Genomic DNA, 209,870 nt, shown 5'->3' with positions numbered 1-209,870 from the left:
ACCTCTCTCACCTCCATTTCCTATGACCACAGAAGCCAAGTTGGTGAAGTTGGGAGTGGTGACTTCTTGGGTAATATGTGTGAATTTATTGCCAAGTCTGGCCCTTGGGGTTGCAGGAAACTACATTTGCACATGGGTGGGTGTTGTGCCAGAAGGGCCTGGAGTGTCCTGCGTGGAGGGGCCCTGCTGTGCTGCCGAGTGCCTCTGGTGCCATGTGAATGCTCGGGCCTTTGGGAGTGGTGAGGTGAGGTGGTAGGCAGTCACAGGGGCATTCTTGAGGAATTTAGAAACTGACAGGGTGAAAACAGTGTAGCTTTGGGAATCCTGTGTGTGTAATTTCACCGGAGTTTTCTTTGAAAAAGTAGCAGTAATGTCTGTTTTAAGAACCAGTGAAAATGTTCTCAGCATCAGGTTCCTGTGTCACACCAAGTAAACCACTCTTATCGTACCTGGAGAAGCAGAGGGACTGTAAGCGCCTTGGCTGCTCCTGGTTATTATCTGTGAGCTTCTTGAAAATTTTGCAGAACATGGCTGCCAATTTAATCCTCCACATGCAAAGCTGCTGACAGCCCTGTTTCCCTCAGAGGAGAGCCAGGCCTAGGGTTCTGCACCCGCGCTGGTATTTAAAGCAGCTTAAAGGAGGAAAGCATCTGTCATATAACACATTTCTTTAACAACTGTCTGTGCCTACCCAAGGGGTCAAAGCCAAGAAATTCACAGAATCTGTAATCTCATTCTGTGTGCATATGCTCATATGTTAATGGCAGTTCTGATAAATTATGTCACTTCAAGTTTTGCAAACATTTTTAATTACTTTCAAAATATCCTTTTGGATACTCCTACTCAGTTACAAAACAAAAACCACAATTCAAACAAAGAATGATTACCGTGACCTGATATTACCTGAAGGTGAGAAAAAGTCATTACTTCCTACCATGCTTCTGCTTTGGTGGGTAAAACTGTTTTCCTCTCTCAGAGAAGTGAGCAATTGAGTATCTAGCTCCTGATCTACCTGTAGTTTATAGGCAATGTTATTACTGTTCAGGTACTTATTTGCCTAACGGGTTTTGTTCTGGGTTTTTTTTTTCATGGTAGATGATGCAGTGGACGATGTTAGTGACTGGGTATGTGGATGGCTTGGTGGAAGAAGGGGTACATGTAGTGGAATGGCCCGGCATTCTTTGGAGGAGAGAATGAGCTACGTTTGAACAGTACGCACTCTGGTTTGGTCAGATAACTGTAGTTTATATATACTTAGGAGTTTTATATTTTGTTCCTGTTACGAAGGCCTTGCCTGCCACGTCTGTAAAGTGGTAGCTTCGTCCCTGCCCCAATCTTTAGGCTCTGCAGGGTGTGTGAGAGGTGGGTAGAGAAGCTGTGGGGAGGTGGTTTCGACAGTCGCCGCCGATCTCCATGTTCAAGTGGATGGGAAATCCTCCGGTAACCCAAACCGCCTACAGCCTCTCACCTGCAGGCCCCAGAGTGTGGCCCTACTGGGTAACAGGGTACCTGCAGTGCCCCCAGTTTTCTCTGAATTCACAGCCATAAGGAAGGCAGAGGTCAGGAGGAAGGGCTGTTGAAGATCTTTTGTCCTAGAGCTGCTCCAGCATCTTTGGTTTCTGATTTTTTTTAATATTGAATATGGATGAGAAGAACAGAACCAGGCGACTTTAAAAATGTTTATAAGCAAATAGCCTACCCTTCTTACCTTTTGGTATAAAGCTGTGAAATTCATAACTTTGTAAAGGGAGATATAAAGCAAATGCAAGAGAAATAAAGTACTTTTATTAATTGACTGTTTACTTTTGTTTCCTTGTCTGCCTGTTGATAGTCCGTCCTTTTCTATTCTGGCATTAAGAGGCAAGGAGGGGATACTTACAGATGTGCCACAGACTGGAGTCTTGATAAGTTTGGTAAACGGCTGTATTCAACGTTTTGTCCAGCATCAAGAGGTTGATGATCACAGAAGCCAGGGCCCGAAAGAGCATCCCCTGTTCATCTCACTGTGGGAACTAGCTCGACTGCTTTGGGGTGAACCATTTGATGGCAATGTTCTATACATTGCCAACCACTTTTTCTTCCTTACAAGATCAGGACAAGTATCCAAGTGATTACTCTGCTCAAAAATGGGCATAATTAAAGTGGGGCTTGGAGTTTTGCTTTTGCGTTTCCATTTTGTGCTAAATCTAGGGCTTTCTACAGGGGATAGGTTGAGTGTATGCTCAGAAGCCCTAAGGCTGGTGTGAGAAAACAAAACACAGTAGAACCAGCCATACAAATGCTTTTATTTAGAGAGCAACTGTTTTAGAATGCAGCCAAACTTAGGAGTCCAGAAACCCAAGGTGTCTGGCCCTGTTCCGCTGAATGAGTGTACCACGTATAGGCCCACCCTGAAACAATCAGAACTAAGAGCTGCTCATCTGGTTACTGATCCATGACTGGGAGAGCCTGGAGCGCTGCAGCAGGAGAATGCAGATGGCCGAGTGAAGCCAGCAGGGCATTTTGATATTGGAGCTACAGCAGCTCAGCAGTAGAGCCAGCCCCTCAGCCTGGCTGCAGCTGGCTGAGGCAGACATTTGTCTATGTGGTCAAGGGACAGACCTGTTCTCTCAATGTCATTGCTTTACTGTGGGGTTATGCTGGGCGTGACACATCCAGGCTGAGTAGGGAGTGGAGGAGGAAGGAGCAAGACCGATGAGGCACCTGGAGATGTGTCAGGGGCTGCAGCTGCTGGGTCCTTTGAGGTAAGTGGCTCTAACTGTATTGGGTGCAGTTTAAATCCTGAGTGATCTTGGCATGGCCTTGGTGGAGGCCAGCCTGGTTCAGGCGTACATGGTGAGCTGCAGCCACTGGAAGAGCAAGTCCCAAGATCAGAACATAGGAAAAGAACTCCCACAGCTCTGCCTAAGGGTCTTGTGGGGCAGGGGAAAAGGGAACAGTCCCTACATGCCAGATACCAGAAAGGTTTAGAGAAGCAGTGGTTTACTGCATCCTGTCCCCTCAAATCTTCCCTAGGAAAATAGAACTTTTCCAGCAAGGTCATTTTCGGAACTAGCCCATTTACAAACTTTGCCCCACTACACAGTGCCTTGTGAACCACATTCCCTGTTGAGCTTTCATCCTCCAGGTCCTTTCCTGTCCCATCCCTCCACCACCATTTGGAAGTGAGGAGACGTGGTGGATCCAGGCTGCCTGTCGAGTCCTCCACCTTGCAAGGTAAGGTGTAGGGCTGAAGGGGAGATGCTGCATTGGTTAACACCTTACCTCCAGCACATTGAGTTTGATGACACCATCTCCATCCTTGTCAAATGCATGAAAGGCTCCTGTGTGGAAGAGTTAACAGGGCAGATGCCAGTTACAGGCTCGCCCTACCTCCACAGCAGCTTGTCCTCGGTCTGTGAGCTATGGCTGCCCTCCCTCACAGGTATCTACAGGTGCATGCTCGCCAGTAACCCTCCCTTTGCCACTCTGTTCTGGGCCCAAAGAGAACCTAGACAGACTGCATGGGAGAGTAATGGGGCAGACAGTGCTACTATGCCCACCATCCCAGGGAGGAGGGTGCGAGGGCAGGAGGGCCGTTCTCCACTTACTGAACATGCCCTCCAGCCGGACGAAGCAGCAGATGAAGCTGTCGAAGTCGATGTTCATGTGCTTGTCTGCGTAGCGCATGGTGATGATGTCATAGAGCTGGCTGTTGAGGTGAAACCCTGTGAAGGGGAGTGTTATGGGGAAGAACGGGAGAGGCGGGAGCCCGCCCATGTGGCTTGTTTTCACTGTCTGGGCCACTGATGCCTGGGAGAGGAACACAGCAAGCTAGCAGGGAACAGCCTTGTTCTTACTGCCACCAGCTCAGCCCACATCCCTGCTACCCATCTCCCCTTGCACCTGCATCATTGACGGCATTCCGCATCTCATAGCTGTTGATGGTTCCAGATTGGTTTGTGTCATAGCGCTTGAAAATTTTCTGGTCATAGAAATTGAGGGGGTAAGGAGAGGTCACATGTTGAATCCCTGAACACCCCTCTTTCGTCTGCCATACCGATTCCCTTCCCACCTGCCAGGCCTTGATCTTCTTCCAGAGGTGATGGAACTCTTGCAGGTTCAGCCTTCCAGAGCCATCGGTCTGCAGGAGGGAGCTCAGGGCTAGAGGGTACACAGTGAAGTCTCCCTGGAACCCTCCACCTGGGGTCTCTTACACACTGAGGTTCCTTCTTGCTCTGACATTCAGAGCCATTTGCCTTATGATCATTTCTGCTATCAGGGCCCCAAGCCCTTATCTCTGCCCCTAAGAAGTCCTTGCAGGGCATCCTAATTCAACTCTCTTGAGGCCTTTCCTCGGGCATACATTTGGGCCCTCTGCCTGACAGAACCCTGTACCCCAGCCTTGGGCCCCACAGAGAGGTAACAGGGTGGGGAAAAGGGCAGTAGGAAGGATACATCCAGGAGTGCGATCATGCTTCGGCAGGACTCCAGTGTGAACCCCTGCATCTTCAGGTCCTGATCTGAGGGCATGGAGAGGGTGAGTCATGGCTCCGGGGCCCCTGGCCCTGGCACCCAGCATGCCACGCCCCCAGCCAGGTTGAGCCACACACCTTTTTTCACCAATGTGTTAAGGACATTCTTGAGTTCATCTGCACAGATCTCCATTTCCTGAGGAATGAGAAAGAACTTTGTGCAGCCAATCCCAGGCAACCATGCTGGCCAACTCCTTGCCTGTCTTCCTCCATCCCAGGAAGTAAGGGCTTTCTAATGCTGCACCCTCAGCTGTTTGGATAGTACAGCCCTGGATGGAAGGGCTTATGAGCTGCACAGTGAACATGTCCAGTCAGCAACTCAAGGACGGACACATGGCCATGCCGTTTCCACTGAGATGAAGGATGCCTTCTTCCGGACTGCAGTGCGGCAGCTAGTCGCGGAAGCAGGGAACGGGAGAAGCCAGGGCTGCAGGTACTCACATCACCTGCTATCTGCTTGAAGATGTTCCGGAACTGCTGCTGCTCTTCACTTTCCCAGTTAGTATTGCCAGGCTGTGGCTGTGGATGTACAAAGCAAGACCAATTCCAGGAATTGGGGTCTGGACAGAGCCCCAGTACCTAGAGCAGCCATGGGGGTGGCACGAGCCAGTACAGGGCAAAGTGCTCCTCTCGGTGAGAGCTGCCGCTCTGCAGTGAGTCTCCTAAGCCTTCAAGAACAGCCCCTCCCCAGCCCTGCCCCACACTGCAGGCTGAGGGGACACAGGAGACATGCAGACAGTCCCCTGGGCCCCCTCAGCATCCCTGGGCCAGGGACTTCCCCGCTGTTTTTAGCCCCACCACTGCAGCTGAATGTGCTCCAAGTGGTGATCTGACTATTCCAATTCCTCCAGTTACCTGGGACCAGAGAAGCCACATCTCTGGGGGTAAAAGAGAAGCCAGACCTGGGCGCTCCAGGTCAGAGGTGGCGGCTTTGGATCTCCGGGGAATGTTGCCCCTTAAGACAACCTTCACTAAGCTTTCTATGACAGCCTCTCCCCATTCCACCCTCCCCTGCCTCCCCATTGCTGACATCAGTCCCCTTTCTCTGCAACCTTGCAGAAAAGAGCTTGGAGACTGAAGCTGTTGGGGCTCAGCCCTTCTCCCCTCTCACTGTTCTGGTTGCAGAAGCTGCAGGGTGGAGGTGTGGCTTCCTTTTCCTATCCTGGGGTGGGCATGTATGTACATGTACAAGAGACCACCAGCCAAACCTAAAGGGGCATCCCCATTTTGAGATTTCAGAAATGGACAAATCCAAACTTGTAAATGTTAGACTTTCGCCCTCCCCCCACACCACTGCCCTGTGAACTCCTCCAGTTCCAGGTACCCCAAGAGCACAAGCACCCCTGTTGTAACGCTGGCCGCCCCATGCATTGTCACATGCCGAGAAACCTGTGGGGACGGCTCCTGTTTATCAGGGCTTGATTTGTCTTTGCCCTCGGACTCCTGGTCCACACACAGCTCCTTGTTGCTGTTTGCTCTGTCGGAAACGAAGATGATGGGCTGGAGAGAGCCGGGAGGTGGGGAGGGGCAGGCAGGAAAAAAAGAATTACAGCCTTGTCCAGTGAGCATAGGAAAAGACCACAGCTGGAAACTCCTGCTCTGTCCCTAACAGGCTGTGCGACTTGACCTCCACTGAACACCTACCCCCTGCCCAATCATGCGAGAGTCAAGGAAGGGGTATCTGTGAGAACAATACAGCAGCCTGATCTAGAGCACAGTCTCAGGTTTTGTAGATCTTTTCACCTAGAAACATTGTTCCAATGAAATATTCCCAGAATATGCTGAAGCCATGACAGAGCCCCTGGGTTTAAAACAGAGGGTGTCCCTCCATCCCTAGCACCCTTCACAGCTCAGTGGCCATGGAAGCTCTTTGAAGCAACCTCTGCGGCCCTGTCAAGTACTGAAGGAAAAAGATTCAGAGAAAGAGGGAGCTGATATTGTGGCACAGAAGGTTAAGCCACCACTTTTAGAGTGACGTTGGCATCCTATATCAGAGTGCCAATTTGAGTCCTCACTGCTTCACTTCTGATCCAGCTTCCTGCTCACGCTCCTGAGAAAGCAGCAGATCCAAATACATGAAGGAAACCCTTGTGGAGTTTCAAGATCCAGGCTCGAGTCAAACCCAGTCCTGCCTATTGCAGTCCCTTAGGGAGTAAACCTGTGGGTGAAAAATCTGTCTACTCTCTTCACACTGCCTGTCAGATCAGTCCTAAAAAACTGATGAGCAGGGCCTGGCGTGGTAGCCTAGTAGCTAAATCCTCACTTTGCATCTGCTGGGATACCATGTAGGCACTAGTTCATGTCCCAGTTGCTCCATTTTCCATCCAGCTACCTGCTTGTGGCCTGGGAAAGCAATCAAGGACGTCCCAAAGCTTTGGGACCCTGTATCCACATGGGAGGCCCAGTGTGTTCAAAGCGAGGACTTTAGCCACTAGACCACTGCACCGACCCCAAAATAAATCTTAAAGAAAGACTGATGAGTACTTGATAGTACTTGGTGAGGAAGAGGTCATAATATGGCAGTGGCTAGAGCCTAGCCCTTGCCCCTCCTCTAGGAGAACACTAGCCTCAGCTCACTCCTCCAAAAATGGGTATGTAAAGCACAAGCAGGGCCCGGCGCAATGGCATAGTGGTTAAGGTCCTCGCCTTGCACGCCTGGGATCCCATATGGGTGCAGGTTCTAATCCCGGCAGCCCCGCTTCCCATCCAGCTCCCCGCCTGTGGCCCGGGAAAGCAGTCGAGGACGGCCCAGAGCTTTGGGACCCTGCACCCGCGTGGGAGACCCAGAAGAGGCTCCTGGCTTTGGATCGGCATAGCACCGGCTGTTGCGCTCACTTGGGGAGTGAATCAATGGACGGAAGATCTTCCTCTCTATGTATATCTGCCTTTCCAAGAAAAATAAATCTTAAAAAAAAAAAGCACAAGCCTTTCCTCTTCCTTAGAGTTTTTATAGGAATCAAAGAAGCACCATACAACTGTAACTGTGGAAACATATCAAGTGCTACACAGGAAGGCTGTGTTTCAGACATGCTCATGCACATGAAGAGAAGCATAAGGAGGGAGTGTAGGCCACGCCTGCAGCCTGCAGTGAAAGCCAGGACAGGGAGGTAGGGTGTGGAGGACAGGCCCTCAGAGCAGAAAAGCAACCTGACCCTCTGCCTTCATGCAGTGAGTCAGACAAGCGACCACAATACCCCGACACTGGTTCCAAGAAGCCCCTGGCCTGCTCTGCCTTCTAAGCGAAGGATCTCTAGCTCCAGTAATGAAAGCTTAGGAAGATCTGAGAAGATATGTAGGCCACAGCCAAGGAAAGGGGTGTCTTTGGACATGGTGTGGCCATGGGGCGTTCCTACCACAAAGGGCTTAAGTGTGGGTAGTGCCAGCATGGACCTTGGAGTACAGACACTTTAGAGGGGTTGGCAAGAAGCTGGTGTTGCAGCAGATAGATTATCATCCATTTTCCCCACACACACTGTTTCCTGATCCTGGACTTTATCTGTGAAGGGAACAGACAAAGCATGAACCTCATACACAGTGCTGGAACAAGAAGTGATTTGCTCCCAGCACAGTGCCTGCGTGTGCTAGCTGCCTGCTGCGTGTCTGCTCAGCACCAGAGCTAGGGCTCATGGGACCTCTGGGAGACAGTGTCCAGGCTGCGCCATCCACATTGACACCAGGCCTTATGTGATGGCTGCGGTGGTTCAGAGCAGGCTCTGGGGCCCCTGGTCCCCAGCACTGGCCCCACCACTTTCTGGTGGTGCAGCCTTGTGTATATTAGTCCATCTATTCCCCTTCACCCTTCAGAAAATGGGGGTACTAACAGTACCAATCTCACAGGGCTGTGGTGAGCATCGAGTTAATTCATAGAAAGTCCAGCTGGTAAGCTCCCCTCAGCTGTGTCAGCCATTACTGCTGCACACTGGGTCCAATCGGGAGCTCAAGGCAGAGGGGAGGAAGGGGTGCACCTGGTGAACGCACACGTAAGCTCATGCACACATACCTTACCCCGTGCATGCGCACATGCACACACACAAACACACAGCTTTCCACCCACTCACCCTGCTATACTCACCTTGGCTTTTTTCTTCTTCTGTATAAGAAACGGAAACAGTAAATGTAGAATATGTGAAAAGAAAGTTCCAAGGACATCCAGCACCTTTCAGCTTCCCTGAATCCTGATCCTGAAATTTGGATTGGGGCTCCAGGATCCAGGAATCAGGGTTAAATGGAACCAGAAATGTATCAGAAAATGATTCAGAAAGGAACAGAGTGCAGAGGGAGGGAAGAATTCTCTGTTATCCTTCCTCCATGTCCGGAGCCTGGCTGCTGCCATGGCTTTGCTGCTGTAATCCACTGTTACTGACATAACCATGGAAAGAAAATTATCTGGCTAATACATTAAAAAAAATAAATAAAATTGCTTCAACACCAAAATAAAAATGTGGCTCAAACTGTCCTAAAAATGAGTTTTGAAATATTTCTTAAAAAACATTTTTTTTGAGCAAACATGTAGCAGGGAGGAATCCAGGTTTGGGGTATCTTGAGCAAAATTAGCAGTGAGCCTGGGGCACCCATGGGAATTAGCAGATGAGCTGGGGGCGGCCAACTCTCCAGATCATAATTGCCACTCTGGCACTGAAGCCAGGTGTCACCTGAGAACTCCACACAAGTACACCAGCACTGGGACACCAAAACCCCTCCCGATGCTCGCTCTCCCAGGGGACATGCCAATTACCACACGTCTTTGAGCCTGAGTTTCCTAATTAGCAGGAATCAGAGGCTCAGAATAAAACCTGGTTAATGGTCCCAGCTAGAGACCATTATGCTCAGTGAAATAAGCCAATCCCAAAGAACAAATATCCCACATCCTCTCTGATATAAGGCAATTTTCATGCAAAATACAAGATCAATAGATATATAAACATGTATATACATATGTTCACTTAGAAAAACTCTATAATGGAAGCTAGCATACCAAGAAGTGAAGATACAGTATGCATCTCTACTCCCGAATAAATGGACTCTCAAACTCTTAAATATATCTTGACAATAGGACACTGGACTTTCTACCATTGTCTACCTACACTTAAATGACAAACTTGTGACTGTTGAAGGACTATATTATTGTAATCATATAGAGGAAAATAGTAGTGGGGGGAAGGGAAGTGAGGAGGGTGGAAGGGGAAATCCCTGAGTCTATGGAACTGTATCATGAAAAAGAAAAAAAAAAAAAGCACCCAGCGTGCCTAGTGCTGTCCTAGGAGGCTTGGATACTTGCCACAGCTACAGGACAGTGGGCAGAGAGCTGCTTGCAGAGAAGTGCCTAGAGAGCCCTTTTCCCCCCAGAGGCCCTGGGTGCACCCTCCATTCCCAGGGACGGCGGCCTCTTCAGGTCCCAGGATTCTGGGACAGTCACCAGCACGTTCCCTGGGTCCCTTACCCCAGCCCTGCCCCACGCCTGATGATAAACCTGCCTACATTTTAGACTGTGCGGCATCCATGACACAGGACATGGGGAGAAGACCCGAGTGATGACCTCCTTGGCAGTGCCCATGATGGGCCAGGGGCTTCACATATACCATCCCGTGGATTTAGGCCTCACCAAGGCCTTGGAAGTCACTTGATGCCCTTTATACGGAGAACAGGAAATTGACTCAGAGGGGCCATGTCACCATGTCATCAGCCCAGACCACTAAGCTAATTTAAAAGAACCCAGGTTTTGGTGCTGGGTCCAGAGCTGATAGGCCTTTAAAAAAAATGTATCAGAATTTAGCACAATAATGGACTTATGACTGCTTATGAAAGACTATACCATTGTTACAATATGGGGAAAATCAGTTGAGGGGAGGAGGGAGTTTGGGGAGGAAGTAAGGAAAATCCCAGAGCCTGTGGAATTGTATCATAAAATTAAAAATAAAATTAAATGTGTATATATACACATACACACACATATATATATACACATACATCAGAAGTCAAATGTTATCTAGCCTCAATCCAAAGTCAACCACTGCTCTTGTCAGTTCCAATGCCCTCATTTCCTCCCTCTGTTCGGACTGCTTCTCCCTTCTTTCTTCCAGAAGGCCCCTTTGTGGCCATGCCCAGCAGAAGTTACAGCTACATGCAGGGATTGCTCTGCACTGCCTGGCCACCCCCATCCCTCTGCCAAGCTCTGTCCTCTGTGCCATCACTACTTGTCTTCTACCTAGATCACTAGATCAGACAATGTGACCTTTTTCAAAAGAGCTAAACAAACAACACTCCACTATCAAAAAAACAAAACAGTCCAACATTGTGGTGCAGTGCGCTAAGCCTCCACTTGCAATGCTGCCATCCCATATCGGAGTGCCAGACTGGCGTCCTTGCTAATCCACTACCTAACTAGCTTCCTGGGAAGCAGCAGATGATGGTCCAAGTACCCCTGTAATTCATACGGGAGACCCGGATGTAGTTCCTGGTCCCTGACTTCAGCCTATCTCAAAGTGAACTTCCAGGTGAGTGAACAAGCAAATGGAAAATCTCCCTCCCTCTTTGTCATCTGTCTTTTGATACTTCAAGAACAGAATAACAACAACTCACCACGGGTCTGTCCACAGAGATTGTATTCTCAGCTTCCCTGTGAGGGTACAAACATGACAGCATCTTCGTGTCTGTCCACCAGGAACCAGCAGAAGCACCTGGAGGATCTGTACAGGTCACCTGGCTCCACAGTGACCAAGTCAGGTGCGCCTCAACAGAACCCTCTACATTAGCATTTCCCACCCCAGGCACCACCCCCAACTGCCACACCCAGGATGGGGGGATCTTTTTGGTGCTGGCCAGAGCTGGCCGAGGGATGACCCAGATGCCTACCCCCATGGACATGGCACCACTTCTGGGGACAACGAGCAGAGTGGCCAGCCTTTTAACTCAGTGTTGAGGTCAAGGCCCAAGGACGGATGTGGCCATGCTAGTTTTCTGGGCTCCCCCTAATGGAAGACATCAGTCACCCCCAACCTTTCCTATCATTTTTCCCTACTTTGATTTGCTCCCTATGATTTCTTCCAATGCAAGGTACCATAAGCGGTTCCTGTCCCATGCTGGGACATTAACCTCATGAACACAGGGCTTTCTTCCTGTTTACTGCTGTAGTCTTGAGGGCCTGGAATGTGTTTGTGACAGATTCTCAGGAAACATCTCCAGGATCATTGAAGAAATGGACTAGTGGATAGTGGCCATGTGGGGAGTGGGGGAACAGGTACAACCTGGCTCAGGACCCCAAGTCTCTAGAATGGACCATGTGAGCTTTCTGTGGGGCTAGTACTTACTCTGAGAGGTTCCGCTTTTCCGAGAAGACCCTCAGGATGAATTCACCCTCCTGGTGGGGCTCATAGGTGGAGGGCACAATGACGTATTCGCTGGGGGGCAAGCGGAAGCGCTGGGACACCTCCCGCATGTTGATGTAAGTCTTGCTCCTGGCCTTGGAGGCGTTGTATAGGAAAAAGTCCTTCTGCAGGTGCTGCTTGTTTCCGTGCATCTGGGGGACAGGAGAGCTCACCATGGGAGCCCTGGCCAGAGGACACCCTGTCCTGCCCATGGTCCCCTCAGTGTCTCCTCCCAACCTCCTGATCATCCACTTTTGGGTCCCATGGCCTCACATAGCTCAACCCATGGGGATTTCTGACCTCACCTCCTCTTCCTTTTTGTTGACTCAGAGGCACCAAGTCAAGTCTGCCCTACCCAGATACCACTCACCAGAGACCCTTCCAGCTAGGGAGAAGGGCTTGCCTGGGCTCTCAGGGAGCCAACTGTCCTCATCCCACCCCACCCCACTCCACAAGGGGGCAGCCACCCTGGGCAGTATCCAGGAGTGTGTCCAAGTAGGTGTGTGTGTGCCTTGGCAGGTGGAGTGTCTGGGGGCAGGGAGGGAGAAAGGGCAGCAGTGCTCAATGTAGGGATGGTGGTCACGGGGCCAGCCGTGGCCTGTCCTGCCCGTGGACCACACACGGAGACTCAGAGAAATGCAGGCACCACAGGCGACGCCCACCATGACCAGCTGCTGCCACTGCTGTACCTCTTTGGGAACCTTGGGGAAAAACAGAAGGTGCCTTGGGTGAGAATGAGGATGTGGAACTTGCAGGAGGGAGTGGCCACCAGGACAGAGGGAAGGCAGGCAGACCTGTGACCCACCCCCTACCGCCAGGGTCCTGCCAACTGGCCCAGTCCCTCTTCCCCATGTTTCCTGGTTGTTTCCAGCAAAGCTGGGCTAGGGGTGCCTGAGCTCAGAGGAAGTCCCGAAGCTGCCCTGGGTGGGAAGGTGGTGGCCCCAGGGCTGGCGCACCTCGTAGATGGCGAAGCCAATGGTGAAGAGGTTGGCCCCCAGCTTGCGGTCTTTCCGCCGGTTCTTTTGCATCAGGGCCACCAGGAAGCTGCAGATCACTTCGGAGTCGTCAGGATCGTCGTCCTCCTCCAGGAGCTTCAGTCGGTACTGGGGGTTGGTCCAAAACGTGTCTGCAACCCCACACAGAAGGAAACGAGCACATTCAGTTCTGCCCCACAGAGAGAGAACAGGGAGGGAAGGCAGTTGGGGCAACTGTTTCTCCCTAGTTCCCAGGGGACAGTGAACTTGGGGTGGCAGCTCAGTAGGGTGAGGCCATTCTTCCTGCTGTGGCTGCAGCACAGGTGGGCCACAGAGTGGGCAGAGGTCACCTTCCCTGCCAAGGGGAGCCATTCAAACAGCTGGGATGCAACAGAAAGGCAGAAGTAAGATGTGGTCCACTCCTGTCCATTCCTCCTCCTGTTGCCCTTGGCCATGAAAGCCCAGGCCTCTGACCACTCCAGCCAGTGCCTCCCTCCCCCTGGGGTTCTCAAGCCTCTAAGCCTGGACCCAGAATGACACCAGCCGTTTCCCTGCTCCAGATGCCTTCAGGCTGGGACTGAGCCTGCACTACTGGTGGCCCAGGGCTCCAGCTTGCAGGACTTAGCCTATTATCATGTGTCCTTCTAGTTCATCCATCTAACTCTATTGAAAATCTTCATCTTGGTATCCTATAAGCACCTCAACCTTCCCATGTCCCAAACTAAACTCCTTGCCATTCTTGATGTCATTCCTCATTGTTTCTGTCCCACATATCACCCTGTACATGTTCCCACATATCCAGCCCCCAGCTTGAACTTCTGCACTAGCAGCCCACGTGGTCCTCTAGGGCCATCCTGTGCTTGTTCTGAATCAGTTTACTGCTCAAACATGATTGCCAGCTCTCTGCCTCTTCCCTTCTCTAACTCTGCCTTACGTAAACATACCCTTAATAAAAGTTGCTATCAGCTCCCCATTGTCAACTCTGGAGCACAGTAGTGTCCTCCTTAGTAACATGGGGAGGGTTTACAGATGTGCTGCATGTCAGGACCGCAGTAGGAGCTCAGGAGAGGACAGCCAAGGTCAATGTCAAGGTCACCCTGCCTGGCAGCACTTATACTGCTGGCCAACCTCCCCTCCTTGCCTCTGTGGAGTGTCTCCCACCTGGGAAGTTGCGACAGCCTCCAGCAGAACAGCCTCGCACCCAGCGGCCCTCATTCACTGACACGGTCCAGGTCTGGAGCTTGTCAGACTCCAGGGCGTCAGCCGTGAGGTTGCAGATCTCCAGCTTAGTGAAGTGGAAGATGAAGTCCTCATATGACATCCTGGGGAATGGAATGAGGGGTAGAGAGAACAGTGCAGAAGTAGGGCAAAGCGGAGACTGTTGAGCTTCCTTGCCCAACTCAATCGACCAAAGGCATTTGGTCAGTGCCCTCACAGGGTGCTAGCTGTTGTTTAGAGTGAACACTGTCAATTTTTGATGTATTTATTCCCAGACACTCTCATACCTTCTACTAATTAAACTCTTGCATCCTGGCTGGGAAAGTGCAACAGAAATTCAGATCTCCTGTCTTGATGGACACACGGTGCTAAGCCCTGGGATCATTTGGGAGAGGACAAGCCAGAAAGCAACATCTAAGGTGAACAGCATCATGAACACAGGTGCATTTAGGGGTCCTCAAGGAAGCTCCTCTAGAAGCTGGGACTCCAGGTCAAGGGTAGCGTTGAGAGATCAGGGTAAGTTCAGTTTCATGTGCTCAGAGGAGAGCTGTGTTACAGCCACAGAGCATGAGTGGCTCAGCAGTGTGGGCACAGGTGATACAAAGGCCAAGGTACATTGCCTGGATTCTGGCTCAGTCATCATGGAGACTTGCTAGGTTCCTCTTAGACATCCATCTTTCCAGTCTTGGACTGGAGGAGGAGTAGGGAGGTCAGGCCCAGATATCCCACGTGCTGGAGTCAGATGCCTCTGTCTAGCCATGGAGGCTTGAGGTTTTATCCCTCTATGCCAGCCCTTGCCCGGCTCAGCCCTCCTACCTGTGTACTCACCAAAACTCCCCATCCTCAGTGACCTGGTGCTGTAGACGGGCCCTCTCGTCTTTGTCCACGAAGCTCCAGTCCTTCCAGCTGGTAGGAAAGACAGGGTGTGAGGGGAAGAAAACGGGGCTTGATATGTGTTGGAATGGGCATGGTTACCAAGTATGGGCAAACTACAGGACCAGGCCATCTCAGTGCTGTAGCTGGCATGGACCATTACAAGGCCCATCCAATTCATTACCTTCTGTACAAACCCAGGCCACGACCTCCCACAACCCTCCCCACAAAGACTAGAGTCTGGGTGTATTTGTAGGGATTTATCCCTTTTTCTGGTGGAATCTTTGCTCCCCCACACATCTGAAAGGTTGAGTTGGGCTCTGGAAACAGACCAACTGGGGTTGCCATTCAGTGATAGCTCTTGCTATGTCACTTTGGGCCAATTAGGTCACCTACCAGCTCTGGTTCCTCAGCTTCAGGAGGCAAGAGATTTTATCACTCCTCACAAGGCTGGGGCAAGCACATGGAATCCCACTACCACACCATGAGCTTAGCACCCACTGTATGAGAAACCACCTGAGCTTGACCAAGAAAAAGGCCAAGGATACCCATCTGGCCAGGACACAGCCCACCACTGGGTGGCTAAAGGCCACGAGAGTTTTACACACTCTCTTCTTAAAGAGGGAAGGAAGACAGCTCATGTGTGTTCCTGATTCACTGAGCAGAACTCAACTGTCAGCAGCCACCACAATGGAGCCACCAACTGGAAGGAGGTCAAGGCTGGCTGGATGTTCGAGGCTGGGTCACCGCAAGGATGAGCTAGACCAGCAGAGGAGACAACTGGTGGGGCACAAAGGATTCTCTTAGAATGCACATCTCCCACCCTCCAGGTCACCTCTGTTTGTCACCCCTACCTACCCGTCACTCCAAGATCCATTCCACTCCACCTGGCCCCAAGGGTTCCGTAGGCGCACCAACTTCACTTTCTCACCTTTGAACAGGGCCTTGGGCAAAGATAAGCTCTCATGTGAGGAGACTTCTAGAAACAGGTTCTTCTGTGCTGCCCAGAGGACTGGGATGGGGCCAAGTAATGAAGCCCTGTGGGGATGCTGGCTTTGTCCTGGCTGGCCTGGGCCCAGGAGACCAGCCAGCAGCTCACTGCCGAGCCTTAAGAGTCAAGGCATGGTGGTCTCCTCCATATCTTCTGAGGAGTGCTTTCCCAAAGCACAGCCAAGGCTACAGCAGCCATTGGGAAGAAGCAGGGGGTATGGGATAGACCCTTCATAAGAATTTAGAAATCTAGGTGAGAATTAACAGATGACCCCTGTTAAGAACTGCAAACAAAAGCTGCTTTCAGCTAAATCAGTGAGCTGCAGTATGTATCTCTACTCCCGAATAAAAGGTGGAACCCCCAAAACTGTCAAATATACCCTGACAACAAGATACTAGACTCTCTACCATTGCTTACATCTAAAATCTCATAAAAAAATTGGAGTCGAGACTTAGCTAAAGAACTATATTATTGTAAAATACAGGGGACATTGGGGAGGGGAGATGTGGGAGGGAGAATAGAGACGGAAAGCGGGGAAGCCCTATACCTACAAAGCTGTGAAATGGAAAATAAGAATAAAAAACAATAATAGTAAAAGAAAGAAAGAAAGAAAGAAAGAAAGAAAGAAAGAAAGAAAGAAAGAAAGAAAGAAAGAAAGAAAGAAAGAAAGAAAGGAAAGAAGGAGGGAAGGAAGGAAGGAAGGAAGGAAGGAAGGAAGAAAGAAAGAAAGAAAGAAAGAAAGAAAGAAAGAAAGAAAGAAAGAAAGAAAGAAAGAAAGAAAGAAAGAAAGAAAGAAAGAAAGAAAGGAAGAAAGAAAGAAAGAAAGGAAGAAAGAAAGAACGAATGAGCATTCCTTGTTCCCACTGGCTGCAAGTTCCTGTGTACCACCTGCTCGACTGTGTGTGACAGGCCTGACAAGGTCCCTGTCTCTCATGACCCAGGAGGGAACAAAACATTGATATTGTCAGAGCACAAAATGAGAGAAACCACAAAACATGCTTCTGTTTGTTCCTTGGAAACACTGGGAAACTCGCAACCTTAGCACTAAAAGCATGGATAAAGAGGGTATTCCTGAGGGTCCCTCCACCCCCAGGGCATGTGGTGTTGTCCTTGAGTGGAATCCCCTGGCTGGACGCTAAACCCTGCAGTTGGGGAAGAAGGGTACCCAAGTTCTGACTTCCAGAGGTCAACCCAGGTGAGGCCCCCAAGCCCTGCTATGTCCCACCAGACTCACCTCCTCTAGCCCTGTGACTGAGTAGGCATGACCTCTGACCAGGCCACAAGCCATTCTTGTCTCATACTGGACAGGGACGATGGTCTGTGGAGCAAACACCAGGCAGTCCATCAGCAGCTGGGAGCCAGAGCTCTGCTCCTTGCAAAGCTCACACTGGCTGGTTCCTGGAACTCCCTGGCCCCCGTCACTAGCAGCAGACCCTCACTGACCCTTTAACACTTTGGTGCCGTCCCAGGAGCAAGCTAAGTGGTGGGGGCACCATGAAGGCCAGGCTCCTCCCTCCCTCCCTGAGCTCAGCCAGGATTGAGTTTCTAGCTGAGAAAGGGACCAAGAGGAGAGATTTGATGAAGTACAGTCGAGGTGACTTCAAAACGTATGTGGAAAACACAATGAAAAGAAAAGTTTACTTCAAAGCCATTTTGAAATCTGCACATACAGGTCCTCACATGGTTCATGAAAAATATGTACTGGGGAAAAATCATATGGAGCTTAAAAATTCTACACAAAAATAAATGTATCTTCAGATTACATTTTACCATGAATCTTTGAAAGTACTCTCATAGGTCTAACCCTTCTTTTTGTCCCATTACCCCTTTAACAGCCACCTGAAATGGGATAACAGAACCCTCATGAGCCCCAGCACCCAAGGAATGGATTCAGAGGACCTTTATTCTCAGATATGGGTCCAGTGCTTGTCCATTTGTAAATAGGTATAAGTTGGAACCCTGGGTGGGATGCTTGGGCAGGAAGGTAGGATCTCCAAAGCCCAAGGTGCCCTAGACAGGGCCTTCACGGTTTCAGCTAGTGCATTTCAGAGTGTGTGTGTACGTGTGTGTGTGTGTGTGTGTGTGTGTGAGATCTATCCTGTGGAATTTATCTTGGATTCACACAGATACAAGAATTTGGCATTTTGAATAGTAGCACCCTTCCAGCTCCCCCCCCCCAAAAAAAGAAAAAAGGACTCTAGCTTTTTAATAAGAGGATCTTGGGTAAGGAAATGATAACCCTTGTGCATTGTGTTGTACTGCACAGCTATTAAAAATGTTAAAGGAGAATAGCCATTTAATAGAAAGCACATTTAATAGAAAGCCAACTGGAAAAGGTTGCCAAGAAGTACATGCAACATGACATCCTTTCAGTCACAGTGTGACTGCATGCAGAGGACAATCTCAGAAGGACATTTAGTGAACGAGGAGCGATCAAGTGGAAAGCAGAGGTTACATTTTCCTCCATGTTTTCTTGTGAGGCCCAGGTGCCTCCCACGAACCTGCATAGTGTGTGAAAGAGTGAGCCCATGAGACTATGAGCACTATGAGCAGTGGGGCAGTGGACCAGGGGTCAGAGCCCAAGACTTCGCTTTGTCTACCAAGATGCCACAAGGAGTCGGACAGTTACAAGGCCAGGGGGCTGGGTATGCAGCTGAGCAGGGAGGAGGACTGTGGGTCAGCATGGACAATGCAGGATTTACACACCCGGGTTGGTCTGTCATCTGAGCCTTGTGGTATGAGGTCTGAATCCCTCAGTAGCGAGTTATCCATATTCCTCACCATCCGCGCAATCAACTCCCCCATGTTGAGGCCAGAAGGAGAGGTTCCAAAGGTCATGTTGGTGCCATCCTGAGACCCGACGAGGGAGGGTTGGGCAGGGGGGGTACACCCCGGGACAGGACAGGGAGCAAACAAAGGAGGGTGGAAAGGATAGGAAGTAGAGAGAAGGGAAGGGACAGATAAGGAAAGATCAGTAGAGAAGACAGGCAGAGAGGCAAAAACATGCAGACACTGTCCCTGTGGAGTTGGTGCCCAGATGCTTCAGGCTTCCCCCAGCCACTGTGAGGACAAGGGATTACCTACATCTTGCCCCCTCCGCCACCTTGAGCAGCTCTCAGGTAAGGCAGGTCTCCTGGGGCCCAGGAGGCTTGGCTGTGAACTGCTATCTCCTTGCCCTTCGTTCTCAGCTTCTGTCCCCTTGTTGTACAGATGCCCTGCAGGCCAACCTCCTCCCAGATAACAGTGTAAAGCCCACATCCAGGTCAGGGATGGGGCCAAACTCAATGACCAGGAGGTTCTCCAGGGAAAATGGGAAGCCTGTATCAGAGATGTGGTCAGCTGAATGGGACCGGGCTGGGACTGTACAGCTCTGATGGCTGAGAATCCATGGACTGAGGGGCCCCTTGCATCTCTCTGCCCTAACACCAGGGCTCAGAATGTCCTTGCCCTCTTGACTGGCCATCTCTGGGAACTCCTCCCTTTTGAGACATGCCAAGTTGTCAAGATTCAGAGTGACTTCCAGTTTCCTGAAGCAACAACATTTTCTCGGTCCCAGAAAGATGGTTCTGTGGTGCTATCCAGTGCCCCAGGCCCCACACTTACATCAATGGAGCAGCCCATGAGGGAGCCTCTCTCAATGGCCTTCCTCATGATCTTGTACATGTCCCAGGGAGCATCCTTGATCTCGAAGAACTCGGTCACCCCTCCGGTGAAGTCCTCCATGGCCTCGGTGGTGTTCCCACCTTTCAGAGCCTCATAGGAACCATGTAGCCTTGGAAAAAGTATGGAGACTGACCAGGCCACAGAACTCAATGCAGCTGGTTCAAGCAGCAGCCACCAGCACAGTGGCAGCCCTGGATGCTGTGGATATGATCACCTCCCCATCACCCTACATGCAGCGCTAAGCTCAACAGGCCAAGCAATTCACCCAAGGCCAGAGAGCCAGCATCCCCACCATCCCCATTCCCACCATCCCCATTCCCACCATCCCCATGGCCTGATGGTTTTCTTTCTACTGCTGCATTCTGAACCTGGAAGCCATTAGCATCTGAGGAGGAGTCTCCAAGTGGGATTGGGGGCGGGCGGGTAGGGAGCAGAAAGTGATGCCTATGAAAATACTGCAAACTTCAGAGGCCAAGCCACCAGGTCAGGCTCTGGGGTCAGAGCTCCAGAGGAAAGGATGCTTGGAGCCAAGATCTGCACCAGCACAGAATGGAAATACATGCTGCAGGGAGCCAAAAGTTTCCAATACAAACCTTCTCTAACTTCATGTTTTTTTCTGATTGCTGGGGGTACTGCTCTAACTTTGGTTCCCAGTGGACACACACATGTACAAGTCTGAGGGAGACCTAGGTTGGCCCTCATGTGTGTGCATGCACACACACATCATCATCATCCCTTCCACGGGGTGGCCTTACTTGGCATAAGCCTTCTCCAGCAGAGCACTCCAAAACTCATTGCGGTGGTTAGATTTGGTGAAAACCAGTTGATTATTGTAGGTAGGCAGGCAGTCATCGATGACCACATCAACCCAGTCTCCATAACGCCAGAACTGCGTGGGAACAAGCAGAGGGTCCCCAGCTCAGATCCTACCTCCTGCAAGGGGCTCTTGGCTTCCAAAACAACAGCATTTCCAAGGCCCAGAAGCCGGGTGCTGCCTCCTGCTCCTCTGAGCTTGGGGTGGGGAGTAGTTCTCCCTCTTTTAGAATGAGTGCCCTGAGGACAGGGAATAAATCACACAAGACTTGGTATATCCTGTAGGATCCAGCCTGGAGCAGGGGATAGCAGGTACCTGGTGACTACCCCAGGACTGGGGAGTCGGGGGCAGGGCCTGGGTGTCTATGTGTTGAGGTGGCTCTGTTGAGAACTGTTGGTTTGGGTGAAAAGGCCATGCAGTGCTTGTGATGACTAACCAGGCAGTCACTATAGAAGCAGGAAGGGTGTCACCCATGGGGAAGGGTGGCTGGAGTAGCATCACTGCCCAGCTGTAGTAGTCCTGTCAGTTGTAACTGACAAAGAGCCAGAGGACAGAAGATCTATCTGGCCTTGGTCATTGAGGTCCTTTGGATATTACCAGGCCTTTAAAATATTGGGATGGAAGGGACACTGCTAGTTGGACGAATCAGAAAACCAAAGCAGCTGTGGGCCTGCCGCTTCTCCTATGTTCTGAGGGCAGCGATAACAATTCTAGGGTTGTCAGGCCTGAGGTTCAAGGCAAGCAGACACATCACCTTCCTGAGCCTAGAAGAGGTGAGTGATGGGCTTGGATGGCCTGCCCTAAGCGACTAGAAATGCGCACGAGCTGAGGGTCATGGCTCCACGTCTTCTCTACAACAGCCCAAAGTCCTCAGATTTGCTGATGCAGACACTCCTTGCACTTGTTTGAGAAGGACAGCAACATAGCAGACAGCTGGCTGGGGAGTGACAACAAACCCACCAGTCAGCAACCAGGACTTTTAACTTTCTGGAATACAGTGGAAGTTGGGGGGCGGGTGAAGAGGGAGTAGGGGTAGTATGGTGAAAAATCAACTGGAAGCTGTGAGGGGGGTCCCTGCCCATTCTCATGGTGGAGATGGTAGAACACTTCCTGAAGCTGCTAAGGAAGTCGAGGTATGAGACCAGTGGACCACCACTGCCACTGCACCTGCCACTGCTCACCTGGAAGTGGAAGATGCCTGCGTAGTTCTCGGTGAAGCTCTGATCATGGGGGATGACACGGAAAAGCAGCCGTTCGTTCAGGGTGAGGCAGGCAATGGCTGCGAGGAACCAGCAGTCCCCTGTAGGTGGACACGTGGCATGGGCTGTATTAGGGTGCCCTCCAGGGGGCAGGAAGACCCCAAACCAGCTGGCAGTCCCACTCCCTTGGAAGAATAAGGATTTTCCTGGTGCCTGGCATCCTGCTTCCAGATCTGACCTCATGGAGGACCTCACTATGGAGGGAGACTCTGGCCAGACTTCATGGCTACAGTCCACAAGGTCTGGGGACTGTACCTTCACCTGAAGCCCAGGCAAGTCCTCCTTTTGCAATAGGAATTCACTTTTCTTTTGTACCTCACTAGAGACAGGACAATAGGCAATCATGATTAGCTCATTCTTCCTAACAGCTGCTGAGAGTTGCCCAGCCCCACAGCACCAAGGTATGAGTCCTTTTGTCCTTTGTAACCTGGGCAATGACCAAGTTTCCAGTCACCATTAACCCAGAGATCTTTGTTGTGTTGTGAGTAAAGCCCTGGAGTCAATCTGCAGAGGACAGCAAGAAGGGATGAGATGTGGGCATTTTCTCATTCCCGGGTTGCTTCTGGGAAGAGGACTCTATAGTCACTTTGCTCTGGATATGTGGAAATGAGAGACAGACAGAGAGAGAGAGAGAGAGAGAGAGAGAGACAGACAGACAGACAGACAGACAGACAGGATGAGGAAAAGCCTAAAGGCACAGCTAGTGTGCATGCTGGCAGGTCTAGGGTTGAGGTACTTGCAATGCTGAAAGAACAGGGCAGAGACTGAGAGCTGCCAGGCCCTGCCCTGTCCCTGCCTGGCAAGTGGGGTCCTGGTTTCACTTGATCTTAACTAAAGGGCCAAGAAGCAATAGGGGCCTTGGTTACAAAGGCCAGAAGGTCACTGGCTTCTCAGGGCCCTGCAGGCAGCTGTCCTGCAACCTGGGGTAGGAATCCGGATCCCAGCCTCCCCTCAACCTATCTTCTAAGAGCCCACCAAGCTCAGGCCCTTTCACTGGTCTTGGGGGCCCTTTCTCCATGAGTGGAGGTTCTCACCAAGTGCATAGTACAGAGCTGGCCCAGCTCCTCACCACAGAAGGCTCAACGAAAACACATCCCTGGCTGCCCATCCTCCTGGCAAAAGGTGGCTTTTTTTTGGAAAGGTCTCCCCTTATTGTGACCTGTTGGGGACAGTGGAAGGGCCCTTCAGTGGTCTGTGCTTTTCAAGTTTGTGCAGCTTTGCTACGCTGAAGGGAATGCTGGCTATACAGCTAGCTTGGAAGGAGGAAGGACAGGGGAAAGCAGGGCTGAGCAGAGAGTGGCAGTGGCCTTGAGCTGGAAGGTAAGACTAGGGGACATGCCACTGGGGATGGCTATCCCTTTCCCAGAGGTACAACACCTTATAGTCACCCCTGGATCACCTGGCAGGGCAGATGAGGGGACATTCATGAGGGGGCAATCCTACCTAGGTCTCCCTGGCAGATGTCAGTTCTGTTGGCTCCACCAATGATGAACCGGGGGTTCTCACAGATCTCCTGTGAAACAAAATGGCAATGGTCAGATGGAAAGAACATGAACACAGTTGCTGGTCTGCGTCGAGTTCCTGGAGGCGGAACTTGCTCACTATGCATCAGGAGCCGGACATACAATCCTCACTCAGGTCTCCAAGAACAGACCTGTGAATCAGATGTCAGTCTGCTTATTTTTCATGTAAAAGGAGGATCAGAGAGGCTAAGAAGTTGGCTCAAGGACATACAGCCAGCAGGGAGTAGCAGCAGGAATTATGCGTCATTCCATACTCCCCCCGAGCACCTGATGCAGCTACCTAGAGAGCAGGGCAGCCTCTTTCCTGTGGCAGCTTGGGCCGAGTGAGAGCAGATCTTGGTGCCAGCTTTCCCAGTGCCAGAGAAATGAAGCTGGTGAGGAGGGGAATTAAGGCCTTTCTCCTCATATGTGGCCAGAGACATTTAGAGTGAGCCCTAGGCCTCTAGGACATGCACGCTGGGCAGGGGAGAGGCAGTGTAACAGGAGCCTAGTGGGCCACTGCCAGGGAGCAGAGTGCATTAAATTCTGGGGCACCAGCCCAGAGAGGCCAGCAGGGGGTGCTCTTGTTCCTGTTTGATGGGTCACACGCTCGAGTACCTTTTCTGATTTAGTGTTTTGGCTTCAACAGCCGCCTTCTCAGCTTTGGGGAGTCTTGCCATTCCCGTGACCTGCCACTTGCTCACTGTTTTCTGCACTCAAGGGCAGCCCAATAAAGCCAAGTGATCCAAGTCCCCTCAGAGCTCCAGATGGGGAAAAAAATCTTGATTCTATCACAGCCCAGCAACTCCCTCCTTAGAAATGAAAAGCCGTGGAAGAAGCCAAAACCACTAATTCTTTGCTTGCTTATTTTTGTCTACTTGAAAGAGTCTCTCTCTCTCTCTCACACACACACTAACAGTGGCGGGGGAGAGAGAGAGAGAGAGAGAGAGAGAGGTCTTCCAGCCACTGGTTCACTCCCTAAATATTTGCAGCCAGGGCTGTGCCAGACAAGGCCCAGTGCCCACAACACCACACAATCTTGCACATGGGTGTCAGGGGTCTAACTATATCAGCCATCATCTGCTGCATGTTAGGACGCATTAGAAGGAAGTTAACAGGGCTGACCTTGCTACATAGCTAGTAAAGTTGCCCTCTGCAATGCTGGCATCCCATTTGGGCACAGGTTTGCATCCTGAATGCTACACTTCCAATCCAGCTCGCTGCTAACACGTCTGGAAAAGGCACTGGAAGATGGTCCAAGTTCTTAGGCCCCAGCAACCATATGGTGAAGTTCCTTACTTATGGCTTCAGCCTGGCCCAGGCCCAATTGCTACGGCCATTGAGGAAATCAACCAGCAGATGGGAGAGCTCAAACTCACTCTAACTCTGCCTTTCAAATATGTAAAAATTATATATATATATTGTGCAGAGGCAAGGCCTGAGGTTAGTGTGAGTGCAGCAGCGGGGGTGGGCTTGCTGGCCTTGCTTGGGGACAAACCCGTTACTGTTTGTCCTTGCAGTGTGTTCAAGATTTGGCTTCACTCGTAACCCACCACCATGGCCAAGGAAGGCATCACTGCTGAGGTGTAATGGACGTGAACATTGCTTTACAAGAGATGCTCAAGACCGTCCTCATCCACAACAGCCTCGCGCATGTCATCTGTGAAGCAGCTAAAGCCTTAGACAAGCACCAAGCCCACCTCTGTGTGCTGGCATCCAACTGAGATGAACCCATGTATGTCAAGTTGGTGGAGGTCCTGTGTGCCAAACACCAAATCAACCTCATTAAGGTTGGTGACAACAAGAAATTTGGGGAACAGGTATGTCTCTATAAAACTGACAGAGAAGAGAAACCCTGAAAAGTGAGTTTAAATATATTTAAATAAAACAGGGCTGGGTATGGTCGTATAGAAAGCTAATCCTCCACATACAAGTGCCAGTACCCTATATGGGTGCCAGTTTGTGCGCCCAGCTGATACACTTCTGATCCAGCTCCCTGCTTATGACCTGGGAAGGCAGTGAAGGATGACCCAAGTGCTAGGGTCCTGCACTCATATGGGAGACTCAGAAGAAGCTTCTGGCTCTAGGCTTCAGATTGGCTCAGTCCTGGCGGTTGCAAACCACTTGGGGAATGAGCCAGCAGATGGTAGACCTCTCTCTCTCTGTGTCTCATTCTCTTTCTGTAAAATCTGCCATTCAAATAAAAATAAATTTAAATAAATAAATAAAAGTAAGAGGAAGCTGGTTTAGAAGTAGGAAGCCAAGACTGAAACCCATATTCTGATGTGACATGCAGACATTCCAAGTAGCAGTTTAACCAGCTGTGCCATAACGCCTGCCCTGACCAATTATCTGTATGAAGATGCTTTCGGTGGGAAGCCCATCAGACCTTACATTAATACTAGCCAAACTTCTAGGCAAGTGTTTAGCCTAGTGGTTAGGTTGCCTGTATCTTACATCAGAACTCTGGCCTTGATTCCTGCTTCCTGCTGATGTAGACTTTTTGGGGCAGCACTATTTTTTTTAAGTTTTAATTTTATGACACAATTCTGTGGAGTTTGGGGTTCCTCCCCTGCGGCAGCACTTCTTAGATTCCTGCCACCCAGCAGAAGGCGAGTACTGCGTGACTGACTTTGGCCTTGCCCAGTCTCGGTCACGACATTAGAGGGAGTGAACCAACAGATGGAAACATATTCTCTCTCTGTGTGTCTCTCTGACATATTCTCTCTCTCTGTGTCTCTTTATTGTAAAGTCAGATCTATAGAGAGAAGGAGAGACAGAAAGCTCTTCAACTCACTGGTTCACTCCCCAAGTGGCCACAACAACCAGAGCTGAGCCAACCTGAACCCAGCAGCCAGGAGCTTCTCCCAGGTCTCCCATGAGGGTGCAGGGTCCCAAGGGTTTTAGCTGTCTTCGACTGCCTTCTCAGGATACAAGATGGACCTGGTTGGAAAGTGGAACAGCTAGGATACAAACTCGGATCCATAAGGGATCCCATATGCAAGGTGAGGACTTTAGCTACTAGGCTACCATGTCAGGCCCTCAAATACAATTAAAAAATTTTTTTAAAGATTTATTTATTTATTGGAAAGTCAGATATACAGAGAGGAAGATCTTCCGTTCAATGATTCACTCCCCAAGTGAGCGCAATGGCCAATGCTATGCTGATCCGAAGCCAGGATCCAGGAACTTCTTCCGGGTATCCTACACAGGTGCAGGGTCCCAAAGCTTTGGGCCGTCCTTGACTGCTTTCCCAGACACAAGCAGGGAGCTGGATGGGAAGTGGAGCTGCTGGGATTAAAACTGGTGCCCATATAGGATCCAGGCACATTCAAGGCGAGGACTTTAGCCACTAGGCCATGCTGCCAGGCCCAATTTAAAATTTTTTATTATTTAAAAAAAGTTTACAAAGCAATGGTTGCAAGCTTACTGAAGTAAAAGAACCTAACTGCTTATCTGATTAGTGGTATAACCTCATATTTACACATACACACACGATGATTTCACGTGGCTAAAAATTTAATACTTTGGAGCCTGGCAGCGTGGCCTAGCAGCATGGCCTAGTGGCTAAAGTCCTCGCCTTGAATGCCCGGGATCCCATATGGACTCCGGTTCTAATCCCGGCAGCTCCACTTCCCATCCAGCTCCCTGCTTGTGGCCTGGGAAAGCAGTTGAAGACGGCCCAAAGCCTTGGGACCCTGCACCCATGTGGGATACTCAGAAGAGGTTCCTGGATCCTGGCTTCGGATCGGCATAGTATCGGCAGTGGCACTCACTTGGGGAGTGAATCATCGGAAGGAAGATCTTCCTCTTTGTCTCTCCTGCTCTCTGTATATCTGACTTTCCAATAAATAAATAAATCTTTTTTAAAAAATTTAATACTTTGTATTTGTCTTCTTATGGACAAAAACCCAAGCCATAAAGAACTGTAAGCCATGAGAAATAATAATATTGTTTTACGACTTTAACATATGGGCTACAGGATACAACAAGTCAGAATTCATGTGAATGTCATTAGCAAGCAAGGTTTTTTTTTGGTATAAGACACATGCACTTATTAAATAATAAATCAAAATAAATAACCTTGCAATGTTAATGATGAATTGTTTATTTAACTCTTGGTTAATTTTTGTCTCCCTAAAAATGATTTCCTCTCTATCTATGAAGAAGCACCTTGAACTAGCAGTAATACTCTCACGGTAAAGAGATGATCAATAATTGGCATTGTGTTCACTGTCCTGCAGCGATGGACTTGGTGCATGGAACCTGATAAAGAATACATGAAGACTCCTGACTGATGGTCAATAGCTGAAGTTTATTAGTGGCATCGGGTTTTTATAGACTGAGAGTCACACTGGATAAGGGAGATGGTAATGAGGAACTTACATTGGTCCCATAAGCCTGTCTACAGAACCCATTAATTGTTTCTACACCCTTGTTTGAAAGTATTTTTGTTTTCTATATCCAATCAAACGTCCTCATTCAAATGATACCCAATCAGTTGTCCTCATGCAAATGATATCCACTCAATTTTCCTCATACAATTACATGTAATAAATTATTCTCATGCAAATTATAACTAATCAATTGTCCTCCTATAGCACTGTCCCCATTAAATACCATTTTCCACAAAAAGAAACCAGAAATCACTGGGGAGCAGCCAGTTTGATACAGTAAACAAATAAGAGGCTTTCCTCAGGGAACAGTAGGGGTCAGCATTGAAGTGTATGTAAAGCAGCTGCCTTCAAGGCCAGCATACCATATGCGCAATGATTTCAAGTCCCAGCTGCTCCACTTCCAATTTAATGACCTGGGAAAGCAACAGAGGATGGTTCAAGTCTTTGGGCCCTGGTATCCAGGTGGAAGACTTAGATGAAATCCCTGGCTCTGACATTGGCCTGGTCCAGCCCCAGCCATCATGGCTATTTGGAAGATGTCTCTGCCTCTAACTCTAACAAATAGTAAACAAATAAAACCAATCTTTTAAAAAATAAAAAGAAGGCAGAAGCCAATTTGAAGAAGCTCTTATGGTCAAGAAGGCGAACATACGAACACTAAAATTATTCACAGTAGAGAGGTGTGGACATTGTACTGCAGTGGATTAAGTCACCATTTGCCCACACTATGTCTATATCCAAATCCCACGTCACAGTGCCTGGAAGGAAGCTGCACTGACATACACAGGAGCCGCACTGCTTCTGGTCTAGCTTCCTGCTGAATGCTTGTGGGAGGCAGCAAATGATGCCCTTCGGCTCCTTGCATTCTTCACAGGAAGCGCAATTCAAACTCCTGGCTCCTAGCTTTGGCCCAGAAAGTCTGTATCAGCAGGAAGTGGGAATCAAGGCCAGATGTTCTGCCATGAGATATGGCTGACCTAACTGCTAGTCCCAGCTGTTGTGGGTATTTGGGGAGTAAACCAATGGATGAAAGGTCTCTCTCTGCTTCTATACATTTCAGATTTAAAAAAAAAAAATCTCTAAGAGAAAAAATAGAGAACATCTCTGTAGTCAGTAAAGACCTGAGATACACAAACCAAGCAGATGAAACTGTAGCTGAGTATTTCGGTCAGCTGTAAAGCCAAATGGGAAAAACTAGGGTTTTGTTTGTTTGTTTTGGTTTAAAGATTAATTTTTTTTTTTATTGGAAAGGCAGATTTACAGAGAGGAGAGACAGAAGGAAAGATTTTCCATCTGCTGGCTTATTCCCCAAGTGACTGGTTCAGCCAGAACTGAGCTGATTCAAATCTAGGAGCCAGGAGCTTTATCCAGTCTGCCATGCGGGTACAGGGTCCCAAGAGTTTGGGTTGTCCTTGGTCGCTTTCCCAGGTTACAAGCAGAGTTGAATAGGAAGTGGAGCAGCTGGAACACAAACTTGCGCCCATATGGGATCCTGGCATTTGCAAAGTGAGGATTTAGCCACTGAGCCATTGCCCCAGGCTCTCACTGATGTATTCTAACAAATATTCAAAGAAGAACTGGTACAAATTTCCCATAATTTCTTCCATGAAACAGAAGCATAAGGATCATTTCTTAATTTTCCCTAAGGGGTACTTAAGTCAGAAACATGTTATAATAAAGGAAAACTACAGATTACTGCTTTGACCACAGAAGAGAAAGATCAACAAAGTATCAGCACTACAAAAGCAGTGATATATAAACAGGAATACAGAGCGTGGCCATGGGAAATTTATTGCTTGCAAGATTGGCTCAACCTTCAAAATGTGATCTACCATGCCAACAGGATAAGGAGAAAAAGAATCTGATCATATCAATTGCTGCAAAGAAGTTATTGATGGAATTCAACAACCATATATGATGAAAACTCTCCACTAACTATCCTTACAGCGCTTCAACTTGAGAAGGGAGATACAAACTTCATACTTACTGGTGAGAAAGTATGCACATTCTAAGAAACAAGCAAGATGACCCCTTCTACCGCTCCCCTTCAACATCATACTGAAGACTTAGCTGACACAGTTAAGAAGCGAAAACGAAAGACAAAAATTCAGAACAGAGAAACTTCACAGATGGCATGATTATCTGTGTAAAAATCCTCAATAAATGACCAACAGGCAAAAGGAAAACCCTACTAGAACCAAGAAGCAAGGCCAGTACAGTTAGACAATCCAAAATATATAAAGGTCAGTTGCCTTCCTATACATCAGCAATGGACAAATGTCATTTAAATATTTTTACAATTTTACATGAGCACATACAAAAAGAAGTATCTAGACATCAGTGTGAACTTATGTTTGGCGTATTAGAATACAAATGGTTTTAGATGCAAATATTTACAGAAACGTGTAGATACAGATCAGAATGTACACATATAGCTCCTTTCTCTACCTGCTGGTAAGTATAGAAACAATGATATTCCTAGAGGAATGAACCTCCTGAAACAATTGTATCTTGGTTTCTCATACCTTTTTCCAGTAAGACAAACTTGCACTCTTTGGAGAAATGACTGATTTTAGCTTTGTGCTGGAAATAGACCACAAGAGATAAGAGCATCTTGCCATGTGAAGAGAAATCTCACAATAGGAGTATGCTAAAATGCCACAGAAGCCAACTGACTAAAACTGGAATAACCTGAACTAGAAAAGCAAGCAGAATTACAGTATATCCACACACCAAATAATGTTGGTGCATTCATGAGTCCACATTGATATAAATTACTGATGGGAGTAAAACAATCAAATGGAAAGAACAACGTTCTCAGGTGAATCATTCCCAATAACTGATGCAGACTCTCTGCCTTTAGTGGGGATGGCAGAGAGTGCCCCACCCCCTTAGTGGCTTTCTTTCAAAGACTGTTACATGGAAAAGGTAAGTTTACAGTAGAGCAATCTGACAAACACTACTCCAGCCGGATAGCAAGGTCAGCATCAGCAACATAAAGCTGTTGCTTCTAAGTGCACAATCTACTTATAACATGATGAAAATGGCACCTTAACTCTGTGATTATCCTCCCTCCAAACTCCTAAGCCCAGTTTCATTAGGAAAACAAATACCAGGCAAATACCAACTGAAGGACTTTCTACAAAGTACCTGACCAGTACCCTTTCAGACCATAAAGATCATCGAAACCAGGAGGAGTCTGAGAGACTGTCACAGACAGAGGCAGGCTAAGGAGATGTGATGACTGAGTGTGATGCTGTGTCTCTGTTGGGATCTTGGTGCAGGAAAAGGACATCAGACAAAGAGGAAAGAAATCTGGATAGGATACAAACCTCAGTCAATAACCCATCAATACGGATTAAGTAACAAATGCATCATAGTTGTTCTAATACATTTAACAACAGGAAAAGCCAAATGCATATACAGTGGTCCTCCTTCATGCACGTTTGATATGGTCCAACACCCCTATGGATGCCTGAAACTGTAGAACCTATAAACTTTTATAAGCTATAAAAAAATCTATAAAACTAAGGTTTCCCCTATACATATGCATAAAGTTTAATTTATTAAGTGCACTAAGAGATGAATAATAGAACAAATACAACAATCTACCATTATGAAGTTAAAACTTATGGTATTATTTACTTCCAGAATTTTTCATGTAATATTTTAGACCCTGGTTGACTGAAACCACAGGAAGTAAAATCCAGATAAGGCAGGACTCCCAAGTATACGAACCCTGCCATTTTCACAATTTTTCCCTAAATCTAAAATTGTCCTACAGGTAAAAATTTAAAAAACAAAACAAAAACCTAAACAACCAGGCCTGCACCATTGGAAAGCTTTCCCATGTCTGGCAGGGGATCACCTTGCAGGCCTCCTGAATTACCTGTCCCTGCCTCAGACTTCTCTGCTCTAGTGAGGTCCCGGCCTCCGGAAGTGCAGCCTGGCTTTACACAGTCAAAGCAATTCTGGACAGGAAAGAGGGCCTGGGCCTGCCAGCACTTTGCCCTGTTCACATTGCCAGGAACGGGCTTCCAGGGGCTCTATGAGGTGGCCTGAAGCAAGCCACTGCTCTGGTCAGGGTGACCTTTATGCTGAAACAGAGTGATGCTACACTATGGAGCCCATGAGGTGAAAGGTCAAGGTGGTCACCCTGTGGCCTCCCACTCCTTGCCTGCCTACTGCCTTTTATGAACTTCTCCTTGAACCTCAGAATTCTGAACAAGTCAGTTCTCCCATCCCCAAAATACCTGCTCTCCAGAAGGGAGGTGATCATCAATCTACCTCACTATTAATTTCAATTGCTGCAGGTGCTCTCCTCAAGGCACTTACAACTTGGGAGGCCTGGGCAGTATTATAATAATCCCTAACAAGGCCTCCAGCTTCACGGGGAAACACTAAGGTATTTCCAGGGGATAAGGAGAAAGTGGAGTGAAGCCGTTTGCTCAGTGGTGGGTCTGCAGCTTCAAACTGGGCGACTTCCTGTTCCCCAAGAGCCATGTCCTGAAGCCCTGTGCTCACCAGCCATACCTTTGGCCTTTTCCACATGATGGCCTTCATCTTGGCTTTCTGGCTCAGTTCGTGGGAGCCCAGGGACTGAACACCTGCTGGGAACACGTGGTCTTCGAAGAGGCACTTCTGAGCCAGACAGCGTTGCCTGAGAACGAGGAAATCCTGCCCCTCATACTTGAGGGGCTGTGTGGCGGTGCCCTCCCCATTCCTCCTGTCCCTCTCTCGGATCACACGGTCACAGAAGAATTCCGGCAGCAGGTAGGGCATGGCGAGTGCCCAGGACGTGGAGCTGGGCCTTGGCTGGGGCCTCTTCCCTACAGCGCCCTCAGTTCAGGCCCTAATCCTCCTGTGAATAGCCTGGAGCCTATATAGCTCCTCCACCCTCTGCTGCACGGTGCGATGCAAATGAACACAGCCCAGAGAAAGCCGTGGTCAGAGTCAGCAGCTTTGGCCGGAGGCCCCTGAGCCCACGGACTAGGGGCAACACCGTGCAAGTCAGAGCCAGCAAGCCAGCCAGCCAGGGGCGGGAGAGAGTCAGGGCAGCCTCGGGCCAGACTGCAGTGGGCTGGAGATCTTTATAGTTTCTATGGCTGCCTTGCTGGGACTCTTTCTTCAGAAAGGGAAAACAGTGTCAGAGAGAGGCTTACCCTGTCTCAGCAAAAGGCATTCATGCTTTGACACAGGCAGTCAGTGGGATATAGCATGGGGCCTTCTAAACATGCTGTATACACTAATCCTATACAGCCTGCTGAATGCATAGGAGGAATCTGCTCCAGGCCATTGTCTGAGGGTAATGAACCCTTCCTTCTCCTCAGGGCCCCACTGCACACCTCTGCCTCCCACCTCCCCAACTCCTTGACCAGCTGTTTAGGGGCTCTCAGAGGGGAGAAGACTTGGCTTCAGATGAAAGCCCCTGTGAGGGTAGGGTGCGGCAGCAGTGCCCAGACATCTGGCGTGGCCCAGTCAGTATCACTGAGAGCAGAGAGTGTGCCAGATAGCGAAGATGCATGGATGTGTATGGGAATTATCCTCCCATGAAAGTTCAGCTTTTCCAGGGAGTGGGGAGTGGCGGTGAGTACAAGTGTAGGGCTGACGCTGACAGCTTGCCTGCCAAGCCTCCTTGTCCACTCTGTGGATCCTGCTGGATCCTTTGTCCCCTTACCCCATCCTCTCACCATGGGCTTTGAACTACCTGCATCAGAGTCACTCAGGAAGCCAGTTTACCCAGGTTCCATCCAGGCTGGGTGACTCAGCTGCTGTGTGGGTAAGGGTACAAGACTCAGCATTTTTCCTTCCTTCCTTCCTTCCTTCCTTCCTTCCTTCCTTCCTTCCTTCCTTCCTTCCTTCCCTCCTTCCTTCCTTCCTTCCTTCCTTCTTTCCTTCCCTCCTTCCCTCTCTCTCTTTCTTAATGTGCACTCAGCATTTTAAATGATATCCTCACCTCCACAAAAGCTTGAAACCTTGACTTTACCGTTCTAGGTTACAGTCACAGCTCAAAATTACTCTTGAGGTCAGTTCTTTGAAGAAATTATTTTCAGGGGCCCAGCGCAGTGGTGGCGTAGTGGTTAAGGTCCTCGCCTTGCACGCCTGGGATCCCATATGGGCGCCAGTTCTAATCCCAGCAGCCCTGCTTCCCATCCAGCTCCCTGCCTGTGGCCCGGGAAAGCAGTCGAGGATGGCCCAAAACTTTGGGACCCTGCACCTGCGTGGGAGACCCGGAAGAGACTCCTGGCTTTGGATCGGCATAGCATTGGCTGTTGCACTCACTTGGGGAGTGAATCATTGGAAGGAAGATCTTCCTCTCTGTCTCTCTGTTTCCAATAACAATAACAATAAAATAAATCCTTAAAAAAAAAAAGAAATGATTTTCAGTTGACACACAAGCAATGTTTTAAAAAAATCAAACAATACAAAAGTCATACAGGGCCTGGTGCGATAGCATGGTGGTTAAAGTCCTCACCTTGCATGCACCAGGATCCCATAAGGCTGCTGGTTCTAATCCCGACAGCCCCGCTTCCCATCCAGCTCCCCTGCTTGTGGCCTGGGAAAACAGTCGAGGATGGCCCAAAGCCTTGAGACCCTGCACCCATCTGGGAGACCCGGAAGAGCTCCTGGCTCCAGATTGCCTCAGCTCCAGTAATTGTGGAGTAAACCATCAGATGGAACATCTTCTCTGTCTCTCCTCCTTTGTATATTTTTCTTTCCAATAAAAATAAATAAATCTTATTTTTTTAAAAAAGCCATAAAAAGAAGTAGCACTCTCTTGGAGTTCCTTTTATACCTCTAAATATCTCTCTCCAAAGGCAGCCACTCTGAATTCTTTGATTTCTTTCATCTGGAATTTACTGTCCGATTTCCCAGTAATATGTGCATGCTATCACATTTTGCTTTTGTCAGACACTGCCCTTTACAGTGAATTTGTTAGGCTTCGTAGGCTAGATTTTGCCCGTTTTCTTCCCCTGTGAGTTCTTTTTTTTTTTTTTTTTTTTTTTACAAATTTTGGTACAGCCAAAATTCAGTGTTGATTTTAGCAGTGATTAGGTAAATAGTATCCATTTCTTAGTTATGTGGCAGGCTGCAATTAAATTTTTTTGGACGTTTACGTACAGAATTATAAAGAGAGGTTGAGAGATAAAGGACCTCCATCTATTGGTTCACTCCCAAATGGCTGAAATGGCCATGGTCAAGTCAGGCTCAAGCCAGGCGTCAGCAGTGTCACTCTTGGATGCAGAGATCCAAGCACTTGGGCCATCCTGTGCTGCTTTCCCAGGCTCATCAACAGGGAGCCACATCGAAAGTGGAGCAAGCAACTGGCACCCATATAGGATACTGGCACTGCAAGGTTTCAAGTGGTAACCTGACCTGTCATGCCACAACACTGGCTCCTAAATATCCGTTCTATAGAAATGTTTCTGTTCTCATATTATTTTTTCACATATGTCACATTTATTCCCCACCATATATATATATATATATATATATATATATGTATGTATATGGCCTGGCTCAGCACTGTCCATTGCAGTTATTGGAGGAATGAACCAGAGGATGAAGGATCTCTCTCTCTCTCCAACTCTTTTAAATAAAGAGAATCTTAAAAAAAACAAATTAAAAGGAGTATTGTAGGGCAAAGGGTAAAGGACTTTTCAGTAAAGTGCAGTTACAGGGCCAGAGTTAGAGCATAGCAAGTTAAGCCTCTGCCTGTGACTCTACTATTCCTCAGGAGTTATGGTTGCATCCTGGCTGCTCCCCGCTAATGCACTTGGAAAAGCAGCTAAAAATGGCCCAACTACTTGGAACACAATATCCATAGAGGAGACCTGGGTAGAGTTCCAGTGTCTTAATTTCTGTCTGGCCCAGCTGTGGCCATTGTAGTCATTTGGGGAGTGAACCAAAAGGTCCTTTTGTCTTTCAAATAATAAATAAATCTTATAAAAACTTTTGTAATCATCTGCCTCTGCAAATGTATATGGAAAAATGTGACCCCTGACTTATTATTTTATTACTATTTTATGTCCCATGATACAACTTTGTAGGTATACGGACTCCCCCTCCATCAGAAGCTTCTTCCAGATCTCCCACCTGGATTCAGGGGCCTAAGGAGTTGGGTTATCCTCTGCAGCAGAAAGCTGGAACAGAATGGGAACAGCAGGGAATTGAATCAATGTCCATGTGGAACACCTGTATTGCAGGCAGTGGCTAATCTGTTACACCACAGCGCTGGCCTTGGATTTACTCTTTTCAAAATTGAGTAACATGGGTCACATGACCCAATGGCTGGGATTATTCACAGGAGGTGAAGTTAATTTTAGAGGCAAACAGGACACATAGGAGAACAAGAGACCTTCTGGCGTCACCACAGGTCAGCAGAAAGTTGATCTGATGATGACCAAGCACTGATCCTGAGAAGCCGGTGGTCTACTGTACTTGAGATTTCAGCTCCTTTCTCAGATTCCATTTCAGACCAAGAGGAGCCTGGTTCCTTACAGAAATAATTCATTCCTGGCCTGGGCCAAGAAATGTATGAGCTGAGAACAGACATTTTGCTGGGCCCAGAAACTGATGACGCTCTCAAAGATGAGTATTTTAAAACACACAGAACATGGGAAAACTGTCATAATTACTTGTGGTAACTGTGTTCTGTAAACTGCTACGAGCACTAATCAGCAAGTTCTTAACTCCTAGAGGAAATAGAAGATTAGGTTATAGTGGGGTCTCTGGTCATAACATTTCCACTGGCTAGTTAACACCTAACCATTTTTTTTTTTTGCATGTGACTAGGGTAATTTCATATTTGTCATGGATTCATTAGCATTGAACTCACAGTCAACAACACTATCGCTTATGCCTCAATAAAGCTCTCCTTAATCCACACCACAGCCTTCCAGAACACTAGGACTTAACTTTAGGACTATGCTGGGTTGGGGGAAGGTTATCTGAAATAGCAAAATCACTGTCAGAAAGCATAAGTGTGAGGAAAATATGGTACCACACGGACCATGAAAAGGTCTCTGATGTACACCATGAATGCTAGAAACACAAGGACACAGAGTGTCACCTGGTCCTACCCTAGCAGGCAGTGTGTGTGTGTGTGTGTGTGTGTGTGTGTGTGTGTAAGGGAACTTGGATTTGCGCAGCTCTGGGAGTGACTACCTCGCCAAAAACAGGTTTTGGGATTGCAATGCTAGCGAGCAGGAGAACTTGCAAATATGAAATATACAGAAAACAAGGATTGAGGGTGCACGGATCTTAACAGCAACATCCCATCTCCTCCAGCCTGCCAGCAAAATGAAATCTATAAGATAGAAATGTTTTCTGTGACTGATTTGACTGGAAGCACTATGATGCATGAAGGAGGAGGACTACTCAGCAGAGGAAGGCAGCTGATTTTCCACCGTCCCCTGGGTTGGAGCCAGTCATGATACGCCACAATTGCAGCTGCAAGAGTTCTGGCTGAGCATGGTCTTTCAGAGCGGAGGGGCGGGGTGTTGTTGCTGCAGATGGGAGAATCTTTTGTTCCCAAAGCCTTCACACAGGGGAAAAAAGTCATTTACCTGGGATGCCTGAAAATCATAATTCCTGAACATTTTCCACCCCATGATCCATGTGAGTTTTTTTTTTTAAGATTTATTTATTTTTATTGGAAAGGCAGAGACAGAGAGACAGAGAGGAGGATCCTCTGTCCGATGATTCACTCCCCAAGTGGCCGCAATGGCCAGAGCTGAGCTGATCTGAAGCCAGGAGGCTCTTCTGGGTTTCCCATGCAGCAGCAAGGTCCTAAAGCTTTGGGATGTTCTCAACCACTTTCCTAGGCTACAAGCAGGAAGCTTGACAGGAGATGGGGCTGCTGGGACACAAACTGACACCCACATGGGATCCCAGTGCTTTCAAGGTGAGGACTTTGGCCACTAGGCTACTGCACTGGACCCTCATGTGAGTTTTCATACTAAATTCCCGCCATCCCAGGCATAAAACACACAGCCCCAAGTCTTGACAATGATTAAACCTGAAAAGGGTAAAGCAAGTATCTGCTCCTCCTCAACAGGTGTTAGCCAGGCCTTAAGTTCTGTGAAAATACAGGTAAACAGGTCCTGAAGCCTTGCTTCATAGCCTGGGGAGGGAGGGCAGAAGCTCCTCAACCTCCCCAGAGCTCCTGGCAGTTTCTCTTCTTGTGCTTCTCTCTTTTCCTGCACTCAGGCTTTGAGCTGGATGGTTCAGTCCCCATTATGAAAATCAAGACAGGAGATTTGGGGCCAGTACTGTGGTGCAGCATGTTAGGCCTCTACTGGTGATATCAACATCCTACAGGAGTCCCAGTTAATATTCCAGCTCCCTGTTAAATGTGCCTGGAACACAGTGAGTGCTTAGGCCCCTGCCACCCAGGTGAGAGACCTGGGTGGAGCCCCTGATGCCTGTCTCATGTAAAGTTAAATTGATGTGGCCAATTAGGGAGTAAACCAGCATAGAAAAGAGATTCTCCCCAGCTCCTTAGCTCAGCCTTTCACACAACCCAATCTTCCCCGCCCCCATTTTTCTTCCTAAAATGATGGGATTTTTACCACTTATCAAAAACTCTCTTGACTCAAGCCATTTACAAGTTCCTCAGCAAGGCTGTTTAAGGGTCAGGCCATGGAGGGGGCCAATTGTGGGTGGGTGGCTGTCCAGTCTTTCTTGAGTTCTAACCCTTGTTGTCAGCAAATCCTCCTGTTCTCCCCCCTCTAGACAACATATTCTCTTTCTCCCAGAGAGGTGGTGCTATTTCTGCAACTATAAGAAAGCCTCCTAACTTTCCTTTTGAAAAGTGAAGCAGACATTTCTGCCATGTTAAAGATCCAGATACTGGATTCACCAGGTGTCAAGAGTCAAAGGTAATTAGGCAGCACCGCCAAGATGCACAGGGCTCAGGTTGCTTGGCCCAGAAACACAGTGCATGGTGCTCTTCCAGCAGGCAGAAAAGCAGATCTAGGAAGCACGGAGGGAGGCCAGGCTGGCTGGGCCTCTAAAACAAGAGGCTGCAGGTACAGCCTGTTAGTATTTTAACTAGCATAATTGACCATGTACCTATTTGTATACCATCATCATTTGACAGAGAAACATTCAGGCTGGCTTTCAGCAACACTGTGCCTTAGTGACTCAAAGTAGGCTGGCTTTGCTTTCCTGCCTGTGGCTTCTCCTTGGGAGAACCCATTTCCTTCTCAGACAGCGGGAGCCCAGCAAAGCCCCTCCATACCTGTGGGTGTGGATGGAACACTCGGGTTCCAAAGAAATGCTTGACCTCTCAGAAAGTTCTGGTTCAAGTTTTTCAACATTTGAGCCCTCACTGTGCGGCTGCAAGTGAGGCAAGGGTCCTTCCCACACCTTCCTCACATCTTCAAGATGTGGTCCAACTCTGACCACCTCTAACTCCCCTCTAGTTAACAGTGGATGAACTACCCCACCACTCTGTTCCAAGGGTGTTGCCCTGGTCATAATCCTGGGAAGACATGCGGGCCTTGAGATAGCCTAGGGTGGTTTTTGTCATCTGTTCCTCCAAGTTAACCAGATAGCAGAAAATTCACGAAGTCTATTGCTGGTTTGAGACCTTTGGGGTTGGTACCCGTTGCTTCACAAATGGACACTGATCATTCCAATTTTTAGTATATGTGCTGCTGAAGCAAGCACAAATGGACACTGATCAATCTAGTGTCTAGCGCATGTCGCAAGTCTGATTTTTAAAAGATTCACATATTTTTATTGGGAAGTCAGATTTACAGAGAAGGAGAGACGGAGACAAAGATCTATCTGCTGGTTCACTCCCCAAGTGGCTGCAATGGCTGGAGCTGAGCTGATCCGAAGCTAGGAGAAACCTTCTTCAGGTATCCCACACAAAAGCAGAATCCCAAGGCTTTGGGCTATCCTCTACTGCTTTCCCAGATCACAAGTATGGAGCTGCAAGCAGTGGAGCAGCTGGGACACAAACCTGCACCCATATGGGATCCTGGTGCATGCAAAACAAGGATTCAACCATTGGGCTATCACACTTGGCCTGCAAGTCTGATTTTTTTCTTAAGCAATTGGGTTGTTTTTTGTTTTGTTTTGTTTTTTAGATTTTTAAACTTTATTTTTATTGGAAAGGCAGTCATACAGAGAAGAGGAGAGACAGAGAAGATCTTCTATCCACTGATTTACTATCCAAATGGTTGCAACCAACAGAGCTATGCTGATCTAAAGCCAGGAGCCTCCTCTGGGTCTCCCATGTGGGTGGAGGGTCCCAATGCCTTGGGCTGTCCTCAATTGCCTTCCCAGGCCATAAGCAGAGAGTTGAATGGGAAGAAGAGTCACCAGGACGGGACACGAAACGGTGCCCATATGGGATCCTGGAGTGTGCAAGGCAAGGACTTTAGCTACTAGGCTACCACGCCAGACCTGCAAGTCTGATTTTTAAGACTCAAGACCACCAGTCATTTCTCTAAACACAACTTGCTGAGTTTTGGTCCCTGACCACCTGCCCACTGCCATTGCAGTTAGAAAAAGCCATCCACTGCCATCTACAGCGTAGAAATCTGAGCTGTTCCACATATTAGTGGTCAAGGCCCTCAGATGTGGGTTCTAATCTAATGAGCTTCAGCTGGTTTCCCACATGGGCCTGGCCCCTGCTGGGTTAGTGGGAATCTCAAGATGAAACAGAAAAGGCCTCTGCTTTCAACAAGAGGTGGGGACTCCCAAGGAAGCAGCCCATGAGCAGTCTGAGAGACGGTGAGGAAGAGTTGAATTCAAACAAGAAGGATGGTACTGCCCAAGCAAAGGCCTTGAGCTAGGAGGAGACGCCAGGGAATGGGGTCACTGACTTAACCACTCTGTTGTTGCATTAGGGCCCCAGGAAGCAGCGAGAAGCTGGGGCTGGCCAGGGCCTGTGTCTCAGCTAGTGTTCAGGCTGACTATGAAGGCAGCAGGAGTAAATGAAGATATGCAGGGGCATCTTTCCCAGGATGCTCCCTTGCATGTTCTCCTGTCAGGAGACTTTTGGTTCCCCCTGCCACCAGCAGGTGGGGGACAATGGCTGGACGGTGCATCTTTTTGCAATGGTCATGTATTCACCAGTATTTTGTTATTAGAATTCAGTACCTAAGGCCAGCTGCCTATGAAGGAAGGAGGGCTTTTTTGACTCACAGTTTTGTTGGCATTTCACAGTCCATGATTAAGTCCCTTTGGTTTGGTCTCCTGGCCAGTCCAGAAGGCAGCAATGGCGGCCTATGTACAGAGGATAGAGCCGAAACAAGCCAGGAAAGGAGAGCAGAAGAGAGGGAGATTCGAAGGCCCAGCTCAGAGTTTATAAGCAACCCCACGAGAGGCACGCCCTCAAGAACCCAAGTGCCTTTCACTGGTGTCTCTGCCGAGCAGGTCATTTAAGGGTTGAATTCCCTCTGCAGGAATGAGCTGTTGACATGGGGGTCCTTAGTGACTCGGCAACATAAATTGCAAGCAAACCACAGTGATTTTCTTTCATAGGCAGCACCCTGGCGATGTTCTAGTGGGGTCAAGGGGCTGGCCCAGGAGGACAAGGGTGCTAGTGGAGTCTGCAGGGCTGTTCGGGACCACAGGCGGCTCAATACAGAAAACGGTGAGTGGCACTGGGTCTCAACTTCCAGCATTCCCTGTGGAGGACTTTTGGTTCTCCTGTCTGCTACAGCCCCTAGCTTGGACCATGGTCACACCACCCTGACTGCTTTTCTCATTCAGTGCCTGTCTTCCCCTCAGCAGTCCAAGCTCCAAGAGAGCAGGGGTTTTCATTTTCCTCTCCCCAGTTACTTGCCAGGGTCTCCCTAGTCTTTCTCTTCCTCCCCACTTCCTTTCTTCCTGCCTGCCTCCCCTTACATGCACAAATGCATACACACACACACACACACACACACACACACACACACACACAGAGTTTTCATGGTTATGACTTCTTGACTGAAATGATCCCTGTGAGTCGTCCTGGGGGCATGCACATGCTGCTCTGCTAGAGCCCTAAATGCATGTGACAGCCCCTCTGGGAGTCCTGAGGTTGGAGGCTTTCCTGCTGGGGAAGGGGTTGGCGTCCAGGCTGAGTCAGGTGCTCTCGGGTGACATTGTGCTCTACAGTATCTCACTGTCCTCCATCAGAGGTGAGGTGTTTGCACAAGGCTCACGTCTTAGGCCTGAGGAAGGGGTATTTACTCACAGCCTCCCAGTCTTGGGACTCTGGCACATTTAAGAAAGATAAGGCCTCTGGCATACTCAAGCACAGTCTCACCTCTTTAGCCCCATCTGCTGAAGGAACCTCACCAAAGGGGTTGGGTGCTTAACCAGAGTAACAGGGGTTAGCCTGTTAATAGTTGGTCCTAGGAAAGTAGTATTTCTTCATGTTACAGCATGAATTCACCAGTTCCAAGCCCTTTTATGAAAAGCAAGAGTAGTTTGCTTTTTCAGAAAGAGAGGAAGAGAGTGGGCAATACTGCTGATTTGGTCCAGATGTAGCAGAACTTTGAGGACTTGCCCCTCTCCTCCCACTTCTTGCTTGAGGCCAAGGCCCAACAGGGCTGCTGCCAGGGGCCTCCCTCAGGGCCGTGTGCACAGTGGCAGAGCCCAGGGCAGGTGCTGAGTGGGAGGATGTCTCTAAGGGGGAAAAAATAAACCCAGAGAGACACTAGAAAGCTACTACTCACCGGAGGTCGCTTCCAGACAAACTGGATGGGGAACTTCTGGCTATAAAAGAGGGATGTCTCGTCCGGCGGGAATTCAGGGTCCAGATACAAGACCTTCTTCTCCAGGCATTTCTTGTGCAGTTGTTCGAATGTCTTCTCTTTGACTCCAATGATGGGGAAATTGCGGCTGAGGATGGCTGAGTAGATGCCACTTGGGTTTCCACCCCCAGCCTCGGTGGTCTTGCCCTGGGCTGGATGGGAAACTGGCCCTGGGGACCTGGGCTCAGCCCCCGTTTGGGGGGCAACAGACGCACTAATGGCAGTTGGCATGGCAGGCGAGCTGGGAATGAAGAGGCTTCTTTGAAAAACAAAATGAGATAGGACTACCTTCAAGGAAATGAAGCGACTGTTGAAGTGGGGGTAGCTGGAGGGATTCCAAGTTGCCAGTCCCTCAGGAGGTCGTCCGGCTTTCATCCATCTTGGATGTAGAACTTGATCCTATAGCCCACAGTTTTCTTGAGCAAGGAGGAGGACTAAAGGGTTTCGCAAACAAATTTTGCTTGGGTGGCTCCTATCATGGTAGTAGCTTGCCTGTCAGAGGGAGACAGGGAGAGAGTGAGGGTTGTATTTCAGTGGCCTGAGAAAGCTTGACCCAGGAGTACTAAAAATAGATGCAAAGGAAGATCGTGCCTATGGGGACTAAAGAGAGGCTAGTATTCAACTAGACTTGAGTGGGAGAGACAGAAGGATCTAGTCAGGGACATTTCTGTGTAGTGTCTTTGGGAGGTTAAAGGGGGAGGTCTTGGGTAAGGCAAACACTGGAAATTAGCAAAGAACTGTCAGTGCTCTTTTATATATTGAGTAGGCCATTATATGGACAATCAGGATAATGGTCAGCAGATTTTGGAAAACAGTGTGGGAAGCAGACTAGCTGCGAGTTCCTGAATTCTAGTGGAATATTCTGTGTGTCATAGCTAACCTGGTTTTTACTTTCAAAACTCTAAGCTATCAGGACATTATTCAATATTAAATTTGGAATCTTTTCTAGAATGTTCTGCTATCAGAATTCAGTAGAATGTCCTGGATGGCTATTACCACTCAGCAGTCTTCTTCAATTGAAGAACTCTCCATCTCATCCACCTCTCACCTCTCCCTGTGCCCTCAAGTAAACTGTGAGGCCAAATCTGCTATTAAAAAAATAAAAACACACCTGAGTACAGATCAGATGCTATGCTATCCTGTCATGACATGTTAGCATCTGAGACGGATGCAACTGGAGCCTGGAGCAGGCTGACTGGAAGTCCTGGGTTTCAGGGTTCTTGGTGAGAGTCAAAATGGCTCAGAGCAAAGGAACTGGTTGCTTAACCCCCACCCTGTCTTCTTCCAATGGTAGCTGCTCCCCAGGCTGCAGGGGACGGCTACATTCCAAGTCTGGGGTTGGAGGTGGGGAGCAGAGGTTTGTCCTACACTGCAGGCAGGCCCATTGCTATAAGAGCAATCCTCACCATCCAACGTTAGAGGCTCTGGCAGAAGGTGGGAGTATCACCAGGCTCATGATCCCTGGGGCCACCATGCTGGAAAACCCCTAATGCTGGGTGGGTAGAACCATCAGCATCCTCCAAGAAAATGCTTAGGATTTGACTCTGAGAGGCAGAGGGGAGGAGAACAGTGGCTGCTCAGGTTCAGAGTCTGGGTTGGTCACCTACTATTTGTAACTTCAGGTGAGTTACCTCTTCCTTTTGCCCCACATGTCTGTTTTCTCAGCTATAAAACAGAACAAGGGTGGGTTGTTTAGGTAGTGTATTCATAATAGTGCCAGGACTGGCTTATATACCCCACCAATGGTTTTAGGGAAGACCTGAATTTAACATCATATTGGGGTTAAGTTAGGGGGGATGATACAGTCATGTCTAGATGCAAATCCCCATCCACTCCATGAACACTTACTAAACATTTCCTGTATGAACAAAATGAGATTTCATGTGATGTGCCTAGTCTCAGGTGGTGCAGAGGTTGGCCACCTGCACAGGAAGAGCCTCACACCTGCGAAGGGCAGACTGCAAAGGTGGGAATTCTTTCCTTGACCCCAAAAGTTTTAAGTGGCCCAGCTGGGTGCTCCACAACCTCCCCGAGAGGCTCAACACTGCTCAAACTTTATCATTTCCACTTGTGTAACTTCCTTCTTGTTCACAGGACTGTGGAGGTGAGACTAGCTTCCATTCACCCTCAGGGTTAATCCTGTGGAAAAGGCCTTTAATGTCTGTGTGCTGTTCCCGTTTATCTACAGAACGAAATCCTGCAAACTTACGGTTTTGCTGATGCCATCAGTTTCTTGGCTGATTTGTCCCAGGAAGAGCTCTGTTGAAGCTCCTCTCCTCAGCAGTCTAAGCCAGCTGCATCCATCAGTCACTAAGATGAGGATTTGATGGGTGGGACCTCTTGGCAGAGCTGGGTGGAGATTCCAGACACATAGAGGGCACAGTGCTGTACAATCTGCCCTTTTAGTTGTGGGAAGCAAAAAGTCTTCTCAGATTGGGAGGTCTTGACTCCAGGTTTACTCAGCTACACAGCTGTAGCAGCTTGGGCTATGAGGGAGACACCCAATGTGAGCCACGAATAAAGGGCAGTTAGCACCCTGACTGCATGTTTTGATACTGAGAAATGTCTTCCAAGATTGAGAACTCAATTCTGTAACACATTTTAGCCGAAAGTGAATTCTGTAACACCTTTTAGACGAAATCATGCCTTATCGGTGGCTGGGATAGCTTTGTTGTGCAACAGTGCCAACTAATGGGTCTCTATCACTGTCTTTTCCACCAAAACTTATTTCTGTGATCCAATACACTTGGGAGCAATGTATTTGCTTATAGTAGCTGCTATTTATTAACTGCCTACTATGAGTGTACCACTTAAAGTGCTTTGAGCCCGGCACAATGGCCTAGCAGCTAAAATCCTCACCCTGAATGCGCCAGGGTCCCATAAGGGTGCCGGTTTGTATCCTGGCGACCCCGTTTCCCATCCAGCTCCCTGCTTGTGGCCTGGGAAAGCAGCTGAGGATGGCCCAAAGCCTTGGGATTCTGCACCCGAGTGGGAGACCTGCAGGAGGTTCCTGGTTCCTGGCTTCAGACTGGTGCAGCACCAACTGTTGTGGTCACTTGGGGAGTGAATCACTGGGCAGAAGATCTTCCTCTCTGTCTCTCCTCCTTTCTGACTTTTCAATAAAAATAAATAAATCTTTAAAAGCAAAAAAGTGCTTCAAAAACTTTTTATTTTTGTAGATTTATGTAAAAATCAGTTATATCCACAGTGAAAAGAATAAAGAGAGAGATTTTCTGTCTCTTGGTTTACTCCTCCACAGGCACAATTGCTGGGGCCGAGTCAGGCTTAAGCCAGGAGCCATGAACTCCATTCGGGTCTCTGGCTTGGGTGGCAGGGTCCCAAGCACTTAAGGTATCTTGCAGTTTCTCCCTGTTCATTAGCAGGGAGCTATATCAGAACCCAGTATGTGAACTGTCACTCCCATAGGGTTTACCAACATTGCAAGCAGTGGCTCAACCCACTGTGCCTCAATGCCTGTGCTTCCACTTGACACTTTTGGAGAGTACTTGTCCAGCATATTGTAGAATTTCCCTGAACTTGTGTCTGATGCTTTTTCTGTGATGAGGGTATGCTGAAGGGGGGATGACAAAAGTGATATGCTCTCGTCCTCCCAGCCTATCTGGAGACTCAATAGTGCTGCTTTATTAAGGTGTTGTTGTTTCTCTACAGAATGAAATTGTTTTGATCAAGATGGTTTTTACCACCCTTCTCCATGATGAAGCTACTGTCTTTCACTTTCTACATATATACAGAGTATTTTTAAAATATTTACCTGTTTTTTTAATTTTAAAGGCAGATTTACATGAAAAGGACACACATACAAACAGTGAGAGAGGGAGGGAGGGATAGAGGGAGGGAGGGATAGAGGGAGGGAGGGAGAGAGAGCAGCCAGGAGCCACCTCTGGGTCTCTTATATGGGTGCAGGATCCCAAGGCTTTAGGGACATCCTCCACTGCTTTTCCAAGCAATAAACAGGGAGCTGGATTGGGAAGTAAAGCATCTGGGACTAGAACTGGGGCCCACATAGGACACTGGCACTGCAGGTGGAGGATTAGTCTGTGATGTCACTGCACCAGCCCCAGTACTGAAAGACTACAACAACCTGCAGGATTCTGAAAACTCATTGTTAGAGTACACTCCCTTCCACAACATCCCTCCCCTACTTTTAGCAAATAAGGAAACCAAGGACCAGAGACATTAACTGGTACAGCCAAGATCACTTGGATACGGCACTGTAGCATCAAAACAAACCATAGATTTCCTGATTCCCAGTGAAGTGAATACATCCAAGTGTATTTGGATTAACGTAGATTAGTGCTTTTTAAGAAACTATTGATGAGGCCTTCCTGGAAGGCCTGGGGGGAGGGTAGGAGCTGCATAGATGGAGGGAGTAATGGTATACAGAGGCACATTAGCTACTGGCAGGCTGCTACTGTGGAGATGCGGAGGATGTGTGTGGGTTGAGGGGTACAGAGGAGCTGAGACAGCCCCACCAGTTGCTGTGGCGGGCAGCACAGGATCTCTGGAGCAGAGAAGACTATGACATAACTGGAATGTCGTAATGTTCTGCTCTATGCCAAGACAGAATGGAGCTGGAGAGCAAAGGAAACCATAACATTGAGCTTCTCTTTATTTCAAATTTTGATATTTTGCTTGGCAGGGGTTAGTTTATATTAATTTTATTTTTTAAATGAACACATTACAATGCTGCTTATTTTGGTTATTTTGGGTCTTTCTGCATCCCCTTGACTTGTATCCCCAAGGAGAGAGTCTCACTGGCTCTGTGCTGTGCTGTTTCAGTGATGGGGATGCAGGGATGGGTGTCATGATCGCTAATTATAGCTTGCTCATTTTATAAATATTCTTTGGCTGGTAGACAGCATCTGTCAGGAAATTATTAAAACCAAGAAGGGTGAATTTTATGATGAATTTCACACTTTTGAACCTGGGCAGCAGGAAAGGGGAAGGAAGCTTTTGCTCCTGCGTTCAACTCTAGGGTACAGGAAATCCCGGGGCTGCAGCATCAGAGTGGTGTGCAGAGGGTGGTTCTGGGCACCCTGTGAGGGTGAAGGCTAACTGTGAGTAGGAGCAGATGATTCCATTACTTGAGATGACCCTTAAGAACTTGTGTGATAGGGCCCAAGAAAACCTGACAAAGGGGCCTGCTTGAGTAGGCATGGCTCACATTACCACAAACACCACCCCACCTCTTCCAAGGAGAGGCTACCAGTCAGAGTGTGTGTTTTGGGGGGAGACAGTGGCAGGGGAAGCGGGTAGGGGACTGGGGGTTGGGGAGAGGATTGGTTCCCAAGAAGCAACAGAAGACTTCTGAACTCTGTCAATGTTTTCAGGTGGCCTGGGGTCTGACACAAGAATATTGCTAGTACATCTTAAGATATAAAATTTTAAAATCTGGAATTTATGGTGCATTAGTTCACTGGTGGCTGAGGAAAAATGATCTTGAGCCTGGGATTAGGTTAGATGGCAGTGGAAGTCTCACAGAAAGGTGCAGGCAAGCTCCCCGATGGCATCGCCAGGCGTAAGTCCTCACTGGATGTGGACCTTCCAGTCAGCTCCGACACTCAGCGAGAGCTTCTCCAGGCTCAGGGTGGATGTTGTGGCACAGTACGTAAAAGGCACAGGCTGACCTTGACTACCTACGTAACAACAAAACAGGAAATGTATGAGGACTACCTAAGGGGGAAAGTATTTTCTCTGAATCTGAAATGGGTTTTTTGACTCTTTCATAAAACCGTGTATCCTACTTAGGAGAATCCAAATTAGTATGTTTTTTTATCCATGAAATTCCTTAAGATTTTTAAAAAGCATTAAACATGTCATAGTTAAAAATTGGTTGAAAAGAAACTGGAAGGAAAAAAGTGACTAGTCCAAGAAATTCAGTAGCTAAGGAAGGATATAAATTCTGTCCTCACACCCTTTCATACTCTGTAAATACAAGTTTAGGATTCTTAGCGGCTTCAGACATCTACAGTTTCAAAAAATATGCAGAAAGTTTGCAATATTATTTTAAACCCCAAACAATTTCCCTTAGAAAAAGATTCACAGTGAGCAGAAAGTCCAATTCATGAAGAAAAGCAAGGTGGCTTCCTTCTCTCCAGAGCTGGTATATTTGACTTTGTTCAGGAAGCACAAACTCTGCTGGGGCAAAGCTTTTGGAAGTAGATGCTTTTCTGTTTCCACAAAAGCAACTGGGGAAGTAGGGCAGAACTGTTTCCTCACCAGGAGAATGGGTGGTCACTAAAGACGGCTCCTTCCTGAGGCCCAACACCAAGATCCGCTCCACGACACACTTGCTGGGATAATGACCCCTTTTGTCAGCACAACTGGAATGGATACAAGTGGGATTAGGAGAAAGAGAGGGATGGGGTTTAGGCCAGTCCCCAGGTCAACACCCACAGCCTCGTGAGGTTTCCTCCCATCTGTTCCTACAGTGGCATAATTCCTGGAGTTGTCCTAACCAGGAGGAAGAGATGAGAAGAGGGGACTCCACCTGCCAAGGTGGCCAAACGAAGGTAGAGTCAGGAAGGGAGTGATGATTCATGCTAGAGTGATTCATTTATTTAAATAGTACCTTAAAGAATGTCTGCCATGCATCTTAGGATGTCCAAAAGATAGCCCAATTTATTTTTAAAAGCACATATCTTCACTATCTGGCATTACCTATTGCTCAAAACACTGGAACAGAATGAAAACTTCCGATGTAAGAATTGCTTCTGCTGGAGGTACTGGAATGAATGGCCATCATCTAGGTACAGCTCACCCACTGCAGAACCCTGGGAAGATAATGTGCTTACATAAACTTCTAGAAAAAGAGCATCAGTCCCTAAGCAGAAATAATGGAATTTAAAAAAAATCTTGTGAAAAATTTTATTGAACAGAAAGTTAATATTCAAGATGCACAAAGCAGTAATAAAATAGTAGATAATGAAATATCATTAATAGACAGAGAGGGAACCTAGAGGTAGCTGAAAGGAGGAAGCCCTGTGGGAAGACATTTAAACTGACAAGTACACTCAGTACAGTAGGTGGCTTCCCTGACAACACCATCTCATAATCAACGTGACAAAGCCAAAAAACTGAAGTTGCCCACTCTGGAAAAAAAAAATCAATAAATGAAAGATGACATCCACCGTTCATAGAAGATCTTCCATTTAGACAGTGGTATCTGGTTCCTACTCACTGTAGAAGGACTCTTTTGCCTGTCAACATCATAGCCTGTATATGGTAGTCACTGCTATTGGCAGTGCTGGACGTGCTATGGTTCTATAGTTCCTTACATTTCTGGAGTCTCACATGGTGCTAAGGCCAATAATTTGGCCCAAGAAGATATGCTTCAGTGAAACACAGGGGAAAAAATTTATAGCTTACTTATTGTAGGATATAAGAATAAGTATTAATATAAAATATTAATATAACAGGAAGAGTGTGTCTTTGGTTCTGTGTTGTATTTGAGTAAATGGACAGAAGAGCCTGTCTTGCTTGGCTTAAAAGGTCACTCCCAGTGTAGGCTGATAAGGGTGCTGGACTGAGTCAGGCCCCATACTAGCAAGCACACACAAGGGTCAGGTCTTGGATCACCTCAGATGAAGTGTCTTTGGGGATCCCCCAACTGAATTGCTGGACCTAGAACTCCAACCATAGGGAGCATGGTAGGATCAGCTGACTGACTGTTGAGTACATATGTCAGAACTGGACCTTCTCAGTGGCTAAGACAGGGCAGTGGGAAGCATATCCTGATGTACATGGAGGATGTGGCAGGCCATTGCATCCTGTAGAGAACATCTGGTACCATAGCAGAGGAAGGAAGGGCAGAACAAATGGGACCACTAGCCCAGCCAAGTGTTGACAGCAAATAACTGGGCAAATGGAGACTCTGAGGTGGACTATGTCAGCCTTGGAAGGATTTCCTCATCCTTGGATTGGTGAAATCGATAGCATTTTAGAACTATCAAAACCACCTAAGCAGAACCCTCATAGAATGCTTCACATTGGGGACCTGGGATGATACGGGGTGGCTGTTCCCCATTCCCAGTGCTGAGGTGGTAGGAAGGCTGGGTGTGGCTTCTCCCTTTACCTTCCCCCTGCCCCCAGACACAGGAAGAAGAAAAAAAAAATGTGAAAACAATGGTCTCACCCACTTTCCTCTAACTCTTGATTCTTCCCACCCTGATCAACTATGTAAACATAATTAAAAAAAAAAAAAAGATCTCCAAAGGACAAATCAGTTGTGTGTTCTTCCTGGCTTTACCCAAGGAGATGAGGGGCCCAAGCTGCCTGATGACAACAGAGGTCATTGGGTGTGGTCAGCATCTTTGCATTGGTGCATGGACTCAGGCACCCTTTCACCCAACACTGGATTTCAAGTCTTAGCCACAGCTGCAACAAACTTACAGTCCAGCAGTAACTAACACCAAACTGAAGAGCACACCCACACAGGCCCAGGAGACATGCCTGCTTTCCTCTCTTTCACAGATCTCCAGAGTTCCTTCAGAATAATTCTTGGCATTTCATATAGATGGTGTGGAAATTTTTGTACTTAATTTGATGTGATTTTTTAAAAAATGTACTTATTAACTTTATTTGAAAGGCAGAATTTATAGAAAGACAATGAGAGACAGAGATCTTTATCCACTGCTTCATTCTACAAAATGGATCTGATGGTTGAAGATGAGCCAATCTGAAGCCAGAAGTTTCTTTGAGTTTCCCTAGTGGGTTCAGTGGCCTAAGGACCTGAGTCATCCTCTGTTGCTTTCCCAGGCCATAAGCAGGGACACATACCAGCAACCATGTGGGATACAAGGGCTGCAAGCAGAGGATTAGCTAGCTATACTACCACACTGGCTCAAATGTATGAATTTTTTTTCATACGCTGTTTAAATCATGTACATTGTGATGCTGTTTGAAATTCAGTTTTTGTGACAACAGAAGACTAAATCAATGAACAACCCATTCCTAAAATGACAGGACCAAAGTACCACCTATATATATTTAACTCAGAATGTAAATGGCTTAAGCTCAATCAAACATCATAGATTAGTAGACTGGATTAAAAAACAAAACCTATCTGTTTATCGTCGGGAGGAGACATACTCCAACAAAGATCAGTGGAAACTATATCACATGGGTTTTGTTGTTTTCTGTTGGTTTCATCTCTTCAAAACACTTTCTTCTGATTAAATCATTCAATGACTCGTAGATCATGCAGTGGCATCATTTTCTTCAAGAAGGTTCTTGAGTTTCACTTCTTCAGCTACACATTAGACATTTAATGCATGTTGTTTAACTTCTTGGTGTTGTTAATTTCTTTTTTCTCTTGGATGCTGAGTTTGTTTTGTGGCTCTTCATTTAAGGGAATGTATAGTAGCTGTGTAATGGAGACTGTTAAATCTAGTAACATGTCATTTAAGTTGATGGCACTGTAAATTTCTATTTTTCTTTCTATTGTTGATTTTGTATCATGACTTTTCATTTAAGGGAATGTACAGTAGTTATGTAATGGAGACTAACATCCAGATGTGAGGATGCAGTGTGGTATGTATTTCTGTTTCCAGACAAAGATGGACTTACAGTGAAAGTGTTTATATTATATTTTGACAATGGGATTATGGACTCTCTGCCATTGTCCATGCCCGCAACGATGAACATATGACTGAGTATGAAGAACTATATGTTAGTAATGATATAAAGGAACTAGGTGGGGGGGAGGGAATTTGGGAGCGGATAAGGGAATATGGAACTGTATCATAAAATGATAGCAATAATAATAAAATGTGAAAAAAAAAATTCAGTTTTTGTGTCTTAGGCAGGACTACAAGCTTTTGGATGTTCTAAGGCTTTTGCCATCGATGATCCTGTCAACAGGCAGTGTTTCTGTATACAGGACTTAAGTAGGAAAGGTGCAGATTTATTTATTGTGGCACAGACACAGTATGAATATATATATATTTTTTACCTAAATAGTAGCAAAAATAAAAGTCTCAACATAAAAATTCCAGGCAATGAAAATCAGCTGGATGTGGACAGGGATTCAGGGAGATTTAAGACCATTACTAGTAGAGAAACATTAGACACCTAACTCACAAATGAGATACACTCTGTTTACATGCTGTCATGCACACACAGACAGACAGACATAACAAGGATACTAGATTTTCTAATACCTTGGTGCTTAGAGCCACTCGGAGTGCATATGGAGAATGAGTCATCCAACCCGTGGATTTCCCCACAGTCGTTTTCATTGGGACCACACTCCCACCTCGTTGAAACACCGGTATCTGTGACACAGTAGTGCTGTCAGGGCAGGTGTATTTGCACAGAAAATTTGAAAGCAGAATTTCCAAATATTTCATCATACGAGATTCTTGGGGCCAGCATTGTGGTACAATGAATTAAGCTGCCGCGTGTGATGTTAACTCCCATAACAGAAGTGTTGATTTGAATCCTGGCTGTTTTGCTTCTGATCCATTAACCAGAGAAATGTGTGACCTTTAAACTCTTTCTTTCCTTGCATTTAAAAATTTTTTTTGGTTTCCTTTTGATATTGTTTACATAGTTGAGAGGAATGCTTGCCCAAGTGGTAAAAATAACTTACAGTGTCCAAGGCTACTGGGATCTTTACAGTATGTCCTCCTTTCCACTGAGCAAATGTCTTGGAGTCATACCAGACCTAGAGTGTAAGACAGCCCAGAGAAAAAGAGAGCATGAGCACCCCAGGTGACAACTCAGCAAACCCCACATGCTTGGCCTTCACATAAGATGATGGAGCATAGTTTTACCCTAAACCTTGGACAGATGTCAGAAAGAACATAAACTTTTTTTAAAAAAAGATTTATTTATTTTTATTGGAAAGTCAGATATACAGAGGAAGAGAGACAGAGAGGAAGATCTTCTGTCCGACGGTTTACTCCCCAAGTGGTGACAATGGCTGGAGCTGAGTCAGTCCGAAGCCAGGAGCCAGGACCCTCCTCCAGGTCTCCCACTAGGATGCAGCATCCCAAAGTTTTGGGCTGTCCTCGACTGCTTTCCCAGGCCACAAGCAGGGAGCTGGATGGGACGTGGAGCCGCCAGGGTACAAACTGGCGCCCATATGGGATCCGGTGCATTCAGGGCAAGGACTTCAACAGCTACGCTATTGTGCAGGGCCCAGAACATAAGCTTTTTTTTTTTTAAGATTTATTTTTATTATTTTTTTATTGGAAAGGCAGATATACAGAGAGGAGAGATACATAGAGAGGAAGATCTTCCGTCCGATGATTCACTCCCCAAGTGAGCGCAACGGGCCGATGCTATACCGGTCCGAAGCTAGGAGCCTCTTCTGGGTCTCCCACGCGGGTGCAGGGTCCCAAAGCTTTGGGCCGTCCTCGACTGCTTTCCTGGGCCACAGGCAGGGAGCTGGAAGGGAAGCGGGGCTGCCGGGATAGAACCAGCGCCCATATGGGATCCCAGGCAGGGCGTGCAAGGCGAGGACCTTAACCACTGCGCCACCGCGCCGGGCCCAGAACATAAGCTTTTAAGATGATCTCAAAAGATTGTGACTCTTTGGTTTAACATTTGTTTGTCCCTCTGTCCATTCCAGGGTAATTTACTGACCCTCTCACTGAAGGTCCAGCACTCAAAATGGACCTGGCTCCTACCCTCAGGGATCTTGTAGTCCACTTGCCTTACAGAAGTTAAATGTTCCTAGTTCATAACAGAGGTGGTGACCAGCAGCACAGGAAGGAAAGCACATTGCAAGGAAATAAATCACAAAGCTGGAGAAAAGTAAACCATTAGAGCAGAAAACAGATTTGGATGGAAATCTAGATTAATTCCTGAGGTCCTAAAAAGGACCCACAAAGTAATTTGATGAGTTAAGTCTTTAAAATACCATTAGAAGAGGTCAATATTGTGGCATACAGGTTAAGCTGTTGGTTGCAGTCTTGGCATCCCATATGGGTGCCGGTTCATACCCTAGTTGCACTTCCCATCCAGCTCCCTGCTAATAGGCAAAGCAGTGGAGGACGGCCCAAGTCCTTCAGCCCTGTACCCATTATGTGAGACATGGAAGATGCTCCTAGCTTTGGCCTGGATCAACATAGCCACTGCAGCTAACTGGGGAGTGAACCAGCAGCGGGGCTGCCGGGATTAGAACCTGCACCCATATGGGATCCCGGGCGTGCAAGGCGAGGACCTTTAACCACTTGCGCCACCGCGAACAGCCATCTGCCTGCACTCCTCTCCTCTTGCAGAACTACCTTGGCTATGGAACAGAGGTTAGTTGATGTTTATATGTAGCACAGACAGGTGGTTTCTGCACCTACAGGGTTTGAAGTAATCTTACTACCTCAGGAACTATATCAAGATGGCATGTTTTGCTGGTTACACAATACCATGTCAACTAATTCCATTACGTTGTAAATTGTTACTGATGTAATGTTGGGGCTTTTAATTGATTGGGATGATACTCTGTCAGCTCTACCTTCAGACCAGAGATGGTCTCCCCAAGGAACTGCTGAACTTATCTGGACAATATGCTTTGTAGATGCTTGCAATGAAGGAATCTCAACTGAATTTGAACTGTGGTAATGTAACAAGGTGGAAGAATCCACCATGGGGGGGGGGCGGAAGAACCCACCATGGGGGGGCGGGTTTTGGGGAAGGGAGGGGGAAATCCCACTGCCTATAAAACTGTGTCACATAATGCAATGTAATCAATAAAAAAAAAGATGGCATGTTTAAAGTGGACATCCCTGATTAACTATCCCAATGATGACTGTCCTCATTTGGTGTCTGATAATCCTATCATTCACCCATGAGTGGATCCCATCCAAATCAAATGGATGTGAAGACAGCATATACATCATGGAGGCCAAAACCTAATCAGATTTGGCAAGCATTAATGTACCTAAGGAGGGATGAATGTTGTGGCAGACCAGCATGTTAAGCTGCCACTTGGAACGCCCACATCATATATGGGTGTCCTGGTTACTCTGTTTCCTTTCCAGCTCCCTGATAATGTGGCCTTGGAGCAACAAATGAAGGCTCAAATACCTGAGTCCCTGCCTCCCATGTGGAAGACTCAGACAGCTCCTGGCTTCAGCTTTGCCCAGCCTCAGCTGTTGTCTGGGAAGGGAACCAGGTGAACCATGGAGAGATTCAGTTTCTCTCTTCCCATCTTTGCCTTTTAAATATATACATACACATATAACAAAAAAAAAATACAAGAAACGTTTTCTACAATATGAATTCAGCAAGCCCCTTGAACCCAGAGACAGTGGTAAATATTTTAAAGTGTGTTTTAAAAAGAGTGGTTGGGCCTGGCATGGTGGCCTAAATGCTAAATCCACACCTTGTAACCACCAGGATCTCATAAGGGCACTGGTTTATGTTCTGGCTGCTTCACTTATCTTCCAGTTCTCTGCTTGTGGCCTGGGAAAGCAGGAGAGGATGGCCCAAAGCCTTGGGACTCTGTACCCATGCAGAAGACATGGAAGAAGCTCTTGGCCTTGGATTGTCTCAGCTCCTACTGCTGTGGTCACTTGCAGAGTGAACCAGCAGATGAAAAATCTTTTTCTCTGTGTCTCCTTCTCTCTCTGTAAATTTGCCTTTCCAATAAAAATAAATACAGTTTTTTTTTTAAAGTGGTTGACAGCATTAAGGTGTGCTCTGCTCATTTGAGTAAACTAAAATAGAAGGTCCCTATGCAATTAGTTTTGCTCAATAGAAACCTTATAGGCACAATGAAGTCAGTGAGTAGATGCTAACCTAGAAAAAGAAGACTACCGAGCAGCATCACAGAAGTGCTCTTGCCCGGAGCTGGCCTGTTTAAGGGTAAAGCCTAGGCTTGATAAAGAAGAGAAAACAGCAGCACTTTGAGAGAGGGAGAATTCATGGTACTGTGCATGTTCCTACCAGATCTGGCCAGTGTAAGCTGATGACAGCAAAGGACTGTCAGAAGGGGAAACTGTGGACAGCCGCTGCGTAATCATGCATTCCATGCATCCACAGCTTCTAACAGCAGGTGATAGCTCAAGTACTTGGGTCCCTGCCACCCACGTGAGAGATCCAGGTGAAGCTCCTGGCTCCTGGCCTGGCCCAGCTCTGGCTGCTGCAAATAGTTCGAGGGAGTGAACCAGCAGGTACAGGATCTTCCTCTGACATCCTGTCTACTGTTTTTCAAAGAAAAGTGAAAATAATTGGTTTTTAGAAGCCATTCTGATCAATCTGGGAGTCATTACTTTCTTCCACGTCTCCATTAAGTTTCTTGTCCCCTGAGGAGGTCAGCAACTTGAAAGAATCATCAGTTCCACAGCATCAGTTCTGTTCACAACTGCATGATGCAGAAGTTAAACAAATGAAGGAATGACAGCTGTGCAGGATCTTCAAACAACTCATGGAAATATGTACTATGAAAAAACTACGAAAAAATTATACTTTTTTGTACCAAAACAAACACCTTCAATCCCATTTCCATGGTATTGGAAAGCCCCACAGAGACAATACATGTAGAGTTGTTGGCATCCATTACCTCATCTGATCCTGGCAGAAACACATTCACCTCAGTAGCTTCTGGCTCTGTGACTGGATGAACTAGTAAAGCACTTCCTAAAATAAGAAGAAGAGGTCTGTAAACACTGAGGACTACTGTGGTTTTTAAGACTGCATGTGAACCCTGTTTAGTATGCTAGGCTCTGTGGTGAGTTGGACCAATTAACATCCAAGAGATGCACTCTTAGTAAGCAGTGACGATGCTACCATTAATCCATGTACAGCAAATAAGGATCCTGGGAGAGAACCTGATAGTCTGTTGCAGACTCAGCTTGTGTGTAACTGGTAGCGTGCCAACAGCCTGAAAGCATGCAGGCCCCTCTCCAGGAACTTCATGTGGGCTATAAAAGACGCTGCTGTTGGGGATCCCACCACTGCTATCCAGAAGAGTGATAAACAGGGATATTGGGTCTTTTGCTTGGACAGTTATCATCAGATGGGTGGCTAGTTATCTTAGAGGCAGCTAAATGATCACTTTTGCTTTGACCTCGGCACCCCAGCCCTATCCATTACATCCACTTGGGGAATGAATCAGCAGATGGAAGATCTTTCTCTTTTTCCTTACATGCCCCTCCCTCTTTCTCTATAACTCTACTTTTAAAGTAAGTAAAATAAATTTTTTTTTTAAAGTAATTACAGAGGCTGGGATTGTGGTAAAGTGGGACACTGACATCCTACACGAGTACTGGTTCAATTGTTGGCTCCCTTTCCCTTTCATCTCCCTGCCAATGCTCCAGGGAAAATAGTGCAGGATGGCCCAGTGCTGGGGCACTGCCACCGATGGAGACACAGATTACATTTCTGGTGTCTAGCTTCAGTCTGGCTCAACTCTTGTTGTTGTAGCAACTTGGGGAGTGAACTAGAAGGATGATCTCTCTTTCTCCCTCTCCCTCTTTTTCTCTCTCTTCCTCCCTCCCTTCTCTGTAACTCTGCCTCTCAAATGTTTTATTTTTTTCTTCTAAGATTTATTTCTCTTTACTTGAAGGCAGATTTAGAGAGAGAAGGAGAGACAGAGGAAAAGCTGTCCATCTGCTATTTCATTCCTCAAGTAGTTGCAATGGCAACAGCCGAGCCAGTCTAAAGCCAGGAGCCAGAAGCCAGGAGCCAGGAACCAGGAGTCTATTCCAGATCTCCCACAGGGGTGCAGGGTCCCAGGCACTTAAGCCATCTTCAACTGCTTTCCTAGGTCATAAGCAGGGAGCTGGTTGGGAGGTGGAGCTGGGACCAGCGCTCGTATAGGATGCTGATACTCACTTGCAAGTGGAGGATTAACCTGTTGAGCCATGGCATTGGCTCCATCAATTTTTTTTCTTTGTTTTTTTATTTTTTATTTTTCAAAAAAAATTTTAAGTAATTACAAATAAGAGTTGAGACAAACACAAAAAAGGTAAAAAAATGGAATGAAAGTGATATAATGTTGAGTAGGGAGGATAGACTGGGTTCAAGGAAGTAAGAAGGGGGTCAAAAAAGTTTCTCTGGAGCAACTTTGGATCACTTAGGAGTGATCTAATAATAAATAGAGCCTTAAAGAACTGCCCTTTTTGCTTACATTACAGGGTTTTTTGCTGTTTAGAAATGAGATTACACTTTGGGCAACTCTGGCAACTCTATGTTTAGTTTGGCTTCACGACTCTTGTTCCTTAGGCAATAAGCTTCCAGATACTTAATGGTTAATATTTATTAAAGCAGAGGTCAAGCCAAAAAATTCCTATTAACACACAAGAAATAAGCGCCTCTGGTTCTTAACTATAATCACCTAATCTTTTTTTTTTTTTTTTTTTTGCCTCCCCTTACTCATAGTGATCTCACAAGGAATGAATCCAGAATGAGGATCCCTTAAATTACATCCATAACCAGACCATATATTTCCTTGAAGAGAAACAATAGTATGGAAAGTACAATATCACAACAGAATAGAACAAACATCCCACTATTGAGTCAAAAATTTTGGTGAAGGAATTTCTTTTTTTTTTCTTTTTCAACTTTTTGAGACCAAGAACTTTTCTTAGTGCTTTAATGATAGAAAATAGAACAAAAATATAATTATAACATTTATCATAACATTAATCAAGAATGCTCACCTAGCATATATTCATCTTCTACACCAAAAGTTTCTAACTCATCAGGAAACTCTATCCATAGAGGCCTGGGAAAAGGAAAAACAAATTTTCATTTCATCATCAACAGATATTGCATCTGTAAATCAACCACTTGTTTTCCAATTCATAACTATTCTGACAAAATGTAAAAGTACCGAAGAGCTAACAATCTTCTCCATATGATTCAAGATTTTATGAGCAACTACTAAGTCATAATTTTCTTATGTGAAAGAGCTTTCTATTAACTCAATGAAATATTCAATGAAATGCTCCAATGAAATACTGAGAAGCCCTAAAACATGAAATTTTTACCTCCGATTGTTTAACACTAAACATTATGTTAACAGCTAAAATGAGAACTTCATGCAAGTTCAAATGCTTGACATGTTTGGCATGAAATAAACTGAATGTTTGTAAAACTAACCACAATGCTAATTCTGTGCTGTTTCTCATGGATAATGTAATCATTGTTATTTTTAACTTTTTTCTAGGAATTTCTTACAGTCTTTTAAAATTCTTATTTATTTGAAAGGCAGAGAGACAGAAGGAAGATTTCCCGTGTGCGGGACACTTCTCAAATGTCTCCACAGCCAGGAGAAGCGAGGAATTGGGAACTCAACATAAGTCTCCCATGTGGTAGGCAAGGATCTAAGTACTGAGCCAACACTTCTGCCTCCAGGCGTACAAAGCAGCAGGGAATTGGAAACCAGGAGTTGAACTCAGGTCCTCTGATACAGGATGCAGGAGTCTCAAAGTGACATCCTAATTACTATGCCAAATGTCTGCCCCCATCATTATTATGTAAATGAAAAACTTGTTTTCAAGCTGTGAATATTATTGGAAGGTTGAGCAACTGTTAATGGATTCTTCCTTTGTTGCACAGAACTATCTAAGGAGCATTTCCATTCACAAAAATAAAACTTTGAACTTGTATGTACCTGGATATTTACTAAATGGTTCTACTGTATATTCCTATACAATTCTAATATCTATACAATATACAATTGTATATTCCTATACAATTTACTGAGGAAAATAAATTTTTGTTTTAGTAAGGGTAACTTATTTTTAGTTTATTCACAGGATTTTGAAATGCTACATTGGTACTTCAAAAAGTCTATGGAAAATGAAATTAAAAGATAAGTTTACTTTGTTACAAAATTTCCAAAATGCCCATTAATAAAAACAAACAAAGAAACAAAAACAAAACTATACCTGAGTTTCAAAAATAAAATTTCACAACAAAAATATTTTTCTTTTAATCCCATTTCTCTGTGAACCATTTTGGGTCCCTTCATATATTCTTTTTCCTATTGAATGGCAACACAGCTGTGGTCTCAAAGCCTAATTGTTGCCTAGACTCACCAGGGAAACTGCTAACAGATAAAGATCTTGGATCTTACCCAACAGATTCCTAGCATGTTCAGAGGAATAGCTCAGGAATCTGAATTTTTCTCCTCACCACATCCAGGAACACCAGTGCAATGAATATCTGTGGGTATCATTCTTCAGCCTAGAAAGCTGGCTTTCATCTTTGTCTTAAAATTGAACTAGAATACCATGTACACAGTAAGACAAATGCTCACCTCAAACTGGACATGGCTTTGTGCTACTAAGGGTGAGGTAAAGTCTAAGTCTGGGCCTGGGAAGCACTCTTCACCTGATTGCTTAATTAGAGCTGAAGTTTAGAATGAATTCTGGTGCAAAGTTATTTCCTTTTTTCTTGAAGTATCTCTATTTATGCCTCCTAATAAATATTAACACCTCAGTGACAAAGCAGCCGGGGATCTTCTCTGCCCTAAACAGTAGCATCTATAAGCTGGCTACAACTTAATCAAACACTGGGCTTTTCCTGATCTCTTGAAGTCACTTGTGGCTCACTGCGGGAATCTTCCATTATAGACTGATTCCCTGGAAGCTGTGAATGGGTACACACTTACCTCATCACAGGCTGAGCCTCCACATGGGCGCAGTAGAACAGAGAATACCAGTAGGGAAGGAGGGCATAACGCTCCTGGATGGCTTCTCGGATGAGCCGGGTATGCTTGTCCCCGAACAGCCAGGGCTCCCGCCGCTTGGTATTCATGGTGGCGTGGCCACGGAAGAAGGGCTGGTAGGCTCCGGCCTGGTACCAACGCACTAGTAGCTCTGCCTCTGGGTTCCCTATGAACCCACCCACGTCAGCTGGTTGGACAAAGAGAGACCAAGGGGAGGCAAGTGGGCTTGGAATACATGATACTTATATGCCCAAGAAGGGCCTGGAGACTGACTTGGGAAAGGTGCTGTGAGTGCATTCAACTTCATCTTTCCAAGGGAAGGGGGTAACATAAAACAGCCTGGGGTGGGTGGGGAAGTACCTGATAATCTGCTTTTGCAACATTGTTTTTCTTATAAAAAGTTAGAAGCCTTAGACCAAGATCAACATTCCTTAGAAACATTCCATGTTTCTAAGCCCAGAAAATATAGAAGCTGTGACATATATACCCCATTAAATGTGTGTACGTATGTTGGGGAAAGAGGGCTTGGCAAATGGTTTCCTTTGAAGGTGACAGCTGAACCAGGATAAAAGCCAAAGATAATGAGAACAGGTATAGATAATGAGAATGACCTGGGCTGAAGGAGAATTTCAGGCTGTGCCCTGGACCAGGACCTAGTCCGGGTATCCTGCATGGATCAATGCCCTAAGAACATCCTCATCAAAAGGGAACATTGGTGGGCTTTTCCTGCTACAGAAAACCAGGAGTAGCTGGAATTATTTGTAGTTCTAGTTTTCTCACTTTCAAGATAAATCTGTTTGGGAAAGAGAAACTCTGTCATCAAGAGTGTCTGAGGAGGAAGCAGAAAACAGACTGGAGGGAGGAAGTGATGTGATTGCCTTTTGGACAATCTAGACAAGACACGGGGAACCCTGACTTCTCTCATTGCTCCTTCTTCACCCACTCCCATTTTCTCCTTCCTGCATGTATCCTTGCTCAAAACAGCCAGTAAGAAGGCATTTGTGATCAGCTCTGATAGAAAGCCACTTGTTTTTAAATTTTCTCTGGCTTCTAGCACCAGGGAAGGCCTCATCTTACCTCCACAAAAAGAGATCCCAGTAATGCTGAGAGTCAGTAACATCGGGATAGAAATCTTCAGGTAACTCCATTCTGCCGTGTTGTCACCTGTCCACACAGCACCTTCGGTCACAGTGACAAAAATTAAAAAGAAAAACAAATAAAAAATAAACTTACACATTCAATTTCATATTTAGAATCCGTATGTGTAAGATACAAAATATTAAAAAAAAATATGGATTCCTTAGATAGACAAATTCTGGGGCCTATACTGTGGTACAGAGGGGTAAGCTACCAGCATTCATATCAGATTACCAGTTCCAAGTTCTGGCTGCTCTGCTTTCCATCCAGCTCTGCTGATGTGCCTGAGAAAACAGTGAATAATATCCCAAGGACTTGAGTTTCTGTCACCCACACAGGAGATATGGATGGACTTCCAGGCTCCTGGCTTCCACTTGGCCCAGCCTGAGCCATCGTGGTCATTTGGGGAGTGAACCAGCAGAGAGAAGATCTCTTTCTGTCTCTCTCTTTCTGTCATCCTTTCAAATAAATAAAAGAAATCTTTGAAAAGAGATAAACATATTCTGATTATCTACAATAATTTTTTAAAAGATTTTTAAAAAAGATTTATTTTTATTGGAAAGTCAGATATACAGAGAGGAGGAGAGACAGAGAAAAAGATCTTCTGTCCGACGATTCACTCCCCAAGTGGCCACAACAGACAGAGCTGTGTTGATCTGAAGCCAAGAGCTCAGAGCCTCTTCCAGGTCTCCTACACAGGTGCAAGGTCCCAAGGCTTTGGACCATTCTCAACTGCTTTCCCAGGCCACAAGCAGGGAGCTGGATGGGAAGCAGGTTCGCTGAGATATGAATCAGTGCTCATATGGGATCCTGGCACATGCAAGGCAAGGCCCTTAGCCACTAGGCTACTGCATTGGGACCCTGTATTGATTTTCTGAGGTGAAAATTTCAAAATCCACAAAACAAATAATGCATGCAAATATTCTGAAATTTTGCTTATTTTTGAAAAGTGAAAAAAAGTATGATTGCAGAAGAAACTTTACAAATTACTTTTGGTGAAACAGATTTACATATAACATTTGAAAATCCCTGCTTTAAGTTTAAGTTCTGTGAGTTTTTTCTAAAGCTTTATTTTTAATTTCTATTAGAAAGGCAGATATACAGAGAGAAGGAAAAACAGAGAGGAAGATATTCTATCCACTGGTTACTCCCTAAGTGGCTGCAATAGCTGGAACTGAACAGATCTGAAGCCAGATCTGTTTCTCCCAGATCTTCCATTTGGGTGCAGGATCCCAAGGCTTTGGGCCGTCCTTGAGTGCTTTCCCAGGCCAAAAGCAGGGAGCTGGAAGGGAAGAGGAACAGCAGGGACACGAAGGATCTTGGCCCATGCGAGGTGAGGATTTAACCACTGAGCCATCGTGCTGGGACCAGTTCAGATCCCTGTAGCCACTACCACAGCGAAACACAGAATGTTTCCATATCTGTAAGGGGCCCTCCTACTTCTTTGCAGTCAATAATCCCTCACATTAGCTGACTATTTATTTGATTTCTATGATTATAGACCAAGTTTTTCTACAGCTTCATATAAATGAAAACAATATAGAGTTTGTAGTGTTCTTTCCTTTCACTGAGCATAATGTCATAGCTTACCCCTTTTCATGGTACTCCACAGTATGGATAAATCACAGATTATTTATCCGCTCACCTCTTTATGAATATAGGGACTTCCTGTAGGCTTGGGATACTGTAAATAAAGGTGGTAGGAACATTTGTGTTCAAATCTTCGTTTGGTATATTGTTTCATTTCTCTCTGGATAAATATCCAGGAGTGAAATTGTTAGTTTTATGTTCAGTGTGTGTTAAGCACTCTAACAAAATCCCAAATAGCTTAACAATTTGAGAGTAATGTATGGGGGTACAAGTATTTTTAACTGTAGCCACTCTAATGGACATGTAAGCATCTCTCCCTGTGGTTTTAATTTTCCCGAATGACTAATGATGTTGAATATTTCTCCATGCCTTCTTTGGTAAGATGTCTATTTGAATCTTTTGCTAATTTTTAAAAGAATTATTTTATTTTTATTTGAAAGGCACAGTCACACAGAGAGGAGAGATGGAGAGAGATCTTTTATCCTCTGGTTTACTCCACAATGGCCAGAATTGAGCTGATTAAAAGCTAGGTGCCACAAGCTTCTTCTGGGTCTCCCACATGTGTGTAGGGGCTCCAGGATTTGGATTATCCTCTGCTTCTTTCCTAGGCGTTAAGCAGGGAGCTGGATTGGAAGTGGGGCAGCCGGGACTCAAACTGTCCCTTACAAGAGGAGGAGTAAGCCACTGATCCATCATACAAGGCCTATTTTTTTTTTTATTTATTTGAAATGCTACAGTGAGAGAGAGAGAGAGAGAGACAGAGAGATCTTCCATCCATCCAGTTTACTCCTCAAAATGGCCACAACAGCCAGAGATGGACCAGACCTAAGTGAGAAGCCAGGAGCCTCTTCTAGATATTCCAGGTGGGTGTAGAGGCCAAAGGATCAGGGCTCTCCTCTCCTACTTTCCCAGACACACCAACAGGGAACTGAATTGAAAATGGAGCAACAGCCAGAACTTGAACTGGTGTCCACATGGAATGGCAGAACACAGGTGGCAACTTTCTACACCACAATGCCAGCACCACATTTTTTTTTTTTTTTACTAAATTGTGCTATATAAACACTTAGGCATTTTTTTTCACTTACTGTAATATCAAACAATTTTTCCTGCAAATAAAGGCACCATTTTATATGACTACTCTATGATCTGGATACCAACAAAGACTTTTAAAATTGTTGCCTATGTTTACATATTTAGTTTTCCTCCTACTCTCACTCTACTTTCCTATTTGTTTCAAGGACTAATGCTATGGTGAACACTAGTGGAACATCATCTCTGAGATAATAACAATCTATTTTTTTTTTCAAAGTACTCCCTGGTTCTCAGAGGGAGAATGGGAAGCCTAATAATATCCAGTATACACTGAGGGCTGTATTCAAACTAGAACCTGTGCTCACAGTTAGTTATGTAAGTTCAGCAGACTTAAAATAGCCTTCCTGCCACACAGTGGTTAAATTGAGCTAGATCTACATTAGCTAGTGAAACAGGCCCAGTCAGAAGTGACTATGACTACACAGAATAGCCAGGTCTATTTTAAGCTATGTTGCTAAGTGGAACAGGTGGTTGAAGGAACATGTTAAAGTATATTTTCCTGGTTCTGATTAAATAAAAAGACAGGATCAGATATGATCATCCCAGCAAACAAAATTTTAAAGTCACTTTCCCAACTATGCAATAATTTCTCCCACAAGAAGCAAGTATCAAACTGGACTTAAATGTAGCCTGTCTCATTGCACAAAGGCCTGACTATGACTACTGAAAAGAAAGGTAACAACATAAGTACAGTATTTACCATAAATAGCCAAGCTTAGTTGTGTTTTTCCAGTCTGATAATGTGAGCCATTCCTTACCATACTTCTGTGATCCAGCAAAGAATGATCGTGAAAGAACAAAGGGTCTCTCTTTCCCTTCAGATCGCTGAATCAGTCCCTCTGCAGTAGCCATTTGCTGTAGGGCCAAAGCAGAAACATTTTAAAGACACAAGTGATTACAGCACTGTGCAGACATCTCCAATAAGCCAGTCAATGTACATGTAAAAAGTAAATAGTAGATGAGCCTGGCATTGTGGCTAATCCTCTACCTGTGGTGCTGGCATCCCATGATTGCAGGTTTGAATCCTGGCTGTTCTATACTAATATGCCTGGAAAAGCAACGGAAGATGACCCAAGTAGTTAGGACAACCAACATGAGAGATAATGATGGAGTTCCTGGTTCAGCCTGTTCAGACCCAACTGCTGAAGCAATTTATAGATTGGACCAGTGGATAGAAGATCTCTACCTCCCTCTTTCACTTCTGTCCTCTGTCTCTCCCCTTTTCTCTCTAACTCTGACTTTCAAGTAAACACACACACACACAATTTATTGTTATTGGAAAGGCAAATTTTGATTATTTTAAAGAGAGGAGAGAGAGAAAGAACTATCTACTGGTTCACTCCCCAAATGGCTACAATGTCCAGAGCTGAGCTGATCTAAAGCCAGAAGCCAGGAACCTTTTGTAGTTTTCCCATGCAGATGCAGCATCCTAAGGTTTTGGGCCACCCTCCACTGTTTTCCTAGGCCATAGCAGGGAGCTGGAAGGGAAGCAGAGCAGTCATGACGTGAACTGGCGCCCCTATGGGATGCTGGTGTTTGAAGTGGAGGATTAGCTAGTTGAATCACTGTGCAAGCCCCATAAACATTATTTTTTATTAAAGTAAATAGTAGATGGGAATGTGAAATGGAAAATATTAAAATAAATCCATCAAATTATTTTCATTAATTCCTCTATTAAAACAATGAAAATCTGATTAGTAATGACAATGAAACAAGAGTACAACAATAATAAGCTGTTTATTTAGTATTTACTACTGCTAGCCATTTTATTAGTTTCTCCTATAATCTATGAAACAATCAATGAGAAAGACAGTTTCTTCTGTTTTTTTAAAAGAATTATTTATTTTGAGAGTTATATACAGAGAGGAAAAAGTGAAAGAATAAGGGAGATCTTCTATCTGTTGGTTCATTCCCCACACAGCCTCATGAACAGGGCTGGGCCAGGCTCCATCTGGGTCTTCCAAGTGTGTAGCAGAGGCCCGAGCATTGAGTCATCTTCCACTGCTCTCTTGGGCACATTAAAAGGGAACTAGATCAAAAGTGGAGCAACTGGGACTTGAACCAGTGCCCCAAAGGGATACTAGTGTCCAGCTGCCACATACCCTGTTGACCTACAGAGTCTACCTGATGAATCTTCATGCCAAACCAAAACAACCCTGAGACTGAGAGAGGTTAAAAATGACTGGCCCCAACCTACATAAGAAAATTTTCTAATTAAAGCAGCTTGCAGTTACAGAAAGTGGTTGTTGGAGAAGTGAGCCACATTACCTAGAAACTGTTGTCTAGCCAGCAGCTCACTCTGGCAAATACCAGTCCATAGGAAGGGGTTCAGTGTGCTGGCTAAACTGCTTCTAGGGATATCCACATCCCATAGTGGAGGGTCTGATTTGAACCAGCTCTGCTTCTGAGTCTAGTTTTCTGCTAATACACATCCTGGGAGGTAGGGGGTGATGGCTCAAATACCGTGTCCCTGCTTATCCAATGGGAGACTTGAATCAAGTTCTGGGCATTTAGCTTCAGTACATTAGCAGGACACTGGATCAGAAATGCAGCAGCCTTAACCAGATTGAACTGGTAGTTGAAATGGGATGCCAGCATTGCAAGCAGCAACTTAACATGCTGTACTATAATGCTGGCCCCCTCCCTTGCAGATGCACTTCTACCCTGCCTCTGTCAATAAAGTTTTGGGTAGTATCCAGTGCCATTTTCTAATGGTTCCCATCAAGGCAGATGTTTCTATGCTATCACTAACCCCACCTTATTTTGTAATGCATCACATTCATTATGCAAAGGAAAGAAGAAACAATAAACAATCTTGTGTTGGCTGCAACAGAAGACTCATTACAGTTGTCCAAAAAGACATATCAGGAAATAGAGATGGCTACTACAAAGCAAACGACTTGCAGCCTCAAAAGCAGGACATGTGGGTCCAGTTGACTTCTTAGATATCTTACCTGATAGAAGCCGTAGATATTGTGTAGTTCTCTGTGCTCCCAGTTGCCATGGTGAAGAGCATTTTTCTGCATGGTTTGCTCTGGCCCTCTAAATACTGAGGGCTCATTCATGTCATTCCATATGAAGAGGATGTCTGTAGAGCCCTAGCAAGTAAATTTTGGGGATAATCATACTCTCACATTGAAGATACCAACTCGACAGCATTATTTGTTTTCTTTTTCCTACTTCATTTACTTATTCATTATATTTATCACTGCATAAACATATGCTGCATATATAAACTGCATTATGTTTATTGCTGTATCATGGTATAACATGGGCTCCATAGCACAGGGAATTTGTGGCTATTTTTTTCACTGACAAATCCAAACACGTTTAACAGTCCCTGAGAACTGGGGAGTTACATGTAAATATCTTCTGATAAATGAAAGAATGGTGCACTGTATTGCCTATGAAAATCCATACTGCCTGGCAAGGTCACTCTGTGATCTCCCAGGGAAACTCCTAGGGCAAAGAATGTGAATGTTGACAACCAGGCTCTCTATCATCTACAACCTGCAACTCTTAACCACACAGAGTTGAGACAGTGATTTGTCTCTAAAACTCTGAAATCAGGACAGCTATGAAACCTGTATAACATGATTTGTAGTTTATTTTTTATGTAGAATTGTTCAAATCAAAAGTGACACCTGAGTCATCTACTTAACAGGGTACTGTAATCCCTACTGTAAAATTCTTAGTGTCAGCATTTGACTGAACAGTAACAATTATAAGGAGTCTTTTTCATAGTTTATTCCATTATTTCTATGTCCTGGTTCCTGCAACATTTTCTCACAAAGTCTAGTTTGCCTTCAAGGAAGATCATAAAACACATTTGCTGCCTAACCCACATGACAGTCTTTCAAATGTCTGCAAATAGCTTATATGTTTTCTTTTGATTCATTACCTTCAATCATTTCCTAACATGTAAACTTCTATAAGCAAGGCTATGTGGTTCCCAAACAGCTACTTTAACTGTCATATTTCTTTTTTAAGGTCATTCTTTAGCACATTCAATGTCAGGGATTGACAAACTTTTTGTCTAAGGACCAGAGAACAGATACTTGCCAACTGTGTGGGCCATAAGGTCTCATTTTCAATGACCCATCTCTGTGAAAACAGCCCAAGACAATGGAGAAATTAATAAGTATGGCCATGTTTGGCCCAAAGGCTATCTATTCCTGCTCTAAGTTGTTTATTAGTAACCTAATTCATCATGCCCAAACACTAGGGCTTAGGGATCAAGACCTTGGTTTGGCATACAGAGACTTGCGTTCCATCCTTGGACTCACCACTCACTAGATGGTGACCCTTGGTAGATACTTATAATTTCTCCATGTCCTCTTTGCTTTTCAACTGTGGGACTATATTTAATTATAGTTCCATCTTCAGAGTGTATTATTAGGAAGGAACAAATGGTATAATGTACATGGAGTGCTTAGTGCAGTGCTTGCACAGCTGTTTTTCATTTGTATGAGTTACCATCATCTTCCCCTTCCTCCTTATTATCAACATCATCATAATTGGTTGAAAATATTTTCCAGGTTTTGCATTTTAGTTTTCTCTGTGGTTCCTATAAAAATCTTTTTAGAAAAATCAATTTATTGTCATATTTTCAATAATTTGCTTTAACATATTTTCTTTTTTTTTTTTAAGATTTATTTTTATTATTTTTTCATTGGAAAGGCGGATATACAGAGAGGAGAGACAGAGAGGAAGATCTTCCATCCGATGATTCACTCCCCAAGTGAGCGCAACGGGCCGATACTATGCCGATCCGAAGCCAGGAGCCTCTTCCGGGTCTCCCACGCGGGTGCAGGGTCCCAAAGCTTTGGGCCGTCCTCAACTGCTTTCCCAGGCCACAAGCAGGGAGCTGGAAGGGAAGCGGGGCTGCCGGGATTAGAACCGGCGCCCATATGGGATCCCGGGCGTGCAAGGCGAGGACTTAACCACTTGCGCCACCGCGCCGGGCCCGCTTTAACATATTTTCACATATATCATCATCTTGAAATAATAGCTAGAGTATGATTTTATATAAAGTTTTATAATAATTTGAATATATAATGTTTCTGCCATGAATTATTTTGAAATATTGTAGAGTCTGTTCTCACAGAGGTGAAAAATGAAAAATGGCAGTTCCTACCTACTTAGTAATACATATGGCACCTCTCTGCTATGACTAAACTCATAATCCAAGCCTTTTTCCTTCCAGCATTACCAATCAACTTTTACTCAATGAAACAGAATAGTTCTATCCACCATGTTTATTCTCCTTTCAGGTAAATAAGAAAGTGTGAAAGGATAAAAACCAACCTGATAAACGGGGAATGCAAAAAGACCCGCATACCACTCTCTGACCTTGGGGTTGGTGAAATCCAGGTAGGAGGAGAGACCTGTAGAGGCAGAGTAGCAGCCAGTCTGTTAGAAACACTGGTCCTCACAGCAGATGTACTGTGAAGGAGGTCTCAGACATGAGAGTCCCACATCAAATGTAAAGGATAGCTCACAGCAATACTGCGTGGCCAGAAGTGAATGATGGTGATGCTGGACCCCAGTGGCAATCAGACACCAGAGGCCCAAGGCAGTGCCAGCAAACAAGCATCAGGATGCAGCCATCCCTCACTGATGCCTGTGCTGTGCTGGGGAGGGATGGCTGACACACTGCAGGGGCCCTTTGGTTTCTAAAGAGAACTCGGTCACCCAGGTTCAATTAGTGTAAAGGGAGAAAAGGCAGGGAAGGTGTTTCCCTATACAATATGGGCTTATGACAGAATGCTACAACTTTGAGCTAATAATCTTTGAGGTGAAGAAACCATAGTTGCCAGAGGCAGCTGAGGTCACCCAAGAGAGACAGGGCAGTCATCGCCATGAACCCAAAGAACAAGGAGCACATGGAGAGGCTCTGCAGGGATTGGTTTCCCCCTCCTCAGTCTCTTTTCATCTCTATTTGCTTATACAAAGACCATGCTGCTGGGGTTTGCCCATCAATATTCTATCCCTTCATTCAAATGCTGAACGGTAAATATATCCAAAGCACAATGTCCTTAAAAGTGTTAAAATAGAGCTACAGGAGTAACAGACATCCATAAAGACTGAAATGATACATCCTTCTCCGGTTCAAAATAAGAAGTGCACAAAGTACAGCCGTACCAGGCCAGCATATGCCTTCAAAGTCTGCCCCTTCGCGAGTCTTCACCAAGAAGCCCTGCTCTTTGGCCTCTGCATACACCGAATAGTCAGGATCAGCCTTGATGTGGGGATCACTGATGACCACAAGCTGGCAGGACATAAAGTTGTGAAGAGCTGGTCAGTTTTATATGAGTCATATGTTTGCCTATACATTTTCACCATATTTTGGGGACCAGAATTTACTTGGAAATAATGACAGTGCTGAAATGTCTCAGCCACCTGTAAAATCCCATAACATCTCATATACTTATGAAAGTTAAATTCATATCAAAACTAAGTTAATGTTTGCTTACAGTTATTGCTACCAAATCAATACATGCTTTTGAAGTAGCATTTATTTGATTTTTTAAAAGAATCTATTTTATTTGAAAGAGAGAATCTTCTATCTACTAGCTCACTCCTCAAGTGTCTTTAATGGCCAGAGCTAGGATGGTCCAAAGCCAGGTCAGGAACTTTTTCTATTCTCTGCTGCTTTCCCTGCTTCCTCAAGCCATTAACAGGAAGCTAGATAGGAAGTAGAACAGCCAAGACTAAACCAGGGTCCATACAGGATTCCTGGGTAGCAGGCAGAAGCTTAACCTGTTTTGCTACTGCGTCGGCCTTTTAGGGCAAGCTTTAAGGGTGATCCTGGAGGGGCCAGAGTGGTGGCCCAACAGCTAATCCTCAGCCTGCAACACTGGCATCCCATTTGAATGCTGGTTTTAGTTCCAGCTGCTCTACTTCAAATCCAGCTCCTTGCTTATGGCCTAGGAAACCAGAGGAGGATGGCTCAAGTCCTTGGAACCCTGCACACACAGGAGACCCAGAAGAAGCTCTTGGTTCTTAGTTTCAGATCAGTTCAGCTCCAGCCATTGCAGCCATTTGAAGAATGAACCAGCAGATGGGAGATCTCCCTCTCTTTCTGCCTCTCCTTCTATCTGTAAACCTGCCTATGAACAAAATTACACAAATCTTCATTAAAAAAAAAAAAGTGTGTGCCTGGATCTTCCTGGTCTCTGGCTTCCCCTCTTGCCACGTGATTCCTCCCTCTTGTATGCATTTACGTTGTAATGCCATCCCAGGCTAAGATGGAATCAAAAGGCCCAGAGCTGAGCAGATGCTGACGCCATGCTCTTAAGATCTCCACCACTGTGAGCAAAGCAAACCCCTATTCTAGATACATTATGCAGCCTCAGGTATTCTATTATAGCAACATAAAACAGACTAACCCAGGGACCAAGACAATTAAAGCAGGAATGGATGGAGTCAGAACATTTTCACCCTGCCTTTTCTGGGTGATCACAGTCATTTCACAGTAATTTTTTTTTTAAATCAGAATGCTGGCTTATCTTACCTTGCGTTTTTTGCTTCTGAGCAGCTCCTGCATCCTTTTGGGGTTGGGGAATCTTTTTTCATCCCAGGTGAAGTACCTCTTTCCCTCTGTATGCTCTATGTCCAACCACATGACATCATAAGGAATGTCATGTTCATCAAATCCTGCATCCACTGCTTTTACATCCTGCTCATCTTCATAGTTCCAGCGGCACTGGTGGTACCCCAGGGAGAAGAGAGGGGGCATGGCTTGTGTGCCTAAATGAGGAACACAATAGCTGACTCAATGACCACCACTATAATTCATCTGATAAACATTTTCACAATGTCAACAGGGCCTAAGCACTGGGAATGGAGAGAGAAAAGAACAGCAGTGACTTCAGCAAAAGTTGAAAGGTGCAGGCAGGAGAGTGATGGTAACTGCTAGGTGTAGTTCTCAGTAGAGTTTATATGCAGAGTGGGAGGAGGAACAGAGGGAAGAGGAGAAAGAAGGGGAAGAGGAGGAAAAGAGGGAAGAAGTGGGAGAGGAATAGAACTCATCCTTGTCACCCAGAACATTAGAAAGGAGAACACCCCAACCTTACTCCTAGCACTAGCCTGGGAGACTGACTACACACACAGCTTCCTGGCAAAACCTTATTCTGAAATACAGGATTCCTCACAGTTGCAGAACATCTCCAAAATTCGAGACAGGGATTCAAATAAGCAAATAAAACAAAAGAGATCTTTGAGAATACAGAAAATATATTATCTTTAGTGACTCTAGAGATTAAAAAAAAAAGATATGGAACAAGCCTAGGAGAGTATACAACAAATAAAAGCCATTGCAAACAAGCTACAACCAGAGGGTAAGAAAGAGCTCTTAGAAATCAGAATTAGTATAACACAAATGCCTGGAAGACAAGATTTAAAAGAAAACTCCACAGAAAATAGGCACACATGAAAGATAATAAAAATATATAGAACAAAAAGAAGAAAAGAAGAAGAAACAAAAGGAATACTACAATACTACCAGATTGCTTCTGGGAACTGAAACACACACTTCTCAAGATTGAAAGGGCACACATCAAATACAGTTATTACTATAAAAGATGTACATCAGGGGATTTCACTGTAGAACTTCAAAATATTAGAAATTTCAAGTTATCAAAGAGAAGGTATTTCAGAAAGAAAAGACATATCACATACAAAGGAAAAGAATTAAGAATGATTTTAAAAAAGGATTTTACTTGAAATGCAGAGATATAGAAAGAGAAGGAGAGAGAGAGAGAGAGATCTTCCACCTGTTGGTTCATCTCCCAAATGGCTACAATAGCCAGAGCTGAGACAGAATCAAGTTAGGATTCAGAAGCTCCTCCCAGGTCTGCATGTGGGTGTGGGGCCCAAGCACATGGACCATCCTTCTGCTGCTTTTAGGAAGGCAGGGAGCTGGATCAGAAATAGAGCAGTAATGTCTCATACCAGTAGCCATATGGGATCCAGCAGCAGGCAGAGCTCTGCTTGGCTTGCTATGCTAGGTGCTGGACCCACAATACAAATTTTTTCCAACAGTGCTGTGTCTGATGTGCATGACACTCTAGAATTTTTTTTAAAAAAGATTTACTTTTATTGGAAAGTCAGATTTACAAAGAGAAGCCGAAACAGAGAGAGAGAGATCTTACACCTGTTGGTTTATTCCCCAAGTGGCCCTAATGGCTGGAGGTGAGCTGATTTGCAGCAAGGAGCCAGCAGCTTCTTCTGGGTCCCCCACATGGGTACAGGAGCCCCATGTTTTGGGTCATCCTCTATTGGCCACAAGCAGGGAGCTGGATGGGAAATGGGACAGCCGGGACAAGAACCGGCACACATATAGGATCCTGGTGGTTGTAACACGGGGATTTAGCCACTAGGTTATTGCACCAGCCCCAACACTAATTTTTAATTGTGGTAAAATATATGTAACAAAAAGTAGCACTTCAATTATTTTTAAGTGTATAGTTCAGTGGCATCAGTTACATTCACAAAGTAGTGCAAGGATCACTATCATCTATTTCCAAATTTTTTACATTACCCCAAACAGAAACTTTGTAGCAATAACCTCCCATTACCCAGCCCTGGGTTCTCTTTAATTTACCTTCTGTCTCTGAAAATACGCCTCTTGTGGATAGTTCCCCTAAGTGGAATCATGTAAGTCTGGCCCTTTTGTATCTGTACTATTTCACACATATATTTGTATCAGATTCTGTTTATCTATTCATCTTTGAGGGGCACTTGAGTTGTTCCTCCCTTTTGGCTATTGCAGATGATCTTGCAATGACCTCAAGCATCTGTGTGAGTACCTACGTTCAGTTCCTTTGGAGATTGCACACATAAGCACACAGAATCATGTGTGTGTTTGTGTGAAACTGCTCAGTGTACTGGTGTTTCTCAGAGAGAAAGAACCAACAGGACTTACAGTGAATATATATATACACACACACATATATATACATGTAGGTGTATATATATACACACATGCATATATGGAAGAGAGAGGGAGGAGAGGGAAACAGAGAAGGAGGGCGAAAGAGAAACAAAGACAACAACTTCTTTTAAGTAACTGGTTTGTGCATTGTGGGGGTTGGAAGTCTGAGTTCTGTTAAGCAGAAAGGTAGGCTGGAGACCTGGGGAGAGTGGACATTGCAGCTCAAAGGCCATCTGGAGAGTCTGTTTACCTGAAGGATCTCAGGTTTTTTCCTTGCAAAGTTTCAAATGATTTCATGAGGCCTACTCACCACAGTCATCTGCTTCAGTCATAGTCTACTAACTTAAACATGAATCTCATCTAAAAATGCCCACAGGATCATCTAAGCTGGTGTTTGATTAAATATCTGAATACTACATGTAGCCTCACCAGGTTTACACATAAAACCGCCCATTGCATAGTATAACCTGAATTCTATATTTAACCAAATGCCGAATTATTTTCCATAGTATCTAAATCTTTTCATCTCTGTTAGTAATATGCAATGTTCCAACTTCTCCACATTCTCATTAGCACTTATTACTTTTCTTTTTTTAAAAAAAAAACTTAGCCATCCTAATAGATATGAAGCAGTAGCTCATTGTGGTTTTGATTTTTATTTTCCTAATGACTAATGATATTGAGCGCTTTTTAATGTGCTTTTTGTCCATTTACATATCTTATTTGAAGAAATGTCTTTTTAAGACCTTTTCCCACTTTGGAATTCAGTGGCTTTTTACCTTTGAGTTGTAAGAAATTCTTATTACATTATCTAATATGGATGAAAGTCCCTTATCAGATATATGATTTGTAATTTTTCCCCCATTCTCTAGGTTACTATTTGACTTAATCATGTTCTTTGATGCAGAAAAAATTTTCATGTCAGTGAGGTCCAACTTAACATAGTTTTGTTTGTTGTTGCTCATGATTTTGGTGTCAAATCTAAGAATCTATTACCAAATTCAAGCTCATGGATTTACCTATTTTCTATTTAAAAGTTTTGTGGAATTAGCTTTCATACATATAACTGATTCATTCTGATTTAATCTGTACATATTTACACATATCATCATAAATGTGCCAGCTCTTTGTATATAGGGCTCCAACTGTATTCTCTAGCATGTGGACAGCCAATGTTCAAGAAATTGTTCTTTCCCTATGTAATAGTCTTGAATCTTAGTTGAAAAACAGCTGGCCACAGATGTGTAGTTTATGTATAGACTTAATACTATTGCACTGGTCTCTGTGTCTATCCTATTACCATAGCTTTGTAGTAAGTCTTGAAACTGACATGTACAAGTCTTCCATCTTTTAGTTTTTTAAAGTTTTGTCTATACAAGATCCCTTGCAATTCCATATTAATTTTAAGTTTTCTTTCTTTGAGTCAGGAAAGCAAAAATCCATTGGGATTTTTGTAGGAATTGCAGTGAATCTTTAAGTTGCTTTTGACATTACTACTAATGTAATAGTAAGCCCTTAAATCTATGAACACGACATACTTATCTATTTATTTAGGTCTTCTTTAGTTTCTCTCAAGAATGTTTCATAGCTTTCAGTGTATGAGTCTTTAACTTCTATTAAGTTTATTTCTGGGCATTGTGTTCTTTTGGGTGCTATTGTAAACAGAATTATTTTTAAAATGTTTTTTAAGAAGATTCTTTATGTATTGATCTATTTCAAAGGCAGGGTGACAAAGAAGGGGAGATGGAAAAAGAGACAGAGAAATTTTGTATTAACTGCCTAAACCAGAAGTAGCAATAGTCCAAAGTCAGGAACCTGAAACTCCATCCAGACTTGTCTATGTGGGTGTCAATGGGCCCATCTCTGGCTTTACAGGTACATTAGTAGGAAACAGGATTGGATAGCTGGGACTTGAACCAGCACCCTGATGTGAGAAGTGGGTGTATCAAACTGTGGCCTAAATCAATAGTTTTCTTAATTTATTATTCAGTTGTTTATTGCTGGTGTACAGAAATCCAACTGGTTTTGGTGTCATCTTATACCCTGTGACTGTGCTGAATTTATTAACTCTAGTAGGGACTTTTTTGTGGGTGCTTTAGTATTTTTCATATAGGATTACTCCACCTGCAAATAGAAATGATTTTACTTCTTCCATTCTAATGTGTATGACACATATATGTTTTTCTGGTTAACTGTCCTGGCTACATCTTCCAGAACAATGCTGAATGGTAGTGGGGACAGTGTTGCTGGTCAAATAGCAGCCTTCTTTTATTTCTGACCTTGGAGGAAAGCCTACAATCTTATAAAGGCAACTGTTTTTGTGTTAAAGCCAGTGGGATATCTTCACAGGAAAGAAATCATAGAAAACCTGAGTTATTAGTCATTTGAGCTAAAAGCAGAGAAAGCAAAGGGACTAAGGAAGACAGGTGGCAGATATGAGGGATCAAAGAGAAGATCATTCTGGACCCAGTGTGATGTTTAACCCAATCAAATGAGATGAGGGCAGAGGAAGAATGCATAACAGCTATTTAAGATGTTTGAGTACAATGTTTAGAAATTCTATGCAGTGCTCCACAAAAATGAACTCACAGTAATGAATCATGCGGCAAAGGAAATATAAAGAAACAAGAAACTGGTACTTGTACATGCAAATACCTGTAAGTTGAGAGTACTGCTTGAAGACATCAGAAGGTGTAGGTCCCATCAGTAGAAAGACATCAATGATTCCACTCTCTGACATCCAGTGTATACTGGTCCGACATCTGATCTTTTGCTTAGCAGCAGTTGCACCCATCTTGGTCAGTGCGTACTGGGGATGGAGTAGAATAAAAACTTCATAAATGTCTCCCTACAACATCCATCTATCCAGGAGTGAGGCTGTTCCTTTGTGGACACTGCCGACACTCTGATTACAGCACAAGGCTCTTGTGCCAGAGGACTGCCACTGTCAAAGCAAGAGCTTTGACGACCCTGCAATGGCTCTGTAAGGATGGCTTGCAGCCATGATCCACAGCTCACCTCTCCTGCAGGTTCTGTATTGATCTCCACAAGTGTTTCTGAGGCATTCAGCCAGAAAATGCCTATAGTCTTGCCAAGTTTGTGAGCCAGGAGATAAGGGATTGAGCCATAAATGCCCATTTTGTCATGAATTTTATACCCATAGACGTCCAGGTTATACAGACGGTAAGCATCTCCGTCTCTGAAACACACATAAGGATTGTCATGCATCAGCATCTGTCCTTGAAGGGGAATAGCTCCATTTACCTCCATAAACACTGAGGGGCCACACCTCTTTCAAGAACCAACTCTTATTTCTTCCCTAAAGATTCCCTGACCCACCTGGGTAAAAGTGATTCTCTCTTTCCTTTGACACTCCCTTCTATGACAACTGGCACACAGGATACCCTATCTTGGGCATCTTTCATAAATATCTTCTGGAAGGGGAGAGAGCTGTCTCCTGTATCTACCACAATAACAAGTACGCGGATGAAGAACTGACAGATGAATTATGACACTTTCTTACAGTGAAAACCAAAAGACGGTGTCCTAAGAGGATTCTGTGGCGCTGATAGGGAAAGAGCAAGAACTGAATCTGGGTCAGGAGCATAAAGCTCAGGTTTGTATGAAGTAGCACAGCTTTGGACGGATTGGTCACTGTGTCTACCTCAAAAGTAAACAGCCCCTGGACCTGCCAAACAACTCGGTCAGATTACTGCTCTACAGTTTTGTTTCCTCTTCCTGATCTGGCATCTGTCTATTTAAAGTGATAGCCTGAATTGAGACAATCTCCCTGAGGAGTCAAAACTGATCCACAAGGCTGCTTTCTTTCACTCTCACACTCCTTGGCCACTTCTGGGATGGCTTGTTTCTAGGTCAGTGATTTTATTTTCAGCATTTGCTTCCAGGATTCACAGAAAGGAGCTGAGAGATCAAAGTACAACCGAGGAGTGTAGATCTTCCCCCAAAATTCAACCACAGCAGCTCTCTCTTTTCACCCCTCTATATATTTAGGATCAGCATTACAGCTTTTATAATGATGTAATTTTTACCAAAGAACGAGAAAGAAAACTGAGTACCGTTGCTCTGAATGATCATTCAAGGAAGATTCTTTTTTTTTTTTTAAAGATTTATTTTTATTATGTTTTTATTGGAAAGGCGGATATACAGAGAGGAGAGACAGAGAGGAAGATCTTCCGTCCGATGATTCACAGGCAGGGAGCTGGAAGGGAAGCGGGGCTGCCGGGATAGAACCGGTGCCCATATGGGATCCCGGGAGTGCAAGGCAAGGACTTAACCACTTGCGCCACCGTGCCAGGCCCTCAAGGAAGATTCTTAAAGACCCACAAACAGTACTGCAGCGCAAATGACCTGCCATATATTGGCACTGGCTCAGTAATCTCACAGATGTTGCTTTCAGTTGTTTCAATCCAGAACCTGCAGCATCCTATGAGAATTCCTGTTTTCGTTACCTGGTATTTTTAAGTTGGTGTGATTCTGCATGTTGTGGGATCCCATAGACATGCTCAAATCCATGTAAGGAGAAATCCAAACCAATGGAGGTAGGACCTGTAGGGACAGGGCACAGTTGCTTCTTAGAGGGACAATCTGTTAAGGAGATTCGCTTTGCTCTTTTTTAGTGTAGCAAGAAAACTAGTTATTTTAGAGATATAGGGAAAGTGCAAATGACTAGGAGAGAGAGCCTTCACTTAAATTTATCCTCATGCAGCAGAGAGATGGGATAGGGTGGATATTTGGCTTAGTGCTTAATATGCTGGCATCTCATATTGGAGTGCCTGAGTTTAAGGCCTGCTGTTGGCTCCTGATGCTAGCATCCTGCTGATACAGCCCTGGGAGGCAGTAATGACAGTTCAGATAACTGGGTTTCTGCTATCCATGCGGGAGATCTGAATGGAGTTCCTGACTCCTGGAAAGAAAGAGATTCTCAGAGAAGGTAACAAACAGTATGATGGAGAGACTGAAAACCCCTGTGCCTGTTAGTTTCAGGTACTATGCTGTAGACAGAGATGGCCAGAATAGGATTTGTTATTCTATGGGGTCAGGAGGCACTATGAGGAAAATATTTCTAATCTGATAAGGTCCAACTTTCTCTGAGAAGGTCAGACTCCCTCATCCTAAGCCAAATGAGGACTATCATGGATGGACAAGTAGTACCCAGGTGAATGATGTGGAGGCTTGGAAAATGAAGGCCTACTGTTTGGATCATCGGGGCTGGTGAACTCTAGGACTTTTCTCATTCCTTGATGCTCATACAAATAGAATATGGAATGAATTAGCTGTCTACCAACTGGACTTAGTTCCTTCCATGAGCTCCACATGGCCCAAACTTGTTTTACACAGCCCATGAAAGACATACGGTCCCCATATAGTCATTATTTCTCTATTGCAGTGCATTAGAGAACAGCAAAGGACTCCAAACTAAAATTCCTATTCACTTTTCAGCATTCGGTGATTTTAGATGTCAAAGCTCAAGGGACTTTCAGGTAGAGATATGTAGTCATTTTGGAATGATCTGTGTTAATATCATATCAGTTTCAACTTTACCATTAGTTTTGACATCCACAAAGTTTCCAAATTTCTCCTCCCACAGGCCTAGATCATCTTCTTTTTCCTATTCACACAAAAAAGGGAAGCAAATTGATATAAATTACCACAAAGATATATTTCATTTTAAAAAAAAGACTGAAAAAAATAAGTTCTCTTTTAGAAGACCAGTTTGTGATGCCAAGACATTTAATAAATAAGACATATGTGTGTTCTGCACGGTGTCAATTATCTCTTCTTGGTCATAGCTGACATGAACATAGATTTTTTACTGTGGTAAATATTCATATTAAATGTACCATTTTAGCTATTTTAAGCATTAGACATATTTGCTCTTGTGTGACCATCTTTCATCATTTGTAGCCCGAACTTTTTCTTCTTGTCAAACTGAACTTTCCCTAAGCGTACTCTTAAAGAGTACTTTTCTATTTCCCTGTCCCTCCTTCCCAGCAATATCACTGTACTTCCCACCTCTGGATTTCACTACTCTATCTGTGGAATCATACAGTATTTCTTCTTATCCATCTAGCTTATTTTACTTAGGATGAGATCTCTGAGTTTCATCCACGTTGTAGCACATGTCAGAGTTGCCTTCCTTCTCAAGTATCAACAATATTCCTTTGCATGCGTATATCACATTATTTTTAAGCTTTTATCTGTGATAACTGGGTTACCTTCTTCTTTTGGTTACAGTGAATAAAATCGCTATGAATACGAATGTACAAATACATTTTGTTTCTGCATTCATTTTGGGGTCTCTGCCCAAAAGTAGAATTGTTGGATCATTTTATAAAATTTGATGTGTAATTTTTTGAGGAAGGGTAGGTAACACTATTTGACATAAGTATTTTTACTTGATCCAAAATGATACAAAAGCATTTTTGAAAAATGCAGTTTCTACATATTTAAGAATTTCCATTTTTTCCTTATAATTATGTGAACCACAACATTTAGAATCAAACAATGAAGGTTTGTTTTGAGAAAATATGAGTGAAGAGTTGCTTTCTCTGAAATGTACTCTTCTTCACAAACCTCCACTCTTCATTCAATTAGCTAAACTATTGGCTCATTCCTCATACTAGACTGAGAAGTCAGGTCAATCACAGAGAGAAGGAGAGAGAGAGAGAGAAAGAAAGGGAGGGAGGGAGGGAGAGAGAGGAAGAGATAGGAAGAGAGGGATGGAGGGAGGGAGAGAGAGAGAAAGAGAGATCTAAATCTAGGAGCCAGGAGCTTCTTGCAGGTCTCTGACATGGGAGTAGGGGCTGGCCCAAGGGCTTGAGCAGTCCTCTGCTGATCTCCCAGGCTATCAGCAGAGAGAAGGATTGGAAATGGAGTAGCTGGGATATGAACCACCGCCTTTATGGGATGTTGGCAGTGTAGGCAGAGGAGTAACCTTCTATGCCACCATGCTGGCCCCTGAACTTATATTTCTTTAAATGAACTGTCTGCCCATTTATAATTTTTCCCTCATAGTAAAATTCTTAACATGGTGGCTATTACATTGGGGTCTAAGGGTGGGGCTCAGAACTTCCTCAAATATTTTCTATAGAGATGGCTTGTAGCATCCATCAGCTTCTGACAGAAGGATCTATGACAGAAAACTACTATCTAAGCCATCTCTACCACTCTCTAAAGTTGATTTGACACATTGTTACAAAACTGTACAAGGCTCTCTCACACTTGCTCTTAATTTCTGTTTGGAAAGGGAGGAAAAGTACCCTTTTCTCATGCTCACCAACATGGGTCAGTTGTCTGAGAAAGTAGTAGAGGATGGCCCAGGCCTTGGAATACTGAACCCACATGGGAGACCTGGAGAAAGCTCCTGGCTGCTGGGTTTCGATCAGTGCAGCTCTGGCTGTGGTGGCTACTTGGGGAATGAACCAGTGAATTGAAGATCTCTCTGTATGTCTCTCCTCTCTCTGTAATTGTGACTTTCAAGCAAAAAGAAAGTTTACGGGAAAAAAAAAAGAAAGAAGTAGCCCGTTTATATGTGATAGAACAAGCATTCTTCTACAGAAATACAATTCATTGTCTGCTTTATGATGATGAATATGGTGAATGCAACAAACCCCATCACTCAATCTACATTACCTTGTAGGTGTCACCTGAGACATTCTTCTCATTTTCTTTGGTAGTTCTGTTTGAATACAAATAAAATAGTAACACTTCAATGACAAAACTGACAGAATTTTGTTCAATAGTTTCATTTCCAACTTTGAGAGTCCATAAATTATGTTAACATTGAATATAAATTATGCAAATAAAAGCTTATAAGATTGAACATTAGTGACATACTAACTGAACAATTTGATTTCTTATAAAAATATAGATGTACTTGAGGTTTTTAATTTTTTGAAAAGATTTATTTTTTTTTGGAAAGGCAGATCAGGTTTATATTGAGAAGAAAAAGACAGAAAGATCTTCATCTGCTGGGTCACTCCCCGAGTGGCTGCGACAGCTGGAGCTGAGCCAAACTGATGCCAGGAGCCAGGAGTTTCTTCCGGGTCACCCACACGGGTATAAGATCCCAAGGCTCTGGACCTTCCTCCACTGCTTTCCCAGGCCAAAAGCAGGTAGCTGGATAGAAAGTGGAGCAGCTGAGACACAAATCATTGCCCATATGGGATCCTGGTGCTTGCGAGGTAAGCATTTAGCCACTGAGCCCTCACAATCGAGCCCAAGTTTTCTCAATTCTTTAAAAATATCTCTATCAAATTTTTTATAACCTGTGTAATACATACTCATAATATTTCAACAAATCATAAATAAACAAGCTAGAAAGCATAGTTCTCCTCATCATGGTACCCCTAGTATACTGCAAACTAACATATAGTCTTCTGGACAGATTGTGAAAATTATTCTTCCATTTGCAGGTATATTTGGTTACTCATTTTCCCACATTCCTAACAACAATTGATTTCATCAATCTTTTCAGCCTTTATCAATCTAAAATTTTAGAATAGACAATGTATTTCAGTCTGTATTTCTGTGATCATTAATGATGCAGACTATCTTTTTTTTAAAGATTTATTTTTTTTTTGGGCCCGGCGCGGTGGCGCAAGTGGTTAAAGGTCCTCGCTTTGCATGCCCCTGGATCCCATATGGGCGCTGGTTCTAATCCAGGCAGCCCTGCTTCCCTTCCAGCTCCCTGCCTGTGGCCTGGGAAAGCAGTCGAGGACGGCCCAAAGCTTTGGGAACCTGCACCCGCGTGGGAGACCCGGAAGAGGCTCCTGGCTTCGGATCGGCATAGTATCGGCCCGTTGCGCTCACTTGGGGAGCGAATCATCGGAAGGAAGATCTTCCTCTCTGTCTCTCCTCTCTGTATATCCGCCTTTCCAATAAAAAAATAAATAAATTAATTAAAAAAAAAAAGGTTTATTTTTTTGGGCCCGGCGCGGTGGCGCAAGTGGTTAGGGTCCTCGCATTGCACGCCCGGGATCCCATATGGGCACCGGTTCTTAAAAAAAAAGATTTATTTTTATTGGAAAGTCAGATATACAAAGAGGAGGAGAGACAAAGAGGAAGATCTTCCATCCATTGATTCACTCCCCAAGCAGCTGCAATGGCCAGTGCTATGCCGATCCGAAGCCAGGAGCCAGGAACTTTCTCCCAGTCTCCCACACAGGTGCAGGGTCCCAAGGATTTGGGCTGTCCTCGACTGCTTTTCCAGGCCACAAGCAGGGAACGGATGGGTAGTGGGGCTGCTGGGACCAGAACCAGTGCCCATATGGGATTCTGGTGCATTCAAGGTGAGGACTTTAGCTACTAGGCTACTGTGCCAGGCCCGATAAACTATCTTTTAAGACACTCAATGGTACTTTCATTTCTTCTCCGGTTATTTGTTTATTCAAGGTAGCTCTGTTCTATAGTTATACTTTTATGTATACAAAATATTTCATATATATGATTATTCACAAAACCACTAGTTGTAAAAAAAAAACAAGATTAAAAATAGTAGTCTAGGTAGTGTAGGTGGGGGCATTTGGTATAGCCGTTGAGATACCATTTGGGATGCTCATATTCTGCATGAGAGTTCCACCTCTGCTTTCAATCCAGCTTCCTGTTCATGCTCACTCCAAAAGGAAGCAGGTGATGGCTGAAGTACTTGGGTCATTGCCACCCACAAGGGAAATCAAGACTGAGTTGTGGGATCCTGGCTTTATCCTGGCACAGCCCCAGCTGTTGGAGAGCATCTGGGGGGTGAATACGCAGATATAATATCTCTTTCTCTGTCTTCCAAATAAATGAAAACATAAAAATAAATATTAAAAAGGTCCAGGGCAGGAGTTAGGCACAACAGTTATGATGCCACTTGGAATGTCTGGCTCCACTTTGAATTCCAACTTCTTGTTAATGTATACTCTGAGAGGTAACATGTGGATACCTGAAGCCCATTTGGGAGACCTAGATTAAGTTCTGGGTTAATGGTTCTGGCCTGATCCAGCCCAAGCTGTAGTAGGCACATGGCGAGTGAACCAGTGGATGGAAGATATCGCTCTGTGTATCTTTCTCTTATCCTGTTTGTGTGTCTTCCCATCTCTCTGTCACTTTGCCATTCAAATAAATGTTAAAATTACCAAAACTTGGGAGTCACTTTTGTCCTAAAGTCCCTGTAATTACCTGAAAAAAATGAAATGTCTCAGGTCAACACTACAGCAAATAAATTAGAGTGACTTTCAGTTATCTACTTGGTGACTGGTATTCACAATCAGATTAAGGTCTTCATGTTTCAAATAATCTGTGAAAATACCTTTGTTTGTGAGGAACCTGTAGATGTTCAAAGTATAATTGGCCCAGGGAATTTATGCTCATCACAACCTCTTCTCCTGATACCAAGTCTACCTTGAATGGCTTTGCTATGATATGAAACTTTATATCTCCTTCTTCATTTGTCAGTACCATACTGCCTGAATCTCCTGAGCAGGAAATCAGCCTAGGAAACAAAGCACAAAGAGAAAAATAAATTACTATAGGTTTATATGGTTCTACGCAATTTGCAATTCAAACTAATTAAACAGTAATCTATTCATTGACACAATACAAATAAAGGAATAGAGGGGCTGGCATTGTGGCACTGCATGTTATATTGATAACTGCAATGCTGGCAGCCAATACGAACACTGGTTCAAGTCCTGGTTACTCCACTTCCAATCTAACTCCCTGCTATTGCACCTGTGAGGGCAGTAGAAGACAGCGCAAGTACTTGGGCCTCTACCACCCACATACCAGACCTGGATGGAGTTCCAGACTCCTGGCTTCAGCCATTGCAGCCAATCAGGGAGTGAGGCAACAGATGGAAGATCAATTTTCTGGGGGCTGGGGGTTTCCCTCTCTCGCTCTTTAAGTGTGGCTTTCAAATAAGTAAATCTTAAAAAAATAACTGGGTTGGGGAAGAGTCAACCAGGGTAACTGACTGTATCCATTGATACATACATAAGCCAGAGTGGGTATGGGCCAGCTAGGTTTTGCCACAGCATCAGCTGGCAAGTGCTGAAACTAGGAGGCAAATCTTATCAAGTTAGACTGCAGAACCACCTGGAAAGTGCAAGATCTGGGACTGGGAGTGATGGGTTGAGATTCTTTTTTTTTAGATTTATTTATTTTATTACAAAGTCAGATATACAAAGAAAGCAGGAGAGACAGAGAGGAAGATCTTCCTTCCGATGATTCACTCCCCAAGTGAGTACAACGGCTGATGCTACGCCAATCTGAAGCTAGGAACCAGGAACCTCTTCTAGGTCTCCCACATGGGTGCAGGGTCCCAAAGCTTTGGGCCGTCCTCAACTGCTTTCCCAGGCCATGAGCAGGGAGCTGGATGGGAAGTGGACCTGCTGGGATTAGAACTGGCATGCATATGGGATCCAGGGGCATTCAAGGCGAGGACTTTAGCCGCTAGGCCACGCTGCCGAGCCCCTGAGTTGAGATTCTTAACTGGAGAGCATGAGAACCAGGGCTGGAGGCAGGCCTGATTAGACAGGGAGTGGCACCTGCCAGCACAAGTGTGTGCTGCATAGTGGGATTGGTTGGGTTAAGCTAGGCTTCAATGCCCATCAACATGTACTAGTGCTGAATGAGATATTGGACAGACTGGATCAGTCTGCTGCACATACCAGTAAGCTTAGGGAATCAGGGCTAGGGGCAGGCCTAGCAGGGGATATTAGAGGTTTCTCTGACTAGGCTGCAGCTCCCACTGGTATATGTGAGGCCTAAGTACGCTGGGTCGGGCTAGGTTACAGCACCCTTTGGTTTGCGTAGGCGATGGAGCTGGAGACAGAACTGACCCAGCAATTGCAACTACTAGCGTATGCCTAGGCTGGTGTGGGTGATGGACTGAGCCAGACCCAGTACTGGCAAGCACACAAAGGGTCAGGTCTTGGATCACTTCAGATGAAGTGTCTTTGGAGATCTCCCTAACCGAACTGTTGGACTCAGAACTCCAACCATGGGGAGAATGACAGGATCTGTGGTCTGATCATGGAGTGCAAGTGTGAGAGCTGGACCTGTTTAGTGGCTAAGACGGAGTAGCGGACAGCACAGCCTGATGTATACAGAGGATATGGCAGTCCACAGGAACCTGTAGAGAACATCTGGTACCATAACAGAGGAAGGAGGGCAGAAAAATTGGGACCACTAGCCCAGCCAAGTGTTAACAGCAAATATCTGGGTGAATGGAGACTCTGAGGTGGACTACATCAGTCAATGGACCTTGGAAGGACTTCTTCATCCTTGGATTGGCAAGACCAATAGCATTTCAGAACTATCAAAACCACTTAAGCAGAACCCTCAGAACATGCTCCACATTAGGGACCCTGGGATGATACTGGGTGGCTGTTCCCCATTCCCGGTACTGAGGTGGTTGGGAGGCTGGGTGTGGCTTCTTCTCTTCTCTCCCTCCTTCTTCCAGACACAGGAACAAGAAAAAAGAAAATGTGAAAACAATGGTCTCACACAATTTCCCCTAATCCCCGACCCTTCTCACCCTAATCAATTATGTAAACATCATAAAAAATAAAATGCAAAAAAAAAATCAGGTTAAAAAAAAGCAGTAGAGAACTGTCGCCAAAGCAAAGGCTTTGGGATTGACAGCTTGACTGAACATCACTCTACCTTACAAATAATTCAACCTATTTAGGTCTCAGTTATCTCAGTTATAAAGTAAAAATTCTAATAGAAATTGAACTTTTGGAGGGAACATACATGTAAAGCATTTTTTCGTTTCTATGACATTGCTCTGTAAAATCTAAACCCAGGAACTGACATCTGACATTGCAGCATAGCTGGTAAAGCTTCCACCTGCAATGCTTGCATCTCACATTGAAGAAACAGTCTGAGACTCCAAATTATTACATTTCTGATCCAGTTCCTTGCTATGCCTAGGAAATCAGAAGAAGATGGCTCAAATAAGAAGTTGGTCTTTTCCAATCATGAGGCTGACCCGAATGGACCTCCAGGCTCCTGTTCTGTCCTGGCTCAGCTCTAGCCTTGGAGAACATTTAGAAAGGGAACACACACCTGAAAGCTATCTCTTTCTATATCCTTCTCTCGCTGTCATTCCGCCTTTCAAATAGAAAAAATAAACTTTAAAAAAATTTAAAACCCTCGGACTTTTTTGCCTTCAGGCTTTTTTGTGGGGATACCTGGCAATTGGCATGCCTTTGAATTTTGAGTTCTGCATGACAACCATAATGTCTACTACCTGGTTTAGTAGAGTTTTTTTTAGAGATTTATTACTTTTCATAAATAAAATAAATATTAAAATATATCTATATGTTATATATTTAGAAAAGCATTTTATATATTTATAAAATATAAAAATAATATAAATAAATAAAAGTCAGATATACAGACAGGAGACTAGTTTTAAAAGACACTTATTTTGGGCCTAGTGGCTAAACCTTGCCTTGTACATGCCAGGATCCCATATGAGCGCCGGTTCTAATCCTGGCAGCCCTGCTTCTCATCTAGCTCCCTGTTTGTGGCCTGGGAAAGCAGTCAAGAACAGCCCAAAGTCTTGGGACCCTGCACCCATGGGAGACCCAGAAGACACTCCTAGCTCCTGGTTTCAGATTGGCTTAGCTCAGGCCATTGTGGCCACTTGGGAAGTGAATCATTGAATAGAAGATCTTCCTCTCTGTCTCTCCTCCTTTCTGTAAATCTGATTTTTTAATAAAGATAAAAAAAGACACTAATTTCTGCTGACTACTGGTAGTAATTTTACTACAGAATGTCATGGTTTTACTTACATTAGTTTAACAGGACTGCCATAATAAAGTATCCCAGATTGTATAGTTTAAACAACATAAATGTATTTTCTTACAATTCTGGTGGTTATGTGTCCAAGACCTAGATGTTAGCATGATTAGGGGGCCTACTTCCTTGGCTTGTAGATGGCTGCCTTCTAGCTGGGTCCTGGGTACAGTTGTTGGTGTGTGTGTGTGTCCTAATCTCTGCTCCTGAGACTTTCAATTACACTGGATTTGGGCCCACTTCAGTGACCTTATTTAGATGTAATTACTTTTTCAAAGGCCCTATCTCTATACACAGACACATTCTGAGGTACCTGATTTTAGGGTTTCAATATATATATATTTTGGGGTAAGCACAATTCTGGCTATAAACCTAGTAGTTCATCCTCTAATGGTAATCAGATTCTTTTTGCCTTCAAATTCAACTAAATTAGCCAACCAACCTTATATTCCCACCTGGAGAGTCTTTTGATTTTACCCACCTCTTATACTAATAACTCTATCCAACAGGGCTCACTTTTTCATAACAGACACAGTCCTGGCTATTTTAAGCAGGAAGTATAGACATAACATGCAGAATTAAATGTTCGTAACATCATGGCAAAAGTTATGGTAGTAGGGTTCAGGCTGGTGCTCTAGAAATGAACTTTAGAACAATACTGTGTAACAATACGGCCAGGAGAACTTCTATCTTATCCAGAGCCAGGAAGCTGAATGATCAGATGTGCTGTGGCAATTACTGGGCTCCAAGATCATACTGCCTTCGCTGTTTCCAGAGATCCAGAAAAACAAGGCCCTAATGAATGGCCGCACCACAGTTGCCAGATCAAACCAGCAAAATGGGAAACTCAGTTCAAGATTTCTGAAGGTGTAAATGACTGGTAGAAGATGAATTCTATCAGAACCTTCAGCTACAAGGGTATTGGGGAAATGTACTTTTTAGCTTTCTAGTTGCTGTATTAGTCAAAGACTCCATAACAACAGGTTGGAACAGAAACTGAAATATTGCATTTATTTCTAAAGCTACTATTTATCATTGCCTTTGCTTTATGGAAAAGGTAACATAGAAACAGAAGATTACAGTCTAATTTTACTTATGAACACAAATGCAAAAATGTGACAGGATCAACTAATAAGGTGAATCAGCTAAGAAAATAAAAAAGTAACATGATAACTAGCTATGTATATTCACTGACTCTACCACTAAACAAAAGCCTTGAGAAACGTCTCTTTTGAATTCTCATTACCTAAGTTCTTGGCATTTATAGTGGCTCAGTTTTCAATACTTCTATCATAACTGAATTAATTTATCCTAAACATCTTATTAGCCATAATAATTAAATAATAAAAATGAAAGCACTGGGTACCATCTTATATCCCATTAGTAAAAATAACATTTAAAAAAACCCAGAAATCAACTGGCAAAGCCAAGCTGAAATATCCCTGGAAAGTATAATGAGAAATGGTGAAAGTTTTCAAGTATGTAAAAAATGTTTTTAGTATGCTGAGATTTTTTTCCCTGTAGGCACTGGCTATTAATTTATCTCTGATTCTAAGTAAGATTACAAGTTAGACTTCTGAGAATACCCTTAATTAATGGAGAGTCAGACTGACTATAAATTACTCTCAACAAGTGAGTTTGGCTAATTAGGGCTCCTGGCGCTAATTTGAGTGCATAAATAAAGCAGCTTTCCTTCCACTTTCTCTCAAGGGCTGACAAATAAACCATTTCCACTGTGAGTTAGAGTGAGGATCCAAAGTTCCGCCTCTTTCCATATTAAGTGCTGATAAGTCAAATGGTGGATTAAAAAAAAAAAAGATTTGATAACACAGAAAACCAATAGTTATACCCAAATAATTGAATACCAACTCTGACAGTAAATACACAGTGAACAGATAAGATAAGCAAAACAAAATTTACTTTTCAATTACTTGCACAAGAACATACTGAGGATCTAGCTAAAACACCTTGTTATTTGACTTACTTTACAATACTTGGCTTGCTTGTGACAACATCAGAAACTTCATATCTGGGCTTCAGGGGAGTCTCTTCATTGATTTTAAGCCTGAAAATATTTCTTTCTATACCATAAATTTCAGCCACAAGAGGAATCTGGGAATAGATATATGAGATTAGCCTCAACAGGTTACCCTAAGGATGATTTGTTCTAAGGTAGTCAAATTACACTAACCAGAAAAGCAGGTTAAAATCCTATGTTCGATCGGAGAAAAGTGGCAATAATAAAAACCCTCCAATCTAAGTATGTACTTGGTCAACTGCATCTGTGGTAGCAACAAAAAAAAAAACCTCTATGAATCCTATGCCTGTATCAATATATAATTGAACCAGATCTTATATAGTTAAGGGGTTTCTATTTATGAGGACGTGAAGTAATAGCCATAAACTGAAATTAACCTTGAAAAATTGGGACATATGTCCATTCTAAGTTACATATGTAAGAATAAGAATTGGGGTAGGGAGAACGTTTGGCATAAAAAATTAAGACATCATTTGTGGGCCTGGCGTGGTGGCCTAGTAGCTAAAGTCCTCGCTTTGCATGTGCTGGGATCCCACATGGGCACCGGTTCTAATCACTTTGGTTCTGCTTCCCACCCAGCTCCCTGTTTGTGGCCTGGGAAAGCAGTCGAGGACGGACCAAAGCCTTGAGACTCTGCACCCATTTGGGAGACCCGGAAGAGGCTTCTGGCTTCGGATCGGCTCTGTTCCAGCTATTGTGGCCACTTGGGGAGTGAATCATCGGATGAAAGATCTTCCTCTCTGTCTCGCCTCCTCTCTGTATTATCTGCCTTTCCAATAAAAATAAAGCTTTTTAAAAAAGATTTATATAAAATAAGTGAAAATATATTTAAAATATTAAATGGAGCTTTTAAATGAGATTAGAGAGCATGAATTTCAGTCCCTTAGAAATGCTAAAGGTATGCAAAGTCCACTTATGAACAGAGCTAAGACAGGTCTTCAGAGAAGAAATACCTTTTGGACGTTCTTTTTAAGTTTCTACTTGGTTTTCATATATCCTTTCGTAGAAAGGCTCATTTCGAAGAGTCTGGAAAAAGAACTGTAATTTCCTTTTTCTTATTTCTTCCATATACTGTAAAAATAAAACCTGATTCTTTCTTATAAGCTCAATTTTGAATGGTCACATGGGCAAAAGTGTGAGTCATTATGTAAAAATCATGGTGGTAGGAAGGCAATGCTATGGCATAGTTGCTTAAGCTTCTGCCTGCAAAGCAAGCATCCCATATTGGTGCCAGCTCCTGTCCTGGGTGTTCTACTTTTGATCCAGTACCCTGCTAATGTGCCTTGGCAAAGCAGCAGCAGATGGCCCAAGTGTTTGAACTCCTTCAACTCCTGCGAAAGACCCAGAAGAAGTTTTGGTTTCTGGCTTCATCTTGGCCCAGTCCTGGCTAATATAGCCATTTAGGAAGTAAACTGACAGATGGAAGCTCTCTCTCTCCTTCTCTCTGTAATTCTGCTTTTAAATATATCTTTGGGGGAAAAAATCATGTAGTAAAACCAACTTTGCCTATGAATTCAGGCAGAGGATTGGTCACAAATATCTGAAAATAACTTATTATTTGTCCACATTTGGGAATCCCAACTAGTAGAGACTGTAATAAAGTTTGTTAAGAAGAGTGACCATGACTTTATCAACTCCTCCTTACTGGCTGAATTTTGCTTTTCTTTTCAGCATCATGTTTCTATGATATAAAGAAGTGTTCATTAAAAGGTCAAGAAGAGTGAGCCACTACTCCCAATGAGTTATCCAGACCTCTAGGCTTCAGAGGACTGGTTTAAGTGTTCACTAAATTGCTATAGGACATGACCTAGCCCTTCCACGGTTACAGTCAGTTGATTTATTGCAATTACTGATTCTCTGATGCTGACTTCATGCTGGGTGTTAGCCTATCCTCAAGGAAATTAGCCTGTCCAGGTGCGCTTCTTATTGTGTGTCCAGTTCCCAAGTTAGCTGCCTGTTTTTGGCCATTTCTGCAGAAACAGTGCAGGTTGGCAAGTGATCTGCTGAGGAGGTAAGTGGTTGTACAAAATCTTAATTTCATCAGTTTGAGATGGAGTGGTAGAGACATCATTGCATCCTTGCAGAAGCAGCTAGAAACTTTTGTCTCTGGTATAATCTTTTTAACAGGCTGCAAAAGAAAGTGATGTGCTGTTGAATGGTCGTGCATATCATGAGAAAGCATCAAAATTAGCAAAATGAAGTAGGCTGGACATAAAGCTCTGCTCCCAACAGCCTTGCCAGCAGTTCTTCATACCTGGAAGAGAAGCATACGGTTCCCTGCATTGATGTCTGAGGAACTGTGTCAGCTCTATTTCTCAAACCGGGTCGAAGTTTCACTTTAGGTAGAAAATTGATCATTGTAAAAAAGAAAAAAACAGTTCTTAAAAAGAAATCAACCCTGTTCTGATCTATTTCTTCCTAGGCTTTATTTTGCAAGCTTCTTTACCAAGTATTTATCTGATTATTCTGGCATGAAGAGTAAGTCCAACAAGACATTGGGACCCTGCAAAGACATGCATCAGAACTTGCCCTCCAAGCCCAGATGACAACATATAAGTCAATACTTCTACTTATTCTGTAACATTACTGTGTTCTGGGAGCATCATGTTTGCCATGGACTGAACTGTGTCCACTGTCATATTCATGTGTTGAGGCTCTAGTTCCCTACTGTTTACAGTATCTGGAGATGATGCCTTGTTTAGATGAAGCCATATGGGTAGAGTCCATACAGCATGGGATTAGTGTTCTGATAATAAAAGATTAGACAATATTTCCTTCCACTCCATGCCACCAAGAAGGAGACAGCAAAGTAGAGGACCCAGGGCAGACAATGAATGTGATAGCACCTTGATCTTGGAGTTTCCAGCTTTTAGAACGGTGAGAAATAAATGACTGTTTGCCCTCAGTTGGTGCTTTGTTAATGGCAGTCCAGGCTTAGAAAATGTTGAATGAAGCTGAATTCTGTTTCCTGGTTGTTTATTAAGGGCAGAATGGGGGAAACAAATCAAGAGGAAGACTTTTTAAAAATACATAAAACAAAAACTGAAAAAAAAGAGGAAGGCTTTAAAAAAATTAACAACAAATCTTGACAACTCTAAATGTACTGTCTTTTGGGTTTCAAAGGTGTGGGGGTGGGTAAGCACTAGGAGTACTGAGTCTGTAGGAATCTGCCTCCTCTGTGCAATTTGAGAACATCAGCTGTGAGCCGAATGTGATCCTCTCAGACTCTGGGCTCTGAGAGCTTGACATTTAAGGCTATCATTCTGATTAAGCAGATGGAGACAGTGAGTTTTAAATCTTCAGACCATATTCATGGCAGATCTTAATCTGCATTTCCTTTAAAACTCATGTCTCATCACAGTGACAACCTTTAACAGAGACTCTTACATTACACAATGAACTCAACACAGAGTGCAGATGATTTTCAAGAAGACTGTCTGCATCTTCATGCCCCAACCAGGATGACATCTGAATCCTTGGTCATCATCTGAATACACTGTGACAAGAGGGGCCTTGCAAGGGCACTATTTGCCTAAGGCAAAGACTGTCTAGATGGCTGTGGTATTTCTGCACCTATCCTGGAGGGGTCCACACAGGTCTCAGTCCCGAAAGCTCTGTCAGTGACATCCAGGATCCTCTGAAGCTCCCTTCTGAGCCAGCTTCTGTCTTATACGGAGATCCTAGGGAAGTCCTCCAGGACTGAAGGCATCCTGATCTGTTGGACCCTGACCTGAACAGCATCGACCTTCAGATTCTGGGGATCCAAAGAAAAAAAACTAAACCACATCATGGGCAAGGGCACCTACAGAGATCCACCACTATACTGGCCTCCAGTTGGGTTGAGATTGTTTCATTTTGTTCCACAATTAGCATTCAGGGTGATTTAGTATCATTTACTCTGCCTCTAAATGTCTCCAGGAGAGCAGACTTCTATGTCCTTAACATAGTAAGCTTCCCCAAAGGAGAGGAGGGATTCTTGCCCAGACCACAAGAAACTGCAACTCCCTGGTGTTAGGTACAAGTGAAACAGGAAGGAAAACAAGACAAGGAAAGGAAAAATGGGACAAGGCAGTTCCTGACAGCTGATGGCAGACCTTAAGGTCCAGGAAACCCTCTGATGGACTCATTCCACTTCTGGGAGACAAATGCTTCTGCTGACCCCGGATAGGGTTTGGCTGGGGGTCATTTATGAAGCAATATGCAAATCGTAGGTAGCTCTTCAGGAGGGAAATCAGTGCTGCTTCATGCTCCAAGAAACTCAGTTACCAAACTAGGCTACAAAACACAGTATAGTGGAGGAGACTTGGTACAGTAGTAGGGGATCCAGAACTTCTGGAGATTACCGAGAGCTGAGAATTCATGATACTCAACATGTACAGCAAAAAGGTGAGCAAAACTTTCCAGCAAGCTGGTAACATGAGAATCAGTATTAGATTTTAGAGAAAGGCTAATTTTCCCATCTCTGCAGCTAAAAGAAATTACCACCATGACTTTGACTTTAGGTTAGCAGAAGCTGGGGACAGAGAATAGAGAATACCAAACTCTCAAAATGACACTACGCCCTCTACACTGAAATTTGGGCAAGGCAGTTATAGCACAGGATTCCATATCAAGGAAATGGATAAAGCCTCTAAAGCATCCTAACAAAAATACCCTTCCTTACTGAGTAACTGCTCCTTCTGTCTGGGAACAAAGTTGGGACTCTTTTCTAAACAAAAGGCCTTATAAATGTTAGCAAGGACCCCTTGATGTTGTGGAGTAGTTCTTGTTCTGTGAACTTTCTTCCATATAGCACTACTATGGCAATCACAAGATTTCGTTCAGCTTGAAGCTGGCTTCCCAGAATAGTTTGTTAGTAGGTTGGTACAGTTGATTCAAGATGTTAGGAGACACAGACCACGTGGCCTTAACCATGTTTCAGTTACACAAATTATCAGGAAAGTCATTTTGGTCTATGAAGCCCTAGAAATTCAGGGTGCCTTAAAATATGGTGAAGGATCCGGAAGTGAGGGCCAGGTACTTCTGTGCAATGATGCTTTCTAACACAGCCCCTAGCATTTCCTGTGTATCTGGCTGATGTATATGGCATGTCTGAAGCATGATAACTTGACAGAACAGAAAGAGCATTTCAGAGATGCTGTGCTATGCTCTTCACTATGTGGCAACTATGGTGAATGCTAGTGAAGCTGCTCAGCAGGTGGAACATTTGTGACTTGAGTTTCCAACCTGTGGCCCCTCTAACTGTCCTCTGGTCCACTCACAGTTTGAGCTGTGGACAGTCACTGAATCTGTATTTTACTGTCTGTAGGTTCAACTGTCCGAGAAGTTTTCAAAAAGTTGCTGAAAAGTATACATTCTATTTTGAGTTCATTTACATATGAGCTTTTTGAAGTACCCTTATATGTTGTCTAAGAGTGAAACAAAGTACATAGGTGCTGGATGGAGTCTATCAGATACAGGAGAAAATTCCAGCTACCAGCTGAAAATTGGGTCTAATAGATTATGCCCCTTAGGTATATTACAAAGACTAATGTAAAGGAAATAACATGCGTGAAACATCTAGGAAAACCTCTGATACACAGGCAATTTCACATTTATATGGCTATTATGGCATTAGTATAGGTAGGAAATGATGACATTCTTTCTCTAACAAAGTTTATTTCTGAAGCAAATAGAGTTTACTTAGTTTTTGTGATAATTTTAACATTCAAACAAAAGAAACACACAAACCAATCACTCTGTAGAAAACATGTTCTCTCACCTTTGCTGCTTCTTCAATAATCTGGAACCTGGTGCTGTCCTTGCCTGTTGTGACTGAATCTAGTAATGCCCGATAGGTGGAATTCTTTGAGAGCTGCTGCTGTTTCTGACGCCTGTGAACGTGCAGGATATAGACACATAAGCATTACTTGTGGCTGCAGGCATCCATTAGACTATATCATTATGTGGAAGTTACTAAAATTCCTATGACACTGGGTAAACTGGACACTGGAAGAGTCTGTATCACTAGGATGCTAATAAAAGTAGTACTAAAAGAAATACAAAAGAAATTATTCAACATAACATTGCTGGAGGATGGTGTCTTATCTCCTCTATTGAAAAGATGGGGCAATTTGCAGAGATGTCACCTACAAGCTGGTTAATTTTTCTTTCTTTTTCCATGAAGTGGATATTTTAGTAGTAACTCAATAAACCCTAACAGAATCCTGAATAATCTCAGAGTTTAATAAGGTGATCAGGCACTCACTGTAGACTTTCTTTGAAAGTATCTCTTTGGAATTAAAATGATATGCTTTCTCCATCTAGAACAGAGAGTAAATAAATAATATGTTAAAATGTGTGAAGTAATCTTTTTTTAGCTCAAGAGAAATTTTTATTTCTTGTGATAAGGAGGCAGTAGGGAGGTATAGTTCCCTAAAGAAACTGCCTCTGAAACAATTTTTAAAAATTATTTTAATTATAGGATCAAGTAAAAGTATTCTTTTAAAATGAAGACTAAATATAAAAGCTTTATTTGTCTATTTATTTGAAAGGCAGAGCAACAGAGAAAGTGAGTTAGAGACAGAGGACCTAGTGCAGTAGCCTAGTGGCTGAAGTCCTCACCTTGCATGTGCCAGGATCCCATATGGGCACTGGTTCTAATCCCAGTGGCTCCACTTCCCATCCAGCTCCCTGCTTGTGGCCTGGAAAAGCAGTCAACGACTGCTCAAAGCCTTGGGACCCTGCACCCATGTGAAATGCCCAGAAGAGGCTCATGGCTCCTGGCTTTAGATAGGCACAGCTCCAGCTGTTGTGGCAGCTTGGGGAATGAATCAAAGGATGAAAGATCTTCCTCTCTGTCTCTCCTTCTCTCTGTATATCTGACTTTCCAATGAAAATAAATCTTTTTTCTTTTTTTAAAGACAGAGACAGAGAAAGAGATCTTGCCTCTGCTGGCTCACCCCTCAAATGGCTGCAAGGTGGGGCCTGGCCAGCCACAGCCAGAAGCTAGCTGGATTTGAAATGGAGTTGCTGGGATTCTGAACCACTATCCTGATATGGGAGGTCAACAATGTGAGTAGCAGCTGCACCACAATACTACATCCTCCTCCCTACCCAATGCAAAATTTTAAAGATATGTTTTTGAGGCATGGGAAAACAGGCACCTCACATGGTGGTAATGGAAGTACACAATAATACAATCACTATGAGGGAAACCTGGTAAGAGTTAGCACATTCCTGGACTGACTTCATAGTATAGTGTGTTAAACCTCTGCCTGTGGTACCAGCATCCTATATGGACACTGATTTGAGTCCTAGCTTCTCTACTTTTGATCTATCTCCCTGCTAATGTCCCATGAGAAAGAAGTGAAGGATGGCCCGAATCCTTGGGCCTCTGCATTCATGTGAAAGACCCATAAGAAACTCCAAATTCCTGGCTTTGGCTTTGTCCAGCTCTGGTCATTGTGGCCATCTGGGGAGTGAACCAGCAGATGGAAGATTTCTCTCTTTCTGTGTCTCTCCTTCTCTCTGTAAATTTGCCTTCCAAATAAAAATTTAGCAAATCTTTTTTTTTTTTTAAAGAGTTAACACATGTTAGTTGCATTAACTCTTTGATCCTTTTATCCCTGTCCTTGAAATCTATCTTTAAAATACACTTGTAAGGGTCTGGTACGGTAGCCTAGCAGCAAAAGTCCTTGCCTTGCATCTGCCAGGATCTCATATGGTTGCCAATTCTAATCCCAATGGCCTCGTTTCCCATCCAGCTCCCTGTTTGTGCCCTAAGAAAGCAATCAAGGATGACCCAAAGCTTTGGGACCCTGCACCCGTGTGGGAGATGCAAAAAAGGCTCCTGGTTTTGGATTGGCTCAGCTCCGGCTGTTGTGGCTGCTTGAGGAGTGAATCAGCAGATGGAAGATCTTCCTTTCTCTCTGTCTCTCCTCCTCTCTGTATATCTGACTCCCCAATTAAAAAAAATCTTAAAAAAAAATACACCTGTAAGTGTAAGGAATGACATATGGACAGCTCTTCATTGTGGCAGTGCTATCACACGAAAGATAAAAAACAACCCAACAGTTTAGCAAGGGACAGACTGAGCAGACTAAAAGCTCAGGTAACCAACAGAATGTTATGTAGTTGTAAAAAAGGAGGAACCATCCACAAATTCTTAACTTCATTGCTCTTTAAAGCAAACTACGAGGCAGAAAAAAAAGGGGGGACCTAACCATGTACATCGTATACATAGAAACTTACTTGGTATAAAAAAAGCAATGACACAAGAACATACGTGTTTACAAAAAGAAATGTTGGCAGGATAGAAGAGAGATTAACAAATTTGGTTACTTACAGGGATAATATGAAGAATGAGGTGGAAGAGGACAGGGATAAGAGTAACACCCTTCTGCGCATATTTCTAATATTACTATTTTTGAATCCTATGAAACATTATTCAAAAATAAAATTTTAAGATGAACTTAAAATATTGGCTTTTAAGATAAAATATATGTTTACTGAAAAAAATTATTAGTATAGTAGTAAGCACATAATGTTATAGCATATAAAAAAGTTTCCTGCTGATGAATACCTTAATCTTTGCATTTCCCAATTGCCTGTTACCTTAGAAAGTCTACTCATTTTCAAGCCCTCAATGGTGTCCATTTTGAAATACTGTCAGAAATATTTTAATCTAGGAAATAGCACTGTATTCCTTACCTGTAGAATGCAATCTTGGTACAGTCTCTAAAAACGTTTTTATCCACAGCTTCATCCTCAACACTAAAATGAAAAGATGATTTAAGAACTATATCATACATAGGGTTTATGAATATAATTTTGGTAACTTTTGTATAACACAAGCAGGCAAAAATGAACCTTTAGAGTCTGTTCTGCTATGCAAAATTCAAAATTCACAGCTATGACATAATGCAACAGCACATGTACTGCAGAACACTATGGTGTAAGTCCTTCAAAGCAAACAAGAAATATGTTCTGGGTTAACCTATCAAGCATTGGAAAAACAGCACTGTCACTGATGAAGAAAAACTGATTAAAAATAAATACTGAATGGGCCTGGTGCTGTAGCCTAGCTGTCAAAGTCCTCACTTTGCACACACCAGGATCCCATATGGGGGCTGGTTCTAATCCTGGCAGCCCTGCTACCCACTCAGTTCCCTGCCTCTAGCCTGGGAAAGCAGTCAAGGATGACCCAAAACCTTGGGACCCTGCAACCCAAAAGAAACTTGTGGCTCCTGGTTTCCTATCAGCGCAGCTCCGGCTGTGGGGGTTGCGTGGGGAGTAAATCAACAGACAGAAGATCTTTGTCTCTCCTCCTCTCTGTATATCTGGCTTTCCAATAAAAATAAGTAAATCTTTAAAAAAAAATAATGACTGAAGCTTATGACTATAACATAAAACGTGAAGGAACAGAGAACAAAACGAAAACTTCAAACCAAACCAAAACTAAGCCAGTCGGCAAAGCCAAACCGCTTTTGGAATATATTTTCACCAGGTGCTGAGCTCTGAGGAAGACTCACACTTCCTGCCTAACCAGCAATCACAGCACAGTCATCCAACGCTATGACAGGGGTATGTGCAAGGTGTCAGAACACACCAGAAGTAGAAACAGGCCCTCCTCCCCTTTTTAAAGATGATGTTGACAGTTTAGGGGCTCAGTGATTTTTAAACACAAGTGCCTGGAAAAAAGCGTGTGTAAGATGAGTGCATAGTTCTCCCTCAGCTTGTATTGAGTTAGTCTCCCACCTGTCTACAAGAGCTACCGGCTCCCAAGGGGGGAAAAGCCGCTCTAGCTTTCACGTGGATGTGTGGCTGCATGCATCTGTCTACATGTCCGTGATTAGGCAGGAAGCTATGACGGAACACAATTGTCACATCACGGAAATATCCCAGACAGGTACACCTAGCCATATGAAAAACTGTTTATCATGGAAGTTATTCAATCCTTTGCTCAACTCATTTTTTTCAATCAAGTACACAAAAATTAGAGAATTGTAGCCTCTTTTCACTTTTGAAATAATGTAGGGAGATGCTGACCTTGGAAAATCATGTTTGACATACAACTGTAAGAGTTCTGATCACAACTTTCTCACTGTTAGCACTGTGGAACATACCAAATGTATTTTTTAAGAGGCTCGCTACTCACACGGGGGGGGGGGGAGGAATTTTAAAAAGTTAGTGGAAAATAGGATTAAAAGGTAAATTTATTTTGGCCTAAAAAATGTAAATTTCTGTATTTTTCCCCCCACCATAGGCCATTTCCCATGAACTTTAAAGTCTATGACATTAATTGTGCAATTATCAAACATGCAAATAACAAGTACAATTAATAATCAATGTGAGCTTATATTGTAGTATGCATCTCTACTTTCTGACAAAGATGGGACTCCCAATGATACTGTTTACTATATCTTGGCAATAGGATGCTGGACTCTTTGCCATTGTCCATGCCCTCAATGATGGACATATGGCTGTGTATGAGGAACTACAATAATGATATAGGGGAATTCAGTGAGCAGGAAGGGGTTTGGAGAGAGGGTAAGGGAAATCCCAGAGCCAATGAAACTGTATCATTAAATGACAATAATAATAAGTAAAATTAAAATTTTTTCCATGAAAAAGTACAATTAATAGTTTAAAACTCTATGAAATCTTCAAAGTTAGATTGTTGATTTCTGACACAGCCCACTCCAGGCTCTGGACACAGGAGTCAGTCCTCCCTGAAAGCCCCTTTTACCTGATTTCCTCTTTCCCAGCTGTTTCCATGGCCCCTGTCACTCCAACTGCCTCCAAGTTCTGCACCAAGGCTTCTGCGCGATCTTTCTAAAAAGCCAATTATGACCTGCACTTGGTCATCGGCAGCTTCTGGGAAAATATTCTCCTGCTGGTCCTTGAGAAGTGACAAATTTTCACTCGTGTTCCTAGGATTTTTTTTTTCAAGCTCAAACTAGCATTTCGACAAAAACACGCTCGTCAGATTTTTCTCGAAGTCAGTGTGGCTGAGGAAGACCGGACTCGGTAAAATGAAAAACCGTAACTGGCTGCCCAGCGAGCGTGCATGCGAGTCCGAATCCTGAGAGAACCACAGAGCGGCCCGCTGGTCTCCCTCTGGCGAGCAGGGCTGCAGTAGGTCCGTCTCAGCAGCGGTCACGCCAAGGACATGAAAACTGACCCATTCTCGCCTCGATTTTAGTTTCGAATGGGAAATGCCCGCGGGGTCCTTCCCGGACGTGGCCTGGCCAGCCAAACTCTTTCCTGCTGGCACAGTACTTTTCAGGGCTTGCAGGGCACCTACTGACGCTGCCCAGCCTAGGAACCGCTTTACTCCACACAACCCAATTCCAGCTTTTGCTTAAAACACCGTCAAGACCCAAGAACTTATTAACGGATGCCTAGTAGGCGCTCACTCAAATCTGGCGTCTGACTACTTCTGAAGGGATGAGGAACTGGGTCGAGCTGGAGGAGAGGAAGCCAAACACTGCATGGGTTGTTTGCTGGTCCCCAAACCGTGCAGCACTACAAGTACGGGGGGTAAGGGCCACGTCAGGAAGACTTCTGCAGAGTTCCCGAACCCCTATGACGAAGCACCGACAGGACGGCGCCTGCGCAGTAAACCCACGGAGCTGCGACGGCGGGCTGAGGGAAGAGCCGCCAGGCCGCAATACAAACAGGCCCCCAGTGTTTGGAGGACCCGGATGATCCCGCCCCTTCCCAGAGCCGAGCCGGAAGTGGGCGGGACGAGCCGGAAGAAGGCGCAATGCTTTCGGTGGGCACTCCAGGGCTGTGAAGATGGCGGCGGGTGCGTGGCTTCAGGTGCTGCCTGTCACTCTTCTTTTGCTAGGGATTCAGCCATCCCCACTGTCGCTTTTTGGTGCAGGCCCGGCCCCTGTGTCTGCAGCCGACCGCTCCAAGTGGCACATTCCGATACCGTCGGTGAGTGTGACAGTGGCGCTTGAGCCCGGAGGAGCAAGGGGTGGGGCTACGGCGGCCCCAGGGGTTCAGGAAGGTTGAACCGAATTCCGTTTCCCAAAGGGGTGGGATTCCGGGGACCCGCCGGGATGCGGCTCCCTGGGGAGGCCAGCCTCGTTTGGCAGGGAGCAGCGGAGCGGACTCTCTCCCGGCGAGCGGCACAACTTTTCTTGTCTGGTGCAGAACGACGCAAACTTGGGTGTGCAGATGGGAGAGAGGGGTTGTCTTCCATCCCAAGTTTCAGAATATTCCAGGGGCTCACGGCATCTCCAGTTTATTTAGTGCTGTGCACTGTTACAGTTTTCTGGATAATTCTCCTCACCGGATGGTTGCATTTCTTTTAAAAGTTTAAAATTTTTTTTTAAAGGCTTGCCATGTGATGAGGAAGCTCAAGGATGTTTAAGCAGTATATGTTAACATGGGAATGGCGAAAATAAAAGAAATCATTTAATAAATGTAATGTGGTCTTACATTTGGGCAGTGAACTTGAAAGATGGGTCCTTTCTCCCTCTCTCCTTCTCTCCCTGTCTCCCTTACACCTCCTTTGAAGCAGAGGCGTAGTTCTGTGAGGGGACCACCCTCAGGTGCCAGGACGGACAAAAAGCATCATCCCTTTTTAAAATCTTGTTGGTCTTTGCATCTCATTCTGCTCTGCTCACTGCTTGTAGTTTATATGGCAAGCAGGGTAGAATTTTTTTTACCCCGTAGGTGAGGATCTTCAGGTTCTTGGTTTTTGTTTGTTTTTACTTGGTGCACAGGTGGTTAATAATAAGGCCCTTTTAAATCCAAACCTGAAATAAATCATCCTATGACTCTGCGTAAAACAGTTCATTTGAGGCAGTGGTTATGGAGTTAGGGGAAGGATTGTGGGGGATCTGCTACCGAGGAGGAATGAAGTTCTGGTTTCCCTGACTGCAGGGAAGGAGGCATGTCTGAACTGCGGGGTGCAATCCTGCTGTTTGGCTGCAGCCTGATTTTACTGAAAGGAAGGATGGTAGTATCTTCTTGGTCAAGAACACTAATTTGGGCGAGTTAAAGACTTGATAGCTACAAGCTGCTTTGGACACAGCTTTGTTGCTAATTATCTTTCCTTTATTGTTGCAGAGGAAGAATTATTTTAGCTTCGGAAAGATCCTTTTCAGAAATACCACTATCTTCCTGAAATGTGAGTTTTTGAATTTCATGAAAATCTTATGTTTCTTAAGGATATTGATGAACTGCTTAAATACATATTTTTCTACCCCTCATGAGGGGTCTACTTTCAACATACTAGTCTGGCTCTGTGGAGGAATGAACACATTTAGAGTTACTGAAGGGCTTTCACTGAGTCATCTGTGAACTTTTTCTCCTTATTTTTCTCTTTATCTTATATATGTATCACACTATGTATAATTTGTGTTAGTTTAATAGTATACTATAACATACATGTGAAATATATATTTTTGCTATGTTGCATTTATGGTAGAAACTCAGTCACATTTCTGTTGCGTTATATCTGACTAGGCTGGCTGATTTCCCACATGGTGTTTTGCTGGTGGTGTTCTGGGACATAGATATCCCGCTCGTTTTACTCTCGGATGCTTGTTAAATGTTCACTGAACTCATAACCTTTGGCTCACAGTAAATATGTCCGGTAGATCTTTTATTTGTCCAAGGAGTGCTTTACCACCCTAAGGAAGAGGAAACTCAGTGAGATTATCAGGAAAGAAGGGATTGCACAGGACAAAACCAGTTTGTTCAGTTGGGCCACTGCTATATCTGAATCTGAAATATGCCATTGTGCATTAATAAAAAGCTTTGCACTTTGAAAGTGCTTTTTTTGTATAGACTACATGATCATAGGCAGCTCTCCCTGAAGACCAGAGGTGAAAAGCTAGGCCACTGATACGGGCTTCTATATATCTCTCCCTGAAAGTACAGAATTCTGAGTTGTGGCAAATATACCATGTGCCAGGCACTCTTTCTGAAGAGGGAATTTCTTTCCCTCAGTGAACTTGCATTCTAGTAGCATTGCAATTTTACAGGCAGATTGCTGTGAAGAATATATAATGCCCATGATAATAAACTGTCCCAAGCACAGACTTCACTTCAGTGAAAACCTGCTTTGTTGTATGGGCCTTTATTGGGTTTATAGGTCAAAGTAGTTGCTAGGGACAATGGGATTTTGATTCCTGTTGTTGCCTGAATTGCATGTTGATCATCTATTTTGATCCAGTTGTAGCTGGCTAAGTTAAGCTCACATCATTGTTTAACGTGAGATTTGAGCCTTTTAAATGTCACTTTATTTCCTTTGTTACTTCAGTGCTTTCTCACTTATCAGTTGTGTCCGTGTATAGTTTTGTGGGTGTGATATATAGCTTTCCATGGAGCACATCGGACCATTTCCACTGTCTCTTAAAGCTTTCCACTGAAAGTTTTAAACATTTAATTTTTATTGAAAACGTAGATTTGTAGAGAGAAGGAGAGACAGAGAGTAAGATCTTCTGTCTACTGGTTCACTCCGCAAGTGGCCACAATGAGTGGAGCTGAGCCAATCTGAAGCCAGGAACTGGAATCCTCCTTTGGGTTTCCCATGTGGATACAGCATCTCAAGGCTTTGGGCCATCCTCTGCTGCTTTCCCGGGCCATAAGCAGGGAGCTGGATGGGAAGTAGAGCCAGGATACAAACCAGTGCTCATATGGGGATGTTGGCATTTACAAGTGGAGGATTAGCAAATTGAACCATTGTGTTGCACCTAAGCTTTTTATTTTAACATAAATTTTTCTTGAAATTTGTTTAGGGAATAGTTTCTTATTGGCTTTTAACTAACTAGTTTGAATATTTCATAGTCAATTATAATATCTGTATCATTTCCACAAATTCTTTTGTATTTTTTATTGCAAAGTCAGATATACAGAGAGTAAGGGAGACAGAGAGGAAGATCTTCCCTCTGATGATTCACTCCTCAAGTGGCTGCAACAGCCGGTGCTGCGCTGATCTGAAGCCCAAAGCCAGGAACTTCCTCTGGGTGCAGGAACCCAAGGCTTTGGGTCGTCCTCGACTGCTTTTCCAGGCCACAAGCAGGGAGCTGGATGGGAAGTGGAGCTGCCGGAATTAGAACCGGCACCCATATGGGATCCCGGTACGTTCAAAGCAAGGACTTTAGCCTCTAGGCCACCTCGCTGGGCACCACAAATTATGTTATTAGGTCAAATTTTACATAATTTGAAAGAAGCCTGTGAAACTATGCTGATAATTAGAAAGTTAGTTTGAGCAAAGAAAAGTGGAAGCTTGTGTTGGGTTGCTTCTATCCACTGGTTTCATTCTCCAAATGACTGCAGCTGCCAGAGCTGGGCTGGTTCAGAGCCAGGGATGCTTCTGGGTTTCCCATTTAGGTTCAGGGTTGGGCCATTCTCCTTTGCTTTCCCAGGTACATTAGCAGGGAGCTAGATGTAAAGTGGAGAACCTTGCACTCAAACCTATCCCATACGGAATATTGGCATCCTCATGCTTAACTCAAGTAGGAAGCTACAATGCCAGCCCTGCTCTGCCTTTATGTCTTTTAAGGTCTAGCCATGAATTTTACCACCATTTAGTAATAATAAATATTGTCTTATGACATTCCTAGTGCTGTTATTCCTTATGTTTATGGTTGGAATACAGCTAATTGTTCCTGCCCATTCCCTGTTAGCCTAATGCAGTACCATTGTATCTCTGTGTACCTGTGCTCTGCTCAAAAAATATTTGAACAGTACTGTAAGATTGGTTGTAACTTAGGACTGGGTTAACATTCCCAGGTTTTTCCAGTAGAGGTGTAGAAGTTAAAGCCTTAAAGCACATAATATACCATAGTTTTAGTAGGTAAAAAACTGCTTAACTATTGTTTTCTTTCGATGAACAAAAGTTTTCTCTGAAGAAAGTCAATTGCATTTAGCATATATTTACTTCATTATTTTGTGTTTGGAAAAGGGCTGGTTTTTTAGTGTCTCAGGATATAGATATGTAAAGAAATATATGTTAACAGTTTAAGAAAAATACTTTGGAAACATCTTTTATTCTCTAAGATTTCTGTCGTTACAGTTGATGGAGAACCTTGTGATCAATCTTTGAATATAACCTGGTTTCTTAAAAGTGCTGACTGTTACAATGAAATCTACAACTTCAAGGTAAGGAGTGTATCATTAGACTTTCCTTGGACCCCAGGGGTAATCTGACCCCTAAGTGTTACTTTCTTTTTTTAAAAAAAAAATTTATTTACTTATTGGAAAGGCTGGCACACAGAGAGAAAGAGAGACAGAGAGAAAGAATTCCCATCTCCTGGTTCGCTTCTCATGTGATTACAACGATCGAAGCTGAGCTGTTCTGAAGTCAGGAGCCAGGAGCTTCTTCTGAGTCTCCCATGCAGGTGCAGGGTCCCAAGGCTTTGGGCCATCCTCCACTGCTTTCCCAGGTCACAGAGTGCTAGATGGGAAGCGGGTCTTCCGGGATAAGAACCGATGCCCATATAGGATCCTGGTGTGTTCGAGGTGAGAACTTTAGCCGCTAAGCCACCACGTTGGGTCCTATATTATGATTTTTTAAAATTTCCTTTTTTTTTTAAAGGCAGAAACAAAAATCTTCCATTTGCTGATTCATTCCCCAGATGCTACAGCACTTAGGCTAGGTTGAAGCCAGGAGCCCAGAACTAAATCCACAGGTTTTTCACACTGGTTGCAAGGACCTGACTACCTGAACCATCTTCTGATGCTTTCCAGAGTGCATGTTATAGCAGGAAGCTGGAATCAGAAACAGAGCCAGGACTTTATAATGTAGGCACTCCCCTATGAGATGAGAGCATCTCAAGCAGCATTTTTTTTAAAGATTTATTTATTTTTATTGAAAGGCAGATATGCAGGGCCCAGTGCCGTGGCCTAGTGGCTAAAATCCTTGCCTTGAACGTACTGGGATCCCATATAGGCACCAGTTCTAATTCTGACAGCTCCACTTCCCATCTAGCTCCTTGCTTGTGGCCTGGGAAAGCAGTGGAGGACAGCCTAAAGCCTTGGGGCCCTGCACCCACGTGGGAGACCCGGAGGAAGTTCCTGGGTCCTGGCTTTGGGTTGACGTAGCACCAGCAGTTAGGGTCACTTGGGGAGTGAATCATTGAATGGAAGATATTTCTTTCCCTCTTCTCCTCTCTCTATATATCTGACTTTGCAATAAAAATAATTTTTTTTTTAAAGGCAGATATACAGAGAGAGGGAGATAGAGAGAGAAAGATCTTCTGTTCCCTGGCTCACTTCCAGTGGCTGCAACGGTCAGAGCTGAGCTGATCTGAAGCCAGGAGGCAGGAGCCAGGAGCTTCTTTTGGGTCTGCCATGTGGGTGCAGGGTCCCAAGACTTTGGACCATCTTTGACTGCTTTCCTAGGCCACAAGGAGGGAGTTGGAAGGGATGTGGAGCAGACAGGACATGAACTGGCACCCATATGGGAATCTGGGGCATATAAGGTGAGGACTTTAGCTACTAGACTATCATGCCAGGCCCCCTCAAGCAGCTTCTTAACTGCCCTGCTAAATACCTGCTATAGCATTTAGTTTTCAGTTACTGATTTCTAATGGAAGTACATGAAAATTGGTACACTATAGGTGTTACTACTTTAGTTCCTGATAAAGTAAGCAATTTTACTCACTGTGGTTTTTTGTGTTGTTGCTTCAAGGCAGATAAATATACTACTGTTATTAGCATAGTTTATATATGATACTTGAGCATTGGATATATATTGTTCTGAGATGGATTTTTTTTCAGGCCTTCCCCATTCTGCTTTCATGCTCCTGATTGCACAGTTCACATCATTTCTTGGTTGTCCTGCTCCCTTTCCCTGATTTTTTCTTAAAATTTCTTTACAAAGATAATTCGTCTGTGTTTAAAAAAAAAATTCTCCACTGCCAGGCATGTTTTTGAACTTAAACATTTTGTGCCTCTATTTATTATTTAAATTTTCCGTTATCTTTTGTGCAGTGTTGGGTAATTTTTGTTTTGCTTTTTAATATAATGTTGTATATGGGCCCAGTGCCATGGCCTAGCAGCTAAAGTCCTCACCTTGAATGCGCTGGGATTCCATATGGGTGCCGGTTCTGATCCCGGCAGCTCCTCTTCCCATCCAGCTCCCTGCTTGTGGCCTGGGAGAGCAGTGGAGGATGGCCCAAAGCTTTGGGACCCTGCACCCGTGTGGGAGACCTGGAAGAAGTTCCTGAATCCTGGCTTCGGATCAGCATAGCACCGGCCATTGCACTCACTTGGGGAGTGAACCATCAGATGGAAAATCTTCCTCTATGTCTCTCCTCTCTGTATATCTGACTTTCCAATAAAAATAAATAAATCTTTAAAAAATGTATATATATAATGCTGTGTAGAATTTATATGGTAGAAGGAACCGAAAAGGTAGAAGAATTTAGAGAGAGATACTGTCTCCAGAGTAGGGTTTAAAATTGAATTTACAATAAAAGGTTCACATATTTGAGACATCGTGTAAACTGTCCAAGATGTTGGCAGATTCTGTTCTGCAGTTGTGTGAGTTAAGAATGTGAAAGTCTTTTTGAATTGCCTCGCAATTAAAGTGTGGAGTGACAAACAGGTACTTGGAGATGGAAGAGAGGAGCTGAGAACAGGAGGGGCCAGAGCAGAGCTGTGAGCAGGGCACAACCAGAGCTGCTAGATGAAGCATTGGCAGTGTGCTGCAAAGCAGAGCAACTATTCTGTGCCATATGTCAGTGCATGTGCCTGAGTACATCTTGTTGTTGACACTAAACTCTTAAAAATAAAAATCACCTGTGTAATTTTTATTTTTAAGATTTTATTTTTGTTGGAAAGGCAGATCTGATTTTTACAGAGAAGATCCTCTACCTGCTGGCCTGCTCCCCCAATGGCCTCAGTGGCCAGTGCTGATTCGATATGAAGTCAGGATCCAAGAGCTTCCTCCAGGTGTCCCATGGGGTGCAGGGTCCCAAGGCTTTGGGCCATCCTCCACTGCTCTCCCAGGCCACAAACAAGGAGCTGGAATGGGAATTGGAGTAGCGGGAACACAAATTGACATGTATATGGGATCCTGGCTCTTCCAAAGTGAGGATTTAGCCATTGTGCTATGGCGCCGGGCCTGGGTAACTCTTTAAGTGCATTTTTAGATAACTGAATTCTCTGTATTCTGGCTATTTCTCAATTTTCCCAGAATTATTATAGGAACCACCCTCTGGGAACCAAAGAATGAAATTCTGTGCTTAAGCATTTACTAGTGCCAGATTCTCCTTTTAAGATTTTAAAATTTATTTAAAAGGCAGAGTTAACAAAAAAGGATGAGAGATGGAGAAAAAAAGAGAGAGAGAGATTTTCCCTCTTTTGATTTTATCCGCAAATGATCTACAGCTGGGGTTGGGCTACTTTGAAGGTAGGTGCCACAAAATCCATCCAGGTCTCCCATACGTATGCGGCGGCCCAAACACTCAGGCTGTATTTTGCTGCTTTCCGAGTTGCATTAACAGGGAACTGGATTGGCAAGTGGAGCAGCCAGGGGTAAAATTGTCACGCACATGGGATGTTGGCATCAGTTGGCTGTGCCTCAGTGCCGACCCCTTGCCTTAGATTTGTTGATAATGTTTCCTGATCTTTGCCTTATGCTGTTAAGATTCATATTAAACTCAAATTATATTTCTGCAGCAGATGATCTTGTTATCATCTAAGTATCTTCAGTTGTCAATGATTGTTTAGTCTTTGGATCTTCTCTTTTTCCAGGCTGATGAAGTGGAAACATATTTGGAAAATCTTAAGGAAAAAAAAGGCTCATCTGGGAAATACTTAACGTCATCAAAGTTGTTCCAGAATTGCAGTGAACTCTTTAAAACACAGGTAATCTTTCACAGTAGTTGAAATGGAAGAGGTGAAAAATCTAGTATCTGTGTTTTTGTCTCTGTTCATTTCCTATCTTTAGTTTCTTCAGTAGGATTGAATTGAACCTTTATTCTGAAAGGTGCATAGTCAGCTGCTGATGTATTAATCAAAAGGAGTATGTGATTTCTTTTGTGTATAAAGAGCCAACACATCACGTACAGATCAGAAAACTCATCATTTTAACCATTTGTAAGCATACAGTTGTATTCATATTATTGTGCAGCCACTGCTTCTTTCTTTTTTTAGAACTTCTATCATCACAAGCCAAAACTTTATACACATTAAGTAACTCCCATCCTTAGAAAGTACTGTGCTGCTGTTGTTCGTATGGATTTGGTTAGTCTAGAGACCTCTTATGCATGGAGTTACACACGTTCTACTCCTTGTTTTATATAGCTTTTTCACCTAGCATGATATTTTCAGGTTTCCTTGTTGCAGAGTTTCTGCATCAGAATTTCATCCTTTTTAAGATTGAATAATTTTACGTTGTATATAAATATCACATTTTGTTTTTCTGTCACTTGACGTTTGAGCCTCATTTAAAAATATAATTTTGATTTTCTTATTTTATTGGAAAGTCATATACAGAGAGGAAGATTTTTTTTTTAATTTATTTTTTTTATTGGAAAGTCAGATATACAAAGAGGAAGAGAGACAGAGAGGAAGATCTCCCATCCATTAATTCATTCCCCAAATAGTTGCAATAGCCAGAGCTGCACCAGTCCGAAGCCATGAGCTTAGAGCCTCTTCGAGGTCTCCCACTTGGGTGCGGGGTCCCAAGGCTTTAGGCCACAAGCAAGGAGCTGCATGGGAAGTAGGGCTGCCCGCACACAAACCAGTGCCCATATGGGATCCTGGTTCCTGTAAAGTGAGAACCTTAACCACTAGGCCACTTCACTGGGCCTTGAACCTGATGGTTTGAAATGTTGTTGCCACATCTAATTGATAAGTCGCCATATAAACCAAATTATGTAGGTTTACAGATCTGCTGCAGATCAGAAAAGTTTAAAGAGTGTCACTGCCTTAAGTTTAAATTTCATGCCTTGTTTTAGGGAAAGAGGGAACAATGAATAATATAGTTGTCTTTATATAGCTATTTATATAAAGGGGGTCATGAAGGTTCTGATCAGAAATTATTTTCTTGGAAATAATATTTAGCAAATGTGTTCTGTTTTTAAAAAAGGTTATTTATTTATTTATTATGAAAGGGCGATTTTGCAGAGAGGAAGAGAGAGAGGAAAAGACCATCCTTCCACTGGTTTACTCTCCAAATGGCCTGAATTACGCCAATCTGAAGTCAGGAGTCAGAACCTTCTTCTCAGTCTCCCACATGGGTGCAGAGTTCCAAGGAGTTTGACCATCCCCTACTGCTTTCCCAGGTCACAGGCAGGGAGGGAGCGGAATCAGAAGTGGAGCAGCTGGGATAGGAACCAGTGCCCATATGGGAAACCAGCTCTTCGAGGGGAGGATTAGCCTGTGGAGCCATTGTGCAGACCCTTCATCAATGTTTTGCTGGAAACATTTTATAGGTATTAAAAACAATTATTACAATTGTAGTCTTTGTTTTGTTCTTTCTACAAGAACAGCAAAAGGGAGAGTTCGGGGTGGGATAGATAGAGAAGGAATGCAGAGTCTTCTTCTGTCTGCTGGTACAGTTCCCTAATGGACTTAGCAGCCAGGATTGGGCCAAGCTGATATCAGGACCCAGAAAGTATCCAGGTCTCCCACAGGGGTAGCAGGGACCCAAGCACTTGGGCCATCTTCTACTTGCTTTTTTAGGCATGTTTATCAAGATTCCGGATCAGAGAAAGAATGATACAGACTTGAACCACCACTCTGATATGGGAGGCCAAGCAGCAGCTTAGCTCACTGTGGTGCAATAGTTTAATGACTGTTTTTGAAGGTGGGGGTTGTGCCACAGTTGCTTGGGATCTTTGGTGGTTGAGTCATAACGTCTCATTTCTTGTTGTGGCTTAGGGAAAATGAAGGTAAACTTACGGTAGTGGACAAAAGTTAGAAGAAAGAAACAATGTCGTGTTGAGCAGCTTATGTGTTTTCTTCTGATATCCCAAATATATTTCCCAGCCTGGGAGTGTTGATCTATCTTTCTTAAATTTAATTCTGGAAAGCTACCCATTGCATTGTGTTATACCAATATACACAGTTTTTAAAACAATCTTAAAGTAGTTCTAAACAGCCTTATTTCTATACACTTTTATAAAGTCTAAGATATTTGAATTGAATTACAGTGTTAGTTACTCATCTGCTACTGAGCTTCTTGAACTGAGAGGGCGTTTTCTGATCTTCTAATGTAGTTACATACCCTGTATTTGCGACTTTGTCTTTCTTAATGCTTGAATGGATCATTTGATTGATGCTGTTTTACTCAGGCATTTGTGATTACTTGAAGATTTTCATCTGCTGATTCTGTTTTGTTGAATTTCTGTTAAGGCATTATGTTTTGCTTCATCCATTTTTGTGACTTTTGAATCACACTTTTATTACTTGCCTTTAATCTTAGCTTTATGTGTCTTCTAGAGCTTTTCTGGGGATCTCGTGCATCGACTACCTCTTCTAGGAGAAAGACAGGAGGTAATTGTCTTCCTTATGTATTTCTGAAAGTAAAGTAAAGGCTCTGAATTCATTTTTTTCTTTTTTTTTATGTTTAAAGGTTAAGGAGAATGGAACAAATCTTACCTTTACTGGAGACAGAACTGTAAGTTATTTGAGATTCTGTTTTATGATTGTTTATTTTTAAGTTCTCAATATGATAACATTTAGAAAGAAACTTAAGACTGAAAGCTATATTCTAACTGTTAATAATGGTTGTCTCTAGGTGATACTGTGAGCCATTTTCATTTTGTAATTATTCCTACCTTCCCCAGTAAGTAATTGTGAACAGAAATTTAATTACAAGAACCTTGAATGTTATCAAAACTTATATGTGGTGATGTGTGATGGGAAGAGAGTTTGGAAAGTTAAAGTGATGTCAAAAAGCTATAGATATACATTGTATGAGTGCTTATTGCACATTCCCCTTCAGACTTGCAAAGTCTTCAAAGAATGTCTAATTAAAAATGTAGAGAAGGTTAAAAAAAGAGAAAAAGATAGATACTTCTCACGTTGGCTTATGTTTCTTTGAAAAATAAATTTTTTTATTTTATAACAATAAATATCAGATAATTTATCCTTTTAAAGTGTGCAATTTTGTGTTTTGGTTTCTGTTCTTTTTTTTTTTAAGTACATTCACAAGCAGTGCAGCCACCCACTATATCTAGTTCCAGGAGTCTTTATCACCCCAAAAAGTGGTCCTTTATCCCTTATCAGTCCTCATCTCACCACCCTCTGTGAGTGACTAGTTTGCTTTGTCTTTTCTGGACTCTGGATGCAAGTAGAATCGTATAGTACACGGCTCATGTCTGGCTGCATTCACAGTTTATGAATTTGTCTTTACCTTTGCTTCTTGCTTGCAGAGAGTCTTGGCATCAGCCAGAAGTGAGTAATTAGTGCCTTTTCAGAACTCACCTGGGCCTGTGCACACATCCGGGCGTGTATGCAGAACCCTGCACATACACGTGGCCATCCAGCGTTCCAGGAAGATTTCAGAGCTTTTTACAGCCCCAATGAACCCCTCATTCTCCCAAAATTTTCTTGGAATTTTTATTTATTCTCTTTTTTAAAGGGCATCTTTTTGTTAATTATTTGAAAGAAGAGACAATATACAGAAACTGAGACAGACACAGTTCTCTGTGCAAATGCCTGCAACAGGTGGGGCTGGGCCTGGCCAATGCTAGGAACTACATTCAGGTCTCCCACGTGGGTGGGAGGGACCCAAGTATTTACACTGTCCCTGTCTTCTGAGGTAATTGTTAGCAGGAAACTAGAATTAGGATCCAAACTGGCCATGAACCTAGGCACTCTAATATGGTATGTTGGTGTCCTAAGTTGTGAAATATTAACTAAGCCAGTTGCCCACCCGTGGTCAATTCCTTGATAGCTCTGTCACTTAAGGTCATATCCGGCAGCTTTTGTCTTTTATGATTGCTTTCCCTCTCCCCAGCCTTCTGGAGGGACAGAGAAATGCTGGTTCGCTGCCCGCACACCTGCAGTGTTTGATTGAGGAGCAGTGGAAGCCCGCAGTCAGGAACTTAGTCCAGGTCTCCCACAAGAGTGGGAGAAACCTAACTACTTAAACTACTGCTGTTGCCTCTCAGTGTCTTCATGAGCAGAAAGCTGGAGTGAGGAGCTGGACATCAGAAATCTAGATGCTCTGTAGGATGTAGATGCCTCAAATGCTATGCTAAACATCCGCTCCTTCTGCCGAGTGGTTTTGACAAGTGTCTTGAGTATAGTGTTGTTCACGGTGAGTGATCCTTGGGTCAGGTTAAGTAAATACAAGGCCTGAGAATGGCAGTTGTCAGCATTCTGCCATTCTGGTTAGGTAGTTTGTCTTTGAAGGGCCTCCTGACCTGCTTTGTCCCCCCAGCTGGCTGCTAGGCTGCCGTTTCTCATAGCTTTCATTGTTTTGAGGACATTTTTTTTTTAAAGATTTATTTATTTATTGGAAAGTCAGATATACAGAGAGGAGGAGAGACAGAGAGAAAGATCTTCCATCTGATGATTCACTCCCCAAGTGACTGCAACAGCCGGTGCTATGCCGATCCAAAGCCAGGATCCAGGAACTTCTTCCAGGTCTCCCACACGGGTGCAGGGTCTCAAGGCTTTGGGCCATCCTCCACTGCTTTCCCAGGCCACAAGCAGGGAGCTGGATGGGAAGTGGAGCTGCCGGGATCAGAACTGGCACCCATATGGGATCCTGGTGTGTACAAGGTGAGGGCTTTAGCCGCTAGGCCATGGCACTGGGCCCTGTTTTGAGGACATTTTCAAGGAGCTTGGTAGAAGGCAATGAAATAAGTATTCCAAGCTTGCTTTTCTTATTGAGATTTAGCTATTTTTCTTCGTTTTTAAACTTTATTTTTCATTTTAATTTGAAACACATGCATGTTTGTGCGCATGCACACAGGCAAGAAAGAGAGGCGGTGGAGGGAAAGATATAGATATCTTAAATGCCCAGAACAAATGGAACTTGGCCAGGCTGAAGACAGTTACCAAGTTACCAAGATCTGTGCCCAGGTTGTCTCTTGGGTGACAGGAATTTGAGTATGTTGAGCCGTTCTTTGTTGCAGCCAGCGTGTCTGATTTTAGTTTTTCATTTGTTTTGCTTTTGTTTTTTCCTCATGTAACATTAGTGAAGGATCAAGGAATATGACACAAGGGTGGGAAAAACATTAATTTTGTGCAAAAAAACAAGATAGCCATTGGGTTTTTGTTAATATGTATATATTATCAAAAACCTAGAAAAGTATGTATAAGCAGAAAGAAGAAAATAGTCTCAACTCCATCTGGGTTTCCTGCTCAGGTGGCAGGAATTGAAGTGCGTGGGCTGTGTTGTGCTGCCTGCCAGGCTTGTTTCAGGAAGCTGGATTGGAAGCACAGAGTACCTGGGCCTTGAAGCAGGTGTTCCAGTATGAGATGCACGGTGTTCTAAGTAGTGACTTCACTTGCTATGCCACAATTTCTGTCCCTTAATTTAGTTTAAAAAGACAGTGCTGCATGCAATGTGTATTATCTGGCAACTTTAAATTTTAATCTAGCGGTGTAATGTGTGCTTTCTAGTTTGGTCAATGTGTTGCATCATTACTTCTGGATAGTTTCCTAAGGTGTGAATTTATTGCAACTTTTTTGTTATATATTTCATTATGTGCAATATTAAACAGTGTTGCAGCGGATCTCGTAGTGACATTTTACTAAGTAATTACTTTTTACTTAATACTCACTTGAGAGAGAACTTGTGCACCCTAGTGTACTCTCATATACTGCCTTCCCCTGACACACTCCAGAAAATTCCCAGGGCCAGAGCTGAGTCAGGCCAAAGCTAGGAGCTGGAAACCCAATCCAGATCTCCACATGAGTGGCAGGACACATCACTTGAGATGTTCCCATGCCTCCCATGATGGGCGTTAGCAATCAGGAGAGGAGCCAGGACTAGACCTCAGGCACTCCAGTATGGGAAGTAGAAGTTTCAACCAATGCCTTCATCATTAAGCAAAATACCTGCCCCTGTATTTGTTTTTACATCTTTATTTTCTGCTTTCAGAAGAACTGTATTAGTAGAAGAATTTTATTCTGTAACTTGAAAGTAAAAATTCATTGTAGTTGTTTTCTTGCAATTTTAATTGTTCAACACTATTGATAAAGCCTATACTTGTTTTTTTCTTTTTTTTTTTAAATTTATTTATTTTATTGGAAAGTCAGATATACAGAGAGCAGGAGAGACAGAGAGGAAGATCTTCCACTCGATGATTCACTCCCCAAGTGAGTGCAACGGCTGATGCTATGCCGATCCAAAGCCAGGATTCAGGAACTTCTTCCGGGTATCCCACGTGGGTGCAGGGTCCCAAGGCTTTGGGCCGTCCTCCACTGCTTTCCCAGACACAAGCAGGGAGCTGGATGGGAAGTGGAGCTGCCGGGATTAGAACTGGCGCCCCTATGGGATCCCGGGGCATTCAAGGCGAGGACTTTAGCTGCTAGGCCATGCTGCCGGGCCCGAAGCCTATACTTGTTAACCAATGTCAGATCATGTTAGTGTTGTTGCTATTTAATTTTTACATTTCACTAGTGAATTTGTGTATTGAGCATTATATTTTATAGCTGCATCATATTTTATTTTCCATAATTTTTAGTTAACTCCTAGGTAAATATCTTTAGGCAGATTTGCAAGATTTTCAAAGAAGTTGTAGAAGTTTCTTTTTCTGAGAAAGAGTTAAGTTTTTCTCTTTCCTTATAATGACGGTTCATTTAGGATGGATTTTATATGCTTGGTCTAATGTGACACATTATTATTGCAAATTGTATTTATAAATTACCATTGAGGGTCCGTGTTCATTTATGTGTATCTTGGCTGGGATTTTGCTTTATTCACTTGACTCCTGCATATTTTGAGTATTACTCAGTGCCTAAACTGTGTTCTTGGTGATTAAAGCTAGCCGACTATAACAAATAATATTTAAAAATACAGATTTTTAAGCTGAGTCAAAAGAAATCAAAGAATTATCTTTCATTTGATCTTTCTTCTGAAAGTTGGGCCTTAGTTGACTTTAAGTATTTGATTTTCCAAGCCCCAGAATGTGGTACCTTTTAAGATTTATGAGAGGTAGTTTTAGAGTCAGTAGCAGAGCAGCTTATTATAGCAATGTTGTATTAGTGAACCAGTGAGATGTGGACAGGTTCCGTTGTGGATTATGAATGTACGCTATCCAGACTTGTGCAGCTGAAACCTTTTTTAACACTGCGCCTGGTTCTAGTCAGACACCGTCAGGAGGAGAAAACTTGGTTTGATTCAGTATGTCATATTACTGATATTCCTAAATTACCAAGATAACCTCAGCAGTTGTATTTGGATTGTTTCATGGAGTATAATTTTTGAGGTCTTATTTCAGCCCTCTCTTGGGTTGTACAGCACTTGAACATTTGAGAGAAGCTGAGGCTCCCCAGGAAAATGCATGAAAATACAAAATCTGTTATCCACGTGGAGGGTTTTTGTAGATCAGTGGGACTTACCCAAAAAAAGGCTGGACAAAAGCTTCTTTTAAAACCAGACAGTATTCAGTTGAGAGTTTTAAGTATCTGGGTGCTGTCATGTATGAGGAGGAAAAGCTGTGTATATGCTCATATTCTTTTATGTTTGAGTTGGGGTAGAAAGCAGGAATAAGTGCCTCACAGAGTCACAGACATGGAAGCTGCTAGTCTGACCCCCTGAGTTTAGGGGCACTGGCTTGTCCCCCACATAGTTTAACCCAGAATTAGGTTTTTGATGTTAGTAACTATTCTGGTAGTCTTGGAAAGGGCATTGAGTACGCGTTGAGATTTAGGAACTGGTGTTTGCAATTTACATTTATTCATGTTCATGAATTTTTTTCTTCAAAGAAAATTTAAATGATCTTTAAATTTCTTAGTTTCATGAGTTTGGCATAAATATGATCAGGTTTCCTAGGATGACTAAACATTCAGGTTAGGGATTTTAGCTTTCATTTCCTTCCTAAAATGTAAATATGTTTGTTAGGATTCGTGTAACAATCTGTGAAGTGTGCTTCCTGTGACTGATCTATAGACTGCATCACATTGTTGTATGAACACTCTGCACTGACATGGGATAAAAGGAAGAGTAAACCATATTGCTGGGCATACTGTAAACTACAACTTGCATGTTATGTTAATTAAGTTGTGCTCTCAACATATGAAGAATTGAGGTTCTTTTTCCTTTTCTAGGCAATGCATGAACCATTGCAAACTTGGCAAGATGCACCTTACATTTTCATTGTACACATTGGCATTTCATCCTCAAAGGAATTAGCAAAAGAAAATTCATTGAGTAATCTTTTTACCAGTAAGTAAAGTTTGTTCTTTTCTGGTTGTGTCATACAATATAATACTATAAAACTGCTTTTAGTGAGGGAGTAATTTTTTCAAAGTGAAAAAACTGAAAGAAAAATTATGTTCTGCACCTAGTTTTAGCCAGCACAGTCAGAGATACTTTGCATTACTTGCTAACTAGGTATTAAAAATATTAGATTTCATTTTATTTTATTTATTTATTTTTAAAAGATTATTAATTTTACTTGAGAGAGTTAGAGGGGGAGAGACAAACAAATTTCTTTCATCTGCTCGTTCACTCCCCAAATGGCAGCAGCAGTCAGAGTTGAGCTGAACTTAAACCAGGAGCATGGGAGCTGCTGCTGCTGCTGCTTTTTTTTTTCTTTATTTTTGACATTTTTTACATAGTTAATTAGGGCACAAAGGTTCAAGGGCTACAAGAAAGTGTGTAAGACTATTATTTCCACATTTTTTTTTCTGTATCTGGGATAAAGGGGGAGATAAAGGGGAAAGTCCTACCCAGTCTCCCACCCATCCCAGCTCCCCAATGTGGGACATGCTTCAAGGGTCTTTTTTAAGTGGTTTGATTGTTCAACAGTTAGGAATTGTTGCCAGTCTTGCCATTCCAAGCGCTATGAAGTCATTGCAGAATCCAGGATTGACATAGTCCACCTTAGAGTCTCCGTTTACCCAGTTTTTCACTGCCCACATATGGCTGGAGTAGTTGATTGGTTTGTTCTGTCCGCTGTTATGGTGCCAGGTATCCTCTGCAGGTTCCAATAGACTGCCATATCCTCCATGTGCAGCTGGTTATGCTCTCCACAAGCATGGGAGCTTCTTTTGGGTCTCCTACATGGAGGCAGGGGCCCAAGGCTTTGGGTCGTCCTCTACTGCTTTCCCAGGCCACTAGCAGGGAGCTGGATTGCAGATGGAGCAACCAGGACATGAACTGGAACCCATTTGGGATGCTAACACCACAGGTGAAGATTATCTAGAATACTGAAATCCAGAATACTGGATTTTAATTTTCACCATTTGATCTTGCTGCATTTTAAATTTTTAATTAATGTTGCTCTCAATAGTCTGAACTGGAGGGCCCGGCTCAGTGGCCTAGCAGCTAAAGTCCTTGCCTTGAACACGCCGGGATCCCGTATGGGCGCCGGTTCTAATCGCAGCAGCTCCACTTCCCATCCAGCTCCCTGCTTGTGGTCTGGGAAAGCAGTTGAGGATGACCCAAAGCCTTGGGTTCCTGCAACGAGTGGGAGACCTGGAAGAAGTTCCTGGCTCCTGGCTTCAGATCAGTTTAGCACCGGCTGTTGCATTCACTTGGGGCGTGAATCATCGAGTGGAAGATCTTCCTCTCTGTCTCCTCCTGTCAATATATCTGACTTTGTTATTTAAAAAAAAAAGTAAAAAAAAAAAATATATATATATATATATAAATACTGAACTAGAATTATCAAAATGTGGACATTTTTTAGTTAATATGAGTAATTGTTATTATCTCAATTTTTTTTAATTTTCCTTCCCACTGTTGCTGTCTAGTTCATGGAGTGAGCATGTTTTACCTGGAATTTTTTAATAACTTCCTAATTGGTTGTTTCCTTCGTGGTTTCTTCTTTTTGCTTTGTAGTTTGCTTCTCTATCCTGCTTTTCAAGCAGAATATTGAATAGAAATAATAATGCTGCCAGTCCATGTTTTGCTGCTGGGCTGACTTTACTGGCAATATTGGAACATTTCACTATTAAGTATGATACTGTAGATTTAATCCCTCCATACCTGAGCCTCCCTCCCCCATATCAGAGGTTCACATGGGCATGCATCCCGTTCAACTGTGTCAACAGTGTTAAAAAGAAAATAATAACAAAGAAAGTATGTCCTATAAAGCACAAGAATGATGTGTTGTAAGCAATGTCTGTCTGAAGTGTTTAGAGTTGAAAGGAGAAAGAAGATAACTACAGATAGGCAGCCCAGGGAAGCCTTTGTGGAGGGAATAGTCAGGGTAGTCTTCAAAAGGTGTGAGTGTTGGAACAAAAGGGCTTTCCGCTTCTTACTGGAGCGCAGATAGGGGAGCTTTGCAGGACATGTGTGGACTCTTGAGAATCCTTAGTGAATTTCAGAGTATTGTGCAGGTACAGTATTCACCAGGATTGAAGTGGTTAAAAGGAAATGATTCAATGAAATTTTAAAATAAATTGATCTAATGCATTTGATGAATTAAAAAATTTTTAAATTATAAAAGGTTTCAACAATTTATCTATTTTTATCTTATTTGAGAGAGGGGGAATCTTCAATTACCCAAATGTCTATAATAGTCAGTGCTGGGCCATGCCGAACGAAGCCTGAAGCCTGGAACTGAATCCAGGTCTCCCTTGTGGGGGGTGGTTACAGCCACTTGAGCTGGCACCTGCTGTGTCTCAGGCTGTGCATTAGCAGGAAGGTGGAATTACAAATGGGGTGCCAGTATCTCAGATCGCATCCCAGCCACTGCCAACCAACTGTCCCATCGAACACATTTTAGGAAATGTTTTATTTAAATTTTGAGTCCATGAAATTAATTCTAAGAACTGTGTTTTGGCAGTGACTGTTGAAGTAAAGGGTCCGTATGAATACCTCACCCTTGAAGACTACCCGCTGATGATCGTAAGTGAACTTATGTTCTTCAACCTTATTGTGAAAGGAGTTTAATTTGGAAGATCACCCATGTTATGTGTAGTGTTCTTTTTTATACAGTCTGTCCAACTCAGAAAATGTTGTCCTTAACTCTGAACTTCTGTTAGACTGCAGCCTTGTGCAACTCAGTATCCCCTGTGTGCCTTGTTTTTTTAATCTGTAAATTAAAGAAGTCACAAACTTTGTGCATTTGAGACATGCAAGTGATCTTGGAGACCATCTCATATCCTCTCTGGGTTCCAAAGCAAGCACTTCTTGATATAACCTTGTAGTTTCTGATCCCACTTAAATACTCAAGTAATGAAGTGTTCAGCTCTTCTCTGGTTGTGTGTTTGTGTATGCACACACGTGTATATTGTGCCTATGTCTAGGTTTGTTTTTAATCAGTTTTCTTTAAAAGGTTATATTTATTTGGAAATTAAAATTATAGAAAGAGGGAGGCAGAGAGGAGAGCTTCCATGCACTGATTTACTCTACAAATTACCACACTGACTGAACTGGCTTGAATTTTGGAGTTGGGAACTCCATCTGTATTCCAAGAGTACAACAGGGACCCAAGCACTGGGGCCATCTGCTTTTCCCAGGTTTGATAACAAGCAACTGGATTGAAAGTGGAACAGCTTGGACTCAGTTTAGAACTGTGATACATCACAGTGGCAGCTCAACTTGCTGTGCCACAACACTAGCCCCTCTTAATCTGTTTTCAGATTTCTCTTGCTTTCTCTTTTTCTGCCCTGTCATGTAGTCTCTGGATGTACTTTTTCTTGTCGCATCTCTGCACTCTTAACTGATATCTTTGTTCAGAATATGGAAACAGTCTTGAAGATAGGTCCTTAGATAGCTTCTTTCCCAGAAGAGAGAATTCTGTGTGTGTGAGAGGTAAACGCCAAAGATCTACTGGTTCTTTTCTAAATGGAAGGTGGTATATACATATTTATTAATTTATCACTCTGTATTGATTCTAAGTCCTGATACTTGACTCTTGGCCCTAATTTTCCTTTTTATTTCTCATCTGATTGGATGACAGTTTTTCATGGTGATGTGTATTGTCTACGTCCTGTTTGGTGTTCTGTGGCTGGCATGGTCTGCCTGCTACTGGAGAGATCTCCTGAGAATTCAGTTTTGGATTGGTGCAGTCATCTTCCTGGGAATGCTTGAGAAAGCTGTCTTCTATGCAGAATTTCAGAATATTCGATACAAAGGAGAATCTGGTATGTCAACAAAAAATGGTTATTGGTTTAAGCGATGGGCAAATGAGATACGTGAAAATTTTCCCTTGGTCACCATTGACTAAATAGATTTAATTCTTCAGTTAATTATTAGAATCACTGATTGTGACTTTTGTTATAACTTTATATAATTAATGGATTTAGAGGTGTAGAAGTGATTTTATTAGAATCAAATTCATAAGACATGAGAGTGACCATTTAGGGAATGATCGTAACCGCTGTTAAATCTCAGTTACCATTGATTTCTAAGGTAGCAAGTACATCTAATAAAGAAGAATTGGAAAGAAAATTAATAATGCTAATTTTCTTGTAAGATGTTGTTAACACACACTTTGATTTCAAAAATCTTAAAATGTAGGCAGAAAGTACAGCTAGGAATTAATACAGTAATACCAAGAAAATAGGATGGTGCGTATCTTTTTAATAAGGTAAGCTGGTAATGAAAAATTTTGTTTTGCATCAAAATATTTTGTAATAGCTTCAGTTGCCCCATCAGATCCTCTGCTTATTAATTATTGTTACAAGATACACTATATATATCTTTCCCTCATTAAATGACATGAAAATGAGTTGGAAGGTATATGTACCGACATGCATGCTTATGCATGTATTTTTTACTTTACAAGGTTTACCTATAATTCAGCTTTTAAAAATGAGGGGGACTTTTTCTTTGATATTGTAATCCATAGGGTAAAGTATTCTTTTGAGATTTTAATGAAGTTGGAGGTCGGTACGGGCAGAGAAGATTAACTAGCACAAAAAATGCTGTAAGATTATAAATGCTGCCATCCTCTGTACTTCTAAAAGTTGCAGAAAATGTACTCCTTTAGTAGAACCAGTACCAATACGTATTCCAGAGAATTCTAGAGATCATCATTCTGGTAATGAAATGAACTTTCCTCTTTTCTTCCTGCAGTACAAGGGGCCTTGATCCTTGCAGAATTGCTTTCGGCAGTCAAACGCTCACTGGCTCGAACTCTGGTCATCATAGTCAGTCTGGGATATGGCATAGTCAAGTAAGTAATTTCCTCCGTATAAGAACAGTTGAAAATGTTGCTGAAATTGAATTGGTATTGCAGGCTTTAGATGTACTAGTTAGTTCCAAGAGAATTGGAAGAATTTCTAAATAGGAAGGAGGTTTCTGAAATTTTGTAGTGTTGTAAACACTGGGAGAATACTACTGTTGCCTTTGCATTTCACTTCTTGGAGTTCAAGGAGGATCTGCAGGAAAACCTGTAGTGTAACTAATGCCATAAAAACACCAAACCATTAGAGTAAATTTGGTGGTGGTGGTGGTAGAGAGAGCCTTATTCTTCAAAAAAATTTGGCAAATTGAGAGTAACATTGCTATTGTAACTGTCTAGTAGTTTTTTTGTTTTGTTTTGTTTTTTGGGGTTTTTTTTTAAAGTAACTCTGTTACTGAGTTCCTAGGTACTAGATGTTGGGGAACAGCAAGTAAACAAGAGATTTGGAGTTTGTATCTTGGTTGTGGGTGATAGGGACACAGACAAAATTTAAGCAAGAGCAGTTAAGTATTATTATATCAGTGATAAGTGCTGTGGAGGAGGTGAAGCAAGCAAAAAAGGACAGGGATTGCTATGCAGAAGCTGGAGCTTTCAGTTGCAGATAGGGTGGGTTGGAGAAGGCTTCACTTAGTGTCAGGAAGGAATTGACCTTTACCGAATTAAGGAAGAACTTGGATGGGATGAGTTGGAGTTGGTGGGCAAAGATTAGGATGTCAGTTATATATTCCAATTGGCAGAAACGAGGAGGAGAGGTTGAGGCAGAGAAATAATTTGGTCGTCATCAAATGTTATGAAACTGGATACAGTCAAGGAAATAAAGTAAGGTATAGCTAATGACTGCAAGGACTGGGCCTTTAAAAATTCTGTATCGTTTAGGAGTCAGGATGAAGTAGAATTAGCAGAGGAAATGAAAGAATGAGCAGTGAGGCAAGAGGTAACTGAAGACAGTATTCCAAGGATGAGTGATTGGGTCAGATGCTCCTGCTAGGTCAGGTGGGAGGATTGAGAACTATTACCCTTAGTGACAGTAGCAAGAACAGAATTGACGAAGTTGTGGGAACAAAAAGCCTGCCTGAACAGAGCTCAAGAGTGTATGATGAGAGAATTTGAAGTTAGCCAGGTATAGGCAGTTTCACAATGTCTTGCTTTAAGTATGGTGGGAGGTATGAGTTAATTTCTTTTAAATTTACTGTTTCATTTCAAGGGAGTTTCGAGGAAGGGGTGGTGGTTTTTGTTTTTGTTTTTTAAGATTTATTTATTTTCATTTGAAAAGCAAATTTACAGAAAGGAGGAGGAGAGACACAGAGAGAGCTTCCATTCACTGGTTCACTCCCCAAGTAGCCTCAGTGGCTGGAGCTGGGTTAATCTGAAGCATTGAACTTGGAACTTCTTTCTGGCGTCCTATGTGGGTGCAGAGGCCCAATTTCTTGGACCATCCCTGCTGTTTCCCTAAGCACATTAGCAGAGAGCCAGATTGGAAGTGAAACATCTGAGACTAATTGGTACACATATGAGATGCTAGCACTGCATATGGAGACTTAAGCTTCAATGCCACAATGTTGGCCCTAAATTATTAAAATGTATCTATCCATTTAACACATATTTTATTGCCTCCTGTTGACTGTCCCGTCCAGCAGGACAGTCAGCGGGGGTCGCAACCACCTAGGAGAGATTGGGGGACAAGAGACACGAAGAATGGACAGCAAGACAGGATGTCTGATCAAGCTGTCAGTTTATTGATTTTAGTTGAGGGTTTTTATACTCTTCAGTAACTAAGGCTCAGGGAGGAAAGGAGAAACTAGGACGCAAGCCATGGTCTCCAGACCGATTGTTCTTGAGCAGCCACCATATCCACAATAGTAACCAGCATATCAACAATAGCATAGGTAATCAGTAACAAGATGTCGGCAGGTACAGCATAAATCACATTCTAAAACAGTTGCTACAAACAATTGACACTAAGCGTGTGATTAGTTTCATAACTTCTCTCCCAAGCATCTAGCCAGCCGGGGGTTTTCTACTGGCCCACAGTTCTATATTCAAAATGGCTTCAGTGTGGCTATAGTACACGGCTCCTGACACAAGAAAGTGTTCTAGGTTTCTAAGATTCACCAGTGGGGAGAAAAATCCTGTCGTTTCGTAGAAAGTGTGTATCTGAGAAAATTTGCTAAGGCCTGGGGACACGTAACTTAGGGCAGCATCTCAAGCTGCACCATACTATGAGTCACCACAGAGCTTGGTGACGTCCAGGTTCTGATTTAGTAGGGTTTTAAACACCAAATTTTTTTCAAAAATTTTACATTTTGTTGAATTTTTAGTTTAACAAGTGTACTATGTAATGAAGTGCAATAGGATATCTGTTTTTTATTACAAAATTTTTGAAATTTTTAAACTTTGTAATTGATTAGGCCTATAAAAATTTATGATCTGTTGAAAACGTGCACTTAAATATGTGTAAAAACATATAGTATGTAAAATTGCTTCAAGAAATTAGAAAGGATGGGAAGTGGATGAGGTGGATAGAGGGGGTATAGGGTTGTTACTTGGTAGAACTGGGTGATGGGCTTACAGGGGTTCATTATGCTACTTTTTTCAGTATGCATCAAAATTTTCTGTTATTGCAAGTGTTAACAGATGCAGTTACCAAAAACCAGATCTTGAATTCTGGTATTCTCTATGTTGTGTTTTTCAGGTGTGTGTTGTTTATCACTTTCACTTGCTATACTTCATATTTAGTGAAGCATAGGTCTGTTTTTACTGCAATGTAAATTTAAAAGATGTTGTCTCAGAATCAGACAAAGGGAGAGGAAAAAGGAGAGAAGGAAAGGAGGATATCATTATATTCTTAGAATTGTATCTACAAACTATATTGGATCATTAAAAACTAACACGTTTTTTAAAATATAACTCTTAAAAAAATTGTAGGTTTGTATTAATTAACATAAATTTCTATTACTTAGCTTGTCTTAGGGTTCGTTCCCTTTGTGCTCAAATCCTGTTTCTGCTTTTCTTTTAGACCTCGTCTTGGAGTTACTCTTCACAAGGTTGTGGTAGCTGGAGCCCTTTACCTTTTGTTCTCTGGCATGGAGGGGGTCCTCAGAGTTACTGGGGTCAGTACTGCTTAATCACAATTGTGGTCACTTCCATTCTATTGTTTGTGTCTTGAGAGAATGAATTGGAAATGTCTCCAGGCTTCTGTACTTCATTTCTAAGACACCTGCAGGCTCTAATTTTTCAAATATGTACACAATTTGGTGTTCCTTATCTGACATGCCTGAGTTTAGAAGTGTTTCAGATATCTGTGTTTTTTGGATTTTGCAATATTTGCAAAGACATCACTTGATTGAGCATTACTAATCTGTCATGTCTAAAATGCTCTGTAATCGGAAACATGAGCATTTGCTGTTCTTTGCTTAGTCAGCACTTGAGTTTCAAAGTCTTCCTTAATGTGCAGCCAATTAAAATCACCCTCTGCTTGAGAATTGCATAATTAATCTGTTTGCCAAGGAGGGGGAGCTAAACCCTGAGATCTGATTAATGATTTCTGCTGGAACTGGATTAATGTGAAAAAGTAGGCTTCCCCAGGCTAGTCCCATCATTTTCTCAGTCAAAATAGAATGTTTAATAGCCTGATTCAAGGTGGGAAATCTTATAAATTAGACCTTTAAGAATACTGGGCTCAGTAAGTTTTGGAGTTAAGTTGCCTCTTAAATAAAAATTTGTGAACATAAATTATTTTCCAATCCGCGCCTCCCCTCACCCCCCGCCACCTTCAGTATGTTATTTCTTAGGACATTTAACAACTTAACTGTTGATTTCTTTTTCTTCCTTTCACTCCACCATAGTATTTTTCTAACACCTTGGCTCTGATAGTAAACCTGGCCCTCTCAGCAATTGATGCCTGTATTATTTTATGGATATCCTTTCAGTACTGTCCTAGCAGTTGGGTGTTTGTGGTTATATAAAAGGTATCATAAATATAAACTTACAGAAACAGACAGCATGGTTTGGAGGACAGATAAATGGTCTTACATTTTATTTGAAGGTGAGCTCTTGGTTGTAAAATTCTTTTCATTACAGTTCTGGAACTCAATAATTGATATCTTGATGTTTTTGTAAACATGGGGAAGGTCATTTTATCCTTGTAGCCTAAATCAAAGTAATAGAGAATGACAGCAAGGGAACTCACGGCCACTTGACTATTTTTTTCCATGTGGTCATCCCTTCACATGCCTGTTAGGGTGGCAAGCACTTTATGGTAGTGGCTCTGTGGTAGTTAGCAGCATGTTTCACTGTGTAGCGATTGTAACTGACAGTTTATGTATAATGTGTAAAAGTTGGTAACAAGGGGAGAATGATTATGCCTCAAGTGTTGGTGCTTTTCATTTTCATTCCATTCAATTGCAGAACTGTTCCAAGTGATTAATACAAATACCGAATCATGTGCTGGTTTCTTCTTTCTGCCTCTCTAGATACCTGTTTTTCACCACTTATTTTTCTTTGTCTGCAGGCCCAGACTGATCTTGCTTCCTTGGCCTTTATCCCCTTGGCTTTCCTAGACACTGCCCTGTGCTGGTGGATATCCTTCTCATGGGCTTGTCTGATGATGGGACATTTCTCTGCTTGAAAATGGGTTCCCATTGAGCTTTCTGCAAGGAGATGCCAGTGTTGTTCTTCTTAGTCTGGGGAATAGTGTATTCTAAATCTTAACAACCTGAGGTTTCAGGTAAGCAGTTTTTTTTTGTTTGTTTGTTTTTCCTGTATTTATTTTTAAAATCACATCGGAGGTTTGGACTGCACCCAAAATTAAAAAGCTTCTGGTTTATCTTTTCCAAATGAACATTTCACATTGATTTTGGATCATCTTATGGGTGAAGTGTTAGAATCATTGGCTGCTTTGTTTGTACTGTTTCTTTTAGCCTCTAGCCACTATTAAATACTTTGAAACCTATGTAAAGATTTTGATACTTAAAATATGGATTCAGGTGTGATGGTTCAGTGGCTAAATCCTGGCCTTGCACACACCAGAATCGCATATGGGCACTGGCTTGTGTCTGGCTGCTGCACTTCCAATCCAGTTTCCTGCTTGTGGTGTAGGAAAGCAATAGAGGACAGCTCAAATGAGACCCTGCACCCATGTGGGAGACTTGAAAGAAACTCCTGGCTGCTGACTTCAGCTCAGCTCAGCTCTGCCTGTTGCAACCACTTGGGGAGTGTGCCAGCCAACGCAAGACCTTTATTTCTTTTCCTTCTGCCTCTCCTTCTCTCTGTAAATCTGCCTTTCCAATAAAAACAAATAAATCTTTAAAAAGTGCAGTTTCAGGAACTACATAGATGATTTGACTGTTTTTGAAACTGAGGATTTAGCAGGTTTTGAAATCAGGTTAAACATTTTGCTCCTCTCATTCAAAAAGGCGACTTTAGGACTATCCTAATATCAACACCCTTCAGAATTAATTTTGGTTCATTTATGGACAAAGTCAACTAGCAGGTAACAATAAGTAATGTTTTTCTTTCTCTTTAAATAATTATTTTTATTTGAAAGGCAGAGTTAGAGGGGGAAGAGTGAGAGAGAGCTCTTCATCCACTGATTCATTTCCCAAAAGGCTACAACAACCAAAACTGAGCTAAAGCAGAGCCAGGAGCTTCTTCTGGGTCTCCCTTATGGGTGTAGGGGTCCGAGCACCTGGGTCATCCTTGTGTTCCCATGCCATAATCGGGGACCTGGATCATATGTAGAACATTTGGGAAACAACCTGTGGCTATAAGGGATGCTGGTGCCATAAGCAAAGGCCTAGAATTCAATTCCACAATTTCAACCCCTCTTCTGGTTCTTCAAATTAAACATTTTTTTAAATCTATTTTTATTTTGAATTCTGAATTATGTGGTACAATTTTGTATAGGCTGGGATTCCTCCCCCAAACTCCCACCCCCCAACAGATTTCCCCCCATTTTACTATGATAGTGTAGTCTTTCATAAAGAATCATAATTCTATTAGTTTCTTATTTAAGTGTACCCTGACATTGTTGGTACAGACAGTGTCAGGCAATCAAGCATCCCATTGTCTACACATGTCCAGCAGTTTCATTGGGAACCTATCTTTTGTCTGAAAGCAGGGATGCATGTTCTATTATTCCCCCATGACTGTATATGATAGACCCCAGTACTTCATCACTGTACATTTCCATAATTGAGATGCTATGAAACAAAGTCAACAACTGGTATGAGTTAGAACAGCCACAATAACAACAACAACAGCAAATTACAGCACCATGAAAAAAGTGCACCACAGTAACCAACACATGAGTGACAAAAGGGAAACACAAAAGTCTCTTGGGAAAAATTATTCCACTGTGTAATCCATGAGCCAGCAATGAATTTGACAAGAGAAAAGAAATTATTTGGAATAAACAAAACTGAAATAAAAAACATCAAAACATATGAGATACAGCCAAAAAGCAAACAACCAACCAAAAAACAGTATGGATCAGATTATTGAAGTTACAATTTCCAAGTTGGTTTCCTTATATAAGAGAGAACATATGGTATTTGTTCTTTTGTGATTAACTCATTTCACTGAACATAATGGTCTCTAGTTGGGACCACCTAGTTGTAAATGGTATAATTTCATTCTTCTTATTAGGTGAATAATATTCCATGGAGTAGATGTACCACAGTTTCTTTAACCACTCTTCTTTGGACACACATCTGGATTGTTTCCATGTCTTTGTTATTGCAGATTGTGCTACTGCAAATATAGGATTACGGATCCCCTTCTCATATGCTGATTTCACTTCTATTGTGCATATTCCTAGGAGCAGGATAGCTGGGTCATATGGCAGGTTTATTTGCAATTCTCCAAGCATTTTCCATACTGATTTCCACAGTGGTTTACTAGCCTACACTCCCACTAGCAGTGAAGGAGGGTGCTTTTCTCCCCACATCCATGCCAGCAGGTGTTGTTAGCTGAGTTCTGAATATAGGCCAGTCTCACTGGAGTTAGGTGGTGCCTCAGCGTGGTTTTCATTTGCATCTCTCTGATGGCTGAGCATCTTTTCATATGTCTGTGAGCCATTTGAATCTGTTCTTTAGAAAAATGTCTGTTCATTTCCTTTGCCCATTTGTTAGAGGATTTTTTTTTTTTTTTGCTGTCCCTGGGTTTCTGAAGCTCTTTGTAAATCCTGTATGTTATGTGTATTAGTCCGCTATCACTTGTATAGTGTGCAGAATTTTTCTCCCATTCTGTTGGTTGCTTCTTCACTTTATTAATTGTTTCCTTTGCTGTACAGAAGCTTTTTAGTTTGATGTAGTCCCATTTGTCCATTTTAGCTTTGGTTGCCGTTGCTTTTGGCGTCTTTTCTAAGAAGTCTTTCCCTGTTCCTATATCTTGGAATGTGTTTTCTATGTTTTCCTTTAGTAGTTTGATGGTTTCTGAGTGTAGATTTATGTCCTTGGTCCATTTAGAGCTAATTTTCGTATAATGTAACAGGTGTGGGTCTTGCTTCTTAATTCTGCAAGCTGCTATCCAGTTGTCCCAACAGCATTTGTTGAATAGTCCAGGCTTTTTGCCTGGGTTGTTTTCAGATTTTTTTTTTTTTTTTTTTGTGAAAGATTAGTTGACTATACGTGTGTGGGCTCCCTTCTGGTGTTTCTATTCTGTTCCACTGATCTTCTTTGTTTCTGTACCAATGCCAGACTGTTTTGATAACCACTGCTCTGTAGTATGTCTTGAGATCTGAAAATTCAGCATTTCTTTATTAGGGACTTGAGTCTGTTGGATGAAAGATACAAAGTTTTTTACTTTTTTAGGCTTATTTTCAATTTATTTGTGTTTTATGTATGTAATCCTACATTCAGTTGTCCAATACTAAAGTTTGATGGATTGTGACTGTTGGAAAGAGCTGAATGTGAAAAAAAATGGCTATTTATGAACTTGAATGAATTGTTAGATAGTAGATAATTTGAAATTGAAGTGTTCTGATACTAAGTGACCAGCGGTTTTCAAGATCAGTCTCTTTCCAAGTACCTTTTGTATATTTCTGTGGAACTTTAGAGGAGCAGAGAGGGTGGGGAAGTTGGTCAGAATGTGCTATGCAGTCAGCAAACTTGGTGAGTGGGTCACAGCTAAGGGTTTGCCAAAGGGTAGAACAAACTCCGGCTCCTGATTTTTGTCTCTGCTCCTTGTCCTAAGAATTGGACATGAGAGCAAGTATAATCTTGAGTAATTGTCAGTTCCCTTCCTGTTCTGTCACTTTCTACTTGGGAGCAATGCTCTGAAAATGGAGAACTGTTGAATTCTTAAACAGTAAGAAGGTAGGGTCTCTTAATCCAGGCTCGGACAGGCAACAGGTGACAGGTTCTAGCAGGTGGCATGAGGGGACTAAGGGAAGAACTTTGGAAGGCTGAGGATACAGATGTGATTGTGAGGTTAGAGTGGGTTAACTGGGAAAAGTGAAAACATAGCTGCCACCTTAAAAGGAGAAAGAAGGGAGATACCAACCCCTTGTACTTTGGCTCTCATTTTCTTGTAATCATTCTCCATAGCTCTATTCTTTTTGGTTTGCTTCCCAAGAAAACCTCTTTGCGTCTTTATTTTTCCTTTTTTTTTTCTTTTTAATATTTTTATGTTTTGTTCTTGCTGTCTGTGTTCTTATTTTATCGTTATGACTTCCCTTCAGTTTTTCACTGAAAATGTTGATTTTGGGGGACAGCTGTTGCGGTACAGTGGGCTAAGCCACTGCTTGGGATGCCTGTCTCCACTTCCAGTTCAGCTTCCTGCTAATAATTATCCTGGGAGACAGCAGGAGATGACTATAAAAACAGCCCTGCTGTTACAGGCATTTAGACAGTGAACTGCTGGGTGGAAGATCTTGCCTTGTCTCTGTTCCTCTGTTTGTCGAGTAAAGGATAATAATAATAAGTAGAAGAGATGATGGTGTTCTTACTATCCTTGCTGAGACGTGGGGCTAAGTGAGAATAAGAGCTGACAAGTCTCCAGATCGGTAGCATGCTACCCAGTCTGCTCAAAGAAATCTGATGACTAGTGTACTAAAAATTTTTAATGTTTAATTCCTTGACCTGCAAACACATATTTATTAGCCTGACTCAAACAATGAAGCTATTAAAACTCCGGAGGAACATTGTAAAGCTTTCTTTGTATCGACATTTCACGAACACGCTTATTTTGGCAGTAGCAGGTGAGTTTGGAACTTCCTTCCTACTGTTTAAATGCTACATTTTTATAAATGAACCTGAATATGCTAGAAATATTCATAATGCATAGGAAGTTTCCTACATTTCACTTGGGGAAAATGTTCTCAACTTTTTATCTATTTTGTATTCTGTATCCTTTTTCTGATTATTTATTTGAAATACAGAGTTATAGAGAGAGGAGTAGTAAAAGAGAAAGAAAAATATCTTCCATATGCTGTTTCATACCTCAGATGGCTATAATAGCTGGAGCTGGGCCAATCTTAAACCATGAGCCAAGAACTTCTGGACTGCCACATGGGTGCAGGGTCCCAAAGCCTTGGACCATTCTCCACTGCCTTTTCAGGCACATTTGCAGGGAGCTGGATCAGATGTGGACCAGTCAGGACACAAATCAGCACCCATATGGGTTGCCAGCATAGCATGTGGCAGCTTTACCCACTCCGGATGGCACCCACCAGCCCCTCTTAACTCTTTCTTTAGAAAATGATTAAGAATCACTTACTTTGGAGTAGACAGTTGGAGGCACTCATGTTCCTCATCAGAGTATCTGAGTTTGATTATTCCAGTTCTGGTTTCCAACTCCAGATTCCTTTTCCCTTGGAAACAGTGTCAGTTGCTCAAGTAGTTAGGTTGCTGCTACAGTAGACCTGGTTTATGTTCCCAGCTCCAGACTCTAGCTCTGGCTGTTGTAGGTACTGGAGAGTGAACCAGGGAATGGTAATTCTATCTCTTTCTCATATACAAAGAGAACAGTTGTCTTAAGTGTAACACCTGAACATTAGCCCCAAGTAGTTTCACTCTGTATCCATTTCCTATGTTGATTCTTTCCTGAGACCTTTTTTTTCTTGAATTGGGTTTTTTTTCTTGAGTTGGGTTAACCTGAGTGCCAAATGGTATTTATGTAGATTCCTGTTAGAAGACATGCCATATCTTGTTTTTCTTATAGCTATGAAATTTTGAAACAGTGTATATTGCTATTAGAGTGCTTTTAGATATATGTTTGACCATAACCAGATGAGGCTTATTTGCTTACATTTTGAGCTTTGTCCCAGGAATGGTGAGTTCTGATCTGTGATTAGAACTAGCTCTTTTGTTTATGTTATGGTCACTTTGGCAACTTTTAGTTTTGACATGACCAGTGAAAGAAACGTTGACATTGCTGTTGAAAGAAGGGGGGAATGTATGTTGATAATGCTTGAGCAAGCTGTATCTCCAGTACTTTTCTATTTCTGAGTTATTTCAGCTACAGATATTAAACAGATTATTATAGAACATTCCTTTGAATACAGAAATATTTGACATTATTATGAATCTTGCTTATAGCAGTCACTCTGTAAATTTATATTGAATACCTTTAATAAATAATGATTATGATAAATCATCATGATAAATAATGATTATAAAGAATGAGGTTAGGCATGTGTATGATTCTGCTTTAACAGAAGCAGAGGAATGTAATTTAGGGTATAAGCCAACATTCATGCTCTGACTGAGCTTTTCATTTCCTGTTAGCATCGATTGTGTTTATCATTTGGACAACCATGAAGTTCAGGATAGTGACATGTCAGTCGGTAAGTTACAAGCAAATACATTTGTAAGTAGTGTATTTTACACATGTTGTGACAGTGACTATAGTAATAAGATTTTCATAAGGTATGTGATCTAAAAAAATCAGGCTAATTTCTATACTGAGGGTTATAAAATGCTCAGTGTGGTCTGCTCATTGTATCTAATAATAGGAGAGTATTTTGTGAGTGGTGATTCTAGTCTATTAAAACCCAGTATGACATAAGGATTCTGAGTGCTGAACACTCAGTATGTGGGAATCATACTCAGTAGAATTCATGTCGTTAAGGTTTGAGCACAGAGACTGACCAACAACAGACCCTGTTGGGAGACAATGAAGGCTTTACTTGGTTAAAAATAAACAAACATAAAAATTATAAAATGTGACAACTTCATGTTACTTCTTCTCTAACTATATAAAACTCTTCTCTAAAAATCTCAGACTCATGACATACTCAGATGATGCCCTTAACAACTGTAAGCCAGTACAAGGGAAGAGATTGTGTTCTTCATTGTGTGTCCCTACCACACTGCCCAGGGTCTGGCATATAGCAGGCTTTTAGTAAATAGAACTTGAATACATAGTCTTTGTTCTAGGACTACGGTTTTGTCCATGATTGTTGCTGTGTATTAATGTTTTTATTTTCCTTTCATTGCAGGACTGGCGGGAGCTGTGGGTGGATGATGCCATCTGGCGATTGCTGTTCTCCATGATCCTGTTTGTCATCATGGTTCTCTGGAGGCCGTCAGCGAACAACCAGAGGTTCTTTCAGCTCTTCCTTTTGATGCTTCTAACTATTGAATAGCCACATCACATTTAGCTGTGGGGACAATGGCAGGGCTGTGTCCTGCAGTGGAAAGAGCAGTGCGTCTTGAATCAATTGAGTTGGGTTTTTTTCTCACCTGTCTTCTTGCTTTGTGAATTTTGGTATGCTCTTCTAAAACAGACAATTATTTATTTTTATTGGGAAGGCACTTTTACAGAGAAGGAGAGATAGAAAGTTCTTCCACACGCTAGCTTATTCTCCAAGTGGCCACAACGGCCAGAGCTGAGTCAGTCCACCAGGAGCTTCCTCCAGGTTTCTCATGTTAGTGCAGTTGCCCACGCTCTGAGCCATATTCTGCTGCTTTCCCAGGCCATCAGTAGGGAGCTGAAAGGGAAGTGGAACAGCCAGGACATGAACTGGCGCCCTTATAGGATCCCAATGTGTGCAAGGTGAGGATTTTGCCACTGAGCCCTTGGTATGCTCTTGTTACCTCTCTGGGACTTGATTTCCTTTCATGTGAGAGAGACTAAATCAAGTGCTGTGAGGTCCCTTTCCATGACAGCTTCTGATAATGTAGGTATTTGTATAGATGAGGAAGATGTTATCACTCAAGGAGACCCTTCCTACCCAGTTTTCAGAGCAGAACAGTGTCTATAGTCTGTAGCCCTTAAAATGAAAGTTACTTAACTGATTCTGAAATTCAAAGTCCAGGTTGAATTTGATTTGTCTAACTATATGCAAATTTTGTTTAGGAACTTTCTGTCTTTATTTCTGAGTATCTGTGCCTTTGTTCCGCTCCTGCCTGCCCCCATCTTTTTTGAAAGTTAGGAACTTATATTAGTAAACAGCAAAGGAAAAGAGTGTGATGGAAGAGTGCAGACATACCAAAAAAGACAGAAGGAAAACCAGTGAACATGGCTTTGTCAACTTTAGAACCATGCAAATAGTGTTTTTACTGGTTTAAAAAAAAAGCTGAAGAAAAGCAAAAAATCTTGAAAGAAAATGAAGATCTGAAATCTTATCCTTCAGAAAGAAACCTGTATGTTCCTGTTCATCTGTTGACCCTCTGGTTTGTTTGCATTTAGATTACTTTTCTTTCTCAGTCTTTAAAGTTTTTTTTTTAAATGTTCTCTTTATTTGTTTCCATTGTTAAATATTTATTTTTATTTGAAAAACAGAGTTACACAGAGAGAATGACAAACAGAGATCTTCCATATACTTGATTCACTCCCCAAATGGCTAAAACTGGGTTGGTCTGAAGCCAAGAAACTGGAGCTTTTTCCAGAGCTCACATATGGGTTCAGATGTGCAAGGACTTAGGCTGTGTGCTGCTGCTTTCCTAGTCTCAATAGCAGGATGCTGGATTGGAAGTGGAGCAGCTGGGATTTGAAATGGACCCTTGAAAGAATGCTGACATCACAGACAGAGGCTTAACGTTTACCGCACAATGAAGTCAGCTTCTCTGTTTTCCTTTAAAACATTCTCCGTGCCCCAGGGTTTCAATGTTAACAACCTGATGTGCTATATTTTAGTCCCTACTCAAATATAGGGTCTTTCTTATTTTATTGATCTATTTTTAAAGATTTTTAAAGATTTTTATTGGAAAGTCAGATGTACAGAGAGGAGGAGAGACAGTGAGAGCTCTTCCGTCCGATGGTTCACTCCCCAAGTGAGCGCAACAGCTGATGCTATGCCGATCCAAAGCCAGGATCCAGGAACTTCTTCCAGGTCTCCCACACGGGTGCAGAGTCCTGAGGCTTTGGGCTGTCCTCGACTGCTTTCCCAGGCCACAGGCAGGGAGCTGAATGGGAAGTGGAGCTGCCGGGACTAGAACCAGTGCCCGTATGGGATCCTGGTGTATTCAAGGCGAAGACTTTAGCTGCTAGGCCATGCCACCAGGCCCAAATATAGGGTCTTTCTTAGCACTACAGGTTGGAAATTCCCTCCAAGTTAGCTGATTTAAATTGAACACATTGATCTTCATACAGAACATATTACATTTCGATTCAGATGTGCGACTATTGTCTAGTTCCCTATTAAAATATGGGCATTTGAGCTACTTCCAGTTTCAAATGTTTTTGAGTCCTCAGGCCTACCTCAATGCTCAGTGGTTTGATAGGATTCATGGGACTCCACATAAATTTGTTTAAACAAAAGGATATTGGCAAGGGAAAAAACATAGGTAGAATCATTTGAAATTGGTAATTGGTTTTGTTCTTCCCCTCCTTGGAAGATAAATGTGCTCCTTTATCTAGCAACACTGATCCTATATAGCACAGTGCATTGATTCTCCCCAGGGAGGCCTCTCAGATATTCAGCATTCATGGTTCTTATTGTAGGATCAACACGTAAACACCATTTGCCTCGTAGACAGCGACATTTCATACTTGTAGTAATAAACCAGATGGCTGTTGTACAAATCATACAACAGCCAGGCACAGTGATCCACCCTGGTCAGTTAGGGAAATACGGACTTTCCCCAACCTGCCAAGTCTGAGGATAGAGGCCTAACAAAACTGCTCTCATTTCTGAGTCTAATAGCGAGTTCTGAGCTTGTTCCAAAGCACTTCACAAGCAGTGACTTGCTGGAAGGAGTCACTTAAAGCTGTTAAACTCATGGCTACAGTTTTTGTTTGTTTGTTTGTTTGTTTCCCATTCAGAGAAAATTTACAAATTGAAATAAACCAAGAGAAGAACAAGGAAGTAGCCTAGGAAGGGTTCAAGTGCAGAGCTTCCAGGGCATGGTTTGCCCTTAGTCCTGCTTTTGTATGTGCCATCTGGCCCAGTCAAGCCCCCTCCCAGACCTTCCTAGTTCTAACTCCTGCAAGTGCCAGGTGAGTTCCGTGGTACAACCTGGCTCAGCCTGCCACCATCCCTAGCTCTTCAGGCCGGAAGAAGAAAGAGAGAGAGCAGAGAATCTCGTGCTTTTTCTTAAATTGTTTTAGTGTTCATTTATGTTTCACAACTTTTTGTTTAAATGTTTTGTAGGTCATATGAATGCCACCTTTAGAAATTTTATTTGGGGTTTTCCAAATATTTAGAAATGCTGTTGATTTTTGTATATTCATCACAACTGTCAAGCTCCTTGTCTTGATAAATTTTAGATTTTTCCCATCAAGTAGGTTTTTATCTTGAAGTACTCATAGTTTTCCTGCCTCATTTCTGATTCTTGAATTATTACATTGTCCAAGCCTTCTTCTGTAACAGTGAATCCAGGCACTGCCAGTGAACCCTGTTACTCTTTCAATGCTTTTCAGTTGATACCATAACTACAATGTTTACCATGAAATCTTGTTTCTCTTTAATAAGTTACAGATGTTCTGTACTATTCTTAGATGATTGAGTGTGTGATTATGAAGGGGAGGTTTAAAAACAAGGTGGGGTGACGATAGTAGCTCACAGTAAAATAGAACAGAAGGAGGTTAGAGCTAAAACAGTCTGGGAGTTGCTTTCTGGCAGCTGCCTTGCTAAGTCTCTTGGAAATTGGGAAGGAAAGTCATCTGAGACATCCTAAACCAAGCCTTTGTGTTCTGAGCTGTACATTTGAAAACAGATTTTAAATTACCTGGAATGCACAAGATTAAGCCTTCCCTTCTATGAGCTCTGAAGGTTGAAATTTTAGTTTAGATGAGAATTTACTTTGCTCTATGTGATATGTACACCCTTCTAACTGAATTTGTATTGGATATTTATGACTGTTTTGGGTGTTGTGCTGATAAACTTTTCATGTGTAATGACTCACTTTTTGCAAAAACTTCCCTCAGTGTTTTCAGCAATGTTCTGATAGCCACACTTACAGATGCAGAGATGGGAGCTAGAGAGGGACTACAGAACTTTTCCAAAGTCACAAGCAGCAAGACATGGCTAAGCCTGCTCTCAAATAGGATGCTTCTCTCTTGCTGATACAGGCAATTGAAAGTTTTCTCAAGGGGAAGAATGATTGTTGTTCATTCACCTGATTTGATAGTTACTACAATTTCAGTTTGAGTAATAAATCCTGTAAAACCCAGATGGTGGAGCAGTTTCTTTTAGTTTTCTAACTTCTTCTGTATTGTGTTGGTTCTGTCAGGTTTGCCTTTTCACCGTTGTCTGAGGAGGAAGAAGAGGATGAACAAAAGGAACCTATGCTGAAAGAAAGCTTTGGTATTGATAAAATTCACCTTTTAATTTTGCTTTAAATATTCTCTCTATATAAGTACATTGTTATTTTATAGCTGTGATGGTCCTCAATTTGGTAAATAGTGAAGTCAGAATGAAGAGAAGATAAAGAAGGGTATGAATTCTAAGATGAAACTGTGCTAAATTCAGTAAATTATTAAATGGTAAATATCTAGTTCGTTTGTTAAAAATGAGCTGAAAATTTAGCTTGACCTTCTCAGCATCAATGTAAACAAGGAGAAATATCTGTTGTTTAGTTTGCAATGTCAGTACCATTGAAGTTCTAAGTCCATTTTCATAATCATCAGTGTTTTGATGAAGTTAAGCAGTCTACACTTATTTTCTCTATAGAGGGGATGAAAATGAGAAGTACCAAACAAGAACCAAATGGAAACAGTAAAGTAAACAAAGCAGTAAGTAGAACTTCCTTCTGGCTTTAGTCTTGACCCTTTCTTCATCCATTGATGTAGCTCATCGGTTAAGAACAGACCCTAAAGACTCCTGTACCTGTGCTGTAATTTACTTGCTCTATTAGCTTTTTACTTAAAAAAGCATTTTTTAAAAATAGTGAGTCTAAAATCTGGTAGTATTTAAACACTAGATGATCTGCTTCAGTATTCTGGAAAATTACCCAGTCAGCCTTGTTGGTCTGATAGTTTTTGTTGATGTCTTTGAGGTCTCCACAATCCCCCCAGCAGCTGTCTGTGAGCCATGGTCTGATAGTTTTTGTAAGTTAACTCATGGCCCCATTGATAGCTTAAGTTCTTTTGAAGTAAAGGTAAAGATCTTTTCAGGATTTTTTAGAGTTGAGCATTTATTCTACATTTAGGCAGTGTAGAACCTATCTATCCTTGATGAGCCAAGTATCCACAAAGTAAGCTAAGCTTAATTATATCAGTGAGAAGGTGTTTAAGGATGAAGACATTACTTTATATTTGTTTTACATGACAGGGTAAAAAATTTTTAAATAATTTGGCTCTACCCACTGGTGCAGTAACTTATGAGGCTAATCCTCAGCTTGTACCATCAGCATCCCATATGAATGCCCATTCTAGTCCTGGCTGCTACATTTCTGATACAGCACCCTGCTTATGGCCTGGGAAAGCAGTGGAGTAAGGCCCAAAGCTTTGGAGCCCTGTGCCCATCTGGGAGACCTGGAAGAAACTCCCAGTTCTCAGAGAGGGTGGCAGATGATGGCTCAAATCGTTGGTCCCAGCCATCCACATGGGTTACTTGGTTGGAGTTCCAGATTCCTGGTTTCAACCTGGCCCATCCCTGGCTATTGTGACCATGTGGGATTGAACCAACAGATAGTAGAGCTTTCCCTCTCTGTGTCTCACACTGTCTCTGTTAGCTCTACCTTTCAAATATATGAACAAATCTTTAACAACAACAGCAAAAAAAGATGGTGGGCAAATGTGAAGAAAAGGCAGCCATTTTAGACTTGACAGTTATCTTTAGTAATTTTCCCAGGCACATTAGCAGGGAGACGGATTGGAAGTGGAGTGGCCAGGACTTGAAACATCACCCATATGGGATGTGAGAATTGTAGGCAGTGGCCAATTCCCATCTTGTCATTCTTAATAACATGGAAGAACCTGGAAGAAATTATGTTAGGTGAAATAAACCAGGCACACAGAAGCAGATACTACATGATCTCACTTATATGTAGAATCTAAAACTGTTGAGCTCATAGCTGCAGAGGATATAGTGATAGTTACTCGGGGAGAGAAAGCCTTAAAGGAAATGTTGGTTAATTTTTTTTTCTAAATTATTTAACTTTTTCAGAAGTGCTATTTGTTATTTGAATATACCAGTTAAAATTGCAAAAGAACTAAAGATCATATTATCATGACATCTTAAGCTATATTAGCAAGTACATTTTAATTTGTATTTATTGTTTGGCAGGAAGATGACTTGAAATGGGTAGAAGAGAATGTTCCTTCCTCTGTGACAGATGTGTAAGTTTTTCAATCATTACTACAATAATCCTATTTCGAAATTAGTTCTGTATTTTTGCTAATGTAGATGAATGAGCTAAAGAAGAAGAGCTAGACCTTAATAAAAATAAAAACTGTTAAAAATCAGGAATAATATACAGATAAAGATAATTGGGATTATACATTCATGTAACATTTCTGCTTAGATTCACTATAGATCTGCCTGAAGTCAGTATGGTTTTTCTTTGGAAATTTTTGAGTTTCTTTCTAGTGGTATTTAATGAAATACTGATCCTATCACTTATAGGCTGTTTTCTATGTAATTTCAGTAACATTTTGTGATCTCTTTTTTTTCTGAAAAGACAATAATACGAAAATCTTTTTTTTAAGATTTGTTTATTTTTATTGGAAAGTCAGATATACAGAGAGGAGAAAAGAGAGGAAGATCTTTTGTTGTTTTACTCACCAAGCAGCCACAACAGCTGGAGCTGCGTCATTTGGAAGCCAGGAGCCTGGATCCTCTTCTGGGTCTCCCACGCGGGTACAGGGTCTCAAGACTTTGGGCCTTCCTCCACTGCTTTTCCAGGCTGCAGGCAGGGAGCTGAATAGGAAGAGGGGCTGCCGGGATTAAAGCTGCGCCCGTATGGGTTGCTGGCACATGTAAAGTGAGGACTTTAGCTGCTAGGCTACCATGCTGGGCCCAAGAATATGAAAATCTTAGATAATTACAGTGTATTTTAGTTGCATTTGTTATTTCTAGGTCCTTTATGAACAATTTAGGCCTTATTTTACATTGTTTGATTTGGCATTTCTTCTCTACAGAGCACTTCCAGCCCTGCTGGATTCAGATGAGGTAAGTGATCAAATCACACGTATGAATTCTGGAAGTGGTGACTTCACAGGGAGTTGTGAGTTCTGTTTGGCTCAGTAGTGACTTCAGGAACTAAGAGTTGGTAGACTTGAAGAATGATAAGGATAGAAATAACTTATATTAGAACTGACATGTTCAAGGATGTCTTCTTTATGCTTAGCTCCATATCCACCTTTTTTAAAGTTGCGTGGTCCTACTTCGTGGTATTTTTCTTGAAACTGATTAGCAAATACCACACTCACCACTGACTCGCTCCTTTGTCTTTAAGAAGTTCACATTTAAACAAGCAAAAGAAATAAAAACCGTTGAAATGTAAACATAGTCTCAGGGCTGGTGTTGTGGTGCAGCACATAAAGCTGTAGCCTGTGACTCAGGCATGCCATATGGGCACTGGTCACATCCTGGCTGTGCCACTTACTGTAGAAGGACATTCAGAATCTTTGATATTGTGGAACACATTATTGAATCTTCCCTGAAGGCGCCAGGAGCAATTGATAAGGAGATGAGCAGGAAATAGCCTGGTTCACAGGTTGAGATAAAGAACCTGCTAGAGGAACTAACTGTGTTTTGGGGAACTGTACCTTGCTGTTGAGAGGTAAAGGGCTCAAGCCCCTCCTCCCTGGATGCCCAACTGACAACCTTCCTTAAAAAGTCTAACGCTGTTAATAAACTTTGGCTATTGACCACCAGTCAGTAGTCCACACATGTTGTTATCGTCTCTGTGCACCTTATTCGATGCAGGACAGCAACAACTTACCATCTGTCTCCCTGTTAGTAGACTGGGAGAAGCAGCAGAGGATGGCCCTATTGTTTGGGCTTTTGTTCCCACCGTGTGTGAGACCTAGATGGGGCTTCTGACTGCTGGCTTCAGCCTGGCCCTACACAGGCTGTTGGAGCCATCTGAGGAATAAACCAGTGGATAGAAGATCTTTCTCCGTCTCTCTTTATATAACTCAAAAAATTAATTCTTTTAAACCTAATCTAAGTGAAAATAATAAATGAAATTTTTGAGGATGGAATGTAGTAGTTCAATCCTGCAAATAAATTGTTTTACATGTGATATTCCTGCATCACTACCATTATAATCAGCACCTCTCATGTTTTTTGTTGGTTTTTAAGTTTGCAGTAAGGCTCCATATAATTCATTTAAAAGGCTTCACAATAAAATTTAATAATTGTGGCCTGGGTTGATGGGAATTAGTTCAATAAATATGTTGAATATCCCATTACTCTAGAGTTTGTTGATTCCAGAAGCCTTTTGTTAAGTGCATACAGTGTTACATTCTTTAGCTGTTCTATGCTTTGAAAAATTTGAAAACTCCATTCAGATTTGAACTTGTACATGTAACATTTTGGTTTCTGTGACATCTGTTACAGTTCTCAGATATCCCAAAGGAGTTTTCTTTTGCTAATTACTTGCCTTCAGAGCTTCTGTTTGGCTTTTACTCCATCCAGCGATGTTACTCTAAGCAGAGATGGCTTGGCTAGATGGTGCTATTCATGAGAATACAGGCTTAATGTAGTACTTTGGTGGAACTCAGCTCTAAAATTTTCTCTAAGGAAAAAACTCTACAATTTTACAATTAAATATACATTTTAAATACCCAGGCTTTTTTTTTTTTTTTTAGGACATATAACAGTGAAATCTCCCTCTTCCATTTGTATATTAAGTCTAAGCAAGGTGTTGTTCAGTGAACCCTAGACTTTTAAGTTTCTTTGAGAAGGACATACTATGTCTGGGACTGGGCCAGCCAGAAAAGGCAATCCAAGTTGCCTGTGAAGGTGACCAGAACCCAACAACTTGAGCCATTACACTGTTTCCCAGGTCTGCGTTAGTAAGAAGTCAAATCAGGAGCCAGAGACAAGTAACCCAGGTCTGTTAATGGGATGTTGATGCCTTAGCCTGGTGGGTACACTACTAGGCCAAGTGCCTGCTCAGAATGGATCGTGTTCTATGTGTTGTAAATGTATTGTGTTCTATGGATATACCATTTTGGAGGTGAACATTAGGTTTATTTCCATGTTTTTGACTGTTCTGAATCATGTGTGTCTTCAAGATCCTGCTATTGACCATTTATTTGTCTTTCATGAAATGCTCAATTTAGGTCCTTTGCCTGTTGTAAAACTGGATTATTTGGGGTCTTTTTTATTATTATGTTTAGCAGTTAATTCTATTTTTGGGATATTAGTCTTTTATTGGATACATGGTTTATAAATAGTTTCTCCTTTCCATAGGTTGGCCTGCATTCTGCTAGTTATTTCCTTTGTAACATAGAGGCTTTTTCAGTTTGATCTGGTTCTGATTTTTTTTAAGATTTATTTATTTTTATTGGAAAGGCAGGTTTACAGAGAGGAGAGATAGAAAGATCTTTCGTCTGCTAGTTCACTCCCCAAGTGATCCATATGACTCCTATAAGGGATTGTGAAGGCAAGAATTTAACCACTATGCCATCGCACTAGGTCCTGTAATTCATTTTTATTCTTGTTGCCTGTGTTTTTGGTGTTGTATTCAAGGAATCGTTGTTTGGGTCAGTGTGTGGCACTTTGGGTTAAACCATGGCCTGTAATGACACCACTACCTGTTGGAGAACTGGTTCAAGTCCTGACTGTTGTGCTTCTGATCCAACTCCCTGCTAATGTGCCTGGGAAAGCAGTAAAAGATTGCCCCAGTACTTGGGTCGTTGCTACCCACATGGAAGACTTCGATGTGATTCCAGTCTTCTGGAGCCCAGCAATGGCTTAGTGACTAAATCCTTATCTTGTTAGCACCAGAATCCCATATGGGCACCGGTTCATGTCCTGACTGCTCCACTTTCCCATCCAGCTCCCTGCTTGTGGTCTGGGAAAGCAATAGAGGATGGCCCAAAGCCTTGGGACCCTGCACCTGCCTGGGAGATGTGGAGAAAGCTCCTGGCTCCTGGCTTCTGGCTTCGGATTGGCTCAGCTCTAACCGTTGTGACTATCTGGGAAGTGAGATAGCAGATGGAATGTTTCTCTCTGTCCTTCTCTCTGCAAATCTGATTTTCCAATAAAAATAAATAAATTTTTACAAAACAAAATGGATTTGAAAATAGGTCATTTTAGGTTAATATACTTGGGAGCAGGCATTGTGACACAGCATGTTTAAGCCACCATTTGAACAACCAAATCCCATATCAGAATGTTTATTCAAGCCCTTGACTACCTCACTTCTGGTCCAGCTTTCTGTCAAAGAACCCTGGGAAGCAGCAGATGATGGGTTATGTGGTAGACTTGAATGGAGTCACTGTTGTAGGTATTTGCAGAGTGAACCAGTAGAATAAAAGCAGTCTCTGTCTCCCTCTGCCTTACAAGAAGATAAAAGTAAATAAATACGTGATTTTTTTCATTCTAGGAACGAATGATCACACACTTTGAAAGGTCCAAAATGGAGTGAAGACTGGGAAGATTGGCAGCTGAAAATGGCTAGTATCATGGAAGAGGCTAACCCTATGTCATTCTTCCACACTGCTCTGTGAGAATAAAGGAAGCAGTGACATCTGATCTGTTCCTTGATCTTTTTGCACTGGAGCTGGCGAAAGGTGTCAGAACAAGGAGAACATCTGACTGAAAACAAGTTCCTCAGATGAGAAAGATCTGCAAGCTTCTGATTTATAACACTGATGTTCCTTTCCCTTTCAAGCCCTGACATGGATGTTTATGCAACATATGTATGTTGTTCCTGAACTTCGTATGTTCCGGTTGTTTAATCCGTGAGACTAAAACGTTTAACATCTTCAAAAGGACTGTGTCATCAACATCATGTTATATAATCTCCAGGAGCAACTACCTGTAATTTTTATTTATTTAAGAAGTTACATGGGTAATGGGGAAAATTGTTGATTATTTTTTGGTTTTCTGGGAAGTCAAAGTTACACCTTACACCTTGCCGAGGTAGTTTTGAGAAAAAAAAAGGGGGCCCCTTCTGAGTTCAGGAGCCATGGTTGTATAAATGAAAGGAAAATATGTTACAGTGTGATGCAGATCATATAAAGCAAAATCAAGTGCAATTTTGTTTACAAGATGGTGTATATTGAAGATTTTTTTCTATTTCAGATGTACTCTAAAGAGAAATATTAGCTTAACTCTTTTGACTTGTGCTATTGTGACATATCCCATTGCTGGCAATGTGGTGCACACTCCAGAAACTTTTAACTACTGTTTTGTAAACCTCCAAGGGCAGTGTTGCAAAGTCCCAGGCAGTGCTGTGTTTGCCTACATGCTTTTCACTGGGTGTTGCATTAGCTGCAGAGCCGTACTCTGTCTCAAGTGCTGAGAGAGAGCGTCCTGCCAGAGCACCAGTAATGCTTCAGAAGAGGGAGCTGATAGAAAGAAAACGCTTCTGAATCAGTGATGTTTCTTAGGTGGTGGGGAAGTGCTAGACTGCTCCTTCTTGAGGACTGGAGGACTGACTGTCCCATATCTGGTGTTAGATTAGAAGCTGTTCACACGGGACGTCACAAGGTGACGGAATTCACTTGAAGCACTATATTTCTGTTTCAATGGTTTTACCCAGTTTGCCTTTCCCAAGATTTTTGTTCTACATAAAAAGTTCATGCCACTTTTTAATATAAAAAAATTAAACAAAAATTAATATATTTTTCTCATTTTTGTCTATACGCTTTCAAAAAAACCCTTCTCTCCCATACTGTCTTAGGGAGATTTTCTTTTCATGGCTTTCATTCTAGATTACCTTGCTTTCTGTGAAACTACTGACCACATGCCAACATGGTGACCATACTTCTCTGACTCATGCTCTGGTGAAAGTGTTAACATTTATTTAGCATTTCTCTACAGCTCTTCACTTTGGTGATTTTTTTAAGATTTATTTTTTTATTATTTTTTTATTGGAAAGGCGGATATACAGAGAGGAGAGACAGAGAGGAAGATCTTCCGTCCAATGATTCACTCCCCAAGTGAGTGCAACGGCCGATGCTATGCCAATCCGAAGCCAGGAGCCTCTTCCGGGTCTCCCACGCGGGTGCAGGGTCTCAAAGCTTTGGACCGTCCTCGACTGCCTTCCCGGGCCACAGGCAGGGAGCTGGAAGGGAAGCGGGGCTGTTGGGATAAGAACTGGCGCCCATATGGGATCCCGGGTGTGCAAGACGAGGATCTTAACCACTGCGCCACTGCGCCGGACCCCACTTTGGTGATTTTTAAAAAGGTCACCTAAGGAATAACAATATCGGGAATTAACTATATTCTTATAGACATCGTTAGTGTAAAACTAATGGTATTGTCTTGGGTTGCTGTTGCATAACAGTAATAGCTAGAATGCAACCAAAAGAGTTTGTTGTGTAATGTTTAGGATTTCATGTTGACACAAAGCCCTATTAAATAACATAGTCCAAATTTTATATCCTGGTACCTGATAATTTCAACTATTTATTGGGTTAATGGAACTGGAAATTGTATCTTAGGTCAGATTCGGAAGGAATTTGTGTTTTCACATTAACCTGTGTACTTTGGTGGTGTCCTTGGGCCTGGTGCTAAAAGATGCTGGACCCGTTTTACAGTTCAGCTCTGATAATTCTAAATTTTTAAGAAGTTAATCAGCTTCTATGGAGCAATCTAACATAGGATTTACTCAGCAATTTCTTTACTCTGACTACCTGAAAATACACTTTGATTGATTTCTTATAATGGCATTTGATGAAGCTGGGTTAATATATATTTTTAAATGACCAGGACTAGATTTTTTTTTAATTCATATCTTGTGCTCAGCCTTTTCTTTCATATTTTTTCTTTAAGGCCAAATGCTAAATGTAAGACATGCTTGATGCCTTAGTAGGGACAATTAATACAGCCATTCACAGTCCAGATTCAGTAAGTCTCCAGGCTGACTACTTAAGGTAATCTACAGCACAGGCCCATTGGGAGGGAAGAGCCACTTCTTTAACCTTTCCAAAAGGAATGATAGTTTTGAAGATACAGCTTGTGAGAGTTCCTGGGCGGGGATGTAATCACCCATTGCAAAAGAGGTTAATGATTCGCAGGATCATCCATCCATGGGCGCTTGTTAGAAATACCCCATTGAGGACCCCACTCTGGTCCTACTAGACCAAGTCTGTGTTCTGATAATACCTCTGAACTATTGCATGCACCTCAGATTGGGGAAGCACTGACTTTAACACTGTTCCTTCAACTGTGGGTGACCCACACGAAGTGCAACATTTGGCAAAGAGACTTTCTGGTTGTATGTCTGGGGAGCAAGGCAGTGGCATCCATCCAGTGAGTAGAGTTCGGGAGCACTGCTAAACGTCCTGTGATGCACATTATAGTGCCCCCATGCCTACCCATCCAGCCCTAAATGCCAGTAGTGCTGCCCGTGCCACAGTTGAGAAACTCCAGCCTAGAAAGGTTTTAAGTGTGTAGAATCACCTTGGGGAAGTTAGGAAAACACAGATTGTTGCTCAACTGTTGCTCCCCTCCGGAATTCGATTCAGAGGGCCTGAGACTGCTGCTGTAGCAAGTTCACAAGAGATTGCTATTGCTTCTAGACTAGGGTTCCAATCTTTGAGAGCCAGTGGACTGCAGGATTAAATCTAAGAGACACTGCTAAATTTCCTACATGCCAGCTCTCCATGCCCAATCTGATACACAATCACAACCGCTCTTGAGATGAAAATTTCTTGCCTCCCTTCAAGCTCACAGCTGCTTGATTAAGGCACCACACGTTGAAGCTAGGTGCGGAGCGAAGGACAGATTCCTGCAGGATGCTTTGGGAGGCCGGGGGGAAGAGGCGTGGCTTGGCTGCGGAAGAGGCGTGGCTTGGCTGCGGAAGGGGCGGGCGCACCCGGAAGGAAGTCCGGTCTGGGCGATGGCGGTGTTGTTGCTGAAGGCCTTGTAGTGGCAGTGTCGGTAGTCGGATCCCCGTGTATCCCTAAGCCGGCCTCATTGGGGTCACAAGCCTACCGGACGCAACTCCGGGCGGGGCGGCAGCGGCGCCTCTCTCCTCGCCACCATGCACGACGCTTTCGAGCCCGTGCCGATTCTCGAAAAGCTGCCGCTGCAGATCGACTGTCTGGCTGCCTGGGGTGAGCCGAGGGGCGGCGGGGTAGAGGCCAGGTCAGCACGGGAGCTGCCTGGACGTGGGGCGAGGCCGAGCCGGTGGACAGGCGTCTGGCTGTGTGTGCTCGAGTAGGATGCTGGTCATCCGAGAGGAACCCGGATGAGGAAGGGCAGGGAGATGACCACCGGCAGTGGACAGTGCTGTGCCTGGGGCTGCTCGGGCCACCCGCAGCGACTTGGGCAGTTTAGGCATGTGTCATCTGCCCTTTCCTCTCTTGGAGTTTGAGCTTGCCTTATTACTTGTATGCTGTTTGGGCCATTTCGAGTCCCAAGAAGTGTGATTTGCCCCTTAGAGATGAAAAAAAAAGGGGGGATTTAGGCTTTCAGGGACCTGAACTTGTCCAAAGACTAGCGTTGTGTTTTCGTTTGGACGTGGCAGCAATTAGCACTGTGCTTTTCCTCCGCGTCTTGACCTTTACCTTCAGATTCCCACCTTCATGATCACTCATAAATCCACGTCTCAATCCCATAGGTAGCTCACATGGTTACTCTGAGTTCCTAACCTAGCCAGGAAAGAAGTGGATTGCTTTGTAGGCAAAGCGCCCGACTTCTCCAGCTCAATAGTTAGAAGAGCATCATCCTTGACTGACTAACTCCTACTGGGTCCTCTTGGGATTGGCTAGTGTGGAAAGCATGTCAGGCATCTCATCCCTCTGTCTAGTGTTCAGGTTCATAGCAAGTGGCTCAGAATATTTCATCAAATCTTTTTTAAAATTTATTTATTTTTATTGGAAAGGCAGAGTTTTACAGAGAGAAGGAGAAACAGGAGAAGATCTGCTAGTGCACTTCCCAAGTGGCTGCAACAGTCAGAACTGAGCCAGTCCAAAGCCAGGAGCCAGGAGCTACTTTCAGCCAGGTTTCTTAACATGGATGCACCATCCCGAGGCTTTCCCAGGCCACAAGCAGGGAGCTCGATGGGAAGCTGGAGCGGCTGGGAGCAGAACAGGCTTCCATATGGATGTCAATACTTGAAGATAGAGGATTAGCCAGTTGAGTCCAGCACTGGCTCTACCTTTCATCATATCTTATCCTGAGTGGATGTCTGTGATGGCCTTGGAACCTCAGGGGTGGTTGGCATCCTGCTGTCTTTATCTATTGGCAGTGCTGTTCACTTACCCGTGTAAGGCTCTTCTGGCCTCTACTGTGAGATTGTTTTTTCTTTCTCCCTCCCTCACTTGCCTGCTTCCTCTTCTTCTTTTTTGGCTTCTTCCCCTTGACACACACACAACCCCTACTGGATTGCTTTCATTGCAGTCTGTGTAGTTATGAGCCTCTTGAAAATCACATGTACCCACTGAGTTCTCCTGGTTCTTTGGATTAAGAGAGAATCCTTCCCCCAGAAATACCAAGAAAACCTCCATTTTCTGCTGTGAAATGGTCTCAGTGAAAACCATAAATGAACAGAGAAGGAAAAAGACTATTACCAAATTAAGGGACCCAAGACTGCTTCATGAACTAGGTATCCAGTGCGTACGTGGTCTCTTTTCTCTGTGAGGGACAGGAGTACCACGGAGGTGTACCCTGGCCTCTGGGACACATGGCAGGGGACAAGACCGAGGAACAGATTTGTGAAATAGGAGAAGTGACAGTGGAGACATGCACCTTGGACAAATGTGTCCAGCTCAGCTGAGCATGGATGCTCCTGACAAGGCCGGGCGCTGCTGCGCACCAAGTTTGGCCTGGCTCATCTGAGCCATGACTTGGCAGGCAGCACATCAGTGCCTCTCAGACTCTCTCAGCAACTTTGTCCTACAGAGTCAAAATCCATCCTCCCTGTGCTTTGCAGGAATGCTGTTTTGAAATGACAGTCTTTTGGCCTACCTTGATGCAAGTAGCCAAGCAGGAGGAATGCCCTTTGGCTCCAGGAGTGATCCTGGGCTGCAGGAAGTCATTTGCTGCCTCCCGCCTCACTTTAGTTTCAGGTTTTCACAGCAGGCATTGCTGTTTCCAGTCATCACCTTTTTCATTTGCCTTGTGTGCTTTGCTGGAAAGTATGTTCTGGATCCTGCTGATGCAGAGCACAGGGCATTTGAGCAGGCAGGTATCTTAGAGAAGGTATGATCTGTTTTCTGAGAGGACACTGAGAGTGATTGTGTCTCTCTAAACCCCAAAGTTGAGGGATGAGGCTACCATTGTAGCACTTCTGTTTGAAGGCTGTGGGCCTGAAACAGTGCCTGATTGCACTCCAGCCAAACATGATTGTCCTGGTCCCACAGTTCAGCAGATAGCCACAAGTCTTGGCACACTTCTTGTTTTTTTCTCATCCCCTTATCTTGTGCCCAATCTATCAGCAAATCTTATCTGTGCTACCTCCAGAATAAGTTTGGATGCCAGTCATTTCTCTCCATCTGCAGGTTCATTACTCTTGAAACACAATGGGGAGTGTGTGTGATTATTTTTGTCTACTCGAAAGGAAATATAAGAGAGAGGGAGATAGGGAGGAATGTTAAGAAGTCTTCCATCTACTGGTTCACTCCCCAAATGCCCACAGTAGCTGAACCTGAGCCAGGTTGAAGCCAGGAGTCCAGACTGGGTCTGCCATTTGGGTTATGGGACCCAAGCACTTGTGTTATCCTTTGCTGCATCCCAGGATGCATTAGCAGGAAGGTGGATCAGAAGCAGAACTGGGACTCTAGCATGCAGCTTAATCCATTCTCACCACAGTTGTCTGCCCCACTATTACTATACTTAGCATTTGGGAGAATGAATGATCCAGCAAATGGGAGATTTGTCTAACTGCTGTCTTTTTTTTTTTTCCATTCTCTGCTTTTTGAATAAAATAACCAAGATTTTAAAAAGTTCCTTCAGAGCAGGAATTTTGTTTGGAGCACTGTTGTTTCTATAGTTTCTGGAACAGCTCTTGGCCCAGTGGGAATTCTTTAAATCTTTGTGTAATTAATAAATAATGACATTAATAGTAATGTCTCCTATTGGTTGAGAAATAGTCTATTATAGGCTTTTATGGGAAAATACAGCAACTCCATTTTATAGAAAAAGAGCCTGAGAATAGAGGATTTAAGGACTTTTTCTAGGATCAGTATCTAACAAGTCATGTCTGACTCTAGGACCTGGTTGCCAGACTTTAACATGTGTTCAAAGCCTGTGAACATGCAGACTGTGTGTTTGTGTATGTAATCGTAGAATGAAAATTTATTTCTGTTTGCCAAAGAAACTCTTGAAGGGTAAGCGAGAAGTTACTAAAGTGACTGATGATTGCCAGACTCCATCCTTTTTGGACCCAAGTATTGAAGCCATTAATTGTAACTTCCCAGGATGCACATTAGCAGGAAGCTGGATCCAAAGTAGAGAAGCTAGGACTTGAACGAGGCACTCTGAAAAGAGACGTGGGCATCCCAGAAGGTGCCTGAACGACTGCACCAAATACCTGTTCCAAAAATCATCTTAGATTATTAATGATCAGAAATTTGATTTATATTCTTATTTCTTTGTTTCAAAGGCAGAGTTACAGAGAGAGAGAGAGAGAGATCTTCCATCTACTGATTCACTTATGCAATTGGCTGGAGCTGGGTTTGTCTAAAGCCATAAGCCAGTAGCTTCTTCTGGGTCTCCCATGTGGTTGCATGGGCTGTAGGACTTAGGTTTCCCAGGTGTGTTAGCAATTAGCTGAATGGGAAGTGGAGCAGCTAGGATTTGAACCAGCATCCATGGCGGATGCTGGCACTGCAGTCTGTGGCTTTGCTCACTATGCCACAGTGTTAGCCTTGATTTTTAAAAAATTTATTAATTATGTTGCATTATGTGACACAGTTTCATAGGCTCTGGGATTCCCCCAACCCCTCCCCTTGCCCTCCCCCCATGGTGGATTTCTCCACCTTGTTACGGTATTACAGTTCAAATTCAGTCAAGATTCTTACTTTGCAAACTTATACGAAACATAGAGTCCAACATCTTATTGTCCAGATAAACTCAATGATTTTTTGGGAGACCATCTCTGGTCTGAAGGTAGAGCTGGCACAATATCATTCCGATCAATTAAAAGCCCCAACACAACATCAACAACAATTTGCAGCATTATGGAATTAATTGACATGCTGTTGAGTAACCAGTGTGTTAAAAAAAAAACAAATGCAAGTTCTTAACCACATCCTGTGACTACTTCATTGACATTTCAGTTTTAGTTTGTATACAGAACTGACTGCTATACACCTTAAAATGGCTATAGGGTACTATTCAGCTGTCTCGTGTCTATTTTCATTTTAGTATTTAGCAGTTTATAGTGCTGAAGCATAATTTTGCTGAACTTGGCAGATTTTAGGATAATCTAAACTGGTTTATAACTCTAATAAGACTAGCCTTGATTTTTTTTTTTTAAGATTTTATTTTTATTGGAAAAGCAAATATACAGAGAGGAGAGACAGAGAGGAAGATCTTCCATCCAATGATTCACTCCCCAAGTGAGCGCAATGGCCAATGCTATGCCGATCCGAAGCCAGGAGCCTCTTCCGGGTCTCCCACGCGGGTGCAGGGTCCCAAAGCTTTGGGAAAGCTTTGCTTTCCCAGGCCACAGGCAGGGAGCTGGAAGGGAAGCTGGGCTGCCGGGATTAGAACCGGCGCCCATATGGGATCCCGGACGTGCAAGGTGAGGACCTTAACCACTTGCGCCACAGCCTTGATTTTTAATCTGAAAATACATTTTCATGAGGATGACAGCATTGTGGAGCTACTTTAAGATCCCTGACAGCCTAGTGGAAGAATTTGTGGAGAGAACCCAGATGAGGGTGACACATATGTCCCCAGACAGACTCTAAGGGAGGGCCCTTCCTGAGGTGCCATGTGAAGGAAAAACTCACAGACCTTGGCAAATATGGGAGGAGACTGAGGCTGTTAGAAGAAGAAAACAGGAACTGACACTAGTTTGGGGCTAAGAATGAAGAGGCAAGAATGAGGAAGATGATGAATGGCCTTTTGGTTTCAGATCTTTATGGGGATCTTTTAAGGGAATTTCTTTAAAAATTTATTTCATTATTTATATCTCAAATATCATTGGTTATGCTAAAAATCAACTTAGTATTACCAAATTTCTTAGCATCCTGATGTTTATAAGTAGAATTTCAACAGCGCAAACATCATGAAGTCAGCTTTTCCCTATGTTCTGCTCAAACATGTCTCCAGTATTCCGTTAAAGCTGGTTATTTAGGATTTCCACTTAGATCATTAAGAGCACTTGGTGATTTCATGTGTCCTGCTTTTCCTTTAAAATGCAAGAGGAAATAAAACAGAATCACTCTTTTTTTTTTTTTACTTTCTGGACAGTGAATGATATCCATGTAGAGAAATGTTCCTGTTGTAGATCCTGACCTGTTTTATTTGAAAAGTGCTTTCTGCTGCCTTACTCCCCTGAATGTCTGCAACAACTGGGACTCAGCTAAACCAAAGCCAGGAGTATGGGACTCATGGAGATTTCACATGTGGGTGGCAGGGACCCGAGTACTTGAGTTACCACCTGCTGCCTCCCAAGGGGCATGTAAGTAGAAAGCTGAACTGTTAAGAGGAGCTAGGATTCAAATCCAGGCACTCCCATATGGGATGCAGGCACGCCAAGCAGCATCTTAGCAGTTAAGCCAAGTACCTACTCACCTACCCCCACACCTGAAAACTGTAGCTGTTACCTTTCAGACAATCTCTGACCAACACTTATTCTGTGACCACAAGATGTGTTAGGTAGTGAGTCAGGCAGCCTGGAGTCGGAATCCTTGCTTCACCACTTACTGCATCCCATATGAGTTCCCATTTGAGTCCCAGCTGCTGTGCTTCCAGTTCAGCTCTCTGCTAATGCATCTCTCTCTCTCTAATTTGCCTTATTCGGGTATAATTCATACATGCAGTTTACTCACATAAACTGAACAATTCAGTGATATTCAATACATTCATAGAGTTGTGCAACTGTACCACAGGCACTTTCGAGCACTTTTGTCACCTCAAAATGAAACCCAATATCCTTTGGCATTCATTTCTTATTTCCTTCCAAACCCCCTGCTCTAGGCAACCACTAGTCTCTGTTTCTCTGTGGAGTTGCCTCTTATTGGTCATTGCAGATAGAGGCAATGCATTGTTTTGTTTTAATTGCAAAGTCAGATATACACAGAGGAGGAGAGACAGAGAGGAAGGTATTCTGTCTGCTGATTCAGCTCCCAAGTGGCTGCAACAGCTGGAACTGAGCCAAACTGAAGCCAGGAGCCTGGAGCTTCTTCCAGGTCTCCCACACAGGTGCAGGGTCCCAGGGCTTTGGGCCATCCTCTGCTGCTTTCCCAAGCTACAAGCAGAGAGCTGGATGGGAAGCTGGGCTGCTGGGATTAGAGCCAGCGCCCATATGGGATCGCAGTGCGTTCATGGTGAGGACTTTTAGCTGCTAGGTTACCGTGCTGGACCCAAGGTAATGTTGTTTTTTTTAGTATGGCTTTGAATGTTTCCAGGCTCATCCCTGCTATACTGTGTACCAGCCATTCCTCCCTTTGAATAGCTGGCTGATATCCAGTCATCTGAGTGCCGCGGTTTGTTTATTCATTCTTCACTTGGACATGTGGGTTATTTCTCCCTTTTAGCTTTTACACATGACGCTGTGATGGACATCTGTGTACATGCTTTCTGTGCATATGTTTTCAGTTCTCTTGGGGAATTACCTGTGAGGGGAATTTCCAGGTTATATTATAAACTTGATGTGTCATATTTTAGGGGAAATCTGTTTTCCTAAAAATTTATCATTTTACATTCTTACCAGCAAGAATATGAGGACTCTAATTTTTTTTTATCAACACTTTTTAAAGCTTGCTCTGTTGCACATACTTTCCCTTAAGTAAAATCTTAAGATCTTCAAAGGATGTCTCCTACCTGTTTCTTCTAAGGTTAGACCCTTAATTTCATGTCTAAAAGATTCATTTTATGATTTTTGAAATTTTTACAATTATTCTTTTGAGCAAAATAAGGAAATACTTAGCAGTAAAAAATTTTTAACTTTATTATATCTTTGTGATAAGTTTAATTTTGAAGCAGTGAAGCTGGGGACTTTCTTTTATGCTCTAGTATGTGGAGCCCAATAACTGTAGCCTAGGGGTTATTTTTATTGGTTGGTTCACAGATATTTTATTCCTTCCTGCCTGTCTTCCATTCTCTCTCTGACTCTGTCTCTGTCTTCCTGTTTTTTGTTTTTTGTTTTTTCTCTTAAAAACAGAAAGCAGTTATTAGCTGATATATTGGCACCATGCCTACAGTGACTGGGGCTGGACCTGGGCCTGAGCCAGGGACTAGAAACTCAACATAGGTCTCCTATGTGGATGGCAGCAACCCAGTTGCTTGGGTTTTCACCCCAGGAGGTCTGCCTTAGCAGGAAGTTACAGTCAGGAGCCTGAGTCGGATATCAAAGCCAGATACTTTGATATGAGAAATGAGCACCTTTTTATTTGTTTTTATTTTAAAGATTATTTATTTATTTATTTGAAAGGCAGAGTAGAAATAGTGGTGCATATCTCTTCCATCTGCTGTGGTAAGCAACCTGTTTTTTTTCCTGACCCTTTGATTTCTCATGACAAGCCCCAGCTAAAAAGGTAAGTTTTAACCAAGCTAACTGACCCTTCTCACAAGTCTTTTCTTTTCCAGAGGAATGGCTTCTTGTTGGAACCAAACAAGGACATCTTCTTCTCTATAGGATTCGGAAGGATGTTGGTAAGTGGCAGATTTTCCAGGGATGAGAAAGAGATGGTTCATTTCCTCATGCCAAGAAGTTTTGGGATTAGCTGTCAGATCGGTGAAAAAATGATTATGGGATGGAGGGAACACAGGAAAACTATGGAGAAACGTGAGAATCTCAAGGTTGTGAGTTTTTCTGTCTTCTGCCTCCTGCTGCCTGGATGATGGGGCTCTGTGTTGCTCCCCTTCTAACTTTTTAGAAACTCACTACCAGTAACAGGAATATCTCTGATGGGGATTAGATTTCTGTAGAAATGCTGTGGTAGTAGGAAGCATGGCTAGAAACCGTTGACTTAGATGCTGTTAATGTGAGAGTGAACTGGCAAGAGAGGCCCTGCTAGGCTTGCAGCCGTTTTACTTCTCCGTGGCCCATGACTGGGAGCATGTCATTTTTGGTGTCAGTTTTCTCTTCTGTAAACTACCTGTCTGCCTGGCTACTTTGCCAGATGGGTGTGATCAGGAGCAATAATAATAGGCTTCAAAGGACTTTGCAAACTAGAGTTTAAATCAAAGGTGACTTTTAAAGATGTAAGGTAGAAAATAACTAATCTTTAAAATCGGTTATCCCTCTTTTTTTTTTAAGGATTTATTTATTTGTTTGAATGAATTATAGAAAGAAAGAGGGATTTTCCATCTGCTGGTTTACTCCCCAGAGGTGACAACAGGCTCAGGACTCAGGAGCTTCATCCAGTCTCTCATGTGGGTGGCAGGGGCGAATTACTTGGATCTCTTTTGCTGCTTTTCCCAAGCCGTAACAGAGACCTTGATCAGACGTGGAGCAGCCAGGACTAAAAGTAGCATCCATATGTGATGCTGGCACCACAAGTGGTAGCTTTAGTAGGACACAGCACTAGCCCCAAAATATGTTCTCTTAGAGTATGTCTTTAATTAGGGAAAAAAGGAGAAAAAGTTTCTTAATTTTATTTATATGCTTTCTGCATGGAAAACTAATGTGTTTGGCACTGTTCCCGGAATCATAGTCCATACAAATCTGTTGCCAGTTCCAGAGTAGGCTGAGCCCCATTGTCATTGGTCAGCTATGTTAGTCCTACAAAACCAGCAGCCTCACAGCTTTCAGCCCAGTTGTATTTGCAAAGTAACTTGCTTAAATGGAAGTAGAACCCTCTTTTTGGAAGCTGGAGTAAAAATGCCATGGAAAAAGAGGAAAGCCTTCCGGGATAGTTCTATAGTGGGACAAGCAGCAAAATCATAGAGCCAAACAAAGAATTGATTTCATTTCTAGGTTTTTCCAGTTTCCATTGAAGAATCAACAGCCTTGTTTTAAAAATGCTCCAAATGGTAAATATGCTAGGCTTTTCAGGCTATAGGATATCTCTGTTGTCTCCCCACAGCTCAGCCATGAAGGCTTAAAAGCAGTCCTTGAGGGCCCGGCGCGGTGGCGCAAGTGGTTAAAGGTCCTCGCCTTGCACGCCCGGGATCCCTTACGGGCGCCAGTTCTATCCCGGCAGCCCCGCTTCCCTTCCAGCTCCCTGCCTGTGGCCTGGGAAGGCAGTCGAGGACGGCCCAAAGCTTTGGGACCCTGCACCCGCGTGGGAGACCCGGAAGAGGCTCCTGGCTTTGGATCGGCATAGTATCGACCCGTTGCGGCTCACTTGGGGAGTGAATCATCGGATGGAAGATCTTCCTCTCTGTATTTCCTCTCTGAATATCCGCCTTTCCAATAAAAAATAATAAAAATAAATCTTTAAAAAAAAAAAAGCAGTCCTTGATAACAGGTAAATGAATGAAGAAGGCCATGTTCCATTATCTGATATTAAGCACACAGTGGCCTTGGTTTTGCTTGGATGATTCTTGGTTTAACTTTTTAGTACCCAGAGCTAGAATATTTGTATTCTGTGACATCTACCTGGTCAACAATTTTAGAAATTTTGAGTTTCTGATTGATTTAACTCAGCATTTTTAATCAATGTTTTTGTCTGCAATGGGCTCAAATCCAAGTGGTGAGGAATGGAAAACTAGATTATAAATTTGGATCTTTCAACACAGTGTAGACTCAAACTGGTGATGCTCATGTTAAGCGACTTGGATCCCTGGTCTAAGGAAGGGCTGGTTATTTCTTGTCCTGTGATTGATTCATCATGTGACCTCTGACAAGTTCATTTTTTCTGGGTCCCAGTTTTCCCCTGTTTAACTCGAATGGCTTAACTAACCAACACATCTTAGACAATAAAGCAGACTCTGATTGGAAACTGCACTTCTCCCTGTATTCTTAGGAAACAGGCTACTGCTCACTCCTCTCTGAACTGATGTGGCCCAGTAGTAGACCTGGGCCTCTGTGAATCAGTCCCAGGACTGAGTTGGTTTCTAGACTTGAGATTTTTGAGATAGGGCAGCAACTAGATTGTCTTTCTGAGGAAAGGGGGGGGAGTGACAGGTGTCAGAGAAAGAGTGGGACTAGGGGCTCTGCTGTCTGTTCTGATTTGAGCCAGCTGCCCTTGGCTTAGAAATGTCTGTAGGCTTCACCACTCTTCCAACAGAGGAGTTTTACTCCATGTTTTAGTCAAGAATGTTCTTGACAGAGGAGTAAAAATTACTAATTTAGTGCTATTTAGACCTGTGGTGACACATCTTTCTTTTTTATTTTTTAAGATCTATTCACTTATTTATTTATCTGAAAGGCAGATTTTACAGAGAGGGGGAGAGGGAAAGATAGAGAGAGAGAGAAAGGTCTTCCATCCTCTTCTTTGTTCCCCAAATGGCCACAATGTCCAGAGCTGGGCTGGTCTGGAACCTAGAGCCTCCTTGTTTCTCACACGCGTGCAGGGTCGCAAGGCATTGGGGCCAGCCTTCGTTGCTTTCCCTGGCCAGAGGCAAGGAGCTGGGTCAGAAGAGGAGCAGTTGGGACACGAACCAGCACCATATGAGATGTAGGATTAACCTGCCCTGTGGCCTGGACTTTTGTTTTTTTAATGTTTTTCCTTTTGCACTCTCTTTTCCTTTTTAAAAATATTTATTTATTTATTTTTGGAAAGGCAGATTTACGAAGAGAAAGATCATTCACCTTCTGGGTCACATCTTTTTACTGATTCAATGGGAGGTATACATGAAGCACTTGTGCTGGGTGCCAGGTGTGAGGTCTGGGGGCTGTGCTGGCAAGAAGGCCTTGTGCCGTTGTCTGAGTTACTTTTTCCTCATGGAGGATTGCGTTTGCTTGAAATTATGACTAACTGTTAGTTGTTTATTTGAAAAAGCAGAGTTACAGAGAGAGAGGGAGAGAGAAAGAAATCTTCCGTCAGCTGATTTGCTCCCCAAATGGCCCAAGCAGCTTAGGCTGAGCCAAACTGAAGCCAAGAGCTTCCTGCAGGTCTCCTACCATGGCTACAGTGTCCCAAACACTTGGGATATCTTCTACTGCTTTCCCAGGGAGCTGGATTAGAAGTGGAGCAGCCAGGACTTGAATCTGTGCCCACAAGGGGATGCCAGTATTGTAGGTGGCATTCTACCACAATGCTGAACTTTAGTTCTCGTAGTAAGCTAGACATTAAAAGAGTTTTGTGGGCCCAGCGTGGTAGCCTAGTGGCTAAGTCCTCGCCTTGCAGCTACCAGGATCTCATATGGGTTCTGGTTCGTGCTCTGGCTGTTCCACTCCCATCCATCTGATTCCATGCTGTGTGGGCTCAGAGCCAGGCTTTGGGCCACTCTGCATCAACATGCAGATTGTGTCTCTGGCTGCTCGCTAACTGCTTGGCCCCTCAGCCCCTAAGATATGGACTTGGAATAATAATACCTACTTCTTGAGAGGAACTGAGAGAACAGGAAATATTCGAGTTCTTCACGGGTGGGCATTTGGTGCGGTAGTTAAGACACTGCTTAGGGGCCCAGTGTGATAGCCTAGTAGTTAAATCCTTGCCTTACATCCACCAGGATCCCATATGGCTGCTTGTTCTAATCCCGGCTGCTCCACTTCCCATCCAGCTCCCTGCTTGGAGCTTGGGAAAGCAGTGGAGGACAGCTCAGGGCTTTGGGACCCTGTGCCCGTATAGGAGACCCAAGAAAGGGCTCTAGGCTCCTGGCTTCAGATCAGCTCAGTTCTGGCCATTAGGGCCACTGTCTCCTTCTCTATGTCTATCTGCCTTTCCAATATAAATAAATGAATAAATAAATCTTGAAAAATAAAAAGAGTACCTCAAAGTATACATGGAAAATTTGAATTAGAAGGTGAACTCATTTAATAAAAACATGGAGCATGAACGCATGTGTTAGGACCAGAAAGATGGTGAACAGCAACAACAAAAAGACACTGGTTAGGATGCCTGTGTCCCATATCAAAGTGCCAGGGTTAGCAAGTCCCAGCTGCACTTTTAATGACAGTTTCTTGCCGATGTGCACCCTGGGAGGCAGTAGGTGATGACTCGGGACTTTGATCGCTGTCACCCACGTGGGAGAATTCTGACTTCAGCCTGGCCCAGCCTCAGCTGCTGCAGGCCGTTTGGACGATGAACCAGTGGGTGGGAAGTATTTCCCTCTTTCCCCCCTTCTCTGTATCCCGCTCTCTGTATCTCTGCCTCATTTTTCCTCCTCCACTCCTCCTCCTCCTTTTTTTTCTTACTCTCTTTCCAGTTAAGAAAAGTAACCCCAAATTTGATACCTAGTTATTGACTAATGACAGCTACTGTTGTTTCTATGATCGTCATTCTTTTTTTTTCTTTTCTTTTCTTTTTACTTCTTTGGTAACTTTGAGAGTGACTATTTTGTCACCTCTGGCAAGGTTGATTCCATGTGCTTCTGTGGTAAATAAATATCTTCCCCCCCTTCTATAACAGTGCCGGCAGACGTGGCAGCACCTGGAAGTGGCAGTAAGTGTAGATGCCTTCCGTTGCCCAGCTCTGGAGCTGGGGTGGAGTGTTTGCTGTGCCTGCACAATGTAGGACATAGGGCAGTGCTGGGACTCTGTTGATCTCTGTCTGACAGCACTTCAACTCTTACATTAGATTATTGTGCTTTCCGCTTTTCCTGTGAACCCTTGACTGACAGACTTGTTGCATAGAATCGGGAGTTACAGGTTCACAAGTACCTTGCAGCTTGATTCAGCTTTGTGGAATCCTTTTTGCTGATGCTGAGTGAAGATAGGTGAAACTCGGGTTTGAAGTTGGAGTTGAATCGAAGCTGTTTGATCTAGTGGTTGAGATGCCGCTTAACCCACTCCTTTATCTCACCTTGGTGTGTCAGCTTTAGTGTCCATGCCTGCCTTCCAACTCAAGCTTCCTGCTAAGGTGGACACTAAAAGCCAGTGTGATGGCTCAAGTAGTTGGGTTTCTGCCACCTTGTGGAAGACCTAGATTGCGTTCTCACTTCCCAGCTTTGGCCTGGCCCAGCCCTCGCCACACTGAAGGAATGAGCCAGTGCATGGGAGCTCTCTGTATCGCCTCCTCTTTCTTCCTTCCCTTCCCCTTCTATCCTCTCTCTTTCTTTCCTTCCTCCTGTCTCCCTCTCAAATTAATATAATAATAGTGATAACAAAATTGAAGTTGAAGCACTTTACCATGCTCAGTAAAGCAGCTGCCTATTTTAGATCTGCAATTTCTAGTCTTGATAGGCAAATAATGAAGGTTGCTCTAAGAGAACAGTATTCTCACTGTGTTTAGTTTCTGTGCGTATTCCTGTGTTTGAAACTGTACTTGTTTATTTCTTCTCTCTAGGTTGCAACAGGTTTGAAGTGACACTTGAGAAATCCAATAAGAACTTCTCCAAAAAGATTCAGCAGGTAGGCAGTGATGGTGGTTTCACAAGAGTGTCATACTCATGGCACTCCCCCACCCCACCCCCAGTTGGAACTTTGGTAATGTTGCCTGTTAGTTGTTTGAGTCCTCTTCTCTGTACTTGATTTATGCAGGCCTCTTTTCCCCACCTGCCATGTGCCTGAGATCCTCTTTTCCAAAGAAGAAATTGTGACTGACATTAACAAGTCAGATCTTCAGAACTGGCACAGAGCTGTTAGTCTCTTTTTACTACTGTTCTTAAATGAATGTTTGCTAAGCTTTGTAAAAAAAGTGTCTAATTGGGCCTTATGATGTGCTGTTTTTCCAGATCCATGTGGTTTCCCAGTTTAAGATTCTGGTCAGCTTGTTAGGTAAGGAAAGGGGTTGCATTTGTATTTCATGTGTCAGAAAATAAAAGCTGTGACCCCCTCATTAACTCTGTAGTGATTAGTTTGTTAGTTACTTAGCACTGTACTAACATGTTTCAAACCACATGCAGCAGGATGCATGAGGATAAAAGACAACAGCATCGCTTATGAACTTGAACTCTACTCTGCAACAAGTTTATTTTTTTTCAAAGATTTATTTATTTTTATTGCAAAGTTAGACATACAGAGAGTAGCAGAAACGGAGTGGAAGATCTTTTGTCCATTGATTCATTCCCCAAGTGCGTGCAATGACTGGAGCTGCGCTGATGTGAAGCCAGGAGACCAAAGCCTCTTCCAGGTCTCCCATGCGGGTGCAGGGTCCCAAGGCTTTGATCCGTCCTCAGCTGTTTTCCCAGGTCACAAGCAGGGAGCTGGATGGGAAACGGGGGCTGCCGGGACGTGAACCAGCACCCATATGGGATCCCTGTGGGTGCAAGGTGAGAACTTTAACCACTGAGCTATCGCGTTGGGCCCTGCAAGACGTTTCTATTCATATATTAAGCCCTACTCTTTGCAGAATGTAGACTAGACCTTGGAGTATCAAGTTCAGTGCAACATGGTTTCTGTCTGTGTTACTTGTGTTCTGATCATGAAGACTGAAATAAGTTAGTAATCATGATACAATATAGTGGCTTACAGTGAAGAGTTACAAAACGCATCGTGAGATCTTAGTAATGGGAAGGACTGAATTGTCTAGCGGATAACCAGAATTCAAGAGGAAGGGAGACATAGGCAGAGAGCAAACAATATGAGCAAAGGCCCTTCTGTCTGTCGTTCCTGGCGGCAAGTTGACTGGACCAGATTTAGGATACATGATGGAAAATGGTGGATAGTAGGTCAAAGACCAGACAGGGCCAGGCTATTCAGGATCTTGTTATAAAAGACATGGTTTTAGTGCCCATTGTGATGGCCTAGCAGCTGAAGTCCTCACCTTGAATGCGCTGGGATCCCGAATGGGTGTCGGTTCTAATCCCAGTAGCCCCGCTTCCCATTGGTTCCCTGCATGTGGCCTGGGAAAGCATTCAAGGACAGCCCAAGGCCTTGGCACCCTGCAACCGTGTGGGAAACCTGGAAGATGCTCCTGGCTCCTGGCTTCAGTTCGGTGTACCACTGGCCATTGCAGTCACTTGGGAAGTGATTCGTCAGATGGAAGATCTTCTTCTCTGTCCCTTCTCTTCTCTGTATATCTGACTTTGCAATAAAAATAAATGAATCTTTTTTTTAAAAAAAGCTATGGTTTTGTGAAGCACAACCGTGAGGCCTTTTCTTGACATGCAGAGGACTGGAAATTGACACACACTCTAGTCTTCAGCCCCAGGCCCAAATGGTAGGATCATTTTGAAGTCAGTTTGTAGGTTATCTAGGTGAACATTTAAGATAACTCAAATGGTCAAATGGTCATAATGAGAACTAGATGTAAAGGTGGTGTTTGTCCCAGGGGTTAAAGTGCTGCTGAGCGTGCTGTGTCCCACATTGGAGTGCCTACGTCCACTATCCAGCGTATTCCTGGATTGGGCTCCTGCTTTCCAACTTTGGCCTGACCCAGCTCCAGCCGTTGAGGGCATTTGGGGAGTGAAGCAGCAAAAAAAAAAGAGCTCAATGAAATAAATAAATCTGTAAATAAATCTTTGCTGTGGGTTTGGACACAATTGTAGATTTCCTTTTCATTGGAAACTTATACAAGCATTATGCTACAGATCTTCAACGTGTAAATGTACTTTGGAAGTGGAAGAATTTTTTTTATCCTGGATAGGGTAGATTTATTAATTTTTTTTTACAGGCTTTAAAATTTTTTTTATTCACATTTTTTTTTTAATTCTTGCATAGTTGATTAGGGTACAAAGAGTCAAGGGCTACAGGAAAGTGGGTAAGACCATTGTTTACACACTAACATCATCACTTTTTTTCCTGTATCTAGGGTCAGGGGAGAAACAAAGAGAGAAGCCCAACCCCAGCCTCCCACCCATCCCAGGTCCCCGATGTGGGGCACACTCTGAGGGTCCTGTTCAAGCAGTTTTGATAGTTCAACAGTTCTGAATTGCTGCTAGTCTTGCCATTTCAAGCACAATGAAATCTGTTTACAATCCTCTGGCTGACATAGTCTATTCATGGTTGGGGTTCTGAGACCAGCAGTTCAGTTGGAGGGATCTCCAATAAAACTTCATCTGAGGTGATCCCAGACTTGATTCTTATGTGTGCTTGCCAGTACAGGGTCCGGCACTATCCGTCAACCCAATCAGCTTATATACATGCTGGTCCTTGCAATTGCTAGGTCATTTCTGTTTCCAGCCCTGTCTTCCGCATGAGCCAGTGGTTGTTGCAGTCCAACCCAATCCTGCCCACTTCATGCTCGGCCCTCAAGCAAACCAGTGGGAGCTGCAGCCTAGTTGGGGCAACTCCCATAACCCCTACCAGGCCTGCCCCCTACCCTGGTTCCCATGCTTGCCAGTATGTACCACAGACTTGTTCAGACTGTCCCATATCCCATTTAGCTTTCGTATATGTCAATGGGCATTGAAGCCTAGTTAAACCCAACTAACCCTACTTTTCAGCCCACACACATACTGGCAGGCTCCTTTCTGTCTAGCCACCCCTGCCCTTGTCCTGGTTTTCATGCTTCCCGGTGGGAGTGGTACCCAAGAGGGAGGTGTCCACTATTTCCCTGCTAGGCTATTCCCACTCCCAGATTATGCACTCTCCAGGTGGTTCTGGCATTTGACTTAACAAAATTAGCTCCTAGTGCCAGCCTCTGCCAGCTGATGCTGTGGCAAAGCCCAACCAACCCACACCCACTCTAATTTTTTCTTGCACCAGTCAGATCAGGCAGCCCAACCAGGCTTTTTCCTGATCTAGCTTACATGATGCCCACAGGTGTTGCAGCCCTGCCTGGTCTGGTCTGTCCCCATCCCAACTCATGTTCTTCAGTGGGAGTGGTTGTCCAGCAGGGGAGCCTACATTCCCCCTACCGGCTTTGCCCCCTCCCTCTCTGGTTCTCACGTGTGCTGTTTGGGCTCTGCGGCCACATCTGGTATGGCTCACCTCACCTTGGCATTCTGTAATGTGTACTAGTTTGTGTCACAACTGAACCTGGCCTGACCCACACTCTATTCTGGTGCTCAGATTCGCCAGTGGGTGATGTGAACGGGTTCAGCCTTCTCCTATGCCAAATGTATGACGGTGGGTATCTTTCTCTGGCCTGGTTTGGGTTCCTCCCTATCATTGTTCTTGTGCTCACCCGCAGGGACTGTGTCCCAACAGAGAAGATTCCCAAGCTCTTCCATCAGAACCTCTCCCTATGCAAGATCTTGTGCATATTGGTGGGTCCATGGGCCAGCCATCCTTGCTGGCCTTCAATCCATTCTGGTTCTTACTGTTGCATATTCCACCCCAGTCAAGGCTTGTCCATACCCAGACACTGCTCACACATGGCTCATTTGGGGCAGGGGCCTAGCCTAGTTCATCCTACATATACCCAGGTTCTCCAGAGCACCAGATGGTGCTGGTGTCTAGCCCAGCTAGGTGTACCCAGCACCAGTTTACACTTTTGCTAAGGGAGATTGCAGCCATATCCAGACCAGAATGCAGCCCCCAACTCTGGCCCCCGCACTCTTCCGTGGGAACCCCAGCCCAGCATGGGCGTACTCTTACAGCTCCCCAACCCAGCCTATTCCCAGCCCTATATTACACGTGTGCCAGTGGTTGTTCTGACCCAGTTGGCTTAGTCCCTCACCTGTCTCAGCCTTTGCCTTCGATGCTGTGGCCTAATATCCCTCTCTCATGCAGACTAGTTGGTGTAAGAGCCTAGTTTGGCATGACCTGCACTCCATCCTGATTTCTGTTCTTCCTTGTGAGTTGATTTTTGCTCAGCCCTGCCCGATCTGCCCCCTTCCAGTTGTAGCTCAGCCCACCCCATATCCCATTTTAGGATGCACATTTGTGTACTACTGCCTTGACCTGACCAGACTGTTGTCAGTTCCTTTACCCATAAGGGATGGCAGGTTCGATGGCCACATGTAGCTCAGCCCATCGCCACCCCAGCTCGTGAACTAACCAGCGGGACTTGTATTTCCACAGGGTTGTGCCCACACTTCCCCCACAGAATCTACCCCCGGACCTCGTTCTCTCGTATGCTGGTTAGTGTCTTGACCCTGCTAAGTGTGACCCATCCACTGTTCGACCACTCAGTCAGGTACTGGTTCCTAGCCCTGCCAGATGGGACCCCATCCATAGCTTTCTTGTGGACTGGCGTGTGGCAGTCAGTGATGGTCTGTCTACGCTAACGGCCCATCTCAGGATTCCCATCTGGGCTGGTGAATCAGTCTGGCCCAAATAGATCTTATGGACTCTCTCTTCCAAAACACCAGGTCTCAGTCCCCACAATTGCCAGAAAGTTCTGTGACTCCGTTGCTGTGAATCACCCAGAATTCATTCCTCATCTACACTCACATTAGCCTTAGCAATGGGTGTCTCTGGGCAGCAATTACATGTCCTAAAAACCCCAAAGCTTGCCACTGGGCAGCGAGCTCACCAGGTGGTGCGAGGCTGCCCAAACCTAGGACTGCCACACTGCACACTGCAGCTGCCACACTGCAGGGAACTGCTTTTGCCCCAACCCCACAGCTGAACACTATTTTTATTTATATTTGAAAGGCAGATATTCAGGGAAGAGGAGGGACAGAGAGGAAGATCTTCCGTCCATTGAGTCATTCCCCAAGCGGCTGCAATGGCCAGAGCTGAGCCAATCTGAAGCCAGGAACCTGGAGCGTCTTTTGGGTCTCCCACACAGGTGCAGGGTCCCAAGGCTTTGGGCTGTCCTCAGCTGCTTTCCCAAGCCACAAGCAGGGAGCTGGATAGGAAGAGGGGCCACTGGTATTAGTACCGACGCCCATATGGGATCCTGGAGCGAACAAGGCAAGGACTTTAACCTCTAGGCTAGGCTACTGTGCCAGGCCCAGACAGGGTAGATTTTTTTTTTGTAATTATTTCATTTTGATAATCTTTAATAGTTGATTAGGGCACAAAGGGCCAAGAACTACAGGAAAGTGGGTAAATCCATTGTTTCCACATTCTCTCTCTGTTGCTCTTTTTTCCCTGTATCTGGGGTTTGGGGGGGGGGTGGAATAAAGGGACAAGCCCCACCCAGCCTCCCACAAGGGTAGATTTTTAAGGTATAAAATACTTAAGTTCAGAAGACTAGATAACCTCTTAAATATTTATCCCAGAATGAATCGCTGTTGGCAAAACATAGGGTCTGTCTTTAACCAGTATGCGCCCTTTGGTTCTTTTAAAACCAGATGCACTCCAGTGTGGGACACAACATCTTCACCAGTATCTTGACCTCAAAGTTAACACCACTTCACAGTTACTTCTTTTTTTTTCATTACTGATATTTAGTAATGATATTTTATCTCCTCCCAAACAGAAAACAACATCTATGTCCATGACCTGTTGACATTTCAGCAAATCACTACGGTTTCCAAGGCGAAGGGAGCATCACTGTTCACTTGTGACCTCCAGGTAAGTGTGTGCAAGGTGAGACATGGCTGTGTGTTGTACTCTGTGCCATCTTCACGCCTTGCATTGGAAGGGAAGGATAACAGTGACAAGCCCCGCCCAATAGGGACTCCAAATGGACATTTGCCGTTGGGTTATGTTAGAGAAATTCTCCCCTTGTGTGTCATGTGAAGCTGATGTATCCTCATATCCTGTGTGCATGCGAGTGAGAGTAGCACATGGCCTGAGGCAGGGAGCAAGAAAAAGGGTAGAGATGCTTGGCATGCACAAGATGGTGGTGGGAAGGTGTTCCTGGCAGCCTGACTTTGTACTCAGAGGATTTTCCATTTGGTCCTATTGCAAGCAAGGACCCAACCCGCCCCGCCCTACTGTCAGGTATGGCATCCTCATGTGCCCTTCCTCATCTGCTTGCGATGTCTCTTGCCAGCACACAGACACCGGTGAGGAGGTGCTACGGATGTGTGTGGCCGTGAAAAAGAAGCTGCAGCTCTACTTCTGGAAGGACAGGGAGTTTCATGAATTGCAGGTCAGTCCCATTGGGTCCAGCCTCTGACTTGGGTGGAACTACTGCTGTGCTTGGCCCACAGCCCACTAAGCTACAGGGAAGTTTGGGAGTCTAGCTGTATCCATATACAGATATCCTGGTAGGAAACCAGCATCTGTTTGAGATCCCTTGGGCCCATTCTGTGTCCACCGGAGACTTGTTTGTTTCAAAAGGAGTGTTCACCTTTCCCAAGTGGACCAGTTCATGTGTGACATGTTTTTGTTAGAGCTGCCTCCCTAGCCTCATGCTTGGAGAGTTGCCCTGCGATGAGAGGGGAAGGTGGTTTTGCAGAGTTGTGACTTTTTGCTTCCAGTGTGTTTTCAGTTGAACTCTTGCTGTCTTTCTTCAGGGGGACTTCAGTGTACCAGATGTGCCCAAGTCCATGGCATGGTGTGAAAATTCCATCTGTGTGGGCTTCAAGAGAGACTACTACTTGATACGGGTAAAAGCTTAGCATCTTGCAGGCATTCTCAGTTTACCTTGGGGAAATGATTCTGTCTCATGGGGAAATGAGTTTGTCTCAGGGAGAAGATAATGTCATGAACTGTGCTTCAGGAGATGCGCTTTGGCATTACAGGACGTTTGCTATTGAGATTACTATTTTTTTTTTCTGTCTGCATTTTCCATGAATAAAGTATCTGTGTGACTTAAGCCAGATAAAGTAGCCTTGAGTTCTGTAGCTGATGACTTAGTCTCATCAAGTAAGTGTTAGAACAGGTCATCTATACCAGTTCTTTGTCCAACGGCATTCTCAGTGGCCTGCTGCTTCCAGGTTCAGTGCTCAGGAATTGTAAACTAATGTTAGTACTAACACAAATATTTTTAAGACTTTGTGTCTTTTGCCCCCTCGCTATTACAAGTCTTTTATTATACATATACTACAAATTATTTTTATGTTTATTTCAAAAGCCACATATGAGGGCAGGTGTCATGGGAGTAACAGGTTAAGCTACTTACAATGCTGGCATCCCATATGAGCATTGGTTCAACTCCCAGCTGTTGTACTGCCAATCTAGCTCCCTGCCAATGGCCTGGAAAAAGCAATGAAAGATATCCCAAATGTTTGGGACCCTGCCACCCGTGTGGGAGCCCTGGAAGTAGCTCCTAGCTTCTGGAATTGGCCTGGCCCAATCCCAGCCATTGTGTCCATCTGGGGAGTAATCTAGTGATGGATGAAGATTTGTCTGTCTCTCTCTCTTTAACTCTGACTTTCAAATAATTAAATTTTTTTAAGCTACATGTATTTTTTTTTATAGAGAATAAGGAGATACAGAAAATAATAATCTCCCCAACAGGAAATAATCACTGTTAACCCTTTTGGCATATGTCCTTCCAGTTTGTTTATACAAATATGATACTCAATGTTCACACACATCAGACAGATTGCTTTGTAGTTTGCTTTTCCTCTTAACCTAAGTGCTCGGTATCTGTGACATTATTAATTCTCCTTCCAGTGTGCACACTGTATGTGGACTGGATAGCTCCAGCCACTCATTTCCTGGAGTAATCTGAATCATGGCTTCCTCACCCTCTCTCCCATCCAGACTTGGCAATTTGGCAAGCGTTTCTGTCCACCCGCCTACTCTGCTATCATGTGCTCTTAGTAACACATTTGTTCCAATCTTGTGGTTGGACCCTCTTTACTTACATCATGATTCCTGGAGGTGTCCCTGCTGTCAGCTAACTCAAAGTGCAGTGTGACATGCAGGTGTTGACACAAGTCCACCAGGGCAGGAGATAGAGCCAAGGTTGCAGTCTATTCTCAGTGCCCTGACTCCCAAGGAGGCTGCCATCTCCTTGTTGAGGGCGGGGTCTTCACCCAGTGAAAATTCTACTTTAGGACCAGGCAATTCAGTAAAATTACAGTAAAAATCATTCTTTTTGGTGTCAAGTTCCATGTTTTTGACCAGTGTCTAGAGTTAACATAGCTAACCCTGCAGTCAAGATTCAGGACAATTTTATCACCCCCTGAAATTCTCCCTCATCCTCTGCTTTTCAAGTCCTGCCCTTCCTCCTACTCCCAAGTCTCTGGTAACCACTGATTGAATTTTTAATGATTTTATCTGTTTGAAAAAGCACCAAAGAGGGAGAGACAAGAGAGAGCGAGTTTCCATCTGCTGCTTAACTCCCTAAATGGCTACAATAGCCAGAGCTCTACCAGGTCAAAGCCGGGTGCCAGGAACTCCATTTCCGTTCTCCCACTTGAATGGCAGGATCTCAATTACTTGGGCCTTTTCCCACTGCCCTCCAAGCACTCATTAGGAAGGAGATGTATTGGAAACCAAGCAACCAGGATTCAAACCAGTGCTGCAGTGTAGAGTGCCAGCATTCTAAGTGGCGGCTTAACTTCCTACACCGTAACACTGGCCCTTAGTTGATTCTTCCTATCTTATGATTCTATTTTTTTCCAGAATGTTATGTAAATGGATTCACACTTAGCAGAATACATTTGAGTTTCATCCATGTCATTGTGTATAAATAAATAAGTTATTTTTTAATGGCTATATGTGGTAGTCTGTGTGGTATGCATGTGCCACAGTTTGTTTAGCAATTCATGAGATACCATGTAAGATTGTTTCTGATTTGCAGTAATTATGAATGAAATCTGCTATAAATGTCAACAGATGTTTCTGTAGACTTAAGTTTTCATTTCTTTGGGTGGGCAAATACCCAGGAATGGGATTGCAATGTCATGTGGAAGTGTCTATAACTTTTAATAATCCAGCAAATTATTAGAAACCCTATGATGTTTCTAACAATGGTGTTTTAAAATGGCCATACTGTTGTACATTCCCTTCAGTAGTGAATGGGAATCCCAGCTGCTCTGCATTCTCCGCTGCACTTGGCATTGTCATTTGCCAGGTCAGGTTCTGTTGTCTCTGTTAGAAACAAAGAGAGCAGGTTTTTTATTGTGGTAACAAGGTTTTTCATGACAAGCTCAGAGGTATTTCCTATTTCAAACCAAACATATGGGCTTCTCTAGGCTTGTGGTTTCATCTGGGTTTTTCCAGGCCTTGTTCATGACCCTGGCCTGGGAATATTGGTTGACTTGCTGTGTGTCTTCCTGTAGGTGGACGGAAAGGGGTCCATCAAAGAGCTCTTTCCAACAGGAAAACAGCTGGAGCCCTTAGTTGCACCCCTGGCGGACAGAAAAGTGGCCGTGGGTCAGGATGATCTCACCGTGGTGCTCAATGAGGAGGGGACCTGCACACAGAAATGTGCCCTGAACTGGACAGACATCCCCGTGGCCATGGGTGAGGCCCCAGGAACCACTGGTCCTCCCCACAGAATGGAATCCCCTTGCCAGACTCTGCAGACAGCTTTACCATGTGTCATTCACTGTCAGTTCCCAGTATTTTAAGGGGATGATTTTTTTATGGTCATTGAATGTTTTTTAACTTTTTTTTTTTAATAATCTTACTTAGTTGATTAGGGTACAAAGGGTCAAGGACTACAGGAAAGTGGGTAAGACCATTGTTTACACACTAACATCATCACTTTTTTTTCCTGTATCTAGGGTCAGGGGAGAAACAAAGGGAGAAGCCACATCCAGCATCCCACCCAGCCCAGGTCCCCGATGTGGGGCGCACTCTGAGGGTCCTGCTCAAGCAGTTTTGATAGTTCAACAATTCTGGATTGCTGCCAATCTCATCGTCTAAGCACGATGAAATCTATTAACAATCCACTGGGGTTCTGAGATCCGCAGTTCATTTGGAGGGATCTCCAATGAAACTTCATCTGAGGTGATCCCAGACTTGATTCTTATGTGCTTGCCAGTACAGGGTCCAGCACCGTCCGTCACCCCAGTCAGCTTATGCTGCTATTTTTACTTCTACTTTCTTTTTAGGGATTAATCATGTCCTCTGCCAAATAGACTTCACTTAGATATTAGTGGAAATTCTTTATTTATTCCTATAATGTATAGAAGTAAGTATTGAATGGACTTTTATAAAAAGAGATATTTGAAAAACATAGGGGCAGAAGGGAGACAGATCTTTTGTCCTGTGGTTCACTCCCCGTACATATCAACAACAGCTGAGACTGAGCCAGGCCAAAGCCAGTAGCTGAGAACTCCATTGAGATCTCGATCTCCCATATAACTGGCAGGAACCCAAGTACTTGGGTCATTTTCCGCTACCTTCCTAGCCCTGTTAGGAGCCAGATGAGAAGCAGAGCAACCCAGACTCGAACCATTGTTCCAATATTCAGTGCTGGTGTTGCAGGCAACAGCCTAACCCACTGTGCCACAATGATTGCTCTTGTTTTTATAGTTTAGAGACAGATTTATGTGGGTGTCAGAGATTGGTGGATTGGACAGTGAGATGGCCACCATAGGGTTTCTAATCACAGATTTCCTTCTTTTCTTTTTTTTTTTCAGATTAAATTAGACTTTTTCAGGTTGTCCAGATTTTATCAAGGGGAAAGAAATCTTATGTTTTTAAAAAAGATGAATTTGTTTAAAATGTAGCAGGAGAGAGATATAAACTGCCATCCTGTGGGTTACTCCCCAAATGGCCACAACAGGCAGGACTGGTCCAGGCTGCAGCCAGGAGACAGGAGTTCTGTCTGGATTTCCCACACGGGTGTCAGGGACTCACACACTTGAGCCACCTTCTGCTCCCTTCTAAGGCTTCTTGGTAGGAAGCTGATTCAGAAGTGGAGCTAGTTCAAACCTGGGGTGTTGTAAGTAGCAGGTTCACCCTCCACTGCAATACTGGTATCCCCTCTGGGTGTAAGTTTGAGTCCTAGCTGCTCTACTTCTGATGCAGCTCCTTGTTAGTGTTCTGGGAAGAGCAGTGGAATATGGCCCTGAACCTATTTGGGAGGCTTAGGTGGAGTCTCTGGCTCCTGACCCAGACCTGCTCCTTACAACCATTTAGGGAATGAACCAGTGATGGAAGATAGATTTCTCTTTTGCTACCTACTCTGTAAGTCTACCTTTCAGATAAATAGATAAATGTTTAAAAAAATAAATTGTACTAACTTTTCTAAATCATACCAACAATGAAAAGAAAATCAAATATCCAATACAAAGCAGCATACAGTTTTTTTTTTAAAGATTTATTTTTATTATTTTTTCATTGGAAAGGCGGATATACAGAGAGGAGAGACAGAGAGGAAGATCTTCCGTCCGATGATTCACTCCCCAAGTGAGTGCAACGACCGATACTATGCCGGTCCGAAGCCAGGAGCCTCTTCCGGGTCTCCCACACGGGTGCAGGGTCCCAAAGCCTTGGGCCGTCCTCGACTGCTTTCCCAGGCCACAGGCAGGGAGCTGGAAGGGAAGCGGGGCTGCCGGGATTAGAACCGGTGCCCATATGAGATCCCGGGCATGCAAGGCGAGGACTTTAACCACTGCACCACCGCGCCGGGCCTGCAGCATACAGTTTTTAAAAAGATTTATTTTTTTTAGAAAATCGGATATATAGAGAGAAGGAGAGACAGAGATGAAGATCTTTCATTCATTGATTCACTTCCCAAGTGGATAGAACTCTGCATCTCTTCCCTGTGAAAACCCACAACAGGAACATAAGCTAAAAATAAGGAGTGCTTACAATCATTTTAGGGGAAATCAAAATAGAAGTTGCTTTACTCTTTCCCTTTGTAGGAGAAATGAAAGAGTTTTTGGTTTTTTTTTTTAACTTCTTTATCTGGCTCTTTCACTATTGCCTTGTTGACAGTAGCTGTAGTCAACATTGCTGTGGCCTGGCTTTGTGATGTGCTTAGAAAGCAGGTGACACTTCCATCCATCCTTAAAGCTTACAGTCAGGTCACTGTCTGCAAAGCTGGATGTTTCTCTTCTGTACAAATTTCTTTTCCTCATCACTCTGGCAAAGCATCTGTTTTTTTTTTTTTTTTTTTCCTGTTCTCTGTCACAGCATCAGATCCTGGCTTGGTGATGGGCTAGTGGGCTCTTAGGAGATCCATGTACATGGCGGTTGGATGGGCGACTTAGGCATCTCCCAAGCCCGGAGTCCCAGAGCACTCAAACCACTCAACCTGTTCCTCTCTCACACAGAGCACCAGCCTCCTTACATCATTGCGGTATTGCCTCGCTATGTGGAGATCCGAACGTTCGAGCCGAGGCTTCTGGTACAGAGCATTGAGTTGCAAAGGCCCCGTTTCATCACCTCAGGGGGGTAAGGCATTTCCTTGTTTACTGTGACTGCCATATTAGCCCAAAGCTTTCATGGCACATGTCATTCATAAAGGCCCTGCTCTTCTGCTAATACACTCACTCCTGCTTCCAGATCAAACATTATCTACGTGGCCAGCAATCATTTTGTTTGGAGACTCATTCCTGTCCCCATGGCCACTCAAATCCAGCAGCTTCTCCAGGACAAGCAGTTTGAATTGGCCCTGCAGCTTGCTGTAAGTTTGTCTTGACTCTGATATTTGGGTAGGAAACTTCTGTTTACTAAAGTTAGGGGAGTTTTTGCAAATATTCATACTTACTTTAGACTAGAAGAAATACACAGCAGAATGTCAGTGACCTGTCTGTACCACTGTACAGACACATGTAGACCTGCCATGGCTGTCCTGGAGCCACTTGGGTCACCACACTTAGCCTGCACCCACACATTTCTGGTTGTTGCTGCCTCTAATGTTGGCATGGGGTGGTGTTGGCGAGATAGTGTTAACTTTGCTCCTGTCCCAGCAGTGCTGCCATGCCAAAAACTGACCAGAAGGCTGACTTCAGGGTCTGTGGCATTCCTAGAACATCCTGCATGATGCTTGTTGTCATGTATAGAAGATGGGTTTGACGTTAGAAAACAACTGAGAGGGCCTGGTGCTGTGGCCTAGTGGCTAAAGTCCTCTCCTTACATGCACCAGCATCCCATATGGGCACTGGTTCGTGTTCCGGCTGCTCCACTTCCCATCCAGTTCCCTGCTTGTGGCCTAGGAAAGTAGAGGAGGAGAGCCCAAAGCCTTGAGACCTGCACCCATGCAGGAAATCCAGAAGCTCCTGGCTCCTGGCTTTGGATCCGCTCAGCTCCGGCCTTTGCAGCTACTTGGAGAGTAAACCAACAGATAGAAGATCTTTCTCTCTGTCTTACCTCTCAATAAACTTGACTTTCCAATAAAAATAAATAAATATATTTTTTAAAAAGGCTATGCCATTTGTAACTCTTTTTCTTTCTTTTTTAGACTTATATACTATAGATCTGAAAGGCACATTTACAGAAAAGAGAGGTCTTTATTTTCTGGTTCACTCCCCTCAAAAGGCCACATGGGTGTAGGGGCACAGAGCAGCATGGGGCTAGATTGGAAGTGGAGCAGCTGGAACCCTAACCAACTGTCATGTGGCATGCCAGTGGAGGCCTAACTCATTTCACCATGATGTTAGCCTACTTTTCTTAACGGGAAATTCTCAGTGCTCTGCAGGTCGTGCATTCAATCTCCCCTGTCCTTTCTAGGCTCAGACTTTACTGCATTCTCATTTTAGGACCTAAGACAGTTGGTTGATAACACTTCAGTACAGGGGGAATGACTAGAACACCTACATCCCACACCAGGTATCTAGGTTTAATATCTGGCTGTAGCTCCTGATTCCAGGTTCAATGCAGATCTCCCAGGACACCTGTGGTAGCTCAGGCAGCTGGGACACCTGTCGTAGCTCAGGCAGCTGAATGGCTGCTGCCCCTGTGGGAGACCTAGATCGAGTTCCCAGCTCCTGACTGTGGTTCCTAGGCTGTTGTGGGTATTTGGGCAGTAAACCAATAGATGGAGCTCTCTTTTCCTTCCCTTCCCTCCTCTCCTTTCCCCTCCCCACCTTTCCCTCCCCTTTTTCTCTTTTGCTCTCATAAATAAATACATTTTTTGAACAATAAATAGATGTGAAAGCATAAATTATCAGCAGACTTACTAAACTTTGGCATTAACAAGACATAGAACGAAGTGTGCCAGAGGGCAGTTCATTGTGGGCTCGAAAGGTATCCTAAGGGTGGGTGTTGGAGTTGGCCCTTTCAAGATAGGTAAGGTTCAGATCAGGGTAGGATTTGGGAATGTTAAAATACTAAGAGGAAGTTTGAAAAATGAAAATAAATGTGACCTGTTGGAGCTCATGAAAATGGAAAGTGTAGTTTGTTTGTATGGGAATAAGTGAGATAAGGAGGCTAACAGTTTTTGCAAGTTTGTGAAGCACCAAGCAGGAAAGTTGAGATCTGGTGCAGTCCTGTGCTGGCAGTAGTTTAAACCAGTATTAAGGCAAAGTAAACAAAGTGGTGACACCGCACATTAAGCTGCCTTTTGCAGTGTATCATATCAGTGCCAGAGTCCCCTTGCTCCATTTCCCATCAAGCTTCAGGCTGATGCACCTGGGAAGGCAGCAGATGATGGCACAAATGTTTAAGCCTCCCACCCCTGTGGGAAACCTGAATGGAGCTCCTCGTTTCTGGCGTCAGCCTGGTCAAGCCCTGGTCGAGGATTGTGACCATTTGAGAGTAAACCAGCAGATGGAAAGTCTGTCTTCCCTTCCTTTTCCCTCTCCCCTCTCTCTCTCCCAACTCCTTCCTTTCTGCCTTCCCTCCCTCCCCCACTGCTCTCCTCCCCCAGCCTCCTCTCTCCCTACATCCCCCTCTCTTGTGTCACTCTGTATAATAAATAAAGTTTGAATAAATCAATAAATAAAGTTCTTGTTTAAAAATATTTTAAAATTTTTATTGGAAAGGAAGATTTACAGAGAGAGAAGAATCTTCTATATACTGGCTCACTCACCAAATGGCCCAAATGACCAGAGCTAAAGCATCTGTGGCCAGGAGCCAGGAACCTCTTCCCAATCTCCCATATGGGTGCAGGATCCCAAGGCTTTGGGCTCTCCTCCTCTACTTTCCCAGGCCACAAGCAGGGAGCTGGAGTTGAAATGAAGCACCAGGACCTAGAACCAGCATCCATATGGGATACTGGTGCTTGAAGGTAGAGGATTATCCATTTGGGCCACAGCACCAGCCCCAATAAATAAAGCCTTAAAGAATAGATTTTCTGAAAGAAGAATTATATTAGACAAGGCAAAACAGATTAAAAGATACATTAGACAAGACAAAACAGTTAAAAGACAAGTCAAAACAAATTAAAAAAAAAAGATTTTTAAGTAACAACTCAACTTCATTGGCATGTCTGTAAACTGACTTTTCCAGCCACTTCCGCCATGCCAGGGTCTTCCCCATCTCTCCCCATCACTTTGGGTTCCAGCACATGCACTGTTCTGCTTCCCAGCAGCACACACTCCTCTTGCCCTCTCTTCTGTACTCTGTTTCTCCTTGATTTTTGTTTGTTTGTTGTTAAACTAAACCCTAGGCTTTATTCAGATGCAGCAGGCTTTTTCTTTAATGTCCTTTTTTCAGTGTCTGGAACAGATCCAATAATCACATGGCATTTAGGTGATGCATGTCCTTAGTGCCTCTGGTGACCGTTCCATCATCTTTCCTTTGTCTTTCCTGACCTTGACAGTTCTCAGAAGTACTGGTTAGGCGTGAAGTTGAAAAGTGTGCTGTGTTTTAGCTATACAGTTACTTAGCAGTCATGTTTCTTGTACACATTAATGTCTTTATCTCCTAGGAAACTGTCTCTCACCTGGAGTGTGCTGAATAAACATTTTTTGGGCAAGTGAGTTGTTACCATTGTGCTCTCTTACTAGGAAATGAAAGATGATTCTGACAGTGAAAAACAGCAGCAAATTCATCACATCAAGAACCTGTATGCCTTCAACCTCTTCTGCCAGAAGCGCTTTGATGAGTCTATGCAGGTGTTTGCTAAGCTTGGCACAGGTAACATGTGGGTGGGGTGTGAAGATAAGGAACTAACGGACGGAGACGAGACAGGACAGGCAGAGGTGGTGCCAGGTTTCTGAGAATGGGCAGAGCTTACACGCATCTACATTGGTCCACAAAGCTAATCAGGCCCTCTGGGCAGCCCCAATGCTTCCAGGCTTACACTCCCAATCCTGTGAGACTGGTTTCCCCCATAGCTACGGGCTTCCAGTGTTCTTAGCTCATGGTGCCAGGAAATCATTCAGTTTAACCAGTACATATTTGAATATTTTGCGTTTATTGAATGTTCTTCTAAATGGAGGTCCCTGGATTACCTAGTAAGTCATTTATGAGGAGCCCTTTCTTTCCTTGGTATCCTAAAATCTTTGTAGACATTTGAGCATTTTGAGCATAGCAGTGAGGAGCAGGTGCCTGGACTCAGTGGTGCTGAGCTCACACAGTCACTGCACCCCTCTGGCTGCTGTTTGCTCCTCTGAGAAAGAGGGACAATAATAGCCTTGCCCCAGAGGGGTGCTGGGAGGTGTGACATGCGCAGACAATGTGAAGCTCTTAACAAGTGCTGTGTGGGTGTCTGCAGTTGTTATCATGATTAAATGTCACTTTTCTATGTGTTCTTCTTTTGCTTAACTTGAATCAGTCTATAAACACATGGTTTCATAAGTTTCTTTTCTGGTTTGCTTGGCTTTTTATCTACCATCCCTCAAGCTCAGCCAGTATAAACTGTGATGACTTCCTGTACCTGTTAAAGTTCTTGACTGTAAGCAGTGCAGACCAATATGGGGTAATTCAAGCATAATCAGTGGTGCAGGGTTTTTGGAATATTAGGGGGATGGCATTTGGAGAGATCCATAAAACTGGTGGAGATGAGCCTTAGAACTAGGGTGAAACAGGAGCTCAGGAGGCCCGCCAAGACAAGCTGCAAACAGGAAGCTACACTTTGTAGTCAGGGCAGGCTGGGTAGACATCCACTGCCATAGCCACTTCTGGAGCTGCTGCCACTTCCACCTCCCCTGTTACTTAATCTTGAATAAAAAACTGCCTCCCAAAACTAGTGCAATAGCTAGTCAGTATAACAAAGTCATCCCAAAACTTTACCTCTCGTGTTGTCTGTGGGTCAGAATCGGGGGAGGGCTCAGCTCTTGCTTCAGGTCTCTCATGCAGTTGCATTTGTATGTCCGTGGGGCTGCTGTCCTCTGAAGTCCCTCCTGGGTTACAGGATCCACTTCCCAACACACGAGCTCTTTTGCCTGACAGTGGGTGCTGGATGGGGTCCAGGTGGGTCCCCCCACAGAGCTTCTGGGGCACCCTCATTTGTGGCTGACTCCCCAGAAGGAGCCATCCAAGTATTTCCTATGTCTGTGACCTCTGGTGTATTTTGTTCATGTACAAGAGTTCTCCCAGGTTGAATGCAAGAAAACACACACTCCATCTCTCTTTGTTTTGCCTTGTTTTGATTTTGTAAAGATTTATGTTTTCATTTGAAAGGCAGAACAACAGAGAGAAACAAAGTCACCTTTCATCCACTGACTCACTCCCCTAGGCAGAAACCAGGAATTCCATCCTGGTCTCCACGTGGGTGACAAGGACCCTAGCACTTGAACCGTCCCCTGCCACCTTTGTAGATACAGTAACAGGGAGCTGGATTGGAAATGGAGTAGCAAGGACTCAAGCTGACACTCTGATATGGGATGCCTGCATCACAGCTAGTAGTCCAATCCACTGTGCTGCAATGCCTTGTTTTTGTTTTTGAAAATTAATTTCTTAGACCAAGAGAGTTCCAATCCACTGATTCTCTTCCCCAGTGCTTATAATGGCTGGGTCTGGACTGAAGCTGAAAGCCGGGAACTCAATCTATGTCTCCCACATAAGTGGTAAGGGCTCAGCATCTTGAACCATCTCCTGATGTCTCTTGGGATCTGCACTGGCAAAACTGGAATTAGGGCTTGGATCTGGGAATTAAACCCGGACACTCCAGAAGGAGATGTCGGTGTCCTGACTGGTGTTGTAACTGCCAGGCTAAATGCTTGCCCCACACACCATCTCTATCAAAGAAGAATACCCTGTTACATTAGAGGAGTACGTAAGATGGGATCTGTGGTGATGTGTGCTTGTCATCCTACCTCCATTTCTCAAGATCAAGAGGATGTTGTCAACCAGGATTAAGTCATATTCCCACTCCCAGACTGTCCCAAGGTAGGGAAAGAGGTGAGGTGAGGCTCTCACCTGTTTTTAAAGGCAGGTATGTGGTAGAGCTGGTCTGCCACTGGGATGACACGTGGCATGTCTGTGTGTTGTTTTTGTTTTTGTTTTTTTTTTTTTGTCATTGTGACAGAAACTCAGGCCTGGGCAATGCTTAAAGGAAAAGAAGGTTATTTAGCTCAAAGTTTTGAAGGATCATAGTCCAAGATGGGACAGCCACATGGTTTCAGCGTCTGAGGAGGGCCTCATGGCTACATCATGAGGTGGCAGATGACATTACAGTGTGAAAGGGAGAGAGCCGTGTCAAGAAAAGACAAGAAGATCAGAGAGGACCCGATGCAATGGCCTAATGACTAAAATCTTCACTTTACATGTGCCAGGATCCCACATGGACATCAGTTCATATCCTGGCTGCTTCACTTCTCATCCAGCTCCCTGCTTATAGCCAGGAAAAGCAGTCGAGGATGGCCCAAACCCTTGGGACCCTGCACCCACATGGAAGATCAGAAGTGCCTGGCTCCTGGCTTGTATAATCTGTCTAGTCTGGCCATTGTGGCCACTTAGAGAGTGAGTCAGTAGATGGAAGAGCTTTCTATCTCTCCTTCTCTCTGTGAATCTGCCTTTCTAATAAAAATAAATAAATCTTAACAAAGAAAAGATGATGATGATGACCAGAGACCAGGTTTGCTCTTTGTTTTATCACCTGCTCTCACAGAAGCTAATTGAATCCCTTGAAAGCTACCTTCATCCTCCTGGGTGTGGTGACCACAAGTCACCTGCACCTTTCAGTAGGCTTCACTTTGTAAAGATTCCACCACCTCAGTACCAGCACACTGAAGCTTTGGGGAACACAATCCCACCATACCCAAAACTTGGCAGTGTGTAAGAACAGCTTGCCCAAAGGGAATTGGTTGCTATAAAGATGGGGGATGAGTGCTGGGCAGCCTGCAAATGGTAGACATCTGCCCTCCGTGCTCCAGATGAGAGCATCATTGTCAGTGCCCCACTGGCCCTTTGGGCATAGTGAGACAGAACTGCTGTAGTAGCCTGACCCCTTTTCCATGCACCAGTAATGCTCATACCCTAGCCCTGAAGCTTTAAAATCAATCCTGATGGAGTGACAGCTTTTTAATTTATTTATTCCTACCCAACCCCTTATTATTTAAAAAAAAAAAAGTTTCTTTGAAATGTAAAAGAATAAGGGTGGGAAGTGGGGCAGACAGGGAGAGACGGGTCTTCTTTCCACTGATTTCCTCCCCAAATGGCCATAATAGCCATATCTAGACCAGGCCAAAGCCAGGAGCCAAGAAATCCATCCTGGTCTCCCACATGTGGGGCAGGGGGTGACCTAACCCCCTGTGTCACCATGCTGGTCCCCAAGGGCACCTTTTATTTTGTTATTCATTGAGATACATACATGTTTGCCATGGTGCCTTGTAACTGGCTCTGTGAAATCTTACGTTTTGTCAAGCATACAAAGAGTAACAGGGTTCTGGGAAACACTAAGGGTGGGGGCAGACTACTCAGCACCTGTGTAAACACAACACTGATGGAAACTGTAAAACCCCACTGTGCTCACATTTGTGGTACTCGTCCCAAAGTCATGGTCCTTGGAAACCCGGGGGCTGATTCTTCCTTCAAATCACAGATTGTTGCAGACATCTGCTTTGAATAGAGACCAACTTCATCAAATAGAACACCTTATCCAGGCTACAGACTTCGGTATGAGACCAAGGGGGAAAAAAGTGATGTGGGGAAACATCTTTTCTTCATCTCTATTCTTGGCCTTTCCAGATGGCCTAACTTAGTAAAGTCTATGATTCCTGAAGCTAGTGAATGGCCACTCCTTTCGCTAAAGGAGGACATCTCTTTAGGTTTTCAGGTAGAGTTAAGGCATTCTGTCTAAACATGAGGAAATTTGCCTTTTGCTACTAAACATTTGGTCAATTCAAGACATTAACAAGGTGGTGGCTCAAGCACTTGAGCCCCTGCCACAGTGTTTATTAAACTATATTAACAAGCTAGGGAAAACTGCACAGAAACCAACAAACACAACTGCTGCCTAAAGTTGACATCATTCCCCTATTCAGCAGATAAAGCTAATTCCCACTGAAGCAGCAGCTCATACTGTGACAGAACTGGACCTGTCGGGGATACCAAGCTCGAAGAAGACTGTATAAGCTTGGAGTTGGAACAAAAGGAACATGTCAGGGCATGTTTCCTTTGAGGCAGAAGGAGCCACCCGCAGAGGGGAGAGGGTGCAAACATTTGGAGAATTAACTGATAGATGGAAGAGGTGTTTCTATGTCTTTCAGAAAGGGAATAGAGGCTGGGATGAAGCAAGGACAGGAAGCAATTATTGAGTACAGAGTTTGAGTTGGGGTGGTGGAGATACATGCTAGTGATGTGCTACAACAGAATAAATGTGTTTAATGTCACTGAATTGTCCACTTAACAGATGGTTACAATGGTACATAGATGTGTTATTCTTGTTTTTGTACACATACACACACATTGTTGGATGGAGCAGTAAATTCTTCTCCTGGACACTGATAATAGGGGTCAGAAAGTTGCTGGTAACCAACCACAGCTGCCTTGCCTAAGCGGTGCCTCCCAGATACTGTCTAGCTAATTACCTGCACCCTGGAGTATACTCAGTCTGAGACATGGGTGGCTCAGCATAGGAGACCTCCATCTTGTTCCAATTTCCAGATCTTTCACTCATACTACCTTTTTTTTTTTTTTTAGATTTATTTACTTTGAGCCCAGTGCAGTAACCTAGTGGCTTAAGTCTTTGCTTTGCATGCACCTTGCATGCATAAGCTTCTTCAATGTGTTCCATGTGGGTGCAGAGGCCCAACGCTTTGGGGCCATTCTCTGTCATCCTCCCAGGCCAAAAGCAGCAAGCTAGATGGGAAATGGAACAGCCAAGACATGAACTAGTGCTCATATAGGATCCCGGTATTTGTAAGAGGGAGGACTAGCCAATTGAGCCGTCATCCTGGCCCTCTCATTTATACTTACAAGGGGCACTAGATGCTCCTCCAGGACCCTGATGCAAGGGGCTTGTGAAAAGTTGTTCCTGGCTCTAGAGCCCCTGTGAGCAAGAAGCTACACAGAACAGGTGATAATGGGTGCTGGGGCCCGCAGACCATAAAACAGACAACATCCCACAGTACCAGTGCACACTGAGCTTTTTGCTCAGACCCCCATGGCAGGTCATGGATCTGTAGGCCTCTCAATCCGGGTCAGCTGTTTCAGACATCTGTGAGATCTGTGCGATGGCAACACATGCTAGGAAGCATTACTTTTTATTACAGAGTCTCTTCAAACTTTTCTACTTTACTGTCATCCATGTTTCCTTGGAAATGTTTTTCTCCTGTATGTTCAGGGAGTTGATAAATGCTCAGTTCTGATTTTCCTTATGCATTTCTGTCTTAGTATACAGAGTGTTGCCATTTTTGTAAATTTTTAGTTAACTCTAACATATGTACCAGAGTCAAAACATATATGTACCAAACTCATTGGGATTTTTGTGAACTTAGCGTGATTTCTTCCAAAAAGTCAGTATGGTGATAGTCTTGTTTTATTTCATCCTGAAATAGCTGGGCTCCTTTCCGAAGAATGACATTTGTCTTGCCCACAGATCCCACCCATGTGATGGGTCTGTACCCTGACCTGCTGCCCACAGACTACCGGAAGCAATTGCAGTATCCTAACCCGTTGCCTTCGCTCTCTGGGGCTGAACTGGAAAAGGCTCACCTCGCTCTGATCGACTACCTGACCCAGGTAGGTGTGGTACAGATTTGTAAGGAAAAGTTTACCTGGACATCCCAGTACCTGCGACTCCTTGGCAAGGAGTGTCAGACACTGGCATCCCATAAAGGGGTGCTACAGGAGTCTGCAAGGAAGCAGAGCGTGGTTCCTGGTATCAGGATTTGAGCAACAACTGCATGATATTGTTAAGTTCTGACTGCAGCAGAAAGAAACTGCCTCCTGATATTAGAGAAACTAGAAAGGGTACATTTTAGTTTGCAAAATATGAAATTTTTTATGCATTTAAAAAATATGTATTCTTGTCTCTTTGAAAGACAGAGAGACAAAGAACTATCTGCCACTTCCAGCAGATGGACCAGGCTGAAGCCAGGAGCCTGGAACACCATCTGTCTCCCACATGGGTGACAGGGGCCCAAGTTTTTGTGCTGTCACCTGCTACCTCCCAGGATGTGCGTTTGCAGGAAGCTAGATTGAAAACAGGCAGAACTCAGACTCAGTCACTCCAACATGGGATGCAGGCATGCCAAACAGTATCTGAGTCACCATGCCAATCACCCACCCTCCATAAGATGCTTTTTTTATGTAATTAGAAATTATTTATTCTAAGCTTTTTTTGTAGTATTGTTATGAACAAATAAATGAAATGCCAGAGTCAGCAGCAAATCTAAGATCTCCATTAAAGTTTCCTAAACCCTGTGTCTATTACAGAAGGTGATTGCTTATTCCCTTTTCACACCTTCCTTGCAGGGAGTTTTATACTAAGATTTCTTTCTCTTCAGTGTTGTGCACCCCTCTCTAAGGGTTCTCCAGGTGGGCACTGGACAGTCTCATCAACAGTGTTGTTACGTGGCTTTCCACTCCCCGTTCCTGGGCCCAGGTGCCCACAAGTTTATCATGCCTGACCTTGAGCTCCGGGGATACCCACCCAGCTGTTGCTGCAGCCTGCCAGGACACTCAGACCTGCTTTTCTGCCTGCACGCCACACAGCCCTGTGCCAGGCACAAAAGGGTACCTGGACAATGAAGCCTGGCCAGCCCAGGGCTTCATGTGCAATAAAGACTCCATTGATCATTGTAACTGTGGCTGTAGGACACCTAACAGAAAGCAGATGCTACCATGAGCTCAGACTTGGAAGGCATGAGCTGACTGGAGTATTCTAAATGACTCAGCAGCTCAGGTGACAAAGGAAGAAATAACCCTGGCCTTGACCGCACGTTTCTGGCCCTTGCAGAAACGAAGTCAGTTGGTTAAGAAGCTGAATGATTCTGACCACCAATCCAGCACCTCCCCGCTCATGGAAGGCACACCTACCATCAAGTCCAAGAAGAAGCTGCTGCAAATTATTGACACCACCTTGCTCAAATGCTACCTGCATGTGAGTGCCCTGTTGCCCTGGACTTGTGAGAAATGCAAGAGAGAACTAATTGGGGTGGGGACAGGAGGCTGCCACTAGGAAGGCCAGGCCTATGATAACAGGGTCCACGTGGTCTTCGCCTCAAGCCTGGACATTTCTTGGAAGTTAAAGGTTGGAGTAAGAGGTTAATCCAGAATCCAGTTAGCAAAGACAGCATCTCCCTGAGAAAATTCTTGTCCACTCCAGAGCATGAGAACCCATTGTATAAGAGGCTATAGAGTTCTGATAGCCACAACCTGTTTCCCTGCAGAGGGGTGGCTTGCTGCCTCTTGCCCGTACCACATCCTGATTCCTCAGTCTGGAGCAGGCTTGGGCCAGGGAAGGGTGGGGCTCCCCAGGAAACCCTTTCCCCTGAAGTCCTGCTCCGCTGCAGACCAACGTAGCCCTGGTGGCGCCCTTGCTGCGCCTGGAGAACAACCACTGCCACATTGAGGAGAGCGAGCACGTGCTGAAGAAAGCCCACAAATACAGCGAGCTGATCATCCTGTACGAGAAGAAGGGGCTGCACGAGAAAGGTGCTCAAGGGAGGGGGGCAGGGAGCGGGGTAGGGAGCCTCCTGTAGGTCGGCAGGGAAATCCTCTCAGGGGGACGAATGCCTGGGAGAAGAGGCTCTTCACCTTGTTCCTGGGCTTCCCTGCCAGCTCTGCAGGTGCTGGTGGACCAGTCCAAGAAAGCCAACTCCCCCCTGAAAGGCCACGAGAGGACAGTGCAATACCTGCAGCATCTGGGTAAGGCCAGCATTTTTTAAAAGTGTATAATTTTACCTATTTGAGAAGCAAGAGAGCCAGTCAGAGCTCCAGTCCTGGAACTCCATTGGGATTTCATTCACGGGGGACAGGATTCCAGCCCTTTGAGCCATCACCTCCTGTCTCCCAGGGTATGTATGCTAAAGAAGCTGGAGCAGGAGTGAAGGCAGGATTCAGACCCAGGCACCAATAGGAAAAGCAGGGTATCTTAACCACTGGGCCAAATGCCTGCCCCAGGGTCAGCTTTTAATGTGGGAGAAAAGATTTCTCTTCAAAGGAAGCTGATCTCCCTCCATTTCTGATTTCTGGTTGATTGAACTGTGACAGCTGCTTGGCTTGTAGCTGGCCCAGCAGCGTCCGCCAACCTAGGGGCCAGGGCTTGGACCTGTCTCCCTGTCCCTCAGCAGGGTGCCCTTAGCATGCTGACGAATCTCTCCTCTCCTTCTAGGCACAGAAAACCTACATCTGATTTTTTCCTATTCAATGTGGGTGCTGAGAGACTTCCCCGAAGACGGGCTGAAGGTAGGCCCAGGGAATGGCCAGGACTTAACTGAGCCATGATTGATCCCACTCTATTGAAAACAGTGGTGGGTGGAGGGTCAGGAACCACTACTGCAGCTTCATGGAGTTCTCAGGGATACCCAGAAACTGCTACAGGCAGGCCTGCAATCTGGTGTGTCACACCTGAGCTAGCTACAGGTGCCTCCCATGCATCCTGTGGATCCTTGCTGTGGTGGGCATGAGTCAGGTGGATGAGCCCAGGTCTTTATTACAGATATTTACTGAAGATCTCCCAGAGGTGGAATCCCTGCCCCGTGATCGAGTGCTGAGCTTCCTGATAGAAAATTTTAAGGGTCTGGCCATTCCATATCTGGTATGCTGCTTTTTTTTTTTTTTTTTTACTTCACTGAAAGCTTTAAACTGGGTTCCAAGACTGCCTGGTTCAGTGACTGGGACTTTGGGGGTTGGTAGAAATGGAAGGAGTCTTCTTGCAATCTCCCATGAAGAAAAAGATCCCAGGAAACCAATTTGGCATTGTGTTATTGTTGGGACCTTCCAAGGTACAGGAGAATAAAACAAAGACATTTTAGAGGAAAACACTATAAAACCACACTTGTAAAACTCAACTGTGATCACAGGACAATCAACCGGATTTTAAGAGGCATGGGTGTTATGGGGTAGCAGGGTGAGGTGCCTCTGGAGACAACCTGTTTTGGAGTGTGTCTGATCTAAATCCCGCCCTTGCAGCTGATTGGCTTCATGCTGATGCTCAGCCAATGGAGGGAGCTGGTAAGGGCTCTACTCATGTGGAAATCTCAGATGGAGTTCCTAGACTACAGCCCTGGCTGCTGTGCGTATGAGGAATGAAACAGCAGATGGAAGATAACCTGTCTTTCTCTCTCTCCTCCCCTCCCTCTGTCTCTGTCATTCTGCCTTTGAAATAAATATAAATAAATAGATCAACTTTTAAAAATATATATTATCATTGGAAAGGCAGATTTTACAGAGGAGAAACAGAGAGAAAGATCTCCTATCTGCTGGTTCACTCCCCAGATGGCCACATCAGCTGAAGCTGAGTCCATCTGAAGTCAGAAGCTAAGAGTTTCTTCTGGGTTTCCCATTTGGATGCAGGGTCCCAAGTCTTTGGGCCATTCTATACTGCTTTCCCAGGCAATAAGCAGGGAGCTGGATGGAAACTGTAGCAGCCAGGACTTGAACCGGTGTCCATATGGAATGGCAGCTCTTGGAGGTTGAAAGAATTAGCCAGTTGAGCCATGTGTTTGGCCCTAGTAGACCACATTTTTAAAATGAGTTTTAAGGGCCTACATTGTAGCATAGCAAGTTGAGCTGCCATTTGTGATACTGGCATCCTACAGTGGAGTACAGGTTTGGGTCTTGGCTTCACTTCTTTTAATCCAGCTCCCTGATTATGTACCTGGGAAAACAGCAGATGATGGCCCACCTGCTGATTCACTCCCTAAGTGGCCATAATGGCAGGGGCTGGGCCAGGCTAGAGCCAGGAGCCTGGAAATCCATCCCTGTCTCATGTGGGGTCAGGAGCCCAGACATGGGAGCCATATCATCTGCTATTTTCCCCAGATACACTAGCAGGGGAGCTGGATCTGATCAGGAGCAGGGCAGCCAGAACTCAAATCCATGCTCCAACATGGGGTGCCAGCCTCATAGGCAGCAGCTTAATATCCTATGCCACAATGCTAGTCCCAGTTGGTAGTCTGAGAAGAGCTGTTCCTTGGTAATCTTTGTGGTGATATTAGTGAAGAGAAGGGGGTCACAGCAGAGAGGGTGCTAGGCAGATGTTCCTTTTACCTTAGGAGCATATCGTCCATGTTTGGGAGGAGACCGGCTCGCGGTTCCACAACTGCCTGATCCAGCTCTACTGTGAGAAGGTGCAAGGTCTGATGAAGGAGTATCTCCTTGCCTTCCCTGCAGGTACCAGTCTCAGGCAAGGAGTATGGAGAGTCCCCCAGAGGTGCCAGGGAGCCGAGAGGCGCAGGCTGGGCCTGCACAACCAGGGAGCCCCTATTTTCCCTCTGTATGTGGCTGGTAGCCATCCCTTGGGGAGGGTGGAAGGAACAACTCGGGCTGCAAGGTTGGACCTGGGAGAGACGGGGCTGCCTCCCGAGGACTTCTCTGTTCAGCCACTTGGGTTGTGTTTAACCCTGGGCTGATAAGGAAACCATAAGTTCAGAGAAGTCTCTGGAAGCTACCATAGAGGAGGCCTTGTGACCCCAGAGCTGCATCGTCACACTCCATCCCCTTCGTTCCCTGTTGAGACCGCTTGGTTGCCCAGAGGTCCCCTTGTTGTTTCTTATAGGCAAAACTCCGGTCCCCGCTGGAGAGGAAGAGGGGGAGCTTGGGGAATACCGGCAGAAGCTCCTGATGTTCCTAGAGATTTCCAGGTTCTACGACCCAAGCCGGCTCATCTGCGATTTCCCTTTTGATGGTGAGTGGCTGACTGAGGGGCGAGGAGCTGTGAGTAAGGGGAACTGTACCAGCTGATCTTGCCCTCTGTACCATTGCACGCCCCCTGCATGTAGAGTCAGACCTGTGAAGACCAGGCCTTTCGGGTCAGTGCCCACAGTGTGTGCTCTCTGAAGACTCACTTGGAACTGTGGCTAAGAGAACTCTTTTTTTTTTTCCTGGGTGTGATAATTGATAGCCAAGTTGTAATCTGTTAATTGACACAAAACGTGTTTTTGGCCAAGTTCATTGTTAGTAGTTTCTGTAATCCGACACAATGTGTTTGAAAAAGGAGCATTAATCTGACCAGCAAGCGCCACAAAAGCTGGGCACAAGCGCATGGGTGCTTGCCTTATGAGTGTTGCCAAGCGTGCTGGCGGTGCTTATCCTGTTCTTGGCTGTCGGGTGGTCCTCCTCAGCTTCTAGGTGGTCACACAAAGGACCAAGTGAAGCCCCTCCTCAAACAGCTGCCTCCCTGCTTGGCAGCACCTAAGTAATTTCCCCCTTGAGGAAAAATACATAATTATAGTCACGCTTGCCTCCATATTCTGTTGCCTTGGCATCCATTGCTGTTTCCTCCAAGTACCTGCCCTCTGTCTCCCCATGGCCGAGACGCTTGTTTTCACTTGCTCCTTCCTCCTCCCAGGCCTCCTGGAAGAACGCGCTCTCCTGCTGGGACGCATGGGGAAGCACGAGCAAGCTCTCTTCATCTACGTGCACGTTCTGAAGGACACAAGGATGGCTGAGGAGTAAGTCGGCTCCTCAGGGAAGGCCCCAGAGATGGGAGGCAGGAGCAGCTGAGCAGACCTCTGTCCACTCAGCGGGGCACCCGGCATTCCTTCCCTTGGCAACCTCCAGCACTGGCTATGGAGAGCCTGCTTGAGGTGGCCATGTGGGTGGCCTGTCCTCATGCTTGCCTCACCAATGTCTTCCTTGCAGATACTGCCACAAGCACTATGACCAAAACAAAGATGGCAACAAAGACGTAAGTAGTGACCCTTTCCCAGAAGCACCTGTGCCTACCCCTGCCCCTTTCACAAACCTGGCCAGCAGCTGCCGCGGATACCAGGGCTGGATCTGGGTGCGAGCTGGTGCGTGTAACCTGGGTTACATCTGCCACCTGTGTGTTCCTTAGTGGCACTCCTGTTCCATCCCTCACAAGAGTCCTAATTTGTTTTAGCAGGTTAAGTGGTCAGCCTTTGCGAAGGAACTTTTCGGGGTTCTGTGTATTAATTCTGGAGTATACCTCATTCGTCTGTAGACACTGGTTTGGCTGAGGGTAGGGGCTGCTGCTGGGACTCAGGGGTACAGCCCAGAGATGCTGCTAGTATTGTTCAAGATGGTCCCAGTGAGCAGGACCCCCAGGCCTAAGGCTGTGGTGCTGGCACAGTAGCAAGTGGGCATGGCATCTTGAGTTAATCCCCATCTGCCAATATGTGGATTAGGGAGTCAGCCTTCGAACCCACAAGAAATGAATGATCCTTTTATTTAGCTTTCTATAAACCATACAATGCATTTGGTGTTTTTTCTCTCAAGGAAATAAACAGTCCTTTTTTCACATCTTCACTTGATTGGCTAGTGTTACCAAAATTTTAGAAGGTGGAACTAATGGGATTTGGATGCTCTATCCAGCTGACACTAAAGACTGACCTTTTTTTTGGTAATATTTATTTATTTTTTAATTTTTATTGAAAAGTTAGATATACAGAGAGGAGGAGAGAGAGAGGAAGATTTCCTCAAGTGGCCGCAATGACCAGAGCTGAGTTGATCCGAAGCCAGGAACCTGGAGCCTCTTCTGGTTTCCCATGCAGGTGCAGGTTTAGAACCTGCACACATGTGGGATCCCGGCACGTGTAAGGCAAGGATTTTAGCCACTAGGCTACCGCACTGTGCCCTATTTATTTAAAGGAAGAGTGGCACAGAGATGTAGAGACGAAAACAGAGAACTTCCACGCACTGGTTTATCCCCTTATGGCTGCAACAGCCAGGACTAGGTCAGGTTAATGGCAGGAACCCAGAACTCCATCCAGATCTCCCTTGGGCCATCCTCTGCTGCTTTCCTGGGCTCATGAGCAAGGAGCTGGATAAGAAGCAGAGCATCTTGGATCTGCTGGTGTTACAGTGACTTAGCCTGCTGTGCCACAGTGCCAGCCCCAAGAGACTACCAATCTTGTTGGGTGTGCAGCAGTAGTGGGGGCACCAGAGGGCTGCTGTAGCCTGACCTGCATGTCTGTCTATGAGACAGGTGTACCTTTCCCTGCTTCGGATGTACCTGTCGCCCCCCAGCATTCACTGCCTAGGACCCATTAAGTTGGAGCTGCTGGAGCCACAGGCCAATCTCCAGGCTGCCCTGCAGGTCCTCGAGCTGCACCACAGCAAACTGGACACCACCAAGGTCAGAGGGTCTCTATTAGGGAGATGGAGACATCTCTGGGGAACCCCGAAGGAGAAATGTGGATGGGGAAGCACACTAGGCTCCTGTGCCATCAGACATCTCCTGGCCTCACTTTGTTCCCCACTCTGTTTCTGTCCCCAGGCTCTCAACCTTCTGCCAGCAAACACTCAGATCAATGACATCCGTATCTTTCTGGAAAAGGTCTTGGAAGAAAATGCACAAAAGAAACGATTCAATCAAGTGCTCAAGAACCTTCTCCATGCAGAGTTCTTGAGGGTGCGTGCCTTCCAGCCTGTAAGGCAGGCTTCTGTGCTTCTGTCTGGGACAGCTCCCATATGTCCCATATAGCACAGCTAAAACTGATCCTATAGCCAAAGGCCCGGAGGCTGAGCTGCCCAGCCCAGCTCGGCCCTCTGTATCTGTGTCAGGCCATGCAGTTTCACTCTCCGCCCCTCACCCCTCTCTTGATCAGGTGCAGGAGGAGCGGATCTTACACCAGCAGGTAAAGTGCATCATCACAGAGGAGAAGGTGTGCATGGTGTGTAAGAAAAAGATTGGGAACAGGTGAGCATCCTCCCTCCCCTGGCCCAAGCTCCAGGAGTCAGTGGTGGGGTGTGGAGAATACTCAGGGTGGACGCCTGCCCTTCTGCCCAGGAGGAAAGCATCCCACCAGCTGTCCTGAATGCTTTCTCCCAGGAAGATACAGACTGGTTGGGGTGGGAGCTGACACGTACCACCCGGGGCTGCTAAGATCTTGCCCCCACCCCCAGCACCCACTCCCTCTGGTGTGTGTGAGAGGCATGTGGAGCCTCTGAACAGGGATGGAAACACCCAGCCTCAGGCCCTGGAAAACCTGTGAGACCATTGGTTCTGGCCATGCCAAGGCCACCGGAGGTAGAACTTGACCTTCAACACATCCACAACAGGCTGATCTTTAAGCTGATCATTCTATATGATGTTATAAGTACCCAAATAACCCAATCCCTGGTCTGAAGAATGAGATCTTTGCACCTGTTGCTTAGCTGTCCTTGGTTAGAATAAGTGTGACAGAGCTCTGAGGAGCTTCCAGATCTGGGTGAGCTGGGGCCAAACCTAGAGCCATAATACTCCTCCCAATCCCTCTACCCTCCTGCACTCCAGCTGTGTGTGTTTCACCCTCCATTTCCTTTTTGAGCAGAAAGGGTGGCTACAGAGAGCCTCCACACAGGCTCTTCTTGGGGGTCTGGAGGTGCTGCTTCCGGGATGGCTCCTGGACAAGGTGCTGCAGGCATCCCTCACGCCTGTGCTATTGTCCTTCCCTACAGTGCTTTTGCCAGATACCCCAATGGAGTGGTTGTGCACTACTTCTGTTCCAAAGAGGTGAACTCAGCTGACACATGAGCCCTGCATCCCGGAACTTGCACAGACGGACAGCTCAGCCATCCCAGAGAGGCCAATGAGCAGTCAGCCTTCAGCAAGCAGGGGCTGCCACCAGCAGGACTCTCCCCATTTGGACACAACTGGCTACCTTGTGCCCTGAAACCTCGCAGACTCATGGGCTGGCGCTGCCAGCTTTTTGATAGAAAAAGATTAGTTCCACCTTACACCGTGATGTTGCGGGCAGTTCCAGTGTTCACCCTCTGCTGGACAGGAGGAGGTGCACCATCTTGCCTTCACATCCCTTCACCTGCATAAGGAAGCTTCTCACAAGTGTTCATAGCCACAGGCTTGTTTGCCCAGCTCTCTGTGGAGAAGCGCACGGCCCCAGAGGCCCCACTCTGGCTACACAAACCAGACGGCTAGCTTATGGTGTGACACAGCAGTTCCCCCAGAGCAGCTGTCCCCCTCTCCCCATGTCCCCTCAGTGATCTCAGCTTCTTCCTTTAAGCTTCACTCTCCTTTTGCGCTATTTATTGTCTTCCTTTGCCTCGCCCCTGACCACCGCACTTTCCCTCCCACGTTTCAAACACTCAGAGTAACCAACATTGAAATGGAATAAAGTGAGAAGTGAGAGGAAGTGTGCGCCTGCAGCAGCGCTGCCCTGCATTGAGATTGGATCGCCAGGCAGGTTGTAAACAGAGGCTCTCTGGCTGTCCACTCTGTGCCTGAAAGTTTAGGAGAGCAGCCTCGCTGTGGCTGGGAGAGGGCCCAGGGGCCTGCCCTCAGGGATAGCAGTGGTGGTGCTGCCAGCTGAGCATCTGCAGTATCCAGGCAGTCCTCAGCAGGGGTAAGCACTCCTGCAGACAGGTTGGTGCCACACCCAGCAGCATGGACCTCATGTGTCCAAAGCCTTTTCCTGTCCGGCTGGTCCCTGTCTCCCTGCCTCATTGCTTGGCCTGGCTGTCGGGAGCTGGAGGATGGCTCTGGAGCATGTAGGCAGGCTAACTGAGCTGCACACAGGGGACAATGACTGGATGCTGGCCTGCAAGGGAGGTATTCAAGGACAGCAGCCTGGGGGGTTTTCAGTGAGAACTCAGCATCTGCTGAGGGAGCCCCTCCAAGGCACACAAGATGATGTTCAGTGCTGCACGGGCCCAGGGTTCCTGCATCCCGCCCTCCTTGGGGACTGTGCCGAACTCAGTCTGGTTGTTCAGTGTCTTCTGTGGTAATGAAGATGAGGCTGGAGTCCAACACTGACAGCTTCAGTGGCCTGAGCTCAGTGCTCAGCTGTTTGTCAGCTGCAGCGGCAGGCCACGGTGGGACCAGCTGCTGGTAGTGCTAAGTGGCTGGGGTCCTCCCTGTGGGGGCTCCCCAGAGAGCAGGTGTCAGCAATACCACTCACAGGCCGGGGCCTCTGCTCAGGGCTGTGAGGCCGGGCAGCACTCCCTGAGAGCCATGTAGGACAGCATGTGGAAAAGACTGGACATTGCTACCACAAGAGCTGTGTTACCTGAGGCCCCATATGCCTACCTGGGACACACTTCCCCTGTGAGGTCAGCAGTGAAGCTATGAACCAGGCAGGAAGGGCCTCTCCTCTTCTTCCGGGCCTTGCTGTGCTGAGTCTTGTCACGAATTGTGTGAAGCAATAGAGTGCAGAACATGTACTTTCTTCTCTTCTGGTCTTCATACATGAACCCCACTGTCCCAAACTATATTCTTCCCTCCCTTGACTCCCTGCCCTCCAAGGAAGGCCAGAGAGAGAAAGCTGCTCTCCTAATAAACAATAAAGCAAGAAACCATACCTACAGAGGCGTCTTTTATGCCCCCTTCTGGTGATGAAAGTAACAATGGGAATGGAGTAATTTGTCTAAGAATTGGAAAGTGTTGTGGGGAATGGAAAACAGAAGAAAATTGGCAAGAGTAAGCCAAAGAGTAACTTAATCAGTGGGGTGCTGCTGTAGACGATGGTGGTGTTGGCAGCACAGAAAGGGAACACGTTGGGATTCTGCAAGGTTTGGCCAGCCCTCCCTTCATGTCATGTGCAAGGGCCTTGGGAGGAAGTGGAGTGGCTGGTGCTGAGGAATGTGTGAGAAATGCAGATGTGTTGGGTCTGCTGTACCGCCCCTCTCATGAGCTGGCCATGGCCAGCCTGTGAAGGAACATGGCTGGAGCCCAAAGCCATGACTTCCCTGAGGCACTGGACGAAGCTTCCAGGACAGAGTGGAGCAGCCCAGAATAACCCCCACTCAAGACTGTTCTCCCCAGCCCATCAGCCTTGGACTCCTGTGATGCAGGTCCCTGGGTACCCCCTACACATTTCCAGCACCTCCTACAGCCAAATCACATCACCTTTAGTTCTGAGAGTTTGGTCAGAACTTGCCCAGCTGATTCAATTTGGAGTCTTTTCTTCCTTGGAAATTGTGCCAGCCTTCAGCCCTAGGTCTTGGGAAAAAGAGGGAAGGAATGAAAAAGTTGGGTGAAGAACAGAAATGTATCTGCCAGTGGTTCACTGGCCTCTCTGTGCCTGGAGATTCCCCAGGGACCTACAGGATCACAGCCTTCAATAAAGGAGCCTTCACCCTCAGTGATCCTGGGAGGTAGCCTGAGGGCAGGAAGTCCTGCTTTCTGCCTTCTCTTCGGTAAGAATATGACCTGGGAAGGTCCCTTCCCACACACACACCCCATGAGCCAGCTCCCCAGGCTGAGGCTCTCAGCAGCCCTGTGCAACCAAGCAGCTCCACATCCACTGAGTCACCTGGAGAAGGACACAGCTAACACCTACCTGAGCAAATGAGGCCACACGCACTTCCGGGGCTGTCAAACCCCACCTCCAGCCCTCAACAGCTCCGCCCTCTCAGCCCCAGGGCTACCTGTTAGACCTGAGCCACAGTGGGGTGGGCAGCTCTGCAATACAGGCAGGTGGGGCTCTCTGCTGGCAGTTGGGAGGCCCAGCCATGCTGTGGGACATTTGGAAACGGTGGCTGGCCAGCAAGGGGCTGCCCCTTGTGGGGGCTGCACTGCTGCGGGAGAAAGACAGGAGGGAGCCACAATGGAAGCACCTGCAGGTAAAGTACCTGGCTTCGCTTGGGAAGCACGGGCTAGAGGAGTCCTGGGAGCAGCAGTGTCCTGGAGACCCGAGGTCAGCTCCAGGGCCGGGATTGGGGTGGGATCTACTTATTCCAAATGAGCTAGCAGTGCTTGAACTAGAGAGATTGGCCAAGACTTAGGCTGGTGAGGAAGATATTGACCTTTGGTTTTACAGAGAATGCTCTCATCCGGCTATGGAATTTAGGGCAGGAAGACAAATGAGAGGGTCAGTGGAGACGTGGAAGCAGGAGTTTCATTTCCAGCAGGTTGCAGTTTCTAGAGGTGACTCTCTGGAGCAGAGCCAGCTCAGCTCCCTTGCACCTGACCTTATCAGGGAACCCATGGGTGGAGTGTGGCCCTCTGTTCTCAACGTGACTCCAGCTCTCCAGCTACACCCAGAAAGTCTCAGATCTGTGCTGTGTGGTGCCCTTGACAAGCTCAGCCTGCCAATAGCTCAAGATTGAGCCAGAACTGACAGATGCCAGGGTGCTGGTTCAAACTCAAGATGCCAAGCTCTTTCATGCCTGGGTCCTAGCAAAGGCCTCCTAGACTTGCGGAAATAACATATTGGTGATATCAATGAAGCCTGGCCAGGCTGCTGAACTATCACCCAGTGGGGAAAATCTGAACTGGGAGCCCAGCCTTTGGCACCTGAGTCCCCATCCTGTGTTCTATTGTTTCAGCGGGAAACCCACCCCTACTATGACCTCCAGGTGAAGGTGCTGAAGGCCAGAAACATCCAGGGGACAGATCCATGTGAGTGGCCCCTCCCTACCCGTTCTTCCTTGATTTTCCCGGATATCACCTCAGGACTCAGCTGGGGTGAATGTGTATGTATGTGTGCATGTGTGTGTATATTTAAATCTATATATGCTGTGAGTACATGTGAGTTTGTGCATGTGTGTGTGTCACATGTACATGCACAAGTGTACGTGTGTGTGTGAGAGAGAGAGAGAGCACTCATACACACCTTGTGAGTGCACTGGGAAGCATCCATGATAAGGACAGGCAGTGGAGGTGCCAGAGGGGTAGGCCAGCAGACTCCAGCAATCCAAGCCCAAGACTGACAGTCCCTCCCCTTTCTACCCACAGTGTCCAAAGCCGACTGCTACGTGAAACTGTGGCTGCCCACGGCATCCCCTTGCCCTGCCCAGACTAGAATGGTGGCCAACTGCAGCGATCCTGAATGGAACGAGACCTTCCACTACCAGCTCCATGGTGCCGTGAAGGTGAGCTGGCCAGGGCTGGGCTGTGGAGGCAGAGACACTCTCTCAGGGCACTGCTTGCCCCCATCCTGTCTCAGCCTCCACCTCCCACCTGCCCTTATCCCCAGAATGTTCTGGAACTCACCCTCTGCGACAAGGATGTCCTTATCAGTGATACGCTCTCCCAGCTCCTGTTTGACCTGAGCAGTCTCAAACCTGGTCAACCCCACAGGCACACCTTCTCACGTAACAGCCAGGTAAGCTGTGCCTGTGCTCACAGGTTGAGGAAGTCCCACATGGGCCAACCTGTGAAGACATGTGTGCCCTACTGTGCCCACGAGGAGCCACAACAAGTCTATCCCTGGCCGGTGGGGTGGTGGTGGCAGTGATTGGCAGGCGGGAAAAACGGGCTTTTGGAGTTTTTTAATAGTCAGTCACCCTACTCCACCCCTAACTCCTGTAGGACTTGCAAGAGCTGCAGGTGGAATTTGTCCTGGAGAAGAGGTGAGCCCTTTCATTTACCCTGGAGCCCCACATGGTTGAGCTGAGGAGCCAACACCTAGCCACCATGTCCTGAGCCAGCCTGAGAGAGGCTGGCCTGCTCTTGTCACCCATTTGTTGGTAGCCAACAGGACCCCATCCCCAAAGCCATTGTCAGGGGCCACATGGCCCAGGACCCATGGCCTAGGAGCCCTTCTTGCTTTTGCAGCCAGGTGCCTGCATCCACAGTCCTCACCAACGGGGTGCTAGTGGTGAGTAGGGAAGCCCTCTCCCCGCCCCCACCCGGGTTCTTCTGGACCAGGGACAGTGGAGAGTCCTGGCAGAGCCCATCCTATCTTAGAGGGCACCACATGGGGAGAGGTTGCCTTGAGCCTGAATGGATTGCTCAGGACCCCACCTTCCTGTTTCCCAGTGAGGCCCCAGTCCTGGGGTTGTCCCAGAAGCCACTCGCAGGGGCCCCTCACTGCTCCTTGCCAATAGGGGCCTGCTTCAGCTAAGTCCTGGGAATGGGTGGGTGTGACCTTGAGGTCCAGAACCCTTGGAGCTGTTTCCTAGACCCTGCCCTCTCCTATTCCTCATCCTCCCCTCTCTCTCTCCTTGTTTGGGCCCTGTGAGCTATCTGGTTCCTGGAGCTGTTGTTTTCCCCAGACCCAGCCATGTCTGAAGATTCAGGGCTCCCTTGGCAGAGATGGGACGGCCTCACTTTGGGACAATGGTGAGTCCAGCCACAGCCTGGAGTCTTGTCTCCTCTCCCAGGGATGCTAATGTTAGGAGCAGAAGGTCTTCCTGGTTTCAACACTTCAAAGCTAACCAGGGAGGAACAGATGGTCTTGGGCTGGGATGGGAGTGCATTGCCTATTCACGGAGGTGTCAAGTCTAGAGGTTGCATGAGTTCAGTGTTGCTGTATCACAAACAGGCATGAAATCACCGAAGTATGCAAGCTGCACTTCCTACGGCACACATCTGGGCTTCAGCCAGGGCTAGATGTTGCAAGTGTTACAAGTGTTGCAGCATGACGGCAGGGCCCCTTGCATCTTTCACACCCGTCCAAGCTTGTTCTTAAAAGGCATCACAAGAGAGCAAGCCCAGTTGAGCAAGAGACATGCAAGTGCACCTGGTCATGGCCTGGTCACTTATCGATGTGTCACCAGCCAGAATAAGGCACCCAGTACAGCCAGAAGTTGCAGAACAGGGAAGAGTCGTTGGGAGGGGTGGAGGGTGGTGAGGTGGGGGGCCTCCTCCTCTTTCTGTTGCCCAGAGAGAGTCCAGAGGGCCCAGAGCAGAGGCTAAAGCAACAAGGGTGCCCTTGGAGGACAGGGCTGGGCCTATCAGCTGAGTCCTGCCTGGGTCACACAGAGCCAGGCTGTGGACCTTCAATCCTTGTAATAGCCTGGACAAGCAGGCACAAGCTTATCCTCTTTTAAGTCAAGGCACCCAAGCTCACAGAAGAGCTAGCTCTTTCACACGGTTAGTAAGTGGTTGAGCCAGGACCAAACCCAGAACCCCTTTCTCACAGCTACAGGCTCAGCAGCATCTTCCTGCCAATAGCACATCTAGCTCCATCTCAGTCCTCAAACCTTGGTGCGAATGCCTGTTTTCTTTCCTTATCTCTGCTTCCCACCCTGGTCAGATCCTGTCTCCTGGTCTCACCCTGTCAGGGAGGGGCTGCAGGAGGCAGAGCCAGGTTGCTTTGTACTCCCAGTATCAGACCCTCTGTGTCTCTACTGCCATCACACCATGAATGTATGCAGGGTCTGGTTCACTTCCCATGGAGGTTGCACACAACCGGTTCTCTCTGGACCTGTACCTCTCTTCCCATAAGGCAGTAGGAAAGAAGGCAGCAGCCTCACCTTCCCAGCCCAGAGGCCCACCACTGCTCCTGCTTCCAGCCAGGCCTTCCCTGTTGCTGCCCTAAGAGACACCTCATCCTCTCCAGGGTACTGCACGCCCAGGCTTGCTTCCCCCTCCTCTGCACACCTGTCACATCCTCTTTCAGTCTCACACTTTGGATAATAGAATCCAGAACGACTCATAGCCTGGCTTCTCTCTGTCCCTCCCGGCCCCCGCCTCTTGCAATGAGCACAGAACTTGGATGGCAGAGCTCCCAATTGCAAACTGGTAATTAACACCTAACAACAAATAGGAAGTTAATTTCATATAATCATATATCGTGTCATTAATATCCTCACTTTAAAGTCCCCAGCCCCACAGGCTAAGAGCAGGGGATTTATCTGTTTGTTTCCTGCCTCCTATCCTGCCCTTAGGGTCCAGTTCTGCCTCAAGCAGGGCTGTAGAAGTTCCAGGGTCCTTCCTGACAGGCCCCATCCCATGGTTAGCCCTGGTAAGCACAGGACTAGCATGGGTGCAGAGTAGGCCTCTCCCAGGGGCAGAGCAGGCCCCTGTACTGCCACCAGTATAAGTGGCACTGACGCCCACCCACTTCCGTGCCCCACTCAGACCCTCTGCTCTCAGGTCCTGCCCAGATCCAGCTGGCAGTGCCCGGGGCCTATGAGAAGCCCCAGCTCTTACGCCTGCAGCCTGCCAAGGAGAAAGGCCCTGCACCCACCTTTACCTTTCATGTGAACCCAGTGCTGCGCCCCTGGCTGGAGGTAGAGCTGCAGGAGAAGCGGACGGTCCTGCAGGTGAGTGAGCCCCAGGTCCAGGGTGGATAAGGTGCTTGGTTCTACCTGCTGGTGCACAGTTTCCAGCTATGCAGCTCCTTGCCCATCCCCTTCTCCACAGGATGACCCAAGCACTGAGCTGGAGGCTGAGATCCGCACGCTGGGCAAGGGGGACATCCCACTGTCTTCTCTGCCCCTAGGCCAGGAGGAACGACATCCTGTGGTCCTGGGGGAAGTGAGGCTTGGACCACTCCCCCACCCTGGGGTGCTAAAGGGTGATGGGTGAGGGGGAGACACCTGCCTCCATGACCACCCAGAGAAGACTAGAGGAGGGGAAGAGTATCAGACCAGCCCACAGCTGGGTCAGGGTGTCCATATTGGGCCACAGTACCCTAGAATAGGAGAACAGGGGCTGCAAATGGTGAGTGGAGGACCCTGCTTGCAAGCTTGGGACTGAGCTGTAATATCTTCCAGGGCCTGGAAGTGGTGCTGAGCATGCGGGCAGAGATGAGGTAAGGAGAAACTCTAGGATGGAAAAGTTGGGGAGACCCCCAAACCAGGGGAGCCCACCATCCACTCCCAGCTCTGGGGCTCATGGCCAGGCCCCAGGGTGCTTTCTAAGGGGTTCCAAAGAACTCTGGGTGGGCTCCATGGGCTGGGCCCTCCCCCACTGCATGGTCACCCAGTAGACCACTCCTACCTCCACCTGAAGTAGCTCTGGAAACCTGGACCTGCGGCTCGGCTTTGACCTCTGCGATGGGGAGCGGGAGTTTCTGGACAAGAGGAAGCAGGTGGTGTCCAAGGCCCTGCAGCAGGTGCTGGGACTGAGCAAGGCTCCAGAGAGTGGCCAGGTACAGAATGGGAGGAGGACCCAAACCCCAGAGCCACTGTCAAATCCTTCGGGTGAACCTGTGTGGCTCAGAGATGAAAGGAAGCTCTAGGGAGGACAGGGGGCAGGACTTCCCACCTGCACGAACAGGGACAAGTCAGGACCCAGTAGGGAGCTGTGAGCAGACATCCTTATCTGGTGTACCGTGGACCGGTAGGCTTCAATTGCAGCTTCTCACATACTCACAGCCCGAAGTCAAGGTGCCCAGGGTTGATTTCTGATGAAACCTTGTGTCCTGTTAAGCAGTGGCTGGAGAAGAGGGGGCATTACTATTTCAAGACCGAAAAGGACTGGGGAAGGAACTGGAAATTCAATGCTCCAAACCCCCATGGCAAAGCTAAGCAGCTGAAAAGTCCCCAGCTCTGATCCTGGCAGGTCCTCTCTGGCCCTGGAGAGGGCCTTCATACCCAAGTGCTTCTCCCATCCCCGGGGCCCAGAGCAGGCTGCCAGAGGCTGTCACTTTAGCTTGTCAATGTCTAGAAATGTTTTTACTGTTGCTCCAGTGATGGGGGAGGTGGAGGGGAGCTTCTGCCACCTACTGGCCAAAAGCCAGGAATGCCACTGAACTCCCAATAGCGAAGAAGGGTGTGGTCCCCAAAGTCACTGGTACCAAAATATGGACAGTGCCAAAAAAGCCTGCTTTGTCTGCTTTTGCTCTGCCACCGAGGCTGCCAGAGAGGGGCCTTCCTGGCCTCATGGTTAAAACCCACTTCCAGAACCCACAACAACTTGGGTTTGGTGGCACGTCACTCGATAGTCTGGGCATATTGTTTAACCTGGCTGTGCCTTTATTTTCACCTGTGACCTGGGAAGACCTTGGGTGGCTGTGATGACTGCATGAGGTCATACAAGTAAGGCTCTTAGAAGAATGCCTGACGCCTAGGAGGGCGCTTGAAAAAAGTCCACAGACAACATATTTCAAAGCTGTTTATTTGGGGACTAAAAGTTTTGAAATCCACGCAGAGTTTTCTCACAAGAAGCATTTTCTATAAGCCCTCGAAAGACCTCTCGTGTAAACAAGCATACAAATGACAGAAGTGATGGCATCTGTTCTTTTTCCCAGGTACCTGTAGTGGCCGTTTTGGGCTCCGGGGGTGGAACCCGAGCCATGTCTGCCCTGTATGGTAGCCTGGCGGGGCTGCAGGAGCTCAGCCTCCTGGACACTGTGACTTACCTGAGTGGGGTCTCTGGGTCCACCTGGTGAGTGTGCCTTGGTGTTCAGAGGGAGTCCCTGGGATAGGACTGGAATTCTGCATACAAGAGGGTTGGAAGGGGTTGAGGGGCTCCTCTGTGTGGTGGGTCTGGGACAGCAGGTACAAGTGATAGGAGAGACCCCTCAGGGTCACCTGCTCCCTGCCCCTGCATCCTAGATGTCTTTCCATCCACAGGTGCATCTCCACTCTCTACAAGGACCCAGCCTGGTCGCAGGGGACCTTGGAGGGCCCCATTGAGCATGCCCGGGCTCGGGTCTGCAGCAGGAAGTGGGGGGCAATGTCTCCAGAGCGACTTCAATACTACATCCAGGAACTAGGGTCCCGAGAGAGTAGTGGTCACCGCACGTCCCTCGTCGACCTCTGGAGCCTCCTTATAGAGTACTTTCTGCACCAGGAGGTGAGGAGGGGCAGTAAATAAATACTCACGGCTTCTCTCTTCCTCCTCCCTCAGGCAGAGGGCTGAGGCCTGTGAAGTGGAGCCTGAGGTCTGCGCTCCCCTAGAGACGGGAAGAGTGAATTACTAAGGTGCGCGCCTGGCCCCACTTCCAGATACTCAGGTCTGGCACCTGTAGGTTTCAGAAACGGTTCTAACCTGAGACTCAGTCACAACGCCCCGCCACCTGGAGGCTGCTCTGAGAACTGCAGGCCCAGACTGGGCAGGGAGAGAATTGAGAAGTCCACCCTATGGTGTGTGGCCGACTATCAGCGGAGGGCAGAATCACAGGTGCTCTCGCTTCTGCATTCCCTAGAGATTTAGTTTCTGGTTCATATAAGGGACTGGCTTTCATTGATGCCTTTCATATCCTCTTGCTTTTTTATCTGGAATGTGTTTCCTGGAACGCGCAGTGGTCCTGCTCAGCTTCAGCCTGCATAGAAGTGTCTTGGAGAACCAGACATGGTGACCCGCAGTTGTTCTGCAGTGAGCCAACCTCAGGCCATGGGAAATGGCGACCGTCGTTTCCTAAAAGTTAAGCTACCTCCTTCCTTCCTGCCCAGGAAAACCCTGCCAAGCTATCTGACCAGCAGGAAGCAGTCAGCTGGGCCCAGAATCCTTACCCCATCTATGCTGGCATCAACGTCTGCCCCAATGTCAAGGCTGAAGATTTTGCAGGTGTGTGGCATGGAGGTGGAAGAGGGGTCCACATGGGACAATGCCTGCAACATGACTTGGGCCTGAGGGTCTTGATGGGCAGCCTCTGACTACTTTGCCTTCTTCTCTGGGTCCCCAGAGTGGTGTGAATTCACCCCCTACGAGATTGGTCTCCCAAAGTATGGGGCTTACATTCCCACTGAGCTCTTTGGCTCTGAGTTCTTCATGGGGCAGCTACTACGGGTGCAGCCGGAGCCCAGGATCTGCTACCTGCAGGGTGAGTCTGGGCTGTAGAGCTGGGCACAGGCAGGGGCCCAGGCCACACCCTCATATAGGGGGGCCCTACCTGTCTCCTCAGGCCTGTGGAGCAGTGCTTTTGCTGTCAGCCTGGATGAGATGTTCCTGAAAATAGATGGCTCGGGCTTTGGCTTCCTGGACAGGCACAGGGGCAGTGTGGACATCCCAGGTGAGAGACCCCTTCCCGTGCCACTCACCAGTCATCAGACCCTGACTGAAGGACAACAGAGGACTTGGCTGTTGCAAAATCACTGCTAGCCTGGGGTCTCTGGGTGCCATACCTTTGAAGTCTCTGCTTTGGGCTCTGATGAGGCCAACCCAACCCAAGAGGCCCTGGGTGTTGGTTTGCTACTCTGTCCCTGCTCTGGTGGCTCCCCCTGGGCTGGCCCTTCAATGTACCCCAGAGCCCTCTGTGCAGGGCCTTGGTTGCCTTCCTTCCTGGGGCTGTTTGGCTCAGCTCTCAGGTTTCAGCTGAGAAGTCCCCTCCACTCTATCCCTCAGGGCTGGTCGAGGGTCTTGCTCCATGCTCCCACAGCTCCACTGTGGACCTTACACAGGGCCTGCATAGGTTTTAATCATCTCTGGCTGTGACTTTGTCCCCCTAGAAGGGGTTCTGAGCCCTGGTGAAGCCAGCCTAGTCCCTATTTTCTTATTTTCTTAGCACAACATGGCATGCATGGTAAACTATTCAGTGAGTATCTTTCATGACTATTTCTATATTCAGAAGACAGTTAGACAGAGGGGGGAAAGAGAGATTCTCCATCTACTGGTTTCACTCCCCTAGGTGGCTACAATGGTCAGGACTGGGCCAGGTAGAAGACAGGAGCCCAGAATTCCATCTGGGTCTCCTGCATGTTTGTCAGGAGCCTAGACCTGAGGGCCATCTTTTGCTGCTTTCCTGAGGCATAAGCAGGGAACTGCATTGGAAGCATTCGGCCTTGGACCTGTATTTCTGTGGGATGACAGGTGGTGGCTTAGCCCTCTGTGCCACAGTGCTGGCCCTTTAGTGAGTGTTCCATGTGCATTGAAATGCTGAGCTGAAGTTTTCAAAAGAATGGGAGATCAGGGCAAATTTGTAGCATCCAGGTTAAGCTGCTTCTTGGGCCCAAGACCTGCCTGTTTCTGATCCAGCTTCCTGCTAATGTGCCTGCTCTGGGAGACAGTTTGTGTCCCTGCCATTCACCTGGGAGACCTGGCCAGAGCTCTTGACCCCTGCTTTGGCCTGTTCCAACCCATCTGGAGAATAAACTAGTGGATAGAAGGTCTTTCTCTCCATCTCTATATTGTTCTGCCTTTCAAGTTATAAGTGAATAAATACCATGTCATTGGGCATCTTTGGAAACATGTAGATTTTGAAAGCAAGGTCCATTTCAAAGGAATTGTGTGAATCATTGGTTGGATGCATTGGGGCGGTGGGAGGGTCGCTATTAGGATGGATGTGGCTGCCCCATTGGCTGCTCCACCCCTGCCCAGACGACTGCCCAAGGCTGCAGGTGCAAGACCCGGCACGGCTGCGCACACGGATCTTCACCCCGCAGACAGCCTTCTCCCAGGCTGTGCTGGACCTGTTCACCTCCCGCCTCACTTCCCCCGAGAGCGTCAACTTCATCCGGGGCCTCTGCCTGCACCGTGACTACGTAGCTAGCAGGGAGTTCATGTCCAGGAAAGGTGGGTACTCCTGGAGGGGCTTCCAGAGTGGGATCTGAGTTCCAGTCTTGTGTCAGCTGTGCATTGATGGGAGGAGGATCTTGAAGTCCTATGCTGCGGTGGGGTGGGGACACAGTGCTTAGAGAGAAGGAGAAACCACAGAGAACTTGGCCTGTCCTTGCAGCCACACACCTGGACTCCCTCCCCAACCAGCTGACGCCCATGTGGGACTCCCTGTGCCTGGTGGATGCAGGCTTCGCCATCAACTTGCCCTTCCCGCTGGCCCTGCGACCCCAGCGAGCTGTGGACCTCATTCTGTCCTTTGACTACTCATTGAACAGCCCCTTTCAGGCAAGGCACTATGGAGGGGCGTGGAAGGCAGAGGCAGCCGGCTCTCTAGGGTGACCGGGGTACCCCTCTATGGGTGGAGTGCCCCTTGCTTACTGCTGGCAGCATGTGACTCCCCCATGGAAGAGATGGTAGGGCAGGCCCTGGGGCGTGGAAGCTGCCTATAGCAATCCCCCTCAACTGGGCCTGTGTTACTATGGTAGCAATCAAGCCCCTTATTAGGACTTGATCTAAAGCCAGGAGGCAGTGTGCCGATGTTGTCATCTTGCTGTGACCTCTGGCTATACTCCTGGACCAGTCCTTCCTTCCTGTGCCACTTCTTTTCCCAGTGACAACCTGGAATGGGAGGAAGGACCATGCCAGCTCCAACCCTAGCCTTATGTGATCACTGAGAGTCCTCCTGAATGGTTGAAGCCAGCATCTTGACAGGGACAAAAAGGGGTGGGGAACAAGGGAGTGGCAGTGAGTACCATGATACTGGAGGCACCGGGTAATTGACTGTTGCACCCTGCCCATCCACTGTGAATCTTCACACCTGCTCCCCTAGGTAGCTGTTCCCTTTGTTATTTCTCTTGTGTGGAGGCTGACCCACAGGTGACTTAAATCACTGAGCTGGCATGGAAGCCTGGGGCGTGGGAGCCCAGGGGTGGGACGGCCAGGTCAGGAGCTTACCTCCCTGCACAGGCTTTACAGCAAACGGAGAAGTACTGCCTGGAGCATGGCATCCCTTTCCCCAGCATCGTGTTGGGCCCTGACGACATGGTGCAGCCCCAAGAGTGCTACCTGTTTGTGGAGGCCAACGATCCCCGCTCGCCCATCGTGCTGCACTTCCCCCTGGTCAACCGCACCTTTCGCACACACCTGGCCCCAGGTAAGGGGAGGGCTGGACCTGGGGGTGACTCCAGCGTCCTGGGATGCTGGACCAAAGGACATCCTTCTCCTGGACAGCCTGAGCCACCTGCATCAACTGCTGCTGTCCAGTGCCGCCTGCCCCTGAGCATCCAGCCAGGCCATCTCCTCCCAACAGGCCTGCAGCTGAGATGGGGAATCAGTTAGACATCCTGGGGACACGAGAGGCATGGGCACTGTTGACTGTGAACCTGGGGGGCTCCAACTTGGCAACACTTCATTTCTATATCTGCAGGTGTGGAGCGGCAAACAGCCCAAGACAAGGCATTTGGGAACTTTACCATCCACGGGCCAGACACCCCCTACGGCTTGACTGACTTCACCTTTGAGCCTGAGGAGTTTGACCGGTTGGTGGCCTTAAGTAGATACAACGTCCTCAACAATGTAGATTCCGTGAAGCGAGCCCTCCAGCTGGCTCTGGACCGGAGGCGAGCCCCACACAGCATGGCTGACCAGGAGGGTTGTGGCACAGAAGGGAGGCTAGGGGGCTCTGGGCCAGGAGTGGGTAGATTCTAGGGGAGGCTCTTGTGGCCCACCCTTTCCCAGGGAGCTCAGCAGAATCACACCATGGATGTGGGACAGCATCTTCTCCACATATTTCTTGGACGTGATGGGTGGGTCATCTCTCCAAGGGCCATCAGAGATGTTAGGCAGAACAGAGCAGGACTCATTTCATGGCGCACTGTGCTGAAACACACGAGAGGGCAGCAGAAGGTCTGGGCTTCCTGCGTCTCACCAGAACAGGAACTCTGAAAGCTGGCATGCAGACTGGTTTCTGCATACGGGGTCAGTCCCCCACTCTGCCCTTCCCACCCTGTACTCTGGATGCGGTGCTGTCAGAATAAAGAGGGGTCATCAGTCAGTGTCACTGACCCCACTGCAGGCACAGCTGTGAACAAATGGGATGCCAGGGAGCAGGTGGCTGGGCCAGGACTCTGACCAAGAAAGTGGTCAGCAGGTGCAGGACTGACCTTAGTCAGGGCCTGAGAAACACCCGACCAGGATTGAAACTGGGAGCCAAGCCAAAGGTGGAGTAGGGGGCAGGTGTCAGATAACCTGACAAGTCTGACTCCTGCTTTTACACAAAGGGGCATCTCAGTCTACACCTATCCTAGTCCCAGCCCCTGTCCAAGATGGCCGGCAATAAGCTTCAAGGTCTTGGAGCCAGTGTCATGGTACAGAGGGTTAAGCTGCCACCTGCTACACCAGCATCTCCCACCAGAGCTGGATGGAGTCTTGGTTTGCTGCACTTTGAATCCAGTTCCTTGCTTAAGCACCTGGGAAAGAGGTAGAAGACGGTCTTGGGTAAACCAGATGAAGCTCTTGACTGCAGAGGATCCAGACCACCGCTGCCATTTAGGGGAAGGGAGAACCAGCAAATGGAAGACCCCTCTGTCACTCTGTCTCTCAGATAAGTACATTTTTAAAAATTGTTCCAAGGGGCTGGCACTAGAGCACAGAAGCTTGTGTTGCCGCTGGCAGCACCAGCATCCCACTTGGACATCAGCTCCCGTTGAGCCCAGCTGCTCCACTTCTAGTCCAGTTCCCTGCTGCTATGTCATGTGCAGGAAGATGGTCCGGGGCACCTGCACCCTACTTGGGAGACCTAGGTGAAGTTCCTGGCTCTTGTGGGAGTGAACCAGCAGGTGGAAGATCTCTCTCTCTCTCTTTCTCTGCCTGTCCTTTCTGTACAACTCTTTCAAATGCATATACATACATTTAAAATAAGTTTCAAGATCCTGAAAGTGCCTGCGTTGGTAGGATTCGACCAGAAGAACACAGCCATGAGCTTGATTCCCTCTGAGCCTGCAGGCCCGTCGTCCCTTGGCTCCCAAGGGTTCCTCCTCCTGTCAGGGCTGTCTGGCAGTGTGAACTGCACAGTCTAAGGACAGCCATGCATATGACCTGATGATGTGAATTGCTGCCAGCAGTCCTGGCTTACAGCTACAAGGGTGGGGTGTGTGTGTGTGTGTGTGTACAGAGGCTGGATCAATTCCCAGGTCCCTGCCTTCTCATGCTCTAGGCTCTCACAGGAATCTCCTGCAGAGGCACAATGAATTCCTTCCCTCCCTTGCATGGGTAGCGCAGGAAGGTGGGTG

At 44.8% G+C, this 209,870-nt stretch overlaps 5 protein-coding genes across 17 annotated transcripts; 3 read left to right on the top strand and 2 right to left on the bottom strand.

Moving 5' to 3' along the window:
- Positions 1-2,822: 2,822 nt before the first annotated feature.
- On the bottom strand, positions 2,823-42,640 carry CAPN3 (calpain 3). Of its 5 annotated transcripts, XM_040969971.1 has the most exons (24): positions 42,254-42,640; positions 23,114-23,183; positions 21,593-21,711; positions 20,353-20,486; positions 19,538-19,706; positions 18,641-18,784; positions 17,169-17,252; positions 15,802-15,887; positions 14,899-14,976; positions 14,014-14,174; positions 12,835-13,004; positions 12,568-12,579; positions 11,822-12,030; positions 11,094-11,130; positions 8,587-8,604; positions 5,904-6,014; positions 4,956-5,033; positions 4,593-4,650; positions 4,438-4,502; positions 4,055-4,123; positions 3,886-3,964; positions 3,591-3,707; positions 3,265-3,323; positions 2,823-2,849 (listed from the first exon to the last, which is right to left on the bottom strand). In XM_040969971.1, exons 1-24 carry the CDS (start codon positions 42,560-42,562, stop codon positions 2,823-2,825), a joined length of 2,463 nt encoding a protein of 820 aa, XP_040825905.1. In that variant the 5' UTR covers positions 42,563-42,640. The 5 variants fall into 5 exon arrangements, with proteins under 5 accessions (XP_040825905.1, XP_040825906.1, XP_040825907.1 ...); XM_040969972.1 differs by lacking the exon at positions 8,587-8,604 and having other exon boundaries at positions 42,254-42,562; XM_040969973.1 differs by lacking the exons at positions 5,904-6,014; positions 8,587-8,604; positions 42,254-42,640 and adding an exon at positions 32,103-32,351.
- Positions 42,641-47,878: 5,238 nt separating this feature from the next.
- GANC (glucosidase alpha, neutral C) lies at positions 47,879-101,802 on the bottom strand. Its single transcript, XM_040970107.1, has 24 exons — positions 101,310-101,802; positions 99,272-99,334; positions 96,342-96,453; positions 90,527-90,654; positions 85,046-85,228; positions 82,387-82,432; positions 80,296-80,362; positions 79,203-79,299; positions 77,752-77,932; positions 77,389-77,542; positions 72,313-72,548; positions 70,941-71,067; positions 70,104-70,183; positions 67,751-67,894; positions 65,555-65,651; positions 62,052-62,153; positions 60,918-61,161; positions 58,960-59,024; positions 56,859-56,935; positions 52,944-53,018; positions 52,513-52,626; positions 49,013-49,125; positions 48,572-48,675; positions 47,879-47,988 (listed from the first exon to the last, which is right to left on the bottom strand). The coding sequence occupies exons 1-24, from the start codon at positions 101,336-101,338 to the stop codon at positions 47,879-47,881; spliced, it is 2,748 nt and encodes a 915-aa protein (XP_040826041.1). The 5' UTR covers positions 101,339-101,802.
- A 500-nt stretch (positions 101,803-102,302) lies between these two features.
- TMEM87A (transmembrane protein 87A) lies at positions 102,303-147,148 on the top strand. Of its 5 annotated transcripts, none has more exons than XM_040970111.1 (21): positions 102,303-102,505; positions 103,646-103,706; positions 106,602-106,687; positions 110,288-110,401; positions 112,982-113,035; positions 113,115-113,159; positions 118,772-118,889; positions 121,459-121,520; positions 122,578-122,761; positions 123,696-123,795; positions 126,821-126,914; positions 128,315-128,383; positions 132,895-133,003; positions 134,532-134,590; positions 135,245-135,348; positions 139,422-139,495; positions 139,862-139,923; positions 141,384-141,386; positions 141,419-141,471; positions 142,273-142,303; positions 145,695-147,148. In XM_040970111.1, exons 1-21 carry the CDS (start codon positions 102,362-102,364, stop codon positions 145,734-145,736), a joined length of 1,668 nt encoding a protein of 555 aa, XP_040826045.1. In that variant the 5' UTR covers positions 102,303-102,361; the 3' UTR covers positions 145,737-147,148. The 5 variants fall into 5 exon arrangements, with proteins under 5 accessions (XP_040826045.1, XP_040826044.1, XP_040826043.1 ...); XM_040970110.1 differs by lacking the exon at positions 128,315-128,383 and adding an exon at positions 127,650-127,721; XM_040970109.1 differs by lacking the exon at positions 141,384-141,386.
- Positions 147,149-149,148: 2,000 nt separating this feature from the next.
- Positions 149,149-194,799, top strand: VPS39 (VPS39 subunit of HOPS complex). Of its 3 annotated transcripts, XM_040968338.1 has the most exons (26): positions 149,149-149,376; positions 157,025-157,090; positions 161,899-161,931; positions 162,775-162,839; positions 163,163-163,205; positions 168,685-168,779; positions 169,204-169,302; positions 169,670-169,762; positions 172,391-172,574; positions 175,340-175,460; positions 175,572-175,692; positions 178,958-179,087; positions 184,936-185,078; positions 186,298-186,441; positions 186,854-186,995; positions 187,122-187,208; positions 187,675-187,748; positions 188,002-188,100; positions 189,560-189,677; positions 190,063-190,191; positions 190,855-190,957; positions 191,148-191,193; positions 192,454-192,603; positions 192,745-192,879; positions 193,076-193,167; positions 193,908-194,799. In XM_040968338.1, the coding sequence occupies exons 1-26, from the start codon at positions 149,304-149,306 to the stop codon at positions 193,981-193,983; spliced, it is 2,661 nt and encodes an 886-aa protein (XP_040824272.1). In that variant the 5' UTR covers positions 149,149-149,303; the 3' UTR covers positions 193,984-194,799. The 3 variants fall into 3 exon arrangements, with proteins under 3 accessions (XP_040824272.1, XP_040824273.1, XP_040824274.1); XM_040968339.1 differs by lacking the exon at positions 161,899-161,931; XM_040968340.1 differs by lacking the exons at positions 161,899-161,931; positions 162,775-162,839 and having other exon boundaries at positions 149,246-149,376.
- Positions 194,800-196,571: 1,772 nt separating this feature from the next.
- On the top strand, positions 196,572-209,214 carry PLA2G4F (phospholipase A2 group IVF). 3 transcript variants are annotated; one of them, XM_040969689.1, is made up of 20 exons: positions 196,572-197,027; positions 197,733-197,805; positions 198,142-198,278; positions 198,383-198,511; positions 198,718-198,758; positions 198,964-199,006; positions 199,404-199,470; positions 201,229-201,398; positions 201,499-201,612; positions 201,852-201,889; positions 202,093-202,228; positions 203,330-203,466; positions 203,655-203,877; positions 204,477-204,591; positions 204,710-204,847; positions 204,929-205,036; positions 206,341-206,535; positions 206,699-206,865; positions 207,547-207,733; positions 208,007-209,214. In XM_040969689.1, exons 1-20 carry the CDS (start codon positions 196,917-196,919, stop codon positions 208,285-208,287), a joined length of 2,610 nt encoding a protein of 869 aa, XP_040825623.1. In that variant the 5' UTR covers positions 196,572-196,916; the 3' UTR covers positions 208,288-209,214. The 3 variants fall into 3 exon arrangements, with proteins under 3 accessions (XP_040825623.1, XP_040825622.1, XP_040825621.1); XM_040969688.1 differs by having other exon boundaries at positions 206,341-206,562; XM_040969687.1 differs by having other exon boundaries at positions 202,090-202,228; positions 206,341-206,562.
- Positions 209,215-209,870: the final 656 nt, after the last annotated feature.

The sequence above is a fragment of the Ochotona curzoniae genome, unplaced genomic scaffold (genome assembly GCF_017591425.1).
Source record: "Ochotona curzoniae isolate NIBS_2020 unplaced genomic scaffold, NIBS_Ocur_1.0 scaffold_4701, whole genome shotgun sequence".
NCBI classification, from domain to species: Eukaryota; Metazoa; Chordata; class Mammalia; order Lagomorpha; family Ochotonidae; genus Ochotona; species Ochotona curzoniae.
The sequence above is the reverse complement of the archived record's forward strand: the minus strand, read 5'-3'. Positions and strand labels throughout refer to the sequence as shown.

Excerpts from the sequence above, each read along its gene's own strand:
- CAPN3 (XM_040969971.1), bottom strand. The coding sequence starts at position 42,562 with ATGCCAACTGCCATTAGTGCGTCTGTTGCCCCCCAAACGGGGGCTGAG. Across the intron at positions 17,253-18,640 it reads CAGATGACAGACCAACCCGG|ACCATCGTCCCTGTCCAGTA; the intron begins GTGTGTAAATCC and ends TTTGCTCCACAG. Across the intron at positions 15,888-17,168 it reads CAGTCACAGGGCTAGAGGAG|GCCCTGTTCAAAGGTGAGAA; the intron begins GTGAGTCTGGTG and ends TCTTTGCCCAAG.
- GANC (XM_040970107.1), bottom strand. The coding sequence starts at position 101,338 with ATGGAAACAGCTGGGAAAGAGGAAATCAG. Across the intron at positions 59,025-60,917 it reads GAGGCTCAGCCTGTGATGAG|GCCTCTATGGATAGAGTTTC; the intron begins GTAAGTGTGTAC and ends TCCTTTTCCCAG. Across the intron at positions 49,126-52,512 it reads GAGTGGCTCTAAGCACCAAG|GGTTCTGCAGTGGGTGAGCT; the intron begins GTATTAGAAAAT and ends TTATCTTCCCAG.
- TMEM87A (XM_040970110.1), top strand. The coding sequence starts at position 102,362 with ATGGCGGCGGGTGCGTGGCTTCAGGTGCTGCCTGTCACTCTTCTTTTG. Across the intron at positions 103,707-106,601 it reads TACCACTATCTTCCTGAAAT|TTGATGGAGAACCTTGTGAT; the intron begins GTGAGTTTTTGA and ends CTGTCGTTACAG. Across the intron at positions 126,915-127,649 it reads GGGTCCTCAGAGTTACTGGG|TATTTTTCTAACACCTTGGC; the intron begins GTCAGTACTGCT and ends ACTCCACCATAG.
- VPS39 (XM_040968338.1), top strand. The coding sequence starts at position 149,304 with ATGCACGACGCTTTCGAGCCCGTGCCGATTCTCGAAAAGCTGCCGCTG. Across the intron at positions 179,088-184,935 it reads GTTTGCTAAGCTTGGCACAG|ATCCCACCCATGTGATGGGT; the intron begins GTAACATGTGGG and ends TCTTGCCCACAG. Across the intron at positions 190,958-191,147 it reads GACACAAGGATGGCTGAGGA|ATACTGCCACAAGCACTATG; the intron begins GTAAGTCGGCTC and ends TCTTCCTTGCAG.
- PLA2G4F (XM_040969687.1), top strand. The coding sequence starts at position 196,917 with ATGCTGTGGGACATTTGGAAACGGTGGCTGGCCAGCAAGGGGCTGCCC. Across the intron at positions 199,471-201,228 it reads GGCCTCACTTTGGGACAATG|GTCCTGCCCAGATCCAGCTG; the intron begins GTGAGTCCAGCC and ends CTCTGCTCTCAG. Across the intron at positions 206,866-207,546 it reads CATTGAACAGCCCCTTTCAG|GCTTTACAGCAAACGGAGAA; the intron begins GCAAGGCACTAT and ends CTCCCTGCACAG.